Raw genomic sequence first — 288,358 nt, 5'->3', positions numbered from 1 at the left:
TCAGATAATCTGCAGGTAAACTGAGGACTTTGTGCATCTCTGTACCCCCCCAGGTTCGTTTTTAAAAGCAGAATCATACATTTGCTGAAATACAGTCATTTTACATCTAAATACCCTAATTTATATTAACAGCCTGTAAGTGACTACTTTACAGTGTATCTGATGAAAAATACGGGACTGTAAGAGTCCACATTGCTGGCCTGCAATTATCCTGTCGTATGTATTTAAAGTAAGCAAATAGATATCCTTTATAATTTTGTATTAAAAATGCCCATGGAATAAGTGAAAATAGCTCAAAACAAATATAGAAATAAATGGACCTGCAGCTGTGAGTCAGATACATTAAAAATAATCTATTTCAGTTCACTTTTTTTAATGCTAACCTTCAAGTCAGCAATATTTGATTTTAATATGGAAAATGGCTTGAGTTTTGACTGAGTTGGAAATTTGCAAATTACACACAATCCCCGTGGAAATGACCTTGTGACCCCCGCTGTTTAGGGCAGCATGGCCAGCAATGACCACTTGGTCCTCCTCCATGCAAATGCTGTGAAGAACAGAAGAAAACTGCAACCATGACAGGAACTGGGATGGGAAAGTAAGAGAAGCAGAGAAAGGCAGGGAGCCAGCAGCAAGGTCTGCCCTGGTCAGCCCATGGGCTTTCTGGACCTGCAGTGGTATTGAAGCTGCAGGAAAGGAGTTTCAAGTTGTCAGCACCCTTAGCATGGCGGGGTGGGCACACTTAGCTTCCTCTTCTTCCTCCCTGCGCCTCATGGGTAGACATTTTGTGTTTACAGGAGGTGTGAGCTCACCAAGTGAATAAGAATATAATTGGATTATATACACCGAGGAGTATTTCAGGTTATCCCGATTCCTGCCTTCTGTCTTGCTCCAGCTTTGGTCCTTTTTCCATATAGAATGACATGTCAGCACTCAAATGTGATCACGCCACTTCTTCACCAGGCCCCTGAGGCTTGCTGAATCAAGTCCGACTCCATCAGCTTGTCCTAAGAGCCTTCCGTGAACTGACCTCCGCCTTTAGCGCTGGCAGTCTCCTGCCACGCACATTCCAGCTCAGCAGTCTTCTACATTTCATTTCATTTCTTTTTGGAGGTATAGCATGCATTAAGTACACTAATCAAAGTATATAACCTTATGATTTTTACACTTGTTGGCGTAGTGGTTAAGTGCTACCTATGGCTGCTAACCAAAAGGCCGGCAGTTCATATCCACCAGGTGCTCCTTGGAAAATCTCTGGGGCGGTTCTACTCTGTCCTATAGGGTCACTATGAGTCAGAATCGACTTGACAGCAGTGGGTTTGGTTTTTTTTTGTATATCCCCCCATGTAACCACACTCAGAAAAATATATAGAATATTTTCTGTGTTCCATAAGTTTCCCTCGCAAAATAAATAAATAAATAGATAACCTGTTGCTGTGTAGTTGATTCCAACTCACAGTGACCCTATAGGACAGGGTAGAACTGCCCCATATGGTTTCCAAGGAGTGCATGGTGGAATCGAACTGCTGACCTTTTGGTTAGCAGCCGTAGCTCTTAACCACTCTGCCACCAGGGTTTCCATTTCCCTTGTGCTCCTTCCCAATTTACATACACCTCACCTACCACCCCAGGCTTTGCCTGGTCTTGGTGCAGTGAATGCACTTGGCTGCTAACTGAAAGGGTAGTGGTTCGAGTCCACCCAGAGGGGCCTTGGGTGACAGGCCTGGCGATCTACTCCTGAAAAACCAGCCACCGAAGACCCTGTGGAGCACAGTTCTGCTGTGACACACGTGGAGTTGCCGTGAGTCGGAATCCATTCCACAGCAACTGCTTTTTACACTTCGTTCTGTTGTATGTGAGTCACTATGAGTTGGAGCCAACTTGACAGCAACAACAAGAGACTTCATATGAATAAAATTATTTCACATCTGGCTTCTTTCAACATAAATGTTCGTGAGATCCATCTGTGTCGTGCTTACATTTAGACCCTTTTTTTCTGTTGTTGCTGAGTAGTATTCCATTGTAAGAATGTACTACAATTTATTTATCCACTCCCTTGCTTCTTCATATTTTTCTTATTGGCACTTAGCACTATAAAATTCCAACTCATAGCAACCCTGTAGGACAGAGTAGAATTGCCCCGTAGGGTTTCCAAGGAGAGGCTGGTGGATTTGAACTGCTAACCTTTTGGTTAGGAGCCATAGCTCTTAACCACCATGCCACCAGGGCCCCACTCAGCACTGTAGAGGGTTTGAAGTAAAAAGGCACAAGGAGGCCTAGTCATTTTCTGGGAGGTAGTTTCCTGATTCACACCTGGGAATCACCTTCAGGAGGGTCACTTTGGTCACTGACCCAACCTCAGCAGTCTGGATTGTGAGATCATGAAGAGGGGCCGGGCATAACCATGTCCAGATTAGAAAAACTAGCACCATTTTTTCATTGGTAGTGAGAAATACCATCAACACATATTCAGGTGAAAACATTTAATAGATTTTCAAAATAGTCCTGTAATATTTATGTAACTTTTCTTTCAAAGAACCGTGAATACATTTAAATAATGAGTCACCGCAATTTCCTGGTAAATAGATGGTAAAAGCCAAACCAAGCCTCTTGCGGTTGAGTCGATTCCAACTCACAGTGACCCTATAGAACAGAGTAGAACTGCCTCCATAGGATTTCAAAGGGCGGTGGGAAACCGTTTGGCTAGCAGCCATAGCTCTTAACCACTGCACCACCAGGGCTCCAAATAGACAGTAGGAATTTACAATTGGAGAATTTAGGGCAAAAGGGAGAGCTAAGGCAAATCCATAAGGAAAAAAAAAGGTCTTAGCCATATCTCTGCTTGGCTTTCCCTTGAGTCCAAGAAGCAGGACCACCAAGGGGTTAAGGGTGTGGGCTCTGGGGCTAGAAAGCCTGGGTTCGGACATGTGCTCTGCTGCCACCTCTGTGACCTTGGGCAAATCCATTGTCTCTCCATGCCTCAGCTATGCCACCTGTAAAATGGGGGTGAGAGTAGTAATTACATGAGCCCACAGCGGCAGAGCACTCTGAACAATGCCTGGCGTGTAGCAGGCAATTAAAAAAGGACGGCTGTTATTACTGTCTTGTGTGCTGTAAATTGTCACTGTCCCGCTTCTCAGAGGATTAGGTCACATTTGGGCGTTTCTCACTGCTAAGGCCTCAGCTGAAGTCACAATGATGGAGCTATATCACTTTTAAATTCCTGAGGGACGTGGTATTTCTGGAGGTGGGTCAGTGTTGATGATACAGTCTTCTGTGTATAAGGAGATTAGGAAAATCTGACCAAATATTAGTCAACCCCCTCATGGAGATTACAGCATTTTAAATAAATATATTGTATTAGGGACACACCGGTCTCTGTGTTTGTTTTACTTTTTAGAATACGGTTCTAGAAAAGCAGGGAGTCTGACCATTATTAAATCTGGGGCTTCTGCTAGAATGTTGCTAAGGAAACTTCACAATCTGGGGCCACTAATTAAAATTAATTCTATTATTGTGCATAAATTAGAGCCTAATGAGATGAAAAACTGCAGTAAAATAATTAAAGGTTGAAAATATCTTCTCTGTATAAAAACAAAAAAACCGTGGAGGCTTTACACCGTCTATGTCTTGTTTCTCTTTGGCGTAGAGTTGGGTAAAATGAAAGCTGCTCTGAGAACAGGAAGCTGGAAAATCTGAGCAAAAACGTTCATATAATTGGCTTGAACAATCTAGGCAGGGTTAATAGAATGCCTGTGAATGAGACAGACCAAAGTCTTAGGCAGGCTTTGAAGGATAAGCCACTCAGGAACATCTTAGTTCAAGACAAGTCCAAAAATAAAGGACAAGTGCCCTGGAAAGGGTTTTGATTTGAAGCCAGAATGATTTGAGTCTGAAGAGCTAAGAATTACTGTCAGAAGAACCAAATCATGTCTAAATCATTTACGTCTTTCAAAGATGACTCTTAAAGAACAGCTGGTACGGATGCATGTGTTCACGTTCCGCTCTTTTAAGAAAAATAATTATTTTTAGATGAAGAGGGAGAGAGCTGGAGCGAGTGAGCAAAAGAGAGAAAGAGAAAGAATTGAAAAAGCTATCCAGGGAGTCTGAATATTTCAATGTGTTGAGTTTTCAAAACATGAGAGGCCCAGCGGGACTTCCTGGAAAAGGCAACTTCGGTGTTAAATGCAATGGTGTGTGTGTGTGTGTGTGTGTGTGTGTGTGTGTAGCATGTTGGGTTTCCATGGGTCAGAAGGTCAGAGATGACAGCCTGGAGCCCCCCTAACTCAAACCTTCCTGCAAACCTGTTATTGATTACCTACACTGTGTTTAAAAATATTTTTGAACCTTGACTCTTAAAAAAGATGTCATATTAAAAATAAATAAATAGGCTCTCCCTCTCTGGTTTCTCTTGAAGATCCTGCCGTTCTGGCAACATTGGGCCAGCGTTCCCACCTGTCCTGGTATTGCAGTACCTGGGTGGTGACTGTTCCTCTCCAGCTCACTAAAGCCCCAGTTTGGTTTGTCTTGCCCTGGGCCCTGTCATTACTGACGTCCATCTTTGCCAATGGTGTTTGTGTTGGTGGAGGTGTCCTGAGAGTGGGGGGAAGTGGTAATTTTGGAAAATCTTTTTCAAGGTAGAATATGTCTGTTTGTTCGAAGGCAGAGGAAAAGAGTGAAGCAGATGGGAGTATTGTGGGTGCTTCTTTGGGGATTCTAAGGGACAGGGCTTGTTCCACGTCTAAGATGTCACCAGTCACTTCTCTTGGTGGCTAAAATCCAAAACCAAACCTGCTGCCTGGAGTCAATTCTGACTCACAGCAACCCCGTCAGACAGAGTAGAACTGCCCCACAGGGTTTGCAAGGCTGTAAATCTTTACGGAAGCTGACTGCCACGTCTTTCTCCCACGGAGCGGCTGGCAGGTTCAAACTTCAGACCTTTTGGTTAGCAGCCCAGAACTTAACCACTGCACCACCGGGGCTCCTCCTCATGGTAGCTATAGGAGTATAAACATTCGGGTAACTACCTCTAGGCTGAACTTCTCCAGGGCAGGGGGCTTAATCTCATTCATCATTGGGTCCCCAGTTTAGCATGTATGTGGCACAATAAATATTTATTGAATGAGTAAAAGATCAGAAGACTGTAATGTTCTCCACCCTTTAAACCGTGCATGAGAAAGTATTTTCTTTTTAAAAAGAGTAACTCAGCTCCCCAGATGTCACCTATCCCTACCATAAACCAAAACCTCCATTCATTCTATTGACCCTTTTGAGCTTTGGGAAGTTCCCCTCTTACTACCCAGCCAACTAGACCGGAAAATTCCTGGGCCACCTCTGGAGTCCCTTCCAGCATTGAAGATGAGCCTCATGTGAAATGAGCCCCAATATACCAACTGAGGGGCCCTGGTGGTGCAGCGGTTAAGCACTACGGCTGCTAACCAAAAGGTCGGCAGTTTGAATCCAACAGCCCCTCCTTGGAAACCCTGTGGGGTGGGGCAGTTCTACTCTGTCCTATAGGGTCGCTATGAGTAGGAATGGACTCGACGGCAACAGGTTTTTTTTTTCTTTTGGTTTTATACCAACTGACCACAAGCTGCATGCCAGGAAGGGAGGCGGGGGTTTACCTGCTGCGTTTCTGAGGGATATGAAGTATTTAAATCAGGACAAACCCAGCTTCCACGAACTCAGTACATTTTTTTGTGTGTGTGTGCAAACCAGCTGCCTTTGCTTTGTTGAAAGGAAATGGTTTCAGTGTTCCAATGACCTTGCTTAGCCAGATTTTCCCTAGGATAATGATGAAGACAGCAAATGTTTGCTGTTTATAAACCAGGGATTCCAAACTCAGGTGCCTACAGGGCCAGGCAGGTAAAGGATGCCACTGAAGGCAGCTGGGGAGTTCAGGGGCACAGCCCCTCCTCCTGGAGGGACTGATGCTAAAGCAGGGATCTGAGCCCAGGGTTGCCAGGTCTTCCAGTCTTTCACCAGATACCCAGGTTTGTATAGACACCTTCTGATTTAAAGAAAAAACAAAACAAAAAAGCCCAGGCCAAATTGAGCTGGCCAGATTGAGCCCTGAGCCCTCAGGCTTTTGAAATCCGCTGTTTAGCCAGGTGCAACTCTGGTGGCGCGGTGCTTAAGCGTTCAACTGTTAAGCAAAATGTTGGCAGTTCGAATCTACCAGCTGCTCCTTGGAAACTCTATGGGGCAGTCGGAATTGACTCGATGGCAATGGGTTTGATTTTTTTGGTGAAGGCTTTTGTGGAGGGCACCTTGGTCTGCTCTGTGGTTAACAATAGGAGACTGCCCCCTACTACAGAGGGTCCCAGGGCCCTCTGAAAGAACGCTTCTTTTTATCTATCCTTGGGTCTTTAGGAGAAAAGAACCATGTACATGTGAAATATTTAACTCATTAAGTACCCATGTGGAGATGAATTACAGTATTAACTGGAGGCACCACAGGTCCCCTGCAGAGAGCTGAAGCTGTTGTGTACATTTGTGCATATACATACATTGTACGTGTGCACATATGTATGTGTGTACACGTAAAGCAGCCTGGAGTCCGAGATTGGGAACCAGTCAAAGCTTCCGTTCTAGACTCAGATAAACCTGGCTTCTGATCTTGGCCCCGCTACTTACTAGCCAAGGGATCCTGGGCAAGCTGAACTGAACTGAAATGAACCAAACTGGGTTTCCTCGTATGTTAAGTGCAGATAATAACAATGGACACCTCATAGGATTGGTGCTTAGCCCCAGGGCTATCTATAAAGCTGTTCTAATGACGAGGTTCTTCTTTTACATAGTGTGGTCACCGGGTTAGGAACTGAAAAGCACCACACGAATGGAGGCAGCAGGCAGCCTAACACCACAGAGACTTGAAGGGTCAGCTTGTTTCTGCAAGTACTGCATTTTGTTTTCCACTTAGAAGTGGCTTGCTAAGCTTGGGGTCTGGCATGCTACCTTTTATATAAAAAAACAAACAAGCTTCCAAACCCCTTGCCATCGCACTGGACAGAGTAGAACCAGTCCCGTAGAGTTTCAAAGGAGTGGCTGGTGGATTTGGACTGCCGACCTCTTGGTTAGCAGCCAAATGCTTAACCACTGGCATCATTACGTAGTGTCACTTAAAATCAAAGATTTAAATAAAGATAAAAATGTTTGGCACATGTACTTGGCGTCAGAATGTTGCTGAGGGTTTGCTGTTTACTGCATGGAATAAGCAGAAATGTGGGATTGAGATAAAAAAAAATGTGTCACTTTCCCCAGCATTGGCCTGCAAGGGCAGAGTGACCTTACACAAAAAGAAATAGAGTCAGTAATTTCCAAACTAATCCAATTTTAAATTTCTGGATTTTCTTATTTCATCTCGTAGGGACATTTATTTTCAAAAGAAAACAAACAAACAAACCACAGATAAATGAAGCCACATAAGTTTGCTGGCAAGCTCACACTGCATAGTGCCACGGAGCTAATTTGCAAGGCAGGGAAATAAGTTAAAAGTTCCACTGTAGTACTTTGAATGCCCAGAATGTTTCTTTGAATGGAGTCTGTGACTAGAATTTGTTTATCGGCAGGAGGAGTGGAGGGGGAGAAGGGGGTGGTGGTGTTGTTGGTACAGTTTGCTATGGTGTGATTCAGCCTATTCTTTAATCTCATATAACCTTCCTCCTACACCCAATGAACCCACTTCTCCCCCAAGTTTCCACACTGCAGCGGTCACTCCTCAGCAGTCACTCCTATATCTTCCCCCACTTCTACACCCCCACTCCTCCCTCACCCCCAAAAGCCCCTGACAACCACTAATTTACTTTCTGTCTCTCATGGCTTGAATTGTGTCCCTCCAAAATATGTGTCAGCTTGGTTAGGCCATGATTCCCAGTATTGTGTGGTTGTCCTCCATTTTGTGACTTTCCTGTGTGTTGTAAATCATAACCCCTGCCTGTAGTTAAAGAGGATTAGAGTGGGATGTAACACCCTTACTCAGGTCACATCCCTACTCCAATGTAAACAGAGTTGCCCTGGGGTGTGGCGTTGGGCCACCTTTTATCCCCCAAGAGATAAAAAGGAAAGGGAAGCAAGCAGAGAGTTGGGGACCTCATACCATCAAGAAAGCAGCATCAGGAGCAGAGCACGTCTTTTGGACCTGGGGTTCCTGTGCAGAGAAGCTCCTAGTCCAGGAGAAGATTGAAGACAAGGACCTTCCTCCAGAGCCGACAGAGAGAAAAAGCCTTCCCTTGGAGCTGACACCCTGAATTTGGGCTTCTAGCCTACTAGACTGTGAAAGAATAGATTTCTCTTTGTTAAAGCCATTCACTTGTGGTATTTCTGTTATAGCAGCACTAGATGGCTAGCTAAGACATGTTTCTTTTATAGATTTGCCTGTTGTAGACATTCCGTATACGTGGAATCGTACACTGTGTCATCTTTTATTCCTGACTTCTCTCTCTTAGCATGATGTTTTCAAGGTTCATCCATTTTGTGGCATGCATCACAACTTCATTTTTGTTGCCAAGTAACACTGCATTACCTGGATGTAACATTTTATTTATCCGTTTGTCAGTTGGTTCTCATTTGGGTTGTTTTCGATTTTTGGCTATTATGACTAATGCTGCTATGAGCATTTGTGTACTAGTTTTTGTGTGGCCATATGTTTTCATTTGTCTTGGGTATGTGGAGTCCCTGGGTGAGGTAAACGGTTAAGTGCTTGGCTACTAACTGAAAGGTTGGTGGTTCAAACCTACCCAGAGGTATCTTGGAAGGAAAGTCCCGGTGATCTGCTCCCCAGTGGGCACAGCCATGAAGACACTATGGCCTCCTCAGACACACATGGGGTTGCCCTTAGTCAGAATAGACTCGACAGCAGCTGATTTTTTTGGAGGGGGGCTTGCTCAGGTCATCGTTGGTTCCTCTTTTTCCTCTCCCACATACAGTCTATTGGTACCTTTCGTAGGCTTCCTGCGATCTATATCTTTAATCTTTTCGCTTCTCCTTAACTCCTTTGCCCCTACCCTAATGCAAGCTACCCACATCTCCTGCCTGGACTACTGCCATGGTCTTCTATATGTTCTCTCTGTTTCTACCTTGCTTCCCTGTGGTCGATTCTTCAAAGAGTTACCAGAGGGATCTTTTAAAAGTACTAATCAAATCAGTCTCCTGCTTAAAACGTATCAGTAGGTTTTACCAAATTTACAATCGAAATACGAAAAAGTGCTGAGCATGATAAATCATCAGGGAAATTAAAACTACAATAAGGTACTGCTACATATCTACCAGATTGGCTAAGATTTTTAAAATTAAAAAGACTGACAATACCAAGTGTCGCTGAGGATATGAGCCAACTAGAACTCTCAGACACTGCGGCAGAAGGAATTACAGTGGGTTTGGAACAGTATTTGGCAACATCTAATAAAGCTAGTTTTTTTTTTTTAATAAAGCTAAGGAGTCCCGGTAGTGCAGTAGTTAAGAGCTACAGCTGCTAATCAAAAGGTCAGCAGTTCAAATCCACCAGCAGCTTCTTGGGAACCCTATGGGGAAGTTCTACTCTGTCCTACAGGGTCGCTGAGTTGAAATCAACTTGATGACAGTGGGTCTGGGGTTTTTTTTTTTTTTTCCTTTAATAAAGCTAAACATATGCATATTCTATGATCTAGCAAGTCTACTCCTGGGTATATATATATAAAAAAAAAAAAACACCTAGAATAAATTAGTGCATATCTCTAACAAGAGATGTTCAAGAATATTCATAGCAGCTTTGCTTATAATAGATAAAAATTGGCAATAGCCTAAAAGTCCATCAACAGTGCAGTAGATAAATGGTGGCATATTCACACAACAAAACACAACACAGCAATAAAAGGGAATGAATTACCAGAAAATGCAACAACATGGGTGAATTACCCAGATTAAGCAATTGAGGCAGATGAACGTATGTATTATATGATTCTGTTTATAAGCAGTTCAAGAACAGGCAAAACTAACCCGGGTTGAGAGAAGGCAGGCCAGTGGTTACCTTCCTGGGAGATGGTGGTGAGGGTAGTTGTTTGAGAAGTAGTATGAGGTAGCCTTCTGAGGTGTTAGAAACATTCTGTACCTTGACCTGTGTGATTGTTTCACGAGTATTGTGTGTGTGTGTGTGTGTGTGTGTGTTGTCATCAAGTTGTTCACTTTTTCTGCTGTTGTGCGGTTGAAAAGATAAGCAGCATAGGGGTCAAGAATGAAGTTGAAAGGGAGAATTTGGAGAAAGGAAGATAACAAAGGGGTATCGTAGTATCCATCCAGATCAAGATGGCACAGTGATCACATGGAGAAGCCTCTTTCTCCTTTCTATGCACAGATAAAAATAGTTTGAACCAAAATTCTAGACAATAACAGCATAGAACTTTGGGGAGAGTGATGATTCAGGAGGAAAGTTCCATTGTTCTAAATGTCTTGCTCAGGAGGAGGCTAGAGCTATGAGTTAAACACTGACTTGGTTAGGAAGATAGAAACTTAAGTTTGTTAAAAGCACTAAAAGATTAGAAATAGAATGTGTAACTCCCAAACTTGTTGGGAAAAAGGAAAAACTTGATAATCCAAAATAAGGCAGAAAAGACGTGCAAAGGAAGGACCTTCATAAACAGAAAGTAAGAAGTCAGAAGTAAGTTCTTCTCTCCCTAATCACAGTGAAAAATAGAAGGTTTAAATGCACCTATTCAAAAGTTGGCTTTTAAAAAAGTTCTATATGCGGTTTACAATTATATACCCTGAATAAAATGACGTAGAGAGATTAAAAAGAAGGGAGGGAAAAAAAGGTACACAAGGAAAATAGTAACCAAAAGAAAGCTGGTTTAGCAATATTAATATTAGTTAAAAGCATTTCAGGGGACAAAAATTTTATATGATAATCAAATTATTCACTAAGACAGTATGGCAACCATAAATTTGTATGCCTTAAACAACTTCTGTGGAAGATACTCCAACTCTCTTTTTTATAGAGCTAAAGGGCCTTATTTCTCCGTTTCCCTTGCATTTAGGTTCTATATGTGAGCAAGCTTCTCCCAAGCAGAGATTTGGAAACGTATGCCATCAAGTCAATTCCGACCCTATAGGACAGAGTGGAACTGCCCCATAGGGTTTTCAAGGAGCGGCTGGTGGATTCAAACTGCCGACCTTTTGGTTAGCAGCCGAGCTCTTAACCACTGCACCACCAGGGCTCAGGAGATTTGAAAGGTGAAAGCAAATGCCTCGAGGTGGTGACCATGGGTCCTCCTGGAAGGTGAAGGTAGTCGTTGCAGGGATTCTCGCATTCTGGCACTAAGTGGCCAGATGTTTTTCTTGGTTGTGTTGCTCACAGGCTGTGTAGTTAGTATCCAAGCTTGGTTCCCTAGACGCCCAGAAATTCTGTAAGATGCCTTGTACTGCCGAATAAATCCCTTCCCGCATAAGCTAGCTGGAGTGCATCATAGTACAATGAGATTAGTGCTATGCTAGAGGTAAGCCCTGAGCGCTGTAGGCATTTAAGGGATTCTAACTCAGATTGGGGCAAAGCATAGAATCCTTGTAGGCTTTCTAGAACAGGTGACAGCTGAAACACGAGCTGAAGCATGAGTTAGAATTAGCCAGGTGGAGGCAGGCAGAGTGGGAGGGCTAGATGAATAGGGAATGTCTCGTATGCAGGTAGATCCCAGGAGACAAAGGACTCTAATTAGCTCAGAATGTCCCTAACACAGGACAAGAAGTATGGAGTGATGAAAAAGGAAGCCACAGTAGTGGGGGGTGGGGATCACAAATGGCCTTGCATACTGTCTTAGTCATCTAGTGCTGCTATAACAGAAATACCACACATGGATGGCTTTAACAAAGAGAAGTTTATTCTCTGACGGTTTAGAAGGCTAGAAGTCCAAATTCAGGGCGTCAGCTCCAGGAGAAGTCTTTCTCTCTCTGTCGGCTCTAGAGGAGGTCCTTGTGATGCACCAGTCTTTCCTTGGTCTGGGAGCATTTCAGCACAGGAATCTCATGTCCAAAGGACGTGCTCTGCTCCCAGTGCTGCTTTCTTGGTGATATGAGGTCCCCAACTCTCCTCTTGCTTCCCTTTTATCTCTTGAAAGATAAAAGGTGGTGCAGTCCAAACTCCAGGAAAATTCTCAGGGATGTGACCTTAGTAAGGGTGTTACAATCCCGCCCTAATCCTCTTTGACATAAAATTACAATCACAAAACGGAGGACAACCACCCAATACTGGGAATCATGGCCTAACCAAGTCGATACATTTTCTGGGAGACATAGTTCAATCCATGACACATAACAATTTGTAGAATGTAACCGCTGTTTTTTGTCTGCTCAGCACTTTGTCTATTTCTCCTAGCACCTTCCCATTCCCCCTCCCTGCTGAGATACACACACAGTTTCTCTAGGGAGTTACTTCATCTCCATTACACTCAAGGTGATTCTGATGAGTCTACCAGTCATAGCATCCCTCTTCCCTGATGGTGGCCAGGGCTCTTGCCTCAGGTCTGGCTGCTCATGGTTAGCCATTCTTAATGACTATGGGATCGGTCTAGGGTGTGCCTGGGAGTCCAAACCAGACATGTCAGAATCCTTCCTGGGGTTTTTTAAAGTTTACAACTGGGCTATAGAGTTGTCGTTTCTGGTAGTCACTATTCCTTCCTCAAGGAGAAAGCCTGTCTGTGGTGAAAGAGAATTAAGCCAAGCAGAAAAAGGCAGTAAGAGAGATGGAAAGAGCAAGAGAGCGAGCATGTGTTCTGGCAAGGAGAAGCTGAGGATTCAGGCCCTGACCTCTCTATGTCTGTCCTGGTTCTGGTGGCCCTTTGTCATGCTGATCAAACCCTGATCAATACACCTACTTAGAATCAAGTTGCTTATACAATCTGTTACACGCATTCAGTAAACATTTTTCATTTTGTCACAAAGTTTTTCCGTTCTTCTTCCTCTCTTCTTCCCTTTTTTTCCTCTTCTTTTTCTTCTTTTCACTTTTGGTTACTGTCTAATATTCCATCGAATTTAAGTTTCTTTACTTATTAACTAGTTTTTGGACTTCACACTGCTGCAGTATATGAACCATGGATGGTTTGGATTTGGGCAGCGGGAAGTGAGGAGGGAGGCGATAGCCTAGTGCTGGCCAACTGCAGGGAATGGCATGCAAAAAGTCACGGAGGCCAGAAAGAACGCAGCACGTTTAAGGATTAGAAATTAATCCAGTTTGGCTGGAGGTAATGAATAGTGGGAAGAGAAATAGCTATACAAATAGTCTCAGCCTAGTAGTGTGCTAATGGTAGTGTAGCTGGAAATGAAAAAAAGGTGTGCAAATCTGTACCTAAGTTATTGCTTTTTTTTTTTTTTTTTAAAAAGGTTGTATACAAAACCACAGGGCTGGCACAGGGAAGCTCCCGCACACAGTTCTGAGAGCTACAACTTACAAGCTTCAGGAAGAATTGGTATGCACGTACCCACAGTAACCTTAGCCAACATGGCGAGGACTTGATATGAGGGAAACTACAGAAGATCTGCCGAACGCGCTAAAGGAAGACTTGAGACAACGAAGAGCAATTTTTCAAGTGGAAAAACTGAATTGTAGGCAAATGTCAATTCTTAAACGTATAATTTTGTTGCCGTGTGTGTGTGTGTGTGTTTGGAAGAGGTGACTCTTCCCTATGTCTCTGGTTCACGGGAGAGATTTTCCTGGTCTCTCGCTGCAAGTTTTGTAGGAATATAATCAGTCATAAAGACGATGTCACAATCAGTGAAGTAAAGACTCACCTAATAAGTGATATCGGAGCACTTGGTTAGAGATTTAGGAAAGAAATCAGCGTAGTTCTTCATCTCCCAGCAAACATCACGCCAATTCTTATACAGATGAAAGAGAGCTGAATGCAACAAGTCACATCATAAAAGACTAAAAGAAAAAAGTAACGCGACTTTGTATTAGGTGTCAGTGAGGAAAACGCAAAGGAGTCCGGGAGTACTTTCTAAGTTTAAAAGCGTTGGAAGAGATTTAAAAAAAAAAAGAAAGGAAGAAAAAATGAACATACTCGACCACACAAACATTATAAATTTTTACAGGGGTCCTACACCCCCAGTTAATAAATACACAATAAACATACAAAGACATTTGCATCAATATGAAAGACAACAGGTTATTATATAAAACGCTTATGCAGATACATTGAAATTAACAGAGATACCATTTCTGAGCACCTACCCTAGACCAGGTATCATGAATTGAACTGTGTCCCCCCAAAATGTGTGTGAACTTTGCTAGTAGTCCGTGATTCCCAGTCTTGTGTAATTGTCTACCATTTTGTCATCTGATGTGATTCTCCTGTGTGGTGTAAATCCTACTTCTATGATATTAATGAGGTGGGATTAACAGCGGGTACGTTAAGGAGGCAGGACTCAGTCTACCAGATTAGATTGTATTTTAAATCAATCTCTTTTGAGATATAAAAGAAAGAAGAAAGCAGAGAGACATGGGGACCTCATACCTCCAAGGAAGTGCCAGGAGAAGTGTGTCCTTTGCACTCGGGGTCCCGTTATTGCATTTTTCTTTTGCTATTTAACTCCTTCGAGCTTCAACAGTTGTGTACCTACTTACGTATTTCTGGGTCTAGTAATTCAGAACTGTATGTAACCTATCCAGATTCTTCGTAAGTATATACATATTGAGTAAGTCTACCATGACTGTGCTTTCTGAATCGCGTGAGTGAACAGTGGGGTGAAATATTTGACATCATTTTGTGCTGGGAAGTGTACTATGAGTGTAGGATAGCTACCACCGTGTGCCCTCCCAGCCTTTGCTTTGAACACTGAGGAATCACAAGTATAATATCTTCCTGTGGAGGCCACTCCAGCCCTCAGTGATTTTTCAGTCTTGGGATGAACAGATCACCTCTTGCTTTCAAAGAGCTTCATCTGAAGTTTTTTCATCAGAGCCTTAGCAATTGCCAAGTCAGCATAGTTCTTTAAAAAACTCATTGAAGAACACTGCATGTTGAAGAAGGCAGTCGGGGTGCAGCCACGCGACTCTCCATGGCTGTTCAACTGGCCATGCCTCAGCGACACCTACTGAGCAGGATGTTCACACCTGTGGATGAATTAGTGTATAAATGGACGAATGATCACCCTCAGATTGTCCTGCCTAAGCAAACTCCATCTTCCCTGTAGGCAGTCCTGATCATGTTTATTTCTCATCCCTTTGCGTTGCCTGAGAATGAAGTAAGGAGTCAGGGCGTTGGCGTTATCATTTCATCAAAAGATTGCTCACCAACCACTTCTCCTTCCTCTTTTCCTTCTGTGGAAGCCACTCTTAACTCTCTTAGGCAGTTCTATCTCAATTACACAAACTCAATTAAGCTTAATTGTCAGACTCCCACCCCTGCCCCTCTTGCGCTAATCCAGTTGGTAACCATTCATTTCAGTTCAACGTGTACTTTACAGAAAAAAAAAACAACTTTTTTATAACTTCTTATTGGGTTACTGTGTATTCTTAAGATACATAAATGTAAGATTTCTTCAGAGTATAATTCTTTTTTTTATTGTTGCACAGATACATAAAACACAATGTGGGCCAATTCAAGATTTTTCACGCGTACAATTTAATGACCCTAGTTACATTGAGCACATTGAGCAACCATCACTACTATCCACTGGCAAACTTTCCATCACCATAAACAGGAAGTTGATGCTTCCTAAACAATGATTCTCCCTTCCCTTCTCCCTCTGATCTCTGGTAGCCATTAAGGAACTTGGGTCTTTATATACCGGAGACCCAACTACCTACAAAGAGCTGTGCTAGGCACAGTGCAGTGTAAGATAATAGGAATACGAATCTTCACAGTCAAATTGCCATATTACCCCCTTTCCTCTGGCTTCCAGGCCTGACCTGAACCACTCTCTCTAAAGACAATTGCTCTGTGGCTGGAGGTCAGGGTCAAAACAAACCAGAGGCCTTGCTGGCTATTTTGTTCTTGACTGCAACCTTTACTGCAACTTTAGCTTATCAGTACAAAAGCCAAAAAATCCAAACCCATTGCAATCGAGTCGATTCAGACTCGTAGTGACCCTATAGGACGGAGTAGAACTGCCCCATAGAGTTTCCAAGGAGCGCCTGATGGGTTTGAACTGCCAGCCTTTTGGTTAGCAGCCGTAGCACTTAACCACTGCAGCCCCAGGGTTTCCAATCCGCACAAGCTTAGGTGTAAAAACCTGAATTCAGAATTCCAAACGCGCCCCGGATATCCAACCTTAGTGTTTTTAACATTCTTCTGTTTCTTAAATAATCCTCCCACCCCTCCCCATTCCATCTAGTAGTCTCCTCAGGCAAAAAAAAGACTTACAGCCACATAAATCGCCGCTTTCACCAGCCAACTGGCTTTCTGTGGAGCTAAGAAGGAGACTCCCCCAAGACCACAACTAGCTCATTATTTGTTTTCTGTTTTGCAGCAAGCTAGACTTTGATGATCACTGTTATTATTCTTCAAAACTATCAAATACTGAAACCACTTTTAGCCTCTTGGCTAATTTTTTGCTCCAAGTTGCAAACAAAGAGGAGCAGACATTGTTCTGCGCTCCATAGAAATAATTTGTCCATGAATGTAATACGTAGCATAGTGTGGAAAAAAAAAGTGTGGAAGCGCCTCGTAAATAGTAAACGCACAGAGCCAGAGCCTTCCGTTCATGAGCCAGGAGGTTCCTGGAAGCAAGTCGTCCTGTCCTAGTGGGAACTGTGAACCCCACCCACTCCCTGCCGTCAGCACCATCTGCAGCGTGCAGCTGGCCCCCCTCCAAGCACTCGTGGCCTCCTTCACCACGTTTATGAGCCGGCTTTTTGAAAGCCTACTCATTCCTCATGCAAAGGCTCAGATACACATGCGCACCAACAGTGTGTACCACACAAAATGTGGAGAGGGCAGAGGAAAATGAGGCCGGGGGTTGCAGATAAGACAAATTGTTAGCTCGAGAATTCCCAAGAACCACATAGGGGACCTCTGGAAAAACGGCCTCTCTTCAAACTGGTAACTGGAATTTTATTTTAGATTTCAGAAACTGTGGCTTGATTAACTATAAGAAAAATAGCTTTTAGAACTTTGCTTTTCATCACCAAAATTGATCTTTTCTCCAAGGCTTCTCCCCTGTATGGATCCTTGGTTTATATGGTGCAAGAGAGTGGAAGAGGGGTCCTTTGTAAATTAGCTAAACCAGCTGCTGGTTTCTTTTTAGGAAAGGGAAAGTGGAAAGAATTTGGGAGTAAGTACTATTAAATAAATTCTAATACATTTTCAATTATTTAATATGTCCATGTTGTTGTTGTTGTCGTTAGGTGCCGTGGAGTTGGTTCCAACTGATAGCGACACTCTGCACAACAGATGGAAACACTGCCCAGTCCTGCGCCATCTTCTCAATCGTTGCTATGCGTGAGTCCACTGTTCGAGCCACTGTGTCAGTCCATCTCATTGAGGGTCTTCCTCCTTTTCTCTGACCCTCTACTTTACCAAGCATAGTGTCCTTCTCCAGGGATTGATCCCTCCTGATAACATGTCCAAAGTATGTGAGACGTAGTCTTGCCATCCTTGCTTCTAAGGAGCATGCTGGTTGTACTTCTTCCAAGATAGATTTGTTCATTCTTTTGGCAGTCCATGGTATGTTCAATATTCTTTGCAAACATCACAATTCACAGGCGGCAATTCTTCTTCCATCTTTCTTATTCATTGTTTAGCTTTCCCATGCGTATGAGGCAATTGAAAACACCATGGCTTGGGTGAGGTGCACCTTAGTCTTCAAGGTGACATCTTCTCTTTTCAACACTTTAAAGAAGTCTTTTGCAGCCAATTTGCCCAACGCAATGCTTCTTTTGATTTCTTGACTGCTGCTTCCATGCCTGTTGATTGTGGATCCAAGTAAAATGAAATCCTTGACAACTTCAATCTTTTCTCCATTTATAATGATGTGGCTTATTGGTCCAGTCATGGGAATTTTTGTTTTATGTTGAGATGTAGTCCATACTGAAGACTGTGGTCTTTAATCTTCATCAGTAAGTGCTTCAAGTCCTCTTCACGTTCAGCAAGCAAGGTTGTGTCATCTGCATAATGTAGGTTGTTAATGAGTCTTTCTCCAATCTTGATGCCCTGTTCTTCTTCATAGAGTCCTGCTTCTCGGATTATTTGCTCAGCGTACAGATTGAAAAATTACGGTGAAAGGATAGAATCTTGATGCACATGCTTCCTGACTTTAAACAACAGAGTTTCATGTTGTTCTGTTTGAATGACCGCCTCTTGATCTGTGTATAGGTTCCTCATGAACACAATTAAGTGTTCTGGAATTCCCATTCTTCCCAATGTTATCCATAATTTGTTATGATCCACACAGTCGAATGCCTTTGAATAGTCAATAAAACACAGGTAAACATCCTTCTGGTATTCTCTGCTTTCAGCCAGGCTCCATCTAACATCAGCAATGATATCCCTGGTTCCATGTCCTCTTCTGAATCTGGCTTGAATTTCTGGCGGTTCCCTGTCGATATACTGCTGCAGCCACTTTTAAATGATCTTCAGCAAAATTTTACTTGTGTGTGATATTAATGATGTTGTTGTTGTTGTTAGGTGCTGTTGAGTTGGTTCCGACCCATAGTGACCCTATGCACAACAGAACGAAACACTGCCCCGTCCTGCACCATCCTTACAATCGTTGTTATGCTTGAGCTCGTTGTTGCAGCCACTGTGTCAATCCACCTCGTTGAGGGTCTTCCTCTTTTCCACTGACCCTGTACTCTGCTAAGCATGATGTCCTTCTCCAGGGACTCATCCCTCCTGACAACATGTCCCAAGTGTGTAAGACCCAGTCTTGCCATCCTTGCTTCTAAGGAGCAATCTGGTTGTACTTCTTCTAAGACAGATTTGTTCGTTCTTTTGGCAGTCCATGGTATATTCAATATTCTTCCCCAGCACCACAATTCAAAGGCATCAACTCTTCTTCGGTCTTCCTTATTCATAGCTTTCACATGCATATGATGTGATTGAAAATACCATGGCTTGGGTCATCTGCACCTTAGTCTTCAGGGTGACATCTTTGCTCTTTAACACTTTGAAGAGGTCCTTTGCAGCAGATTTGCCCAATGCAAGGTGTCTTTTGATTTCTTGACTGATGCTTCCATGCCTGTTGATCGTGGATCCAAGTAAAATGAAATCCTTGACAACTTCAATCTTTTCTCCGTTTATCATGATGTTGCTCATTGGTCCAGTTGTGAGGATTTTTGTTTTCTTTATGTTGAGGTGTAATCCATACTGAAGGCTGTGGTCTTTGATCTTCATTAGTAAGTGCTTCAAGTCCTCTTCACTTTCAGCAAGGAAGGTTGTGTCATCTGCATAACACAGGTTGTTAATGAGTCTTCCTCTAATCTTGATGCCCCGTTCTTCTTCATATAGTCCAGCTTCTCGGATTATTTGCTCAGCATACAGATTGAATAGGTATGGTGAAAGAATACAACCCTGACGCACACCTTTCCTGACTTCAAACCAATCAGTATCCCCTTGTTCTGTCCGAACAACTGCCTCTTGATCCACGTAAAGGTTCCTCACGGGCACAATTAAGTGTTCTGGAATTCCCATTCTTCGCAGTGTTATCCATAGTTTGTTATGATCCACACAGTCGAATGCCTTTGCATAATCAATAAAACACAGGTAAACATCCTTCTGGTATTCTCTGCTTTCAGCCAGGATCCATCTGACATCAGCAATGATATTCCTGGTTCCACGTCCTCTTCTGAAACCAGCCTGAATTTCTGGCAGTTCCCTGTCGATACTGCTGCAGCAATTTTTGAATGATCTTCAGCAGACTTTTGCTTGTGTGTGATATTAAAGATATTGTTCTATAATTTCCACATTCGGTTGTATCACCTTTCTTGGGAATAGGCATAAATATGGATCTCTTCCAATCAGTTGGCCAGGAAGTTGTCTTCCACATTTCTTGGCATAGACGAGGGAGTACCTCCAGCGCTGCATCTGTTTGTTGAAACATCTCAATTGATATTCCATCAATTCCTGGAGCCTTGTTTTTTGCCAATGCCTTCAGAGCAGCTTGGACTTCTTCTTTCAGCACCATTGGTTCCTGATCATATGTCACCTCTTGAAATGGTTGAATATTGACTAATTCTTTTTGGTATAATGACTCTGTGTATTCCTTCCATCTTCTTTTGATGCTTCCTGCGTCGTTTAATATTTTCCCCATGGAATCCTTCACTATTGCAACTCGAGGCTTGAATTTTTTCTTCAGTTCTTTCAGCTTGAGAAACGCCGAGCGTGTTCTTCCCTTTTGGTTGTCCATCCCCAGCTCTTTGCACATGTCATTATAATACTTTATTTTGTCTTCTCGAGACGCCCTTTGAACTCTTCTGTTCACTTCTTTTACTTCATCAATTCTTCCTTTTGCTTTAGCTGCTCAACGCTCAAGAGCAAGTTTCAGAGTCTCCTCTGACATCCACCTTGGTGTTTTCTTTCTTTCCTGTCTTTTCAGTGACCTCTTGCTTTCTTCATGAATGATATCCTTGATGTCATTCCACAACTCATCTGGTCTTCAGTCACTAGTGTTCAATGTGTCAAATCTATTCTTGAGATGGTCTCTAAATTCAGGAGGGGTATATTCAAGGTCATATTTTGGCTTTCTTGGACTTGCTCTGATTTTCTTCAGTTTCATCTTGAACTTGCATATGAGCAATTGCTGGTCTGTTCCACAGTCGGCCCCTGGCCTTGTTCTGACTGATGATATTGAGCTTTTTCATCATCTCTTTCCACAGATGTAGTCAATTTCATTCCTGTGTGTTCCATCTGGTGAGGTCCATGTGTATAGTAGCCATTTATGTTGGTGAAAGAAGGTATTTGCAATGAAGAAGTCGTTGGTCTTGCAAAATTCTATCATTCGATCTCCAGAATTGTTTCTATCACCAAGGCCATATTTTCCAATTACTGATCTTTCTTCTTTGTTTCCAACTTTCGCATTCCAATCGCCAGTAATTATCAATGCATCTTGATTGCATGTTCGATCAATTTCAGACTGCAGCAGCTGATAAAAATCTTCTATTTCTTCATCTTTGGCCCTAGTGGTTGGTGCATAAATTTGAATAACAGTCATATCAACTGGTCTTCCTTGTAGGTGTATGGATATTATCCTATCACTGACAGCGTTGTACCTCAGGATAGATCTTGAAACATTCTTTTTGACGATGAATGCAACACCATTCCTCTTTGAGTTGTCACTGCCAGCATAGTAAACTATATGATTGTCCATTTCAGCTCACTAATGCCTAGGATATCAATGTTTATGTGTTCCATTTCATTTTTGACAATTTCTAATTTTCCTATCCAGGTTCTGATTATTAATGAATGTTTGCAGCTGTTTCTTCTCATTTTGAGTCGTGCCACATCAGCAAATGAAGGTCCCGAAGGCTTTACTCCATCCATGTCATTAAGATCGACTCTACTTTGAGGAGGCAGCTCTTCCCTGGTCATCTTTTGAGTGCCTTCCAACCTGGGGCCTCATCTTCCAGCACTATATCAGACAGTGTTCCACTGCTATTTGTAAGGTTTGCACTGGCTAATGCTCTTCAGCAGTAGACTGCCAGGTTCTTTTTCCTAGTCTGTCTTAGCCTAGAAGCTCAGCTGAAACCTGTCCTCCATGGGTGACCCTGCTGGTATCTGAATACTGGTGGCATAGCTTCCAGCATCACAGCAACACACAAGCCCCCACAGTGCGACAAACTAACAGACACGTGGGGGATATATGATATTGTTTGATAATTTCCCTATAATATGTCCACAGTATTGTTAAATATATAATAGATCTTGTAACAGGTATATCGAAACTTTTTATAAAGATTATTTCAGACTAGTTTATTGAATTGAAATGCTTAGATTTTAGGACCATATTTCAGTTGAAGGGCTTCCATATTTAGGGCCAACATTTCTAAATGAAGATAAATGCAGTTTATTCTATCCTTCCCAAAAGAATTCAATTTGAATCGCCTCAGCTTAGTTATTTGCGAGATGTTAGACTCAAGAATGGAGGATCCAGTTACTCCACAGCACTCCTAGTCTCTCCCCTCAAGTCATCTATGAATAGTCAGAAGTCAAAGCATCCTTTCACAGGACAGTGAGGTCCTTGCACATACCTGTGTCTTTCCATAGGGTTGCTATGGGTTGGAATCAACTCCATGGCAATGGGTTTGGGTTTTTTTTTGATATTGCAATGACCAATATTCCATTCTATACTCTAAGATCCTTGTGGGTAAGGACTGTGTTCTTTTCTTGAGTTCTTATCACCTTACTTACTGCCCTCAGGGGAAGTTAGACGTTAAGCAGTGACTATAGTTCTACTGGGAACCCTGGTGGCTTAGTGGTTGTGCTATGGGTGCTAACCAAAAGGTCGGCAGTTTGAATCTACCAGGCGCTCCTTGGAATGTCTATTGGGCAGTTGTACTCTGTCCTATAGGGTCACTATGCGTCCAAATTGAGTTTTTTGGTTGGGTTTGTAGTTCTACTCAAGGAGCACTGGTGGTGCAATGGTTAGTGTTGGGCTGCTAGAGAAAGGTCAGCAGTTGGAACCCACCAGTGGCTCCACCGGAAAAAGATGTGGCAATCGGCTTCCCTAAAGATTACAGCCTTGGAAACCTTATAGCGTCGCTTCCAGCACTGCATCCATTTTTTGAAACATCTCAGTTGATACCCATCAGTTCCTAGAGTCTTGTTTTTCGCTAATGCCCTCAGCACAGCTTGGGCTTCTTCCTTCAATACCATCAAGCATAGCAACATTTATGAGAATGGCACAGGACCAGGCAGTGTTTTGTTCTGTTAACGTAATGAGTTGGAATCAACTTGATGGCACCTAACAATAACAACATAAGGTTGTTATGAGTTGGAATTCCACAGCACACAACGACAATAGGTTTTGATGAGTAATAAATTGGGGCAAGGATATTCAAACCAAACCCACTGCTGTGGAGTCAATTCTGACTCATAGTGATCCTATAGGAGTAGAATTGCCCCATAGGGTTTCCAAGGCCGTAAATCTTTGCAGAAGTAGACTGCCACATCTTTCTCCCATGGAGCGGCTGGTGGGTTGGAATCGCCAACCTTTCTAGTTAGCAACTGAGCACTTAACCACTGCACCACCAGGGCTCATTGGGGCAAGGATAGCATGCTCTGAAAGGATGTAGCAGGGAACAGAACCTATTCTAGGGATCAGGGAAATCATCTGTTAGTACTCAGCGGCTAACCAAAAGGTCAGCAGTTCAAACCCACCAGCCACTCTGTGGGAGAAAGATGTGGTATTCTGTAAAGACTATAGCCTTGGAAACCCTATGGGGCAGTTCTACTCTGTCCCATAGGGTCATTGTGAGTCAGAATTGACTCGACAGCAACAGGTTTATTGAGCTATCCAAATAAAGATATTCAGGGGCAGTTGGATATAGGGGACTCAGGAAAGTTGTTCAGTCTCTCTGGGGGTCATTAGCATTTAGATGGCAATAAAAGTCGAGAAATTGCATGAGATTGCCCAACCAGAGCACGTAGAGAGAAAAGGATAAGGACCACCTGAGGGGAAGAACCCCAGGGAGAAGTCAAGAGGGATAGGAAGAAAGGTGGGAAAGGGCACGGTAAAGGAGTCAAGGGAAGCCAGGGCTTCAAGAAAAAAAAAAAAGGGCTTCAAGAACAAGGGGTCAAATGCTTCCGAGGCAAATAAAATGATGACTGAAAGCGGGAGTTTGGTTTAGCAATGAGAAGTGCTGGCCTTGATGTGTTGAGGGTGGAGGGTGGAGGGTGGAGGGCAGAGGAGTCAGGTTACACTGGTAAAGGCAAGAATAAGGGTCAGAAAGAGGAGACAAGAAGTAGAGACAATCCTTTGAGAAAGTTTACAAATGAGGACAAAGGGGAGGAGCTGGAGGAATAGTTAGGTTAACAACCAGCTGCTGTGGACTCAATCCCAGCTCCTGGCAGCTCCAAGTGTGCCAGAGTAGAACTGCATTCCGCAGGGTTTTAAACAGTTGCTTTTTCAAAGGTAGATTGCCAGGCCATTCTTCCAAGGCTTCTCTGGGTGGACTCGAACCTCCAACCTTTTGATTAACAGCCAAATGCACTAACTCCCACTCCTGGCTTTAAGGACTGAATGTGTACTGGTCACTCCTGCCTGGAATCACTCACGGCCTGTTCCCCCCTCTTCCTTGTCATGGTTCCTGATGCCTGTGAGGACTTGACTTACAACCTGTTAGGATGTGGCTTTGCCAGCGTTTCTCCCTTGTGTGGAGAACCCAGCTCCTCTTTCCATGCAGTTCAGTGAGCTGGGCTCCCTGCACACACTAGGTGTGGTCACCAGACACCAGCTTTGCAGGTCAGGTACTCTACCCTCTGACCACATGGATTGGTTCAGATTTGGGCACAGGGTGAAAGCTTTGGCAGCATGAATCTTCACTGGTAATTTTCTTCAGGAGCTATCAGGAAAAATACTATTGCCTACCCTGGGATCAAGAGCTATTAAGATGATATACGCTGCAGAGTTGGGGGTCAGGAAACTATCCGTATTAGGAGAGGATGATACCAACACAGAGGAACAGAGCTGAGAGATGAAGAATCACAAAGTCCTAAAGACAGAGGTCCAGTCTCTGAATTCAGCTTTAAAAAAAATATTTGATTGTGTTTTAGGTGAAAGTTTACATAGCAAATTAGGTTTCCATTTAACAATTTTTGTACAACACTGGTACAGTTTTCACAAGATGCCAGCATTCCCATTGTTTCCCTTCTGTTTGTTTTCTTTCCATTGATGTAGCTTCCCTGCCCTTCCTTGCCTTCTCACCTTTGCTTTGGGGTAAATGTTGACCGTTTGCTCTTGTGTAAGTTGATCGTTTAAGGGAGCACATTCCTCAGAGGTGATACTGTTTATTTTATAGGTCAGTCTGTTATTTGGGTGAAAGGAGACCTCCAGAAGTGGCTTCAGTTCCAAGCTAAAAGGGTATTTTAGGGCAATAGTCCAAGGAGCCCTGGTGGCCAAGTGTTTAAAGCGCTTGGCTGCTAACCAAACGGTCAGTGGTTTGAACCCACCTGCCACTCCACGGGAGAAAGATGTGGTGGTCAGCTTCCATAAAGATTACAAACTTAGAAACCCTATGGGGCAGTTCTAATGTGTCTTTGCTGGGTTGCTGTAAGTCAGAATCAACTCGAAGTCAATGGGTTTGGAGAGCAACAATCTTTATCGGTCCAGTAAGTCTGGTCTTTTTCAGGAATTTGAGTTTTGTTCTACCTTTTTCTCCCATTCCGTCAGGGACTTTCTACTGTGTCCCTAGTCATAATGGTTGGTAGTGGTAGCCAGGCTAGATTCCGCTTTGACAGGACTTCTTTTTTATTTACCTCAGCTAATAAATTTCCCCCCTTCCCTTGCTTTTTTCTTTCCTTCTTAGCTTCCTCTATTTATTTGCTGTTGAAGTTTGTTTGAGAAGGGTTTCAGTTACTTGTAAGTGAAGGATTTCTGACTCAGTTACTCTCCGTTGGGTTTGGTGACCTGGGTTTTGCATGAATCACTTGGCTTTTCTATGCCAATCAGGTCTGGACTCCTTATTTCCAGAGAACATCTGACTTAGGGCTGTGGTCTCATATAGCCCCTTTCCCTCTCTGGGCACTTTCTGTCCTTGGCTGGAATTTCTTTCTTCCCTACCAAAAAGAGAATGAGCTCAGACATACAGCATTTAATATTTTGCAGGAACTAAAAATTATGCTTTGAAATCATTTTCAATGACATGGGAAAACACTTATAATGTATTACCTCAATTATTTTAAGTCTGTAAGAGCTAATCATAGAAAAACAGTAGAAGGAAATAGATCAAAATAATAATAGTGGTTATATTTGATGATAAGATTATGGGTGATTTATATATTACATTTTCTAATTTTATAAATAGACATGGAATAATTTTTGTAATTAGAAAATAATAAGAATTTTAAAAATAAATGCATAAATTGTGGTACATTCATCCAAAGGACAATTTTGTAGTCATTAGAGTATTTTGAAGATATTTCAGTGACATTGAAAAATGCCCCATATAGAACTGGAAAGGTAGTCAAAACTATAGATAGCACTGATCTCAATAACGTTAATTACAGGTGAGCACATGGATGCATAGGAAATGACCAAAGATATTGCATCAAAATGCTAATGGAAGTTATCTCTGAGTTGAGAGAGCGTGGTTAATTTTCATTTTCTTTATATGCGTTTGTGTTTTCCAACTTCCATAAGCAGGAATCCTTCTTTTATAATCACAATAAAACAATAAAATGTTACTCTGGAGAAGAATAGGCTTGAGAAGGCAATGCTTCCTTGCATCTCCCCCTCCTTTCCCCAGGTCAGGAGCTGAAATCTGGTGTCTCCTAGATGAGGCTCCCTGACCTCGCTGATGGGAGGAGTGAGTAGATGCAGGTTGCCTTCTCTGCTGGGCAGGGATCAAGACCTTTGAAACCTTCACCAGGGGTGACTCTGTTTTCTTACTCAAATTTCCCCTGCTTTAGCCCCAATTTAGCTATACACACACACATTTGTTTATTTATTTACAAATAAAGCAGAATTCCTCAGAAATGGAGAAGCTAAATCTGGGAAGGTAACAAAAGAAAAAGAAATATTTACGTAGCATTTTTTTGGAATGTAAACCATGTGTCCTTCACCAGGCTAAGTGCTTTGCGTACATTTTATCATGTAATCTTTTCAAAAGCCCTATGAAATAGGTAGGTACCATCACCTCCCCTGATTGTAGATTAGAAAATGGAGGCTTAGATAAAATAACTTCCCCAACTTCATGTAACTGGTAAGTGACAGAAGTGGAATTTGAACCCAGGCAGTCTTACTGGAGCCTATGCTGTCAAGTGATACGTACACAACAAACCGTGGTGATAAACACTGCAAATTTTGTGTTAGCTCTAATTTCTTCTGGGAAGCCCTGGTGGCGTAGTGTTTAAGAGCTTGGCTGCTAACCAAAAGGTTGGCAGTTCAAATCCACCAGGGACTTCCTTGGGAACTCTTTGGGGCAGTTCTACTCTGACCTGTAGGGTCTCTATAAGTCAGAATCGACTCGATGGCAACAGATTTGGTTTTTCTGGTTTTAATGGCTTCTTAGTGAAGAACTGGTGAAGCCCTTGCAGAGGAGGCCTAAGGAAAAAAGTATCTATTCCTTTTCTTTATTCATTGTCTGATTTTGTACCGTTTCTTGATGCTCACAATTGATCTGTGAAAAAGTGAAGACTTCTGTGGATCAAATAATTGTAGAGCAAGTTCAGTTTATCTGCAGCTAATTGGGGCTCAGACTTGAAATACCCGGTGTCCAGTGATTATGTACGTAGTTTTAGAGATTTCCGCTCCTACCAGCTACCACACAGATCTGTGCAGTGAAAGGAGACAGGCATTGTTCTCTGTTGTGTTCGCCATCAAGCTCTGGATACGTTTTCCTGCCTCCCCTCGTTTTCCTGCATGTTGCCAGGGTGTGATGTAGTTTAAAGGTTGCCTCAGCTTTTGTTGGTTCGGTCCAACATTGAGTTTGAGAATAATCTGAAAAAGTTATCTCCATTTTGCAAAAATCGTTGTCACTGCGATACTACATTTTGAGGCCTCTGATGGCAGCCACCACAGTTTCACCTCTTGACTATTTCGTATGCAGGTGAGTGGGCTAACCCGCCCCCAGAAGCACAGAGGAGCAGGGAGTCAGTGCAGGGGTCAGAGAAGGAGCTGTCAGAGGCAGGAGAGCCAGGAGCCCCTCCAGCTTCGCTGCAGACTAAAGAAGCTCTCCAGAGGATGGGGAGCTCGACACAGCTGCATGCCGAAGGCTGGCTCAGTGGCTAACAGCCAAGGAAAGCAGGTCGGATTTGGCAATTGAGTTTCTGGCGTAAATTCAGAAGAGAGGCAGGAGTGGCGTTCTGGCTGCAGCACGGTAGGGGTGAATGGGAAAGGAGGAGCTGAAGTTAGCAAGAGCGGGCTTTCTTTGGCAGCGGAGGGCAGGTGGGAAGTTAAAGCACGTCACAGGACTGATGGCGAGGGTGGGACACACGCAGGTGAATGTGGGAAATGTGTGAGTATAGGAAATGAGCGCTGAGCAGGCTTGTAAATTCAGCAGGAGGCAACACATCAAGAGAGAAGAGAGGAGAAAAGAATTAACAATCGCCATTATTGAGAACTTGCTCTGTACCAGGCATGGCACGAGGACCTCATACTATTTGCTTCATTTCATTCTCAAAGCAAACTTATGAGGAAAGTAGGGCTTAAAACCCAGTGCCATTGAGTCGATTCCAACTCATAGCGACCCTATAGGGCAGAGTAGAACTGCCCCATAGAGTTTCCAAGGAGCGCCTGGCGGATTCGAACTGCTGACGCTTTTGTTCACAGCTGTAGCACTTAACCACTACGCCACCAGGGTTTCCAAACTAGGGCTTAGAGAAGACAATTTGCCCAAGATCACACAGCTATCATTGTAGCAGATTAAACAGAAAGATCTTTCTGACTTTAAATAGCCATACACTTCTTGAATGGCAGAGAGGGAGAAGAGGAAAGGATATCTAGTACTGAAAGGTCTAGATGGGGTCGCTGGAGTTGGAACGAAAAACACAGGTAGTAAGACAGAGGAGAATACTGAATATACTGCAGACTGCCAGAGAAAGATCAGTTTTAGAAGAAATACAACCAGGGTGCTACTTAGAAGTGAGACTAGCAAGACTTTGTCTCCCTTACTTTGGACGCATCATCAGGAAAGACCAATCGCTAGAAAGTGACATCATGGATGTTAAACCAGGGTCAGCAAAAACCAGAGAAGCCTTTAATAAGACGGACTGACACAAGAGCCAAAGCAATGGACTCACGCATATCAATAATCATGAATAGGGCACAGTGCTGGGCAACATATTGCTCTGTTATCCACAAGGCTGCTATGAGGCGGAGCCAACTCAAGTACCTAAGACAACAACAAAGACAGAGGTGTAACCAGACTGTTCCAGAATAGGTCAGCATGACCACAGAGACACGAAACAAGTAAAGCAAAAGAAGCAGCTTTATTTGGTTGGCCAAGCAAAGGAACACACCAGGACTTGCATCGCAAGATGGCTCCCTGAACAATGGCCAAAACAGTATTTATTAGGGGAAGGGTCCTGGGGAAAGGAGCAAGGCAGTTGATTGGTCTGGCCCAAAAAAGACTTTCCAGGGTGGTTCTGTCCTCTGTGCTTGTTCAGTCCAAAAGCTGGCAGGGGGAGGTCCTCTCAATCCAGATCTTAAGCTCAGACCCCTCGCACCTGAAAGTCTTTCCCCAGTCTTGAGCCACTAAAGTTTGGTTCCGTCCAGCAGGAGAAAAGTTCTGCGATCACCCAGAGGACAGGCTGATGGTTCTGCGCATGCCAGGCAGGCCAGATTTGGTCTTAACTGGTTCTGTGGTCTGCAGACCCCAGCCTCTAGTTTTTCTTATCTTGGGCAAGAAGTTGGCTGATCGCCTCAAAAACATCTGGAGGAACCAGTTAGAAGGGGAGGTGGCTCATGCTACTCTACTTACAAGTTGGGGGTTGGTAATTGTGCCCAGAGGCTGGGGTCTCAGGAGGACATTGTCTGCCCCAAGAGGTAAAGGAAGGTGGAATTGGGGAATACGGTAAAAGGGATTAGAACTTCATTTTATTTCCTGGATAAAAATAGCCCAGGGGTACAGCATAGATGTCCAGCTAGGCATCTAGGAGACCACCGATGATTCAGTTAAACCTACGATGACAGAAGCCCTGATTGTGCCTGGTGTTGATCGTCCCTAAAGTGCTTCATACAGTCCCCTGCAAATCATATACTGTGCCTTTTCCTGACTGTGCATTTGAACATGCTTTTCCTGTTATCTAGAATTACTTTCTTTATCTACTTGTGAGTATGGAGATAAAAAAAATACTAGTTAATCGGCAAACCAAGTGAAATAAATACTGAGATTGAATAAACCCCATTCAAGAGTTTGGTCTTTCGACTTTTATCTACTAGGTTGTTGTTAGGTAACATTGACTGCGGTATGTGAAATGGAAGAATTTTTAAGTAGTCTCCTAAAAGATGACCAATGAATTACAACTGGGCTTTTATGCCCTTGGAGTTATTCCAGTCGAAATTCGTGACCTACTTTATCTTACATTCTATTGCCATAGAGCTTGGGTTACACGTGTAACTAAAGAAAATTTATTTCTAGTGTAAATCTTCATTTTTATTGTGCCTGCAGCGCTGCGTGTATGGTAAGTCTCTCATTTAGAAGATTCCAGGGGGATTTTTCAGAGCTGAAGTATTATGGCCTCTATCAGTGGTTATTAAGATAATATGTTTTCTGTAGATATGTACCATTTTTTTAAAGAAGTGACTTTATGAGAAAAAATTTTTTTTTTTGGGCACAAAAGAAACAGGCTTTGCTGCCTGCCTCAGAAGCAGGCCCCAATTTACATGGGGACACATCAATATTTCCTAAAAAGGAAACGTATTTATCTTGGAAAGTATCAACTTCAAACTCAAAGACAATTCTTGCTCCCCAAATGTTTTAATGCCTCATTTGGCTTAAAACTGAATTCCATAGTAAAGTCTGCATTCAGAATTCTCGAAACTTATCTTTATAAAAAATAACCCAGCTGGCAAACAGGTCTTCTGTCAGTTGTGGGGTATGTGTTTGGGACAGTGAGTGACTGGGATGAGGGCCTGACTGAGGCTAAGGACCAACATTCCCCAGTCTTCTCTGCAAAAGAGCATGCTTCTTTCTGAAATTGTAAGGCTTTTTTCATTACACCTTAATTTATTTTTCTGTATTGTACACATTTTTAAAGTCTCCTTGAACTTGGGAGTTTATGGGGCAGATTCACTCCAAAACATGCTCTGTTTGGCCTACACAATATTTGTTGTTTATTCCATCTATCTATTCATCTGTTCATCCATCCGTCTGTCAATACATCCATCCATCTAGTCCATCCATCCATCTGTCCTTCCATACACCCATCCATCCATCTAGTCCATCCATCCATCCGTCCATCTATCCACCCATCCTATCTGTTACAGTTTGAGTGCCTTTCAACAACGTGAGCTTACACTGCCCCCACTGCTATCTGATGTCTTCTACGTGGCACAACTCACTCACTGAGGTTACTCACCTGGATCTTGTAGGCATTCGACCTTGTTTCCTTTACCTTAAATATTTCAGGAAAGGGGTGATATATAAATTGATAAATTATGCTGACCACAATTATTCATCTATACATTCATTTGTGTGTAAAATCTGTTTATATTATTTATTTTACTATATTTGAAATCGCTCTCTTTTCTTTTCCACCTTTGAAATGAGTATTTTTGTCTCGGAGTTCCTGAATGGCACAAATGGTTAAGTGCTCGAGTACTAACCGGAAGTTGGGTGGTTTGAATCCACCCAGTGGCACTATGGAAAAAAGGCCTGGCGATCTACTTCCGAAAGATCACAGCCACTGAAAACCCTACGGAGCTCTACTCTGACACACATGGGCTGGTCATGAGTCAGAACTGGCTCGACAGCAGCTGTTTTTTGTTTGTTTGTTTTTAAGTTTTACGTTATTAGAGGTTATGGGATCTCTTTTAGCCTACAGAGAGAAGTGAGGAAGCCTTAGGGGTCTCTTAGAATACCTCTAACTTATGGCTGCTGGTGAGTTTGGGTTTGTGTTTTCCACCTCCTCTCTGCCTGCCACCCCGTTTCTGTTCCACTCTATTCAGTATGGAGAGCCTGTGCCTGCTTGCTAAGGGTTTCCTTTGGTAGATACAGGATCTCATCTGTCCAGGGACGCATTGGCCAGAATTCAGTGTGATATGGCTCCGCATGACAACTGGTGTACAAGAAGCTGCCGTTGATTCCTTGCTCAAAACTAGGCTGTTGAGGGCAGGTACTTAGAATCAGAGATCCCTCTGGTGAGAGGTGACGAGAACTCATTTGGTTAAGGGCATACAGCCGAGAGTCATACTGTCTGGGTTCATAACTTGACTCCACCACTTAATGACTGTGGGATCTTAAGTGAGTTACTTCATTAATCTATGCCCCAGTTTCCTCATCTGTCAAAATGGGGATAATAATAACATATACCTGAAAGGGTTTCTGTGAGGATTAAACCAGATGATATACATGAAGGACCTAACATAACACAGAACTTGCCACATTACCAACACTCAAGAAGTGCTGGTTACTGTGATCATAATAGTTATAATTGCTATTTGGATACTTTCAATGGGCCAGCACAGTACCTTTCACACTGCAGCTCCTCAAAAAATATTTGCTGAATACATATGTGAACTAATAAATGAATCACACACAAATCCTGGAAACAGGCAGTTTGGCTGAGTTAATAGTCTCTCAAGGTAGTATATTAAAATATTAATTTATACCTAGAAACTAAGAAAAGTGCTCCAAATATTTCAAAACTTATTTCCATAGTGAAGTTTGAATTTCAAATGGGCTTCAAAACAGAAGAACTTCCTCTCAACTCCCCCTCCCCCCGCCACCAACCCGCCCACCCCAGCATGGCCCTGGACAATCCATTCATTATTCCTCGTAAGGTCCCAGTGAAAAGCTGTGGTCATAGTTCTCTCGGACCAAATGCAGGTGCCCAGCTCAATCTCTGCAGTTTCGGACAAGTTAAGATTCTATTTCTGGGATTGTGCATAAGGCCCAGATACTCGCTGACTGATCCCATATGTTACTTGGAACTTTTCCTTTAACAGGGGATAATTGTGAATATCAACACACCACTGAACAACAGATAAAAAAGAATAGGAGAGCAGAGAAACCCAAAAATAGAGATGGCTAGTGTGATGGATGAAAAATAATAAAGTTATGCCACATAATTAATCGATAGTTCTTTAACAGCTATATGTACTGTATATTGTATGGTACCGTGACCCTAAGTGTCTTAGTCATCAAGTGCTGCTATAACAGAAGTACCACAAGTGCGTGGCTTTAACAAAGAGAAATTTATTCTCTCTCAGTCTACGAGGCTAAAAGTCTGAACTCAGAATGCCAGCTTCTCAGTGCTATTCTCCTGCCTCTTGCTTCTTGTTGGTAATGAAGTCCCTCTCCTCTCTGCTTGCTTCTCTCTTTTATATCTCAAAAAGAGATTGACTTAAGATACAACCTAATCTTGTAGGCCTCATCAGTATAGTTGCAGTTTCCCTCCCCACCCTCACAGCCCACCAAGCTGCTGTTTCTGACTGTGGTTTGGCCCGACTGCCCCGGGGGCCCTAACTGTGGCTGGAATTTGGTGCCAGAATTCTGCACATGTGAGAACCAGGCATTTGGCGCATGTCCAGGACCTGAAGAGCCATGGCCCTGAACTTGACCCCCGACTTGAACATCAGCAGAGAGGAAGATGCTCTCTGGCACACAGCCGCATTCAAGCCCATTTGCAAAGCAAAATGTCCCTTCCTTTGCAACATGACTCAGCACCTGGATCTCCAAATATGGACATGGGAGTGATCGAGGTGTCAGGTTTTGGGTGGCAATCCTGTCCCTTGGGGACTGGAGGGCATAAAAGCTCCAAGCTCCCCTGGGGTGGGGAGCATGTGGCCTTTCAGCTGCTAGGCCCCATGTTGCTCCTTGTTTGTGCAAACAATGAATTTCCACTTTCTGTTTCCCTTGCAACTGGTGGTGTGGCATCCGTCTTATTTTGATTGGCTAATAGGACAGGACAAGAACCCGAGTTCGATTACACTATGTGTTGTAAATCATAATCTTTATGATGTTCATCAGGCAGAATTAGAGGCAATTATGTTACTGAGGCAGGACTCAATTTACAGGATTAGGTTATATCTGGAGTCAATTTCTTTTAAGATATAAAAGAGGGAAGGAAGTGGGCAGAGGGGAGGGACCTCATTACCACCGAGCAAGGAGAACCAGGAGCAGAGTGCATCTTTTGGACCTGGGGTCCCTGTACTGAGAAGTTCCTAGATCAGGGGAAGACTGATGACAAGGACCTTCCTCCAGAGTCAACAGAGAGAGACAGTCTTCCTTGGAGCTGGTACTCTGAATTCAGACTTCTAGCCTCCCAGACTGTGAGAGAATAAACTTCTGTTTGGTAAAGCCATTCACTTGTGGTATTTCTGCTATAGATAGCAGCCCTAAGTGACTAATACAGAAGGGCAGTGTACATGCATTCACAGGAAAAAAGGGGAACAGGTTGCCTTTTGTCCGAATTCCTTAGAATACACCTTGAAGCAAGTACTAAATGTAGATGCCTTTTTTGAGGTGCAAACCCAGGACAGTGAGAAGGAAGAATAATGAAAGAGATATAAAGTAACACAAAATAATGCATTACCATTCTGGCAACTGCTTCCTGATGAACTTTGAAGAGATACACTAGGTCACCTGGCAGGTGTATTTGCTCGGCACACAGCGTGTCTCTGGTTAGGCTAGGTGGAGAAATCACACTCAGAGATGTTCATAGAATGGAGTTTTTTTGGTCCCAATCCTTTCCACCTCCTGATTCACACTGGCCAAAGTTCACGTTGAGGGGAATGAACTCCTCTGTTCTCTGGGTTGTCATCTAGCCTCTTGGGTGGCTGCTTGGGGTGTCAGATCCCACAGGTGTGTGGCCAGAGTTCTGGCTGCATAGTGGCTATCTCCATGGTCTTCACTGTTGCTATTGCCAAAAACCTTCTCTGTCATAAACCCCGCAAAAGGAACAAAAACATACCCAGGTATTTAAGAAAATGAATACCTTTAGTTTTCTGAAAAATTCCCTAGATGGTCTATTCTTTTTTCCTTCTCATTTTGCTGCGACTTGGTGCAACTTATGGCATTTGGGAATACTTGTTGTAGATAATGGAAGGATTTTTTTTTTTTCAGGAAAGCTCCCTCTGGTACCTGTGTAGAGAAAGGACTGAAAAAGATTGAAGATAGAAAGCTAATTGAGGATGGAAGCTATGGGTAAGGTGAGGAAGAAAGATATCTACAAACATGCTGATAGGACTAGCAGCCCTGGAGTCTGCTCAGACTCGTGGAGAGCCCACGCACAACGGAACAAAATGCTGCCAGGTCCTGTGCCATCCCCATGATTGATTTTGGCTTGGACTGTTGTGATCCATAAGGTTTTCATTGGCTAATTTTTGGAAGTAGATTGCTAGGCCATTCTTCTTAATCTGGAAGCTCTGCTGAGACGTATTCAGCCAAATAGCAACAGGCAGCCTCTGCTGACAGACGTGGTATCTCAGCATGAGATGCAATGACCTGGAATCGAAACTGGGTCCCCCACATGCAAGGTGAAAATTCTGTAGCAAGGATTTGGAGGCCACACCACTACAACAAGAGTTTAACTGGAAAAAAACTGATAACACAGTAGTAATTCGTAAATGTGTTAGACACGTGTTCAGTATTATTTTCATCGCCAATGAGATCGTGTCTCTTCTTTTTCAGACAAAGGTAGCCCTTTATTTTGGTGAAATGACCCAGCCCTGAGACCAGCACACTGGTCTCCCACCCTCAGGTTCTTCATTTGCAGAACCGGGACAAGGATATGTACGTCATAGGGAGTATTTCATGGAATAATGACCGTGTAAAGGAAAAAAAAAAAATAAAGTTTTTTTGTTTTTTAAAGGAGAAGGGTCTCTACAGCATTAGCTCTCATTATCTTCTTCCTCTTCCTCCTCCAACCTTCCCAGTGCTGGGTACACACACACACACACACACACACACACACACACGAAAAAACAACTGCCCTTGAGTCAGTTCCAACTCATAGTTGGACCTCTAGGACCCTATGGGACGGAGAACTGCCCCACCGGTTTTTTTTTTTTAATCTTTACGGAAGCAGACTGCCCCATCTTTCTCCGGCAGAGCGGCTGATGGGTCCAAATGCCGAGCTTTCCGTTAGCAGTCAGCGCTTTATCCGCCGCACCACGAGGGCTCCTTTCAGTGACTTGGAATGGGTCAGTCTGTCAGCAGCTGTGAGGTGATTTGTCAATAAAGTTTTGTTCATAAAAAAAAAAAAAGCCACCGACTAAACTACAAATCCCCTCCTTCTCCACGTAGGAGCGTCACGTGGTTTACAGGAATCCGGAAGTGTGGCCTCCTCGCCCAATCACGCCCCGAAGGCCGTGTCCGGCGCCAGGCTGGCCAATCCTGGGGCAGCGTGCTCGGCGTCGGGGCGGGCCCAAGTCTGTGCGCGGCGCTGACGGGTCGTTAGCGGATACGGCGGCCGCGAGGGCGGAGCCAGGCCAGCTTCGCGCCCGGCGCCTTCGCCCCGGCTCTCGGCTCCGGTCCGCCATGGCTCCCAAGGGCGGCGCCAAGCAGCAGTCCGAGGAGGACCTGCTCCTGCAGGACTTCAGCCGCAACCTGTCGGCCAAGTCCTCGGCGCTCTTCTTCGGGAACGCCTTCATCGTGTCGGCCATCCCCATCTGTGAGCGCGGGGCGGCGGGAGGCGGCGGGGCGGCCGGCGGGGGGCGCCCGGAGGGGTCGTCGGGGTTCCCAGCCGCCGGCTCGGGGGGCGACCGGGGGCCGCGTGTGAGCCAGCAGCGGGCCGAGCGCTCGAGCTGCCGACACGCGGGCGCCCGTCTCGGGGCTGCGCCTTCCCCGGCCGCTGCTCGCCGTCGCCGCCCCGTAAATATCCTACTGTTCACCCCGTGGGGCCTGGGGTCCCCGTTCCGGCCCCGCCGGCTTAGAGTGTCGGCAGGCGGCCCTCCCCACCGTGGAGCATCCTTCGCCTCGTCCCCAGAGCGGGGCAGGTGGGAGGACCGCTGTCGGGGCGTGGGTCGCCCTCGTGGGGGCGTTTTAATCTCGGGAGAACGATTCTGGGATTCCCGCGTGAGATGGGAGGACTTGAGCTTTGCACGCTCGGCCCGAGAAAACCAAGCCCACTGCGGGCGAGTCGATTCCGACTCATAGCGAGCGACCCTATAGGACGCAGTGGAACTGCCCTGTAGCTGTCAAGGAGCGCCTGGTGGGTTCGAACTGCCGACCCTGGGTTAGCAGCTGAGTTGTTAATCTCTGCGCCACCAGGGCCCCTGAAAGCGCTCAATCCGGTGACCCTCCCGCTGCCACGCTGTCGCTGGGCGACCGAATCCAGTGTGCTTTCAGGTTTCAGCCCTGCAAAGTCCAGCGTGCAGGTAGCGGGGCGAGGGCTCGCTGGCGGACGGAGCGCTGCTGCCCTGTCTCCGGCGACGGCCACGTCAGCAGGAGAGCCAGGCTTTGGGGCTCTGCGCGGCCTGCTGGAATGCCTGCATGCAGCTCGATAACACCCTGATGGACGGAATTCCAAGTGTGAACTCTGCTTTTGTAGGGCCGGAATTTTCGTTTTAGAGGAAGCAGAAATCTCACCTGGGCTGCCAGTAGAGAAGTTCGTACTTCTCAAATGTTCGGAACAGTGAAACTCTCCCACCCTGTTTTTACCTGCTGCCCCACTTCTGAAGACCCTTAGATGCCCTATCGGATTCCCAAACCCTGACTGCGTTTTACTGGGCTTAGCTATAGTGAATTCTGCAGGTTTTTGTAACGGGGTGGTAATGTTTTGATCTCCCCTTATTTTGTCTTAATTCAGGGCTGTACTGGCGGATATGGCACATGGACCTTGTTCAGTCTGCTGTTCTGTATAGTGTGATGACTCTCGTCAGCACTTACTTGGTAGCCTTTGCGTACAAGAATGTAAAATTTGTTCTCAAGCACAAGTAAGTCTATTTCTGAAATGAGAGTAGGCATGGTATATTGTGTTTTTATACAGTAGGCTGTCTTCTTAAAGGTTGTGTGTGTGTGTGCTTCACTAAGTGTTCATTTCGGAGAGATGCATATATATTTTTGAGAGGCTGTTCATGCTAAGGATTATTGACTAAATGAAGCAGGGGTGATCAGGCCAACACCACTGTGGGAGTCTGTTGTGAGGGTAAAATTAGAAACCTTCAGCACTATTCGAAGCCATGGGGTTTATCAGAAAAAAAGATCTACCAAGTAAATTAACATTTTGAAAGCCAAATGGAATTCTTGCTGGAAGGAATTGTTCTGGGCTCTCTTGTTCTTGTTGTTTGTTGTCGTCAAGTTAGTTCCGACTCACAGCGACCCTGTGCGCAACAGAATGAAACACTGCCTGGTCCTGTGCCATCCTTACAATCGTTCTTGTTATGCTTGAGCCCATTGTTGCAGCCACTGTGTCAGTCCGGGCTCTCTTAGGTACCATTTTTTGGAAGTGAAAAAAGTGGTATCTTTTTTTTGTTTGTTTTTTAAATTAAGTCCACTGATATTTCAATTCTAATTTTTTCCTCAGAAGTGTATAAAAATGTAAAGGATTACCATGTTTCTCCTATTCTAAGACCTCCCCTATTATAAAGTACATCATTTTAACAGTAGCTTTTGGGGAAGAAAATCCAAGCCTCACCACAATAAATGTATACATTAATTGTCAGCAGTTATATACTGTGGTTTCTCAAAGGTTAAAATGTGAAGAAAAAGGTCTAGACTTAAGGAAAAATGGTAGCATTATTTCAGAATGCCATTATCCTCCTGGGATTCAGGTATAAATTCATGTTTAATTGGAAAAGGGGCCCTCTGAAGTTGCTTTCACACACTTGTTCTGACACTTGATTCAGGGTAACAGGATATTTCTCTGCTTCCTTAGTGTGGCCTTGGAGGTTCTCTTTCTTTGAAAGTACTTTCTCAAAGCTGATTAGAATTTCGCTGAGACTCAAAGTGCCGGCGTGACTTGCACGCGTCAGCCTTGGCGGCGATGTGGTTAAGTGCTACGGCTGCTAACCGAAAGGTTGGCAGTTCACATCCACCAGGAGCTCCTCGGAAACTCTATGGGACAGTTCTGCTCTGTCCTTTAGGGTCGCTATGAGTCGGAATCGACTCGATGGCAAAGGGTACGGGTGTCTCTCTTCTACAGCTCTCTCTCTGGCTTGGACAGGGTTTACTTTAGCTTGCAATACTGCGGTGGTCACCATCTGGTCCTGAAAGGCAGAAGTTAGGAGCATGCCCTGAAAAAAGCCTATCATGTAATCCTTCCATCATCTGTGTGAGATGTGGGTACCATCTTTGTTTCTATGGACTGAAGAGCAGGTATTCACTGTTATCTGACATCATTTTTATCAGGCTACTCCCTTACATAATGACCCATCGAGGTCTTCTCTTTTCTACTGTGTCAAACCCAGACTCTTCCAGGCCCCTGGGATGCAAGTCGCCTGCCTCCTCTTTCAGGATTAGACCTTAGCTCCTCTGACTCAGCCTTCGTGACACCCTTTGAACATGCCTGGGGCGCTCCCTCATTCAGGGTTAGCTTCCTTCCCCTCCATCAGTGCACATCTGTTATTTTGAGACCTAGGAATCATTTCTGGAGAAACCTCTCCCAAGTTGGATCATTCCATTGCTCTGCTGTACCTATGTTAGGCTCTTTTGGGTGACGAAAACGAACACCGAGATGATCTCAGCTACCAGGGATTTGCCATAAGGAGGCCAGAGTGTGTCCTCAGCGGCTGGAAATGTTCTTAGCTTCCTGCTGTCGTCCTGGACACATGGGCGCTCGGGTTGCCAGGCTGCAGTTCCGATAGACCGGCAGAGCGATCGTGTTATCGGCAGCCCCGCTTCTACCAGCTTCCTTTCCAGAGACTCAGCCCCACTTGGCCTCTGCTGTTATGGACGGTTTCTCTTGTGAGACGTGGCCGTCTGTGGATATGGAAGCCCTAAGAAGGAGGCCCAGGGTGGCCAGCCCTTTAAATCTGTGTAGAAGGGGGCACCTTGCTAAGTGCTAGGCTACTGGAGCAGTAGGAACACAGTCCCCAGCGTTTTTCACTTCCTTTGCATATTATTTTTTATTTACTGCTTTGGAATCAAAATCTCGTTCTTTTTATTTTCTCATTTCTCTGTTAGGCTTCTTGAGGGTAGCTGCCTCGTCTTGTATATCTCCTAGAGCAGCGAACACTCCCTGGAGTTTGCTGACTTACTGTCTCAGGTTTAATCAGATTGGTTTAATCTTCGGTACCACCGCTGACACTGACTGAAACTCCTCGGGGTTGGATGATGGCCAAGTCTCAGAGGCCCCGCCGGGTGCCCAGTGGGCAGATGCTGGTGGGACGGGGAAGGAGACGGCTTCAGGGTCGGTGGTTGGGATTCCTGTCCCAGCTCTGCTGCTTTCGTGGGGGGCTGTGGGCCACATCCCCCCTGTCTAGTTCCTGGGTTCCTGAGCTGGATAGTGAGGTGCTGTTTGGTGCCTTAGAGGGCGGCTCAGATGAAATCTGATAACACGTATGACATGTTCAGCATTGTGTCTGGCACGTGGTAGATGTCTGTGTAGGCTTAGGGGGGTCGAGGGGGTGAGAAGGAACCCGTAGGAATTTTTTTTAAAGATGGCATGACTTAAAAAACATTTTTTTTTTTTTGGGCAAGGATGTTTTTATCTTAAGAAATTAAATAGTGTCTTTGTTTTTTTCATTCTGGAAGTGTTCTGACATACAGATATAAAAAAAAAAAAAATCAAAGGGGAAGAACAGTTTTGTGGGTTATCTCATGCGGCTAAGTGCTAGGCTACCAGAGTGAGCCGTCTTGTTTTAGGTCATTCAGCGCTGAGTGAGGTTTATGAGCCCCTAAGATGGGGGGAGGGGAGGGGCTCCTTGTGATGGCTATGGAGCCCTGGTGGTGCAGTGGTTAAGAGATCGGCTGCTAACCAAAACGTCAGGAGTTCAAATCACCAGCAGCTCCTTGGAAACCCTAGGGGGCAGCTCTAGTCCACCCTATAGGGTCACTATGATTGGGAATCGACTCGATGGCAGTGGGTTTTGTTTTGTTTCTGGTGGTGTCTGTGCCGCTGTTAGGGGATGAATATAGAATTAGAGACCTAAAGGGAAATCATTCTCTTCAGGGAGATTTTTCATGTGGACATATGGTTGGCTGTTTGTCCTAGAGGGATTTCTGTTTGTCCTGACGATGCTTAGCGATAACCAACTCTTAAAAGTAGTTTACTCTTGTGTCCCAACAGCCTGACAGTTGGGGTGTGCGTGTTTATGTATTTTCTGTTCATTTAGGAAAGGTTTCTGCTGCTGTAACCCATTTCTTCCATTTGGTCTTTTGTAGAATAAAGTGGTCTGACGTTAAGTTCAACAAGCACTTAAATACGTGGCCTGCTTGAGAGCCTCAGAGATAAGAGTCTCTGCCCTCCAGAGCCTGGAGTCTCAGGACTGAAAGAAGAATGTAAAATCTTTTTTTTTTTTGGACATAATAAAATGAGTCAGGTGAAGTTGGATTTTTGGTGGGAAAAAACATTGTAGTGTCCTAACATAACTCTTACATAGCTTCAGTCCCCTTGAGTGGTCTCTTAGGGCACAGAGCCTATTTCATTTTTTCTTGGATTCACAATTTTTCCTTTCTCCATTTATCAATTTGTGTGGAAAAATGAGAGGTAACAAAGTTTACAGATTACCACCTTTCTAAAAAATATGTTCCTTAGAGCAGACAAAAGGTTTTGTTTTTTGTTATTTTTTAATGTCAATTCTAACTCAGTTCTTGAGTGAGAAAAAGAGATGGAGATACAGGTGAAACCAAGTGGAATTTGCACTTACGTCCCAGAAGCCCTTGTAGTTAGAGAAAGCTGGAGAATTTCTGCCTTGAATGGTCTTGAATTGTCTTTTCTGGAACTGCTCCTGATTGCCAGTTTTTTCTCTGTTAGCTGCCCAGAACTCAGTAGAGCAGAGTAATGAGGGACTGATGAATTGAAAATAGAGGGAACAGATTTCCGTCTCCACGTTCCGTGTCGTAGCGCTTTTAATACGCCTCGACATCATGGTGGACTTTGTGTGTGGGTAGTTGCTACCTTGTGCTTCCGGTCAGCTGTTACTTTTATATTTATGGATAAGCAGTTTCTCCTTATGTTAGGAAGAAGTACCGTGTTGAACTTGTGTGTTGGGCCCTTTAGAAGGCTTTTTCTACTTCCCCATAGTTTTAACTTCTATCTTCTTTGATTAGCAACCTCGTTTGATAAAATTCACCTGTAGATGTTTGGCTGACTTGTCACAAAGACTGATCTGATGTCTTGGGAATAACACGATTCCAACCTTTTCTGGACAATTGCCTGTTTTGGGTGCAACCCTCACACTGTGATTCATTTAACTAATAGTGATAGTGAGGATTTTATTTCTTGCTAGTGAGCTTTTCCTTTGGGGTGGAGTTAGAAGCATTACTGTAAGGTTTTGCAGCTGCTATTATTGCCCCTTGTTTATTGAACCTCATTTTCTTTACTGTAATTTACCGGAATTGAAATCGTGTCATTTGTGAACGCCTCATGAGATTTGTTTGTCGAACAGATAAATTATAGGTGAAAACAAAAGAGTTCTGCTTATGCGTAACTGCATTGTTCTAATAGCGTTTGACTTTTATATCCATGTTAAATGCCTGAACTTTGGAAAATTCTCCCTCTTAAGCAGAAACCAAAACGTAACTAGTGAACCGCTTGTTGGCAGTTTTTTGCATTCCCTGTCTTTTGGCTAGTTCAGCGTCATAAACTTGGAACTTTCTGTCCGGCTTATTATCCTGAAACGTAAGGCGTTGTACAATTGTCAGTACAGAGTAGAGTACAGAGTGTTTTGAGAGAGTGATATTCACCCCTGGAGCATGTGGAAACATTTTTCCCTTTTCTTTTTTCCTTCCAGAGTAGCACAGAAGAGGGAGGATGCCGTTTCCAGAGAAGTGACTCGGAAACTTTCTGAGGCTGACAACAGAAAGATGTCTCGGAAGGAGAAGGATGAGAGGTTTGACTCCTTACTTAAAGTGTTTGTGGTAATCAGTAAAACGGGGGTACTGTGGAGAAAGTAAGCTTTTGATTTCTGCCTAGAGCGTGTAGACACTGGAATTGTCTGAGGTAAGCATTGATGTTGTATAAGCGGTAGTAATGGGAGTAATAATAGCTAACTTTTTGAGTATTTAGTACTTCCACATACTTTTCTTTGCTATACACAGTTTATTTCATTTATTTCTCCTGACAGCCCTCGGGGGTAGGTACTGTTACCTTCATTTTGCAGGTGAGGAAACTGAAGTTGGAAAGGTGGGTCACTTGCCCAAGGCCACAGGTTAGCACACCATGATAGGACCACGGGCAGTCTGACTGATCTTGTACCCCTCGTTGTCCTGAGAGTTAGGCTGCAGAGCTTCGTCCAGTGCTGTCTCTGCCATGTGGTGGCCAAGCGACCTTGAGCACATCTCCTGACCCTTCTGGGTCTGGAGAGTTTACATTGCGTGATGTGTTAGCATTTCTAGGTGGTGGTTTTGTTTCTGAGCTCCCCGAGGGAAATCCAGTTCTGGGTTATCTGATTGGTTGGGAAAATGAAAGAACTGTCTTTGTCTCCTGTCACCCAATTCTGTGCCATATTCGGTAGCCCCTGTCTTCAGCCTTTCCTGCCAGCTGCTCTCTGAGGGCTTAGTAAACCGTCTGTTGTCTAGTTGCCGGTAACACAAGTCCCTGAATAATCAAGTGAACTTGTGCTTAAGAGTTGCCAAATAGTTTTCATGGAGTCACAAGTCCGCTCGTCTTCACGGATCTTAGGTTTTAGTACCCGTGAGGTGCTGTGTGCAGTGGATGTTTGGCCCCAGAAAGACTGAGTGCCCATAAGACAAAGGAGGTCAGGAACCGATTGAGAGGGAGAAGAGGGGGCGAGCAAGGACCCTGGAGTGAGTTACAGTAGCTGAGCTTCCAAGTGTCCGAATCCCCTGAGGTCACAGCTTCCACCGTGAGATCAGAGGCGGCATGCAGGTCCTTCTGGAAAGAAACTTTGTTGGCACTGAATATTGGAAGGACTTCATCAGGTAGCTTAATGAATGTCTTCTACGGTGGCTTTGGAAAGGCACCCAAACACTGAAATGGTTATCTGCTGTGGGTCTTTTATAAAACTGAAGGCACTATGTTAAAAAATCATGACAATGGAGGCCATTTTGAGGGGAGCAGCTAGAATGACGTCTGGCTGCATCGCTTTCTGATGGCGTTTTTTTTGTGTAGCAGTAGAGTTAGGGAATCTGAAAACCTTACTGAGTGGTAATATACGTTAGAATTTTACAATGTTGACTGATACGCGTCATTACAGTGTAATACACATTGATTGGAATACGCATCAGGACAGTGTTCCTAAACTGGAATGCTCATCTCAGCACGTTTCAGGAGCCTGTTGGCAGCTCCTGCGGGCTAGGCAGGAAGTCCTGTGGCTGACTGAGAAGGAATGCATTGTGCTTGTCAGGACTAACCAGTTACTGTCCCGGTAACTTTTGAGAAAGAGCGGGTTCTGTTTTACAAAGGAGAGGACTGTAGTTAGACTTTAGCTGTTACTGTTTTCTGATTTGGGGTGTTTGATTATGTCAGGGATGGCAAGTGGGTCTCCTCTGCCCGTCGCAGCACTGCCTGATCTGGCGTGGCGCTTGTCCTTGATGAGGGCGTGTCTCAGATTCCTTCCCAGTGAGGTGTCAGGTAGTCGCTGCTGGTGGGTCAGAGTTGGAACTGGGAGTGAAACCTCTTTGCCGTTCCCTGGTTGAGGTAGCTCAGAGTCAGGTGAGGTGGAGGTGATTTTCAGAAGATGATAAATTTCTCTTCTGTCATCAGTAGAAGTTTGTGCTGTTAGTCTGTCTTCACAGAAACGATGCTGGATGTGGTTATAGCAGGTTCGTACTCACGATTGACCCTGATAACCAGGACTGAGACTCCTGTTCAGGTCTAGGACGTTTCTCCCCTTCAGGAGATTTCATCCAAGAAATCTAGAGGTTCGATCAGCACCCCACTTTGTCTAGATATGTGTCTCTCAAAGCGCCACCTACAGTTGTTTGGAATTTATGCTCCATGCCACTCTGAATCTGCCTTAAAACATCCAGTCATCCAGAGTGGGAATAAGCAGAGTCGAATCAAAGATTTCATCCCACTTTGTCCCAGGGCATGAGTGTGATTTCCTCTTGATTTACCTATTGTCTTATTTAGCATCGTCTGATTGTAACAGTTGTTGAGTTTAGCCTTGACTTTTCTGTTGTTGCAGGCAGCTCTCCCTGGTTGAATGACTCCTTGGGAAGTTGTTGTTAGGTGCTGTCAAATTGGTTCTGACTCACAGCGACCCTGTGTACAAGAGAACAAGACACTGCCCAGCCATGTGCCATCCTCACAGCCATTGCTACATCTGAGCCCATTGTTGCAGCCACTGTGTCAGTCCATCTCACTGAGGGTCTTCCTCTTTTTCACTGACCCTCCACTTTACCAAGCATGATGTCCCTCTCCAGGGACTGATCCCTCCTGATAACATGTCCAAAGTACTTGAGACGTAGTGTCGCCATCTTTGCTTCTAAGGAGCATTGTGGCTGCACTTCTTCCAAGACAGATTTATTTATTCTTCTGACAGTCCATGTGTATTCAGTATTCACCAACACCACAATTCAAAGGCGTCAGTTCTTCTTTGGTCTTCTCGTTCATTGTCCAGCTTTCTCACGCATATGAGGCAATTGGGAAGTCTTGCTCGAATTAGATTTCCTGCCAGTGAGGACATTTGGGGCCCTAAATTTTTTTCAAAATAGCCAATTTCTGTGTGGACTGGAAAAAGTCCCGAAGGCCTGACTGTACACACTGATGTGACACGTGTCTTGTTGGGAATTAGAGCGACCTCAAGGATTGAGCTGCTGCTTTCATCAGAATCACGTTGAAGATGGTTCTGGTTCTGGGGCATGACAGGAAAGGAGTTGGGGAGACGTCCTGTGATGGAGGAAGGGTGGTTTACTCAGCCGGGCAGGTGCAGCCCTCGTGGCCCAGTGATTAAGAGCTCAGCTGCTAACCAAAAGGTCGGCAGTTCGAATCCACCAACTGCTCCTTGGAAACCCTATGGGGCAGTTCTACCCTGATGGCAACAGGATTTTTTTTTTTTTTTTTTTTTAATAAGGACCCTGTTTTCATTGGGTCTTTTGGCCAGTCTTAAAGATAGAGAGGTAGTTGTTCTGAGTGTTTTCTAGTGTTACAGCATTGTTGGGACTTGGCTTCTCACTGCCTTGTGTTTTCTTGGATCAGCGTTAGAACACTATATTGTGTCTTCTCCACGTCCAGTCATAAGGATTTTTTTAAACTTAGGGTTAAATATCTCTGAAGTAGAGGGCGTTTTATAGTTGATAGTTACACTTAACGTAAGGTCCTTCCCCTTCCCAAACAGATGGTAAATCAAAGGTTCATAAGTTGATGGTGTCTGTAGAACCAAGGAAGTAACGGTGTGTGTGTTAGAGACTGTAGATTTCTTCTCATGGGGATAAGGTGATAAGACCCTTCCTGTAGCTCCTTTAAGGGCAAGCTTGTTGACTCTGGACTGGAACATTTGGTGAATAAAACGTGTCATTTACCAGTGGCTTTAGCTGTAGTGCTGTCCTTGGATGGAGGGGGAGGTCTAGCCCCAGAGTAGGGTGTCATGTTTTGGGGCAAAGGATCTCAACAATAGTGACTTTCAGTCTTTTTGATAATGACACTTGGTAAAAAAAAAAATGTTTTACCTTTTGACCAAATGTGCTTGTACATACCCCAAACCAAATCCACTGCTGTCGAGTCGATGCCAACTCACAGCAACCCTATAGGACAGAGTGGAACTGCCCCATAGGGTTTCCAAGGCTTTAAATCTTTATGGAAGCAAACTGCCACACCTTCTCCTGCCACCCATGCGTGCGCACATGCGCACGCACGCACACGCGTTTCATGAATTTACTATGTGTGATGCCCTCTGATATTTTTCCTATTTTTTAAAAAATGACCTCAGCCCACTTAATTGATTTCCCTAAGCATTGGACCTTTTCAGTTGATTTCACATCCCCCGAATGGGTCACAGCCTGTCCTTTTAAAAACTGCTCTACAAAGTGAATTAACCAAGGAGAACAAAGGCTCCTTACAGGCACCCGAGAGCATCCTCTAGCCTGTGTGATGGGGTAAAATAAAAGGCTGATAAAGTGCTAGTAAACTAATAAGATAAAATGTCATAAGAAGTGGCTGCTGACTGAAAGCTTGGAGGTTGGAGTGTACCCAGAGGTGCCTTCGAAGAAAGGCCTGGCGATCCGCTTCTGAAAAATCAGCCATTGAAAACCCCGTGCAGTACAGGGGTTGCCATGAATCGGAGTCGACTTGATGGTAACTGGTCTAAGTGTTTCACAAAAGTTTAAAATTTGTATAATGCTGGAGCACATCATTTCTTTGAACTAAGATGGCCAAAGGTGGTTGCTGCCAAGACTGTCCTCACTATGAGACCAAAGGTAGTTTTTCTTGTCGGGGTTGACTTTTTAAGGTGTAAAACTGAGGCTGAAATCCGTGGACTTTAGGGAGCCTCTAGCCAGAGTACAGCCAGGGAAGCTTAACAGGCTGCCGACTGTGGCGTTCAGGTTTTAGGCGAAGACCAAAAGAAAGGTGCCTGTTTTGGCTGCGGTGAAGCCCAGCCAGGTCATTTGCCATCAGTCCCTTCCCCTGGCTCTTACTGCCTGGTGACATACCTAGCAACCGTTTCCTTCAGCATCAACAAGGAGAGTGAAATCGATTTTCCAGTGGGAGAAAGGGGGCAGTTCTAACCAAATTTGTCTTAAAACACGTTCTGCCCTAGAACATTTAAGGAAAGACTTGTCCGAGACAGGGAACTGGAGCCGCTGTGGTATTGTGAGGTTTTCACCTGCCTTTAGGAACCTGATGGCCTTGTTTTTGTGCTCGCAGAATCTTGTGGAAGAAGAATGAAGTGGCCGACTATGAAGCCACGACGTTTTCGATCTTCTACAACAACACCCTGTTCCTGTTCCTGGTCGTCGTTGCTTCCTTCTTTGTCCTAAAGAACTTCAACCCCACAGTGTATCCTTTTAATGGCTGAGTACCTTTTTTTTAGAAGTCTAGAAACAGTAGTTCCTCTAGGATTTGACCCATCTGAGTGTTTCAGTCGAAAGAAAAACTGCACGGGTACCAGTCCGTGAAGCAGCACTGCGGTCGCCACAAGTTTACAGACACATAAAATGAGGGTTTTTCGTTTGATCCCTACCGTTTTTTTTTTTTTAATTAACTGTGGCTTTATGATAAATAATAATACCGTAAAGCAGTCTTATATGATTATGTATACCTGTCTACTGGAAAAAGAAAAGTTCCAAGGGTGGATTTTGGAGCCAGAGTAAACTTGCCTTTTTTGATAGCTCCTGGCGTAAGCCCGTGTCTCCGCCGTAGATTCTGGGCTTTGGGGCTGGGTGGATGCGTGGGTGGCCAGTGTAGTTAAATAGGTGCGTTTCATAATATCTTAGTAGTGTTTCAAGCTGCTCTTAAACTGAGCTTTTGGGTAAGAAATCAGTCTTGTCTTATTAAGGGTGCCGTCCCAGGTGTGCAGCCAGACTGTTAACGGTCGGTGGTGCTGATGTAATAAACTATCAGACGCCCTCCAGCTGGTGTCATCTGGGTACCCTGGAGCGATTTCCCCAAAAGGTCCCGTCCTGAGGCTGAGAGTAGCTGCAGACTTGAGAAACTGCTGGCTTTCACAGGTCAGTGGCAGCAAAGACCTGAGGGATGGGAAGACTTTCTTTGCTCTGAGGAGAACAGAGAAAACCAGTCTCTCCTCCTTCCCTGTGCTCTGTGATCAGCTCCCCTGGAGGTTAAATGGAATTCAGATGTTCTGTGTAATTACATGTTCTAGGTTTCTGTCTCCAGTGTTTGCTCTTTTTAAACTGGAACATATTTCCTGAGAATGTTTTTCCCTCTTTACAGTCTTCCGTCTTGTGAATTGTGTCTGCAGACAGTAGGGCTGCCCGTTATTCTGATTCTCCAGCGTGTCGGGGGGAACAGCACGTGCCAAAGAGGTGGGCACTTTCTGTTTGTCGAAAAACCAACTTGGGCTTCTTAGTGTTTCCTTAACGTGAAATTCTTGCAGGAACTACATTTTGTCCATCAGTGCGTCATCAGGACTGATTGCCCTCCTGTCTACTGGCTCCAAGTAGACCACGCGGCCCCCCGGTTCTGAGTCTCTGGGTGGCCTGTTGTGTAGGGAAAAGCAGCAGGGTGGCCTGGCTGGGAGACACACAGGATGTTTTCATGGTCTGGAATTTAAGGGTTTAAAAAAACCAACAGAATGTCCTTCAGTATTTGTGTATCAGCTTTTTGACAGGTTTTTGAAATTAAATGGGTTGAAAGGGAATCTCGGAGTGCCCTTTTTATTAAAGGCAAGACCCGTCTTGTAATGTGCTGTACTCACAGGAGGAGAAAATGACTCGCTTCCTCAGTCTGTCAGAGGTCATTGTAACCTGGGCTGAGCTGTCAGTATGTATAATAGTGGCAAGAAGAAGTTAATAACGGGTTCTCTATGTCCAAGCATAATATTACAACTGTTTTTTGGAACCAGAAGTATCAGAATGAACCCTCTCCCCGTGGGAGCTGGACAGAAGCCTCACGTTCACAAGGCTTTGAATTAGTGACTTGGAATGACTCAATTAAAGTTAAAAATGTGGTTTGAGAGACACTTTTGGAAAAGTTCTTATGTTTTTTTTATAAGAAGAAAGGCGGCCAAGTTTGTAATAACCTAAAAATAGCAAGCAGGCGTCTGAGAGCCGCCCTGCGGGGCTGGAGCACACACTGTACCGCTGGATGGCTTGGGCCCTGGGTGGCCTGGGAGGTCAGCCTGACCCTGCCATGTCGGTTTGAGGGCAGAATCCTTGTTTTCTTTGACCAGGGTCTCACACCACTGGAGGGATGTTTAGCAGGAGGGGACTTCTGAATATTGGCATGTAAAAGACCAAAGTAATTTTTGTAATCTTGGTTTTGGAATTCTAAGAACCCTGCAGAAGAATTAACAGTGGTTTAAGTAGGAGAGAACTTTCCAGGGTACTCACATGTGGAAGACCCAAGTCGTGTTTGTGATCTTAGTTCCGGAATTGTGAGAACTCTCCGTAAGACTCGCAGTGGCTTTAGCGTTTGGAAGCATGTTTTCTAGTAGGCCTTTCAGAGATTCGATCCACTAGCCAGAGCTTCCCACTGATTGTGAACAAGATACTGATCCGATCAGCCCTCGGGGGTCCAGCCGAGAGCAGTCTGCTGTGTTTTTACTAGTGTGTGTACAGGCAGTATCGTTTTCTGTGTGTGCCGTGACTTGAAAACAGGGGGGACCTGTGTCACTTAGTAGGTTGTGGCATCGCAGGTGGTAACTGGTTCTCTCTTCCTCTTGGCTTTTGACTACGCCCAGTTATTTCCTGCAAGCAGTACCTCAAAGGAACTTTCACATTCTTCATCTGTAGTTTCCACTTCTGAATTTAAGATGAGTGTTACCAACGGTATTAGCCGTTTCGTGTATAGCTTTCTAAAAAAGTATCGCTTGGGAGTTCACCTTGCAGGTCCCTGCTAGTGGGTGTTCTGGTGGGCCACATCCAAGGCTGTGGAGGGAGACGGGGCAGCCCCAGGATCGTATCTCGTCACTGCTTCTGGCAGTTTGCAGCAGCCTGCTTCTCTGATGCGTTGTCGTCTGAGTTGTCCCACTGAATGTCACCAGCGGATGGGGGAGTCAGGAGATGACTGCGAAAGACAGGGAGACCTAAGAGGGTTTTCTGACTCTTCATTTGTGCTGATAGATGATGGGTCAGTAGTCGAAGTATTGGCACTGAGCTTGTGCACAAAATACATTGGCTTACTTGGCCACATTATGGTGTGACTATCAGTGTCCGCCGCTTTGTTGCCAGAACTGGGTCAGATACCTATTTTAAATTATAGGGAAGATTTTGCCACTAGATGGCAGTGCCCGTACAGATGGGAAAAACTGACACCGTTCCTCGTATGGGACACAGTTGAGCTGAGACAGTGGTGACACGGGATGTCAGCTAACGTTCCTCACAGAATTTTACCTGAATGAGTAAACTGAGTCATTTGTGGAGAACAACATGTGGTTTTGGTCCTGCGTTTTTCTGACAGCACTGTTTGTTTTTCATGCTGGTAGTGATTTCTGCCTTTCTATACTGTTAGATAAATTTCTCTGCATGAGATTGTGAGGCATATACTCATTGTCCCACAGCTTTTACATGCCAGTAATTTGCCCTTGGGAATTACAGAACCTTTTTTTTCCAGTGCTTCTCCCTTCTCTGTGGCACACAGAATTATTCTGTGCTGAGTCTGATGTAGTTAGTAAAATCCAGCTGTAGAATTTTTACCTTAGAAAGATCCCATATCCCACAAGAGTTAAACAAAAGGGGCCCTGCTGTAATTAGGATTCAGACTGATTAAATTTCTTTTTTCAAATTCCTTGTGATAAGTAGAGAGCCCTGGTGGCACATGGTTGGAGCTTGGCTGCCAACCAAAAGGTTGGCAGTTCGAATCTACCTGCTGCTCCTTGGAAACCATGTGGGGCAGTTCTACTCTGTGCTGTAGGGTTGCTAAGAGTTGGAATCGACTCAGTGGCAAAGGGCGTTGTGCTAAGTAGAGACTTAAGGTGGTGCAACATTTTACACTTCTCTGTTTCAGTTTCCTCGTTCACATCTTAATAAAAATCTTGGGTTGAGACTACTGTTAAGCAGTAAAAATGTACTGGTTGCCGCCCTACTTGATAAATTACTGCAGCTTGGAAAGGAGAGTTTACATTTGAAGTCAGCTGAAAGGTGGAGGTTGGACTCATACTTAAAACACTTGTAAAAAGTCTTGCTTAATAAGTTTCATTAAACTTTACTTTTTAAAATTTATATCTTCCCTAGACATCTTTATAAGAGCCATGTGAATAAGCACATCCTCTTTATGACATTATTTTTACAACCACTGTTTCAGCTTCCCACACATGTAAACGCACGTTTTTGTAGTTACTGGTCAAACGTCAGGGAGAGGACACTGACAGGCACAGTGCAGTCAGGTGAAGCGCCTGTTTGCCAGTGTGTGCCTGCTCCCCAGCGTCAGTGTGTTCAGTGTTCACTGCAGTTTCTGGAGACACCTAGGAGGGTTACATACACATGTGCAGGTGTGTGTGTGCGTCTGTGTATACATGGAGAGAGAGGAGCAATGTACAGAAAAACCAGAACAGCAGACAACAGAGGACTCCCTGAGACGATCACCCTGAGACACTCTTTAAACTAGAACCGAGCCTATCCCGAGACCACTTTTTAGCGAAATAACAGAGTGGCACATAGAATAAAAGATATTTACCCGTAAGATCGGTGCCCCACTTAAAAACCATCGGTATGAGACCAAAAGGTCAACAATTAGCCAAAAGCAAAGATGAGGTGAGGGGGCAGGGAAACTAGAGCACTGGGAATGGAACAAGGAAAATGCTGACACACTGTGATAAATGTAACTAATGTCACCAAACAATTGGTATGGAAATTGTCAAATGGGAACCTAATTTGTTATGTAAACTTCCACCAAAAACTCAGTAAAATATCCCCAGTCGGACCATAGTCTCAGGGAACATCTAGCTCAATTGGCATAACATAGTTTATAAAGAAAATGTTCTACTTTGGTGCGTAGTGTCTGGGGTCTTAAAAGCCTCTGAGCGGCCATCTAAGATATTCCACTGGTCTCACCCCTTTGGAAGCAAGGGAGAATGAAGAAAACTAAAGACACAAGGGAAAGGTTAGTCCAAAGGAGTAATAGACAACTCCCACAGACTCCACCAGACTGAGTCCAGTACAACTGGATGGTGCCCGGCCACCACCACTGACTGCTCTTACAGGGATCACAGTAGAGAGTCCTGGACAAATTCTAACTCACACACAAAAAAGACCAGACTTACTGGCCTGACAGAGACTGGAGGAACACTGGGAGTATGGCCCCCAGACACCCTTTTAGTTCAGTAATAAAGTCACTTTCAGGGTTCACCCTTCATCCAAAGATTAGACAGGCCCATAAAACAAAATGAGACAAAATGAGCCACCAGCCCAGGGGCAAGGACTAGAAGGCAGGAGGGGTCAGGAAAGCTGGTAATAGGGAACCCAAGGTCAAGAAGGGAGAGTGTTGACATATTGTGGGGTTCTTAACCAAAGTCATAAAATAATATGTGTACTAACTGTTTAATGAAAAACTAGTTCTGTAAACCTTCATCTTAAGTACAACTAAGAAAAAAATTTACCCACAGTTACTTACGTGTAAAGCTCTGAAGTTTAAAAAGAGAAAAGAGGAACTTTTCTCTAAAGGAACGTGGGACCCAAGAATTTAGCACAAAATACTTGGGTCCCAGGCCTGGTTCTGCCCTCAGCTGGCAGTGTGACTTGGGCAAGCTTTTCATTCTGTCCAGGCTCAGCTTCCCCCTTTGCCAAGGAGGACGCCAAGCAGAGGTGGCCTCACATGCGGTCAAGGCCCCTCGAAGCTCTGACGTTTGCCAAGTGACCTTGGGAGCACTAATGAAGACGAGGTGACGGTTGCTGAAGTGGGACGTGAGGTGCAGGGTTTCTAGATTGCATTTCTCCTGGCCGAGATTTCACCTCATGGATGGTGGCTACCAGGTTACCCTTCAGAATGGTGCGCTCTCCACTTCCCAGAAAAGAAGAGGAAGTGAGAGCGCGTGGACATTTTACGAAAGGCTGTTGCCGTGAAGATGCATTTCTTACCCAGCGTCCTTACCGTGCAGACGTCCGTGTGTAAGAAACTGGCTGATCCCTCTGCTAAGCCATAACGTTTGCATTTGGTTTTGACTTGCAGGTCCTTTTACGTAGCTTGAGAAGCTTTAAGCTCAGTGCAAAGCATCTCTGGAACCCAGAGAGAAGTTACGCCGTCAGTGGCTAATCGTTTCCTCCGTTACTAAGAGGAAAAAGGCTGGACTGCAGCCTGCGCCACGGCGTTTGGACGACTGCCTTGTCTGTCAGGTATTACTCCTGCAGCTTAGCGTCCAACGGCCTTTTCTCAGGTGATTCCTGCTGCCTCTTCTGTGGGACCTACACGTTTTATGCCTTACAATGAAAGTTCAGGTAAAAACTCTGGTTTGAGGTTAAATGCGCAAAATACCTTTATTACTCCAAGCAAATGAATAGGTGAAATTGCAGTTCCAATTTGACAGCACCTCGGCTCATTTATACAAACAGAAGTTCACGGGGTTGGATACACATCGAACAACTGAAAAATGATCATTTTCCATCAATCTGACACACTCGGGCAAAACAACACAAATAGTTTCCCTGTTAGGATACAGGTGGAAGTAATCAGAAAGAAAATCTGTTGATATCACACACTCATATTTTTAGATTCAGAACTTAACCATGAAATACGTATCTGGAAATGATGTCAGAAAAAAGTATTTTCAGCTGATAGTATATTCTGTAAATCTCAAAGCAATGTTCACGGGGGGACCGGCTGGCCAGGAAATATTTGTTAGAATTTTGTACATCCTCAGTGTCCAAATAGAGATTAAGGGATTGAAACAAAAGACAAAAAGTGTTTTCTCCCTTCTTATGGGTAGGAACTTGCACCGTGCATTCTAACATTTCTCAAGTAGAAGATCCCTAGGGGTAGGTAAGCCAATAGTGGCAGGGCTAGAGAGACCTCAGATTCTGAGTGAGACAAGACTGAGCCCCGTTAATCCATGCAGAGAGCTGGCATGCATGTAGCTTAATGCATGTGATGTGATGACAGAATCAGGAGGTTCTTTAAGGTTTGCTTTTCGTCGGGCAAGTTAATTCACCCAGCATACGCCCAGTAGTAGCAGCGTTTTTCCCAAAGCTCATGATTGGCTTTCGTGTTAACTCGGAAATGTCAAGCACCATACTGTAAAATTGCAGTGCTCATTAAAAAACGAACATTACCTCCTGAGTACCTCACGGTTTACTTACACAACTCAGCATGTGCGTATTCTTGAAGCTTAAATATTTAAACTTGCAGAAGCTGTGCCAAAGGCAGTCAAAAGTATAAAGCAGGTTTTAATAAAATAGAGTAAAAAATGAACACTTCACTGCAGATACATTACCTTCCGTTTTATTCGCAGCTAAGTTCCCAGAGCAGTGCAGACCTCTCTGTCAGGAATTAACATAACGTCTCTAGTTAAAGATTGGGGTGCTCATCCTTCAACACCTCTCCACCTACACGGCCGTAGCCTGTTAGACGTAACAGACACCAGGGCTCCTTTCATCGTCACATTGGATAAACTGCTATTCTTGGGGCTATGCGACAGTGAATATTTAAAAGTTAACAAAAATAAATACCTAGAAATTGTAGTATTGTTGAGTGAGAAGTGAAACAACTCTCCCTAACACGAAGGTGAAAACAAGCAAAACAAGCAAAATTGTTGGCTGTTTCTCCCAAGCAAAGACCTCTGAGCTGAGCTCCCTGACTCCGCTTCTGTTTTTGTTTATTACACCTCCACATCGCATCTGTGGGTTTTGTGCATTTGAAAAAATATATCCGTACAGCCTTACCTTACCTTACCAGGTGCTCGAAGGTAACTGACCTTCCCCCCACATACTTGCCATTGCATAAGCATGAGGTGCACACACCAATGCCAGGGCAGGCGACCCCAGTCCCAGGTAAGAAAATAAAGGGGGTTTTCTTGGTTGTGAGTTTTCAGATGTGCTGTTAATGCAGGCGCGCAGTGGTGGCGACAGCGGGCACCTCAGGATCCAGGGACACGAGGTGGAGCAGCAGGCTGCTAAGTGATTCAAAGGCTGGCTGGTACCGCAGCTGCAGAGGGCCGTTCTAACCGGCAGCTCCCGGCTCTTCCCTCGCCCTATGATCTGTAGTCCCTTTTGCTGTAGGGCTTGTTGCGCAGAATGTTATCAATCTCATTCACCACGTGTGACGTCATCTTTGGGAGAACCTGAGAGCGGCACAGGAAGTACAAAGCATGTGCTTAGTGTTGTTTATCATTCGCTTTAAGCGGAGTCGTCTGGAGCATATACCTTGATAAACCACGACTGGAATGTCAGCACCACCCCACCAGCCTGTGTAAGCTCCTTGATATCAGGGATCTTGACTTGTTCCCCACTGATCCCCAAGGCCTAGAACAGTGCTTGGCCCAGGGTAGGTTCTCATTATTAGTTGAATGAATAAATGAAGGCATAAGGCATGAATGAAGGCTTATAGAAATACAGAATATCTAGAGTGCTCTGTCCAATCAACATAAGCCACATGTGTGAGTTTAAATTTTCTAATAGCCACATTAAAGTATGTGAAAAGAAAGAGCTGAAATTACTTTTAAATACATTTCTATTGAATCGGTATATCCAAAACGTTTCAACATGCAGTCAATATAGAAAATTATTAAGATACTTCACATTCTTTTGTGTGTGCCAAGTCTTCCCAGTCTGCTGTGCAGTTACACTTCACACAGCGCATTGCAGCTGGGGCTGCCCTGCTTCACCTGCTTAGTGGCCACACGTGGCCAGAGTCTACTCCGGGGGACAGTACTTGTCTAGGGGTTAAGGAGGGATTTCATTCTGACTGGAAACCCTGGTGGCGTTGCGGTTAAGTGCCACAGTTGCTAACCAAAAGCTCGGCAGTTTGAATCCACCAGGTGCTCCTTGGAAACTCTATGGGGTAGCTCTACTCTGTCCTATGAGGGTCGCTATGAGTTGGAATCTACTCGACAGCAGTGGGTGATGGTGGGCAGTGGTCGGAACCGTGGCGAAGGGTGGCTGGGGTTTAACAGGCATTCCAGGTAGATAGAGCAGCAGGGAAAGGGGGAAAGCCTGTGACATGTAGAGGGCGTGTGTGAGCGAGCGGTGCGGGGATGGTAGGAATAGGGGAGAGGGAAACGGGGGCAAAGAGCGAGGAGGCCTTTGATAGCATTTTATGGACTTCCACTTTACTCTCCAGGCAGTGGGAGGGCTACTGAGGTGGGGCTCCATCAGACACTGGTAGGTGGTGCCAAGGATGAGCCGGAGGAGGTTGGAAGAGAATGATGATATTAGACATTTACTGCGATCCAGGCCAGGGACAATAAGGGTCTTAACTACGATAGTGGCAGTGGGAGGGGAAAGAAGAGTGGAAAGAAGGCATTTTGGAGGATGCTAGCTGTTTCAAAACTGAGAGACTAGAAGGACGAGGATGGAGATTATTGAGATTGGAAGCCAAATCAGAAGTAATTTGGGGAATATGAAAGAAGCTTGGAGTAGGATGGGTGAGTGTGAGGTACCTGTGGGATATCCGTGTAGAAAGGACTTCCAGGTAGCTGGGAAGGCAGTTGGGGAGCTTTGGAGCAGGAGGACTAGAGATGAGGATTAGAGTCATTCTCATGGCCATGCTAATTGACGCCTTGGGAAGCATGAGCTCACCCAGGGTATTTATGGTAAGAAGTGGGCCAAGGGCACACGTTACAGAAGACAAGGGACAAAGGCAGGCTTTCTCACTGCAATAGCTGACCCTGTGTGGAGACTGGTGAAATACACCTATAACAGCCAGTTCTGAGGTTCCAGCCTCACCCTTCCCTGCAATCGTGTTACAATGACCCTGTCCACTCAAGTGCTATCCTCAGGAGCCTCAGGGCTCCACAGGAGATCTGAGCCGCTCCGTCTGGGAAACCTCTGGTTCTGGGTAACGTTTTCCTATTCAGCGCCGCAGGAGTATGATTTCCCACCAGCTCCGGAGTCTCAGAAGGTCTAAACAGCCAGTGACCCAGTTTCTAGACCCAGTTCTACAAATTGTATTTGTTGGAAGTTTTGTGTCTAAAAAATAGCCATGTTCGCCATGTGATGAACGAAAATTCTTCATTCATTACACCAAAATAAATTTCAGATAGAGATTTAAACAAAAAAAAAAAAGAGAGAGACAATAAAGTACTTGAATAAAACATGACTAATTCATATATATCTCCACCAATCCTGGACTAGGGAGTCCTCCCTATGTAAGACACAAAGTCCAGGAGCCATAGAAGAAAAATAGTGTAAATAAAAATCTGAGAAAAATATTGCCAACAGAGATGACAATTCCTCATTATATAAAGAGCTCTTAAAAAACAACCAGAAAATTACTATCAACATAGTAGGAAGTTGGGCAAAGGACAGGACAGTCTTACATTTAAAAAAAAAAGCAAACGGCCAGCACACACATGATGGTTGCCGTCTAACTGGTATTCCATTTACTGAACAGCACACCTTTCACAATCTGAATCCATTTTATATGCTTATTTATTATCTGTCTGTCTCACTAGAACGTAAGTTCCTCCAGGGCTGGACAATATCTTTCCCTTTTTCCTGTGGTGTCCCCAGTGCCTGGTACATAGCAGGCTCCCGGTAAAGGTCTGCTCAATGAATTGACAGGCAGATGTCTTAACCTACTCTTTCTCAGCTAGCCCTTGATCTCTTTGAGGGCACAGTCCTGGTCTTAGCAACCCCACCGCCTAGCATGGCGCCAAACATATAATAAGAAGAGCTCAGTACATATTAGTAGAATTGAAATCATGGGATTGAATTTCAGCTCTGTTGTGCACAAACTGTTACCCTGATCCTCCATCGTCACTCTGTGTCCCTTGCCTTTCCCCCAGAGCTTAAGTGAGGATAAGGGAAGGTGGGGAGCCATCTGTAGGAGAGAGCACTGCTCAGGAAGGAGGAGGAGCCCTGTCAGCAGGAGGAGGAGCCCCGTTGGGCAGGAGGAGGAGCCGGCCGGGCAGGAGGAGGAGCCCAGCAGGGCAGGAGGAGGAGCCGGCTGGGCAGGAGGAGGAGCCCAGCCGGGTAGGAGGAGGAGCCCAGCCGGGTAGGAGGAGGAGCCCAGCCAGGCAGGAAGAGGAGCTGTGCGGGGCAGGAGGAGGAGCCCAGCTGGGTAGGAGGAGGAGCTGTGCAGGGCAGAAGGAGGAGCCCAGCCGGGTAGGAGGAGGAGCCCAGCCGGGTAGGAGGAGGAGCCCAGCCGGGTAGGAGGAGGAGCCCAGCTGGGTAGGAGGAGGAGCCCTGTCGGGCAGGAGGAAGAGCCGTGTTGGGCAGGAGGAGGAGCCCCGCCGGGCAGGAGGAGGAGCCGTGTTGGGCAGGAGGAGGAGCCGGCTGGGCAGGGCTGTCAGAGCAGACAGCACGAGATGACCGCCCTGCTGCCAGCACTAAGCCTGGGTGGAGGTGGGGCGGGGGGCCTGCACCATTTATGTCCAGAATATTCTGGGCTATTTTATAAAAGGATATCTAAAACACTTTACATTTCATTAAATTCTCCCCCACCCCACCTTTTTCCTTTTCGGAGAGGTAACGGCTACGTGCTGGTGCTGGGTTCAGGCACAGCTGGGCAGGGAAAACCGTGAGACAGTCCTGCTCCCCAGTGAACTAGAGGAAGAGAGAAATCCTGACTACTTCTGGGGGGTGGCTGTGGTGGGCAGGCACATTCCGTGCCCTTCAGCAGGAATGAGAGTGAGGCAGGCCAGGACTGAGAGGCGACCTTTGGGGAAGGGGGTGATCACGGCAGATGCCAGCTCCCACCCATCTCCTTAGCTAGTACTTCTGTGAACATCTCTGTCCCCCTCCCCTCCTTGGGGCCCCTACAGGCTCCCCTGGCCACTGCTGGACACGTCCAGTGCCCGGGACCTCCTTGCGTGAAGGCAGGGGAGGACTTGGGGATGCGAGCCTCTGACCTTGCGGCTAGGGAGACATGATCTTGGAAGTCCTAAATGGAATTTTGAAGCATTTCTCTTAAAACGTGGCAAATATTCATTTACCAAATATTTCTTGTGTTGACTGTGGGCCACATAATATGTTAAAGCAAAACCAAAGCCGTTGCCCTCCAGTCGATTCTGACTCATAGCGACCCTACAGGACAGAGGAGAACTGCCCCATAAGATGTCCAAGGAGTGGCTGGTGGGCTCCAACTGCCGACCTTTTGGATAGCAGCTGAGCTTTTAACCACTGCGCCACCAGGGCTCCATGCAGTATGCTAAAAACTAGGAAATCAGCAGAGAGGCAAGGGAAAAAGGCAAAGGAGTGTGACCTCAGGAAGCTTACAGTCCAGCAGGAGAGACAGTTATACTAAATTATCACAGTGCAGTCTGTGATGGGGAGGGGACAGGGAGCTATCAGGGCAGAGAGGAGGGGCTTGGCATAGTGTCGACTGCAACTCACGGCGACCCCATGCGTGTCAGAGTAGAATTGTGCACGACAGGGTTTTCACTGGCTGATTTATCGAAAGTAGATCACCAGGCCTTTGGTCTGAAGTGCCTCTGTGTGAACCCCAACCTCCAACCTTTTGTTTAATAGTGGAGTCGCTAACTGCTTCCACTACCCAGGAACCCCTCTGCATGTTGTCAGTTGGCAATAAACATTTGTGGGAAGAACAAATAAATGGATTAAAAAATAAATAAATAAAAATAAAAAACCTAAACTGGTTGCTGTCGAGTTGATTCCAATTCATAGTGACCCTACAGGACAGAGTAGAACTGCCCCAGACGGTTTCCAAGGACCAGCTGGTGGATTCAAACTGCCGGCCTTCTGTGCTATGGCTATTACACTTCCAGCAGGTTATTAAGCAGGCTTTTAGGGTCAGGCCTTGGAACCCACTTTCCAGGGGTAACATTGCTTGTGTCTTGGAATGCTCCGTCCCACAGAAACAAGCCATCCTGAGGGACGAGCTTTAGTAACGCTGCTTTTTAATAAGCAGAGGCACCCCTGAATTCATGTACCGTAAACTGCTCTGGTAGCTTCTTAGGCCTTTGTTCCTCTTTCCCTCCCCCAAGAGACAGGTAGCCTGTCCCCAGTATTTGTGGCCTTGTATGAGGCCCGACATGGAGGCAGTGGCATGTTGAAGGACAAAGTTTGGGCAAGGCGGGATTCTGGCTGGGGACTTCCTCAGAAGTGCCTTGCATCACAAGCCGAGAAATTCCCTGGGGTCTGTTGGAAAGGGCAGGAGTGCTTGCCTGAATGGCACCGAGGTTTTCGATGAGTTGCTCAGGAGTGGATGATCCCAGGAGCACAGAACTCACGCCCTCGTTTCTCAGGCACCACGCTGGGAAGAGAGAAAGAGCACGGGTCAGGACTTCAAAGCACCTCTGCCTATGGGTTAGCTGTAAACTCCGGCTACAGCTGCCATTGTCGCAGCCAGAATTCCACTTTCGGGGGAAGACGACAGTGCACTTTAGGGCTAAAAGCCCCTGCAGCACCTCTTGTTGTCTGGGAATTTGGCAGAGTCTGCACTTGACCTGCGAGCTCCTGGCTCTTAGGCCGTCTACCAGAGGCCTTGGCCCAACAACTGGGCATCCCTTCCAGGAACACCTAACACTGCTCACCGGCAGATACCTTAACTCCAGGAATGAGGCTAAGGGGTAGGCAGGGGCCAAACGGTGAAGGGTCCTCCAGGCTGTGGTGAGGGCTTTGGATTTTATTCCAAACAAGATAGAGATTGAAGGGTTTAAGAACAGGAGTGGCATGATCTTACTCTGGTGTCACGAGGGTTGGTGTCACCCAGTGTGGTAACTCATGGAGTCAACCCCTGTCTTAGTCATCTAGTGCTGCTGTAACAGAAATACCACAAGTGGATGGCTTCAACAAAGAGAGATTTATTTCCTCCCAGTAAAGTAGGCTAAAAGTCCAAATTCAGGGCGCCAGCTCCAGGGAGGTCTTTCTCTGTCGGCTCTGGAGGAAGGTCCTTGTCATCAATCTTCTCCTGGACCTGGGCCCACAACTATCTGGCTGTCTCTCTTACTCGTGGGCTGACTTCTCCCTCATCTGTGAGGGAGCCCTTGCAGCCTCTTGGTACCCATCTTGAGTGTAATTCAATAATTTTTAGTAAATTTATTAAATGTGCAACCATCGCCATTTCCACCGTCCCCAAACCCCTCATGCCCAGTTACAGTTAATCTCCATTCCCACCCCCAACTATAGGCGACTATGAATCTACTTTCTGTCTCTAGACTTGCCTTTTTCTGGCATTTTATCTAAATGCAAGCAGCGTAAGTGGTCTTTTGTGTCTGGCTGCTTTCACTTAGCATGATGTTTTCAAGGCTCATATGTTGTAGCATTTCTTTTTTATTTTTCATTATCAGTATTTCATTTCTCATTTCTGCTGACTAGCATTCCATTGTGCCAACATGGGGGCCACACTCTGAGGACCACTGTTCTGCTTCCTCTCCATCTCTGGCACCACTCCCCCAACCAGGCCTCACCATCTTTCTCCTGCACAACGTGTCTTCTTACCTCCTACTTGGATTGTCCCCCTTAAGTCCAGCTTTCATCTCTCCAAATACAAGTCTGATCATGTCACTTCCTTGCCTTAAAGCTCTTTAACGTGTCCCTGACACACCATAATCCTTGTCTTGTAAGATGAAGCCCTTATCTCCTACCTGGCAAACCTTCCCTTCTTGCCCACCTCTCCAGCTTCATGTCCTTACCTTGAACTTTGTACTTCAGAAGCAACCAGCTATTTGTAGGATCCCTCTGTTATGGATTGAATTGTGTCCCCCCAAAATGTGTGTCAACTTGGCTAGGCCATGATTCCCAGTAGTGTGTGGTTGTCCACAATTTTGTCACCTGATGTGATTTTCCTATGTGTTGTAAATCCTAACCTCTATGATGTTAATGAGGCAGGATTAGAGGCAGTTATGTTAATGAGGCAGGACTCATATCTATAGGATTAGGTTGTATCCTGAGTCAATCTCTTTTGAGATATAAAAGAGAAGCCAGCAGAGAGGAGAGGGACCTCATACCACCAAGAAAGAAGCACCGGGAGCAAAGTGTGTCCTTTGCTGAGAATCTCCTAGACCAGGAGAAGATTGATCATAAAGACCTTCCCCCAGAACTGACAGAAAGAGAAAGCCTTCCCCTAGAGCTAACACCCTGAACTTGGACTTCTAGCCTCCTAAACTGTGAGAGAATAAACTCCCTTTGTCAAAGCCATCCACTTGTGCTATCTGTTACAGCAGCGCTAGATGACTAAGACACCCCTCAGCCCCTGAACATGGTGCAGTTTTTCTCCTTTGACCTCTTGGCTCCAGCTGTTCCCTTTGCCTCCGTAATATCTACTCATTGTTAGAGATTCACTAGGGGTATTGCCTTCCCCTAAAATCCTCCTAGCATCCTCCTAGTGCCTGGCACATCTGGTTGTTTTAGCTGCCATCGAGTTGGCCCCTGACTCATAGCGACCCCACGTACAATGAGAGCAGACCGTTGTGATTCACAGGGTTTTCACTGGCTGGCTTTTTGAAGTAGCTCTTCAGGCCTCTTTTCCCAGTTCGTCTTAATCCGGAAGCTCCACTGAAACCTGTTCAGCATCATAGCAACATGCAAGCCCCCACTGACAGAGGGGTGGTGGTCGTACAGGCAGTGCGTTGACAGGGAATCGAACCCAGATCAGCATGAAAGGTGAACCACCGCTTCCCCTCACATACCAAAACTAAACCCCATTGCCATCGAGTAGATTCCGACTCATAGCGACCCGATAGGATAGAGTAGAACTGCCCCATGGAGTTTCCAAGGAGCAACTGGTAGATTTGAACTGCCAACCTTTTAGTTAGCAGGTGAGCTTAGTCGCTGTGCCACTAGGCCTCTATTCCCCCCACATTAAAAAAAAAAAAAATTGTTGCCGTGGGGTCAATTCTGACTCATAATGACCCTACAGGAGAGAGTATAACTGCCCCATAGGGTTTCCAAGGATTCGAACAGCTGATCTTTTGATTACCAGTCGAGCTCTTAACCACTGCACCACCAGGGCTCCTTATTAAATGTCTGTTGAATAAACACAGGATTGAATGGTTGATGGATGCCCCTGAGCCCCTCCTGTACCCCACTGGATACTGTAAAGCTGTTAGCATGCCTGCACTTTTTATGGCGATCATCAAATTTTTCCACTTGGGCAAAATAATACACCATAAAGGCCACAGGGCTAGCGACCGCAGCTGTTTCTCTTTTTGGCTGCAGTATTTACTGCTTTGCACTTGAAACTCCTTTTGACTCTAGTGGGATTTCTGAGCGTAAAGCAGGGCTCTGGGCAAATTATCGCCCATAAACCACCTAATGCTGGCAACACAACAGCCGATCCCCCCAGCAGGGCTGCGGGGCACTGGAGAGCCCGCTTGGCAGAGCTGGCCAACTCTGTGGGTAACAGCTGCAGGTGATTCTGGGCCATTAGCATCTCTAGCTAAGCGCTGAGGACGCAGGGTGCCCCCAGCAGGCACATCCAGAGTGCCTCTTGATGAGCAAGGTGCAAATGCCAGGCCGTGCAGGTGTGTGAGGTGTGGAGCCACACAGTGGGTTTAAGTAGTTTGCTTCCTGCCAGCCCCCTGCCCTGCCCTCCTTCTAGCAGATCAACAGTAGTGTACCTGGAAATAATTGCCCTTCTGGTTCTGAGAAGTCTGTGGTTAAAAACAAAGTGGCTTATTTATAAAGAAAGGGGAAAAAATGGCAGAAAGAAAAGACATCTGGGAGCACAGAAGGAGGAACAAGAGAAAGAAACCAGGTTGTAATTTCAACTCTGACTCTGTAAAGAGGAGGGTCTTCCATGTGTATCCAGCACCCAGTGAACGTCCAAATCTTGTGAAGATTTATTTCCTCCCTAGAAAGAGAATGTTTATTCACTCCATTCAGAGCTAAATCCAGGACTCGATTTCATGTTGCCATCTACAAGCAGTGTTTGTGGCTGCGAGGGACATGCGTCTGTATCTGCATTTTACTCTGAGCACGTGTGCTGGCTACGAGTGGACAGTTTCAGGTCTGCATGTCTCATTCTTTGTAAAAAACGTCATCACCATCATTACCACTTACTCAGCCTTATATAACGTGAACCCGGAGTTTACTGAGCGTAACACATATCATTTCCTTTACCTGACAAGGAAACCCTGGTGGCGCAGTGGTTAACAGCTATGGCTGCTAACCAAAAGGTTGGCAGTTCGAATCCACGAGGCGCTTCTTGGAAACCCTATGGGGCAGTTGTACTCTGTCCTACAGGGTCCCTGTGAGTTGGAATCCACTTGACGGCAACGGGTGTGGTTTTTCCTTAACAAGGCTGTAAGGTGCGCATTATTCTACTCTTTTTACAAATGGTAAATTGTGGTTTCCATGACATTCCTACTGGACGGTGCTGGTGCATGAGGTTTCTAATTGCTACCAGTGACCATGACCTTTCAGTGACTCCCCAGTGTCAGAAGAGAATTCTCCTGGTCCCTCAAGAAGTTTCAGGGTGAAACTTCCTCGGTAGGATCAGCTTTCTGTGTGGCAGGAGCCTTGGGGCTCGGTCATAGTCCTGTGTCTCAGCCTCTCGCCAACCCTGGCTCAGCTTCCAAGGGGTGGAAATGTGAGCCAGAAGAAATGGATGGCCCTGGGCAGTTCAGGGGCACTCAGCCCTGGCACTGTGAGCATGCGTGGCTTTACCAGCATGCTTTTGGTGCTGTAAAGGAGAGGGGACGGAAGTGAGACAAATACCTGATTGCTTAGAAAATCTGGGGGAACCCCGAAAACTCGCCTTATGTAATGTGAACCAGGAGTATATGCTTCAGAGATCAATCTGCCCTACAATGGACATTTTATTATGAAAGGGGCATGGATCAACGATGTTGTTAGCTGTTGCTACGTTGGCCACCAACTCATGGCGACCCCATGCACAATGGGATCGGATCTTTGTGACCCGTAATTTCATTGGCTGATTTTTCTAAAGAAGATCACCAGGTCTTTTTTTCCTAGTTTGTCTTCATCCAAAGCTCCGCTGATACCTGTTCAGCCTCATGGCAACACGTGCACCTGCACGGACAGACATTCCAGCATTGGCTGGAATCAAACCCAGGTCTCCCGAATGGAAGGTGAGAATTCTACCACTGAACTACCACTGTCCCCAGATCAACAGCAGAAAGCTATTTATCTTGTGCTCTCAGCAGAGGCATTTTTTCTCCCTCCTCAGCAATTTTCTTACCCACGGCGAGCTGAGGTAGCGTGCATTCCAGGCGCTCAGCAATCGGGGAAAGGTCTTTTAGCTTGTTTTGCTGCTTTCTCCCTTCTTCACTTACAATTTTTTCCTTCAACCATTGGTAGCACTAGGGATAAGAATAACGTTTAATGTTGATGTCTTGGAAGGATTTGATGTCAAAGGTTGTTAAATTCAATAACAAATAAGAACCTCATGGTGAATTCCTGAATCTCCTCTCTGACCCGTATGTTTCCCAACCACCAGGACACCTATGTCTTCATGCAAAGAAATGTCCCCCACGGTCTTGCTCCTTGTTTCACTGGCTCAAAACGGATTGATCTGGACTAATATTCGCCGCATCAATCATTCAACAAGCACAAAAGTTGTTGAAATCCTGACTCTAGTCAATTATAGCCTTGTCTGCTAAGTGGAGGAAATGTTTGTTATTGGGATAGCCCAAAAAGTATTGACATTTCACCAATGTGTATCATGCTTCCCTCTGTCAAGAAAGCGGGACACCAAGCTTTCTGCTCAAAGGAAGCCATTATCTTGCATTCTGGTTGTAACTACCTCTCTCCCTCTTGCCTTCAGTTCACTCCTAATCTATTCTTAAAAGAGGGCTTTATTGTCAGCTTCCTCAGCTCCTTCCTAGAAGGCGACTGGGTATAACAGACAGGCACCACGTACGTTTTTCAAATTTTAAAGTGGATAAAGAATTTCCCAAACATGTGTCACCTATAGTATAACCATTGAAACTCAAGAAAGTAAGGAAATTCAGGACAGTAAACTCTTCTTTAAAACCTAAGAGAGGACTGACCCTGATCTGTAGAGTATAAAGTGAGCCTAATTTCCTAAACAGAAACAGAAAAATCTCTTAGAACTTCTCAATGCCCTACTTTCCAGAAGGTTCCATGATGACTATGAAACCCAGGGAATAAGAGAGTTGCGTACAAAGCTAGCGCTAAGCAGCAACACCCAAAGGAAAAGAGTATTTGTAAGAATCTGTTAGTCTGTTTCAATGAAAATAATAAAAACCATACCGCTGTGAGGCTCTGTAGACTTTCCCTGCTGAGTGGTTTGTGACGCAATTGCCACCTCGGCCCTTTACCTTCCCAAGGGAAACAGAAAGTCCTGCCCTGGCTGCCATGTCACAGGCCCTCCACCCATGCCATTTCAATAGGCTGCTGGCTTTTGTTTATGTAAGTATTTTTTCCATCATGCTAAGACAGTCTTTCCAAAGGAAGGGCAACCACATTATTTTAAGTTCTGGAAGGATTTTGCAGCTGCAAAAGAGAGGAAGAGCGAAGCGCCCTCGTCCTGCTTGCCTCCCAGATCTCAAAGGCTTATGGCCTGGCTCCTCTCGAGTCTGCAGTGGAGAGATGGCCAAGGGTTTTCCCAACCTTGGCTACGGGAAGCCTCGGCTTCTTCCAGGGAGAAGGGTAGCCTGGAGCATCTCTCCAGCGTGACAACTGATGCCCGTGGTGATGACGTGGACAGTCACGAACAATGAACACTGTGATCCAGGCTGAAGCAGCCCGCCCACACTGGGCCTCTGGCTGGGTCAGAGAGCCCCCAAACTTCCTTTGGCTGCCCTCAATGGGAAAAGCACCACCAACCCTCACTAGAGTTTCATAACTTCTTTCAGGAAACCAACATCTCTGAATGCTATTCAAAAGGGAAAAAAAGAAAACTAATAGCCAAACTTTTTTGAACAATTTTTTAAATTATTATAACTAGGAGAGATTCTGGGGTTCAATATACGTTGTGAGCTGCTATAGGGTTGGCCCCCAGCTCATGGCAACCCCATGCACAACTGAGTGAAGCTCTGCCCAGTCCTTTGCTGTCCCCATTGTGATAGTCAACATTATGTGCCAATGTGGCTGGGCTCTAATTCTCCGTGGTTTGGCCGACACTATCTGATGTGAGCGTCAGTCAATTAGTTGGAAGCGGAGTTTCTCTGGGAGTGTGGTCCGCATCCAGTAAATAAGTGGACATTCTGGCAAAGCTTGCTCTCTCTCTCGACCCTGCGGTCTTCTCGTCTGACCTCCGGTTCTTCGGACATAAGCAAGCAGAGGCCTCCAGTCTCTTGCCTGGCCTGCAGGTTTTGGGTTCGTCAGCCATGTGAGCTAGCAGAGGGCTTCAGCCTGATGTCTGACCCACAGATTTGAGATTCAGTCAGTCCCCACAATTTCGTGAGCCATTTCCTTGAAGTAAATTATTCTCTCTATATATCTATACACACGTCACCGGTTTTGCTTCTCTAGAGAGTGCAGACTAAGCCCATGATCGGTTGCCAGTCAGACTGTTATGATCCATGGGGCTTGCATTGGCTGATTCTCAGAAGTAGATTGCCAGGCCTTTCCTCCTAGTCTGTGTTAATATGAAAGCTCCACTGAAACCTGTTTAGCGTCATAGCAACACGCAAGCCTCCACTGACGCCTGGGTGGTGGCTGCACACGAGGTGCACTGCAGGAATGGGTGGTGAGAATCCAACCCCTGAGCCATCACTACCCCCCATATAATGAGAATAGAGAAGGTTTACTCTTCATCTCCCCTTAGGTAACTCTAACTAGTCCCCGAGCTACTCCTTGAGGTCTTGACTGTGTCTCACTTAACTCCTGGATCTTCAGTGCCCAGTGAGTCCAGCACAGAGTCCACCTAGACTTGCCCCAAAGCCCCCAGTTGGCTGTTGAGTCTGAATTGGAACTCAGGCAGTGACTATACGGCCACAAACAGAACCACCTACATTTCACCTCTGGACCTCATCTGGAATAATCTGGCATCCCAGATCACTGGCTATTTCTATTTAAACAGCAAAGTCATTGACTCAAAACCACTGTAAAGTCACCACTCCTCAGGTTGAAATTTCTAGGTAAAACGTTGGGGCTAAAAGCATTCCCTCCTGAAATTAGACCACTGTGTGCTACATCCTTAGTTTCTAAATGTGAGTATTTGGAGTGCTTGAACCCTGCCCCCCAACTTTGATTCACCTAGGTTGGTGGGTTTCCTATTTTCCTTTGAGTATATATTCTTATGATTTTTTAAATAAAACATTTTGCTAATGACAGGGGAGAGCTGCCAATACATTTTATTGCGCCACTCATTTCTACTTAAACCCTGCAAGTCTGCGGTCTTGGCCAGATGTTGTTGACCTTATATGAAGACTCATCACAACCATTCAACAGGTGTTAGCTGAGCACCTACCACCAGCCAGCCTCTGTGATGAGTCAGATGAGATGATTTCGGTTTCTGCTGTAGAGTTGTTTACAAACCGTAAACAAAGAGTAACTTGAAAAGTGTTTTGTAGTTGGGATGCCCCCCTCAAAGATTTCCTCAGAAGCCATATTTTTACTCTCTTTCTGGAAAAGATCCCACCAAAACAAGGGTGGGTGACCTGAGCTGACCACAGTATCTCGTCGTTTAGCCATTGTCATTCAGATGGGTTGGTATGTGACCCAAGCTTGTCTTCTCTGGGGTGAAGCTGCTAAAAAAAAGATATCTTTTCTCTCAGGTTACATGCGTTTAAGGATGTAAACCAGAAGCCACAGCCTTCTTGCTCCTGGCCTCATGGAAAGCCTCAATAGCAGTAGAAGAAAATGACCTTCAATTGCAGAGAGAAACAGAGAAAGAAACAGAATCCTGGCAAAGTCCAAGTCCATGGACGGAGTCACTCTGAGGCCAGTCCACCTCTGTCTTCCCCAGGATTGTCTTTGTGAGCCAACGGAGTTCCCCTTCTTTGATTAAACCAGTTAGAATTCAATTTCTGTCACTTGCAACCAGAAAGTTCTAAGGCTCTGTAAGAAGTATTTACAGGATAAGAGAGGAAGGTGCAAGTATCTCAGTTTTATAAAGTTAGGATAGGCTTCATGGAGGTGTAGACAAACAAGCTCGCTTGGTCTTTAAGGATGAGAACAAGAAGAAGGGCATTTCTGGGAGGCAAGAGAGAGTACAGTGCATTTAGTATCCAGTGGGGAGAGACATGAGTGGAAAAGTGGCCCCAACTCAGATCCCAAGGGGATTTCCTTGAATTCCTTGCTGGGAAGTTTGAACTTTATCCTATAAGCAATGATTGGGAACTGGTTAAATGAGTCAAAGCAGGGTTGTAACATGGTCAGATTGACCTTTTGGAAAGGTCATTCGTCATAGTATTGGGTTATAGAGAAAAGAGGAAGAAATCAGAGTCCAGATGGGAGGCTACTGCAGGAAAGCAGGTGAGAAACAGTGAAGATCCGAGCCGGGGCAGAGCAGGAGAGGGACTGTGGACAGGGTCAGGATGGGGACAGAGCATTGATGTCTCCTGGGACAGGAGTGAGGGAGGAGGGGAGGCAGTCTGAGATAACGCCATGCCTTCAGAAGGGATGACCGGATGGTGGGAGAGGCACTGTTAACCAAGGAGGGAGGGTGGGTTCTGGGGCGTGAGGGTGGATTCCATTAGACATGACTGATGCCCATGGGACAGCCACTCGGAGATGACTAATAGACACCAGGAGGTAGCGGTGTGCAGCTTAGCAGTAAGTTAGAGCTGATGACATGGATTTAGGATTCAGTGTTAGAGTGGTGGGACCAGGTGAGGCCTCCCAGGAAACTCCCTGGGTATAAACCCAAACAATCTGCTGCTGTCGAGTCGATTCTGACTCATGGCAACCTCATGTGCTGCCGAGTAGAACTGTCCCATAGGGTTTCCTAGGCTGTCATCTTTACAAGAGAAGATCACTAGGTCTTTTCTTTCTTAGGGCCGCTGGGTGGGTTCAAACCACCAACCTTTCGGTTAGCAGCTGAGCACTTAACCACTGTACCACCAGGGCCCCTCTTTAGGTTGGTAGTCAAGTGCAAACCGTTTGTATCACTCCTGGGTATAATACTTTCTAATGAAGCCCTAGGTAGGTACTCCCAGTGCTGAGTTAGCTTACCCTTCAATTACACTTCAATACCCAGAACAGGGTTGTTATGAGTCGGAATTGACTTGACAGCAATGGGCTTGGATTTTTTTGGTTTTACTCAGAACAGATACAAAATATTACATTATTATTTTTTTGGTGTAACTCACAACAGCCAACATGAAACATAACTATTTACATATTCTATTTTGCGGAAAGGTGAAGGTTGCCAACTTTATTTACTTAGTTATCTATCTTAAATTTTTTTATTTTTTATTTTTTTAGCACTGCCATTCATTCCTAAGGCTGCCCTGGTATTTGCTTCACTTTTTTTTGCTTTAGCTACTCTAGTCAAGGGGCTTTCCTCAGTGCACATATGTCACTCCAGAAAACACTCAGAATGACAATTTAGGAAGCCTTGCGAGACCACGAAGCGTTAGAGAAGCGTGCTTTACGGGTGCCTGCCTTTCACCTGTTGACTGTCACCTGTTGCCTGTCACCTGTTGACCGCTCTTAGTGTTTACTATTAAGGATGTTTCAACAGGTCTCAAGTTAACTTGATAAAAACCAACAACAGAAATATTTCTCCAGCTGCTTTGTTGCTCACCTAGCTTCAAACATACTGTACTGCTTATCTTTTCTTTTTTTTCTCTTTTTGTTAGTGTGTTCCTGCAAGTTTTTTCAGCTGTTTGCAAGCTCTTCCCTAGGGGTGCTGGAGGTCAGCCAATCTCACACACAAAATACAGTGTAGCTACTTCTTCCTTCTTTAAAAAGCTCAGTTTGAAGGGAAACTAAGATGTCTTTTGGGGAAATGATGAAATGGAGAGCCAGGAGGCCTGTGTTCTAACAGCAACTTTATTTATCATGAGTGTATGGTCTTGGATTGACACCTGACCCCTTTGTGTTTCAGTTTCTACATCTGGAAAAGATTACCCTTGTAAAGGGGTGGAGCCCTCGTGGTACAGTGGTTAAGAGCTCAGCTACTAACCAAAAGGTTGGCAGTTCGAATCCGCTCACCACTCCTATGGGGCAGTTCTACTCTGTCCTATAGGGTCCCTGTGAGTCGGAATTGACTCAGCGTAACGGGTTTTGGGTTTTTGTATAGGGATATTCTGAGACTAAATATAGGGAAGTACTTTGAATTTTCAGAAAGTCTCTGAAAGAATGTAAGACAACATTTTAAACTATAACTGACTAAAAGCCATCTGTATCCTCTCCCCTTTGCAAGGATACAGGGAAAGGAATGAAAACACTTATCCCGGTGCTCGGCACATGGTGCTCAGGAAAATCCCAGCGAGATCGGAAAGCTCTCCTTCCTCCACTCCGCCCTTCTCCCCTCCCTCCTGGCCTTCCTTCTTTCATGCCTTCTTCCCTACAACAGGTCTCTTCTTTCTTTGTCTGGACTTGGTTCAGAACAATCTTCAATTATCAAGAAAGAGATCTCATTTAATAGTCTGTGATAATTATTTTTTTGAAATAATGCAAAACTGGACCATGTCCGCATGTTTTAGGAGACAATGATACTATATTATTTTAGAGAACAAGCTAATACCTCAGGTGTGACCGGCAGGAAGGGAAGTGAAAGGCCTAGAGTCTCTAGAGGGCTCTGATTAGGGAAGCACACATGGTCACAGCCACACTGATTAAAGGTTGGTGGTTCAGGCTGACAGAGCCCCGGTGGCTCACTGGTTAAGCGCTCGGTTGCTAAATGAAAGGTTGGTGGTTTGAACCCATTAGCCGCTCTGTGGGAGAAAAATGTGCCAGTCTGCTTCTGTAAAGATTGTTGATGTTGTTCTTAGGTACCATCGAGTCGGTTCCAGTTTATAGCGATGCTATGTACAGCAGAACCTAACGCTGCCTGGCCCTGAGCCATCCTCACAATCATTATGCTTGAGCCCACTGCTGCGGCCACTGTGTCAATCCACCGCGTTGAGGGCCTTCCTCTTTTCCACTGACCCTCTGCTTTACCAAGCATGATGTTCTTCTCCAGGGACTGATCCCTCCTGATAACATGTCCAAAGTATGTGAGACAAAGTCTCACCATCCTCACTTCTAAGGCGCATTCTGGCTGTACTTCTTCCAAGACGGATTTGTTCGTTCCTCTGGCAGTCTGTGGTGTGTTCAATATTCTTCACCAACGCCATAATTCAGAGGCATTAATTCTTCTGTCCTCCTTAATCATTGCCCAGCTTTCGCATGTGTAAAAAACAAACATACCAAACCCATTGCCATAGAGTCAATTCCGACTCATAGCAACCCTATAGGACAGAGTAGAACTCCCCCATAGAATTTCCAGGGAGTGTCTGGTAGATTCAAACTGCTGACCTTTTGGTTAGCAACTGTAGCTCTTAACCAGTATGCCACCAGGGTACATAGAAGGCAATTAAAAACACCATGGTTTGGGTCAGGCGCACCTTAGTCTTCAAGGAGACATCTCCAGAAGACTTCATGGTGCTCACGTAGAGCCTGTACATAGATTACGAGGCAGTCATTCAAACAGAGCAAGGGGATACTGTGTGGTTTAAGTCAGGAAAGGGGTACGTCAGGGTTGTATCATTTTACTACCCTTATTCAATCTGTACGTTGAGCAAATAATCCAAGATCCTGGACTATATGAAGAAGAATACGGCATCAGGATTGGAGGAAGACTTATTAACAACCTGCAATATGCAGATGACACAACCTTCTTGCTGAAAGTGAAGAGGACTTGAAACACTTACTGATGAAGATCAAAGACCACAGCCTTCAGTAGGGATTACACCTCAACATACAGAAAACAAAAATCCTCACAACTGGACCAACCAGCAATATCATGACAAACGGAGAAAAGATTGAAGTTGTCAAGGATTTCATTTTACTTGGATCTACACTCACCCATGGAAACAGCAGTCAAGAAATCAAAGGAGGTATTGCACTGGGCAAATCGGCTGCAAAAGACCTCTTTAAAGCGTTAAAAAAGCAAAGACGCCTCCGTAAGGATTACAGCCTTGCAAACCCTATGGGGGCAGCTCTACTCTGCCCTATGGGGTCATTATGCGTTGAAATCGACTCCAGGGCAACGAGTTTGGTTTTGGTAGATTGGTTCAGGCTTGACTTGAGCTGTTCTACTAATTTAGCGCTGAGGAAAGCAAGAAGCTGTTTCAGACCTACGCTCCTGCTGGTGGGGATTTGGGCTTGACAGAATTTTTAAAATGCCTTTATTTATTCTCTCTCCCTTGACATTACAGAGTAATTTGTCATTCTAACGTCATTACATATTCTCTCATGTTTTTAAAAACAGACACGTCGTTATTAACAAGGAGAGATGGTTGGAGTACTTTCCAATAAATTAATCATCAAAATGTCCAGAAAGGAAGTAATCTTAGGTCAATGATCTTGGATATCTTTACGCTTCAGAGCAGAATTTAAGCTACAAGACTCAGTGACAGAGCTGTTCCCATGGATCTGCCTCCTGCGGCCCTTTCTCACCCCGCCCGCTTCTCCTTCCACAATCAAAATGCAACCAGCCTCACAGCCTACCCAGCCACGTCAGGTTTCCCTGTACGGAGGAAGCCTGTATGGTTTAAAGTTTGTCAAGAAAAGTAAAAATAGATGCTGTTATGTAGAAACCAACGCCGCCACTTGCTATCAAGTCGGTTCTGGCTCATGGTGACCCCAAGTGTGTCGGGGTAGAACTGGGCTCCAGAGGGTTTTCAGCAGCTGGTTTTTCAGCAGCAGATCACTAGGACCTTCTTCTGACGTACCTCTTGGTTGACTTTAACCACCAACCTTCTGGTGAGCAGCTGAGAGCATTTACTGTTTGTACCACCCAGGGGCTTCTCTTTATAGAAAAGGGATTTTAAATTTCACCCATTTAAAAAGAAGAATGAAATGCCTTCTCTAGTGTACGGGCAAACAACAGAGAGGAATTCCGGCCCCACCTGTCCAGCCATGTCATCGAGCACAGTTCCCCCGGTCCTCAGAGGAGGAGAATCTTTCTGTGCCAGCAGATTACAGAGGGCTGACGTACGCCTGGCCAGGAGCAGAGACCAGGGGTCTAAGGGGCTGCCAGAGGAAGTGGCCTGGCCAAGTCCATACTCTTTCTGGGCCGGGAGCCAAAGGCTGTTTTGGAGCTCTTTTAATACACCTTTTTCCTTCCCCTTCCCCCAGCCTTCCCTCCCATCCCCAGACTCCATGAAAAGCCCCTTTTCTGGAGGTACCTTCAGGGAAGCCCTGGAACTTTCAGGCACCCCGTTTCCGTATTTCCCTGAGATGATTCCACAGGCAAGCGGAGACCATGTCATCGCTCCAACCCCTACAGAAAAAGGAAAGAAAAACCGTAAATAAATTGCTTGTGGGATCAAGAGTGTCGGGTGTCTAAACAGGACTTGGAAAAGCCAGTCGCTATCTGGCAGTGGCTGTACAACACACTCACTGCGACAGGTGTTGCTGAATTGTACAGGTAAAAACGTCACAGTGGCAAATGCTGTGGTATATATATTTTTACCACAATAAATAATTGAAAACAAAAACAAAACCAGCTGCTGTTGAGTCGACTTGGACTCACGGCATCCCCGTGTGTCACGGTAGAACTGGGCTCCACAGTGTTTCCAACAATAGATCACCAGGCCTTGCTTTCCAGGTACCTCTAAGTGGACCCGAACCTCCAGCTTTTCTGTTAGCAGCATGGCGCTCAACTGTCTGTACCATGCAAGGCCTCCAGGACTTGGTTAGTGTGGTGAAAAGGGTGGCCAGATGAATGAGTTCATGCCAGCATACAGCTTTCCGTGAACATTTAGGGGTTTACAAATTGTATTTCACTCTTTATAAACCAATTCAACATGCGCTGTCAGTCTTTAGGACTGGTTCATATAAGTAACCTGAAAACGCAGCTTATCCGTGATTTTCTCATGTCCAAAATTTGTTTTTTTTTACTCTCAGAGACAAGCCCTTCTCCACTTGCACAGAAACGCAGTGCTTTGCTGTCTGCGCGTGTCCAACATAGTGCCTGGGACACAGGAGGAGCACCAGGCCCATAGTGCCTGGGACACAGGAGGAGCACCAGGCCCACAGCGCCTGGGACACAGGAGAAGCATCAGGCCAAGTGGGCGGTAGACACGCAGTGCTGTGGAGCAGTAACAGCCGTCGTTCGTGCTGCTGTGGCTGAATTCTAACCTTTTCTTCCTGACTACTGTTTTCTTCTGTTTCTTTGGAAGAAAATTACCTCTGGAAACTTTTGATAAACAAGCCTGAAAATGGGCCTCATTTGTGTTTTTCTGGTGTCTAAAATTCTTGTATGTTTGTGTTTTTTCCCTCTCCCAGAAATCACATGGTGCTTGGCTTGTCAGTTGTTCCTGGATTCTCCGTGTCTAACTCAGTGCCAGGCACTGAATAGGAGATAGTGATATACGTACACATACACAAAACACCAAGGAGCCCTGGTGGCACAGTGATGAAATCACTTGGCTGTTAACTGAAATGTTGGTGGTTCAAACCCACCAGCCCTTCCACAGGAGAAAGATGTGGCAGTCTGTGTCCATAAATATTTACAGCCTTAGAAAACCTATGGGGTCACTATGAGTCTGACTTGACTCAACAGCAGTGGGTTTGGTTTGCATAAAAGCTACTGTAGAGTTAGCCCCTGACTCACAGCGACCCCACAAGCAACGGATCCTACTGCTGTGATCCGTAGGGTTTCCATCGGCTGATTTTCAGAAATAGATTCCCAGGCCTTTCTTCCTAGTCTGTCTTAGTTTGGAAGCTCCACTGAAACCTGTTCAGCATGACAGCAACACACAAGCCTCCAGCGACAGACAGGTGCACTGGCCGGGAATCAGACCTGGGTCTCCCACGTGGAAAGAGAGCATTCTACCACTGAGCCACCACTGCCCCCCAGAAGACGTAGATGTATAAAACCAAAAAAAACCCAGAGCTGTTGAGTCGATTCTGACTCATCGTGACCCTACAGGGCACAGAAGAACTGCCCCATAGGGTTTCCAAGGAGCGGCTGGTGGATTTGACCCGCCGACATTTTGGTTAGCAGCTGAGCTCTTAACCACTGTGCCACATATACATATATAAGACACATGTATGAGTATGTACACGTATACACAGATGAGACATGTGTATGTGTATGTATACATATAAGGCATATGCATATGTACACACACATATGTGTATTTATGGATAGGCAGTCATAGTTCACTCAGAGATGCCTACTTCGGCTAGAGCTAGCACCCTGTGAAAAATGAGTTTATTCACGGTTCTTTTCTTCATTCTGTGTGTGTTTATTGAACACCGACTGAGTACAGCTTATTTGCCAGTCACAGTTTATGACTCTGCTCGGCTCCACCAGCGGCCCCCCATAGGCTTAATGCGGCACGTGTGATCCTTCTGAGGTCTCCAGAACGCACAGTTCTTACTTACATTCATTAGGCAAGCATCTCAGCAGCATTAGTTTTTTTCGATCACTGATCCTGCCATTGTTAAACATAATCAGTACATTTGTTTTTCTCAATTACCAATTTTATGGTAGAGCTCTGGCAGTTGAACCTCCACCTTCTCTCGCTGGAAAAGATGGTACTCGGCTTGCTCACAGACGGGTGGGATCATATTGAACTGTCTTGCTACAGAATAGGCTTCCTAGGGAGGAATGACATTGAAAGTGAATTTATGCTGATGAGAAACAAGACTTCACAGTGGCTTGTACTTTAGTGAAATCAGTACACCCCCAGAAGCATAGAAGATGCCAGATAACAAGCAAAGTAAGAGCACAATTTCACCAAGAGTGATACCAAATGTGGGGAACTTACGCTATTCCTTGGAAGTCCAGAGGAAATTACTCAAAGTATGAATTATGGACTCTGATAAAGAAATGTGGTTTGGCTATTTCTAGGTTCATCAGGAAACAAAACTTAGACTGATGTGTACGAAGGATCTGCAGCCAGGACTTTACGAGCAGCATCCACCAGTTACTGGTTGCCACCCCGTCAACTCTGACTCATGGCGACCCCATGCGTGTCAGAGTAGAACTGTGCTCCATAGGGTTTTCAGTGACTGATTTTTCAGAAGGAGATTATAGGCATTTCTTCCAAAGTACCTCTGGGTGGACTTAAACCACCAACCTCTCAGTTAGCAACAATCGCATTAACCATTGGACCACCCTAATCCATTGCCATAGCGTGGATCCCGACTCACAACGACCCTATAGGACAGAGTAGAACTGCCCTATAGGGTTTCCAAGGAGCAGGTGATGGATTCAAACTGCTGACCTTTTGGTTAGCAGCCGAGCTCTTAACCACTGTGCTGCCAGTTTGTATTTGATATAGTTATTTTTTTTTTTTTAAAGAAAACTAGAATACTCTGTTCATATTTCTCATTAGCATTGAAATTCATTTTACCCTCTTGCCATCAAAGAGCACGCCAAACCTTGATTCCTGCTAGGGACCCAGGGCCCTTTCTGTTGTATTCATTCTGCGGAGATCCAGCCCCAATATCCATCTCTATCATGATGAAATTGATCACGGAATGCCAGCGCCATAATGATTGTGAGAACAGTTTGTGAAAGGTCTTGCAACTTACATATGGTATGTGATGGACAACAATAAGGTAGTCAACGGCCATTGGAAAACAGAAGGTAAAGTACCATGATCTCCATCGCACTCCACCGCGAGGTGCCCCAGTACATTGCCATCCCTTGGTTTATCACGTGTGTCATGGCTCGAACGATTTCTAGGGAAGGCCAGATAGAGAGCAGTTCATGGGTTCTCAACGTCTCAAAGTTACATGGTCTGGTTTTTTTTTTTCCTCCCCCAAAGTTAGAACTTTAAGGCAATTATTTCTTTGATTAATATACCTGTTTCTGTCAAGTGGATTCCAACTCATAGCGACCCTATAGGACAGAGTAGAACTGCCCCCATAGGGTTTCCAAGGCTTTACGGAAGCAGGCTGCCACATCTTTCTCCTGTAGAGTGGCTGGTAGATTCGAACTGCTGACTTTTCGATTAGCAGCTGAGCGCTTAACCACTGCACCACCAGGGATCCTCTTGATTAATATAGTTACTTTAATATTTCCAAACCAAAAACCCACAGCTGTAGAGGCGATTCCTCATAGCAACCCTATAGGGTTTCCAAGGCTGTGTACCTTTAAGGAAGCAGACTGCCACATCTTTCTCTGTGGACTGATTTAACCACTGGGCAACCAGGACTCCTGACTTCAGTATTATGACAACATAATAGTCTACCATGATACATTGATGGTTTGGAGGCCGGCAGTACTTTCATGTAAACTGACATTCCATTTTGCAGCAACGGTGTTAAATGATACTAGAAGCATAATGACCATTTGAAGCTCTTCTTTTACTTTGCTTCATGGTTCCTGGCCTCATAATCTCTTTCAGAACCTGGGTACCTTGCCGGCTAAAGTGAGAAGTAAGAGAAAGCACCCGTTTTGACTTTGTAGGATGTAACATCATTGAGGGTAGAGGGCCGGTTGCTGGGAGTAAGATTTGCAGAGCTGGGCCTGCACAGTGTGGCTGTTTAATAGAGACCACCCAACACCAGTGAGTTAAGCAGAAAGATCAACATATTAAACACTGAACAAACAGCTGCAACCGCAGTGCCTCAAAGCCCGCGATGGCACGCCTTGTGCCTGACCCCTTGGAACCAAGCCTTGTTCTAAGATACCCACGTAATTGATTTCCTGGGGCCTGCCCAGGGCCCCACCCAGCTTGCTCATCAGCCTCTTCCAGCTCGACATCACACTTCCTAAACAGGAAGACGATCCCTTCCACTGAGAGGTGGAGCTGAGCAGACATGGTACAGAGCCAGAGAGTACAGAGAGTCACGAGGTCAAATTAGTGAGAATTCACAGACAGAGCTGGATTTCTTCTACAAAGCAGGTCAGCTGAACACCCAGAACGCCAGGTCATTTGACATTTTCAAGGGGTGGCAGATCTCAGGCTCCTTCTTTATGTGCCATTGAGACCAGTAAGTTAAATGTCCTTCAGAAAAATCTCATCCTTGTCTCAAAGCAGAGTCAAGGAAGATGTATTCTCATTTTTATTTCTCATGAGCAAGCACTGTCTACACTGAGAGGAGACAGGGTTTGGAATGAGGCAGCCAGGGTGAAGCTCCTTGCCTTATTTGGCCTGTGTAAGCCATTTTAAATTGTCCTCGGTTTCTTGGGAAGATGGGAGTGATTTATCCTTATTGTCTATCCAACAGAGGCAGAATTTGATTTATAAGCAAAATATTTTTCTTTTTTGGAAAAAGATCCCCAAGTATCAGATTATCACTTAGCAACTGAAACTATGAAGTCACTCTCCCTGTATAAAACTGATGAGATACAGAAAGTTGTATGATATGGTTTTCCTCTTTATTTTATTATACAAGTGGGGACGAGTGCCTATTACAAACATTTCTGGAAGTGAAAACCATTATTTAAATCTCTGCCTCAAAAGTGTTCTCTCTCTTTGGACATCTCTATCATTGCACAAGCCCCCTTTATCTTCCCATTCTGTTTCATTCAGAGCTGGAGGGTTGTTCAATGTATTTATCGCGTCTGCTGTACTGGGTTTGGGGATATTGCGGTGAAACAAACATGTTGGTAAACACTGAAGAGGTTAACAAAATAAATTGAACCCAAGACTCTCCTTGTTTCCATTCTGTAATCAAGTAAGATTAAGACAGGGCTAGAGCCATGAAGCCATTTTTTTCTTTGCCTCAAGACAGCCCTCACCCCGCCCATTTCCTGGACTTGTTTCTTTTCCTCCTCAGAACCTCCATGAAGAGAAACAGCCATGGGCTGGCCAAAACCAACTAAAACAGGTCCTGCCCTCCATCTTGGCACTCCAGATGACCTTTAGCTCATTAACTGCCTCGTGCATGGTAAATTCTCTGCCCCTGGATGGAGAGATGACATGCTAATGAACGAAAATGGCTAACTGCCTCCTGCTCCGGGAAATGAACCCAGGCCCTAGAAAATGCTTACTCAATTCTGGGACTCTTTGTGCACTGGCACACGCCATCTCGTATTTTGTAATCGATCTTGCCTACGCAAATCAGCCTCAACAAGCTGACTGCATGCAGTCTTGGACTGTCTCCAACTGTCTCCTTGCTTGGCCAACCAATAAAGTTGCCTTCAGTTCTCCCCAACTCCATCTCTGTCTTTTGTCCCCGACAGAGTCGTGCCAAGCAGAACCCGGAGCTCCCAGCAACAAGATGAGCACAAAACACTTGGCTACCTGGAGGTCACTGAAAGAGAAGCTCAGGTGGAGAAGAGATTGTGACTCTTCCTGTGTATCCATTCACTTACGCAACAGGTATGTATGAAAAGCCTATTATTTGTCAGGCACTGTGCCAAGTGCTGGATAATCAGCTGTGAAGAAAACAGATGCAAAGTTCCTGGACTCAAGGAGTTTAGAGTACAGTGGGAAAGGAGGAGAAATAAATAAGCAATTAAAAAATGTGTAGTCCTATATAACTAGGGCTGAGATGGGCTTGAAAGGGAAGATCTGTTATTTAGGTTAAGGAAGATCTCACTGAGCAGTAATGCTTTAACATAAATTATTAAAAACAAAAACAAAGCCAACCATGAGGCCAATAAGGAAAAGATTTCAAGGCAGATGGAACACCATGTGCAAAGATGCTGAGGAAGGACAGAACTTAGTGAGCCCCAGGAATCAGAAGGAACACGTGGGGGCAGAAGCCTAGTAAGGGAGGAGAGGGGACAGGAGTCCAAGGGGAAGCTGGCAGGGGGCAAACCATATTCTTTGCTTGTTATTCAGAGTTTAACGGAAAGTCACTACCATTTCTAAAGGAAGGTAGTTTACATTTCAGAACAATGTCTCTGGTTGTGGTGGAGAATCAGTGGGGAGGAGAAGGCCTGGAGGAAACAGGTATTGCAGTATTCTAGGTAAGAGGTGAGCCCTGGTGGTGCAGTGGTTAAGAGCTCAGCTTCTAACCAAAAGGTCAGCAGTTCGAATCCACCAGGCGCTCCTTGGAAAACCTATGGGGCAGTTCTGCTCTGTCCTATAGGGTCACTATGAGTCAGAATAGAGATGACAATGGGTTTGGGTTTTTTTGTTGTTGTTATTGTTGTTAGGCAGGAGATAAAGGTGGCTTGGAATTGGGTGGTAGACAGAAGTGGATAGACCCAAAACATATTTTGGAGGTAGAATCCACAGGACTTGCAGATAGGCTGAATGTGGTAAGGAAAAGGCAGGAATCAAGGATATCTCCCAGATATCTGACTGTTCATAGAGATGAGGGGCCCCAGCGGTACAGTGGTTAAGGGCTCAGCTCCTAACCAAAATGTTGGCAGTTCAAATCCACCAGCCGCTCCTTGGAAACCCTACAGGGCAGTTCTACTCTGTCCTATAGGGTCGCTATGAGTCAAAATTGACTCGAAGGCACGGGGTTTTTTGTTTTTGTTTTTTGGTTTATAGAGATGAGGGAAGCTGAGGGAGGAATAGGATCTGGGAAGAAAATCAAGGGCTCCGTTTTGAACAGGCAAGAATGGAGATGCCTGTGAGATGCTAAAGGGGAGCTGAGGAGCAGACCCAGTTGGCAAAGGAAACAGTGAGTGATCTGGGCTGGAGATAAGTTCACGAAAATGGATGAGACTACTTAAGGGAAGTCTGTGGAGGAAAAAGAGAAGAGGGTCTAAGAGCCAGCCCGAGGGTTGGAAAGAGGACCGAGATGAAAATGTGCAGCCAGAGGGGCAGGAAGGAGTGGAGGGGAGGGATGTCTCAGAATCTAGAGACAGAGTGCTTCAAGGAGCTGTGGCCCCCAGGGTGGAACACTGCTGAGCATCCAAGTCAGAAGGACACCTTTCCACTGGATTTGGGCACACGACATGGAGGTCTTTGCATGCTGCAGGAGGGGTATCCGTTAGAGACAGCCTGTGTAGACAACTCTTTGAACAAGTTCAGAAATGAACGCAGCAGAGAAATAAGACATTTGCCAAAGCAATATTCAGGGCCAAAGGAGAGAGTTATTTTAAAGATGGCCTGGGTAAGAGTGCTGTGCCTGCAATGGCAATGGCAGTGACCTGGAAAAGGAGTTACTGATGATACAGCAGAGGGGCTGGGGGAGGAAAGGAGAGAGACGCTTGACACAGGGAGATGAAAAGCACCTGCGGTGTGGAAAGGCGACTTCCTTTGTGACAGGAGGTGAGAAGGACAAGGTTGATGGGACCAGGCAGGTTGGTAGAAGCCATCATGGGAAGAAGTGAGAGCTCCTGTGTGACAAATTTTATTCTCAATAAACTATAAACCAAGTGAAAAAGAGGTGGCATTGTTGAAAGAAAAAAAATCAGCCAAGATACAGTTGTTTAGTGTATCGTGGAAATACACTGCATTTTAAAAACATGCCAGTGAGAGCAGAGCGCCAGCAAAAAAGAGGAAGACCCTCGACAAGATGGACTAACACAGTGGCTGCAACAATGTGCTGAAGTGTAGCAATGATTGTGAGGATGGCGCAGGACTGGGCAGTGTTTCGTTCTGTTGTACGTGGGGTTGCTATGAGTTGGAAGCAACTCGATGGCACCTAACAACAAGTGAGAGTATAGATTCCAAAGGCGGAAAGTGAGGAAAAGGTGAGAAATAATATTCTGAGAGTGGAAGAGCCTATGCAAGATGCTCCAGTGCCCAGGTCCTCGGGTTGCTGGCTGTGTCTTGCTCGCTAATTTGTTTGGCTGCTGACCCTTCAGAGACGAGCTTGGTGGAACGGGGAAGTGCTCGTATCGCTGGACGAGGCTGCAGAGCAGTAAGCAGGGAGAAACTGCGGGAGAGCACAGGGGTTCTCAGCTGCAGACTCATGTTGCCACAAATTAGAATTTAATCTAATTGAGTTAGTTCCTTTTTTTTTTTTCCAAGGTCAGAGAAAAATTCCCTTAATTGTTTAGTTGTGTAACAGGAAATAATCATACTGACTGCTGAGGTATGGACATGTTATCAGGAGGGACCAGTCCCTGGAGAAGGACCTCATGCTTGGTTAGGTAGAAGGTCAGCGAAAAAGAGGAAGACCCTCATCGAGATTGATTGACACAGTGGCTGCAACAATGAGCTCAAGCCAGCGTGATAATGAGGATGGAGGAAGACTGGGCAGTGTTTCCTTGTGTACAGTGTTTCCTTGTGTACAGGGTTGCTATGAGTCCGAACTGACTCCACGGGCACCTGACAACAACAATAATATTTGAAGACACTAGAGGGCAGCATTGTTGAAAGAAAAAAATCAGCTGAGCCAACATAGGGCTGTTCAGCGCATCGTGGAAATACCCCGTATTTTGAAAGCATTCTAGTGACAGTGTAGAGTCCAAGTGAGGAAAAGGATGTCAGAAAGCTCATTAGTGCACTGCATTCACCTGCCTGCGAAAGGACACACAGGCAGATGTGACTGAATCTGGCAACCTTAGGCTGAATGCTATTCCCCCACCCAGACCCCTTCCCCACTTCTCCAGGCAGCCTTAACAGTGAGTTCTCAACTCTGACGGCACGTTAGAAACACCAGGCACCTTTAAAACTACCCATATCTCCACACTACCCAGTCCCTACTGTATTGGGATCTCTGAGGCTGAGGCCCAGGCATCAGTATCTTTTTTTAAAATCCCAGGTGGCTCCAACGTGCAGCCAGGGTTTACAACTACTGTGCTTGTTGACACCAATTGTTTTTTCTCAAAGTGTGGTCCCTGGACCAGCAGCATCAGGTCACCCAGGACCTTGTTAGAGATGCAAATGCTATGGCCCACCAAAGACCTACCGAATTACAAACTGTGGGGCCAGGTGTCAGTGTTTCAATAAACCCTCCAGGCAATCCTGGCGGCACTTCCGCCTGACAGCCACGGCTTTATGCCATTCTCGAGCAAGCCATTTCAAGGGGTATCACCCTCCTGGCACATTCTTCTTCTGCCCCTTCATCTAATCTAGATGCTCCATGCTATAATTTAATCCTCACTTAATGTATTTGCCGTAGCACATACGCAGATGGTTACTGTCTCTCTCTCATATACACGCACACACACTCTGTTATGAATCAAAATCACCTGGAAGTTTGATAAAAACACAGAGGCCCAGGTTCAAGCCTACTTTAACGACTCTAGACCTTTGTATTATTTTTATTAGCTCTTAAATCGCAAAGTTTGAGAGAAAAACTCTCTAAACTATTGAAAGACTTTGTTAAACCCTCCGGCTTCCATTTCCTTCCAGGCTGGAATAATCATTGTTTTTTAACTCCCCCCAGGAACACAGGCCACAAGCAGCTCCCCTGTTCCCTCATTCATCCCTGTAACCTTGGATGATACAACCTTTCTTGCTGAAAGCGAAGAGGACTTGAAGTACATACTGATGAAGATCAAAGACCACAGTCTTCAGTAGAGATTACACCTCAACATAAAAATCCTCACAACTGGTCCAATGAGCAACATCACGATAAATAGAGGAAAGATTGAGTTGTCAAGGATTTCATTTTACTTGGATCCACAATCAACACCCATGGAAGCAGCGATTAGGAAATCAAGTGATTTATTGCATTGGGCAAATCTGCTGCAAAAGACCTCTTTAAAGAGTTTAAAAACAAAGATGTCACTTTAAGGAGTAAGGTGAGCCTGACTCAATACATGGTATTTTCAATTGCCTCATATGCATGTGAAAGCTGAACAATGAATAAGGAAGGCTGAAGAAGAATTGATGCCTTTGAATTATGGTGTTGGTGAAGAATTTTGAATCTACCCTGGACTGCCAGGAGAATGAACAAATCTATCTTGGAAGAAGTGCAGCCAAAATGCTCATTAGAAGCAAGGATGGTGAGACTTGCCTCACGTACTTTGAACATGTTATCAGGAGGGACCAGTCCCTGGAGAAGGACATCATGTTTGGTAAAGCAGGGGGTCAGCAAAAGAGAAGAAGACCCTCAGATGGACTGACACAGTGGCTGCAACAGTGGGCTCAAGCATAACAACGATTGTGAGGATGGCGCAGAACCAGGCAGTGTTTTGTTCTGTTGTACAGAGGACAGCTATGATTCGGAACCAACTCGACGTCACCTAATAACAACCTTAGCACGCAGCTGCCCCCCATAAAGGCTGCAATGAGTGGTGTGAACTGAGACAGGTCTGCCCAGCTCTGGCACCATCACGCCATGCGTGACCTTAGCAAGCGGTTTTTACTTCTCTGAGTACTGGTTTCGCCCATCTGTAAAGTGAGGATAATATTGGTTCTGTGGGATTCTCTCAAAGCTTGAAATGAGATAATGTGTGTGGACTAACTGTGAATCTGAAAGTAACACGAACTGAGTGACTGGTGAGCGAGCAGGATGTGGTCTCTGGTTGTGACTTCTCAAATAGACACAGCCCCTAACATTAGTGACCAAAAAAAAAAAAAAAAGACATTCTTTTTTTAATTATGTAGGTCATCTATGTTTAGGAATGTACATTTTATACCAAAGAACTAAAGCTATTTCATTTTGTATGAAAAAAAAATTTTTGGTTGGTGAACATTTTTTTTAAATTAACCCTCATGCAAAAAAATCGCTGGTCACATTAAACCTCTCTTCACGTGAAAGGTCCCTTCGAACTTTGAAAGTTGTTAAGCAGATAGCTATACTGCATGAACAATAAACACTAAAGACTAAAACCATCAGGCCCGTTGCCATCGTGTTTTGACTTGCAGCGACCCTATGTGACAGAGTGGAACTGCCCCTTAGGGTTTCCGAGGCGACAGCCTTTACAGCAGCAGATCACCAAGTCTTTCTTCCTTGGAGCAGCTGGTGGGTTTGAATCTCCAACCTGTTGGTTAGCAGCTGAGCACTTAATCACTGTGCCACCAGGGCTCCTTATAAAGACTAAAGATATGCAGAAATGATTGTTTTGCTCAAATAAAGTATACTTAATCTGGCCATAAAACCAAAACAACCAAACCCATTCCTGTCAAATTGATTTCGACTCACAAAGACCCTATAGGATAGAGTAGAACTGCCCCACAGAGTTTCCAAGGCTGTAATCTTTCTGGAAGCAGACTGCCACATCTTTCTCCCGCAGAGCCAATGTTGGATTCAAACAGTCCACCTTTTGGTTAGATCCCATATAGACAGTTCTTAAAAGAGCGTAATGCTCACAGCAGACCTTTTTTACTAGTTAAACCTGTTGTCGTAGGGTCGATTCTGAACTGCCCTATAGGGTTTCGAAGGAGCAGCTGGTGAATTCAAACTGCTGACCTTTTGGTTAACAGCCCGAGATCTTAACCACTGTGCCACCAGGGCTCCTTTTAGGGGTTAAGAAGCTATACATTTTTAATATTATTTCTTCCTCTACCAGACATATACTCTTTAACTCCAGCAAGGGGGTGACTGTTCATCCTACATTTAGATAAAAATGGCCGAGTAGCTCACTCTAGGCAACGACACAGCTCTCTGATCTTTCAGTACAGCTCTATCCTCATTATTCCCTGTAATTCTCTCCTCACCACCTCCAGTCTTCCCAGCCTCTATCTAGATCTCATCAGCCTCCTGACACTTTCCAAGAAATAATTAGGTAGAAGATGGATCATTGAATTTCACCTTTTCCTTGAGCATATTCCCACTGATAATGTGATTTAAAACTATCCACTCGTAACCCCTCCGTTTGACTAATACTGAATAGAAGATGAATGAGATGCAACGGTAATGAAAGAGCTGATTGCTGTCCTGATGAAAGGGAGGAAAAAAACCGAGGGAGCACCCACAATGAGGAAGGGGTACAGTACTATCACTGCATATGTCTCGTCCTATAGGATTTGCGAGCACCGAATGAATTCCAATTCGTTTAAAAACATGCAGGAGGAGAGAAATTAAACTCATGCCTGAAATCCCTGCAATGGGAGGATTAAAACAAACAAACCAACCTAAGGGAAGTGAAAATCCCAGGGTTGTTCGATTTTCCTAAATACCTGACTTATGCGTTCATCTCTTAAGCTTAACATTATATCATCCGTGGATTATAGGAAACTGGCCCTGTAAGTTAGCATGCGGGGTTTCTTTGGCGATGTTACTACAGTAAATCATTAAAAAAGGAATTTTTACAGTTTGAACGGGTCTTTCCTTGACATGTGGAATATCTCCCTGATATAATTGAAAACATTAAAATTTGAAAAGGGATGGTCTCTCTGTCTTCTAAAAATTTTTTAAAATTTGCTTTTGTCACTTAGAGTCCTTGGGTAGTGAAAATGATTTGCATTTATCTACTAACCTAAAGGTTGGTGATTCGAACCCGGCTAGCTGCACTGCAGAAGAAAGGCCTGGTGATCTGCTTCCATAAAGATTACAGCCAGGAAAACCCTATGGAGCAGTTTTACTCTGTGACACATGGGGTCGCCATGAGTTGGAATCAACTTGACGGCAACGGGTTTTTTGTTTGTTTTCTTTCCACTTCGGTTTTTGATCCATCTTGAGTTGTCTTTTGTGTATTGTGTAAGGTAGGGATCTGATTTCCTTTATTTCCCACATTATCATGGAAGACCGATAACCACTTTCCCAACCCCATTTATTGAATAGACCAAAAAGCCAAACCCATTCCTGTTGAGTCAATTCCAACTCATAGCAACCCTACAGGACAGTGGAACTGCCCCATAGGATTTCCAGGGAGCAGCTGGTGGATTCTAACTGCCAGCCTTTTGGTTACCAGCCAAGCTCTTAACCACTGCACCATCAGGGCTCACCTAGGAATTTATAGGTACCCTTTACTAGCTGTAACATATAAAAGGTCTAAAGACCATATCTTTGAGAATTACTAGCTTTTTATTTTGTGATCCTCTTTAGCTTTTGGCTGCAGTTTTTCTTACTGAGAAATGAAGATGTCTCTAACTTCTTGATGTATAAACTAAGTTTTTTTGTTTTTTTTGATGGAGTAAGTTTGCAAAACTCAATTGAGTTCTACCTCCTAGTTCAGTAAGTAGCTCCAGGGGTCTTGAAAGCTTGTGAGCAGCCACCTAAGATGCAGTGATTGGTCTCTATTCACCTGGAGCAGCAGAGGAAGAAGGAGACCCAGGAACTAGAGAAGGACATGGACTGTAGGTCTAATTGCCTCCATAAACTACTACCTCCACTACCACGGGACCAGAAGAAATGGATGGTGCCTGACTACTATTATCGAATGTTTTTTGGTTTTTAATATAATTTGTTGTTGTTGAGAATATACACAGCAGAACATATACCAATTCGATAATTTCTACACGTACAGTTCGTTGACATTGATTACATTCTCCCAGTTATGCATCCATTCTCACCCTCCTTTTCTGAGTTGTTCCTCCCCCATTAGCATAAACTCACTGCCTCCTAAAGTTCCCATCTAATCTTTTGAGTTGCTGTTGTCAACTTGATCCCATATAGATAAAAGAACACAATGCTCAAGGCAGACATTCTTTACTACTTAAGCTAAACTATTATTTGGTTTTATGAAGACTTCAGGGGGTATTTTTGGTTTAAGGTTTAAAGATTAAAAAAAAAAAAAACTTTAAAGATTAGCTCAGGGTAAAAGCTTCAGGGGCTCATCCAACTTCCATGGCTCCAGAAAGCCTGGATTCTATGAGAATTTCAAATTCTGTTCTGCATTTCCCCTCCTTTGATCAGAATTCTTCTATAGAATCCTTCATCAAAATATCCACTACTGAATGTTTTGATCAAGGGCCCAATAGATGGATCCTCAGCAAAAGGAGGAAAAGTGTGGAACAGAATATCAAACTAATATAGAAATCAGATGTACTAGATCCATTGAGACTGAGGGAATCTTTGAATCTAATGCCTGGAAATAATCTTTAAACCTTGAACCAAAACTATCCCATAAAACCATCGTTAAATTAAGCAACGGTTTAGCCCAATTAATAGAGAACATTTGTCTTGAGCATAGCGCTCTTATATAGAATTATCTATATGAGTGTGAACCGACAACAGTTAATCTAATGCACAGATGAAAACTTAAAGGGGCAAAGAGGCTAAATTAATGATGAAACAATATGGGCAGAGATAGTGAGAATGGTGACACAATGTGAAGTATGTAACCAATGTCACTGAACTGTTCATGTAGAAATTGGGAATGGATATATGTTTGGTTGTGTATATTGTCACCAAAAATAAACAAAAAATTTGAAAAAAATGTAAAAAAACCCAACTCAATTGAAAGTCCTTCAATTGTAAAAGAGATTTACTGCCTCTTGTCACTGGAAGTGCAGAGGTGGCCTGTACTTCAGGGTTGGTTGTTCCAACAAGTTATTGAGGACCAACTTGTTTTCTGACTCTCTGCTCCGCTACCCCAAGGCTGGTTTCCCTTGTGGCATTGAGGTGGCTCTCAGTAGCATTCGTAGCTGTGTGCTTCCTTGTTCATACTTAGCTGGGCCCTTTTTCCACAGTGTTTCAAGCAAGACTCCTGATGCTCACCCTGATTGGGCTGCTTCAGTCACATGAGTCAATGACTGTGGCCAATGGAAAAAAAATGGGCTGACTGGTCCACCTTGGAAGTGGGAATGGGCAAGGAGAGGGGATGCTAGTCTTCTCTGGATCAATTCGCTTTATGGGGTAGAGGTGATCACACACATGAAAACCTGGATGCCTGAGAAAGGAGGGATGGCTGCCGGGTAAGTGACCAACAATTTCTACCATGTTTGGATGAGGTCTTGTTGAACACACGTGGAACAGAAGGGCAGGGAGGGGTCTAACTCTACTGAGTGCCTAGTATGTGCTCCGTGTTTGGGGGCATTTAAGTTCTACTATAATTCTGTGAGGTGATATTGTTATGTTTCCATCTTACATTTGAAAAAATTGAATCTCAGAGAGATTAAAAACTTGAAGGTAGTTCTGAATTTTCCCACTAAAATCAGCTCCATCTGCTAATCCCTTTTCTCAAACAAAACAAAACAAATGACCTTTTTCCCTTTCCCTGTGCCCATATTTATATTTCATGCCCATCTTTTGGTTATGACACTTGAAACACATAAGGGAGTTGACAGTATTGATATCAACTGAGGAAGCAAGCCCTCAGACTTGTCAAAAGGAAACGTATTATGCAAAACACTCACTAAAGAATAGTTTTCCAACTGTTCATTGAAATGTTACCAAATAAATTTAACCAAACCCTACCAGCTTCTACATGACATCTAATATTTTTTATGTCCATTATGAGTGGAACAGTTATTTTTACACATGGGCACATTTGTCATTGCATTGTAGATATCTGACTCAAATATTGAATTTCTCATCTTTTAAATTGTGTGAACATCATCCTCATTGGTCAGTCAGACAGATGTTGAATCTTGACACGTAGCTTCTTATTCTATTATTCTGTCTGGACCTTGTTATTTATACAACTGTCTGTGTATCAGCTTCTCAGGACAGGCTTTTAACTTTATGTGAAAAGAAATTCTAACTTGTGGGTGAAAGAATAAAGCAAAAAGCTTGGCAGAGGATTGATAAAAGTAAAAAAATATATATATATTTCTCCTAATGAGATTTTCTACTGGCAAATTCAGTTTTATGCCATAAAGGGAAGCAATCTCTATTTCTTCTTTAATAGTATAAGGCTGGCCTTACTTCTTGGTTCTACCACAGGAGATGTCTGGAAGGAGATGCTATCTTAATCGTAATGATTTTAAAACCTCTACCCCTGCAGCCAATACAGCTCACTGCCAGCCCAAACTCCATGTTTGTTCTGCAGTGCTTATTATGTTTGTCGGGCATCTGGTAACTCACCAAAAGGCAACCTGTAAACTTGACGTGGTGAAGTTGAATGATTTCTCAGCTTTTCAACAGTGAACTCCCTGGTAAAGAGGAGCAACTAATCCTGTTAATATTTTAAACCAAAGCATCTGTCACTTTCTACATTAACATTTAAGGCTGGGTGGGATACAGACCCCAAATTCTGGTAAAGAGACCAGACTTCATGGTCTGGCTGAGACTAGAAGGACCCCAGAGGTCATGGTCCCCAGAACTTCTGTTAGCCCAAGACAGGAACCATCCCCAAAGCCAACTCTTCAGACAGGTATTGGACCGGACTGTGGGACAGAAAATGATTCTGGTGAAGAATGAGCTTCCTGGATCAAGTAGACACATAAGACTATGTTGGCATGTCCTGTTTGGTGGGGAGATGAGAGGGCAGAGGGGGTCAGGAGCTTGGCTGAATGGACAGGAAAAGAGAGAGTGGAGGGAAGGAGTGTGCTGTCTCATTAGGGGGAGAGCAATTAGGAGTATATAGCAAGGTGTATATAAATTTTTGTATGAGAGACTGACTTGATTTGTAAACTTTCAGTTAAAGCACAATAAAAATTAAAAAAAAATTTTTTTAAGGCTGGCCTAGGAGTGGCTGGGCAACTTTCACTGCAAGGAAAACCCTCTGGTGGGTCTGCATTGGGATGCCCCATGTTCTATTCCTTGGACCCATTTCACTATTAGACATGTCTTCTTGGTTCTGATCCCTTAGACTCTTTCTTTGGGGCTTTTCTTCCTTTTTCTGAGGATCTTCTTCCTCCCTCACCCCAAAATGGCAGTTTTCCCTTATTTTCTCTGTTAGAGTCTTCTGCTAAGGAAGGATTTAGCAACGTTTTTCATGGTAAGACAGTGTTTCTTAAACTCTATGAACAGTACCCACTGAAGTGGCTGCAAAAGCAAACATCATTGGACAGCTCTGACTTTATCATTAAAATGTATGCAAATTATTTATTCTACACCATAAGAAAGCATTTATTTTAAAACAGTAATAATATTTTTCTTTACAAATCTTTGAGTAATACTTTGTGTAAAATGCCTCTCAATACAGTTTTCCACGTGGTCAAGCTTGTAAGAAACTCGGTTTCTTTTTGTTTTCCTGACAACATCCCTCCTAACACTCTGTCTTCCTGCTACAGCCTGTACTGGTTGCTCTCTGTGTCTAAAGCATAGCTGTCCTCCTGGGACCACCCTTCCCTCATCCTGGAAATTCCCTTCCTTTTCATGGGATGGCTCTTTCTGGCTTTTATTCTCTCATTTTGGTGACGTGCATTTTCCAGTAACTTCTGAGAAATTTGTTTGGGAGACAGAGAAGTCAAAATGTCATTATTCCCTCACCCCTGACTGGTAGTTGTGCCCACCAGGTTGAAAATATTTTTGCTTAGAAATTCGTAAGCCTGCTCCGATACTGCTGTTGAGAACCCCTAGACAATCCTTATTCTTAATCCTTCATGCGTGTACTCTTTTAACCCTCTGGAATACTTTAGTATGTTTTCTTTATCTTTGAGATTGTGAAAGTTCACGTTGGTGTTACTCTAAATGAATCTCCATTCACTGCGCTAAGTACTTGCTGGGCCCTCTCAATCTAGAGACTCACGTTTCTCATATCTGGAAATTTTCTTGTATTATTTCTCTGATAACTCTCTCTCCCACCATTTTATTGGTTTTCTCTCTAGAAATTCTTTACGTGAACAGATGTTGGATGTCCTGGACAGAACCTTAACTTTTTTAACTTTTCATTTCTACTGTCCATGTCTTTTTCCCTTCTACTTTCTGGGACATTTCTTCAACTTTAATATCTAAAATTTGTGTTGATTTTGTTTTTACTTTAGCCATTATACTTTCAAACTGTAAAATCTTTTTTTAGTTCTATGTTGTTTTTGCTCTCTTTCATCCTATTTTTGTTTTAATAATGCAATATCTTCTCTTATCTTACTGAGCATACTAATTATAATTTCTTTGAAATTTTCTGTATCTCTCTGCATTCCTGTTTTCTATTTATTTGAGCTCTTTCTTTAAACACCAGGGGGTCCTTGGGTTTCTGTTCACATTTAACAGTGAGGTACTAAAATTGTGCTTAGATGGTGTCAACAAGTTCAATTCACTGTGGGATCATTTGGGGGACTTACTATTTTTTTTTTTCTCATTTGAGTTTTTTCCCCAGGAATGTCAGTATTTGTTAGACTGTTTTCTGGGACAGTTCTTTCCAGAGAAATACTCTCCCATCTTCTGCTTGGGGACAGTATAACCTGGCTGCTAGTGACCTGGAGTGAGTGAGAGAAGGTGGAGGGGGGGTCTCAAAATTCATAATCCTTTTTTCTTTTTCCAGTCTGACCCAAACTTCCTCTATCTCTGGAACCCCCAAGAGCAGAGGCTCTCAACTCAGTTTCTCTAATTCATATGCCCCTGACTCCCACATGGGAGGAAAAAGGCAGGACCTTGACTGCAGACTTGGGGACACAGGGCTTCAGTCACTCCTTTTAATCTTTCAAATAACTACCTTGTTCTTAGTTTCTGCCTCACCCCAACTTTTGTGGCACTGGTGCCTGTAATGCCTGAACCATCCTGAGGTTGTGGGTACAAATATACTTGTTTCTCATCTGCAGACACCTTTAATAACTCTTTCGCAGCTCTGCTAAGTTATTTATGATTGCTCCATCCTTTTCCCACTTTCACTTATGTTCGTGCAGGTGTCCAGTTTTCTGCTACTTTCCTCAGAGATAGCGTTTCTATTTTTGTTCCTTGTCCTCTATGTTGTTTATTTTAAAAATATATATATATTTTTAATGCTGAAAAAAAAATATAACACAAATTTGCCAATTCAACACTGATTATTGGTGATGGTTTTCTGGCGTACAATCCAAATTGCAGTGGTTGGGGTTTTATAGCATATGATGTTTTCCAGTATTTGAATATTGGCAACCAATTACTCCCCAAAGCAGAAGTGACACTTTCAAAGTTGTCAGATTCCTGGAGAGGGGTTGTGGGGCAGATGAGTGATGGGGCACGAGAGATGTCTCTGTGTAATGTGTACCTTTTATATAGGTGGCCAAGTGCCTTACTCTGTAATTTCTAGAGACTTTAATCTTAGACATGGCATGCAAGGTTTCCCTAAACTTCCAATTACTTTGGATTTAAAGGTATTTTCTTATAATCTAAACAAATTTATTTTATGAAACTAATGGAAGAGTTACTGTGTTTTGGATGTGTAATTTAAGTCAAAGGAGCCCTGGTGGCACAGTGGTTAAAGTGCTCGGCTGCTAACCAAAAGATTGGTGGTTCAAACCCACCAGCCACTTCACTGGAGAAAGATGTGGCAGTCTGCTTCTGTAAAGATTAAAAAAAAAAAAAAACCCACTGCCAAAGATTACAGCCTAGAAAACCCTACTCTGTCCTATAGACCATGAGTTGAATGGAATCACCTGCACAAGACAATAATAACAACAACTTAAGTCAGATAGATTTAAAATTGACATCTAAACACATGTAAATAACATGACTTGTGAAAATGTCCATTCACAGGTGACCTTATAACACAGCTTTGTTCACCTCCCATCACCCCTTTACATCAGTGGAGATAAGTGTCCCTTGGCCCTGATTAAAACTCAGGCTATTTCCATAGCTTTCCTGCCCACTCTCGGGTAGTCCTGACGTCATTTCAAGCCATAAACACAGACTCCGTTTGGTAACTAGCATGTCCAGGCATAGATCTCAATCAAAACTCCAAGCTCACGTTCATCTCCCTTTCCTGAGCTGGGACCTGCTCAGGCTAGAAGCCTGCAGAAGGGGCAGTGGGGTGTGGTGTGTTTGGTTTCTCTATTCCTCTACTTTCTCTTCTCCTCTGGGGCCTTCTCCTCCTGGCTCTGGGCTTTCAGCTGCAGCCCTCCAACCTCCAGGAGACCCTGTAGGACCTAATACAGAGGCCATTCACAGGTGTCCGCCTCTCCACCTCCACATTTCCCAGACAGGAGTCAGCCACCAGGCCACTCTACTCCCTCACCATTGAAGCCATCTTTTAAACAACCTGAATGGCCTTACAGAAGCTCCCATCCAACCAGGGTTGAGTGAAGGGGCAGCCTCTCCCCTTGCTGGGGTTGGGTGGAGCTCACAGAACAGTCTTCTCCAGATATGTCCCCCTCACTGGATCTCTCCTCCTCTCTCAACTCTTTATATTGTGAGTGAGGGGCTCAGAGTCATGGAACTGAGAGTGGGGGAGGAGGAGATGGGAAGGCTCCTCTCTACATAAGAATGATGACTCTTCCATGTAGATGGATGGAAAAAAGTAGAAAACACTGTCCTGCAATCCCCAATATCATAGCTAATGACGGGAAGGCTCCTCTCTACAGAAGAATGCTGACTCTTCCATGTAGAAGGATGGACAGAAGTAGAAAACACTGTCGGGCAACCCACACTGTCATAACTAATGCAGGCAAGGACCCTCAGTGTGTGCTAAAACTAAGCCGTGGGGGCCAGGCTACTCACCTGACCTCAGTGAATCATATTCCAGGTTATTTATTGATTACAAAGTCTAAGAGGTACCATTACGGTAGAGAAACCTGGCAGACTCATCCTAACTGAGTGATCAACCTTAACATGACTGGTGATGGAACCCAGTGTCCCTCCTGGACCCTCTGAGGGACACAGTGAGAAGGACCCAGCATTATCTGGGTAGCGGTCTTACCAAAAGGCTAAAATCTTAATCCAATCATGAGAGGGTAATCAGACAAATCCAGATTGAGAGACTTTCGGCAGAACAACTGGCCTGGGTATATTCACTTATTTTTTTTAACGTCATTGCCATTAAAGAGGGAAAAAAAAAGGCAGAGGAACTATTTTAAAGGAGATTAAAGAGCCATGACAACTAAAGGCAATATGGGATTATTAATTAAACCAGGGACCCATCTCCTTCTGCAACAAAACACACAAATAAAGGATGTTTCTGTGACAATCTAGGAAATTTGAATATGGATTGTATATTAGATATCAGGATGTTTCTGTGACAATCTAGGAAATTTGAATATGGATTGTATATTAGATATCAGTGATGTGATGACTGTATTATTATGTTTACATGGAAGAATGTCTTGTTCTCAGGACATTTCCTAGAGAGTATTTTTGGGTGAAAGACCACAACGAGAGAGAGAGAGAGCAAAAGAGGGTTCAGCTGAAGCAAAACATGGCACAGTTTGGTAAATCTAGCGGTACTGAGTGTTTATACTTTCAACTTTTACTTAAGTTTAAATTCTCAAAATAAAAAGTCGAGGGCAGGAAGAGTCATAAAACTAGTTCTTGCCCATTTCCTTTGAGAATATAGAAATGGAGATTTAGCATCTCACTTTGAAATTCAATTCAATTATGTCTTGGTGTCTGGGTGAAACTTCAATTATTGCATCTTAGGCACTCCTTCGAAACTCTATGGGGCCCCACATACTCCGTCCCATAGGTTGCTATGAGTCGGAATCGACTTGATGGCAACAGGTTGGTTTTTTGGTTTTTTTAGGCATATATATTTCTAAAAGAATAAACATATGTAACAATAATACCAAAGCAACCAAACCCATTGCCATAGAGTTGATTCTGACCACAGCGACCCTATAGAGCAGAGTAGAACTGCCCCACTGCGTTTCCAAGGAGTGGCTGGTGGGTTCACGCTGTTGACGTTTTGGTTAGCAGCTGTAGCTCTTAGTCACTGTGCCACCAGGGCTCCACAAAAACAACAACAGCAACCCCAAAATATTTGTACAGTGCTGCATTATAATTTATAAAACATTTCCACTTATCTCATTTTATCTTCACAACAATCTTGGAAATAGCTAAAACAAAACAAGCAAAAACCAAATCCACTGCTCTCAAGTCGATTCTGACTCATAGCGACCCTATAGGACAGAGTAGAACTGCCCCATAGGGTTTCCAAGGAGCACCTGGTGGATTTGAACTGCTGACCTTTTGGTTAGCAGCCAAATGCTTAGCCACTGCATCCTTCCCATTTTATAAATGAAAACCTAAGAAGCAGGAAGCCTGAGCAATTCAACCAAGACCACACACTTAAGACGGACACCCTTGTCCTCTAACTGTGGATCCCATCCATTTTTCACTACAGATATTGAACACTCGAGAAGGGCATAACAAACCCATTTACTCTCTCATTACTTCATTTTGTACAGAAATTAGGAGAGAAGCTTAAGGGCATTTTTTTGTATCCCCGCGTCTGAGAATTGTAGGTTAGCAGTGATACAGGTGGCTCTGCTCATCTCACTAAAACAAAGTGTATCAGCCATGCCAGTAAGCCCTCAGAGTGAGACGCTGCTGAGTACGAGGATTAGGTCCCTGGGTGGTATAAGTGGTTTTCAATCAGCTGCTAACTTAAAGGCTGGCAGTTTGAACCCACCTAGGCACCGTGGAAGAAAGGCTTGGTGATCTGTTTCCATAAAGATTACAGCCAAGAAAACTCTATGGAGCACATTTCTACTCTGTAACAAATGGGGTCACCATAAGTCAGAATTGACTCAAGGGCAACGGGTTTTAAGTAGCAGGATCCTAAATTCCACAGATCCACCTGCTCGGGCTAGAGAGCTCCGAGGTGGCAGCATACCAGGCTCCAAGTCCTACGCACATCATTGCAGATGGCTGCAGCACAATGAAGAACTTACAGAACTAAATTCCCCAGAGGTTGAGTCGACATCCCCTCAGAATACGGAGTTAGATCCTGTCACAACTTCAGATATCTTCCAGGGAGATGACAACTCTCACAGAAGGAAGTTCACATGAGTCACAAGCCTACAGCCTCAGAATACTAAGCAGCTCTATTTCTCACCTGACAGCTGGGGTGACATGAAGAAGCCTTATTCCCTTTTTTTCCCCCTGACTAAAAACAACTTTATGGGGATGGGAGGAGACACCCTTTCTGAGCTTGGCGAGGGCCACAAACTTGTGAGGAGGTAGGACAGGCCCCCAGACACGTGTGTCCGCCTTGCTTCTCCTTTTGTATTTCACTAATGGCAGGGTTCTGTCTCCTCTGCTTTCACTGTTGCCTGAAGATATGAAGAAAGAAAAAAAGGCAGGTGGCAGGGGTAGGGAGTGGGGAGAATAGAAGAAGGAGCTAAATTGCAGGAATACAAGCACATTCTTCTCCAGTATCCTTTCTTTCCACTAGGACTTAACGTACAAAATAAAGCATCAGATGACTATGCTCAAGGCTGAATTATCCAATAGGCAAAGTAAGCATGGCGTTTACTTTGCTTACCAGATCATCTGTAGTGAACAATTTCACATGGGTTTCACCTGTCCTAGAGTAACTATTCATACTCTGATCAATGTGAAATTGAGAGATTTATTAAAATAAAAGAGACAACTGGAGCTAGGAATAGTCTGAACCCCCTGTGGTGGAATCCAGTAATCCAATATGGCGGCTAACCAGTGATGTTTTAGAAAGGGGAAACAAAGAACCTGAAGATCAGTACTTGATTGGTATTTACAAACTTAGATCAGTGAAAGACATCACTTGATTGGTAATTATAGGCTTAGAACATGGAAAGACATTTACTGATTGTTATTAGGTCATTTTAAGGCAGGACTTCCTGTGGCAGGCCTTCCTGTGGTGGGATCTTGCAGGGCAGGACTTCCTATAATGCAAGCTCATAAGGTAGTTGGCTTAAAAGGATATACATATCTTTCTTAGATTGGTTATGGTGTCCTATAAGAATATATGACAAGCGGATGGGAATGTCCCAGTGTAGTTGTATTGTTGTTACTGGACATTCCTCTCTTTGAAACAGCATGGAAAATGGCTATTGCTAGGGTGGAAACAGAACTAGCCACAGAGTAGCATTCAAACCTCAAGACAGCCATTTTAGATCTTCTCAGGTACCTAAAATTTCAAAATTTCTTTACACACACCACATCTTAAGATTAGTAAGTAAGCACAAGTAAGCCCATGCTTACCTTGCTTACTGGGTCATCTGCCCCTTTTAGGGATTGTAAATTTGAAAAGAAGCTTTGATTCTGTAGAAAGGTGCTGTGGGGCTGGGAGAGAGACAGATGCCAACCATACCTAGAAGCACAGTCTTTGACGTGGTGAAAAAAATGTGAAATTGTTCACTACAGGTGATCTGGTAAGCAAGGTAAGCATCGTGCTTACCTTGCCTATTGGATAGTCTGCCCCTGACTACACATTGTTATTTGGAATACAGTTTTCTTCCAAGCCAGCTGTTACTTCACATATTTTCTGCAGTCTTGGCAACCTTAGCTTCTCAGTATGCTCTATTCATTTTTCTAAAGCTCCTGTTCTCTCTGTGGAACCCAGTTGGAAAAAGATAACTTGTTAACCAGGGCTTTGCTCAGTAGATGTCTGATAGCGTGTCTGAGTGGTATGCAGACGGAAGTTCCGGGGCTTCTGTTAACTTTGAAAAATTTTTCAGTGGGCCTAGAAGACTCATAACAAGGAGCCCTGGTGGTGCAACAGTTAAGCGCTCTTCTGCTAACTGAAAGGTTAGTGGTTTGAACCCACCCAGCAGCTCTGAGGGAGAAAGACCTGGTGATCTGGTGACCTAGATTATAGCCTAGAAAACCCTATGGGGCAGTTGCACTCCATTACACAAGGTCGCTGTGAGTCAGAATCTACCCAACAACACCGAACAACAACAGAAGGCTCTGCAGGCGTCCCTGGGCGGCATAAACAGTTAAGGTCCACTACTAGCCAAAAGGTTGGCGTTTACGAACCCACCCAGCCGTGCCTTCGCGAGACAGGCCTGGTGATCTGCTTCAAAAAAACCGTATGGAGCATTTTACTCTGCACACATAGGGTCACTCTGAGTCGGAATCAACTTGATGGCACCCAATAACAACAGAAGACTGCAAAGCATGTCAACAGTGACGAGTGGTGAACTTTCATGTGCTTTGCTATATTATTTAAGATAATTTAATTCTGCTTTAGAACATAAGACAGCTCATAAATAGGGAGGATAAATGACACTGGGTAGAGAAGCAACTAACTTGTGAGACATAGGCAGAACTCACAAAGTTGAGAACGTGTGTGCTGGAGGTATAAAGGGAGGGATGGAATGACCTGATACTCACGATGCATCCGTATGCATATGGCACCCAGCATTCGTGATACACTAAAAAAACATATGAGGACTTAAGTGAGGTCTTAAATTGGCCACTCATCGTTGACGTCCATTTCAGCCTCAAAACCCCCTGCACAAGAAATGCAAATAAAGCCAGTCCATAGCTGCTCCTCAGGCTAATGAAGAGTTACAGCTAACGGCCTGGTGGGCTTGTCCCCGTGTGTTTCTGATAAAGCAAGTGTGCTATTGACTTAGCCACCTTCCATCTGCCGAAACCTCAAGGCACCTTGCTGAAACTCCAACTCTGGCCCTAATTACCATGCCCTCATGGGGAAGGGCCAGTGTGGGGTGGGGAGGGAGAGAGGGAGGAGAGGGAGCAGGAGAGGAAAACGGAAAGGAGGAGATGGAAAGGGTGAGGGGGAAGGGAAGAGGGGAGAGGAGAGGGAGGCAGAAGGAGAGGTGGGCGGAAGAGAGGGAGGGGGGAGAGGGTGGGAGAAGGGAAGGGGGAGGGAAGAGAAAGAGGGAGACAGAGAGGTGGAGTGGGATGGTGATGGGGATGGGGGGGAAGAGAGGGAGAAGGAGAGGAAGGGGCAGGGAGGAAGAGTGAGACAGGGAGGGAGACAGAGGAAGGGGGAGTGAAAGGGAAGGAGGAGAGGGAGAGAAAACAGGATATATGAACACCATGTGTCCCAAGGTTCAAGTAGTCTGGTTCTTCTACCTGCTTGTTCTCTACCCTCCATGTGTTCACAGCCCCATTGCCTTGCCCTTGTTTTTCACCGCGTGTTTGAACTGATTAATGTGCCACGTGATTCAAGTGTCTTAATTTGTTCTGTGAGCCTTTCTGTTCTGAGACCTCTAGGGCAGCGCGATGGTGGACTTGGGGGCTGCCGTTGCTTCAAGGTAATTTCTCACAGGACGTTTTCATACCAGGGCTATGAAAACAGTAACAGGAATGACAGCTCTGACTTTCTGAGGAGTTACTACCAAGAGGCAACAATCTACGCACTTTATATAAAAAAAAAAAAAAATAGATCACCTCAATTAAGTCACACAACAACAACAACAAAAAACAGTTGCCTGCAGTCAGCTCCTACTCATAGCGACCCTGGAGGACAGAGTAGAGCTGCCCCATAGGGCTTCCAAGGAGCAGCTGGTGGATTCGAACTGCTGACTTTTTTTGGTTAGCAGCCACAGCTCTTAACCACTATGCCACCAGGGCTTCAATCCACACAATAACCCTATTAAAAAACAAACAAACAAAGAAACCCATTGCCATGGAGTCGATTCCGTCTCAGTAGATATTATTATTCACATTTTATAGACGAGAGAAATCGAGGACTAGAGAGGTTAAATAACTTAAAGGTCACTCAGCTAGTAAGAAACAGAACTAGGATTTGGATTAGGGTCTGTCTGACTCCAAAGCCATGCCCTCCCTATTTTGGGGCAGGCTAAGTTTCTCCCTCATTTACTTCTAGTGAGACCTTCCCTGGCCACACTAACTAAAACCTACCCTCTGCTCCCATACTTCCTGTCTCCCTCCCAGGGTTTATTTTTATCTCCTTAGTATTATTGGAAACCCTGGTGGTGTAATGGTTAAGTGCTATGGCTGCTAGCCAAAAAGCTGGCAATTCAAATCCACCAGGTGTTCCTTGGAAACTCTATGGAGTGGTTCTACTCTGTCCTATAGGTTTACTATGAGCTGGACTTGAAGGCAATGGGTTTGTTTGGTTTTTGCTTTTTTAGTATTATTACTATCTAACGTATCTTTCTTATTAATCTATCGCTTTCTCCCCCATAAGAATGTGATTTCTATAAGGGCAGGATTTCTGTCCGATTTAGTCACTTCTGCTTCCCTCAGTGCCTAGAACTGTGCTCAGCACACAGCAGATATTCAATGAGTATCAACTGAATAAATGAACAAATTCTATTATTGAGTTTTTTTCTACAGACCTCTTTGGAAATAAAGTCACAGGCACAAGATTATCTTTCAGGCTGAAGATTAACCCTGAAAAATTTAGGGTTAAATCAATTTAAGGGGCATGGGGATTTGCACAGTGGCGTAGTGGTTAAGTGCTGTGGCTGCTAACCAAAGGGTCGGCAGTTCGAATCCACCAGGTGCTTCTTGGAAACTCTATGGGGAAGTTCTACTCTGTCCTATAGGGTCGCTCTGAGTCGGAACTGACTTGACGGCACTAGGTTGGGTTTGGGGATTTGCAGAACAAAATTCCAAGGAGAAAAAAAAGGACTAGAAGAAAATTCCATTGTCAACCTTGATTCCTACACTACCCTGGCTGACGCTGTGGCTTGCTCACTTCCACATGAATTTTATTGCATTGTAATTCCAAGGAGAAAAAAAAGGACTGGAAGAAAATTCCGTTGTCAACCTTGATTCCTACACTACCCTGGCTGACTCTGTGGCTTGCTCACTTCCACATGAATTTTATTGCATTGTAATTCCAAGGAGAAAAAAAAGGACTAGAAGAAAATTCCGTTGTCAACCTTGATTTCTACACTACCCTGGCGGACCCTGTGGCTTGCTCACTTCCACATGAATTTTATTGCATTGTAATTTGAGGGCTGTCATGGATTAAATTGTGCCCCCAAAAATGTGTGTCAACTTGGCTAGGCCATGATTCCCAGGATTGTGTGACACTCTACCATTTTGTCAACTGATGTGATTTTCCTGAGTTATAAATCCTACCTCTGTGATGTTAATGAGATGGGATTAGCAGCAGTTGTGTTAATGAGACAGGACTCAATCTGCAAGGTTAGTTTGTGTTTTAAGTCAATCTCTTTTGAGATATAAAAGACAGAAGTGAGCAGAGAGACTGGGGTGGGGAGGGGGGGAAGCTCATACAACCAAGAAATAAGAGCCAGGAGAATAGCATGTCCTTTGGACCCAGGGTCCCTGTGCTGAGAAGCTCCTAGTCTAGGGAAAGATTGATGACAAGGACCTTCCCCCAGAGCTGAGAGACACAAAGCCTTCCCCTGGAGCTGACACCCTGAATTTGAATTTCTAGCCTACCAGACTGTGAGAGAATAAACTTCTCTTTGTTAAAGATATCCACTTGTGGTATTTCTGTTATAGCAGCACTAGATAACTAAGACAAGGACCTTAGATACCTCCCATGGTTACCTCTGAGAAAAGACCCATAGAAAGTTTCATATGTATGTGATTGTGGGGCATCTAGGAGCCCTGGTGGCACAGTGGTTGAGAGTTTGGCTGCTAACCAAAAGGCTTGCAGTTCAAATCCACCAGCTGCTCCTTGGAAACCCTGTAGGGCAGTTCTACTCTGTCCTATAGAGTCATTATGAGTCGGAATCAACTCGACAGCAACGGGTTTGGTTTTTCTTTCTTTTATGGGGCAGAGAGGGGCCTTATGTTCGCTTGCCTCTGTTGTGTGTAAGGTGCTGTACCCACATCTTGAACTCATTCAGGTGTGGCTTTATTGGGATACCTCCATTTTCAGGTAAGGAAATTGAGCCTCGCTGAGAATGTTAACTTTCCCTAAGTGTCTAACTGGTAGCAAAACCAAGATTTGAAGCTGTCTGCCTAATGCCCCAGCCCACTCTGCAGAAAGATTGCTCCAACAAGAAGGAAGCTCACAATGAAAAGAAACACAAGATTTTCTAAAAAGCTGAACCATCCAGCTGAACCTGAAGGGAACCCACCCGTCCCCTCATGCTGTTTCTTAGAAAAGATGAAATAAATTTCTCCGTTCATGACATGACTTGTTCTGTGAAGGATGAAACATCAACTGAACAGATCTAAAGTAGCTCTGAAATTTTTGGTGGATGTGCAGTTCAAATGGAAACAAAACTGATTTAGTAAAATTGGAACATGATTTTTGCCACAGGCTTGGTAGGCTTTGGCTCGTCTTCTTGGATATGAAAATATTTTTTTTCCAAATTAATTTCTTGAAAACTCAGCTGTCTCAGCTTTTCAAGCCAGGAGATTAAATGGATCTGATGGACACCAGCAGCTCTGTGGAGCACCCTGAGCAGAGTCATAAATAAAATGCGTTAGATAATTTAAATTTGATATAGTAATACCCAGGGACACCAACACTGCCACAGAGCCACCCCTCCGTTCATTTCTGCTCAGTTAGCTATCAGTCAGATTTCTGGAGACAGAGCCAGCGTCTGTATGCTACCATTATTCCAGATGAGAAGAAGTGGAATATAAGAATGTCAGGACGCTGTTAGCCAACAACATGGCCTTCGTAATATCACCTTGAAACATGGTGAACTAGACCAGGTACCTGAATGTTCATAGATGTTAAAACCCAAAAATACCCTTTGTTGTCAAGCTGATTCCGACTCATAGTGACCCTACAGGACAGAGTAGAACTGCCCACCAGGGCTCTCTGACCACTTCACTTTACAGCTTCATTTATTCAATCACTCAGATATTTATTCACTCATTCCTCCAATCATCTGTCCTTCTTTCCATGCAATAAATATTTATTGAGCACCTGCTATGTGCCTGGTGCTCCGCTAAACTGGGAATAGAATTTACAGACCTGGGTAGCTGTTAGGCACATGTGGCGAATGAGCACTTAAAATCTGGCTAGTCCCAAATTAGCAGGCCTGGTGGTGCAGTGGTTAAGAGCTTGGCTGCTAACCAAGAGGTCGGCAGTTTAAATCCACCAGCCGGTCCTCGGAAACCCTATGAGGCAGTTCTACTCTGTCCTACAGGGTCGATATAAGTCAGAATCAACTCAAGGGCAACAGGTAGTCCAAATTAAGATGTACCGTAAGTATCAAATACATAACCAATTTAGAAGACTTACTATGAGGAAAATGAGAGTGTGAAACATACTGTTAATAATTTTTTTATTACTTACATGTTGAAATTATATTTTTGATACATTGGTAAAATAAGATATATTATTACAATTGATCTCACCTATTTCTTTTTACTTTTTTTTATGTGGCTACTAGCAAATTCTAGTTACTTAGTAATTCAAATGACTTATGCTTCCATCATATTTCGATTAGATAGTACTGTGACTATTTGCAAACCATTTCTTCCTGCTATTATGTTTAGTTGGGAGAGGTCAGGGGTGTCTTTCAGGGAAGATGATAAAATGTGTAAAGGCTGAAGGGATGATTCATTATGGATAGATGCTATTTGTAGAGTTCAGGTCATTACATTTTAGTTTCTGAAAACTTTACTTTGGATGCTAAATATCCAGGCCCAGTGCTTCCAGAACTGACAAAATGCAGAAAAATTGGAATGTTGCAATGTTGCTGTCACAGCTTTCTGGTATTTCGTGAGTTGTCATTGGACACTCTAGATCCCTGGATGTCAAGACAAGTGTACATGGCAACGCTAAAAAAGATGGTTTAGGAAAAGTAAATATGGAACGAGTTGTTTGACATGATGTTATGGCTGTAAGTGAAGTGAACTTTGATCTTGTGTCGCTTACTTGAAATTAAGACCTCTGAGTTGTTTTATAAGCCTGCACTGGCCTGCTAGCAGGAAAAACAAAAATCCTTGAATTGTCATTCGTATGGGAATAGAATTTAATGACTCGGGGATTTTGTGAAATTAACTAGTTTTGGCAAGAAGCCCTAAATGAAAAGCAATAAGGCTCAATTCCAAGTGTCTTTTGAAATTTAAATTAAATTAACATTTAAATTAATTTTAAAAAATCATCATATTCTCAGCTCAACAAATTCGTGGGGTTTTCCCTTTGCTTTTTTTTTTTTTTTAAAGGTGTATAAACTAACAGGGCGCTGTCTTTTTGCTGTTATTACAAGCAGCACACATAGTTTGCAGCCGCTTTTTATGACCAGGGTCCACCACTTCCTCCCTGGCACTGTGAGAAAAGTATAGATGGAGAAATTAGTCTGGCATTTGGGAATGATAGAAAACCAAGCCAGAAAAACTCCTCAGACATACAAATGCTCTCTGTCTCTCCAAGTCCAGCATGACTCATGTTGCAATGAATTTCCTTTTGTCTAAAATGAACTCAGGAGAAGATTTTGAAATACATGGTCGGGATTTATGGACGCAAGACAGTTAAGTGTACGAGTATCACGGAGCACAAGGAATCGTCAGCAACTCTACTGGGATGAACGCAGCGTCATAAGAAAGAAGAAATGTGATGTGGGGGTGATTTTTTCTAGGATTGGAAAACATGCCACCAATGCCAGATATTGTAGAAGAGACAGATGGCATGGCAGATGCTGTGAAAGAAAAGGGACTTACTATGAGGTGAACCAGAAAAAACAAGAAGAAGGACAGAGAAAAAAGTACACAAGTTTCCCTGTGTTGTCAGGAACGTCTTCTCGTGGCCCTAAAATGTCTAATTATGTCCCACAGGGTTGCAGATTGCAAAGGGAAGTGTCTCACCGCTTTCTCCGCTGACTGAGCATTTGGAATCTACGGCCGTTCTTTTGGGGGGACTCACTTTTTGTCTATTGATTTTGTAAGGAAGAGAGGGAGGCAAGAATTAACTGGATGCTTGATGCCAACGTATTACAAAGAAGGTGATGCCGCTAATCTTTTTATGGCTCAACTGGTTGCTGTAGGATACGTAGAAACTGGACGAAACTCATCTTGGCTTGTTTTAGAAATGCTCCCAATTGACGTTCTTTAATGGTACACATCAGTCGAATGAAATTTGCATTTTAACATCATTTAAATCGAGGTTATTTAAAACATGTCTTAGAGATACCCAGTGTGGGCATACGTGACCTTTAATATTTACATGGGTTGGGTCTGGAGACTCTGCAGTGCCCCCAAAACTTAAAATTCCTCTCTACTTGGTCATCAGCAACAGAGAAGAGTTAGTGTGGAGTGGGATGGTGCTCTGTTATCAGCAAAGTGTTTAGGTCCCCCAGGTTTAAAATAGGGGGCTCAGAAAAATGCTAAGTTAGTACATATTGTGTTTCCATGGGGTGATAAGGAATGGATAAAGGCAGGAAAGATGATCTACTGCGAAATAGCCAGACACACACACACAGTGCAGATCTCATGGACGAAAATTAAAAATTGTGTGTTTGACAACCACTGTCACGTTACTTACGTCGGATGGATTTAATTCAGCCTAAAATAACCAATGTAAGTTGCTAAAACACGGAAAGTGTGAATGATACTAAGGATTTTCCTGCCATTACCAAACAAACCAACAAATGCACATAAAGATAAATAAATAACTGGTCAAATACCTGGTGATGGTTTTGTCACTATATCTGGAGAAGAAATTGAGTCATTAATGACAGGCTATAGAGGATCATTGACTAACAAAGAATTAATGTAGGTTTTCAAGGATAATGTTGATTATAAGTAATTTTTACCTTATGTACTGTTTTTAGAAACACCAAAAAGCCCTAAGGTAGACTCCATGCTATGTATATAACTTTCGATTGCATACACGTACATGTGATTTACAAAATCATTGCAAAAATGAATCCAGAAAGATCTCATACATCATTTTTCCCATTTAGAGAGCAGCAGATGTACCCAAGGTCACCTGGCAATCCTTGTCTCTTTATTTCCTGTGTCCTCTCTCTATGAGCCTCCCAGACCAGTACTTTTCTCTGTTGCAGTAAAGTAGAAAAGACTAAATGTAGAAAATGTGCTTCCAAAGATTAGTTTCAAACTCTTTCATTTCTACTGGGCCCATCAAGGAATAAATGAGTATACTAAGCTTAAAAAACAAATCTGTTGCCATCAAGTTGATCCTAACTCATAGTGACCCTGTAGGAAAGAGTAGAACTGCCCCATCAGGTTTCCAAAGAGCAGCTGGTGGATTTGAACTGCTGATCTTTTGCTTGGCAGCCAAGCTCTTAACCACTGCGCCACCAGGGCTCCACACTAAGTTTGAGAATACACATTCTCTGAAAGCTGGGGAGCACTCAGAGGGAAGCTCTTTAGATCAGGAACAAGTCTTGCCTGAGTAATTGCCTGTGGAAAGTCCCTGCTAAGCCCTCGGAGAGGAAAAAGCCTTGGAGTTGCGATGGGCTGGCCGTGGGTGGGCCTCCCCTTGCCCTTGTGCTACATCACAGCACATTGTAGTTGACTGTCGCTGAGTCACAAAATGCCTTGTTCCTTGACCTTAAAAACCCGCTGCCGTAAATGCACATTGTTTGACACCCTCTTCATTAAGTTTCTGAACTTGGACAATGACTCATGACGAAATTGCCTCCTATTCTGCTTTGTGAAATTTTATATAAGAAACTCAGGGAGTACTTCATTTTCTTCCGTCCCAGGAGAGGCTAGACATTGCTGCAGTTATAAACTCCATTGGCAGCAATTATTATTATTATTTTTTAAACACCTTGAAGCTCCTTTCTAATAAAGCTAAACACCCAGTCAATGCCTAGTGGTGCAGTGGTTAAGTGTTCAGCTGCTAACCAAAAGATAAACAGTTCAAATCCACCAGTCGCTCCTTGGAAACCCGATGGGGCAGTCCTACTCTGTCCTACTGGGGCACTATGAGCCGGAATCCACTCTACGGGAACAGATTTTTTGGTCGTCAATGCTTATACGAGAGACACCATTTTCTTGTTATTACGGATAGTTTGACTCCTACTGGAGTCTTCTTTTATCAGTATAATACAAATTACAATGTTTCCTTTTAAGAGAACCCTACAGTATGTCCCTAAAATTAAAGGTAGGGGTGGGATGGGCACGTACAAAAAGACCTTGAGAGATTCCCAGATGTTCTGTTATCCTGTACGAGGTGTAACAGGAAAGAATACTGTTTCAAGTAAGAAAATAGTCACTAGGCACTTAAAATGGGAAGCAATGCCAACCTTTCATTCCATTGCCATCGAGTTGACTCTGACTCGTGGCAGCCCTACAGGACAGAGTGGAACTGCCCCATGGGGTTTCGAAGGTGTAATCTTTATGGGAGCAGATGGTCATATCTTTCTCCAGTGCCAACCTTTCATAGTCCCCACCAAACTACATTTAATTTGACACTTTCACTGACTAAATGGCTTCAGTGCTCTGTTTCAGTGTCATTGGGAATGGTGTGACCTCATATTATCCTTACAACAAATATTTTATGTACTAATAAAATGTTTATGGTCTGCCTTGTCCAATACATAATCTTTGCTTTGACAAAAAAAACGCATCTCTGGCAGTTCCATGGATAATCACTTTAGAGTCTCTAATGCTGACACTACGTCATAGTAAACTATTTACCCAGAATCAGGAAAGCTGCAAACCCAAGGTAAAAAATTGGGTATATATGTATTTTTTAACATTTCTCTCTATTTGACAGAGTTAAATAGCACAGAAAATAATTTCCATAATATTTTTTGTCAGAAATGCAACATATAGAAAAATCCTTATCTACTTCAGTCATTTCTAGGTTCTATGACTACGAAATACCCTGTAGTAAGAATGATCTTCATAGGCCCTGATTTATCCCGTGATCTTGAACTGTCTTGTGACTCATCAAGGGTGACATTATCTTCAGTGTAATTTTATGTTGAGTACACGACTTGAATGATTTAAAATTCGGTTCATATTATAAACCTCAGTTAACCAGAACATTTCCTTTTCCTTTCCTCCCCAAATATCTTGATTCTCAATCACCTTAGGCAAGCGATGATCACTATGACTGTAAACCTCAGTTAACTAAGGCCTTCTTTTTGCCTTGTCCTCCCAAACTATCTTCTTTCTCAATCAGCCTTCTTTCTCAATCAGTCCCGTAAATAAATGTAATTTGAGTACAATCTGGTTTTAGAAACACTCTGGAAGCTTCCCCAGGGAGAAGCTTAAACAATTGTCTTCAAACAGTTGTGAAAGAAGGGGGACAAAATGCTGCAGATCCTTGAGACTCAACAACGCATGAGGGTCTCATTTTTCAGAAGTCACTCCTGTAGACCCTCTCTCTGTTCATGGTGCCACTAAGTGCTTGTTACTGCAGATCGAAAACTAATCAGGCCTAGAGTCATTACAAACCAGGAAGACCCTCAGAGGATTTAACCAGAAATAATGATGGCTGGGCTACAAACGCCCTCTTCCATTAATTTTACGGTTTTACTTGGTGAAATCACAAAAGTGAAATGAACCTGGAAAAGCGAGCACTGTACCAGCAGGCACCACAATCCCAGCTCCTTCAACTGCTGAAAACAGATGAAAGATGCCGAACGCCGAGCAGCAGCTTTGAGGGTAAATATGGGGCCGGAGAGACATCGACCAGAAAGGTGTTTATTTTTCCATATTCAGTCAGATCAGTGTGTGAGTGTATTTCACTTCCTGGTTCGAGTGGAATGAGTGGAATGAGTCCTCTAGGTAGCATCAATAGTTTTAAAATCTTTTTATTAAATTTCTTTACTCACCTTCCATTGGGGTGTTATTGTCTGGTCGATTTGCAAAGACAACATCCACGTACTCAAGCTGCAGCCTCTGGAGGGAGCCTTTCAATCCTGGCAACAGTCACAGACAGGAGAAACCCAAAAAGCCCAAATATGAGAACCGTTAGAAAGACGTTTGGGTCCCTTTAAAAAATTGCATTTTTTTTTCCTTTAAAAAGGCATTGGATTAGTTTCAACAAGACATTGAATACAATGACGCTAATTGGCCCCGCTGTACCTTTTAAAAACATGTCAAAGGTTGACTTTGCTCCAACAAAGAAAAACCTGAGACCTTTTTCAATAAGAGGTTTCCCACAGGAAATAGGCACTCAGTAAGGATCCTTCACAGTGACTCATGCGGCAGGAGCCTGAAGCTGAATCTAGAATAAAAAGCAGCTTCTCTTTGAGAGTTTGTGCTCCTTCCTCTTGAAAAGTGGAAATTAATGTTTGCTTGGAATTATTTAATGGCTTACAGTGGGATAGAGATAATATTTATTGCACATCAAACCCATTAAAATGGAATACATCAGAAATAAACGATAGCCTTAACCCCGTCTTGATGTACACATGGGTTTTTAAAGTAACGGAAAAGAGTTGGCACACGAAGACTTTACTCAAAATTTTACTAATTGGAACGAAGTTTGAAGACTCAAAAATATAGCTAAGCTCTACCATTTCTATTATTCTCCATTCTTTTGGAAAGAAACAAATAGATGGCATAGAGACTTTAGAGCAGAGAGTGAGACCTTTAAAAAATCTAGTACCAAAAATCTATGTTTCAACCTTCGCCATTTGGTTCTATTCCTGTGAATCATCGGAAACAATTAATTTTACTAAAATTAATACTTCCCTGAAATAGAATCTATTGTATATAATATTATGCAACCAAAAGATGACAGTATTCGAGAATCGTTTTATCTCATTTCCATGAGGCACAGCATTTCCTTATCAGCCTGTTCAATTCCTCAGGAAGAGCAGAGGTTTTCTTTTATTATAAGCATAAAGTTAATTGCATGTTAAATGAGGCTCTTATAAATTTAAATTTGGCTCATTTAAATTTGATTTTTCAAACTGGTTTATAGGCCAGCCGTAATTACTCTCCTGACAGGAAAATGGAGTGCTGAAGATAGTTCTGGAAATATTTTTCATTCATTGAGAAAGGATTGTCTGTGCTGGTAGCTTGTTAAAAGCATCGATGAAGAGATAAGAGCAGACGGGTGTTATGAGGTGCAAGGCCTGCTCTAAGAAACTGCAGTGGCTTTTAGGCCTGCAGTATCACTGGCTATCTCAAGGGGCAGTTCGAAATTAAATTTACCTTAAAAACACTCTGATATGAACCACTTTTTGTAAGCAATTGAATGTGAGGAGGAGGTAAGGGCAGGAAGAACAGGATCACCAAGAAACCAATAATGGGGCCTCACAAGGTATAAAAGGTTGGAAACCTCTACCCCCAAATGCTGTGGGATCCCACTTGAGTTATTTTATTTTGCCTTTTGGACTGTGACTCGGTTGTCTGATCTACAGCAGGGATAACAATACCTACCACCTTCAGAGTCACTGCTCCAGACAACAAGTGAAATCAGTTGTCTAGCACTTTGTCAGCACAGTGGTCTACAGAAATGTTGTGATAATTATAACAGGGGTATTCGCATCTAGAAAGATTCAGAGTGAGAGGTGCCAGAGACTGAACGCCAAAGATTTTCGAAGAACACTCTGGTTTTGGAGGGAAGCATTCAATGACAGTTCTGGTGCATTGGTGCGGGACCTGGCAACGTTTCATTGTTATACACAAGGTCGCCATGAATTCGACATGAATCTACAGCAACTAAAAACAACAGTGGGTCCACACCTGACACTGAAACCAGGCGTCCTCCTTTCTAAAGATGGCTCCATCCCACCGTGTGTCTTCCAAACAGCTCAGTGTGGGCTGAGAGTAACGAGGAGAAGAAGCTAACACAACGGCTAACACAGTACCGTTGTGATGCTGTGCGAACTGGCATCTCACAGACTGGTTGTCATGCTTTGAATTGTGTCCCCCAAAATATCTGTTAACTCGGCGAGGCCATGATTCCCAGCATTGTGTGATTGTCCACCATTTTGTTATCTGATGTGATTTTCCTATGTATTGTAAATCCTACCTCTATGATGTTAATGAGATGGGATTAGCAGCAGTTATGTTATGAGGCAGAACTCAATCTATAAGATTAGGTTGTGTTGTAAACCAATCTCTTGAGATATAAAAGAGAGAAGCAAGCAGAGAGACATAGGGACCTTATACCACCAAGAAACAACAGCCAGGAGAATAGTAGGTCCTTTGGACCTGGGATCCCTGCGCTGAGAAGCTCCTCGACTGGAGAAGACTGATGACAACGACCTTCCTCCAGAGCCAACAGAGAGAGACAGCCTTCCCCTGGAGCTGACACCCTGAATTCAGGCTTCTAGCCTCCTAGACCGAGAGAATAAACTTCTGTTTGTTGAAGCCATCCACCTGTGGTATTTCTATTACAGCAGTACTAGGTGACTAAGACACTGGTCGTGACTTAAGTCATTTACTCTTTCAAGCAACAAGCATGTATTGAGTCCTGATTTCATTCTGAAACTGTGCTGGGATGTAGAGATGTAAGGACACGACCTTCATCCCCATGGAGCATGTTGGGAATATTTATTGGCATAGATTCATTGTTCAAGATGATGCCGTGCACCCTCATGCAATGCCATGGGCTTGATGTAAAGGCCAGCCTTGTTGTATTTAGTCTTCCCTCATTTCTCAATTCTTTCTCTGGAAAGTGTTCTTCCTTGGTATTCAGAGATTCTAGTGTATTCATGTGAGAGTATGAGACATGAGGTGTTGTATGAGGCCAGTGACTCACCTGGTCTCTTGGCTTTGAAGTTGAGTAAATGGAAACCGTGCACTTAAGAGGCGCTGCCCACTTTGGAAGGTCTCGATCATATAAGGTACTGTAATCCATGGTACTGATTTTAGGTTTATTATACATGAGATGGAAAAACATGGTGGGGGGAGGTTAAGCAAGGAAAGGATATCAGACTTCCAGTTTGAACCGATCCACTCTGCTATATGGAGAATGACTTATGGGGTAAGACTACCACAGCAGAATAAGCTTCTACTAAGTTGGTAAAGAGATCGACTGCTAACCGAAAGGTCGGTGGTTCAAAACCACCAGCGGCTCTGCGGTAAAAAGATGTAGCAGTCTGCTTCCATAGAGATTTACAGCCGTGGAAACCCTAAGGAGTCGCTATGAGTTGGAACTGACTCAAAGGCAGTGGGTTTAAGTTGGTTAGAAGTGTTCACATTTAGGAAAAGTTGTGCAAGTAGAGATAAGAGGAATTGCTGGTGTACTTGATATAGGGTGTTTGGGGGACAGAAATAAAGGATGTCTCTTAGACTTTGGCCTGAAAATGAGGGGACTCCTACTTGAATGGGGAAGGAAGGCAAGAGCAGATTGGTGGTGGCAGCAAGGCTGTAAAAAGCTCCCTTTGGGCTGTGATTAGTTTGAGCAGCTCGTCAGTCAGCTGCATGGAGCCCTTGTGGCTAGATGGACCAGTCTGGCATTCAGAGGACAGGTCTGTGTGCAGGTGAGGTATAGGGTCTGGGATACAGGGTTCAAATCTGGGCTGGCCTGCAAGACCCAGGGAAAGGCTCTTAACCTCCCTGGGCCTCAGTTTCTTCATCTGTCCAAGAAAGAATGGGCTAGGTGATCTTTCTACTTTAATTCCTCATTCAACTGCAAACTAAATCAGGTAGTTGTATTTTTTCCTCTTTGGATTCTTTAATCAGGTAAAAAAAAATCAGGTAGAAATAGCTAAATCATAGCAATATAACGGCATGCTCAACAAAGGTTTCTTTGAGAAAGCCATCTAAGATTTATCTCCAATAAACAGTTACATTCTATCTCCATTTAGGAAATGCTTGCTGAGCACTGGCTCAGGGCCAGGTATTGTTTTAAGCAGACATGCAACAACGCATTAACCTTGACTGTACAAGAGCCGCGGACAGCTAATCAAAACCTGAGGAGGTGAGTGCTTCCGGGCAGCGGCTCACACTTGCTGAAGGCACTCTTGGCCTTAGCCTGTCCCTTGGCACTCGCGAGAGGTGAACACAGGGGAGGTGGGAGAAATGCTCCCTGCCCTCGAGGAGATCTTTAGAAGTTTACTAGAAATTCCTCGATGTTATCAAATGGATAACAAATTATGTTATTAAAGGAAAGAGCTTTCAGGTGAGTATAAAACCAAAACACAAACCTGTTGCCGTCGAGTTGATCCCGACTCACAGAAATCTAAGTTCGTTTTCCTTTTAGGTTTTGAAGTTGAACAAAACCCAAAACCAAACACGTTGCCATCTTGAGTCAGTTGCGACTCATAGAAAGTGAACATTAGTCCAACTTAAGCCTGTTTCCTAGGACGCTAAAGAAATAAGCTTATTCCAGACACCCCGGCTGATTGGCGTGGCTGGTGGTGGGTCAGCTGTCCAGTGTTGCTGGTTCAGCTGTGGAGAAACAAGGAAATGAGTAGCTCGAAGATTCTACAAAGGGTTCTATGGAAATACGCTGCCTTGTCATCCTTCACACCTACTGCAGACTTGCTTTCATATCTAGCTTGAAAGAAACGCTGCCTTAACAACGTGCACTGTTTTCCTATACAATTTTCCAGCTTCTTTTCAGGAGATCTTCTCAGTCACAGATTAAGACACGCGTTTCTTTTTATAAAGCCTGTGCTGTATTAGAATAACACCTATGGCTGTGCCTCCCTTTGCGAAACATGGTTATCCTGGATGGGTGAACCTGGTCCTCTGGAAAGAAATTCTGTGATGAAGACTTTTTTTTTTTAATTATTCTTTAATTGAAAAATCATAAATTATCTTTTTTTTTTTTTAATTTAGATAATAGGGCTTAACATTTGCAATTCATTAAAGAGTTTCCAGCAGAGCTTTCTCTAATTATTTCCTAAAACAATGACAGTGGGTTTGTGTTTGGAATCACGTAACAAAGCTGTTGTTTACCTAAAAGGCAAATGAAGACTTAGACACAGCTTTGGACTGTAAAAACACACAAACGATTTATTTATTTGTACAATTTGCTTGTCAAAGTATTTCTAGTCCTTTATGTTAGGCGTTAGAGAATCTGACCCACTAAATCCCAACAGTAGCATAATTGGGGCTTGATAAATGTTTGTGGGGTGGTTGAATGGATAAATAGAATTTTAGAGCTGGGAAGGACCTTGGGATTCTAAATGGAAGTAATAAACCTATTAGTGAAATTTCCTTCCCCAGCTTGTGAATCTAAGAATGTTCTATCTAGCTGGACTTAAATTAAGGATGTTAGATTCATTGAAAAGGCCTTTCATATGAATTAACTATATATGTATATACTATGCACAAGTCAAGCTCATTTTATACTATATAAGCTAACTCAGGTGGCCAAGGTCAGCAAGCACACAAGTGGCCTGAATGCTACATGAATCGGACTTCTGTTTGACCTTCTAACAATGCTTCTCAAATTTAATGTGCACACAAATCTCCAATGCTGGACAAGGTCGCCTCTATGTCAGCACGAGTCCACTGAAATCCGAGGATAACACTTCATAAACCTCTTCAAACTTTATTTTGGGTCTAGAAATCTTACGTTCTTGCTTTTCTGTAAAATTTTCATAACTGCTAAGTAATTTCAGCCTGCCTTTGGGCTGACCACCTAGCAGTCCTGAGCTCTTGTCTTTGGCTGAAATGGTGAAATTGCAAAATAGTAATAGTAGTGATGATAATAACAACAACCTAAGAATAAATGATCTCAATTTGCAATCTCAAAAGTTTGAAATTTTGTGTTAAAGTTCGAATCTGGGTCAGCTCGCATTTCAGCGGAACAGGTTTATTTATCCTGAGAGATTAGTTTCTAAGAAAATTCCTGACTGATTTAAAAAGAGAAGGAATTTAAGATATCTCCATTAAGTTGTATGAGGCCTACAGAAAACTGACTCAAAAAAGAGAGAGAGAATCCTGAAATTACGCACACACGCTGGTAAATGTTAAAATAATGGCAATTCGTGAAAAGCATAGTAGCAGATCTTCTTCACTTTTTGTCTTCAATTTCGTGTTTCTTTGGTGATTGCCAGCATGAACCATTTTCTGAATCTCTCTCTCTTCTAATCAATTAGATTTTTAAAAAGAGAGAAGAGAAAAACATGAACTTTCGAGGCAGCACACAGCTGCCCTGTCCATTCACTTCACGGTACCAGCAGACTTGGGTTGCTTCTCACTGATCAACTCAGTGGTGTAGGACACAAGTTACGGTGTACCTGCTGAGTACAGAAATGGTAACCGTTTGGAGAGGCAGCTTGGGCTTGGCTTCATCGTGTCAAATGGAAAACTAAGGCCTGAGACGAGATTCTGTCTGGGTAAGGAGTCTGGGAGCTTCCTCTGGTTCTACAGCCTGGGATTGATGGTGACAACCTCAAAGTGTCACTTACTTGATAGAGAGTGTCCTTGGCCATGGAGCGAGGACTAGCTGCTGCACTAATAAGAACCATGAAAACGGTTTCCTTTTGGGGTGATGAAAACCTTTTAAAATTAGATTATGGTGATGTTGCACAAGTCTGTAGCTATTACTTAACCAATGACTGTATACTAAGTAGATGAGCTTTTGTAGTTTGAAACTTACTTCTCAATAAGGTTTTTTAATAAACCCAGTCTTATAATAATGCCTTATTGATGTCAGCAGTACTGGCAAATGAGAAGAGTTCTAGGCCATTTAGCCCCTCTTTTGAATTCCCATTCTCCCCTCTATACCCCTACAACCCACTCCCCGCACTCAACCCCAGGAAGAAACTCGGGCAACTGTGATTCTTCTTATATAGCATTTTTCTTCCCCTTCCGATGTGCTTTGAATCTATTTAGTTGAAGCCTTTCTTGAATCAGCAGCCAATGAATGAAAATAAACTGTAAGCAGCAGTACCCACCTTCAATAATATGCTTTCTTGACAGCCCTCTTTCTGTTTCAGCTCTGCCAAGAAAAAAAGCAGCAAATGACTTTCAGCGGGGGTGTACTTTTTTTTTCTTTTAATAAATCTCTGTTCCAAAGGTACAGAAGAATAATAGCTCTTACTTGGACGGAATTGCTGATTTTATACCCTGTTCTTGGCAAATTCTGCACCTCTGGAGGCTGAGGAGAGAGGGCTTGTAGGCCGCACACTCAGCCTCTTTTCTTGGGAGACCCCAGGAGATGGATTAACCATGGACTGTCACCATGCCACCCTCATCCCTCAGCACCAGGCTTACGTTAATAACTACTCGGCTATGTGCAATTTGACACCTGGCTCAATCTTCTCAGCTTGGCCTTAACCAATCCTGAGCAAAAATAACAAAACAAAAAATAAACAACCTTGAGATCATTTTGTGAGCTTGCTATAAGGTTACCAGGCTGGCGATATCACTAGCTTTTCTGAGAAAGGAAGCAGATCCGAAACTGTGTTTTGACCTTCAAAAGAAATTTTTAGAACTGCTTTTCTTCAAAATGAGATGAATCAAGTCTTCCATAAATTAGTTTCCTAGAAGACAAATCCTTCACGAGGACTTTGCCTGCCCAGACAATTCTCAATTCTGAAATGGCTCTGACCAGTTAGAAAGAAATATGGTTCATGAATTTTAAAGTATTGATGAAATGTTTCTCCAGCATCAATACCTTCGACAGCCTTTTCTGTAAAATGTAGTCGTTTACCATTCACCTTTGATAATTTTGTCTTTTTATAAATATAATAGATAATATTGCATGTAGCGCTTTACTATATAACACTTCTTGCAGACATCGTTATTTCCTGTGTATTTTTAAGCTATAAGCAAGGTTTTGAGTACCACTGCACAAGACAAGGAAGGCTCCGCGAAACCAAAGCGCAACGCGAATCCACATCACTACGTTGCTTTGTTTTTCTACAGACTACTGCAGGAATCAAAATTTAAATTCCATCATCCTGTCTTCGTACTGATCATAAACAGGCTAGAAACAATAATAAAGTGTGTGTGTGTGTGTGTGTGTATACACCAAAACCAAACCCATTGGCGGTGAGTTGATTTCAACTCATAGTGACCCTATAGGACAGGAGAGAAATGCCCCACAGGGTTTCCACGCCTGTAATCTTTACGCAAGCCGACTGCCCCATCTTCCTTCCATGGAGCGGCCACTGGCTAACCTTTCAGTTAGCAGCTGAGTGCTTCCCCACTGCGCGCCACCAGGGCTCCGGTATGTGTATACACACATACCTTTTGATTAGAAGGCTCCTAAAGCAGAACCTGCCCCGCCCCCTGTATTTTCTTAACTCTTCTCCATCAATTATAGGGAGGCAAATAAGGCTCTTGCTGAGACGCCAACATTCTTTGACAATGCCACGAAAAGCGCAGTGCCAACAACCACTCTGGTATATGGGAAATAGCTTGGTGTTGTCTTACACACTTGTTAAAAAGGCCAGACTTCAAAGTCCTGCTGAATAATTTAACTACCAGGTCAAACTCTAGCAGGCCCACCAGAAGCCAATCCATCTTGTGAAATTCGTTCTGCATCCCCACCACAGAGCAAGGACTTCTCTTTCATTTGGCCCGACAGAGAGCCAAGCAGGTAGCTTCATGTTATTCTCCACATGAGATGGTCCTTATGATCACTACTCTCGGAGCCCTCTGCGGAAACCATCAGAGACCTGCACGAGGGGCTATACAAGACATTTTCACGTTTGCGTTCCTCAGAAATCTCTGAGTTTTGATAGATACGAGTAGCTTTTCTTCTGTGATGCCTTGTGCTTATTTTCTTTTCCTGAAATCTGAACTCTATTTTGGAAACAGGACTAAGTGTGAGGTTGGACTAAAAAATCTCCACGAATCACTTAGTAACCAGTGACCACAAGCTTTGCACTAAATTTCTTTGGGGGACAACTTGCTAAAATTGAATCCTAGCCCAGTTGCTATTTCCTTCACATGAGAAAAAAACAATCAAAACCAAAAACCTTTTCTCCAAGCCAAATTAATTCAGTAAGTTAGATGTAAGATGGTTGCCTAAATCACGAATGACTAGCTGTTTCCTGTCAAGTGGTGAGACAAAAGGTATATAACTTACTTTCCGCCCCAGTAGAGTTTGGTTGTTATGACCAGGCTGGACCTCCTGTATGTTAAACAGACAAACACAAACACAGAGAAATATTAAGTGAATTACAGACTATCCCACTGAATTATATTATTATTATAGCACCAGAAACAATTCATTATTGTACCTCACATTCTAAAAAAGCAGATGAAGAGATAAAATTGTCAACGCATGTCACTGAAATGTAAAGACAACGGGAATCGATCAGTGGGGAATTGAAGTCTGGTTCTCGAGGAAGGGGTTGAAGGGACGTGATCTTGGCTGGAGAGGCTAGAGGAGGGAAGGGCTGTGTCAGGGGGTGGGTGAATAGGTGGTACAAGGTGAAGGTGGGTGGTAGGTGAGTACGGAAGGGCAGGAACAGTCAAGGAGAATGACAAGTGAAAGGACCTGGAGGATGGATTGCTTTAGTAGCCCAGATAGCCAGCAGTAACACTTATTTGGAGCCCTGACGGCACAGTGGTTAAGAGCTCCGCTATTAACCAAAAGGTCGGCAGTTCAAATCCACCAGCCACTCCTTGGAAACCCTACGGAGCTGTTCTACTCTGTCCTAGAGGGTCGCTATGAGTTGGAATCAACTTGACGGCAATGGGGAACACTTATTTAGCGTCTGGTGTAACGATGATCGTGCTGACTGTGAGATTTTCCTGGGAGTAAGTCCCCCCTCCCTCAAGGGGTGTGAACCCTAGTGAAAAAAACCAAAGCTTTTGCTGTGCAGTCAATTCCAACTCGCGGCGACCCCAAATGTTACAGAGCAGAACTGCTCCATAGGGTTTTCTTCGCTGTAATCTTTATGGGAGCAGATCACCAGGCCTTTCTTCCATGGTACCAGTGGGTGGGTTTGAACCATCAACCTTTAGGTTAGTAGCCAAGTGCAAATGATGTGTACCACCCACAGCCCTAAGGATCCCAGGAGCTCTGCGTTATCACCTCTTCCAACAAAGGTATTCACGGGCAGGAACTGATTCATGGTAATACTGATGATGAAGTAAGTTATAATAGTCAACAAGACTGAGAATAAACAGGAATGAAATTTCTTTGAGTGTCTTCTTAAATGGAAATGGCATTTTAGGAAAACAGCCCTAAAAGTCTTAACTCAAGTTTCTACCAGTTGACTCCCAGGGGAATGAGATGTGGAAATCTTGTCAGCACACTTATATCCTTCTCAGATCCACACCCAAAGTCAGGAAAGGCAACGTAGCCTTATGATTGAGGAATAAGAAATATATCTTGAGAAAGACAAGCATATAATTTAAAATTAGGAGGTAAAGCTCAGTGCAATTTAGTTTCTCCAGATATGTAATTCAACTGAACTGATCTAGAAAAAAATTATTTGCTATTCGGAGGTTAAAAAAAACTTCAGGAGTATTCAAATAAGGCATTTATAACTTCATCAGCCGTAGCGTAAATGTCTAGAGATACTGAGGTATAAAAGCCTAGCATGATTAATGACAACCAATGGGGAATGACCACTGTGACAATTCTGACAATTTGGCTGCAACAAGAAAAGTTCATAGAAAATGTCAGCAACCCCATCCCACTGAGATTAATTCCCCAAAAAGTAATTTGAATCACTGTAATGGAAGGCCTACCAATACATGCAACTGGAGATTACACACCCCAAAAGGGCTGATGTATTTTCCAGGTTCATTCATCAACCTCATGGTACCTATTATAACAGTGATCTACCACAGGAAAGCCAGGTCTCCTTTAGCAAACATTTTCAGAGCTTCCACGAAAGGTTGGATGGAATATTATAAAAATCGAATGTAGCCCTCTTGACTATTCAGAGCGGTCGGGCCTGACAATGTTGTGATTCCATCCAAACGCCATAGACTTAGTTTTTCAAAGTTAGGCTTTCTGTAAAATGTTTGGTGTATATGGGTGTGCACACTAACATTTATGTTCAAATAGCAACGGTAGACAGGAACATGGTGTGATATCACTGACCCACATGGAGGTTCTCAAAGTAACTCTTCAGAGGGAGTAGAGGAAAATATGAACTTTTTGTATTGATGTCTCACAACCTTCAAAACACTCTTGCACCCCTTACCTCACTTTATCGACACAAAACCTCATGAACAGTGACATCCATTTTACCTGTTGCCATTGAGTAGATTCCAACTCACAGTGACCCTACAGGACAGAGGAGAACTGCCCCACAGAGTTTCCAAGGAGCACCTGGTAGATTTAAACTGTCAGCCTTTTGGTTAGCAGCCATAGCTCTTACCACTGCACTACCAGGGTTTCCACGACTGTGTTGAGTGATAATGAAATCCTCTGAGTGTGGAGGCAAGGAGACCTAGTATACTGTGGCAGCCTACACCCTGATGCAGACTTCACTATGCTATTCGTGGACTTAACCTCCACGTCATGATTCAGGCAGTGATGGCTGGACAAACATGCTGGTGGGGAGGTAATTCCGCAAGGTGGACGACCAGGTGGGGACGTGAATATTTTCCCACATTTAAGGTTGAATACATTTTTCTCTTAAAACCCTTACAGCCTCTTCTTGTGGAGGTGGCAGGGAATGGAGAGGGAGGAAGTAGACCACCAACCCTTATTTGTTCATATCTCCATAAATGTCTAGTTCTCCATTTCTGCAAGGCCTTGAATTCCTACCAAAGGTTTCTCTCAGAGGGAGGAGTCAGCAGCCACGATAACGCATGGAACTCTGGCCCTCCTAGTTTCGCCTCCCAAAGGGAGCTTAAGTAAAGCATGTAAAGGCGTTGTAAAACCCGCCTGGAGCTGTACTCTTTGAAAATGCCCGTGCTTCCTAGACCGAATTAAAAAAACACATGCTGAGACTGTATGCATAGGCACAGAGCGCCTTGAAGGTAGTCCTCACTAATGCCATAGTTGTGGTATTTATGTGGCCATCAGCAGCCGTGCAAGAGCAGTGGAGGTCCACAGCTGGTCCAACGGACTTTGCTAAGCTTTGCCTAATTGGCTACTTAATGGTGGAAGAAGTGGTTGTTGTGGCTGATCCAGACAGTGCAGTGGAGGGGTGTGGCCTGTCCCCAAACAGGCACTACAGCATTTCTCATTGCCACTGGCTTTGGCTAGAGAAGGTGATGGGTGGAGACCCACAAGCACAACCCCTCTTATTTTTCCAGGCAGTGCTCTAGGGTGGCAGATGCCCAGATAAGGCCCTCCCTGAGCACACAGGAGAGGCACTGGCTAATTGAGCTGTGTTCAGATAAGAAAGCAATGGGGTGTGTTTCCCCAGGGCTTCCCACTTCATCATTTCTTTGCATCCAGAGTTGTTAATAAGATAAGCAGTGAACACAAATACGAATGTGTAATCAGCTTCCTGTCAGCTTGCTTCCTTCACCAAATTACCACAAATGGCAGTTGGAAGCCCTGAAAAACGTCACTTCACTTTATGCACAGATATCTCAGGAACATTCCTTCCTTCTCTGCTCAACCCCACATAATTCACTGTGAGCAATGACTAGCCAATAATTTTCAAAGCACAAATAATGAACTCGCTGACATGTATTTCAAACCATTGTAAATCATTTCTTTACCAAGAGTTGACTTTTTTTTTTTTTGGTGACACCCTTTTGGTCAGGTGCCATATGAGTTTATGTCCCCTGCCCTGGTGGAAAACAGCAACACTCTTTCTAGGCAAACAAGTTGTTAAGGGGAACGCGGGTACCTCCAGCCTTTCTTCTTGATGATGCTCCCCAGGATCACCTCAGCCCTGGAGGGGGAAACAGAGAACGTCTTAGGATGCAGCGTCCCGGGAAAGCCAGGGTCAACCCTATAAGCCCGAGCCACTCCTTGTCTGAACCCTCAGTGCCTACGTATCCTGAAAATAGAAGCTGCTCTCAGCTGGTAGCAGGGCTTCCGCTGTTTCTGCTTGTGCCTACAGAATCCTGCTCTGGAGCATTCCAGAAACACCTGCCAAATCCTGACACACTGGCAGGAGACCGCCTACAGGCCTGATACTAAGAAACAGTGGACTCATTTGGCAGCTCAGTGTTTTTGAACCACCTGAGCTCACATATAAATGTCCAGCTTGGTGATATCCAATGGAAGTCCAGGTTTTCCTTCTAACTGCTGTGGTCTCCAATTGTGACCAGGCAGGGCAATGAGACCACACACTGTTTAGATAGAAAATCGTGACTCCCCGGGGCTCTGTGGGTTTAAGTGTCCCAGAGGCCAGGGCTGCAGACACAGTGGCCCACATCTAGAGAAAAGTCCTGGGTTCCTGTGACAAACTTTGTCTCAGAAACTTTGTTGTAGGAGCAAGACAAAAGGAGACAGAGAAGTACCCTTCCTGCCCAGGAGGCTGGGTCATGAGAGCTGTACTGGAGTCATCTCTGCTGTCTTGCCCCCTTCCACCTCCCCTAGCTGTGGCGTGATGGATCGGAGCTTGAAGGGACTAGAACTTCCTTCCCCATCTGTCCAAGTAAGAGATGCAGAGAGAACGTCCCAATTTCACTCAAGGCTTGAGGAACTCTGAGATGTGGTTATGAAATAATGTGACTAGCCTTTGAATGACCATACTGGAATCTCCTCATTTGCTCAATCGTGTATTCAACTAACATTTATCCATCTCCATAGCCGTCACTCTGGCCCCCACCTCGTCTGCCTCCCACATAGACCAGGACAATTCTCAACTTTGTGAGAAGCAACTGAACTCTCAGAGAGGGTCAATTGAGTTAGCACTTTTGTCCATCAGGGTTTTATAGATGAGAGTCATCACTAATTGCTATTCGTCTTAACTGAAAGCTCTGCCTTTGTTAGAGTAAGCTGATGTTAGCGGTTGTCAGGTTAGCCCCTGACTCATGGAGACCCCATGCACAATAGGATTGGACTATTGTGATCCAACCTTAGTGATCCATAGGGTTTTAGTCTGCCTTAGTCTGGAAGCTCCACTGAAACCTTTTCAGTGTCATAGCAACATGCAGGCCTCCATTTTCAGATGGGTGGTGGCTGTGCTTCAGGTGCACTGGCTGGGAGTTGAACCAGCAATCCCAAATGGAAGGTGTGAATTCTGCCACTGAACTACGATACCCTCTCTTAGAGTGTGCAGCCTGGCAATAAACCAGGACATGGCTTAGCCACGGAGCATGCTCCCAAAAGACATGCGCTGAATGTTACACGAGTTTTTATTTTTTCCTGCTGTCTCTCTGATGTTGTATTTTGCAACCTTGCATTTCACAGTGGAAACCTGTCTCAGCTACCCACTGGCAATCAATCAATAGTTAATCAGAACTGATTATTCTTCACAACGGGAATACAGATAGGCTCTAAATGGCAGACTTGTTAATCGTTCTGCCCCTTTTAACCTTCTACCCCTCTGGCGCTAAGCAGGGTTCAACAAAAGAAGAAAACACTAAGAAAGTGTAGGATGTGGAAGGAGCGAGGCCTTAGAAATTTTATTTTCTCCCCTTGGACCCAATAAGAAAAATCAGGGATGTGGACCCTGAAGCTCCTTGATCCAAACCCAAAACCAAACCCATTACCATCAAGTCAATTCTGACTCATAGTGACCCTATAGGACAGAATAGACCTGCCCTACAGGGTTTGCAAGGAGCACCTGGTGGATTCAAACTGCCAACCTTTTGTTTAGCAGCCAAATGCTTAACCACTATGCCACCAGGGTTTCTGAAGCTCCTTGATAGTTCTTAAAAATAGGCCTGCCCTTGAAAAGGAGGAAACCCGGGATGGGGCAATGATGCGCCTGACTTAGCAAGTCTAACATTTTGGTGGTAATTCTCACCTGCAGGTGGTTATGCTCCACAGTCCTGTTTGGAAATTGTAGACCTGCTAGAACAGCTGTCCAGCTGTTAACTTTCCTTAGGATCTGGGAGCCGTGCATCCATCCAGGTAGGAGGTCAGAGAGCCCCCTGCTCTCTTCTGAAATGCGCTTGTTGTGCCAGGACTTGTGAGGGGGAGGATGGACCTTGAGGTTGGGCCCTGAGGGTACCTCATCCATGTGCTCTGCTTTAACGAGCCCTGTCCTTGAGCCCCAAACCTGCTCCTGGGTCCATTGGAAGGTTACATCTAGATGTGCCATCTCAAGTAAAAGAAGCGGAGCCTTCTGCAGCCCTCTGTCTCCTGAGAGTGTGGTCTGAGACTCCTTTTTATAAGAGGTGTTGGATTCCTGGGCATCTTTGGAGATGGCTTCTTTAATCTCTGCTCTACCTGTATTGCTAGGTGTAGGGATATGCCTACAGACACGAAAAGGAGTCCCTACTTCACTGCAGACAGGATGTCCCAATTTCACTCGGGACTTGAGGAACTCTGAGATGCGGTTATGAAATAATGCGACTAGCCTTTGAATGACCATACTGGAATCTGCTCATTTGCTCACTTGTATATTCAACTAACATTTATCCATCTCCACAGCCACTGCTCTGACCACAGCCTCCACTCTGACCCCAGCCACATCTGCCTCCCACGCAGACCATGACAATTGCTTCTGGCTCTACCTTCCTCCAACCCATTCTTCATACAGAGACGAGAAGCAGGAAGAGAGGCTCAGAGACAGTCAATTCCCCCCAACTCCAGTGAGGGTGGCAGAGGGAAGGAGGAAGAGCCAAGCCACCCACTGAGTGGGGAGGGCAGACCCTCTCATCAACACGTTGGAAGTGGTCTGGGAAGATTTCCTTGGTTCCTCAAATGCCACTGAGGGATCCAAACAGGTACCAACTTACTTTCCAGCTGCATAGACCTCGGCAGTATCAAAGAGATTGACTCCACTTTCGTAGGCGATTGTCATCAGCCGCTCAGCAACCTGGAAGAGCACGCATGGGTCAGTCAGAAAGGTCAGGTGTTTCCCCAAACCTGGGAAGCAACTATGTTTTTTTTAAATAATATTTTATTGTTTTCTCGGTGACAGTTTACACAGCAAATTACATTCCCATTTGACAATACCTACACAAATTGATCAGTGACATTAGTTATATTTTTCACAAGGTGTCAAAATTCTGTTTAATTACATTTTGGTTGTTCCATTTCCAATACTCTAGTTTCCCTGCCCCCTTATATTCTTATCTTTGCTTTAGAGTAATTATTGACCTTTTGGTCTCATATCGATGGTTTTTAATGGAGCAATGTGCTCAAGGGTAATATATTTTGTGTGCCAATCTGTTATTTCACTAAAACGTGACCTCAGGGGATAGTTTTGGCTCGAGGTTTAAAGAGTATCTCAGGGTGATAGTCTCAGGGAATCCTCCATTCTCAACTGGTCCAGTGAGTCTGGACTTTTTAAGAATCTGAGCTCTGTTCTTCATTTTTCTCCCAATCTATCAGGGTCCATGTATTCTGCCCTTGATCTGAACAGTTGGTAATGGTAGTTGGGTATCATCTAGCTCGTCTGGTCTCACCTCCAGCAGTTTTTTTAAGGACACTGAAATCTCACTAACCACTCCTTGATTTTCTCAGTTGTAGTGAAGAAAGAAAAATAAATCGGACTCAACCAGTAAACAAAAGGCAAAAATATCCTTTCCTTCAGACATAGAACTGGCCCTAAGTGATTGCCCTCAATGTTAGGGTTAAAAACCTGTCAGGAGCACAGTGAAGTGGACACATTTGTGCTCCTCACTCTGCTCAGAAGACCTGGCTTGATGACATCCTTTTGTGGCATTGTAATCTCTCGGACAAACAGGGTCCTTTGTATCACCAGTGACTCCATCGCTTTTCGGCTTTCTCCAGGCCAATAGGTTTTGGCAGTTGGGTGATTCCTGATTTGAAAGCTTGTGGCTTTTTTCCTTTAGGCTTATCAGACTGTGCTGATGAACCAAAGGATAGACAAAGTTGTGATGGTTGTAAAACTCCTGCCAAAGAGTGCAGCAAAATCCCAGGCTCCACGACAGAGTGTCAAGCTGAACTGACCCAGACAGGACAGAGTGAGCACGCTGACTCACCAGGGATCCAGCTTCTCTCCTTCAGTCTGCAGATTCTAGCTCCTTCCTTTCCTCTGTGCAGTGAATGTGTGTAACACAGGAGTAGAAGGACAGCTATAAACAACAGCTTGAGGGATAGTTGTGGAGGGATAGTGATAAACGATAGTTGAGAGGTGCCAGTTTTCCATTTTGCTCATAGACGTATTAGTCAATTGGAGAATGACACACTTCACAAATAATTACAATTGATTTTTCCATTATGCTTGTGATTGTGGGCTAAAGTTGCTTCATCAGCATTTCCAAGATAAAATATTTCTTCTGTTGCTTTAAAAATTGGCCTACTAACAAAACTGTTAAAATAGGTTTCATATAAATCCTTTAGAATAATAGCAGCAAAAATGCTATTACTGCTTTTAATTTATTACCACTATGAGATTGGTCCCAAGTAGAGATTAAAAATAAAGACAAGTATGTTTTTTCCCATTATGACTGTCCAATGTTTGGAAAATCATTGCGCTTATATATCCTTGTATCATGTCATACGACACACTAGCGAATTATTACTGAGAATGTACATAATTATACCTTATCTAGAGAAGAGCTTTAAGATAAAATGGAAAATCCTAGATTGAGAGTTGGATGAAATGATTGTTGGGATGTTTCCCAACCATTGGATTCAAAGACCTAAAAGACATGTGGAATAATGAGAAAAACAAAACAAACAAAAATACTAAACTAAGTTGGAAGACCTGGCTTCTGGCCTTGAGTCTACCACTTACTAGAAAAATGAAGCTGGGCAAATCATTTTACCTCTTTGAATTTCAGTTTCCTCATCTGCAAAACGGGAGTGATCCTGTGTAGGAGGTATCTTCTACTCCCGGGTGCAGCCCAAAGGCCTGGGGGTGGAGGAAGCTAGCCACAGGTTCTTCCGATGAGGGGACTGAGGGGTTCGGGAAAGAGCAGGTGACACTTTGGGGCCAGTGAAAAACAGGGAGAGATTTGCTGGGGACTTCTGGGAACATTTTTCTTTGTTCCTACAGAGTTTTTAAAAGCTACACTCTCTTTTCCTGGAGTTATTGTTTGAACAACAGCCTAGAAACCTTGCAGCTATCTTACTTCCAGAGGATGAAGCTGATACACAAAGGTGACAGGGACGAGAGAAGAGCTGGGAAATGGAGTGGAGACCATGGATTGAATCTACCCTAAAGCTTGCTCTACCTCTACACTTCCAGTTACACAATCAAAATAACTTTCTTTGTTTCTGGTTAAGCCAATTTGAGTCTATTGTTACTTGCAATTGAAGTAACTACCTTATAAATGAGAACATGTAAACAAAACGCTGAAAATTAAGTGTGATGAGATGGTAATATAATCTTATCATTATTTTTTAAAAAATCACTATTCATATGAGTAACATCACTTTTGGTTTTATGATGAAGCCAGAATCATCTTTGGGAGGTATCTCATAGGGCTGTCTAGTTTGGTGTTTGAATCCTGTTGGTAATATCCCTGCCAAGTGGTCATTCAATACACTCTTAGACTCACCCAGTAACAGGGAAATCACCACGTCCCGAGGCAGAGATGTCGATTTTGTCACTTATCACATATGGTGTGGCCATCCTTGGTATCCCATTTTTTCACCTGCATTGTATCCAGCTCATCTTGAGCCAGAGAGAAAGCAGGGAAAATCTGGGGACGTGAACTCATTGCTACTGGCCAGCATTTTTGCCACACAGAAATAGTCCAGCTCAAACAATTCAACCTGTCTTGTGACTGGGGTCTGGGTGCGCCTCTTCCTTCTCCTTGGTGCTATTCCCTCTGCAGGGACCTGGGGAAGCCAAAGCGGCTCTCTGGAAGGACAATAGCGATTCGTCTGACCCGTCTCTGGGGTGAGCTCCCCTGCAGCAGTTCATGACAGCTTCATTGTGCAGTTTTTAGTTTTGAGATGATTTGTTTCAAGGCTCAACCGGGCATGTTCAGACCTGGGAAGCTGGGGTCATTGCTGCAGAAATCGGACACTGTTAAGGGGTGAGCATAAGTCTAGGGGAAAAACGGCAATTTCACAGTTGGTCCCTCTGCTCCAAAAGGGAAGATATTTTTGTATTTTTCCCTCCCTGAGTACCACACCGGGCAGTAATAGGTTATACACACACGCTGGACACAGTGGAGTCTGAACCTTAGAGGTCTCTCCCTACTTGTCCCCTATTTTGCACTGACTGAAAGGCTGTGAGCATTGCCATCTACAGATCTGCCTCTGTGTCTCCTCTACACAGCCCCACCTGATGCATTCAGGGGCCCTGTGGTGGACTCTGTGGTGCTTGACCTAGGTGCTGCTCCACCCAGGTGCTGCTCCACCCAGGTGCTACTCCACCAGGTGCTCCTTCAGAGTGGGAGGACTTATTCCCCTCGCTGCGGCAAGTGCCGCCAATCTCTTTGGAGATTTCCCTTGGCTGAAGAGAGTCACCTAACCCGAGGTCAGACCTGCTATCTGGGGCAAACTCTATCCAGTGACTGATCGATGCAAGGGGCAGTATGCCTAGTCCTCTTGCCCTGTCTTGGGACAACTCTGCAGGGTCACCTCAGTGACAGAGCTCTCCAGGGGGCTGGCTGCGGCCATTGAGACAGCATCTCAGCTCAACTTCTCCATCTGCCCAATGCCACTTCCTTTCCTGCCCACATCCCAGTGCCATCGAGCCAATTCCGACTCATAGCGACCCTACAGGACAAAGTAGGTGTTGATAATAGCATTCCCTGATAAATTTCCCATACAGTAAGCTCCATCTCAGGCTCTGCTTCCCAGGAACCCAACATGTAACAAGCCCTCTATGGTGACCTATGTCTGATACTGGCCAGAAGCATTTAGACAGAAAAGAATATGCAGATTCCATGCCTATTAAATCATACTGGTGACTTAGGGAGCTGTGGAGAAGAGCCTCCATTTCCCTGAGCTTCTCCTCAGGGCTTCCTTTATAAGTGCTGTGCTGTGCCAGACACAAGACTAAGCATGTTATAGACATCATCTCATTAATCTTAACTATGATCCCCCTGAGCAGTTGCTACTGCCTACATTTTACTGATGTGGCCACTGTTGGTAAATGTAAATGTTAGTAAATCCAGTTAGTGAATGGCAGAGTGGGACTGGTTCCTGCTGAGTGTACCCGCTCCATACACTATCCCTGTGTTTTCCATACACTAGTCCAGAGTCCTCCTTATGCTACCCCCTGGGTCCTCCATGAGCTATCCCAGAGTCCTCCATACACTATCTCCGAGTCCTCCATACCCTATCCCTGAGTCCTCCACATACTATCGCTGAGTCCTCCGTGGTGTTGCAGGTAGGCAGGGAAGGACTGAAACGACTAGAGGGTGCTGCACAGGGCAGCTATTGACACTCAGTGTCTGCGTATCTCACTCATGCCATGCAAGTACTCCTTAAAAGCAATGATAAATGAAGAGCACCAAAGACACAAGGAAAATATTAGTGCAAAGGACTAAAAGATCACATGATTCAGAGATTCCACCAGCCTGAGACCAGAAGAACTAGATGGTGCCCAGCTCCCACCAATAACTGCCCTGACAGGGAACACAACAGAAAGTCCTCAACAGAGCAGGAGAAAAATGTAGAACTGAACTCAAATTCACGTTAAAACACCAGATTTAATGGTCTGACAGAGACTGTGGGAACCCCCGAAACTATGGCCCCCAGGTGCACTGTTAATCCAGAACCGAAACCATCCCTGAAGCTCACTCTTCAGACAAAGATCAGACAGGACAATAAAACAAAAAATAATACACACAAGGAGTGTGCTTCTTAGTTCAATCAGATATACGAGACCAAATGGGCAGCTCCTATCCAAAAGCAGGATGAGAAAGCAGGAGGGGACAGGAACTGGTCAAATGGACATAGGGAGCGCGGGGTGGAAAGGGAGAGTGTGCTATCCCATTGTGGGAATTGCAACCAATATCACAAAAATATGTGTATAAATATTTGAATGAGAAATTAACTTGAGCTGTAAACTTTTATCTAAAACACAATAAATATTAAAAAATTTTTAAGAAGCAATGATAAAAATAATACCTTTGGTAAGCACTGTTTTGACTGTGTAAAGGATGATTTAAAGAAGTTTCATGTCAAATATAATGATTATAAAAAAAATTTTTTTAATCATTTTATAAAAAAATGATTATAGCTGCTATTTATTGAGTGTCTGCTACTTACAAGACAGAGGCCTATGTAAACATCTGACATGCATGACATGATGAATCCTTTCAACAGATTCTCAACGTTGGTGTTATTATCCTAAGAGGAAGGAGGCTCAGAGAGGCTGGATTAATTGCCCAAGACAGGGTGACCAGCTGTCCCCAGTTCATCCAGGGGTGAGAGGATTCCCATGATGTGGGCTTTCAGTGCTAAAACCAGGAAAATTCCATGCAAACTGGGACAAGTTGCTCACCCTAGGTGGAGCTGAAAAAATTAAAACAAACCAAAACGCACAGCCAAACAACAATAAAATCTTTTCATAAAGTGACTAAATATTAATTCCAAACTGGTTCGTTCTCTAACTGCTGAACCTGACATCTCATAGATAAACAGGCTCAAGGGCTATTAAGTCTAAATGTGAAAAATACATGATGCCAGATAAAATCGAAAATAATCTTTGAGTCAACGCTAACCATTACCCGTGATGAAGACATTATCCTGTAAAATGCCAGGGTCCCAGAAACAATACTGCTGTCGTACAGCTCTGTGTGCAGAAGCCAAAAGTCACTTACCTCATCTGAAATTTGACCTCCGAATGTCACCCATGTTCCTAGAAAAGAATAAATTTGCATGTTATTTATAATCTTTTCCAAGATTGCGCCTAGTGAGAAGAAACTTATTCTCACCTCAGGGCTGATTCAACAGGTTGCACAGGTAATTCACTGCACAAAGGTGCCTGCACAGGGGCCACGTGGGGCCGAGCCCAGCCCATCCTCCTCTCACTAAGGACTCCAGCAGGGGTCAGCATCCCTCTGGATGAAGACAGTCTTTTCTTCATTCCAAAGCACCATCTATGCCAATGACAGCCCTGTCCTAAGAATTGGTTTTTCTTATGATGTAGAAACATGACCACTGGTGTGAAGAAGGCAATAGGGCAGTGTTACCAAGCTCACAAGGAGCCCTAGTGGCGCAGTGCTTACACACTCAGCTGCTAACCAAAAGGGTGGTGGTTCGAACCCACTGGCCGCTCCTCAGGAGAACGATGTGGCGGTCTGCGTCTGTGAAGGCGGACAGCCTTGGAAACCCTACGGGGCAGTTCCACTCTGACCTACAGGGTCTCTCTGAGTCAAAATCAACTCGACAGCCGTGGGCAAATGGGACCAAGCGCACTTGGCTGCACACCCGAGGTTGTGAGTAGGCAGCCCACACATACACTCAGTGTTCAGATTAGTTTTGTTTGGCTGCAATGTTGTTGCCACATTTGGTATTTTAATAAATTTCGATTAAGTTACCAACATTTAAATAATCAGGTAGCTATGATTTTCCTTAAAATTTCTGAGTTCCAGCTTCTTTTGACAACAGATAGCCAGTGTCCCCACAAGGCAGGCACCTACTGAATCTGAGGGGGGTACCCTCTTTGGAAAGGACATGCCCCCTCCCCCAGTTAAAGTCCCCACATGTTCCTGCTGTATTCCTGACCCTGAGTGGAATCATTATTCACTATTGCCTGTTCACTGCCATTTTATTACTGTAGAATGAAGAGAAAGGCGAACTTGTGCATCGCCTAAAGACTTGTGCATTTTTTTTTTTTTTTTGTGGTTGATGAGAAGAATGCCCGGACAAAGAATGTTTGTACAGCAAGATCACAACTTACGGCACCATGATGAAACCAGATGTGACTGGTGTACAGAAAAGATGTGTGTTGAAAAACTCAGTGGGCTGAAGAAATGACAGCGTTTGTTTTCGAATGAGAATAAGATAAGTGATGCTGTGAAATGTGGATCTCTATTAAGAGGGAAAAAAAAACTGCCTGAGCATCAAAACCTTTTTACAGACGAGTTTATAAAAAAGACTCTTTTGAATGCAGTAGAAATTATGTGTCCACAGCATAAACGAGCACTTGCAAATGTTATCCTAACCAGAAACACTGCAGCTCAGTATGTCAAAAATACGGTTGAGAATTTCAGGATATGTTAAATTATTGGCATTTTCTATTGCAGCAGATGAGAACACGGGTATAAATGATAGCATGGTTGTAGCTATAACATTCATGATGGGGTGAGAAAGTCAAAGGTGTCAAAGAACTTTTGGACAAGGAGTCAATGGAAAGCAAAACACCAGGAGATGGCTTACTTTGTATAAAGAAAAGGGTCTCATGCCAGCAGAGTTACTGCACAGTTAGTGCTGCTACACTCAGGACTTTCTTGATGGGTGGGGTTGATGTAGGACCTGTCAAGGAACAGATTCCAGGTGGCAGTGTTTTGTGGGGACTCTGTACCTAAGTCAGTTATTGCCTCATTCATCAGGCACTGCTTAGAACTAAAAAGCTAAGGTGGGACACGCCATGGATTCGGTAATCAAGACAGTGAAATCGCCATTCTTCGATGTCATGGAGCAAAAACAGGTCAGTGTTTGCTTGATGAATTTGATGAAGATTCTCTACCTATAAAGCCATTTACAGCAATTCTATCCAGGTTGAGAAGAACCTTTGTTTAGGAAGAGTTCTATTCCAAAATGAACCCCCTCGTTCAAATAGTTAAGGCTGCGCTTGTTACATCGCTGTAAAAAAATACAGGCTCTGACGTTTGGGCACAGAAGAAAAGATGCTGTCAGGCTTTTGATTTCAAATCAAAGCAGTAATGAATTTTGAAAGAAAAATATCATAAAATAATGAACATTTTTCCTTTACAATGGTTTTTACTGTAAAGTAGAATGTGAATATCAGATATATTTACATTGAGTTAAAGGAGTACACCAGAGCTTAGTGAAAACAGAGAACGTTTGGTTTCCTTTCTGGGAGTTTGTTATTCTCACATTCGGCTTACTTTGTTCAGGTAGACTACCTCCCTGGCCCTTGAGACACTTGCTACTCATTTGTTTTACAGTCATTTATCGACTTTATGTCTTCCACCAGATACTAAGCTGTCTGAGGGTTAACATTTTATTTTATTCATCTTTATACCACGACAGCTCTAAAATACAATTGGATCCTTAGTAGATGACTGGGACTGGCAAATGTGGGTTAAATTGAACTGAACTGCCTTTTTGACTGTCATTAATCCACAAAATAACAGGAATAATTTCCCAGCAAACAAACATTTATTTTGATTCAGAGGGAAATGAGTAATGCTGATCAGTAATCTTTAGTTCTCCTACTTTCTGGGTGGTTGAAGTCTTTCTCCTCGTCCCCAGATGTCCCCTGCCCCCCGCCATGCCCCCTCGTGGAGAAAGGACAGGGAAGGTCTTTCTCCCTGGCTGCAAGCCCTCCAGGGGGAAGGGTGGACAGTGTGGGCAGGCATACCCACCACTTACAAATACAAAACATTCCCACCTCTTCACTGGGGATTGAGCGTCAGCCTTCTGGATGAGGGGGCTCCATCTGTCTGCGTGACTTCACTCCCTACTGTGCACCCTTTTAGAAGTTCTAAGGTGGTTTGCTAGCTAACGTGATCCTCAAAAATTCTCTGTAACAATTTTATTAATCATTTTTCTGCCTCTAATGAGAACATGTCCTTGAGACCCGGGACGGCGTATGATCATTTCACCGTGAAGTCTCAAATTAGTGGGATGTTCCTTAAAAGACAATTTTACTAAACTGACACTTGTTATTTCCAACCTTTTAAAAGCACAAGGAGGATATAAAGAGAATGGTTGAACTTTTAAGGAGCCCTGGTGGTGCAGTGGTTAAGCACTTGGATATTAACTGAAAGATTGGTAGTGTGACCCCACCAGCCACTCCATGGGAGAAAGATTAGGCAGCCTGCTTTCATGAAGATTTATAGCCTTGGAAACCCTATGGGGGCAGTTCTACTATGTCCTATAGGGTCGCTATAAGTCAGGATCGACTCGACGGCAACAGGTTGGGTTTTCATTTACCACGTGCCAGGCATTGTTCTTAAACTACTGGGATATAACAGTGAGCAAAACCGGTAATTATTCCTCCCCTCGTGGAGCAGATTCATGAAGAGACACATAATAAGGAAAATAAGTAAAATACATGGTGTTTATTTATGAATGTTAATTTCATAAATGAATAAAATATAAAATACATAGTGCTTATTGATGAGTGTTAGTCATTTTTATAAAGCAAGGATTGGGTATATGAAATGTCAGGGGTGAGTGTTGCAGTTTTCCATTGGGTGGCCAGATGAAGTTCACAAAGAAAGTGACTTTTGAGAAAAGCCCTAAAGAAACGGGGCTGGCCGTGCAGCTATCTGGGGGAAGACTGCTCTGGTTGGGAGGAACAGTGAATGCAGGGGCCTGAGGTTGGGGACAGCAAGAGGCCGGTGTGGCTGGAGCAGAGAAGTCACGGAGGCCAGATCCTGTTCGGTGTTGTGACTGCAGGAAGAACCTTGGCGTCCACTCAGTGTGAGAGGAGAGGCCGATGAAGGGTTTTGAATGGAGGAGAGATCCAATCTGACCTTCTTTTAACCAAAAGGAACATTCTGCTGCAGTATTGAGTATAGGCTGCAAGGGGCGAGGCCAAAGCAGAGGAAGCAGCCAGAAGGCTGTGCCAATCATCCAGGTGAGACTTGATAGTACCCTGGTCCAAGGTGGTTAAAGCAAGGATGGTGAAAAGTAGATGATTCTGGGTATATTTTGCAGGGGAGACAATAGGATGTGCAGATGAAAAGGATGTAGGATGTGAGAAAAGGCAAAACTTCAAGGAGAAAACCAAGGTCAGAGCAATGGGAGAATGGAGTTGCCATTAACTGATGAGCCAATCAACACATTTCTTTACGGATTTTGACCATTTTAAGGTCTACAAACTGAGCACATGTTAACTTCAGGTTAATGTACTCAAGGCTGACCAAATGATGGAGAAGAAATGCAAATACCTGCATTTCCACATGCATAGGCATGCTATCTATGTTATATAAGGGAACACTGAAGAATTTAAGGTTAGAGTCAAACCCCAGATCTCACTGAACTTACGCAACACGCTGGGCAAAATTAATGACACTTCCAGTGTCTCATTTGTATAGCATTATCCCTAGAGAGGAGCCCTGGTGCTGCTAACCAAAAGGTTGGCAGTTCATATCCACCAGCCACTCTTTGGAAACCCTCTGGGGCAGTTCTACTCTGTCCTATAGGGTCACTGTGAGTCAGAACCCACTGACAGCACCTGACAACAACAACGACATCGCCAGAGAGGTGTGGAGCTGGAGGGCTGAGTATCCTCCCAAACTGTGCACCCACTAAGAAATAGAGGGTAAATCCAGGACTACCACTGACGTGGAGAAGGAGCACTAAGCTGCTGGCCACCACCCCAGATCCCAGAGCCAGGGCATTACCCTGGTGTCTACTTTCTCCCTTTGAGCTATGGGCTGTCTCCCACCGAGAACACAACCCTTCCTGATATCTTTATGTCCAAATCCTACGTATCATTCAGGACCGATAACTTCAGCTCAGAGTCCAGTGCTGGCAGATCACAGTTCCTTAACACTTCCTCTGTTGAGTCGATTATGTCTTACCATAGTATCAGAATATTTTAGGTCTCTGTTCCATTAGCTTTGTGACCCTGAGAAAGTCCCAACCTCTTAGTTTCTAGCTTTCTTATACACAAAATAGGGGAGTTGAAGCTTCCTTCATTTCTATAATTCCATGATTCTAGGGTTGGGCTTTGAAGGGAGAAGTCATCCTATCTACTCTTCTCCAAGCACTTTGTAAAAACCATTGTTACGCCACTGTCCACATTGTGTTATTTTATTATGGTCAGTAAATAGGTAACAGAACATTTGCCGTTTCTACAAGGCCACACTGTATTTTAATTATATAATTTATTTTTACATGTGATTTCCCCATCAGACTGCAACCAACCATCCTGATGGCAGGAACCAAGTTCAATCTAAAATTTTCATTCTAGCCACTGGAGTGAAGCAAAGCACATAAACGAACAAACAAAAAAACCCAAAAAACACCAAACCCGTTGCCATCGAGTTGATTCTGACTCATAGCAACCCTATAGGACAGAGTAGAATTGCCCCATAGAGTTTCCAAGGAGCGCATCATGGATTTGAACTGCCGACATTTTGGTTAGCACTGTAGCTCTTAACCACTATGCCACCAGGGTTTCTACAAAGCACACGGTAAGTACTTAATAAACGCTTGTCGAATCAGTGCATAAATATTTTAAAAACGTGGGCAACCCAGTGCGCTAAGAAAATTCTCTAACAAGAGAGCATTTGCAGAATGTTGGTGATTTCCTTCACTCGATAGCCTGAATTATTGGTCTTCAACCCTGGCTGCATTTGAATAGCCTGGGGAGATTTAAAAAATACTGCTGACCTGGTACCTCACCAGACCAATTAAATCAGAATCTACGGGCTCGGGACCCTGGCATTAGTATTTTAAAAAGATTCTCAGATACTTCAAATTGCTGCCAGGGTTGAGAACCGCAGTTCTAGACTCGTCCCATACTGATACACTTCTTTACATCCTCACTTGCCTTTCTCATTCTTTTACTCAACTGTTACTACTCATTTTTTCAGAATTTTAGTGACTTGCACAAAGGTCAAATAACTCATAAGTGGAGGAGCTGGGATTTTTTAAATCCAGGCAGACTTATTCCATATCTCCCTCCCCACCTTTAATCACAGGGTGATGTGGAGACAACCCTGTTGTTTTCAATAGAACAGGCAGGTTGCACAATCACCTTATGCTTCTTCAGGCTGATTGGGAATCATAACAAGCAGTAAGAAAATTCCTAGAAATCTGGCTGAGGGGAAGTCTCAGGTGATGGGCAGGAATGTGCAGATGGGTGACAGAGGTAAGGAACTGCCTTCTTGCCCTTGACGCCCTTTACCAATTGAAGGGCATGGAATGGAGGTACCACCTGCTGGGGTGACAGTAGCGTGAGTGGCAGTAGGGGGGAATCAGAGAGCCTTGGGATGGAATCCCGACTCCATTACTCACTAGCAGGGTTGGGAGACAGCTATAATAATAATAAGACAGTCAAATCCATGTTCCTCCCTACCCCGATACCTCCTCCACCAAACCTTCCTTGTGATAGTTCACAGGGCTGTTAGGAAAGTTCAGTGAGATCTGATAAGTGCTTAGCAGCATCCGGCATTAATTCCCAATCTTACATCACTGATTCTTAAGTTTGTGGGTGGATCAGAATCTCCTAGGATCTCACTCTAAGATTCTGATTCTTCAGATCTGAAGTGGGGCACGGGCATCCCAGGTGCTTGGGAGGTAAACTGGATGTACATCTGTGCCTGGCATATAGCCCAACCCTCTGTGTTTTTCAAATGACGAGAGAAGGATCTTTGACGCAGACGAAGCTTCTTCCTGGTTCTGGCTTGCATCTGTCGATGTTTTCCACAGAGCCTGGCCCATATTTTTGGATCCAAGCTGCAGCCTGGTCTTTCATTTTTGGCTTCTAGCGTGTTGCTAATGAGCATCTGGCCAGAGTTAACAAACGTAATAACAACTTAGCCTTTTCTTTTTACTTTGATTATCTGCTCTTATGAGAACCAAGGATCCACAGAAGCTCCGGGGGTATGCTCTCACACCTGCATGTCAGAAGAGCTTGGAACAGCAGTAAAACCAGGCAAGGAAGGGGTAAGCCCATGTGGAATAACAGTGCGCCCCTCAGGCAGGTGAAGTGCAAGTCCTATTCCTGGCTCCACTAGACGATATAATGTGCGTAGGGTGTGTGTACATCCACACACACACACACACGCACACACACAGACATGCACACTTATGTATTTTAAAGATTAAATTTATTTAAAACCTTTTCCACTCTTAAAGTTTCTATGTAAGTACTTAGTAAAGTAGGCAACTGGAGCCTTGGTGATGCAAGTGGTTAAGAGCTTGGCTGCTAACCAAAAAGTTTGGCAATTCAAATCCACCAGCCACGCCTTGGCAACTCTATGGGGCAGCTCTACTCTGTCCTGTAGGGTTGCTATAAGTTGGAATTGATTCGATGGCAATGGGTTTAAAGTAGGAAATTAAGGCTAAACGAGAAGGACACTCTCAGCCTCCACCATATGGATCCATGGTGCTCGTCTATAGTCTTCTGTGCCAGGTGCTTGACACATCTCAGCTCTAATCCTCCGGCAACTCTGCAGGGTCTGAAAAATTCCACCTAGTTTACAGATGAGGAAGGTGAGTGGTGCAGTCCCTTGCCACAGCTGCTTAGTGGTGAGGTCTCCAAGGCCATATTCTCTCTGCAGCCCTATGTGGCTTTCTGGTAATGACACACGCACCACCCCCACCCACCGCCCCCCAAATGCTCTGCTCCTGCCAAATGGTACTGCTGACTGTTTGCTCTGAATGCTTGCGACAACATCCTGCTTTCATGGATCTGCTCAAGTTCTTTCCTACCTTGAATACCTCCCCCACCAAACCTTCCTGGTGATAAACTTTACACATTTCTGCCCTCAACTTCCTAGCCTGTGGATCCAGAAAGTCATATACTTGCCCCTCTCCTCTTGGCTACCTCTCGGTTCTCTGAATTTCCCAACTCCATCTGAGGACAGAGTTTATCTTGTCACCTCATGAGCAGCCATCTATGACCTTATGCACAGAGCACCTCGAGACTTGAACTCTCCAACCACTGAGAACTGTGGAGCCAGGGCTGAGAGCTGGGCAACGATGAGATGCAGTCAGTGTTGAAGCAATCGGGACAGGGTACATACAGTGGGCAGGGCAGTGATGGAAACAAGCCAGGCCTTAGATTGGGCAAGGCTGGGGTGGGAGTACCTGACCAGGCCCCACAGAAAACCTGCAGCGGTTGGACACTGGACCTTCTTTCAATGTCTATGCATGGGCTTGAGGTTTTGAGGCTTAAATCACTGGGATTGACACAAGGTTCTTTATGATCCTTACGGGAATGTAGAAATATTGGATATTTTCTTTCTTTCTTAGATTTAAAGATCTATGCATTTAAGTGCCAAGGGATACTGCTGGCGCCATTTTAAGACTCATTTCAGGGCAAATCCACCTGGAACCGTTTTGTTTTGTTTCTCCATTAACGTCATCAGTACAGTTTAAAGACAAGCGAGCAGTGTTGGAAGTAGGCAGAATAGCAGTGATGTGAGTTTAGAAGAGGGAGCTGTGTGTTACAAGGCAGAATTGCCAGGCAGTGGTGTTCCTCTTCCTGAGTTGTGAGTGTCGCATAGGAATAAAACTTCACTGCACTCAGTCTTCCCCTAGGAAACAGTGGGCCACTCTCCACATTCAGATGTTAGAATGAATGATACATAGAAATTTAAACCCATGGCTTAATCTCCTTAAATTTTCTTTTGTAGGTATGACTCCTGAACTGATTCACTTAGCACCTTGCTCCTTGTTATGAAAATTTAAACGAAAGCGAAGCCAACAATCTTTAGATGATTTTTTTCTACTGTTACGTTTTTTTGGTCTACGTTATTGAAATAAGTATATACTACTTGTATAATAAGACAAAAAAGTTATTTTTAAAAAAAAACTCTTTCATTGAGAAACCCACTAATAAGCAAGTTTATTAGTAAATAAGGACTTCAACAAATTACAGCTTTCTACTTTCTGAACATAAAAAAGACACAGTGTTTATAGTTTGTTAGTATTTTGTCCTAAGATTCTCATTACAATTTCTCATATTTTCTTGTACTGACACTTGCAACTTGATAGTGATTTCTTACGATGAAGCTTCCAGCCCACTTATACCCAGCATCCATCATTAATGTACACCTTCCTCATTTTGTTCTACTGAAGAACTCTTACAAGACGTGCACACACAGTTAACCTAAGTGGAATAATACAGTGTTAGAAAGAAATGGCATCATACATAGGTATTTTTTAAAAGGCTTCCCCATGTGACTATAATGGTAGCAGGGTTGAAAAGGTCTAGGCAGTGGGTTGGATATACAAAACCTCTCTAGAATTTTGTCATTGGAATGGACTCAATCCCTGTACAAGATCTCAGTATGAGGGGAAGCCTCAGAATGGTAGGAAGAGAGAGAATAAAAAACTGAGTCTAGCAGATGAAGAACAATAACATGGTAGTTGAAGGAGGCTTTGATCCCACACTGGCAATTGTAATGCTTCACAGGGTCTTTGGCCCTGACCAAATAAAAGGTTACAGACTGTTCTTTTAAGATTTTCTCTTTGGTGCTTTGCCCTTCATTTTACTAGTACTGTTAACCTCCTGCAAAAAAAGCCATTGGCATTAAATGACTATCGCAAAAATATCTCCACGGAAATAAAAAGGGCAGAATAAAAAGGGAGCACCAGCAGTCTCGTTTTCTGGGACAAGATTACAAGGGCCACCAATCCTGATAGCATAGCATGCAAAGGAGACACATCAGTTTGATGCGGTCAGGGCAGAATTTTTCCCACTGGTGCAGAATGATTAATTCAATATGGAGATTTAAAAGCTCAACTGAAGCATAGTCAAAGATGGTCTACTAGATCGCTATACTGTTCCTACATATTTTATTAGCTGTAGACAACTTCTGACTTTCCACTAATAGGTTTTCATGCCTGTGGGACCCATACTTAAATAGAAATACAAAATGCATTCCAAAGACAAACATAAATGCCTTTTTTTTGTTTTTCTGTGCCACTGTCACCGTCTTAGCAGAAGTAATTGAGAATGGGTCCCGTGGGTCAACGGAAGGAGCCATACATAGCCTGTAATCCATCTGAATAAAACGCCAAGCCTTCTTAAAATTACGCTAGTATAGAAGTTACATTTGTACACCCTACGTTTCACAAACTCCCAAGTATAAATCTCAGTTTAAAAAAAAGTATGCAACTAAACCAAAAAAAAACCAAACCCAGTGCCGCCGAGTCGATTCCAACTCATAGCGACCCTATAGGACAGAGTAGAACTGCCCCATAGAGTTTCCAAGGAGCGCCTGGCGGATCCGAACTGCTGACCCTTTGGTTAGCAGCCGTAGCACTTAACCACTACGTCACCACATGAATAAGGCACAGCTCCAACCAAGTTCTCAGGTGAGCATGCTCAGTTCTCTTTTCCGTGGCACCTTTGTGGCCTTCTGACATTTCCAGCCCGTCAAAATCTTCTAGTGCTTTATCTAATAGTCTATGCCTGAGTTGGAGCTGTGCCTTATTCGTGTTCCACATACATTTATTAAACATCTGGTCATTAAACAATCTCTCACTCTTGCAGATCTTGTGCAGTTACCTCCTCCACGTTCTGTTTTCAAACTCTTTACCTTCTTCCAGTCTTTCTATTCCTCTGTCTCCAATTCTTCCCTTAGCCAGGAAGGTTAAGATGGCTAGATGACACCCTTCACCACTTAGGAGATTCTCTTGCCCTATTTTCATTGCTTCACTGTCCTTTCACTGCACCTGCCTCGCCAGAACTCATACCTGGATGAACCCGGCTGCTCATCACTGATAACCAAGATGCTGAGCTGTGCTGGAGAAAATCGCATGACTTCAGAGTCTGATATGCTGTGAATTCTTGGTCTCCAGTATCTACCTGTCCCTCATAGAGCCCACCAGTTTTCTGTTTTCTAATCACTGTTTTTTCACTGTGTGGATTCCCAAATTGTTCCACTCTTCTCAACCTCAGGTCCAGCCTCTTTCCCATTCGACCTCAGCAGATGCATAACCATGCCTCCTGCTTCACAGAGAAAATAGAAGCAGATAAGCTGCAATCCCCTCTGATTCCTGGTACCAAATCCAACAACATAAGCGTAACAGACGCTATTGGTGCCGCCCCAACCCGTCTCACCTTGGGCTTCCAGCTGCCCGAGGACTCCCTCTGGCATCTGGAGCCCGTGCTGTCCATGGACACAGAAGGCTAGAATATCTGAGAAGTAAAGGCCCTGCGGAACAACTCTCAGCAGCGACTGACAGGAGTCGGTATACGACCTCCCCCCAGTTCCCTCATCCTCAGGGGGTGTGCATTCTGCGCTGGCTCTCGAGCTCCCCAGTGAGATTTCAGCCCAGTTACCTACATTGGTAACTAGCTTGTTAACACACACTTTTTTAGTTGCCTTCCCTTTCCAATCTCATATCCCCGCTCCTCTACTGATTTTTTAAAACATCATCTCCAGATAAACTGTTGTTGTTAGGTGCTCTCGAGTCGGTTCTGACTCATAGCGATCCTATGTGCGACAGTACATCCTCACAATTGTTGTAATGCTTCAGCCCATTGTTGTAGCCGCTGCGTCAAGCCATCTCTTTGAAGGTCTTCCTCTCTTTCGCTGACACTCTACCAAGCATGATGTCCTTCTCCAAGGACTGATCCCTCTCGATAACATGTCCAAAGTACATGAGACGAAGTCTAGCCATTCTTGCTTCTGAGGAAAATTTTGGCTGTACTTCTTCCAAGACAGATTTGTTCGTTCTTCTGGCAATCCATGGCATATTCAGTATTCTTCGCCAACACCATAATCCGAAGGCATCCATTTTTCTCTGGTCTTTTTATTCATTGTCCATCTTTTGACGCATATGAAGCAATTGAAAATGCCATGGCTTAGGTCAGGTGCACCTTAGTCCTCAAAGTGACATCTTTGCGTTTCAACAATATAAAGAGGTCTTTTCAGCAGATTTGCTCAGATAAACCTCTTGCCTTCAAATCCGTGTCTTGAGTCTGCCTCAAAGGGAACATAAGACAAGACCACACCCATCTTCTCCTCCTCTCTTCTTGCCATTGTGGAAGGCGGTCTTTTCTTCTATCCAAGGCTCATCTCTCTGCTTATACTCTCGGCCCCATCCCCCTGCTCCCGCTCAGGGCCTCACTCCATCCACTCTCACCTCTCACTGCTGTAGCTTATCTCAGCCTGCTATTCTGCTTTGTGTATTTGATAATAGTTTTACACCCCCACTTCACTTTCTTTTTGTGTTCATATTTGCCTGATTTTTTATTTGCCCCCTTTGCTTATTTTTCATCTACGTCATTTTCCTTAAAGAATGCATCTGGGAACCAGCGTTTTTTTTTTTTTTTTTCACCCAAGCTCAGAAACCCTGTAATTTATTATGACGTTATCTCTATTGAGTCTTATTTCTGATATTTTATCTTATGCTTTTAAAATTGTTTCTTTCTTTTTTTTTTTAATCATTTCCTTTTGCCTTTGTTACCTGTGTTTTGCTATTTTGGTCAAGCTGCATCTACTTCCCTCTTCCCCGCCCCATTATGTGCTCTGTGCAGACACTTGGTATGATAAACTGGGCTCACAGTTTGTGTGCAATTAACTGATTGTTACATTTAATCTTCTGGGAAAGTGAGGCCTACTTGAGTCACATGTAGCCTGTCTGCCTGCCTCTATGCTCAGTCCTCTCCAACTCTACCTCCACATTCTGACAAGAATGATCTTCCTAACTCGACTTCTTGAGTTAAATATTTCAGCGATTCCGTATAGCATGACAGACAAACTCCAAGCTTTGTGGCATGGTCTTTGGAGGTCTTTACAATCTTTTTTGAAGGCCTCATATCTTTTTTCGTCATGCCTCTCCAGCCTAGTTCCAACAGGTCATGCTATTTTAGGTTTCCACGCTCCTCCTCTTCCTGAAATGCCCATTTATTCATCAATGCACTCAGGAAATATTTACCGAGCCTCTATCATTCCCCTAGAACCATGCCAGATGTTGGCGTCAAAATGGCCAGTGATGATGTCTTTCTATTCTCTGGAGCCCCCAGCCCAGTGGGAAGGCAGACAAACCTTCAAACAATTACAATACAGCAACCACCAAACCTAGATCTGCAGGAGGGATGAAGAGGAAGTTCAATAAAAATAAATGCCTGTGGCTTTTTCCCAATGCCCATGGCTTTCTTTTCCTTATCAACTTAGATTTCCGTTCATTCTGCAAAATCCCTCTGCCTCCAGCAGTGCCTTTTCCCCTGGCTCCCAGGAATGGTGGTCCCTTCCTCCTGTGCCATTTCTGTGTTTTGTAACTCCATCTTCATTTGAGGCTTCTGGTGGCCAGGAATTGGCCATATTTGCCTCTGAATCTCCCGCTCTATGAGTTGGGATCGGCTCCACAGCAATGGTTTTGGCTCTTGCTCTCTTCTGTTTTTTCCACCTCCCTCTTTGTCTCCCCACCTCTGTCACATCCTTGTTTGACTGCTTTTTTCCTCCTTCACCTGGCTCCTTCCTATCCTTTCTCATCCTTAGTACTAAGCTCAGACGTCTCCAGGAAGCCCTCCCTATCTCTAGCTTAGGCAGCCCTTGGGTCTGTTCCTACAGCATCTCGTCCTTCTTTCAGAGCACTGATCACACTGGGCTGCACTCATTCATTCATTCATTCACTTGTTCATTCCATAAACGAGCCTTCGCTGAGCCCCTTCTCTGTTTCAGGTGCGTGTTCTGAACTGGTAACCTAACAAGAAACACTATCAGGATAAAAAGTTATCACCAGCAAATGTGATGGGGGAAAATGCAGGGTGTCCTCTGGGGCACATAACAGAGGATCTAATCCACCTTGGGAATCAGGTCGCTGCCCTCTTACCCACCCTACCCCCCTACCTCATGTATGCTGTATAAGGGTGGGGGCTGTGTGCCTGTTTCCCAGTGTCTTCCCAGCACAGAGACTGCACATCTTTGTGCAATCTGTGAACCCATGAATGAAGGAAAGCGGGGGTTCTAGATTCTGTGCTTTGCAGGGTCCATTGCGTCAGTCTCAGTTTCTGTCCTCACTAGCTAAGATGCAGGGTGCATCTCAGCCCAGAAATCCTTCGGGGTGGAGGGAGGAGGGGCAAGGCAGCCAATCAGCCTTCTCAGGGAGGTGCTGAAAGGTAAGGGGACTGCTCCGCTCCTCCCTCTTGACCCTGGGAATGGTGTGACAGGTAACAAAATCAGACAGAGGGTTACATCCAGAAATGTGCCTCAGGGCCAGTCCTGTCTCCTTCTCTCTTCTACCAGCAGTGATGAGCACCAGAACCAAGTCAACTCTGACTCATGTTGTGTTGTCAGGTGCCATCAAGTTGGTTTCGACTCATAACGACCCCATGTATGAGGGACCGAAACACTGCCTGGTCCTGCACCATCCTCACAATTATTGTTATGCTTCGGCCCATTGTTGAAGCTGCTGTGTCAATCCATCTCGTTGAGGGTCTTCCTCATTTTTGCTGACCCCTCTACTTTACCAAGCATGATGTCCTTCTCTAGAGACTGGTCCTACCTGATAACATGTCCAAAGTACAGGAGTCATAGTCTCGCCATCCTTGCTTCTAAGGAGCATTCCGGCTGTATTTCTTCCAAGACAGATTTGTTCGTTCTTTTGGTAAACGCTGTATTTCTTCCAAGACAGATTTGTTCGTTCTTTTGGTAGTCCCTGGTACATTCAATACTCTTCACCAACACCACAATTCAAAGGTGTCGCTTCTTCTTCAGCCTTCTTTATTCACTGTCCAGCTTTCACATGTATATGAGGCCATTGAAAACATCATGGCTTGGGTCAGGCGCACTTTAGTCTTCAAGGTGACATCTTTGATTTTTAACACTTCCAAGAGGTCTTTCGCAGCAGATTTGCCCAGTGCAATGCATCGTTTGATTCCTCGAGTGTTGCTTCCATGGGTGCTGATTGTAGATTCAAGTAAAATGAAATCCTTAATAACTTCAATCTTTTCTCTGTTTTTCACGATGCTGCTTATTGGGCCAGTTGTGAGGATTTTTGTTCTCTTTATGTTGAGGTGTAATCCATACTGAAGGCTGTGGTCTTTGATCTTCAATCAGTAAGTACTTCAAGTCCTCTTCACTCTCAGCAAGCAAGGTTGTGTCATCTGCATAACGCAGGTTGTTAATGAATCTTCCTCCAATCCTGATCCAGCATTCTTCTTCATATAGTCCAGCTTTTTGTATTATTTGTTCAGCATACACACTGAATAAGTATGGTGAAAGGATGCACCCTGATGCACACCTTTCTTGACTTCAAACCACATAGTATCCCCTTGTTCTGTTCAAATGAGTGTCTCTTGATCTATGTACATGTTCCTCATGAGCACAATTAAATGTTCTGGGATTCCCATTCTTTGCAATGTTATCCATAATTTATTATGATCCACACAGTCCAATGCCTTTGCATAGTCAATAAAACACAGGTAAACACCCTTCTGGCATTCTCTGCTTTCAGCCAGGATCCATCTGACATCAGCAATGATATCCCTGGTTCCAAGTCCTCTTCTGAATCCAGCTTGAAATTTTGGCAGGTCCCTGTTGATGTACTGCTGCACCCACTTTTGAATGATCTTCAGCAAAATTTTACTTGCATGTGATATTAATGATGTTGTTTGATAACTTCGTATTTGGTTGAATCACTTTTCTTTGGAATAGGCATAAATATGGATCTCTTCCAGTCGGTTGGCTAGGGAGCTGACTTCCAAGTTTCTTGGCACAGGTGAGTGAGCACCTCCAGCACTGCATCTGTTTGTTGAAACATCTCAGTTGGTATTCCGTCAATTCCTGAAGCCTTGTTTTTTGCCAGCTCATGGTGAAAAACTCATGTGTGACTCATGGCAACCCCATGTGTGTCAGAGTAGGACTGTGCCCCACAGGGTTTCCAGTGGCTGGTTTTTCAGAAGCAGATCACCAGGCTTTTTTTCGAGGCACCTCTTGGTGGACTCGAACCTCCTACTGTCTGGTAAGCCACGGAGCTTGTAAAGCATTTATAGCACCCACGGGTTCCCCTCTGCATAAAGAAACCTGGCTGAGTTAGGGTGTTATTTCTGCTCGGTAAGGGCCAGAGGAAAGGCAGCATAGTGCTTAAGGAGGGGAATACAGCATGGGGAGGTAAGGCGAGAGATTAGGAAGAAAACATGAAGCCAAGCCCAGCAGAAAGCTTGTTTTGAGTCACAGTAAACAGAGCCAAGCCAGGTCCTTTCTCTTCCATTTCCTTCTCTTCAGCCTAAAGAAATTCCCATGGTTAAACTATCAGCTCCAATTTAGCCACAGCTTGTGACCTCATCGGGGCCCTGGTGGTACAGCGGTTAAGGCCTAGGACTGCTAACCAAAAGGCTGGCAGTTTGGATCCACCCACTCCTTGTAAACACCGTGGGGTAGTTCTACTCTATCCCACAGGGTCTCTATGACTCAGAATCGACTCGAAGGCAACGGGTCATCAACCATTTTCTATAACGACATATTGGGTAGCTTAGTTCTCCTCTCGTTTTCATTAGTTGTCAGATACAAAGTAAGCACTGATGATATTTCTTGCTCGGCTCCCATGGAGCCCCTCCTTTGCATATTTTCATCATCCAGGTGTTTCAGAGGCGGCTTTTATTTATAAATGAGCTCCAGGTATCACTGAGCCTCTCGATTATGGAAAAAATGTAAAGAAGGCAGTATATTAAAAAGGCAAAGCTACACATTTACCTCAGGAAGAAAAATTCTGTCGATTAGGCAAACTGAGGTAGTGAAAGCTAAACATGAGCAAACCAGCACACTCTGTAGAAAAGGCTGGGAGAATTTTAGTTTTCAGCCATGCTATCGAAGATGTAGAAAAGCTCAGTAAGCTAAAGTAGGGGGAGGGGATTGCCAGGATCCAAGAATCTTTTTTTCTCCTTAACTCTTCATGTTAACATCATTATATTTAGCAACTATTTCCCCTCTTTGGAGCCCTGGTGGCACAGTGATTAAGAGCTTGGTTGCTAACCAAAAGGCTGGCTGTTCAAATCCACCAGCCACTCCTTGGAATCGCTATGGGGCAGTTCTGCTCTGTCCTACAGGGTTGCTATGAGTCGGAATCGACTAGAGAGAAACGGGTTTTTTTGGTTTTACTTTCCCTCTTTAGGTAAGAGTAGAGGGACTCTGGGTGGCACAAACTGTTTGTGCTCATCTATTAACCTAAAGGTTGGCAGTTCAAACCCATCCAGCAGTACTGCAGAAGAAAAGACCTGGCGATCTGCTCCCATAAATTTTACAGCCAAGAAAACCCTATGGAGCAGTTCTACTCTTTATCAAACGGGATTGCCATGAGTCAGGATCACCCTGATGGCAATAGGCTTTGGGCTTTAAATTTCCTTTGGGAATCCACCTTTTTCCTACTTCCAGTATGCAATCTGGGTGGATTTAAACCCGTCCCCAGCTTCAGGGTGGTTCTTGATTGATGGAAGTCATTCTGGATTGACTGCCCAAAGTGGCTGGTTCAGGATCAGAGCCAATGGGATGCAGCCACTTTGCTGGTCTGAGGGGAGACTGAGAAGGGAGCCAAGTCCCAGCTTGCACAGCTCATAATTTGATCCCTGGATTAAGCCATACTTGTCCACTGTCCATGGACTGCTCTGCTATGTGAGCCTAGAAATCCCTGGTTTTGCTTAAGCTGATTCGTTCATTTACCCTGGAAGGTTTCTGATTGATTCATACTTGAAAAACCTAAAAAGTCCTGGGACTTTATTCCTAACTCCATCCATCTGTGGCCCCTAGGGCACATGCATGAGTCTCTACGTGGTTCCCTTCAGTGTGTTAAGCCACACTGGGCCACCCTTCAGGCCTTTATACCACCCTTCAAGGGGCAGTTCCCTGCAGCCCTGTGTCCTCTTAGTTGGAGGACTCCAGAGGTGCAGGCCAGACTCTGCAGTAGGCGGAGCCCCCACAGATTCCCTCTTTGTTGCTCACTCTTAGAAGAGCTCAGTTGGAATTAGGAAACTTTGATTTGGGCTTTTAGGCTGCATAAACCAAACCAAACCGCTGCCATCGAGTCGATTCCAACTCATAGCGACCCTACAGGGCAGAGTAGAACTGCCCCATAGGGTTTCCAAGGCTGTAATCTTTATGGAAGCAGACTGCCACATCTTTTCCGGAGGAGCAGCTGATTGGTCCGAATCACTGACCTTTCATTTGGCAGCCCAGCACTTTAACCACTGTGACACCAGGGCTCTTTGCTTGGTCATTTAAAATAATAATAATAAAAACCATTGCCATCGAGTTAATTTCAACTCATAGCGACCCTATAGGACAGAGTAGAACTGCCCCATAGGGTTTCCAAGGAGCGGTTGGTGGAATCGAATTGCTGACCTTTTGGTTAGCAGTCAGGCTCTTAACCACTGTGCCACCAGGGCCACCAGTCACAGTCCTCCCTCAATCTGGAGAGTGATGCTAGGAGTTGTCCAGGCTCTAACATTTTCTAGTTCTAAAGTAGAGAAAAGGCATTGTCACCCAGCAGCCAACCCAGAGTCCTGAGTTTGACCATTGCCCAGACTGCAGACAGTTCGAGCTGGATGGGGCCTTACACGTCTCGTTCAACCACTCATTTCTGGAGGAGGAAGCTGACGTCCTAGACATGAAGAGACTTGGACCACAGCCATGGCTGTTTGGTGGCAGGTGAGAGACAGGTTATTCAGGAAGGGGGAAGGGGACAGGGCCCCCTGTCTTTATCATTGGCCTTGGATAAGACATTTCCCCTCTTCCTGCCCCTGTTTACCTCATCCGTACAAGGGGTGGTGATGGTAAGGAATAACCTCCCTGTCATAACTATGATACCTTTTAATGAGACCAAGTTCATAAATTGTTACCAGTTCTGGAAAATTGCCCACATCTGGGCCTGAGGAGAACCTTCTCTCCTGTTCTACCTGACGGTTTTACATGTTTCATTTTTCAATCACAGGTCTTAAAAGCTTGTAAGTTGTCATTTAAGATACTGCACTGGTCCCACCCTGACTGTAGCAAGGGAGAATGAAGAAAACCAGAGACACAAGGGAAAGATTAATGGACCACAAAGGACTAATGGACCACAACTAACTCAGCCTCCACTAGATTGAGTCCAGCACAACTAGATGGTGCCTGGCTACCACTGACTGACTGCTCTGACAGGGATCACAATAGAAGGTCCCAGACAAAGCAGAAGAAAAATGTAGACTAAAATTCTAGCTCTCTCTCTCTCACACACACACACACACACACACACACAAAGACCAGACTCACTAGACTGACAGAGACCGGAGAAACCCAGAGAGTATGGCCCCACGGATACCCTTTTAACTCAGTACCAAAGTCACTCCTAAGGTTCACCCTTCAGCCTAAGATTAGACAAGCCCATAAACAAAACGAGACTAAAGGGGCACACCAGCCCAGGGGCAAGGACAAGAAGAGCAGGAGGGGACAGGAAAGCTGGTAATGGGGACCCAAGGTTGAGAAACGAAGAGTGTTGATATGTTATGAGGTTGGCAACCAATGTCACAGAACAATATACGTATTAATTGTTTAATGAGAAACTAATTTGCCCTGTAAACCTTCATCTAAAGTACAATTAAAAAAAAAAATGAGGGCTACTTCTTTGTAGCTGTACCGGGGAGATGAGGGGTGTATGTGTGTGTGTGTGTACACTCATGGGGTTGTTGAATGGAATTCTCTGTAGAGAGGATTCCCATAAAATCAGGAGAAACCACCTCCTGCTTTCCCTTCTCAAGCTCTCCCTGAGCCCGGCTCTGGCAGTGGGTGGAACACCAGCCTGGTTGTTCTCTTACTCAGCTGTAGCTCAGCCTACTCTAAGCTCTCATGCGTGAAGGCAAAGACATACGGCCAGCAGTCCCTGGTAATTCAGAGGGCAACCCAGTCGTCAACAATTCTTTAGAAGGATTTTACCCATGAAAGCAGGAAAGTAGGAATAAATATTTTAAGCAATTTTGTAAAAACACAAGGCCTGTTCATTTTTAATATGTACAACACAACCGCATTTCTTCAAGTTAGACTTTCCAGAAAAAGCGAGAAGCCTAAAATTCTCTTGTTGTACGTTCAACACTTATACACTGTTTAAATTCTGTGGGTATTTGGTCTTAAGGCAGTTCACTCTGTTTGGTATGCAGAAAAATTGGTAATCTCTCCAAGGGAAGAAATTGTACTTTTAAAACTGTTTCTCAAGTCGCTTTATAAATACCTATTATTATTGTGGAAATCCTGGTGGCGCATAGTGGTTAAGAGCCACGGCTGCTAACCAAAAGGTCAGCAGTTCGAATCCACCAGGTACTCCTTGGAAACTCTATGGGGCAGTTCTACTCTGTCCTACAGGGTCACTGTGAATCCGAATCAACTCGACAGCAATAGGATTTTTTTTTACTTTTATTATTGTTGTTGTCACAGTAGGTGAGGTGGCTAGTTTACATCAACTTTGTTCAAAAGGATGGGAGTCACAAAGGGTGCCACAGAAATAATACCATCCACGTTAAATATTTAATGTCTTCTTCTCCTGGTGTCAAAATATTTAGTGCAGTGTGAGCTTCTCTACAGCAGAGGGAGATGAGCCAGGAGTACGTTCCGGACGCACGCGCAGCACGTTAAAAAGAAGCCCACACAGTTTATTCTAGGACTCCCTGTTTGCTTTGGCTCTAGACGGTGTCCTTGGTGAGGGAGGGGCATAAGGCAAGGCTGACCCCAGGTGGCTGGAGGTGAATGGCAGGAGAGGTCAGCTCAACTTCCTGCCCCGGGCTTAGGCTCGAGAAACGCGCAGGCCAGCCCCCCCAGATTTTCATTTTTTGGAGGCTCCAGTTCAGATGGGAATTCCTCAGGGTGGCTCCCAGTGCCAGACCTGGGGCAGCAGCCACCAAATAGACAGAAATCATGGCTGCTGGCTCCTGGGTCACCTGATAGCAGTTCACACATTCACCACCTCTTTCCATCTGATCAGGGCAACGGTTTCCAACCCTGGGCCTGCCTCAGCACCATTGGTGCAGCCTTTTAAAAACACACAAGGTGCCTGGAGCCCACCTTGGGTGCTTCTGGTTCAAAAGGCCCGGGTGGAGACTGGCCGCCTGCATTCCGATGTACAAAAGCACCACTTAGAGACACAGTTGGCTTCTCCAGGGTCTTACATATGTGCCTTCATGACTTCATTGCTTCACGGATGAAGTGTGAGAGGGCTGCCTAAAAGAACACAGACCCTGGTGCAGGGTCGTCAGTTTGTGGTGCCCAGGAATGACAGCCTTGAGGCTCCTGTGAAACAGGGTCCCAAAGCCACACGGTGTCATTTCTCCTCTTCACTGCTTAGGTCCAAAGCCTGCCTGGTGGGGCTGCATAAAGTGCCCTTCCTGACAGTGACCAGCCCAAGAGAACTCCATTTAGGCTGGTGATGCTCTGCACCAGGTTCAATGTGTCCTCACCTGAAAAACGATCTTGTGACGCCCTGTCTCCCACCCGAGCCCTTCCCATCACTCCGATGAACGCTCATCTGTTCAGCTTCCACATACACCTGGGTGTGGTTTAAAAAAATCGGCAAGATGACTCCGCTTGCAAGCATCTTATCTGCAAGGAAGCACAGCCATCCGGAGCCAATGGTGCAGTGTGAAAGCAGCCCTTTGCAAGCACCTGGAGGAGCGGCTGCCTGCTGTGGGGCGTCACCTCCCACAGGAGAATGGAGCACCTCAGGGTATGAGCAGGCACTCTTTCTACCTGCAGAAGGAGAGCCTGGCCTCCTCTGATGGCTCTGAGCCCCAACCGGCCTGTACTCCCTGTCACTGTGTTTGCAGTAGGCTCCCTGGTCCCTGGCCCTTTCTCCAGCTCCCCTCCCCACCCCACCTCCATTCAGCTTCCTCCATTTCTGCTGCTCGAGAAAGCCAAAGAACTGGGCTGACTCCAACAATTCGTGATTTCTGACTTTAGCTGGATCTTCACCATTACCCAGTTGTCAGGGTTCTCCAGAGAAATGGAAACAGTATACACATACTGTTTATAAATATATATATATGTGTGTGTGTGTGTGCTCACGCGCATGTATATATATATATATATATGTTGTTTCTATATATATTTGTTTCTATATGTGTATATACATACACATAAACCAAAAAACCAAACAAGCTGCTGTTGAGTCGATTCCGACTCATAGCGACCCTATAGGACACAGGAGAACTGCCCCATGGGGTTTCCGAAGGAGCGCCTGGTAGATTTGAACTGCTGACCTTTTGTTTAGCAGCCGTAGCTCTTAACCACTATGCCACTAAGGTATATGTATATACTGCTTCTATATATATACTGTTTCTACATATGTATATATATATACACACAGTCATGCATCGTAGCTTAACGTCCACAATATGTTCTGTGAAATAGGACGTTATGTGATTTGAACATTGTGGGAACACCATATTACTCGGCAAAGTATATTTGCTTCCTCAGCCTCTGTTCCCCTCTCCAGTCTGCCCAGTTCAGTGGCTTCTCCAAGGCATCTCTCCGATCTCTCTCCTCTGGCCCTGATCCCCCTTTCATACCCTGTCCTAAGCCCTCCCTTACTTTCCTTCCAGGCTCATCTCTTGCTGTCCCCTAACATCTCACCCTCACAATATTTTATATGATATAAAACACGATTTATATTTGAGCACCTCACTCTATGGAGCCTCCCTCCAGGCCACTGCTTGTTTTGCTGTTTCTGGTCAATGCTTCTCCAACTGGTGGACATCTCCTTCCAAGTCTCAATTCATGCAGCACCTTCCCTGTGAAGGCATCCTGATTGCCCGGGAGACCTTCCTCGTGCTGGTGTCATCCTGCACTTTGTCAAATACATTCTTCCTTTATTCTGGCATGTCTCTCACTACCCTGTAAGCAATCTGAGGGGAGGGTCCAGTCCATCTTCATCTTGGCATCCCCTGTACCCAGTCCATACCTGCTTTCCTAAGTTTGCTTAAGAAAGAGTGAATGAATGAATGAACACAGAAATTCTACTCTTTCTCTCTCAGGAGAAAAATCCCTTCTCCTGCTGGACTGGCATGATTTGGGATCACTGCCTCATGGTTTGATCCTTTCCCATTAGTTTCTTTGACTTCAGGTCTTGGTAGGCTTAACCAGCCACAGCGGCCCACGGATAGGTTTGGCTACTTAACTTTTTTTTTGCATTCATTTCCTTGGCAGAGCTGTGTTCCTTCAGATGTATCTTTGGTTCACCCTCAAATCATTGCACCTTTCTGTTACCATTCACACATGCTCTTAGTTTATCCAGAGGAAGCCGGGCGGGTCAGGGGTCCCCAGCCTGTCCTTCTCTGATAGAGCTGTGCCCTTTAGACTATTCCAATAAAAGACATATGCGGTCTTCTGATTGCCTGGAAGCTTTAATACTTAATTTCCAGAGCGTCTGCTGGACATGGGCTGTGGCTGAACTGACATCCCAAGTTTACAGCAGTAAGCCCGGCTCAGCTTGGAATGTGAAAGCTGGGATCTGCAGAGCCTGGCCCGTTATCTATGGCTGGTGCATTATTTCCTTCTGTGATTTTTTTTTTTTTTTTTTTTGTCTCCTCAAGCTTACAGAGGCAGCTCAGAGAAAACTTTTCGAAGAACACTTATTCTTGCTGTCAAGCTTTGTTACCTACTTTGAATGAAGCCAGTCAGTCCCACAAACTTCATTATTATCTTCTGTTTTTCACATAGCGTCTTATCACAAGTATTCAGGCTCTCAGGAAAACTTGCAGCTCAAATCAGGACTTCCTGCTCCTGAACCAAGCCTGCTTCCCAGTTGACTAAAGTGCCTCCACATTGGTCTTTTTTTTTTAAACCTCAGTCTGTCCTTCAGAGTCTTATTTACAAGTAGCATTTCATAGGCACCTGGTTTTGTGATATAGTCTTAAAGGCTTTTTGGTTGAGTTTTCTGTGTAAATATCAACTACATTATTTTCCACCATAAATACTGACTCTTTAAGATAATTGGCTAAGGAGTTTTCACCCATAGTTCTTAACATACACATACAGGTCGTTTCTTTTGAGAACGAATAGTGAATAATTCTTACCGTAAAGCATATTCTTAAAAAAATTAAGGTCAGACTATCCCTGATAGTGAACCTTCAGGGTTTTTCAAATGTAACTGGCAACATGATCAGAGCCATACATTTAAGCAAATGTCAAATAACCTTAGATTTATTATAAACAAAGACCACACTCACCTACCAAATCAGACCATTAGGGAGAACCAGGAAAACTCAGGCACCAAAAACCTTAATCTGACCAGTCCTCACTGCTTCCTCAGCTACGTTCTGCTCTAGGCTCTCTTACTTTACGGGAAGAGTCACGATGGTATTGAATGGCCCGAACACCAAAGGCTGGTGGATTCAAACTGCTGACCTTTTGATTAGCAGCTCCATGTTAACCACTGCACCATCAGGGCTCCAAAGGGAAAATAAAGATAGAAAAAATTCAGGTGAAGCAAGGGGTGAGTGAGTGTATAAACGCATATCATGAGGTCCTTCACATTTGCTACCTAGAGGGAACACATGGGTCCCTTCCTCCATAGTGTGCTTTAAAACCACATTTCTGTCCACTTGATGGGACCCCAGAAGGCATGTGAGCACAGTGGCCCCTGGGGTCTGGAGAGGAAGAGCTCTGTGTCGGGCAGGCAGAGTCTTAGAAGGAGAAATGGGCAATGCTGGCTAGAAAGTCTTCTCAACTGAGAAGAGATCTTGACCTGCATGGTGATCACTCCCTGGCATTCTCTCCATTCACCACCTCCCAGACCACCCCCCAACTGACACTCCAGTACTTACCAAGACCCAAGCAAGAAACTCTGAGTCCTGATTTTCCAAGATTCCTAGAACAGAAACAAAGCAACACATGGTCATCGTCTCCTCAGATGAAACTGCACATTTAAACCCAAAACCAAGCCCGCTGCCATCGAGTTGATTCTGACTCATGGTAACCCTATAGGACAGAGTAGAACTGCCCCAATTTCCAAGGAGTGTCTGGTGGATTCGAACTGCTGACCTATTGGCTAGCAGCCGCAGCACTTAACCATTACACCACCAGGGTTTCCTCTACACATTTAGCTATGAATATGACATCTCACTTGGGTGAAGTTATTTTTGACAAGAGTAGGAACAGAGGCAGAAATGTGGATGCAAGTTTGTCATCTTGGGAAAAAACAGTTCCTTCATCACTCCCTGGACACCACACCCAAAAGTCAAGCCCATTGCTGTTGAGTCGGTTCCAGCTCATGGCGACCCCACGTGTGCAGAACAGGGCTGTGCTCCAAGGTTGTGGCATTTTGGAAGCAGATCACCAGGCTTTTCTCCTGAGATGCCCGTGGGTGGGTTCCAACCACCAACCTTTCAGCTCGTAGTCGAGCGCTCAGCCATTTGCACGACCTGGGCACTAAGTAATTCCAGATCTGCTCAGGCTCAGCATAGGAACAAATGCCCCCACGAGATGCAGCTTTTCAGTCCTGAATTATCCTGTTCATCTATTGGTTTACATATTTATTGTCTTTCTTTCTCTTTCTGGAATGTATGCTCCTCGAGGGCAAGATCTTTATGCTTTTCATCAGCCATTTATACATTATTTATTCATTATTCATCAACAGAGCCTGACACTGACACACTGTAGGCACTTAATAAATATTTCTTGGCTGGCCTACTGACTGACAAATGAATTCTAAAACAGCAGAGTATTTCTAAAGGATGAGGATTATTAGAAGAACAAATATGAACTCACTCCTTAGGCTATCGAACCATATTTTACATCCATCCATCTCTCTCTCTCTCTCTATCATCTATCTACCTACCTATCTACCTACCTGTCTACCTACCTACCTACCTACTTACCTACCTATCTACCTATCTGCCTGCCTGCCTACCTACCTACCTATCTATATGTGTGTGTGTCTTTTTTTTTTTTTTTAGTACAAGGCTACACAAAATGACAAGAAGACCAAAAAACCAATCAAACCAAACCCGTTGCAAGGAGCAGCTGGTGGATTCAAACTGCCAACCTTTTGGCTAGCAGCTGAGCTCTTAACCACTGTGCCACCAGGACTCCAAAATAATGGTCAAGCGTATGCCTCATGGAGTCCTTGGATTGTACAAATGGTTAATGTACTTGGCTGATAACTGAAAGGTTGAAGGTTCAGGTCCACCCAGATGTGCTTTGTAAGAAAGGCCTGGTGATTTACTTCCAAAAAACCCAGCCATTGAAAACCCTACAGAAGACAGTTCTCTGACACACATGGGGTTGCCACGAGTCAGTGTCGACTCAGCGGTCACTGGCACTGGTTACGCCTCATGCTGGGATATAACAGAAGCCTTGGAACCTTCTTTATCCCACCCTGTGAAATTCCCATGAACACTGCATGATCTTGTGTGACACTGTGCAACAAAACAACTTTATATAATTTTATTTTGTTTCTTAATTCCTCAGTGTCTGAACAAATGAGGCTACATAAAAATTCTGTACTCATATCCCATCCCCCATGAGACTGAACTCCTTTTCCAGGTGATTCAGAATCGTTTCACGGCACAGGCTACCTACTTTATGTGTGTCACATACACCAGAGGGAAGTCTCACCAGGTTCATTTTTAGTATCTGCTCTTGTTGAACTCAAAATAAAAGCGCCTCTTTTCCAGGTGAACTTGAGCTGCTCTGCTGCTAATATTGGAAGTGAATGACATCATAACGGGGCCATGGAGCACCTAGCTTTGTCAGTCAAGCTTTGGAATTCCTCAACATTAAATGGAAGCTTCAGTAAAGAGCTACCTGAAGGGGGAATATAGCTCAGAGTGCTCATATTTGCTTTTCTCCTTTCTTTCTGAAGGCAGGACTGCCCACTCAGTGGTTGCGTGGCTGATCTTACTTCAGGACACTGGTTAGTTCAAGGGTGGAGGCATTAAGTGTATGTAATCCCTAGTGTTGTTTCTGAAACATTTCTCAGGCTCTTTTTTTTTTTGTTTTAAGGCAATACTAGAGCAGTGAGAATTTAAATCAGGCATCACCCAGGCACAGAATTGTCCGCCACTCTGTTTCCCCACTGATGCTCGTGGTTGTTCCTTTACAAACCAAAGATGCTTTCAAAGGAGATTAGCAGCCTGCATGTGTTGTTTCAAATGGCTTTCTTCTGTATCTGCCTTAGCCATTATTCAGAGTTATAAACCACCGGGAAGAGAGGAATAGCTAGCTAAAAAAAAAAAAAAAAGTACCTTGCGTTTGACCAAGAAAGAAGCGTTTTGCATGGAGCACAATCCCTGATTTCAAGGTTGACACAATAGGGACAGGCTGTTAACATCTGTAAGGGGCTCCAGCGGCAGTGTCAGCCGGCAGGTGTTCACATGCTTTTTGTGTCTCAAGCATCCAAGGTACCCAAATAGCTGAATATTAAAAACTCAGAGTTTTAAATCAGAAGACTCTAGAACCTCAGGGTGATGTAATTTGGGGGCCCATGAAATTGGATGGGAAAAATACATCTTTATTTTTCACCAAACTCTAACTGAAACTTAGCGTCTCCTTCAATTATGAATGTAGGCATGAAACCACGGAAGTAGTCACACTACTTGAACTTTGCCCCAAGGGTATCTTTCTGTCACATCACAGCTGTTTCAGGGATCCCCAAAACATTCAAACTCACCACCACGTGGAAGTTACGGCAGTTGTTAGACTCCTCGTTTGTTGTTGGTTACTGTCGAGCTGAGTCTGACTCATGGCGACCCCACGCGTGCAGAGTAGAACTGTTCCATTGGGTTTTCAAGGCTGGGAACTTTTGAAAGTTTGGTTTTTAAATATTTTGATGTAATTTTAATCCTTTGTGTTTTATGTTACGTATTTAATTTTTTTTTTTTTTTTCCTGAGAAAGAATATGTAGGTTTCATCAGAGTACCAGAGGAGTCCACAGGAAAAAAGATCAAGAATCTCTGATTCAGTTAAAGGGTAAAAGTTGTTTTAAAAAAGTCTGTTGGGGCGTCTGGGATCTTTAATGCTAGCAAGTGGCCATCTAAGATGCATCAGTTGGTCTCAACCTACATGGAGCAAGGAAGAATAAAGAACACCAAAGATATATGGTAAAGATGAGTCCAAGAGACAAAAAGGGCCACATATACCAGAAACTCCATCAGCCTGAGACCAGAAGAACTAGATGGTGCCCGGCTACCACCAATCACTGCCAAACACATAGGAAATCACATCAGATGACAAAATGGAGGACAACCACACAATGCTGGGCATCATGGCCTAGCCAAGTTGACCCACATTTTGGGGGGACACAATTCAATCCATAACAATCAGTTTGGCTGGATTTGAAGGAGCAATCAAGAGATAAAGTACTAAACATCTGAGAGAGATGGGAAAGGGGGGTGAATGGTGGGGTGGTAGGAGGATGGAGGAAGAGCACCCCCCAAAGGAAGGACATGCCCTGCCCCTTCCTTGTTTTGTCTAGGATCACAGTATTTTCACCATGGAGTGACCACACTTTTCTAAGCAACCATCATACACACACCTGTGATTTTCAAAGCTAAGAAGGGAGACTCCAAAGATTCCAAAGCTTTCTTCACCTAGTGGAGATGATTTATTTTCAAGCCTGCAATGCTACAAGATGAGACACAGGCAAAACCTTCTCTGGCATCCACTTTGTAACAAGGGCCATGATTAGTTTCCTCTGTGATGAGCTGTGCAGCTTCCAAAGGCAAAACAAAACAAAGGAGCATCTGAGGTAGGACTACCACGCTCCACAGCTTTCCAATTCCGTTTACTGTGGGTCAATCTCTGCCTTTCCCTCTGAATGCAAAGTCAGCAACGTGACAGACCGAGGGACGCGCGTGACTGAGGGGCAGGTGATGTTTAGGGACGCGCGTGACTGAGGGGCAGGTGATGTTTAAGTATGCCTTTAATCAAAAGTGAAGGTTTTAGCCATAATGCGTTAGCTTTCCTTTCACTTCCCTTAACAGAGAAATAGAAAATTAACGCCTGTTTTCTCTGTGTGCCCCTGTCTTTACATCTGCAGTCGGAGGGGCACGTATCACATCACACGTTATATTCATTGTGTCTGAGGCTGAGATTCCAGGCTGGGATCAACGAGGGCGGGGACTGTGTCTACCGCATCTGTTTCCCCCAGTCCTTAGCACAGTTCCTGGTGCATAGCAGGGCTTTGAACCAGTTCCGGCGACCCCTGCTAAGAATCTGCAATTCTAACAAGTTCCCAGGCGATATTAATGCTGCTGGCTAATGACCGGTTCTGAGAAGCAGTAGTAGAGCAAACCAAAAACCAAACCCACTGCCATTGAGTTGATTCCGACTCACAGCAGCCCCCCTATAGAACAGAGAAGATCTGCGCCACAGGGTTTCCAAGGCTGTAAATCTTTACGGAAGCAGAGCAGCTGGTGCGTTCGAACCTTAGACCTTTCAGATAGCAGCTTAGTGCTTTAACTACTGCGCCACCACGGCTCCTTAGTGGTTCTCAAAATTTATTATACATAAGAAATCACCTGGGATACTATACATCAATAATGATTAATGATGAATCTGTGAAACATCACGCAACATGGATGAATTTGGAGGACATTATGCTGAGTGAAATAAGTCAATCACAAAAGGACAAATATTATATGAGACCACTACTATGAAGTAACAACAAAAGGCTTAGACATAAGAAAAAAAGAAAAAAAACATTCTTTGATGGTTACCAGGGACAGGCGGGGAGGGAGGGAAAATTACCAGTTAGATAGAAGACATGAGTCAATACTGATGAAGGGAAAGGCAATACATAATATGCGAGAAGTCAGCACAACATGACCAAGGCCAGAGAGGACACTGAGAGGAACGCAAGAGTAAGGGCAGCAAGAGTAACTGCTACAGCTTAGACAATTCTGCAGCGTCAGTGTTAACAAACAATAATTTACGACAAACAGGTAGACAGGGGTGTGGAAGGGTGTGGGAGGGTGCGCGGGAACGCGCCCATTGGCAAACTTATGTTTGGTGGTGGATATTTCCACATACGTGACCACAGGTGCAGCTCATATAGAGCATATAATGAGTATAGTCACGGAGACCTCTTACACATAACCAAACACCTTGCGGGATGAAGTCCCTAGTCCACAAGACAAAAGACCACAGACTTGGGGAACATCAATTGCACAGCATAGTACATAAAGTCAACGTTCTACACCCTATTTTTCTGAGTAGCATCAGGGGTCTTAAAAGCTTGTAAGCGGCAATCTAAAATACAACTTTTGGTCTCTTCCCATCCAGAGCAAAGGAGAGTGAAGAAAACCAAAGATTGAAGGTGGCAATTAGTCCAAAGGACTGATGGACCACATGAACCATGACCTAAACGACCCTGAGACCAGAAGAACTAGATGGTGCCTGCTACCACTACCAACTGCTCTGACTGGAATCACAACAGAGGGACCTGGACAGAGCGAGAGCAAATTGTAGAACAAAGAATCAAATTCACAAAAAAGACCAGGCTTGCTGGTCTGACAGAGACTGGAGGAACCCCTGAGATTATGGCCCTAAGACACCCTTCTGACCTGGAAAAGAAGCCATTCCCAGAGAACACCTCCCAGCCAAACAATAGACAAGTATATAAGATAAAGAATAACATCAGAGAGGAACGTACTCCTTACAACAATCAATTATGTGATGATAAGGCAGGGAGCGGTAAATAGTCAGGACAAAAGAAAACGGGGAAATCTGGGCAGAAATGGGGGGGGGTGCTGACACATTGTGGAGAATGAAGCCAAGGCCATGAAACACCTTAGGTACAAACTATCAAATGGGAATTTGCTCTGTAAACTTGCACCTAAAGCACATGCATACACACAGAAATTACCTGGGGAGTATGTGAAAACATAGATTCTGACCCAGTATATCTGGGATGGAAATGCAAATGCTCAGGAGGGGTTGAACCAGAATGAACCAGTTCAAAGCCCCGTGCATAGTAGGTGTTCAGTGATCCTCACAGTAGACGTTCATGCCGTGGCTTTGTGTGGATACAGCACTGTCAGCCACTTGTGAATCTCTTTGTGGCCAGGAAGGCTCTGCGGTTTACCAGAAAACCCTGGGCAGTATGCGCAGTGGTCAAGGGCATCCTGCTGCCACCACTCACTACCTCTGAAACCTTGGCAAAGTTAGGAAACCTCGCTGTGCCCCAGCTGTTACCTGGGGATAATAATAGTAACTACCTTATTGGGTTGTTGTGAGGATTAAACGTGAGGATGAAAGCACTAAGATGGTGCCTGGTACCTGGTACCTGGTAAATGCTCCGTAGAGTGTCTGCTAGACAGACACGAATGTGAACCTGAGCTCTTCTCCTAGCAGCTATGGGCATCTCATCTCACCTTATACAGGTTCTCATCTCTGTAAAAGGCTCAGTCCCTTCCCTTGGATTGGAGGAATGCAGTAAATACTTGTGGGCTTTTAGCCCTTCTTTCAGGGAGCCCTGGTAGCGCAACAGTGAAGCGCCCATCTGCTAACCAAAAGGTTGGTGGTTCGAACCCACCCAGCAGCTCCACAGCAGACAGACCTGGCAATGTGTTTTCATAAAGATTACAGCCAAGAAGACCCCATGGGGGCAGTTCTACTCTCTCATATTGGGTCACTGTGAGTCAGAATTGACTCAATGGCACCCCAGGACAACAACAACCCTTTTGATCAATGCAGGTGTTAGGGCTCCTTCTAATTTTACTTGATGTTGGGGCTTGTGAACTTGCCTAGCAAGACATGCTCTGTCCCCACTCAGACCCTTCCTCTTCCTCCCAGCCCCTCCAGTTAACTGTGGTCACTGCTCCTTTGGGAGGCCACGTCCCAGCCCTCTAGCGTTAAAGCCTCAGAGCCTGCCTTTGGCGTTAAAGGTGCTATCATGACCAAGGTCTACTTCTGTGATCAGTTCGCAAACCACACATCTGATAAGGAACTTATATCTAGAATATATAAAGAACTATCAAAATTCAGTAATAAGAAAACATGTTACCCAATAAAAATGGCCAGAAGTACTGAATAAATACCTCACCACAGAAAGTATCTGGAAGGCAAATAAGCATGTTAAAAGATGTTCAACATCAATAGTGATCAGGGAAATACAAAATAAAATCACTAAACACTTATTAAAAAACCAGGTGCCTTGGAGCCGGCTCTGACTCATGGAGACTTACTGGAATGTGTACAATAAAGAGATAAAAGGAAAAGCACACACAACACCAAGTCCTGGTGAGGATGCAGAGAAAATGACGTCTCGTATCTTGGGTCTGGAAATGCAAAACAATACTTTGGAAAATAGTTTAACAGTTTCTTCTAAAGTTAAACACACCCTTACCATATGACTCAGCAATTCCACTCCTAGGTATTTACCCAAAACCAAAACCAAAAACCAAACCCATTGCCATCAAGTTGATTCTGACTCATAGCAACCCTATAGGACAGAGTAGAACTGCTTTCCAAAGAGTTTCTGGTGGATTCGAACTGCCAACCTTCTGGGTAGCAGCCGCAGCTCCTAACCACTATACCACCAGGGTTTCCCAAGTGAACTGAAAACTAACGTTCACACACATACACGGAAAAATGCGTATGAATGTTTATAGCAGTTTTATTTATAGCCACCAAAAAGCGGAAACAAGATGTCCTTCAACCGGTGAATGGATAAAAAAATTATGGTATAATCATACAATGGAATACCATTCAGTAGTGAAAAGGAGCCCTGGTGACATAGTGGTTAAGAGCTACGGCTGCTAACCAAAAGGTTGGAAGTTCAAATCCACCAGCTGCTCCTTGGAAACCCTATGGGGCAGTTCTGCTTTGTCCTATAGGGTTGCTATGAGTTGGAACTGACTCGATGACACCTAACAACAATAAAAAGAAATGAACAATTGATTCACGATTCGTGCAAAAACATGGATGAATCTTAAAAGCATTTTGCGAAGTGAAAGAAGCCATATCCAAAAGGGTTTATTTTGGGTATTGTGGGATTCCCTTTATATGACATTCTGGAAAAGACAAGATGATAGAGACAGGAGACAAATGAGTAGTTACTAAGGACTGGAGCTGGGGAGAGCGGCTGACTACAGTGAGGCAGTAGGGGCAGTGCGTACTCTGGGGGTGAGGGCCCGACTTCATGCGTTTATCAAAACCCATGTTGTTGTTGTTAAGTGCTCTCAAGTCGTTTTCCGATCCTAGTGACCCCATGGGACAGAGTGGAAGTGCCCCATAGGGTTTCCTAGGCTGTAATCTTTATGGGAGCAGATGGACAACTCTTTTCTCCCACAGAGCAGCTGGTGGGTTCAAATCTCCAGCCTTTCGGTTAGCAACTGAGCACTGAACCACTGGACCACCAGGGCTCCTTATCAAAACCCAAAGACCTGTACAAAGGCAAAGAGTGAATTTTACTCTATGCAAATTAAAAAATCTACCAGAATGTCTGGGGAACCCAAGATAAAATGTAGACTGTAACCAATGAATCTAAATGTATTACAAATGGAGCCCTGGTGGCACAGTGGTTAAGCGTTTGTCTGCTAACCAGCAGGTTGGCAGTTCGAATCCACCAGCCACTCCTTAGAAACCCCACGTGGTTGTTCTATTCTGTCCCATAGGGTCTCTTTGAGTCGGAATCGACTCTAAGGCAACAGGTTTGGTTTTGGGTCTGGCATTAAAAACGAATGACAACAGCACTCAGAAGAAGGTGGGGAACTAAGGTGCTGACTTAAATAACTTGGGAAAATAGTCTTTTGACTGGGCCGTAAGGCTTCGGACAAGAGGCACTGTGCATAAACACTGTACTCCAGCTGACAAACCTGCTTCTCGCTGGAGTATGGCTTAGCAATTCTGAAACTAGGGTTGAACACTAGGATGGACAAAGAAGAAAATATAGTGAGGGAAGCTTTGAACATTAGGCCCACAAATTAAATAAGAGCAGAAGAAAACTGAACTGAGGACCCATTATAGCCAACTTGCCGTTGCTAGTAGAATCTGAGTCGATTCTGACTCATGGCGACCCCATGTGTGCAGAGGAGAACTTGTGTATAGGGTTTTTAAGGCTGTGGCCTGTCTTCTGAAGTGCCTCTGGGTGAGTTCGAACCACCTACCTTCTGTCCAGTAGGCGAGCGCTTAACCATTTGCGCCACCCAGGGACTCCTTAGAGCCAACGTTCTTATATTACCTAATTTATCTGTAAACACTCTCATAGTGCCAGACCTTTTTTTCTTTTTTGCGAGTAGCTACTGAGATGCATGGAGAGCCAGTAACTGACTCTGGGGTTAATCATTTTCGCTCGTGAATGTCCTTTCTAGTGGAAATTGAATGCAGGGGGCCCACAACTCTACTCTGAGCCCTGTTACAAATGGGTAACGGCAGGCCAGGTGGAGTGCGGGCTTTAGTTTATCTCCGTTCTCCACCTCTACTTTGGTCTTTTTATTCTTCTTGACATCTTAGTTTGCTGTGTCTCAAAAGTGGGAAAAATTGCACCTGGCTCTGTGGTGACCAGCAGTAAAGATGTACGTCTCACCGAAGGGCAGGGAGCTGAGTCTTCTCGTGGGGACGAGGAGAGTACCCACGACCATGGGCGAGGAGTGCTGCTCTGTGCTCAGGCTTCTCTGCACCAATCGTTTCTTATTTTATTTGGTACAAAGGGAAAGCTCTTTCTTATGGCTTCACGAAAGGGAGGAAGGGAGAGAAGTGCACCCGTTGTGAAACGGCAAGGCATCAGAAGACATTCATTAGGACTCTAAGACAAAACTGACTGAAATTCTCCTAAAAATGGAATCAAAGCTGCCGCTCCTTGGGATTGGGTGAATTTTTACTAATGCAAATGTTTTTTAAAAATTGACTTCAGGCATTTTATTTTATTTATTTTTTATAGAGTTTTTTTTTTTTTTTTTTTTTTTAACCTTTATTGAGAAACTTAAGAGTTGGGTACATCAAATAAAACCAATTTCTGGGGGGAAAATAATCAAAACCCACAATAGAAAACAAAGTTAATGTTGTCTAGGCCGTACTACAGGCACTTTAAATGAACCACCACATAGTAATTAAAGATGCCTCTGAGTATCATTACCTGATGCTTTCTGAATTAATCCAGTCTAGGAAATCAAAGTAATTAATTTCAGCTGGTTAAAACTATAAACCCAAAACCAAACCAAACCCATTGCCGTCGAGTGGATTCCGACTCATAGCAACCCCACAGGATGGAGTAGAACTGTCCCATAGGATGGTGTAGAACAGTTCCGTATGGTTTCCGAGGCTATAAATCTTTAGAGAGATAGACAGCCACATCCTTCTCCCTCGGAGCAGCTTCTGGGTCCAAACCACCAAACCTTTCAGTCTGCAACTGAATGCTTAACCACTGTGCTACCAGGGCTCTTTTAAAACCAATAAAAACAAAAAAATCAAACCTGTTGCCGTCCAGTCGAGTTCAACTCACAGAGATCCTATAGGACAGAGTAGAACTGCCCCATAGGGTTTCCAAGGAGCTACTGGTGGATTTGAACTGCTGACCTTTTGGTTAGCAGCCGCGCTCTTAACCACTGTGCTACTAAAAAAAAAACCACTAAATAAAAATATATTTAAAAAAAAAAAAAAAAACCCACTACTGGCACTTTATTCAAGCTGGCTGATGTAACTGGTTCCATGAAAGGAATTCACAAGATAGTGCCCCAGATCCAAGGCAAAGTGGCTAGGTATCTGATAATTTTTTTATATGGCTCCAAAGAAGTCAATGTCCAACTGCAGTGCCTGGCCCTGGTCATGAGATGATGAGAAGGAAAACAAGTTTGGCAAGTAGGGGCTGGCTACAGTATGGCAGACAAATAGCTGGGTTTTTAGTAAAATGTCCAGTTAAGCCTATTTTTTTTTTTTTTTTACAATATTGCACCAAACAACTAACTGGACAACTAAGTAAAGCTTTGATCTATGGGCATCTATAAGCATGTATCTTTGACTTTTAAAATGGAAGACGTAGCCATAGCATAAATTTTATTGTTTTTCGTGTAAGAAGTAAACATAAATATACTCCAGTATTATGCCTGTACTTGAACTTGGCTTTTGAGTCATAACATCACTTGTAGAGCAGGTGCCCTAAGTCAGCCCCCGTTCTAGGTGCTTTTATATGATGATTCATGCAAATAGGCGCAGGCAACCTTTCAAAGTAGACACTCTTGTGCCCATTTTATTGATGAGGAAATGGAGGCTGAGAGAGGTTAACAAGCCAAGCTCACACACATCTAGCAAGTGGCAAGTTCAGAACCGAACTCTGTCTGATGTTGAAGTGTGTGCTCTTTCCACTGCTCCACACTGCCTTCGCACGGTCTGCCCACCCACAATGACCCAACATGTCTCATATTTAGAAATTGTTAGCTATTCCCTGCACCAACAGGCACGCTCATGAGGCCTGTGAGACCTAAGATTGGTCAAGTTTGGAGGCCGAGAGAGAGGTAAGTCCCTGGTAGCACAAAAGGCTTGCACTTGACTACTAACCTAGAGGTTGGTGGTTTGAACTCATCCAGCAGTGCAGCGGAAGAAAAGCCTGGTGATCTGCTTCCATAAAGATTACAGTTCAGAAAACCCTATAAAGCAGATCTACTCTGTAACATGGCGTCGCCATCAGCAGAATCAATTCAACGGCCACGGCGGAGAGAAGAACAGTGACAGCTTCTGTGGCTCCGCTTCTCTGCAGGGTGTCCACGCCCCCTCCTCGTCTTTCCCCGTTAGTTCCATATCCCCGCCCCCACCCCATCGACAGTCTCTCTGGGATTGACAAGGTGGGAGTGCTATCCCCACGGGAGGTGGGGGAACTGCCACTCATCTGGTTCCTCCCCTGTCAGCCCTCAGCCAGAAACAAGAGCTTAAGAAAATAAGGCAGAAGGAAATTTACAACTCACACTGGCTCAAAATTCATCAGGACTGATTTCATCCTGTTTTTTGCTCTTTGGAAAAGAGAAGAAAACAAAATCCTTTGCATGTTCTGTTGATTGGAAATATGATGTGTAACCAGACAGATCTCGATAAACACTGGGCTGGGGGAGAGCGTGTTTACAGGGGCATGGGGTCAACACAAGGGCTCGGAAAAAAGGAACGGGAAGGGAAGTTTGAAAGAACTGAAGTAGGCTTGCCTGCAAAAGAAGTTTGCATTAATAGTGGTTTTCAGCACAATTCAATGAACACTTTGGAACTGCCACGGGCAAGGAGCTAAGGGCACAAACGTAAAGAAATCATATTTCAGAGGTAGATTAATCATCCATTCAGTCAACAGCCATTGAGTGTCTATTACACAGGTCCCCTTCTAGGTGCTAAGGTGAAAAAAAAAAAAAAAAGGGTGAAAGCAGAGAGCAAACCAGACCAAGTTTGAGCTCATGGGGCTTACACCCCAGTGGGAGAGATCCACAGTGAACGAGTAAACACAGACATCGTCTCAGTGAATACAGATGCAATGAAAAAGTAGATACAGAGTGATGGCAAAGGTGGACTTATCAGAGGTGGCCCATCAGGGAAGATGACGTTTGAGCAGGGACCTGGAAGGTGGGAAGAAGCCCGCTTGGCAAAGATCGTGGGGAATACAGTTCCAGGCAGAGGAATGGGCAAAGCCCTGGGCAAAGCCTTGGGCTGCTGGAGGAGCAGAAAGGAGATGGGTATGATGGAGGCTAGAACGGGAGACAGACAGCAGGACCAGATGAGGCCGGAGAGAGAAAGGGGAGCCAGGACTTCCGAGGCTGCTGGCAAGCAGCTTAACTCCTCTCTAACAGGGCAGATACACAGCAAATGCCCACAACGTACTGTAGGCTGTATACTAAAAAAAAAGGTGTATACTAAGAGCAAATAAAATCGAGCTGTGAAACCAGGGGCGGATTAAGCATGGTATGCACCGGCTTGCACCGAGCAAGGTACACACAGGCTTAATTGTATTTCCGTGCTAATCTGTGGGAGGGGTTTCACATGAATTTCACCACACAGTTGAGGGGGACAGGTGAAATTCTGCACTGCACATTGGTGGAAAGGCACCATTGGGCCCGTGCATACCTTGCTTATTGAGTAAATCGGCCCTGCTTAAGATAGAGAGCGGATCAGCCTTCGCTAGAGAACTTTTAGAAGAGGACCAAGACTCAACGGATCAGGGTAAGTCAACCTTAGGACACTCACTACACGGCTGAGGATTTTTGGTGTTTAGGACCCAGGGTTGTCTTGTTTCACAACTCTGGTGCACATCGTCTTAGACGTGCATAACCCTTCTCCTCTAGCTGTACAAGTTGGTGGCTCCATGCCAGCTTTCGCTTTCTGTACCCCTTTCCTTTCTGGGATCCCTGCTTTCCCTTTCTGTACCCCCTCCCTTTTAATGGTAATCTCTCCAGCCCCTTCTGGTCTCAAGTACCTCTAGTTCTCAGCCTCTGTCTCTTTTCCCTGTATCAAATCCTACTCTCAGTAAAGTCAGAACAACTCATTCTCACTAAAGTGTAAATGACCAACATGACTTAAAGTGCTGCCTGAGGAGGGGAGGGAATGAAGGATTTGCATCTAATCACCTGATTCTCTAGGGTCAGGAAGAATGTCGTGTACCGTGGAGGGTAGACCCTCCACAAATGTTTGCTGAATGAAGATTCTAACTTCAGCTCGCAAAAAAAAGGGAAAACCAACCCTGGATGATCCTGGTGTGACCTTGCAGAAATATTAAAACACTTCCTAAAATAATACTCAGAGCTATAGCTAGCATAACATAGAGGGAACAACCAACAAAGGAATTCAGAGAATCATTTTTGTCAGCTACTGTGCCTTGGACAGCGATATGTCTCCCGGAGGTATAATGTTATAAGCTAGTCTCAAACGTTACAGGGATTTAGCCTTCCTTTATGACATTTTACATAGGCCCCCACCAGAGGCAAACTAAGAGATTATAGTCCCTATTGATCTTACTCACATAAGAACACCCCAGTGGCTCAATCTTTACCAGTTGAGAAAAATACATTTTGAATAATTATATACTATGACCTCGCCTGTTCTTCCAAGGGAGAAAAAATATAGTCTAGATTTGTCATTAAAATAGCAGGTATTGGAGGAATGTGGATTCAGCTACTGGGAGCCTATTTATCTAACTCTGCACAGTTTGATGATAATTACAGTAAAATTCCCTAAAATAAATATCTTCAATGAAAATCCTGGTAGGCCAGGAAGTATCTGTTCATGAAGACAGCGTGCATGAAGTTTGGGAACAGACCCATTTCTTTTCTCTTAGTGAACAGAAAAATACATCCCTTAGGCTAACTTGTAAATACACTATTTCTATATTTAGAGATGTTAGATTCTGGTATGAGGACTTAATCTTGGTCTTGGGGGATTATGAAACACTGTGATTATTGTATTTCTTAACATGTTCCCACCCACGACACTTTTTCTTCTTTTCTTTTTTTAAAAGTCAAACTGCTATTTGCTTTTGCAAACACTTTTCTAACTAGCATAAAAAATAAAGTTGAGAATCTCTGGGGAGAGTTTGCCCTTTTCTCTGAACAGCTAGCGCCTTGCCAAGTCGTCACTCTTTTACAGACTAGAGAGGAACACGTTCCTGAGCGAGCTTTAAATTTAATTTGGCTCGTTTTGGAGAAAATACTTTGGAAAGTTGGCTGTGCGCCTTTGTTACTGTTCTGCAGAAAATGCAGATTCTGTTGGGAGGCTGGGGCCCTGGCGCGATGAACCATCAACCGACGGGGAAGCGGGTTCTAATTGTCAGACAAGGGGCGTTGGTGGTTCAGCGGTAGAACTCTCGCCTTCCATGCAGGAGACTTGGGTTCAATTCCTGGCCAACTCAGCTCGCACACAGTCCCCAACTCAGCTGTCAGAGGAGGTTTGCACGTTGCTATGCTGCTGAACAGGTTTCAATGGAGCTTCCAGGCTAAGACAGACTAGGAAGAAAGACTTGGTGATCTGCTTCTGAAAATCAGCCAGTGAAAACCCTATGATCACAATGGTCCGATCCCCAGTAGGTCATGAGGATGGTCCAGGTGGTGTCATGTTCCTTTGTGTACATGCATGGTGGCTTTTCATCGGATTAAATGAATAAAATTGGACACTGATGGGTCAAAGCAGCCTCATTTCAATACCAAGATGCACCCATTAGCTGAGGCACCCTTAACCTGGATTTCATTGCCTCTCTATAGAGTAAAAGAAAGACATTTACGATCCAATTCAGCGATTTATTCCATGCATTCCAATGTCGAAGGCAGGCCCATCAGATGCAGAGCTGCTGGGGAAATCTAGCTTGTAGTGGTTCACGCAGGCCTCGTGTGGTTTGTGAATGCACTCAAGCATAACATGGGACCAACATCTGAAAAATGGCCCATATCTGTGGCAGGGAGGAAGCTCTGAAGGACACTTTCTGAATTATGTTTCTGTTTCTGTTTGATTTCAGCTCGAGGCTTTCTGTTTATTTACAGAAAATCCTATAATTTGATTAAAGATGTTTATAGAAGGGCGCTACCTGGGTCTGACGGTCTTCCACATCCAGAAACCTGGGATCGGGCCACCTGGAAACTGGAATCAGATAAACCCCCCCGCCAGGAAGGAGATTTCCTTACTGGGAAGCCTTAAAGGTTAGCAAGTTCCCTTCTGTAGGGTCAGTCACAGAGATTTACTGAGCACCCCTTGGGTGTCACAATATGGGGGTTCTGGAGGCAAGGGGGCAGGGAGATGAGTAGACAGGAACCATCCTATGACATGGTGAGTGTACTGGGTTGAATAGCGTCCCCCCAAATCTTTGTCTATTTGGAACCTCAGAATGTGACCTTATTTGGAAATAGCATCTTTGCAGATGTAGTTAAGTTAAATGAGGTCACGCTGGATTAAGATAGGGCTTAAATCCAATATATCTAATGTCTTTAGAAGAAGAGGCGAGAAAGCAAGGAGACACAGACACACGGAGAAACGATGACCACGTGAAGACAGAGGAGTGCTGCACCTACAGGCCAAGGAATCCTAAGGATTGCCAGAAATCACCAGAAACTAGAAAGAGGCAAGAAAGGACCTTCCCCTAGAGCCTTCAGAGAGAGCATGGCCCTGCTGAACACACTAGTTTTGGAATTCTACCCTTCAGAACTGCGAGAGAATACATTTCTGTCATGTTAAGCCGCCCACTCATAAAAAAATCAGTTGCCATCAAGTTGATGACAACTCATAGCGACCCTATAGGACATAGAAGAACTGCACGCTAAGGTTTCCAAGGAGCAGCTGGTGGATTTGAACTGCCAACCTTTTGGTTAGCATTCAAGCTCTTAACCACTTTGCCACCAGGACTCCTGGTTAAGCCACCGAGTATGTAGTAATCTGTTATGGCAATCCTAAGAAATGAGTACCCATTGCCATCAAGTCGATTCTGCCTCATAGCCACCCTATAGGACACAGTAGAATTGCCCCACAGGGTTTCCAAGGAGTGGCTGGTACAGGGAGTATGTAACAGAGCTAAGCAAGAGGTGGGATGGAAGCAGAGAAATTGATGAGGAACTCTGTTTGAAGGTGTTTGAGAGAGGCTGCCCAGGAAGGAAAGGGTGGAGCTGAGATTTGAGGGGAGATATAGGGTGAAGACATGGGTGGAGAGGTGTCCCAAGCTGAGAAACCAGCTTGAGTAGAGAACCACATCTCAACAAGAAGGTACATAGTATGGCAGTCAGATGGACAGTGGGGTAGAATGGAGCTGGGGGTCTTCAAATACGTGTAGAATGAGAAAGGCTTGATGCCATGTTTACTTCATTTCAAATATCTTCTATGGGTGATGTCAAGCTATGAAGGTATTTGAGCAAGAACAAAATATCAGCCAAGTTGCATTTCAGGAAGATACTGACAGCAGTGTGGAGGGTGGACTGGAGGAGGCAGTGACTGGAAGGAAGCAAATCAATGTGGAGGCGATTCCAGCTGTTTAGGGAAGAAAGTATCAGAGCCTAAGCTAGAGCAGCTGCCTTTGTGAGACACAGGGGCACCACTGCTGTTATCTTTGTAAGGCACCAGGGCACCGTTGCTGTCACCACTGCAGGCCACAGAGTTTTCCAGGTTCCAAGAACACTGTTTTGGTGCTTGGTAGATTTGAAAGGAGACAAGGGCAGGAAACACCCTCAGGAAATTAAAACATTTTTAGCATTTACATCAAATTTTAGGAGCCCTGACTGCTAACAGAAAGGTTGGTGGTTCAAACCCACCCAGCTGTTCCATGGAAGAAAGACCTGGCAATCTGCTTCCATGAAGATTACAGCATAAAAAACCCTATTGCGCAGTTCTACTCTGTCACATGGGGTTACCATGAGTCGGAATCAACCTGAGGGCGCTCGGCAACAACAACAACACATCAAACTTTTGTGACCTTTTCTCCTCCTTTCTCTGACACTGACAGATAAGTTATTTTCCCCCGGAGGAGGCACTGAAAACAAACGAAAAGCACACACTGGGGAATCACGTGAAGAATTAATTATGCATTCATCTGGGCTGCAGGATGCTTAGAACCAGGCCACCACAGAGGGGACTCTCCTTATGAGGTAGGTGCCTGAGGGTCTTGTGTTGTCTCCGTGGGAGAGACACTAGCACAGTGCTGATAATTGAGTTGGATGAGGGAGGGTCAAAAGCCTGAAGAAACAATTTTGGCCAAGAAGATGACTCAATAATTTGATATTACTTCTGAAGTGGATGGCTGCAAACTGTTTTACAATTGAATGATTTTTAATTTTCTGTTTTTAGTGAAGGAAAATTCTCCCAGTGATAAGACCTACCCACCTCTTATATTTTACTTTGCAGTCTGCCTTTTCAAGGACTAGGGCAGATTTTATTTACCACCAATGGCTTCCAGCACCAACAGCAGGTTTGTGTTCATTATCATGAGTTTCCACCTCTCGTTATGGGAGTCTCTTTAGGGCTGTCATGGTCCCAAAGATTATGTTGGCAGAATTTGGACAAGTTTCAACAGAAAGAGGTAGAATCACAGTCAGGAGGCTGGACAGGGTCCTAGTTAGACAAGTTACCATGAAATAAGGTAACATAGCACAGGACCATGAGCCAAGAGACAGGCCGGTGGTCCCAGTCCTGCCTCTGTGTAGATATATATGGTCTGAGTCAAGTTGCTTGGCCTCTTGGGCTTCAGTTTCCATATTTTCAAAGTGAGGCAGGTGGATACAAGATGTTCTCTAAGGTTCCTTCCAGTTCTCATAGTCAATTAGTGATGATAATAACTAGCATCTATCTAGTGCCTTTGCACACAAACCTGGACAATGAATAAGGAAGAATGAAGAACTGATGCCTTTGAATTATGATGTTGGTGAAGAATATTGAATATACCATGGACTGCCAGAAGAATGAACAAATCTGTCTTGGAATCTAGTGCCTTTGCACACAAACCTGGACAATGAATAAGGAAGAATGAAGAACTGATGCCTTTGAATTATGATGTTGGTGAAGAATATTGAATATACCATGGACTGCCAGAAGAATGAACAAATCTGTCTTGGAATAAGTGCAGCTGGAATGCTCGCTAGGAGGGTGGCGAGATTTCCTCACACATACTTTGGACATGTTATCAAGAAGGACCAGTCTCTGGAGAAGGACATCATGCTTGGTAAAGTAGAGGGTCAGCAAAAGAGGAAGACCCTCAACGAGATGGATTAACACAGTGGCTGCAACAATGGGCTCAAGCATAACAATGATTGGGAGGATGGTGCAAGACTGGGCAGTGTTTGGTTCTGTTGTAGGTAGGGTCCCCATGAGTCTCAGCTGACTTGATGGCACCTAACAACAACATAGTAACTTATAGTTTAAGAAGAATTTTCACAGAAATTATTTCATTTGATCCTCACAATAACCCTATGCGGCATCTAGGAAATCGTGATTATTACCATCTTCATTTCGCTGTTGAAGAATCGGACTCTTAGAGAAGTAAATGACTTACCCAAGACAACACTACTATGAGAGATGAAACTAAAACTTGAGCTTATATTTGACTCCCAACCTTTAAGAACCCTCTGCTAGCATCCCTGACCCTGTAACCCAACTCCCATCTCATCATCCTTCAGCCTTTCCTTCTTGCCCCAAGTTAAAGTCCTATGTCTTTACCTGGGTATCCGATGTGTTCCCCAATCTTGCCTCTACACATTTATATTTCAAATGGCTTGGGTTATGGGTTGAACTGTGTCCCCAAAAAAGATATGTTGAAGTCCGACTCCCTGCTCCTGTGAATGTGACCTTGTTTGGGAAAATAAGAGTTTGTCTTTGAAGATGTTATCAGTTAAGTAAATGAGGTCATATTGGAGTAGGGTGGGTCCTAATCCCTTCTGAGTGGTGTCTTATAAGGGGAGAGAACACATGGGGGAGGGCATCATCTGAAGATACATCCACAGCAGCAAGGAACACCAAGGATTGCCAGCAGCCACTAGAAACTAGGAGAGAAGCATGGATCAGTTCCTCTCTGAGAACTCTCAGAAGGAATCGACGTAGTTAATGCCCTGATTTGGGCTTCTGGCCTCTGGAACTGTGAGACAATAAATTTCTGTTCTTTAAAACCACCCAGTTTTGCTAGGGAATCCCTAGGAAGCTAAGACAGCTGGATGGGAACGTTGCGGCCACATGGATCAAATGCATGGAGGAAGCAGAGCTGCTACTTTAGAGGACAGAATCAAGATGGAGGCAGGTCAAAAAAAGCTGTAAACAATTCACTGAGTTTAACAGAAATAAATGGAGAATCCTGCTTTGGGGTCTGAACAATACAGTTGTCTCCGCACAGGTTTGGAAAGGACATGGCTTCACGGCAGCAAAGGTGAGAAAAGGCTTACAGTGTTTGAAAGTAATTACCCATCTGCTGTGAGGGAATGTGTGGCAAGACTGCCTAAGCAGCTCGTGTCTTCTTGGGCCACAGAAATAAACGTATGCTGGCAAGAACAAAGTAGGGGCTATCCTATGGGGTTGAGCTGGGTGTGGGCAGTGGAGGGCCATATGGTGGTAAACCAACATAACAGTGTGTCATGTGGAGTGACGATACTTCCAAAAACTAGGAATTTTTAGCACGAGGGGAAGTTTTGGGGCTGGGAAAGGGCAGGGCTCATGGCTTCCTTCAACTATTTGGAGGGCTGTTCTATGGAAGAGGGACAGCTTGGTTCTCTGTGGCCTCAGAGAAAAAGGAAGCAGCATCAATGACTGGATGTTCTGGGGGGTTAATAAGAAATACCATTGAAACCATTTGAACTGTCTTAAAATGAATTTGGCTGCCTCGTAGGCGATTAATGCTTCATCCCTGGAAGCAACAGGATAACCAGGCAAGCCCTTGGTAATAATGTCGGGGTTAATTTGGACATCGTAACAGGGGTTGGACAATGATTCCTGTGATGTTTTCCAGCACTGACTTTCTGTGTAAATCCCTCTCTAGTCTTACATTTTACCCACTCACATCAGGACTCATGTGCTGTGCTGGTTCTACGGCTTCCTCACGTTTCTCCTGTCTGGTGTACTTACTCTCTTCTTACCTCCTTTTTCTTCACGGTATCTCCCCAGCCCATAGAGCTCTTTGTTATGTCCTATCAATACCACACGCTTGTACTGAAATTGCCACGCGTTGTAATTTAGTTTCTGCAGTCCATATTTTGTCTTCCACAGAAGACTGAAAATTCCCTGAAGAGGATAAGCCTATCTTTAGAGTTCTTTTTGGTCCATAATAAGGTCTGTGTTAGTTACCTAGTGCTTCTTTAACACAAATACCACATGTCGGTGGCTTCTAAGAACAGAACTCTATTTTCTCACAGTTTTAGAGGCTAAAAGTGCAAGTCAGGATCATGGCCCTGTCAGTTCCTTCCTCGCTGGTAGCCTTGGACATCCCTTGGTTCCTTGGAGGTCCTTGGCTTGTAGATGATCCTCAAATGATGTCTGTCTTCCCCTGTGTGTACATATCTCTGTGTCTAATCTGCTCCTTTTATAACTCAGAAGTGTTTGGATTTAGAACCCACCTGACTTGGGTGTGATCTAATTAACGTAACAATGAAAACCTTATTTCCAAACAAGGTTACATCCACAGATATAAGGATTAGGATTCCAGCACATATTTGCAGGGTGGGGGTGGGGACAGGGGATACAATTTAGTCCATAACAGGGCCTCAGCAAATGTCTGTTGAGAGATCTTTTATGTGGACTCCCTGAAAACCCACAAGATGGCCCAGGTTCTACTAGCACACACAGCCTATTCTCACCACCTCTTTACCCAACCACCATCTGCACCCTGGAATGGAAGGCTGGATTGTTTCCACAAAGAACTTTTTCCAGGATTTTCGTGGGTGGCCATTCCATACGCCACACCTAATGTGACTGATACACCAGGCCGACTGTGGACTCCTGGTGAAGGAGCACCCTCCAGGGGCTTCCTGTATTTATTAGCAAGAGGCAGAAACACAGATTCCCAGTGTACCTTCTGCATCCAGGAAAATAATCATGGAAAGCGTGAATATAAACTAAGAAATTAGTCACACAAATGTTCCCCCGGATACCTGCAGAGTCAATGTGAGTGGGGAGAGAGTCATTGAGGAGAGACAGCATGGTGGGCCAGAGACCGGTGGGAAAAAAAAAGGCAACTGAGAAAACTCGTCTGGGTCCTGGGTGGCCAGTCTGACTGCTCAATCCTAAAACAAACGGGCCTGTTATTCAGTGCTATGGGACTCCCCTCCCCCAACCCCCCAGAAAAAAATAACCAAACCTATTGCTGTCAAGTCAATTTCGACTCATAGCAACCCTACAGGACAGAGTAGAACTGCCCCATAGGGTTTCCAAGGCTGTAATCTTTGTGGAAGCAGGGGTTTCTCCCTCGGAGTGCCTGGTGGGTTTGAACTGTTGGCCTTTTGGTTAGCAGCCGAGCACTTTAACCACTGCCCCACCAGGGATATGGGGCAACAGGCTCCGAAACGGCTTATGCATGTTCCACAAGTCAACCCACTGCAGTGTGGGAAGAAAACATCAGAACAACTCATATTTATGTTTTGATTCCTTCCTTTTAAAATTGTCTACTTTCTTGTGTATTTTATAATGACTACAGTATTAGCATAGTAGTACATTGCATATTTTTAAAATAAATATTATTTTAAAAAATAAATATTATTTTTAAAAATAAATATTATTTTTAAAACAGTTTGGAGATTTCTGCAACAGCGCAAACCAACCATTGGTTAAAGTTGTTTTGTTTTCAAAGAATTTACATTCAAGTTAAAAACCCATTGCTGTTGAGTCGATTCTGACTCATAGCAACCCTATAGGACAGGGCAGAACTGTCCCATAGAGTTTCCAAGGAGCACCTGGTGGATTCGAACTGCCGAGCATTTGTTTAGCAGTCATAACGTTTACCCACTACCCCACCAGGGTTTCCACATCCAAGTTAGCGAGCTAAAAATAATATGCACTCATAACTTGTTTTCCCCTCAGGAAGATCAGGAAGGATGTGAGAAAAAGGATGGGTAGAATGGAGCCGAAGAACAAACCTCCATCATACCCTGTAATAGGCTGGGTCCCTGGGGGTTGAGGTTGTTATTCTTGTGTGGGGGAATTTTGAATACACCAAGTAAAGGTGTTTTTAATGTCCCTGTGAAAGGAAATGAGAAGGAAACACAGCCACCTTCATCTCCACTGTCAAGAGTCAAGCCATTACCGCTCCCCAGGAGGCAGGGAGGGTTGTTACAGGCATTCGAGAAAGGCACTGAAAAGTCCGATAATTCCATTTCTTCCCAAAGGCAGCTTAACTTCCCACGTGAACCCTCCCGGTATCTTTCTTCCAGTTAGTGTAAACTAAACTTGTAGACAGCTCAGAAGTTTACAGAGTAAAGAGGTTCAAACCTACACGGCAGATAACCAGGTGCTCCTAGTAAGGTTCTCTCTACAGGGAACCCGTGCCAAGTTCGCCCCACATGTTACCTTACTTACTCTTTATAAATAACAACTGAGTTAGCATCACCCCCATTTTTCAGATGAGAACACGAAGTCACAGAGTGCTTTTAGTGACTGATTGAAGGAATCAAGAGAGGATTCCACCCAGCCCTGCCTGACTCCATGATGTCACACAGCTCTCAAATGCTTTGGAAAACCAGGCATAGCTTCGATTACTCTCTGTGGTTTCTGGTAGCCAGAGTGTATTCTCTTGCCTCGGGGGCACAGTGGCGATTATCACTCCTCATCCCAATATTTTTACATGCGCACATAAATATATTCTAGTAAATACCACCAGATCAGCAGCCATTCCAAATGTTTTATAATTCTACCATATGTGTTTGATCGTGTCGTTTCTTCGCCTGTCCTAATTAAGATGAAATGAATCTGAACTGAAGGAGCTGGCTATGCGAATGCCAGAGCCCCTGAAATAGAATCCACACGAACCGAAGCCTTCCCAATCCTAACGTCACGTGTATAAACTTCCTGAGTGACTACGTGTCTGCTGTCCACCCCCATTTTTAGAATAATTAATTGTCACTGAAAATGTTGAAAAATGAATATTTCTGTCAAGTATACATCCAGGCAGATCAGGCTAACCCAGAAAACGTGAGGCAATAGAAATCATGTGTTTTATTCAATTGTGTATTTTCTAGAAAGATTCAGCTACCTCTGCAATATTTTTGGGACCCTGGTGGTGCAGTGGTCTTGCAGTTGGTGGGGTGAGGAAAGGGTCAGGGGAGAGAGAGACGAATGGGTAGAAATACTGAACAATTTATATGGTCGATTATGATGTGTTGTGATTGAGCTCTGGTAAATGGGGAACGTTTGCTGCATTCTAGTTGAAAAGATGCATTTAAAGTATGGGAGGATAAGAATGGCTACCCTATTGGGTATTTATATTTTGCATGTTAATTTTATAGTCTTTTCTTTTTTACCGTATTGAACAAAAGATAAGTTTCTATCTTCTTTTTGTAATATGTATAGGCTGCATGTTGAAAAAGGTCCACTTGAGTTAGCTCTTTGCTGTTAGGTACAGTCCAGTCAGTTCTGAATCGTAGCAACCCTATGTACAACAGAATGAAATAATGCCCGGTACTGCACCATCCTTGCAATCATTGTTATGCTTGAGCCCATTGTTGCAGCCACTGTGTCAATCCATCTCCTTGAGGGTCTTCCTCTTTTTCTCTGACTCTCTCTCTACCTTACAAAGTATAATGTCCTTCTCCAGGGACTGGTCCCTCCTGACAACATGTTCAAAGTACATGTTGTCTATCCTCACTCCCAAGGAGCATTCTGGCTGTACTTCTTCCAAGATAGATCTGTTCATTCTTCTGGCAGTCCATGGTATAGTCAATATTCTTCACCAACGCCGTGATAAAAATGCATCACCTCTTCTTTGGTCTTCCTTATTTATTGTCCAGCTTTTGCATGGATATGGGGCAATTGAAAATATCATGGCTTGATTTTGCCCTACCTATTTTTTTTTTTATGTGTAAACAGCAAGATTAGGGCTAGCTATGCATGAAAAATTATCTAGAGCCAGTCAACACATTAGGATGATTAGCACTGACTTCAGAGAAGAAAAGTAAACAAACCCTGGGAATGGGAAAGTCATCAAAGTCATCTCAAACAAGGTTTGCAAAGCCAGATGAGTTCCCAAGAACCTTCAGGGTTTCTGCTATTGTTTAACCATTTTACTACCTGTCACTGGTACGTTGTCCCTGACTTTCTATAAAAGAATAATAATTTAGTTTGTCCTTTAAATGCCCCAAACTCAGGCAGGACTGAGTATTTTCTAAATATGGTAGTAAGATATGGAGTAAGAAGGAAGAAGGCTGCTTTTTCTGAGTACGTGGAAAATCATTCTCAGTACAGTCACGAATTTGTCCCTTTATGTCTGCTCATTTTAGACATTCCTGCATACCAGGAGCCCTGGTGGCACACGGTTAAGTGCTCTACTGCTAACCAAAAGGTTGGCAGTTAAAACCCACCCAGTGGCTTTGTGGGAGAAGGGTCTGGCAATCTGCTTCCATAAAGATTATAGCTGGGGCTGTTCTACTCTGTCCCATAGAGTAGCTATGAGTTGAAATCAATTCTACGGCACCCAACAACACACTACTTGCAGACCATGTATTTAAACTCGAGGAGAACAAGTGTCCTAAACTGAAACATTTGGGAATGTTTACTGTAAATCTAGGATTTATTGTTCTCTTAGGAGAAAAACAACAACATGGCAACACCAGCTTCCTTTAGAAAACAGTACATTGGAACCAATGGCCTTCACAAATCAAAATGGCTGACTTAAGACCACACATTAAAACATGGGTGCTAATGTACTGACTAAGGACACAAAGAGAAGAACGAGGCAACTGCCCTCATAAACGAAAATCGGACCGTGTATGGTGAGCCTTTCTATCTGGAAAACACGATCTCAACACTCTTGAAATTAAAGAGTACAAGTCCATTATGTCAACATTTTGAACAAAGATGCTGAAGACAACTAACTTAGGGAAGTTCAACTTTCTATCTGAATGTTGTATGAAGCAGAATGGCAGAACACTAACCAGAGTTTGCCTGTGAAACAGCTCACAAACCACTGTCTTTGGTTATTTAAAAATATTCCAAAGTTTGCAGCGAGCAACTTTCAATAACACTGGATGATTGACATATAATTATTACATTCATTTATATTCTGGGCCATTTCCAAGTTTCATTGAACACTGGAGCCAGAACTCCTACTGCATTCTTTCCTGGACTCGGAGAGAACAGAATAAAGCTGGTAAACAAAAATATGCAAAGGCTGGAAATTAATTGGTGGTTACAAGGATCAGTGCAGCAACTGCGCTAGGGTAGCTAAGGGGTGGCGTTGGAAGGGTGAACAGCTTCACTGCATCCACATGCGGTAAACATGGCCAGCAGCCCTATGTGATTTGGCCTCAACCTTTTTTTTTTTTTCCCATTGCCAACCCCACAGGGCTTGTCTTCACAGCGTTCGGTAAGCTAGGAAGTTGACAAACGGTTGAGGAGGCAGCTCCTTATCCAGCACAGCAGTCAGCTGAGGCAAGAAGCCCGTTTCCTCTGCCCGGAGTCAACATGTGTAATATCTCCTGGAAGAAACACCTTGGAGGCTTTTGTTCCTATCTTAGCCCAACTTCCTCCACCACTTCTGGTCCCTACCTTTGAAAATAGACTCCACTCCTGTGTGCCCATTTTTAGAACACAGCAGAATCAACATTTGGCTTATTCTAGCTCCCTCACTTCTGTAGAGCTGCGCTCTGGAAGATTCCAGGAGAGATAGCAACATTAATAAAAAATGGAGTGCTTACTTCCAGGGTTTTTTTCCCCTAGCAAAAGCCAAATCGTGTTTCTGTAAAACAACAAGTTTTTATTTTATTTATTTATTTATTTTTATAGTGCTGTATCATTTGAACCCACTATAACTGTTACAGGGGTCCTGGTGGCACAAACGGTTAACCCACTTGGCTGCTAACTGAAAGGTTGGAGGTTTAAGACCTAAAGGCACCTTGGAAAAAAAGGCCTGGTAATCTACTTCTGAAAAATCAGCCACTGAAAACCCTATGGAGCACAGTTCTACTCTGACACATGTGGGGTCACCATGAGAGGAGTCAGCAACTAATAACAGGTTATATTCATTACTCTCACTTAAACTGTGCAGGTGTGATGGTTAAGATTGAGTGTCAAATTGGCTGGGCCATGATTCTCAGTGTTTATATGTGATCAGTCCCATGATGGAATCTGCTATGAGAACCCAATCAGATGAAGGGGACTTTCCTTGGGGGTGTGGCCTGCATTCAAATATAAGCAGACGTTCTGGCTTTTTGCTCACTCTGGATCCTGTGGCTGCCTCCTGTTCATCTGACCTCCTGTTCTTAGGACTTGAATTATCAGCTTATTTGCTGATCTTGGGATTCGTCAGTCTTCACAGCCTGTGAGGGGGAGCCCTGCTCACTGACCTGCCGATCTTGGGTTCGCCAGCCCCTGCAGCTACATGAATCAAGAGATGCCTTTTGGTCTTGCCTGCCAATCTTGGGATTCATCGATCTTCACAGCCTGTGAGCAAAAGCCCTGCTCTCTGATATGCCAGTCTTGGGTTTGCCAGCCCCTGAGGCTATGTGAATCAAGAGACTCCTCTATCCTGATCCATGGACTTGAAACATTCCAGCCTCTACAATCCTGTGAGCTATTTCCTTGATATAAATCTCTCTCCATATGTATACATTTATATGCTTTGCTGGTGTTGCTTCTCTAGAGAACCCAGCCTAAGACAGCAGGGTAGGTTCCTTTTCCACGGCTGTCTAATTAACACTCCAGAGATTAACTGATTTTGCTGAGAAGGAATGGAGGGATGAAATCAGGCCTCAGCCTGGGTCATCCAGTTCTTAGGCTGTGTTCTCACCCTCAAGCCATGGTGCCTGTCTCACCTGGTGAAGAAAAGGTTTTAAAGGTATGAAAAAGCCCTTTGTCTTTAGCACCTTCTTCCTGGTGCTGCTGTGGCAACCATTTTCAGCTCAGCTATTTAATACAGGTTCCAATTTGTGCAGATGAATAGGTTAGTCATGTATTTCTTAACTAAATAAAGGTATTTTATTTTGAATATTTTCGCTTCAATTATCCTTACAAAGAGGGAGTAGAGAGAGGAATAAGACCTTACTACATATTCTGTCACATATTGGCTGTGAGATGCTATTTAATTCATAAGCATTAATTGATAACCAAGTATGTATCCACTGCTGTACCACATAAGGAAAGGAGGCATGGTCCTCACATTGATAAATGTTGCCCTAGTCCTGGTGGCACAACGGTTAAGCACTCAGCTTCTAACTGAAAGGTTGGTGCTTTGAAATTATCACTGGCTCTACGGGAGAAAGAGCCGGTGATCTGCTCTCATAAAGATTTCCAGCCCAGGAAATGCTGTGGGGGTGGTTCCACTCTGTCACATGAGGTCGCTGTGAGTCAGAGTTGATTTGATGGCACACAACAACAACATAGTTCCACAGGCAATAGCGACATGAAATAATAATTACCAGAGGCGAAGCAGGAGGTAATGATGCTGAACTGCAGTGTGATTGCTGGGGGTGGTGGCAATGAGGTAGGGCCATTTCCGAGTTTCACGGAACAGAAGGGGTGGGACCTGGCAGTAAGGTGGGATTTGAGCAGCCATTGGGGGAGAAAGAAGGTATCCCAGGAGAGGGGATGAGGCACGTGAAGGTGTGGAAGTAGAGAATCCTGGCCCTTTACACAGCTTGAATACTGACACAGAAGATGATGCCAATGAGGAGATCCAAAGGATTTCTCAGCAAAGGCAGTATCTCTGGAATAAGTCTGTGGATGCCCTAAAGTGTCTACTTTGAAAGATTTTACTTAGATGCATGGGTTTTACTTTGCTTTTTTGTTGGAAAAAAAAAAGAAAGAAAACACACACACTGTCTGGTAATTGTGGACTAGGTCATTCAGAATATACCATGGACTGCCGGAAGAATGAACAAGGCTGTCTTGGAAGAAGTACAGCCAGAGTGCTCCTTGGAAGCGAGGATGGTGAGACTTTGTCTTGGGTATTTTGGACATGTTATCAGGAGGGACCAGTCCCTGGAGAAGGACATGATGTTTGGGAAGGTAGAGGGTCACTGAAAAAGAGGAAGACCCTCAGGGAGATGGATTGACACACTGGTGATCTACTTCTGAAAATCAGCCGATGAAAACCCTATGGATCACAACGATCTGATGCCCAGCCAATCATAGAGATGGTGCAGGACTGGGCAGCCTTTCATTCTGTGTCATGAGTCAGGGGCCGACTCCAAGGCCAGCTAACAACCACATCCCACACGTGTAACTCACATGACTCCTTGAAAAAGGTAAACATTGTTGAGGTGTTTTCCTCTGAGGGAGCTCTGCAGCAGAAATAACTTGCCTGATGAATGTCTCGGGTAGGCCTGGAACCTTGTTTTGTTAGAATCATCTTTACACATAGTTTTTTTTTCCCCCCAAAGGTGTTAGGATATGCTTGGAAGCCTTGTCCTTTAGCTGGGAATTCCACCTTTCACATCTTGTAGAGACATTTAATTCAGGCCTGAGCAGTTTTAAAGACTGCTACTCAGAGAGATGAACACATGAAGCACTTTCCTTGAATTAGAGAAGTCCTTTTATTTTTCTTAAGGTGGCATAATTTGTTTCCAAAGGGCCTTTCTTTCCTAATGTCTGTTAAATTGTCTGAAATTACAAAATGAAGAAAGCCTAATACAGAAAAGGGAAGGTTCTTCCAACAGGCCAGGGGAAGGAATGGCGATAACGTTGGTTGAGTACCCTCATACCATGTTGGGGCCCTGGTGGCACAGTGGTTAAGCATTCAGCTGCTAACCAAAAGGTCAGCAATTTGAATCTACCAGCCCTCCTTGGAAACCCTATGGGGCAGTTCTACCCTGTCCTATCGGGTTACTATGAGTCAGAACCAACTCAGCAGTCATGGGTTTTTTGGTTGTTATACCACATTAGGCATTTATCATATCAAGTTTAGGTTAATCTCCGATCTAGATATGATTGTCCTTATTTTATAGGCCAGGAAACAGGCTCAGCAAGATTATGGTTAAGTAACTCACCCAAGGCCGTGCCAGTAGAAAATAACAGGGCTGAGATTTGGACCTGGGGATTCAATTTCCAAGGCCATTCTTGCTGCTTACCACACTGCTTCTTGGCCTTTGGGGACTGTCCTCTCAGAATGGCTAGTCTCACTTTCTGTATTTCTTAAGAAAAGGTGAAAACAACTTTTTTTTATCCCCGGGGATGAGTTTCAGAGGCTGAACCACACATCTAAATTGGAGGGCTGACCTCACGACATTCTCCAGCTTTAGATATTCACAGATTGCTCTTGTTCTGGGAAAGCTTGCAACTGGCAAGTATGAGGAAAAGTCTATTCAGTCACTGTCAAGGGAGCCAAGGAAGAAAAACGGAGTTTCTTAGCTGCCAAGGGAAAGCGTTCCAATACGGTTTCCAAAAAAGAGAGTCCAAATTAATCAAATATGCTTTCGATATAAAACCTTTCCTTTCACGAATGTGTCGATCTGAAAGAGTTATGAGCATGGTGCCTTAAAAAATTTGTACTTTTTTTTTTTTAAGTCAAAGAATGCTTGTTGTTGTTGTTCTTGTTGTTGGGGGTGTAACAGAGTAGAAGTGCCTGGTAATGCTTAGACCATTAAAAACTAGCCTTTCCGTATACAACCCACAGCCCCCAACTCCTGCCTCCTCTCCCTAGCCCTCCTGCATAATCTGCTGCTGGTCTAATCTTCTACCTGGATGGGCCTGGGCCACACTGCCAGGAATGGCCTCTCCCAGCGACTTCTGATTGCAACTAGAGCTGCTACCACAGGTTTGGAGAAAGTCCTTTTATTTCCAGATGGGGCGGGGAGGGGAAGAATGCAATCGCCCAGTTCCCCATTGTGTTACTGGGGTTCTGTTGTTTTTGCCCAAACTCCATTTGGCAACGGCCCACCTTGTTTGTCCCAGAGAGGACATGCCTGTCTAAAGAACGGGTCAACAAGCTTTATCTAGAAATATAAATAAATGTTTTTGATTTTGCAGGCTGAGTGGAAAAACCAAAATTCCACTTCTCACACCAAACGGTAAGGGTCAGTTCTTTTCAGTTCTGTCCCACTTCAGCCGCACACGCAGTGCTCCTCCCTTTGACTCTAAGCCTGGAGCCAGCTCAGACCTCACAGGGTAGAGGACGGTCCTCCTGACTGCCAGGTCTGCCCAAGATCTCAGAGTCCAGCTGCAAGCTTGGTAGCCCACACGACACCCTCGTTTCTGACCTGTTGTTGCTAGGTACTGTCGAGTCAGTTTTTGACTCAAAGCGACCCAATGTGACAGAGTAGAACTGCTCTATAGGGTTTTCTAGGCTGTAATCTTTACAGGAGCAGATCACCAAGTCTTTCTCCCATGGAGCTACTGGGGGGGTTTGAACTTCCAACCTTTTAGTTAGCTCTTAATGGTTGCACCACCATGGCCCCTTCAGTTCTGACCTGCTGGTTACAAACATGGGGGTTCCCTCTATCCGCTCAGGATATTGGTTAGGCCTATAGATAACAAGGAGCCTTGGTGCGCAGTGGTTAAGAGTTATGGCTGCTAATCAAAAGGTCAGCCGTTTGAATCCACCAGACACTCCTTGGAAACCCTTTGGGGCAGTTCTACTCTGTCCTATAAGTTTGCTACGAGTCAGAATCGACCAACCGCAACAGGTTTGGTTTGGTTTTGATGTATAGATAACAAGGATACTCAAATACTCAGGGAATTCAAGGGTTTAGTGTTATCTCTCAGAAACCAAAGACTAAACTCTACTTAAAGTTCATTTTAAATTCCACGCAGGCCGTGGGGGCTCGTCTGCAACGATTCGACTCTGTTATTGTCGCATGAAAGCAGCCATAGACAACAGATAAAATAATGAATGTGGTTATGCGCCAATAAAACTTGTGTTTTCAAAAGCAGACAGTGGGCCGCATTTGGTCCCCTGGTCATAGTTTCCCAACTGCTGATGTAAGACAATCATCTCTCTAAGCCCCTAAGCCAGCGGTTATAAACCTGTGGTTGCCCAGACCGGCAGCATCAGCGTTACCTGGGAACCTGTTAGAAATGTAAATTATCAGGCTTAGGCCTGCATCATAACCACCTGGAGGGCTTGTTATACACAGGTTGCTGGGCCCCATTCCCAGTATTTCTGATTTAGTAGGTCTGGAGTGGGGCCTGAGGCACCCTGAGGCACAGTGGTTAAAGCACTCAACTGCTAACCTAAAGGTTAGCAGTTGAAACGCACCAGCCACTCCTAGGAGAAAAATGTGGCAGTCTGCTTCCATAAAGATTTACAGCCTTGGAAACCCTGTGGGGCACTTCTACACTGTCCACAGGGTCACCATGAGTCAGAATCAACTCGACAGCAGTGGGTTTGGTTTGGGATTTGGAGTGGGGCCTGAGAATTCACCTTTCTCACAAATCCCCAGGTGACACTGATGCTGCAGGTCAGGGACCCCACTTTGAGAGGCACTGCCGTATAGGGTCGCTATGAGTCGAAATCGACTCAACGGCACTGGGTGGGCCGTAATTAGACCCCTTCCTGTAACTGGGAGCTGGAGAGGGTGGCACATGGCCATGAGGACGCAGTCGTGGCTGGGGCTGGAGGAGAAGGGGCAGCTGTGAAGGTCAGGCCTTCCTGTTCCTCTGACTCCTTGCTGAGGTGAGGGCAGGTCAGCCAAGGAACCAAATCTGAGCCAAGGTTGTGCCAAGGAGAGGAGCTTCTAGAGCAGAGGTGCCAGGAAGCTCTGTAGAGAGAAGAGCTGGACGGGAATTGGGCTGTCCCCTTGCCCTGCTGGCTGACAGCATTTGCTCGTGTCCAGGCACACAGGACTCTCTGAGCCGAGCGAAGACTGTCACAGGCAGAACTTACAAAGACCTGATGGGCCATTAGGGGCCCCACAGCATCACCAGGCCCAGTTACTGTGCAAATGCTATCAGGCCATATGCTTTCAGACTTGACTATATGACAAGTAGCTGCGGAGCTGCAGGCCGCAGAGAGGCATCTGGGGTGGGGGGACCCCCCAGACAACCTCCAGCAGCTCAGTTCCAGTCTCTCCCACCTGCTGGTACTTCCAGCTCCCTGAGGCTGGGAGCACTGAGATTAATCATTAAATGTCCCCAAAGGGAAAAGATCACTTGTCAAAGCCAGAAGCTGTTGCGCAAAGAGTTTGGATACTAAGCCCTCGGCAAGGGGTTCTTGTGGGCTTGTGGAAGAGTTCGCTGGCCAGCTGCTGGGCAGATGCTGGGCACAATTTAAACTGTGGACACAGTTGCCCGAAGGATGTGAGGCGTGTTGGTGTGCTCTTGGGCCTTCTTGTGGGAAGAAAGTGAATGGACATAACTGTTTCCATGGCCACTGCTCAGTGTTTGAAAAATTATCTTGGCCTCCCTCTTGGCCGTAGCCATCTCGTTACATGACTCTGAGACGCATTACAGGGATGCAGTGGGGCCCATCCTAGACAGAACCTCCCTAGAAGGTGGACTGGAGAGAATCAGCTTAAAGTCGCTAAGTGTTGGGAAAACATGGTGTTGGGATATTATATTGGGGTATGACTAAAGTTTAATGCTGATACCAGACTGGGAGAAACAGGATAGTCCTGGCCATATTGTTCTTTGTCCTAACCTGGCTAACCTGATTTTATTCATTCTTCACTAAGGAAAATCTTTACCTTTCTTTCATTTATAATGCTTTGGATTAAAAACACACACACACACACACATACACAAAGCCTACATCCTGCATACGTTGCCAAGATTTTGCCTGCTCATTCACTACCATTTTCCGGATTCAGAGTTGGTTGTTTTCTAAAACAGTGATTCACCTTAACGGCTTCCCCTGCTTCTTAAAAAAAAAAAATCTATGTTGCTAACAGTGAAAATCTACATTACCTCCTTCTAATTTCGTGAATCCCAGTCAGTCTAATAATTTTTCTTTCAATTTTAATTTCAAAACGCTTTAAAAGTGAGAATCGGTCTTAAAAATCAATCACTGCAATCTAACACTAGGAAAATGGCTAAGGGTCTTAGCTTACAGCCCCGTAATGGAATACATGCAGTCATTAAAAACATGACACAATGTAAAAACACTGCAACATTGGATTAACAAGGCAGTTTTACATTCCCAGCTGACGACATGGGGCCATCTCCAACACTCCTGAGTCTCCCCCGCCCTTGCTCTTGGTCTGCATTCTACCCCTACGTCTTATTGTGGCGCGTGGTCAAGTCGATCCCAGGACTCATAGCAACCCTATGTGACAAAGTAGAACTGCCCACGGGCTTCCTAGCTGTAATCTTTACAGGAGCACATGGCCGGGTCTTTCTCTTGCAGAGTTGCTTGTGGGTTTGAACCGCTGACTTTTCAGTTAGCAGCCGAGCACTTAACATTTGTGCCAGCAGGGCTTCTTACCCCTTCTCTATCTGGCTTCTAATCTCTGCTTTGTCTCTCTGTGTTTCCTCCTTGGGATTTGATCAGGAAATCAGCTCCCCTGGCTTGACCTTGGGAAATCCCTAGAGCACCAGGTGGTTTCACCTGTTGGCTTTTCCTGCCCTGGGCTGCCCGGTACTCGCCCAGCTTCACCCTGTTCTGAGCCCCAAGACCTCAGCCCCACATCGATCACCCACATGCCCAGCACCCTGGCTACATCTGCCTTGACCCAGCCAACCTCCCAGAGCACATACCAAAACCAAAAACCAAACCCATTGCCGTCAAGTCAGTTCTGACTCATAGTGACCCTGTGATGGCGCTATAGAAACCTTCAATTTTTAGGAAGAATATGTAGTTTCATGCTGGCTCTCTGGAAAAAAACAAAATCAAGCTCAGATCTTCGCAGGTTTGTCTGGGGGCTTGACATGTTGTAGTGATGACAGTCCTCGTGGTCTTGACTCCTGTCCTTAAAGACTCATCTTTCCTTTGGGATGTCTCTCCAGTTACTCCAAGACCAGTTTGGTGGTGGGTGTCATTAATCGGTAAGAGAACCTCAGAGGATCTGGGCTCAAACAGATAAAGGAGTCAGTAAGTTTCTTCACAGGAGAGGTGACTTCAGGCCATGCCCTGCATCTAATAAGTAAATTGGGTCCAGTTTTACATTGCTATGGACAATAACGGGCGTCCCTGGGTGGCACAAAAAGTTACGTGCTGGGTCATTAACCGAAAGGTTAGTGGTTCGAACCCACCAGAGAGACGTCAGAAGAAAGGCCTGGTGATCTGCTTCTGAAAGGTCACAGCCCTGAAAACCCTGTCGGGCAGTTCTACTCTGCACACGGGGGGTTGCCTTGAGCTCTATTGCTGGCAGGATAAAATCTCTTTGATAAATCCATTCACACTTACATTTTACCCTGTCCCAAGGGAGTTTTCAATAAAATGGAAGTTTTCTGAGGAGGCCTGAACTTAATCTCAAAGGAGAAATCATAGAGTTTCTGTTATCGTGGTTCCTGGGCCAGAATGGAAACCCTGGTGGTGTAGTGGTTAAGTGCTATGACTGCTAACCAAAGGGTCGGCAGTTGGAAACCGCCAGGTGCTCCTTGGAAACTCTATGGGGCAGTTCTACTCTGTCCTATAGGATCACTATGAGTTGCGTTCGACTCGACTGCACTGGGTTTGGTTTTTTGGTTTTGGGCCAGAATGAATACATCAAACAAGAAATGTGTCCCCACATTTCTCCAGCTGTCTTCCCTGGCGCCCTGTGACTCTGCCGTCCTCCTGGGCCAGCTCTGCCTCTGGAGATGCCCTCTCTTCTCTTCCTTCTTCCCACTGATCTCCTGTGGTACTTCCTTTTCCCTTTTCTTTCTAATTCTGTCTCCCTGAAGTACATTTTTCCTTTCACACTCTATTTTCCTTTTGTGCATTGCTCGAAGAGCAAACTGTTCCTGCAACAATCTTTGGTTCTGGGTCCGAGTACTTTTTGAGAATTGAAGGAGGAAGATGAGTGATAAAGCTGGAGGGAGAGGGCGAGGGAGAGACTCAAGAATCTGGTCTTTCACCAAATCCCTCTCTTTTCTATTGGGTTGATGAGTAGAAGGACATTCAGGCAAATCGTTCACTTCAGAGGTGTTTTCCTAAATTAAATCTAATCTTTTCAATCACTTTGTAAGACCTTCCATAAGCCAGACCCCTATGGGGTTTCTGTGAGTCCGAATCGACAGGACGCCAACAGGACATAAGCCAGAAGTGAAGCAAACGCTGGGTCAGCTTTAACCCCTCAGGTTTCAGCCATTTTCCGACCAGTTCCTGTACAGTTCTTCGTTACCCATGTTCAGCGAAAGAGAGCTGCATTCATTTCATTGCAGGACAAAAGGAGTCTAACCTTACAATCCGTTAAGTGGACCCTTCAAGCAGGATACAGACCAGTCTCCAACATTTAATATTTTCTGAAGCAGAATCTTCTACTCTGGGGCTTGTCTATCTTGAAAACAAACTACCCAAGCACTAAAGATCCCTCAAGAGACATCTTGTCTAGCTGTCAGAAGAGGAAAATTCGAAGTGACCCTGATGGTAACAGACTGTGGCACCCCTGCCTGTGCCTGGAAACCAGGGTGCCATCAAGCGGCAGAGCTGCGAGGTTCAGAACCAGCCTGGGGGAGAAAACACTGCTAGGAACCCCCGTCAAGCTGGAAAAGGGCTCGAGCTGAAGAAAAAAAAAAAATTTTTTTTTTTTTTTTGGGCGGGGAGCTGACAGGTTGAAATCTGTAAAGCTCAATCTGTAGAACAGAAACTGTTCAGGGCTTGTTTATTTATTTTTCCTGATTTGGGCCAGAGCACAGGGCAAGAGCCTGAAATTTAACTCTGCCAACTATCAGAGGGGTAGGGCTGGTGGGCTGGGGAGAGCTTACCCTCACAGTGTCAGGGTGGGAGTGGGCTGGGAAGAGCTTACCCTCACAGCGTCAGGGTGGGAGTGAGCTGGGGAGAGCTTACCCTCAGTGTCAGGGTGGGAGTGGGCTGGGGAGAGCTTACCCTCAGGGTGTCAGGGTGGGAGTGGGCTGGGGAGAGCTTACCCTCAGGGCGTCAGGATGGGAGTGGGCTGGGGAGAGCTTACCCTCAGGGCGTCAGGGTGGGAGTGGGCTGGGGAGAGCTTACCCTCAGGGCGTCAGGGTGGGAGTGGGCTGGGGAGAGCTTACCCTCACCATGTCAGGGTGCGAGTGGGCTAGGGAGAGCTTACCCTCACAGTGTCAGCGTGGGAGCGGGCTGGGGAGAGCTTACCCTCACGGTGTCAGCGTGGGAGTGGGCTGGGGAGAGCTTACCCTCAGGGTGTCAGGGTGGGAGTGGGCTGGGGAGAGCTTACCCTCACGGTGTCAGGGTGGGAGCGGGCTGGGGAGAGCTTACCCTCACCGTGTCAGGGTGGGAGTGGGCTGGGGAGAGCTTACCCTCACAGTGTCAGGGTGGGAGTGGGCTGGGGAGAGCTTACTCTCACGGCGTCAGGGTGGGAGTGGGCTGGGGAGAGCTTACCCTCACAGTGTCAGGGTGGGAGTGGGCTGGGGAGAGCTTACCCTCAGGGTGTCAGGGTGGGAGTGGGCTGGGGAGAGCTTACCCTCAGTGTCAGGATGGGAACGGGCTGGGAGAGCTTACCCTCAGTGTCAGGGTGGGAGTGGGCTGGGGAGAGCTTACCTTCAGGGCGTCAGGGTGGGAGTGGGCTAGGGAGAGCTTACCCTCAGGGCATCAGAGTGGGAGTGGGCTGGGAAGAGCTTACCCTCACAGCGTCAGGGTCGGAGTTGGCTGGGAAGAGCTTACCCTCAGTGTCAGGGTGGGAGTGGGCTGGGGAGAGCTTACCCTCAGGGTGTCAGGGTGGGAGTGGGCTGGGGAGAGCTTACCCTCAGGGCGTCAGGGTGGGAGTGGGCTGGGGAGAGCTTACCCTCAGGGTGTCAGGGTGGGAGTGGGCTGGGGAGAGCTTACCCTCAGGGCGTCAGGGTGGGAGTGGGCTGGGGAGAGCTTACCCTCACCGCCTCAGGGTGGAAGTGGGCTGGGAAGAGCTTACCCTCAGTGTCAGGATGTGAGTGGGCTGGGGAGAGCTTACCCTCACCGTGTCAGGGTGGGAGTGGGCTGGGGAGAGCTTACACTCACAGCGTCAGGGTGGGAGTGGGCTGGGGAGAGCTCTCCGTTCATTTCTTCCTTAAGATGATCCTGGTTTGTATCTTTTTACTGTAATACAACTGGCAATTTTAAATGTGATACCTTCTGGAGGGCATTATGCTGAGTGAAATAAATTACCAAAGTACAAATATTGCATGAGAAACGATTATAAAAACTCAACAAAAGGCTTATACACAGAAAAAAAAGTCTTTGATGGTTACAAGGGATAGGAGGGGTGTGGGGGTAGAAATCACTAACCAGAGAGCAGACAAGTGTCAACTTTAGTGAAGGCAAAGACAACACACAATATAGGGGAAGTCGGTGCAGCTATGCCACGGCAAAGTCATAGAAGTTGCCCAGACACATCCAAACACCTTGAGGTACCAAGTTACTAGGGACCATGTCAATTGGCTAGGGGGACATCTAGGTCAATTGGCATAACATAGTTCAGAAAGAAAACGTTCTATAGGGGGACATCTAGGTCAATTGGCATAACATAGTTCAGAAAGAAAACGTTGTACATCTTACTTTGGTGAGTAGCTTCTGGGGATCTTAAAAGCTGGAGAACAGCCATCTAAGATATATCTATTGGTCTCATCCTGTCCAAAGGACTAACGGATCACATGAACCACAGCCTCCACCAGCCGGAGCCCAGAAGAAGCAGATGGTGCAAGGCGACTACCACCAACCGCCCTGAAAAGGATCACAATTGAGGGTCCCAGATAGAGCAGGAGAAAAATGTACAACAAAATTCAAATTCACAAAAAAAGACCAGACTTACTGGCCTGACAGAGACTGGCAGGACTCCCAAAACCATGCCCCTCCCCCCCGCCCCCGCACACTCTACTAACTCAGAACTGAAGCCAATCCCAAAGCCCACCTTTCAGTCAAGGATTAAACAGGCCTATAAAACAACAACCCACACGAAGTACGTGCTTCTTAGTTCAATCAAGTATAGGAGACCAAACGGGCAAGACCCGCCCAAAAGCAAAGAGCAGAAGGCAGGAAGGGACAGGAAAACTGGAGGAACGGAATTGGGGAACCTGGGGTGGAAAAGGAAAGCGGGAGAGTGCTGACACATTACAGGGATTGCAACCAATGTCACAAAGCAATGCGTGTATAAATTTTTGAATGAGAAACTAATTTGCGCTGTGAACTTTCAACTAAAGCACAATAAGATTAAAAAAGAAAAACTGTTTTGTTATCCCGTGACTGACACAATTATTTTACAGCTGCCATCTTATGTTAAAATAGTGGGTTTATGGAGTAGAAACATTTAAAATGCACTGTAACTTTTAGCATTTCTTTTTTTAAGGATGAGGCACAGTTCTCTCTTAAACTCCAGGAGGCCTTGCCTGGCTTTCCTGATGCCTCTTTAAATTATTTTTTACTGAAAATAAAGATGAGATTAAATGCCCCATTTAAGGATCAGCTGCAACCAGGGCAATTCAATTGGCTCAGACCTCATACATACTGACTGGCTCTTAGGAAATTTCCAAGGCTTCAGTGGTGCCCGTCCCCCCCACTCCCTGCCCAGCTGTAGTTGTTTTCCAGGAGATAAAATTGTGAATTTACCCTGTTCTGTTGGGATGAAATAAGGAAACAATTTAAGCCGCTCAGCTGCCTTGAAATCTTGTGTTTGGCCTGAGAGGTTCAGGGCTGCCTGTGTTTTTTCAAGTTTGGAAGTTTCCCTCGGGTCAGCTGTTGCCCTTTTTAATCTGCACAAATTTTGTCCCTTTGGGTACATGCATTCAGCCCACAAGCATTTATGAAGCACCCATCGTGTGCCTGCACACCTCACTCTGCCCTCCAGTAGCTGTTGTGGTCGAATGGATTCTGACTCACTGTGACCCTACAGCCAGTCTCATCAGGAGAAGACTATGCGTCAAGAAGTGTAATAAGGGCTCATGAAGACATAACTGAACATTTTGGTGGCAGTCACAGGCTTTCACAAACTGTCCTTCTCTACTATTCTTCCACAGCCTCATCTTGACACCCTCTGCACCCCAAAAAACCAAACTAGCTGCCGTCAGATCGATTCCAACTCATGGAAACCCTGTGTGGAGAGTAGAACTGCCCCATAGGATTTTCAAGGCTGTGACCCTTCAGAAGCACATCGCCAGGCCTGTCTTCCCAGGTGGATTCGAGTCGCCAACTTTTCAGCTAGTAGCCGAGCGCTTGCTGTTTACACCAGCCCGGGACTCCATTTTCACATCATAAATACCTATCACTATCAAGTTGATTCTGACTCACAGTGACCCTATAGGACAGAATACAACTGCCCCACAGGGTTTCCAAGGAGTAGCTGGTGGATTTGCACTGCTGGCCTTTTGGTTAGCAGTTGAGCTCTTAAGCACTGAGTCACCAGGGCTCCGTTTCACAGCATAAAACCAAAAACCAAACCCACTGCCGTCGAGTCGATTCCGACTCATAGCGACCCTATAGCATTAAAAAAAAAAAATTTTTTTTTTCTCTATAGTAAATAACTCCAAGTCTCTGGCTTGCCTGACAGCCAGTGAGCTCCTTCAGGAAAGGGTGTTGCATCTAACTCATCTTAAGTCCCGTGCCTTGTCTGGGGAAAGTGTGCAGTGACATTTGTTTAATAAATGAACAATGGGACTATCACAAAATTTTATCAACACTTTGCTGCCATAAAATTAGCCTGAACCAGCTTCAGAATTCTCTAAGGAGCTAAGATTTATGGAAGCAGTGGCCTTGTTTCTGAATCACTCGGTCGTTAAGACAGTTTTTGTGAGACAAATTGCCTTGGGCTTTGCTTATACGGCATGCGGGGTTAGACCAACCACTATAATTCTATTCAACACCTATTTGCTATAAAAAAAAAAAAAAAAATACTGAGTGTTTATTTTACGCAAAATGCTGTGAAAACTGAGAGAGAGATTTAATTGGTTTTCACTGAAACGGAATAACACTGCCGTTATTTCAAGTCCCAATTCCCCAGGTTTCTTCTTCACGTTGGAAAACTGCACCCTGAGCGTCAGTCTTTCAAATTGCAACCCTGTAATTTTTTAAAGCCTGTTGGGGACCCTAGTCTAAGGTAATCTATTTATCTTTAGATAGATCACATCTCAGGAAGTTCAACAATAGTATCAGGATGCAATACAATGTCGAGAGGAGAAGATTCAGGATATTTCAGCAGAAAAATCAAACTGGGGAAGGCCAGGGTAAAGTGGTTCAGTGGTTAAGTGCTAGGCTGCTAACCGAAAGGTTGGCTGTTGGAACTCGCCACAGGAGAAAGATGTGACAGTCTGCTTCCCCAAAGATTACTGCCCTATGGGGCAGTCCTACTCTGTCATACAGGGTCACTACTTGACTCAATGGTGTGGGGGTTGGCTTTTTGTTTGGGGGTAGTGTAGTGTGGGAACACAGTTATTGAACTTGCACTATTTGACTTTCACAGCAATCCTGTGTGGTGGGCACTATTGAGCCCCCCTTTTTCAGATAAGGGAACTAAAACTCAAGATTAATACTGGAAAAGTCACAGAACTGTTGAGTGGCAGGTTTGAGATTTGAACCCAAGCCTGCTGCCTCTCAAGGCCATGCTTCTCTGTAATGAATTTTCTTAAATCCTTCAGGGGAAAAAGTGGGAGAAGTTCATTCTGGGGAGGAGGAGGCTTTAATTCCCCAATTCTAGAGGTCAGAGAGGAGCCCTGGTTGTACAAGGGTTAGGAGCTTGGCTGTTAACCAAAAGGTTGGCTGTTCAAACCCACCCAGTAGCTCTGTGGGAGAAAGACCTTGTGATCTGCTCCTGTAGAGATTACAGCCTAAAAACCCTATGGGGCAGTTCTATTCTGTCACATGGGGTCACTATGAGTCAGATATCGACTCACAGGCACCCAACAACAACAGAGGCTGGGGACCAACTCTTTGACTTCTTTTATATAATTTCTCCCTCCCTTCCCAGTGACCTGATTCTCCTGAACACAATAGTTTCTGCTAGATGGTTTGGGAAGGAACAAATACTATATCAGAATCCTTATCCCTCTTCGCGCTCTGTGGCATTATACACATTTCCTCTGAGGGCTTAATCTTATAATCCTGGTACCTGGCTTTTGGTATTAACGATTATTTCAGTTCTAAAAAAAAATATTTCCTTGCAGACTAATACATTTCACAATAATTTACAAGTGATTGTACTTTATAGGGTTCACAGGCGTTGCAAACAGCTAAGCATTGGGTTGCTAACTGAGAAGTTGAAGGTTTGAGTCCACCCAGAGGCACCTCAGAAGAAAGTCCTGGCAATCTGCTTCTGAAAAATCAGCCATTGAAAACCCTATGGTCCACAGGTCCACTCTGACACACGTGGGGTCACCATGTGTCGGACACGGAGCACAGTTCTACTCTGACACACACGGGGTCGCCATGAGTCGGACACGGAGCACAGTTCTACTCTGACACACACGGGGTCGCCATGAGTCGGACACGGAGCACAGTTCTACTCTGACACACACGGGGTCGCCATGAGTCGGACACGGAGCACAGTTCTACTCTGACACACACGGGGTCGCCATGAGTCGGACACGGAGCACAGTTCCACTCTGACACACATGGGGTCACCATGAGTCGAAATCAACCCTATGGCAACTGGTATTGGTACTGTATTTTGTAACTGTGTCCTTAATTTCTTGGAAGTTTATTTGAACTAGCTCTTGTTTGGGTGGGTTTTGCCTCTTCTCCTTGATTTGCCCCACAATCTTCGTCCCCTGGCCAGCTTCAACAATGGAATGCCAGCACCCACGTGGTTTAGAACTGACATCAGAGGAAGATGAGCGCGGGCGGTGATCCTGGCTGAACCTCAACTCCTCTTTTTCTAGTGCTAAAATGTAGTAGAAGCACTCACTGTCACAACACAGAGGGACAATTTTAGCCCTAAACTGAGAAACTGCAGCAAAAGGCACAAGCTGCCCAAGGGAGCAGAGGGTGAGAACATTATATTGTCCCTCTTTGTGAAATTCTTTTCTTTCTCATAAAATCCAATATATTTTATTTCTTTCCAAAATGAAAACAACTTTAATGACATTTAGTGTTATCTTTCACTTTTGAAAACTGACTTGTTTGTGAAGAATTTTTGTGTTTCTAAGAGGTAATCTGCTATGACGTGACAATTGGGGCAACTTGAAAATCGGTAAAAGTATTATTAAGATTGATATAAGACAGACAGATGCGAAAGCTTGAACATAAATTTATGTAAAAAGAAGCTAACATTTTTTTCCTTCTCAAACTAAATGACATTTGTTTATACGTAAATTAAGTATGTCACTCATATGTAACTAAGTGTATAAGGCAGAAGATTCTCTGTGGATTCTGTCTTCTGAACTGTGATAAAGAAGCACTGTCCACAAATTCAGAGGCTGTTCCTACAATGAAATGTGAGTTTAAAGCACACACCTACATACGGTGCCCTGGGCGATGGAAACAGTTAACATGATTGATTGCTAACTGAAAGGTTGGCTCTTCAAATCCTCAGAGAGGCCTGGCAACCAGCTTCCAAAAGCTCAGCCATTGAAAAGCCTACAGAGCACAGATCTACTCTGACACTCATGGAGGGGCCATGAGTTGGAACTGACCCCACGGCAGCTGGTTCTCACTGGTCATGTATGGTAAGGTTTGGGAAAGAGCTAGGCTAGTGGTTCTTTTCTTTCCTCCTTTATTACTTACCTCTTTCCTACCTCCTACCTCCTCTGTCTCTTTTTTTTTTTTTTTTTTACAAGTTTTCAACGCAAGTTTACGATGTTCTTTTGTTCCACTTGGGGCTGGAAAGAGTGAGAACACAGATACCCCAACACAGGAATTCTACTCCAATACATCAAAGAGAGATGAGTGCATATATTCACAAAAAGATATGTACAAGAATGTTCATGGTTCAGAGTGGTTTTACTTATAATAAACAAAACCAGGAAAAAAATCAAACTACTGATATATACAAAACAACATGGATGAATCTCAAACATAGAATATTGGGTGGAAGAATCCAGACCCAAAAGGATGCATTCTATATGATTCCATTTATATGAACTTCAAGGACAAACAAATCTAAGTTACAGTAACAGAAGTCAGAGTAGGTGATCACTTCTGGGGAGGTGGTATTAACTGGAAAGAGATCTGAGGGAACCTTCTGGGGGAAATGGAAATGTTCATCTTGGCCTTCGTGTGGTCACTCAAGCGTATACATAGGAAAACATTTATCAAGTTGTATGTTAAAGATTTGTGTGTTTTACCATATATATAAGTTATCTCAATAAAAATATTAAAGAAAGAAACAAGGAAAGAAAATCAACTCCTGAATCCTTTACCAAGAGGTTTGGGGCTAAGATAATTCCAACGTTTCCTTTACCAACTAAGGAGCAAACTGTGGTGGAAAGGACTAGGGCAAAACTAAGCCATTGTTTTATTTACTGGGCATTGTGTTAGCAGCTTAATTTTCCCTTTTAAGTCTCACTCCAGAGTGGGAGGTATGCAGAGCAGGTATTTACCATCCTCGTTAGCAATGTGGATAATTAGTCTGAGATCACACTGCAAATAAAATGTCAGAGCTGGAAGTACATCCCAGGGCTTTTTGGCTCTGAAGTGGGCCCCTTTCCTTTCTACTCTATTGCTTCCTAAGGCAAATCTTACTTGCAAATAAAGGTAAAAAAAGCAAAGGTGAACCTCCCTGAGGACAGCAACAAAAGGTGGCCCACGTTGGTGGGGTCACTAGGCGGCTTTCTGCCCCTGTAGGTACACTTGCAGAGATTTCAGGAGCACAGGGAACTGCTCCCTACCCAGTGTACCCCCAGCCCCCAGGGCTGCCAGATCAGCAGGACACCCAGTTAACTTGGCGGTTCAGGTAAACATGAATAATTCTTCTAGCATAAGTTTGTCCCAAATATAGCAGAGGCACCCAAATGCAAACCAAATCCATTGCTGACAAGTCGATTCTGACAAATATCAACCCTACAGGACAGAGCAGACTGCCCCACAGGATTTCCACAGCTGTAATCTGTGCAGAAGCAGACTGCCATATCTTTCTCCCTCTGCAGTGGCTGGTGGGTTCCAACCACCCACCTTTCGGTTATCAGACAAGCACTTCAACCACTGCGCCACCAGGGCTCCTTGCGTGGGGCATATCCATTGCCTTTGAGTCGTTAGGCTAAAATTTTATTGGCAGTTTATCTGACATTCAAATTTACCTGGGAGTCCTGTGTTTTTACTTGCTAAACTTGGCAACCCTTCCCCTCACCACCCCCTCACCCCGCCATCTTTTCCAGGTTGCCTACAAGTTCTACAGACTTCATTTCACAATCAGAGGTTAGGTTTAAGTAACTGCACAAAGCAAACACACAGACAAACAAGACCTTGAAAGCAAGCTTTGAGGAGGAAAGGAGACCTTGTTGAGTCCTGGGGTTTGAGAAACAGAAAGGGCCCTTCAGGGAAATTCTACCAACTAAAAATTTTAAGGAAAACAAAAAGTCTTCTCAAAATTGCCAGCTATAGTTTAAGACAGTACCAGAGCCCTGGTGGCAGAGTGGTTAAGAGCTTGGCTGCTAACCAAAAGGCTGGCAGTTGGAATCCACCAGCTGCTCCTTGGAAATCCTACGGGGCAGTTCTGCTCTGTCCTACAGGGTCCCTGTGAGTCGGAATCGACTTAACGGCAATTTTTTTTTTAAGACAGTACCAGGCACAATTTATAAATCATTCTTTTTTGGGGGCATGGGGGAGATAGAATTGCTTTTTCTTGTGTTCCAGAGAGCTTCTTCGGGACCTTGAAGAATTTGTTTTAAGCTAGTCAGATGACTCTGAGCTGACATTTACCGGGGAGGGCGTTGTTAAAGCCATTAATAACTCTCCAAAGAATGTTGATGAATCACAACAATTTCTGAAATTTTTCCATTTAGATTCAAGAATCCAGTCAACCTGCCCAGGTATTAGATCAGCCACGTTGACACAATGATGACTCTCTGCTTCTTTGGCAGATTTCCTGCCATGCTCCAGGGACAGGGCCCTTCCTTCCGTTAGCTTTATGCTTATGCTCAATAGCTAATATTCTTGAGAGCTATGTAGTTTAAATTTAAATGCAGCAATACTTTACCATGACATACATACAATCTATAAACTGGATGAGGGTTCACAGTGAGCTAAGTGGGCTCCATATTTGGATCTTATTAAGACAAAATTAAGATGCAGAGATACTAGAGTCCCCCATTCTAACTAGGTAATGAGTCCAATGGGCTCAGGTGGCAATGCAGCCATCTTTGCTGCAGGCTGAAAGGTTACTCCTGAAAATTACAGGGAACGAGGAGCTGGAAATTCTCAGTTCCTGATTTGGAGAGCTCCCTCAAATAACCCTGGAGGCGATTATGGCTGCTGAGAGCTGGGATGCTCCGCATGTATGCCTGTCATTCCCGTGGAGGTCATCCTTCATTCTGCTGGATATCAACCCCCCAACCTTGTTCTTGTTGGTGTTATTAGCTGCTGTCAAGTCAGCCCCTAGCTCATGGTGACCCCATGCACAATGGGACAAAACACTGCCCAGTTCTGCACCATCCCCATAATGGTTTGCGGACCGGACCGTCGTGATCCATCGGGATTTCATTGGCTGGTTTTCAGAAGCAGATCTCCAGACCGTTCTTCCTCATCTGTCTTAGTCTGGACGCTCCGCTGAGACCTGTTCCGCATCACAGCAACACTCAGGCCTCCAGCGACAAACACGCGGTAGCTGTACATGACGTGCATTGGCCGGGACTCAAACCCCAGGCTCCCACGTGGAAGGTGAGAATTCTACCACTAAACCACAAACGCCTCATCCCACAACCTTGTTGTTAGGTGCCATCGAGTCAGTTCCAACTCATAGTGATCCTATATACGACAGAACAAAACACTGCCCAGTCCTGCACCATCCTCATAATCATGCTTCAGCCCATTGTTGCAGCCACTGTGTCAGTCCACCTCGCTGAGGGTCTTCCTCTTTTCTGCTGACCGTGTACTCTGCCAAGCATGACGTCCTTCTCCAGGGACTCATCCCTCCTGACAACATGTCCAAAGTATGTGAGTAGTCTCGCCATCCTTCCTTCTAAGGAGCATTCTGGTTGTACTTATTCCAAGACAGATTTGTTCTTTCTTCTTGCAGTCAATAGTATATTCAATATTCTTCACCAACACCATAATTGAAAGGCATGGATTCTTCTTTGGTCTTCCTGTTCATTGTCCAGCTTTCCCGTGCATATGAGGCAACTGAAAACACCATGGCTTGGGTCAGGTGCACCTTAGGCCTTAAATTGACATCTTTGCTTTTTAATACTTTAAAGCGGTCTTTTACAGAGTTGAAATTCTGTACTCTGTTTTCTTATTCTTTAACTGATGTTTATTGAGCACCTGTTGGAACCAGCCCTCTTCTAGGTGTTAGGGATACGGTGGTGACCAAGGCAGCCAAGGTCCCTACATTACAGGGTTCACATTCCAGCAGAGGGGACAGACAAAAAGTCAGCAAATAAGTACACAATTCCGGGCTTTTGTCCCTCCACTTTTCTCTAGCATTGTCCTTCACACTTTTAGTTTCTGCTCAGTTATCCTAAGTTTGCTCTCTTTTCATCTTTTCACTTGTTTTAAACACCGTGGGAGAGAAGGAGGGAATACATAGTCTAAGAGAGGAATTGTAAACCATAAGTATTTGCTATTTTCTATCCTGGGTATTCATGCAAACGCCATACTGCACGCATGGTACACATACTGTAGTTTTTGTGCATCAGCTATCATAATTTTTACCAATTTTTTAAGGGACAAGAACTTCCTATTTTCTTTCATTAACTTTTTAAATTTTATTGTTTTAGGTGAAAGTTCACAGTGCAAGTTAGTTTCCCATTCAAAAATTCATACACAATTTTTTTTTTTTGTGACATTGCTTGCAACCCCCACATTGTGTCAACACTCTCCCCTTTCCCTTTCCACCATGGGTTCCCTGTTTCCATTCATCTAGGTTTCCTGTCCCTTCCTGCCTTCTCTTCTTTGCTTTTGGGCAGGTGTTGCCCATTTGGTCTCGTATATACGATTGAACTAAGCAGCACGTTCCTTACGTGTGTTATTCTTTGTTTTATAGGCCTGTCTAATCTTTGGCTGAAAGGTGGACTTCAGAAATGGCTTCAGTTCTGAGTTAGCAGGGTGTGTGGGGGCCATAGTCTCAGGGGTTCCTCCAGCCTCTGTCAGCCCAGTAAGTTCTTTCATTAGCTTTTGTCTCTGAGTGCCAACCGTAGACCAAAATACTCAATATCCAGTGAAAAGAAAAGGGCGGCGGACAAGGAGAGGAGCAGTTTTGCCCCTGGTCTAGCCTTTCTGAACAGTGAGTCTGCTCCAATGCTGTACGTGTGTTCACCCTGAAGCTTTTCAGTCGGCACAATTTAATTTCTGCAATTTTTCAAAATGCGTTTGCCTCAATTATGTCTGGTCTGCATCCGGACGGATCGTTTGGGGTTGTAAGCTCGTGGAGGTTGGGACCTTGTCTATTTTAATTCCTTTCGGAAGGGCCGAAACCAGAGCCAAATGCTTTGCAAAATAGTGAGCAAGAGCAAATGGAAACTCAGGATGAAAGTGCTCATGTTCTTCCTGACAAAAGTTTGCTTTTTTTTTCTGATCTCCCCCCAAATCACCGCAGACAAAAAAGCACTATGCGTGGCCCAGCAGGAACCTACACTCAAAGATGAATGGAAGGAAAAAAGCCAGAATATGAAAGCATACCATCACTATGATTACAACTGTGAAAAATATGGGTATATAAGAGCAAACACCAGAAAGGGGGTGCAAGGCTAAGAGAGTTGTATTACAAAGGGCGAATCTGGGGTATTAAAATGCCTTTACCAATGTAACATTTAACGAGGCTGAGGAAAGTTAATGGGGGTACTGGTAGAATCCTCACTTTCCAGATGGGAGACCCAGGTTCGAGTCCCAGCCAAAGTACTTCAGGTACAGCCACCGCCCGTCTGTCACTGGAGGTTGCATGTCGCTGAGTTGTTAAACAGGTTTCAGCAGAGCTCCCAGGCTAAGACGACTAGGAAGAAAGGCCTGGCCATTTACTTCCAAAAATGAAAGCTCTATGGATCACAATAGTCAGATCCACGATGAATCATAGGGATGGTGCAGGACTGGGCAACGTTTTGTTCCACTGTGCATGGGGTCGCAGGAGTTGGGGGCCAACTCCACAGCACCTAACAACAACCACAAATTTCAGTGACATTTGTCTTAGGTCAGGAGGAAGATGAGCCTCTAGCACTCATCTGTCTCCCGGTCCACTATATACAAAAACCAGAAAACTAAGAGAGAGAGAAACTGTTACTGACACTACCTACATGCTGGGGAGCCTTGGTGGTGCAGTGGTTAAGAGCTCAGGCTGCCAACAAAAGGTCAGCAGTTCAAATCTATCAGCTGCTCCTCAGAAACCCCATTGAGCACTTCTACTCTGTCTGGTAGGGTCACTATGAGTAGGAATCGACTCGATGGCAATGGTTTTGTTTTGTTTTTTTCTATATAATTTTCCATACAATTAAGCATCTCTGGCATCTTAGAGGGAAACCCTGGTGGTGTAGTCGTTAAGAGCTATGGCTGCTAACCAAAAAGCAGGCAGTTGGAAGCTACCAGGCGTTCCTTGGAAACTCTATGGGGCAGTTCTACTCTGTTCTGTAGGGCCACTATGAGTCAGAATCGACTTGATGGCACTGGGTTTGGTTTTGGCACCTTAGGAGGTAGGTACTATTATTACCATCATCTCATTTTTTTTTTTTTCCCATTTTACAAGTGGGGAGCCAGAGGTTAGGCAAAGTGACTGGGTTCACACAGCGAGTAAGTAGCAGAGTCAGGATTTGAACCCAGACCACGTGAGCCCAAAGCCCTGCTCTGAACTCCATCACCATGCATCCTGGGTCTGGGAAGAGCTTCCTGTCTCTGGGACAAAAAGCATTTAAGAAGATCATGACTTTCCTCTCCTTTCTCCCAGTTCAGGTCTAGGTCTCTCAATGAACAATGTTACGCTTCATTTCTGGAGAAGACAGTCCACACCTTCACCACTAATGCTTAGTTTGGATGTTCAGCTTGAATTTACCTTTCTCCTGGACCATCATTCCTCCCGTGACCTCTCCTTTTTCATCCCTTCCCTGACAGTAAGTATAAAGATGCTTTGAATAAACTGGATATTTGAACATTACCTCTCTCCCCATTCAGATGGCTGTGTTTATTTGTGTTGCGACTTTGAGCCACACAGAGGCATCTCTGTTTCCACGTTGAGGGCCACCTACTTTGGTTTAATCCCTAGTATGTGTTGCCTTGCACTGGTGATCACTTGATATTCATCAAAGGACTTGGTTTCACTCTCAGCTAAAGTCTGAGGGGAGAATTCCTGACATGAAAAATGGACTGGTCTTAACTAACACTAAGCACTTTCCCCTGCATTCAAATACATCTCATTCATCACACCTACATCTCAATTGCTCTGAGAGGGTAAAGGACTGAGTAAGTCTGGACTCTTAATTGTACGATTTGGCCTAAAGCCAGAGGAATGGAGCAGACTGCCTCTGAGACTTCCTTCAGATCCACAATTCTGTGTCCTCTGTGGTGCGTCACTCAGGCAGACTCTCCTGGAATGACAAGAATTGAGTAGGTGGCAACTGAAAGATTTTTGAGAGAGTGCTAAGTATTGTGTGCAGTGGGGAGGAAATAAGAAATGTTCGATTATCATCAAGTATATAAGCACAATAAAACCAAATCGTGGGTCGCGCTGTATAAGAGAAGGAAAGGGTCTGATCTAACACTGTGGAGCCCTGTCGGAGAATTCTTGGAGTTTCTCTTGAGTCTTGGAGAACATGGGTTAATGTTGAGATTCTGCATTGTTCTACACAGTGGCCCTGTGAACCTCCCTAACTGCAATAAACACGATTGCTGAAGTGTAGAATTCACAGACGTCTTCATTCTTATCCCGCATGACGCAATATGCTTGATCAGACTTAAGTGGCTTATTTGTAAACGTGTATGATAAAATGAAAACATTTTCAATGAATAACATAATTGGTTTTGGCTGGATATACAGTCAAAGTAGCAAAAACAAGGGAATAAATAATTACCCAAAATACCAAAGTTTTAAATCTTAAACTCGATAAGGCATGACCATGTGTATTTACTAATACACAATAGTGTTATTAATTTTAAATGTGATCTTGGGCTAAATTACTAGTAATTATTTTTCTGAGACAATGTAATGGTTTCTCCAGCTTTGATGTAATTTACTTCACATCAGGGGCCCAGGCTGGAATGCCAATTACTCAAATTCGTTTTCACTGCTCTTTCTGTGGCGGCTGAGGAAGGATATTCCGACTCCCAACTACCATGGCAAGAAAATCTCTCCACAGAAATTGTCTAAGAAAGTTCTGAGAACTGGGCTGGGCTTATCAGGGTTGACTGCCCCTATTCTTAGAATTGTTCTTTAGTTCCTGATGAATTAACCAACAGAAGACCATACTATAAATACATTACTCAAATTTGTGTATGAGACTTAAATTCTATATAATATTTTTTTCAAGGAGCCAGTAGATGCATAATTAAATGTAATGGTCTGGAGAAGAAATCTTTCCCTTTCTTTCATTAGATAATAATAAAGATAACTAACTATAATCCGATACGATTGGAGGAAGACTCATTAACAACCTGCATTATGCAGATGACACAACCCTGCTTGCTGAAAGTGAAGAGGACTTGAAGTGCTTACTGATGAAGATCAAAGACCACAGCCTTCAGTGTGGATTACACCTCAACATAAAGAAAACAAAAATCCTCAGAACTGGACCAATAAACAACATCATGATAAATAGAGAAAAGACTGTAGTTGTCAAGGATTTCATTTTGCTTGGATTCACAATCAAGACCCATGGAAACAGCAGTCAAGAAAGCAAACGACATATTGCATTGGGCAAATTGGCTGCAAAAGACCTCTTTAAAGTGTTAAAAAGCAAAGATGTCACTTTGAAGACTAAGTCATGATGTTTTCAATCACCTCATATGCACATGAAAGCTGGATGATGAATAAAAACCAAAGAAGTATTGACACCTTTGAACCACGCGTGATGTTGGCAGAGAATATTGAATATATTATGGGCTGCCAAAAAAACGAACAAGTCTGTCCTGGGAGAAGTACAACCAGAATGCTGCTTAGAAGCATAAGACTTTGTCTCATAAACTTTGGACATGTTATCAGGAGGGATCAGTCCCTGGAGAAGGACATAATGCTTGGTAAAATAGGGGGTCATCAAAAAAAAGAGGAAGAGTGTCAATGAGATGGATTGACACAGTGGCTGCAACAATGGGCTCAGGCATAACAATGACTGTGAGGATGGCACGGAACTAGGCAGTGTTTCATTCTGTTGTACATGGGGTCGCTATAAGTTGGAACCGACTCAATGACACCTAACAACAACAACTATAATATCAAGAAAACAATAATAGTACTAATCACCAATTAAGTATTTGTTCTGTGTCCAACACTGTTCTAAGCACTTTACATGTATTAATTCAATCCTCACATCAGTTTATGAAGTAGATACTATTATTGTTTCTATTTTACAGATAAGGAAACTGAGCTACAGATTTGTTCAAGGTCGTGTAACTAGTAAGAAATAAAACCCAATTTGTCTTCAGAGACCTTGCTCTTAAGCTTAATGCCATACTGCCTCAATAACAGTAAGAATGTAAATGTTTGAGAGTTAACTGAACGTTTGACCGAGTTCACGTGAGCACCAGATAGATACGAAAGTTTCCTGTGTATTTAACTGTTCGTTGAGCCCGCTTTCTTATCCACCATAGTTGTTTCTGATTCAAAACTAATATGTGTTAATTTAGAAAATTTAGAAAGTTGAGAAGAGCAAAAAAAAAAAAAAAAGGAAAATAATCCATAATCCTATCACTGTACGCTTTCCAGTCTTTGATAGATGGATGGATAGATGGATAGCTGGATGGATGGATGGATGGGTGGATGAGTGGATGGGTGGGTGGGCAGAAGGGTGGAAGGGTGGATGGGTGGATGGGTGGGTGGATGGGTGGATGGGTGGGTGGATGGGTGGATGGATGGATGATGGATGGGTGGGTGGGTGGATGGGTGGATGGATGGATGATGGATGGGTGGATGGGTAGAAGGGTGGATGGGTGAATGGATGGAAGGATGTAGGTGCATATATAAATTTAGATAGATATGTAACCAAGGATCCATGAGAACAGGTATCATTATCTATTTTATTTACTATTGTATTTCAAATTCTTAGATTAATTCCCAGCACAGTGTGGGGCCCAATAACATTTGTTGAATTATTATAGATAAGTAATTCACTCATTTATTTAAAAATACTAATTGAAAGCCATGTACATACAAGCACGCACATCAGATGGTGATATCAGGTGGTGATCAGCTCCATAAAGACACATAAAGCAGAGAAGGGGGGTGGGGAGTGTGGAGTACGGGCAGGTGGCTATTTCAAATAGGGAGCTAATGAAGACCTCACTGAGAAAGTGCTGTTTGACCTGAGACCTGAAGCTGGTGAATGAGGGAGCCATGTGGATGGTAGGTGAAGAGCACTGCAGACAGGGAGACGCAAGTGCGAAGGTACCGGAGCAGAACAGCCAGAAGACCTGGGTGGTAGGAGCTGACTGAGTGGCAGCGGGAAGAGTGACGAGGGCCAGAAATATGGGGAAGTTGAGGTGTCCGATCATATAGGGTGTTGTTAGGTCATTGTGAGGACTTTGGCTTTCACCTGAGTGGATGGGACTCATTGGAGGGTTTTGCACAGAGGGAGCAGCGCCAACTGACTCAGGGTTTGAAATTATCGCTCTGGCTGCTGTGTTGAGAGCATGCCCTGGGAGCAGGGACCACAGCAGAGAGACTAGCTAGAAGGCTGTCATGGATTGGATTGTGTCCCCACAATATATGTATCAACTTGCTAGGCTGTGATTCCTAGTATTGTGTGGTCATCCTCCATTTTGTGATCTGATTATCCTCCATTCTGTGATGTGTTGCAAATCCTAGCCTCTGCGCCTGTGGTTACGATCCCATCTAGGGGTGAGCTGTCTGTTAATGAGGCAGGATTAGGACCTAGGGGAAGACTGATGACAAGGACCTTGCCCAAGAGCCAACAGAGACAGAAAGCCTTTCCCTGGAATTGCTGTCCTAAATTTGGACTTCTGATATTTGTGATATCTCTGTTACCGAAGCACTAGAAAACTAAGACAGAGGCCATAGCAGTAACCCAGGGGTGAGAGGGTAGCTTGGGCTGGACATTAGCAGTGACAAAGGTAAGGAGCAATTGGAATCTGGATATGTTTTGAAGATTGAGCCAATTAGATTTGACAACAGATCTAATTGCCTCAATTTTCAAATTAGATATGATTTGAAATTAGATTTGAAGATTAGATATGGGGCAGATTAGACATGGGACAGGAGAGTGAAAGAAGAGTCAAGAATGATTCCAAAGTTTTGGGCTTGAGCAACTGAAAGGATGGGGAAATTAACTGCCATTAATTGAGATGGAGAAGGCTGGAGGGAAGGCTGGAGGAAAGGCAGGTTTGGGGGGAAGGTCAGGAGTTTAGTTTTAAATAATGTAAAGTCTGAGATACCTATCAGACATCCAGGTAGAAATGTCACTGTAGGCAGTTGGATATACAACTCTAGAGCGTGGGGAACAGCTTGCTAGGTACAATGATATTAATATTTAATTATGAAATTGAGATTATCTTCTGAATAATATGGTAATCTACTTTTTAAATTATTATATTATGTACATTTTCTCATGTGGTCAAATAAAATTATATATATATTCATATACGAACATATATATATCTATATATACATATAGATATGAATGAATGTAATCAAGCATTGAAGGTTAAGAACAGCCCTAGGAAAACCACGTTCATTATCTTGTTGAATCCTTACATGAACCCTATGGTATAGTCATTTTGATTCTCATTTACAGACGAGGAAACTGAGGCTTCAGTGGGGTTAAAATGACTTGTTGAAGGTTACCACCAGTATGTGGCAGAAAGAGATACAAACTTGGATTTTCTAGCGCTTTTTCTACCACACCACCACCGCCTCTAACGTAACGTTCCCAGTTCCACTTTTCTGGGACTACGACAAATCTACAGAAAGCTTATTGCAGCTAAATATTCTTTAAGTATTTCAGGATGTTGCCTGAAAATAGAATCTATAATGACACACTCTACATATTGCATAACGTGGCGACGTGCAACTTCTATCTCACTTTGTTATTTACAGATGGCATAAATTCACATAATGATGTCCTTCCATCATGGTGATCATTTCCTCAGTGTTACATAAGCAAAGTGTTCACTGCCTGCCCTGTATCCTTGCTTAACGTTGTCCTCCAGATCTTGATTAAGGTCAGTGACCTTTCTAGTCCCAAGGCAACAAGAACCGACTGAACTGGAAGGAAATTATTGCTTATTCACAAGGCTTCACCTTTTGAAATCCCTTAAAGGACCAATAACAGTGGGTCCTAGGAGAGGATGAACAAAGTGTAGGGTCATTGCAAATTCCCTTAGAGTAATGGCAGCTTGACCGCATGTCCTGTCTGAGCCATAGCCTGAGGCCCATGATATTACAGGATGCTGCTGAGGGACCTGAAGAGAGGAGAGGAAGATGGAAGGCACTTGAGATGGATTAACACTGTGGCTGCAACAATGGACTCAAGCATAGCAATGGTCATGAGGATGACACAGGCAGTGTTTTGTTCTGTTGTACATAGGGTCACCATGTGTCAGAAGCAACTCAACGGCACCTAACAACAACATTCGTGCATTTGTTGTTACATTTGTTTTCTTATTTTTACCTAAGATTAGGTCCCATAGTTTTCTCCCTATGTATCCTTCCAGGAATTTTATGATTGAAGGTTTAACATTTAGGTCTTTGATCCATTTTGAGTTAGTTTTTGTGTAAGGCATGAGGTATGGGTCCTGTTTCATTTTTCCACAGGTGGCTATCCACTTTTGCCAGCATCATTGATTAAAGAGACTGTTTCTGTCCCACTGAATGTCCCTCTTATTGAAAATGAGTTGTCCACAGACAGCTGGGTTTAATTCTAAGTTCTCAGTTCTGTTCCACTCGTCTATGTGTCTATCTCTGAACCAACACCAGGCTGTTTTGATTACGGTGGCTGTATAGTATGTTTTGATATTAGGGAGTGTGAGGCCTCCTGCTTTTTTGTTCTTTTTTCAGTATTGCTTTCACTATTCGGGGTTTCTTTCCTTTCCATATGAAATTGGTCGTTTGTTTTTCCATTTCAGTAAAGAATGTTTTTGGAATTTGTATCAGCATTGCAGTGTATCTGTAGATCACCTTAGGTAGCATTGACATTTTCACTATATTAAGTGTTCCAATGCATAAGCGTGGGATGTCTTTCCATTTTTGTAGGTCTCATTTTGCAGTGAACATTTTTGTGGGTTTCTTTTAGTCTCTTGTAGTAGTGTTTTATAATTTTCATTGTATAGGTCTTTTATATCCCTAGTTAAATTAATTCCTAGGTATTTTAACAATTTGGGGACTACTGTAAATGATATTGTTTTCTTGACTTATTTTTCAGAGTAGTTTTTGTTAGTGTAGAGAAGCCCAGCTGGTTTTTGCGTGTTGACCTTGTACTCTGCAACTCTGTTAAATTTTTCTATTAATTCCAGCAGTTTTCTTGTGGAATCTTTAGGGTCTTAAACATATAGGATCATGTCATCTGCAAATAGAGATAGTTTTACTTCTTCCTTTCTGACTTGGAAACCCTGGTGGCATAGTGGTTAAGAGTTACCGTTGCTAACCAAAAGGTCAACAATTAAAATCCACCAGACACCCCTTGGAAACCTTTTGGGGCAGTTCTGTTCTGTCCTATACAGTTGTTTGTTATGAGGGGAATCGACTTAACAGCAACAAGTTTTTGTTTTTGTTTTTGTTTTTTCTGATTTGGATACCTTTTATTTCTCTTTCTTATCCTATTGCTCTGACCAGGACTTCCCAGTACAATGCCGAATACGGGTGGTGAATATGGGCAAACTTGTCTCATTCTCGTTCTCAAATGGAAGGCTCTCAGCCTTTCTCCATTGAGTATAATGTTAGCTGTTGGTTTTGCTTATATGCCTTTAATTATGTTGAGAAATTTCCCTTCTATTCCTATTTTCTGAGAGTGTTTATCAGGAAAGGGTGTTGAATTTGATCGAATTCCTTTTCTGCATCAATTGATATGATCATGTTGTTCTTTTCCTTTGTTTTATTTATGTGGTGGATTACAATGATTGATTTTCTAATGTTCAACCACCACCATAATCCTATATGAATCCCACTTGATTACAGTGTATGATTTTTTTTTTTTTTTTGATATGTTGCTGAAGTTTGTTGGCTAGAATTTTGTTGAAATTTTTTACATTTATGCTCATAAAGGATAAAAAAACTAGTCTGTAATTTTATTTTTTTGTGATGTCTTTGCCTGGATTAGGTATCAGGGTTATGTTGGCTTCATAGAAAGAGTTTGGTAGTGTTTCTTCCTCTCCTATGTTTTTGAAAAGATTGAGTAGGATTGCTGTCAACTCTTCTCTGAATGTTTGTTAGAATTCTCTAGTGTAGCCATCCAATCCTGGGATTTTTTTGTTGTTGTTGTTGGCAGTTTTTTGATGCCATCTTCAATTTCTTTTTTTTGTAATGGGTCTATTTAAATTTTCTACCTTTGCATTAGTTTGGGTAGGTAGTGTGTTTCTAGAAAGTTTTCTATTTCACTAGGTTTTCAAATCTGTTGGAGTACAATTTTTCATAGTAGCCAGTTATGATCTTTATCTATGTTGGATCGATCATAATGTCACAAATTTTATTTCTTAATTTGGTTATTTGCCGCTTCTGGTTTTTTTCTGTTGTCAATCTAGCCAGTGGTTTGTTTATTTTATTGGTCTTCTTGTTTATTTTATTGATCCTTTCAAAGGACCAACTTCTGGTTTTGTTGATTCTTTCTATCGTTTTTCTATCTTCTATTTCATTTATTTCTGCCCTGATCTTTATTATTTCCTTTTGTTTTTGTTATCTTTTGGCTTCTTTTGCTTTTTCTTTTCTACTGTTCAAGTTGTTAGTTTAAGTTAACGATTTTGGATCCTTATTTTTAATGTAGGCATTTATTGCTATAAAATTCCCCCTAAGTACTGCTTTTGCTGCATCCCAAAGGTTTTTATATGTCATGTTTTCATTTTCATTTGATTTTCAGAATTTTTAATTTCACTGTTTATCTCTTCTATGAACCAATGGTTTTTTTTAGTAGTGTATTATTTAGTTTCCATGTTTGTTTGTTTGTTTCCTGTTATTGATTTCTAGCTTCACACCATCGTGGTCAGAGAAGATGCTTTGTATAATTTCAACCTTTTTAAATTTGTTGAAACTTGTTTTGTGTCCTAGCATATGGTCTATTCTGGAAAATGATTCATGTGGGGTGGAGAAGAACGTGTATTGTTCTGATGCTGGGTGGAGTGTTCTATATACATCTGTTAGGTCCAACTGGGTCATGGTTTTATTTAAGTTCTCAATGTCCTTAGTGATCTTCTTTTCATATGTTCTGTCTGTAACTGAAAGTGGTGTGTTGAAGTCCCCTACTATTGCTGTGAAGTTGTCTATTTCTCCTTTCATATTATTATTTGTTTCATGTATTTTGGTGCATTGCTCTTAGGTGCATATATATTTATAATTGTTATGTCTTCTTGCTAGATTGACCCTTTTATTATTATGTAATGTCCCTTCTTTATCTCTTGTAATATGTTTTGATTTAAAGTCTATTTTATTTGATAACAGTATGACCACCCCTACTGTTTTTTGTTTACTGGTTTGATAGAACATTTTTCTCTATCCTTTTATTTTCAGTCTTTTTGTGTCCTTATGTCTTAAGTGTGATTCTTGTAGACAGTAAAAGGATGGATTGTGTTTTTTTAATCCATTTTGCCACTCTGTTTTTTGCATGGAGCATCTAGACCATTTACATTTAAGGTTATTACTGAAAACAAAGTGTCTACCTCACTCAATTTGTTACTTGTTTTTTGAGTGTTTCATATCTTCTTCGTTTGTTTCTTTTTATTCTGATTTTTCTGTTTTGTTTGTTTTTGGCTGCTTTCTTGTGATGAACCTTTTACTATCTTTTTTTTTTTTTGCTGAATGTTTATCCTCGATGATTTCTTACTGGTTACCACATATGTTACATTACACAACTTACAATTAACAACATCTAACATGTGAACAACAGTTAAAATACGTTAACATAATAAATCTATTACTGATATGCTCCTCCCTCTCCCATTTTTGTTGGCGCGTCTCCACGAACATCAATAAACAACCTATATTCGATAAGTTTACTTTGTACTTATTTCTTATGAACTTGACGTTCTATTGTTTGTGAGATTTAATTTTTGAGTTTATTCCCTGAAAATATCATACATTTGGTCCTTGTGATTGCCTGTGTTTTTGCATTTTATGGCAATCTTTCTCTCTCTCATTTTTTTATTTACTATTTTTCCCGTGTATAGATACAAGTATTTACTTAATGCTCTTGCCTCTCTATTTGGAGTACTCCCTTGAGTAATACTTGTAGAGCTGGTCTGGTAGTCACAAATTCCCAGAGCTTCTATTTGTTTGGAAATGTTTTGATTTCCCTCTCATTTTTGAATGACAACTTTGCTGGGTAAAGAATTCTTGGTAGTCAATTGTTTTCGTTCAGTATTTTATTTATGTAGCTCCATTGTCTTCTGGCCCCAAAAATTTCTGGGAGAAATCTGCACTGATTCTTATGAAGACCCTTGGTATGTTATAATGCGTTTATCTCTTGATGATTTCAGAATTCTCTCCTTGTCTTTGGTTTTTAAGAATTTTATTAGAATATGGTGCAGAGTTGATCTTTTTGTGTTTCTTCTAATTGGGGTTTGTGTAGCTTCCTGTATTGCATGCTTCGTTCTCTGTTCAGGTCTGGGAAATTCTCTCTGATGATCTCTTGCAAAATCATGTTTGTCTTTACTGTTGTCATGGTGCTCTGGGATTCCTATAATTCTAATGTTAGATTTCTTAACTAAATCCCATACTTCTTTTTCTTTTTTCTTTTCTCTTGAGACTTGATAAGTTAAGTTATTCTGTCTTTTAGTTTATTTATTCTATCTTCTGTCTGTTCAACTCTATTGTTGAGTGTTTCTCTTGCTTTTTCTAGTTCAGTTGCTTTATTTCTCGGTTCCAGTAATTCTCTGAGTTTTTTTGTCTATTTGCTTGTTTGTTTTCAATTTCCTGGTTGGGTCTCTCATTTTCCCCCCCATTTGTTTCCTGAGCTCTGCTAGTTTGTTTTCTGTGTGCTTTTTGCTTTCTTTAAATATATTTAGCACCACAGTCTGAAAATTATTAATTCTTTGCATTAGTCTTGCCTCCATAGGAGAAATTTCCTCTTCTTCATGTTTTGCTTTTGATTGGTCCCTCTTCTCTTGTTATTTTGTGTGTTTTACTATTTTTTGTTGAACATGGGCTACTTTGTTATTATTATTATTACTCACTTAAAAAATTTTGTACTCTGGCTTTTGTGGCAAAATTTTCTGATTGGGTGCCCTGGAGGCACAGCATCCAAGTGCCTGGCTGCCAACTGAAAGGCCAGGGCCTGCACCCACCAGTCACTCCACAGAGAAAGACGCAGCAGATGTTGAAGACTTAGTATGAAATAAAGAATGTAAAATATCTCATTAATAATTTTATATTGATTTCATGTGAGATGATAATATTTTAGATATTAATGAGTTATATTGATTTCATTAAAATTAATTTCACCTGTTTCTTTTTATTTTTTAAAATGTGCGTACTAAAAATTTTTAAATGACATATGTACTTTGCATTATATTTATACTGCACAGTATTGCTCTAGAACGTCTTATAATTTATCAGTTAAAAAGTTTTGAACAGTTTTCTGAGCATCTAATAGGCTTTGGAGGTTTTTTAATAAGTGAAATTGCATGGAAGAGAAAACAATAAGCATCGTGTACTGCATACATGCAGAGTCACTAGGTTGGTGAAACATTATACTGTTATACAAAAGGCAAGAGATGAAGTTCTTGAGGTCATGAAAAATAATTCATGCTTTCACTTATAGCTCAAATATCATGACTTGACCATCCCCCCAATGGCAGCATGAGCCTTTTTCTCTGCCTAGCAAAAGGATTCACTGTGCAAACTTTCAACATTTTTATTAAGAAGCAGCATCCCAATGGTACAGCCATTGTGGAAAACAGCTGGATGGCACCTCGAAAAACTGAACATAGAATCACCATATGACCCAGCAATCCCAGTCCTAGGTGTACACCCAGAAGAAGTGAAGGCAGGAACACAAACAGAAACCTGTATGGCAATGTTCATGGTAGCACTTTTCACAACAGCCAAAAGTGGAAACAACTGAAATGTCCATCAACGGATGAATGGATACCCAAAATGTGGTATATCCATACGGTGGAATATTACGCAGCTGTAAAGGAAATGAGGTTCTGATGCGTGCCGCAACATGGATGAACCCTGAAAACAACATGCTGAGTGAAACTTCAGTTGCAAAAAGACAAATATTGTATGATCTCACTATATCAAGTATGCAAAGACATAAAAACCAAAGATTACTAACGGTTACCAGGGATGAGAGGGAGGGGGAAACAGGAGTTTTTGTTTGGGGGCATTGAGTTTATGTTAATGACAACAGAATATTTTGGGAAAGGATAGTGTAATGGTGGCACAACATGACAAATGTAATCAGTGTCACTGAAACATAAATGCGGAAGTTGTTGAGCCGGCAAATGTTTTTGGTGTGTGTATTTTCACCACAGTAAAAAAAAGAAGAAAAAGCAGCAACATACATATATACAAGCTTGGTAACAGAATCAGCAGTCTTCAGAACAAGGTTGTGTGTGCGCGCGCGCATGTGTGTGTGTGTGCGCTGCGAGATGTGTGAGCTCACACATACTCCATATTTCATGGCTTCAGCCATAGAGACTTTGTTTGTTTCTTCCACATCATCACCAACTCAAATAAAACACCCACCACATCACAACACACCAGAGGCATTCTGCCAGTTGAGTGGGCAGTTCAATGAACTCCCGATTGCTGTAACTTGAGAAGACAGAGCCAACAAGATCCAGGAGTTCTCCTTGGGACCTACTTCTGACACCACAGTCCCTCTCTTGTAACCTGATCCTGTCCCTGTAGGATTTCATCATTGCTGGGAAATTCAGAGACATTTTGCTGTTTGAGCCCCTTTCTAAAAAAAAAAAAAAAGAAAGAAAAAAGACACTTCTGCAGGAACTTGTGCAGCCAGCAAGAGAAATTAGTTTAGAAACCTAACTTGTACTTTGTGGAGCCAGTGACAATAAATCCCCAAGTTAATGGCAGATTTGACTTATGTTGCATTTTGTTGTATTACCTGTAAGGAAAGCCCAGAGAAAAAGTGCTCTGAGATTTCTAAATTTGAAAAATAGGAGCCTTTTGGGTTTACAAAGAGTAATGTGTGACAGTTGGGTTTCAACCACTGCTGTGATAGAGTAGAACTGCCCCATAGAGTTTCCAAGGAGCACCTGGCGGATTTGAATGAGTGACAGTCGGGTTTAAACCAGTGCCTTGCTGACAGCTGATGTCACCCAGCCACCTGTGTGACTCTGTTGTCACACGAGAAACATGGACGGATGATCCCTGCTCCTGCCTAGGACAAAGAAATGATACAAACTTTAAATGCGTTCATGAAGAAATTATTGTATTTTAAAAATTAGTGCAGAATTCAAGTTATTTTAGCCTTGCCTATTGTGTTTCTTCTGAAACCTGGTTTTGCAGAGTGAGAAGTTTTTGTGCTTACTCTCACCCCTCCGATAAGGGAGGTATCACACAGGTTTCCATGTTTTCCCTTCTCAGTGACCTTTAACTTGGGATCACATTTTCTGTAGTATAAAATTCCAAGATTTTTGAATAATGAAATACTGATATGGGGCGGGGGGGGGGGGAACAATATCTGAGACTGAATGTTCAAAACCAAAACCCTAAATACGACTGTAGGTGAATATCAAAAATGTGTATTATATGGAATACCGCCCAACTGAATTTTGATAAATTTACTCCTTGACAAAACTGGGAATGAAGTTTTGGGTTATAGAGTAACTATGATTGGGATTATTTTATTTTTGCATTAAAAAAAAAAAAACCCATGAATTTCCTGCAGTATTTCAATTAACAAGGACTTTTAAGGTAGGTCAACATGCAGGGCTAAGTGTTTTACAAGAAGGCAAGTGGGGTGTTGAGTGTGAATGAAGAACCTGGCCAGGCAGTGGACACCAGGGATCCCTTACCACAGGCTTCCAGTCTGTGATTAACTCTCAGAAGGCTTGGGAAGGCCACTGCATTAACGCTTGGGAGACTGAGATATAATCTAAGGGTGTGGGTCTCGTTTCAATGTTGGCAACCTAAGTAAATTAAAGTATAGGATTCTTTTGTGATATATCACCCGTTCTTTATAAAACATTCAGATATTTCCAAACTGCATATGTTTCTTTAAAAAGGAAGATATGCCTGTGAAAATGCTCTTGGGATAAAAAAAAGCTTAAACAAATTGCACTGCAGCATCCATTTGTATGATTCATTATTAATCTTTTAGAATGAAAGATGAGTCCCTATAAATCAGGTCTACCAGACACTGAAATATCAATGGACTTCATCTCAAATGTGCTATCCCAAGGCAGCCAATTAGGAATGCCTTCATTCTTCTCTCATCTGACACGATAAATGAATAACAAGGGGGCCACTAGACCAGATTCTTGAATGGAAATCTTTCATCTGGATATTGTGAGCTAGAATTCTTCTTAACGTTGCAGATTTTGCTAGTTGGAGATTTTAACACAAAACACACTGAGTCCAAGCAGATACTTTACAAGTGGCGGTGCCTTGGTTTTTCTGCAACTAAACAGAGACAGTTGAATATTCTCTACCAGTCCCACTACTACTGGTCTTTTTGGGGGGGTTGTGGGGGGGATATGCTTGGCTAAATAGGGTTGCTGAGTGTTATGGATTGAATAATAAAAAAAAAAAGTGTCCAGCAAAAATATCTGTCAATTTGGCCAGGCCATGATTCCCAGTATTGTGTGGTTGTCCACCATTTTGTCATCTGGTGTGATTTTCCTATGCATTGTAAATCCTACCTCTATGATGTTAATGGAAACCCTGGTGGTGTAGTGGTTAAGTGCTACAGCTGCTAACTAAGAGGTCAGCAGTTCAAATCCGCCAGGCACTCCTTGGAAACTCTATGGGGCAGTTCAACTCTGTCCTACAGGGTCGCTATGAGTCGGAATCAACTCCACGGCAGTGGTTTATGATGTTAATGAGGTAGACTTAGTGGCAGTTATGTTAACGGGGCAGGACTCAATCTACAAAATTAGGTTTCATCTTAAGCCAATCTCTTTTGAGATATAAGAGAGAGAAGTGAGCAAAGAGGCGAGGAGACCTCATACTACCAAGAAAGTAATGCCAGGAGCAGAGTATGTCCTTTGGACTTTGGGTTCCTATGCTGAGAAGCTCCTAGACCTGATGAAGATTGAGGACAAGGACCTTCCCCCAGAGCCGACAGAGAGAGAAAGCCTTCCCCTGGAGCTGGTGCCCTGAATTTGGACTTCTAGCCTCCTAGGCTGTGAGAAAATAAACCTCTCCTTGCTAAAGCCATCCACTTGTGGTATTTCTGTTATAGGAGCACTAGGTGACTAAGACAGTGAGGTTATCTTAATTCTCCTACATCCGTGACAGAAACTGAGCTGTACCTTTTGGTAAGCTGTACCTGTTGGCAAGCTGTACCTGTTGGCAAGCGTAGGTAGGTAACAGGAGTAATGAACTCTCATTGTCATTCATCACCTGCCTGTGGGCTTTATTCTAATGCCTACACTTCCCTCATAGCCTTCCTGACAGCATTCCTGACAGGTTGCTGTTAATCCACTGTGTTTGAGGCCAGGTGATCTGAAGCTTAAACGTTTTTAAACACATCATGGCAATACCTCCATGGCAGGCAGATCTAACGCACCCACCAGTGATCACACCCTTGTATAATTCCCTCCCCTGAGTATGGGCTGGACCTAGAGACTCACGTTCAACAAAGAAAACAGGGAAAAGTGACAGCCTGTCACTTCTGAGGTTAAGTACAAAAAAGACTCTGGCTTCCATCTTGCGTGCCCTTTCTTGCTCTCTGGTTTGTTTGCTCTGATGGAAGCCAGCCTCCACACGGTAAGCTGCCCGTGGAGAGGCCCATGTGGCAAGGAACTGAGGGTGCCCTCTGGCCCACAGCCAGCAAGGAACTGAGGCCTGCCAATGGTCACAGGAGTGAGCCAGGAGGTGACTAAGCCTGGGCTGACACCTTCATTGCAGCCTGTGAGAATCCCTGAGCTAGAGGACCCAGCAACACAGCTGGACCCTTGGCCAACAGACACTGTGAGATAATGTGATTTTAAGCCACTATGCTTTGGAGTAATTTGTTGTATAGTGTTATTCATTGTCTCAGAGTGGTTGTGACACCTTCACAGGAGGGAAAGAACCAGGGGTTAAATAACTGCTTGGAAGAATCCACGATCGGGCACAGCCAGTCTCCTCCTAGCTTGAAGGCAACGACTGTCTTTGCGATGTGGAAGGGTGCGAGCTGGCGGAAGGACGAGAACTAGACCTTGATGTGGGTCCCTGCGAGGAGCTCCATTGGCTGATACTACGGATAGGTTTGGGAGGGGCATCTGAGAGCAGAGGCGTGGCCTGGGGAGGCAGCAATGCCCCGCCCTCCCCACTCCCTACCTTCCACCCAGACCCATCTCTTCCTGTGCCTTACTGTGGACTTCTCCTAAAATGCTTGGAGTGTGATACCTGGGCAGGTGGGCCTGACAGGCTGTTTCACAGAGCTCCCCAGCATGGCTCAGGGAGCAGCAGAAAGTGCCCTGGGCCCTTGGAGAGCAGCAGACAAGCCGGAAGCCCCACTGGTGGGACAGGGCGGGACAGAACCTGAGTAAACCAAGGATCAAGGCTGAAAGGGAGTCAGGGCAGCCCACCCAAACATGCCTTGGCATTGTGTAGGCTCTCCAGGCAGGCACAGGGGCAGGCCAGGAAGACTCTCTGAATTGCCGGAGCTTCAGTTTCTCACACCCACCGGAATGAGGGACATAGAGAGAAGAATGTCACAGGTCCCACACAGCTCGGGAATGGGGTGAGACTCTCACCCCAGAGCCTCCCATTTGTCAGAAGGAGGATTAGGGAAGTGATGGAGTGAGGGAAGCTCCTGCCATAACCCACTGTCCCAGGCCCCTCCATCTCTAGACAGGCTGGAACAAACTCGCTGTGTGAGTCGGAAAGTATGTACTACCAGTGAAACCCCAAACGCAGATTAAAAAGTAAAAAGACTCTGGGGGACAATGCACAATAAGACAGCGAGTAAATGCTAAATTGGAGAGAGCCTGGGGCTTAATTACTGTCTGGTGGATGCTGAAAGACTAAGTGGATTGAGCTCGGCGTGCCACAAACAGGTTAGAAACGAGCTAGGGCCACTAACCAAAAGGTCGGCAATTCGAATCCACCAGCCACTCCTTGGAAGCCCTATGGGGCAGTTCTACTCTGTCCTATAGGGTCGCTGTGAGTCAAAATCGACTTGAGGGCAACGGGTTTTGGTCCATGCCTGTCTCATCAACTCCCTGGCCCTTTCCTGCAAGCCCACACACTCCCAGGATGTATAACTTATCCTTTGTCATCACAGAGCTGTTTGCTTAGCCCTGGCTTTTCTGTTCAGCAGGATTTCCTGTTTGTTTCCTTCCTTACTGCCACAGCACAAGATCCATTTCATGTTGCCAACCAGGAGAATAACAAAAGCGTTGTGGTGTCTGCTCTGAGATTTCTTGCAAAACTTCAGAGACTTTTCTTGTGAGGGTTTTCAGGTGAGTTCAGGTGTTCACTGCCTTTCCGTACGGAAGCATCAAAACTACGTTTCTCCCCACACCATCTTTTAATCTGTTTGTCTGACTCCATTCCTTCACTAAGTCCTCCTATGGCAAGCACCCAGTGCACTTCCGAGCAGAATTTTTAACACACAGTATTCCAGCTGCTGACCCCCTTCTCTCCTGCTTCCCTCCAGCTGGATGAGGGCAGGGGCTGCGGCTCTCAACAGCCCCCTCACCTACCCGGGGGCCAGGGACTCGGCCTACAGCAACAACCACTGGCCATCGAGTCGATGCTGACTCATGGCGACCCCATAGGATTTTTAATGGCTGATTTTTTCAGACGTGGATCTCCAGGCCTTCCTTCTGAGTGTCTGTGGATGGATTCAAGCCTCCAATCTTTTGGTTAACAGCCAAGTGCTTAACTGTTTGCACCAAAGACATGACAGGTACTAGGAATTCTTTAAATCTGACTGAATTCCTAGGCAGGATTTATGATACAGGGTCTCTGACACTGGACCAAGAATTGCTTCAATATTGTAGATTACCTTTTCCTCATTCGAAGGTACTTGTGAAGCAAGCAGGCATTTAGACGAGGACTTGGCTATGGCCTCTGTGGTGTTTTAATGGAACCATTAATGAGTTGCTGTGATTGGGAATCAACTGGACGGCAATGGCTTTGATTTGGTTTATTAATGGGTTAGGAGCCCTGGTGGCGATGTAGTTAAAGTGCTTGGTTGCTAACGGAAAGGTTGGTGAGTCAAAGCTGCCTGCCGCCCCACGGAGGAAAGATGCAGTCTGCTTCCATAAAGATTTACGTCCTTGGAAACCCTACGGGGCAGTTCTGCTCTGTCCTATAGGGTTGCTATGAGTTGGAATTGCCTTGGTTTTGGTTGGATTAATGGGTTGGTTTCCCAGTATGGTGCTGGACTGGAGACTGGAGACAGGAAAAGTAGTTTCTGTTGCAGTCCCACCTTCGCCTGAAGCATGACACGAATATACTGCTTCCAGATTTCTCTGCTTGGGGCTTCTTTCTCTTGCCCCTCAAATAATCTCACAAGGACAGATTAGATAGTACCTTCAGAACTGATGATCGTTTTTGTAGTACAATGGAGTGTTTAATAGTTCAAGAGCTGCATTACTAAGCGCAAGTTACCTAAACTCCCCATGCCTCAGTTTCCTCATCTGTAAAATGGGGAAATTAGAAGCTACTGATAGGGTTGTGAGATTTAAATGCATTAATACATGTAAAGTGCTGAGAATACTGTCTGACTTATAGTGCACCCAATGACTTTAAGCGGCCATCAACATCGTCATCATCACCATTATCGTTGTTACTGTGAAAATGCAGGGGCTGCAAACTCAAAGATGGCCTCCACAGGGCAAGGCAAGTAACAAAAACGAGAAAAGTATCCCAGTGTGACAATAGGGAGTGGTAGAGACTGGCTAATTAGGGACTGAACACTTGCCTAGTATAGATAATACAGTTAAAAAGTATAAAATCATGGTGCTTGCCAAAACAAAACAGATCTCGAGGCGGAATTCTTCCCCATAAGATGTCAGTTTATAACCTCTGGTGTGATATAACAAACAACGTCCTCAACACCATCCTTATAGAGTGGAACCTGTGAGATCCACAACTAGACGGGACTGCCTTGTTGTTCTGGGTCTCACAAGTTTTCTGCCTTTGAAAGGCTGCAGTCTTACCACTTTTCTATTGCTCATTTTAGTGGAAAATATTTGAGTTTTCCTTCTCTGACAGGTTCCCGCCTTGCACAAGTTCCAGCTTTCGAGGTTTAACTGTAGTAAACACAAGGATGAGTTCCTTGCACAGATTCTCATCACGTTCTTCCATATAGGCTGATGGTTTTATCCAGTAAAAGCCATACTGTATGGGGGAGGGGGGAGCACCGAAGACCTGACTGAGTCCACAGGAGAATTTTGGAGGGTCCAGCAGTATGGACGGACTCTCTCTAAATACTGTTCCTTTAGGACAAGCTTTCATAAGTGGAGAGGCCTATCAAGAACGGGTTCCATGAAAGGAATCTCCCGTACCTTCACTTAAAGGACGGTCCAGCTTTGGGTACATGGCTCCTGGGGATCACATCCTTTCCCACAGATTCAATAACAATATTGAATTCATGCTGATGACTCTCACAGTTATTTCTTCAGACCAGAGTACTCCTCTGAGCTTCAGACATGTGTATGTAACTGACTGTCTTATAGTTCCACTTGGACACCATGCAGATATCTCAACAGCTGTTTCTCAGCTCAGTAAAGGACACTACCATCTTCCCAGTCACTCAGACTAGAAACCTGAGAGGGATCAATCTCTCATGTCCAATTCACCATTAAGAAATGTCAATTCTACCTCCAACATACATCCCAACCCTAATTACTTCCCTGAATCTCTGCAGCCACCAACAGTATTTATAGCCTCACCCACTGCAACAGCCTCCTGTCTGGTCTGCTTCTTTCCTGCACCCCTCCACACCATTCTCCCACGCCAAGGTCTTTCCCTACTCATGGCCTTTGCATAGGCTGTTCCCACTGCCTGGATGCTCTTCCTCCACCTCTTGACTCAGCTATCTCTTCATTTTTAAGCCTCAGTTTAATGTCACAGCCTCAAGAAGTCACTCTGACCACCCGGTCTAAAGATTGGTCTCCTCTTGTGACTATCTCCGTCCCTTATTTTTTTCCCTTTTCAGCTCTTCTCACAGCCTGCATTATTTTATTAATACATCTATTTGTTTTTTTCTTGTGCCTTGAGTTTTTTTTTTTTTTTTTTTGAGGGCAGCAGCCTTTGCATCCTCTTCTCCCTGTCTCCCCAGTGTCTAGACCAGTGCCTGCCCCTTGGCGGATGCACAGATATTTCCTGAATAAAAGGGTAAAGCAGGGAGAAGAACCCTTATAGCTGATCTCTCTGTTTCTGGTTTCATTGACTCTGCCCTTGTCGGATCCACGCTGCACATATTCAGAGAATCCCCTGTGGGTCATGGATTGAACTGTGTTCCCCACAAAGATACACTGAAGTTCTAACCCCTGCATTGGTGGCTGTGGCCTTGTTTGGGGAAATAGTGTTTTTCTTGCAGATACTATCAGTTAAGTTATGGAAGTCATACCCAAGTTGGGTGGGTCCTAACCCTAATCCCTCTGAACGTGATTGTACAGAGGAGACACACACGGGGGAGGCAGACGCCACGTGACGAGGAGGAAGATGCGTCTACAAGCAGCAAAGGAACACCAAGGATGGCCAGCAGCCACCAGAAACTAGGAGAGACACAGGGAACGGTTCCTCTCTCAAAGCCCAATACCCCGATTTGCTCTTCTAGCCTCTGGAACCGTAAGACAATAAATTTTTGTTCTTTAAAGCCACCTACTTGAGACATTTTGTTATGGCGGCTTTGGGAGACTAAGACACCACGGAAATCTTAGAGAAACACCAAGTTAGTTCATAGTACACAAAGCTATGTGACTCTGCGGGGAAACTTAAAGGTTACCACTTTGAAGGACTGGAAAATAATGTTTATAATAAAAAAAAATGCCACTCAGAAATGATGGACAAGCTCTTCCCATCAGTTGTTATGTGAGTCTGTGAAATAACTTGGTAGCTGGAAGTTACCACATTCTTTGAGTGCTGTTTGACTAATCTCACAGTGCAATAAAATACTACAATGGATGCCTTACTGTATATTATGTGCTAACCGGTAGTTGAGCTATTTATAGTATGAAACCGAGCAAGCGCCAATCTTATTGACTCTCTATCTGGTACCAATGAATCAGGTTTCTCACCCATGACAAATTCATGACAGAAAGATGGAGGTGTCTCCTCAAAGTCTTAAGACCAAGTATTCAAGCCCGGGGAGATGACCCTCCCCCAAGCCACAGGCAACTGAGGGGTTCAACTCATCCATCAGCGCTTTCCCAGGCTCTGCACCCCCGGGTTCAGGGGCTAAAACCTGTATTTTCAACTGAGTTAAATGTAACCATTGATATCAATTCTCCTGGATTATTTAGGGGCTAGGTGCCCTGTTTTTCTTGTCTCTGCAATGTCACTTGTCACGTTACAAATATTGAATTATGCTTTTTGCCTGGTACTTGAGGCTAAACTTTTAAACATTTTTCTTTGTTTTTTAAACATATTAAAATTTGTATTATTGTTTCTCAACCTAAAGGGAAAAATCTTACACCTATTCCTCACTTATCAACTATCTTGTTACCCAACATTTCACATTTACAACAGTAGTAAAAAATATACCCTCTGACTATTTTGCACTTTAACGATGTACGTCTGGCAGTGACAAACACCGAGATGCAAGGCAAGGACAACACTGGCTATGATCATTAAGGTTGTGTGTCAACTTGGCTGAGCCATGATTCTCAGTGGTTTGGGAGTTATATAACGATGTAATTTGGCACTTACGTAATGATGTAGTTATCCTCCATTTTGTGATCTGATGTGGTCATACTCGATTTTCACATGATACCCATTTTCACATAGTGGCCTACTCTTTGGAACAATGTCAATAAGTGGGGAATGGGTGCAATAAATACATGATTTTGTATTTCTGGGTTTTTTTTGTCTTTACGTATTCATGCCTTATAGACTTGGAATATCTTATAAGCATATCTACTATATGGAAAAAGAAAATAATATTATTTGTTTTTCTGTTTTTGGTAGGCAGAGGAAATATCTCAGTAAGAGATCTGGGTTTATTTACCACTGTGCTTGTAGGTTTTAAGACAGTAACATACTGACAAGAACAGAATCAAGTAAACCGGATGTCTGAAAACATCAGCTGAAATTTTCATCTGCTGAATTAATGTAAGAGCTATAACTTCAAAAAAACATATGTTTTCATAACATCAGCCAACTTCTACATTTTTCCTAGAACCCCTCTTATTTGACTACTTAATTTTTGATGATTCTTTTAGCTAGCATTGGTTGGCCACTTATTATGTAAAAGTTACATATATGATTTCATTTAACCCTCACACCAACTCTGAGACTTAGTATAGTTGCTTTATAGGAAAGAAATCTGATGCTTAGTAAGCTTAAGTCTTTCTTTTCTAATTATACAGAGTTTAAGAGACAATGCCCCAATTTGAAATGAAATCTTAGCTAACTACAAATTCTATACCCACAATGAAACAAGCTCTTCCTTATTTGTTTGGAAAGATGATGTCCCTGCTAACTTATTTCTTCATAGACTTTAATGCCTTTGTCGTGGCCCATATATCAATCAGCACTTCAGACACTGCAAATGATGTTATTTCTTCTGAGCCTCTCACTTACCATTCAAAAAGAATGAAATACAGTGCTTAAACTGCAATCGACTTGCTTTATTTCCCTTCGGGCATTTTCTTTAAGAGCTTTTTGCTAATAACTACTCCAGACAGTATAACGAGCTACATCAACACAGTAAATTTATGTATCAGGCCATGACAAGCACAAATGCGTTGTTGTTGTCTCAGGTAGGGTAATGGTAAATGCATAATATTAATTTAATTTAACTTGTCCTCCTCCCATCTGTTCCTTCAGAACAACAAGATGGTCCAAAAACTAGGCTTAGCAAAACTGAACGTGCTTCAGTTCGGCCAGCTCTGTGGTGACCTGGGCTCAGGTGCACAGCATGAGACCTCCTCCTCGATTTTTTCTTTCCGTCTTTCTTCCATTTTCTCTTTTCCTTGCCTTTTTCCACATAGAGGCTAGATTTGATAATTACTTTTCTGTTTCTAACTCCAGTTGTTGCTGTTGTTCTCAGTCATATGTAAGTTTGACATCCACTGCCCTGGTCTTTAGTAAAGGCAAGTTTAAATTTTCCCATCTTCTCTCAACTCTGCTGTCAAGCAGGTTGTAGGAACACAGGTAGTTTCACACCTGACAAGGGTGTTAAGAGGAGGTGCCCAGCGTTTAAGATCTGTGGGCGAGGGGTGAGCGGTCAGTGACAGTTAGGGATGGCTTCCAGAGGGGAGAGGGGCTCTGGGCAGGGGAGGAGAGAATGGATTGAAGAATCAGGACTGGGAGTCGAGGACTGAGTTTGATTTTATTAAGGGAGATGCCCCTTTTCCTAACAGTCTTAATATTATTTGCGGTTCAAATAAATGGTCCCTTTAGGAGGTTAGGAGTCCCTGGGTGGTACAAATAGTTAATGTGCTTGGCTGCTAAATGAAAGGTTAGAGGTTCGAGTCCACCCAGGGGTGGCTTGGAAGAAAGGCCTGGTCATCTGCTTCTGAAAAATCGGCCATAGAAAACCCTGTGCAGCAGAGTTCTACTCTGACACGCCGGGGTCACCGTGAGTCGGGGTCGACGTGATGGCAACCGGTGAACTGGTTTTAGGAGGTTAGCCAGAAAAAGGTAAGCTCGAGTGATAGTGATAGAGGAAAAAATAATAAAATAATAAATAAATAAAAAGAGGTTTTCCATGGCATATTCATTGAAAGAATGGAAAGTAAGGGAAGGACTGTGTTCCAAAGAGAGGGTTCCTTCAGGCCACTCTAGGAGAAGAGTCTGGTTGACTGAGTATCGAGGAAGATGAGACAGACTCAAGACTCCGTGGTTTTGGTAAGTTACTGAGTAGGAACATAATAATGTGGTGTCTCAACCAGGACCAAAAACCCAAATCCACTGCTGTGGAGTCGATAAGTAGCCCTATAGGACAGAGTAGACCTGCCCCACAGGGTTCCCAAGGCCATAAATCTTTACAGAAGCAGACAGCCACATCCTTCTCCCACAGAGCAGCCAGTGGGTTCACACTGCTGACCTTTCAGTCAGCAGCCGAGCACTTAATCATTGTGCCACCAGAGCTCCTTTTAGCCAGGACAGTAACTGATTAAAAACATCGAGAAGAAGCCAAACATGTCAAAGCAGATTTCCACATTCTTGTAAGAAGAAGAGGCAGTATACATTTTTCCACTTAGAAGCTCTTTGTTTTTTTTGACTTCTTGGTATTCCTTGATTTATGTATTTAAGTAAATTAGCTGTTATGGTGTTACTATCAATAAATAGCTTTGTGTAGTCACTGGTGATGGTTCCCTGAGCTTATATTAAATTCTGCAGTCCTAAAGATGCTGGGACCTAAAGCTTGGTGGTCTAGATGCTGCCAGAACAGCCTTAAAGTCAGCCGGCCAAGGGGAGCCAAAGGAGGGAGGGTCTCAGCTGGAGGATGGATGAACTGGAGGCCCTTCCTGAAAACCCCACTCCTTCCCTCAGGATGGGGAGGTGAGAGACCCTGTCCGGGAGTCCAGTTTTCTGTAATCTGAGCAGCCGTGGTGGCACCAAAAGGTGAACAGTTTGAATCTACCAGCTGATCCTTGGAAACCCTATGGGGCAGTTCTACTCTGTCCTATAGGGTCGCTATGAGTTGGAGTCAACTCAATGGCAATGGGTTTTGGTTTAAACCGAAAGTATAATTAAATCTACCTTTAATACCACCCATGGTTGGAGTGGAGTAGAGAAAAAAGAAAAGTAGAAGTACAAGGAAGTCTGGCTTCCCCAGCATTTGCAGTTTCTTTGAAATCCACGTGCTTGTTGGGAGCAGTGTATTACTGAGGGGGCTAAATTACTGAGGCGGCTGCAGTCACGTATTCTGGCTGGGGTCCCCAGGGAAGCTGAACTGGGAGTAAGTGGAAGGGCGGGGGCCGAAGGAGTCAGGGAGTAGCTGCCAGGGCATGGCTCTGGAGTGGACTTGGGGTAAACCTCTCCTGATATATACTAGGAAGTGTTTTTCAAATAGCTGGTTGCAATCCATTAGCTCGTGGAGAAATCTATTTTAAAGGTCACATCAGTATTTTTAAGTAAGATAGGATAATGGGGAATGGAACAGAATAGGAACTAACAGAGATCAGAGTCCACCCCCGTATAATGATAATTATTGTTCTGTGACACTTTGGTTGATGGTCCCTGAGTATGTGTGTATTGGGTCACAATGGAAAATGTATGTCTTCCCATGATTCTGGTCAAAAGATTTGGAAGCCACTGGAGTACATTCCTTTGTGGCAGAATAAAAGGCAAGTTTTATGGGACACCATCTGTGGGTGGAAACCCTGGTGGCATAGTGGTTAAGAGCAACCGCTGCTAACCAAAAGGTCGGCAGTTCAAATCTACCAGGTGCTCCTTCGAAACCCCATGGGGCAGTTCTACTCTGTCCTATGGGGTCGCCATGAGTCAGAATCGATTTGACAGCAACGGGCTTTTTTCGGGTCTGTGGGTGCAGTACTCTGAGGCACTGTGAGACAGACCAGAGCGATTAGCCGTAACTTCAGCCTGACCAAGTTTAAGACCAGCTGGCTGCAAGAGAAACACGCACGGGTGAAGTTGAAATTATTACAACATGTGACCTGGTGTGAATCAGCCATTAATGTAGCACAAATTCAGAGAAAGACAAGGTCACTGGTATTGGTGCGGTTAAGGTGGTGAGAACTGAGCTCAGTGTTTGTGGTAACCAGCTGCCATCGAGTCGACTCTGACACATGGCCCCCCCTCCCCCGCCGTGTGTCAGAGTTAAACTGTGTTCCACAGGGTTTTCACGGTTATGACCTTTTAGAAGTAGATTATCAGGCCTTTCTTGGAGGTGCCTCTGGGTAGACTGGAACCTCCAACCTTTCTGTTAGCAGCTGAATGCACGAACCATTCGCACTGCCCAGAGACTCCTTTTTACGGCACTGGGTTTTGATCCCAAATTTGGCATGCAGTCTGATGAGTTTACATGCCACAAAAGAATCCTATCCATCGTCTACATCCAGTTTTATTTTATAAGATTCCTTCATTTGAAAGCTGGTGACTTCCCACCCAGTTTCTACCCTATGCATTTTCCATGAATGTGGACATGGCATTCTTTAAGAGAACCTAACACATACAGAAAACAAACCAAACTCGCTGCCATCGAGTCAATTCTGACTCATAGCAATCCTACAGGACAAAGGAGAACCGCCTCGTAGGGCTTCCGGGGAGCAGCTGGTTGATTCCAACTGCCGACCTTTTGGCTAGCAGCTGAACTCTTAACCACTGCGCCGGCAAGGTTTACACACACACACACACACACACAAGTAGATAGTGGCTTTACATTACAAAAGAAGTCTTTGTATTCCCTGTATAATGCTTGAACCTATGAGTGCATTTCAAATTAAATTTACCATAAAAATAGGCTTAAATGCAAAAATATGCTACATTTTCCAGATAACATATCGCATGGAGGGAGGAGTGTCTCTTTTCATTGGTGATTATTTGATAAAACCAGAATTTCTCTAATTGCTTGCCTTTATTTATTTATTTATTTATTTTAGGCAGGTACTAGGTGAGTCTATAAAAAACAACAACAGGAAAAGTGAACTATCCTGCTATCATGTGCTGGGAAGATCCAAGGACTATCTTGACAATAAAGATGGCCACAAAAGAAGCAGCACTAGAGGTCTGGGCAGGCACCCAAATTATAAAGCCATTTCCTCTCTTCACTCATGTTCACTTGGCCAATCAGTGGAGACCATCACAGGTCCATTGAAGATGCAGGTGGCAATTCTATCTGCAAAGTCTCTGCCCTAACTATGTATTTTAGATGGCCATGTCCGAGGCAGTGGGGAGGACAAAGAGCTGGAAACAGTGAAGGAGGGGGCCTGCCAGATGCTGAGGCATCAGTCCCAGAATGGCAGCAACTTCCAGACTTGCTCCTGAGGCCCCACAGGAGGTACAGGGTGAGAGGAAACCAGGGGCTCCGTCCACCACAGACCCTTTGACTGCCTCTGCCTAGGACCCTGCTCCAGGCACTCTCTGGAAAGGAGCTTCTGGTAGGGGTGGTCCCCTCACACCCTGGAAGAGGTGCTGTGGTAATTTGGTGTCTAACAGAGTGTTAGCACTGAGAGGTGCTAACATACAAATATCTTTTCTTCCTTTCAGAGGGAAGTCTGAGTCACTACGAAGACCGTCAGGGATTTGATGTTTTTAGCTTGTTTGCAAGACTGTTTCCACTGAATTTTTCCTTTTACTTGAGCTGAATTCTAGTCAGGACTTTTCCGCTGGGCCATAGTGAAGGGTGTTGAGGAGTCTGCCTGAAATCTGGACAACAAGCCACGTATTATTTTGTCAGTCTCTCAGAAATGCTTTTACTAATATTGATGAGGAATGACTTCCCCAATTTCTCTTTCATCCAAACCATGATAGTACACAGCACTTTGACTTCACAATTTTTTTTTACTTCTCTAATCATATTTGATCTTTACAATTATCTTGAGGGAGAAATTGAGCAGATGTTACTATCTCCTATATGGATGAGGAAGCTAAGACATGAAAACTTGACAGGAGTTTCCCTCACCCACCTAGTTAGCAAAGAGATGGAATGAACCAGGTTACTTGGTCTTCCAGCATCACTTCTTTCCGGGACCCCACAGAGAGTGAGGGTTCATGAAACTAGGGCTGAGCTCCCTGACCCTCCAGTGGGTGTGGTGAGTCTCAGGGGTGCAAGGATAAGAGACTGTGCACACACTGGGTGAGCCTATGACTGTGCCTGGGATGTTCCAGACGGAGCTGGTGCTCTGCTGCCAGCCTGAGCAATGATCCTAGACAACAGACACGGTGTTATTATAACTAAAATGGGCTGCCTTTCCACAGGATTGGAGCCCTGGTGGCTGCTAACCAAAAGGTCGGCAGTTCAAATCCACCAGCTGCTCCTAGGAAGCCCTATGGGGCAGTTCTGCCCTGTCCTATAGGGTCACCTATGAGTCAGGATCGACCCAATGGTATCGGGTTTGGTTTGGGTTTAGATTTCACAGGATTGATGGAGGTGACGTTGTGAGACAAGACCATAATGACATGGGCACTGGGGACACAGATCTGGAACTCAAATCACGGATCTGCCACAAGGCTTCAGGCAGATCACTGGACCTCTATGGACTTCAACTCCTCTTCTGTAAAATGAGGTTGAGTAGCTTACCTAAGGAGTCCCTGGATGGTGCAAGTGGTTAACGTGCCAGGCTGCTAACTGAAAGGTTGGAGACTCCACAGTCCACCCACAGGCGCCTCAGACGAAAGGCTTGGTGATCTACTTCAAAAAAATCAGCCATTGAAGACCCTATGGAGCGCAGTCCTGCCCTGACATACCTGGGGTCACCATGAGTCGTAACCAACTTGACGGTAACCGTTTTTGTTTTTTTTTAAGTTTACCTAAGGTTACTAGTGGAGCCCTGGTGGCACAGTGGTTAACAGCTACAGCTGCTAACCGAAAGGTCGGCAGTTCAAATCTACCATCCGCTCCTTGGAAACCCTATGGGCAGTTCCACTCTGTCCTATAGGGTAGCTATGGGTCACTACCGACTTGTCGACAATGGGTTTGGTTTTTGAGATGGAACCAATGAGAAATGTGCTAGTCCCTCTGGGCTAATAGTTCTAAAGCCACCAACCCCCTACTCATCAAAACAGGGGCTTCCTCTCTCCAGCTCCCCCACCCCCGCCCCACCTACCCATCTTCCATGTCCCTAGGTGATGACTTATCTCTCACTTAGGTAGAACAGAACCTTATCTCCAGAGGTGGAGTTACTGATCACTAAATGTAGAAGCAGACAATCTGAATGGTTTCTGTGCCTGTTAAATGCCATCTGAGTTCTGTTAAATTTAGTGAAATTGGTAGCAAAGGCCAAAAACTTGGGACAATAATGGTGACAACAATAGTAGTAATTCAAGGCACCCTGATTCTTGCTTGCTGATCAATTCTGTCACAGTGCAACAACACCCCTGCTGGCATTTACGTCTCGTCCTTGCAACCCAAGTGGCCATAAACATACACTCTCATTTAATCTATGAGTTGAAATCGACTCGACGGCACTGGGCTGGGTGCTCATTTAATCTGCATTTATCATGAAAACTTTTAATTCTGAAACTGTGGTACTCGGATATCTCATGTGAACTTGCTCATAGACCTGTGCACGTGTGAGCCATGATGGGTCAATGCATCGAGCCCCACAAAGAGCTCAGCTAACTGGGCTGCCAAGGTGGGCACACTCCTTCCTTCCCGCTCCTCGTATTTCCTTCCCAAGTCAGGGCACTTGTTCAAAGGAGAGAACACTCTCCCAGAGAAGAGGACTGAGCTACAATCTCTCCTGGAATCTCCAGAAAAGCATAGCCAGCTTTATCACCAGTGGATTCGAACTGCCAACCTTTTGGTTAGCAGCTGTAGCTCTTAACCACTACGCCACCAGGGTTATTACAGAAATTAAATTACAAAAATAAGTACAGTTCCTTGGGTTGTAACCAATGTTTTGATATTCTACTCCTAAGAAGACGACCAGGAATCAATCTTATAAACATGATATCTCATAATAAAATGTTAGATGCACATTAGCCAAAGGAATGTCAACCTGTTGTTTTCGTATCTGTATAACGAAATCAAAACAACTTTATAGCACCCCACTTTGATAGATCTTACTCTTTTTCTTAAGGCATTTGTGTTTGTTTCTTGTCTATACACAGCTCTGACGCATTAGCTAATGTTTTATGTAGGCTCACCCCAGAAAATACCAGACAGGTGAAATGATGGCAATGAGAAGAAAATAAAAATTCTTCCTTGAGGTATCTCAGTGTTAGCCAGAAATAACGTGTCCCAAAGCCTGGGAATCCTAAATCAATTACTCCTTGCACAGAGGCCCAGAAAATGTCTCCATAATTTAGAGAAATGTATCTGGATATTGGCAGACTAACGTTTTATTTTTAACAAATAATTTTGAGGATTTACTATGTGCCAGGCAATATGCTAGGAAACACTGGTGACTCAGTGATGAAGAGCTACCTACGGCTGCTAACCAAAAGATCAGCATTTTGAATCCACCAACTGCTCCTGGGGCAGTTCTACTCTGTCCTATAGGGTTGCTATGAGTTGGAATAGACTCAATGGCAACAGGGTTTTTTTTTTGGCAATGTGCTAGCGGTTAGCAGAGCTACCAAGTTCAACTGCAGAAAGATCAGAGTCTAGGGAAAGCCAGACATTTAGGTATATAAATCATTTAATGCCATATGAGGAGTTATGGAGGTACCATGCGATCAGTGCTAAATCAGTATACAGGCACACCTCGGAGATACCATAGGTTTGGTTCCACACCACTACAATAAAACTAATATCATGATAAAGCAAGTCACATGAATTTTTTGGTTTCCCAGTGCATATAAGTCATGTTCATAATATACCGTAGTCTATTAAGTGTACAATGGCATTATGTCTAAAAAATAATATACATACCTTAATTAAAAAATACTTTACTGCTAAAAAATGCTAACCATCATCTGAGCCTTCAGCAAGTTGTAATATTTTTGCTGGTAGAGGGATTTGCTTCCATGTTGATGGCTGCTGACTGACCAAGGTGACAATTGCTCAAGGTTGGGTTGCTGTGGCAATTTCTTAAAATAAGACAACAATGAAGTTTGCTGCATCAATTGACTCTTCCTTCCACGAAGGATTTCTCTGTAGCATGAGATGCTGTTTGATACAATTTTACCCACAGTAGAACTTCTTTCAAAATTGGAGTCGATCCTCTCAAACCTGGCCGCTGCTTTATCAACTAATTTTATGTAATATTCTAAATTCTTTATTGTCATTTCAACAATGCTCACAGCATCTTCACCAGGAGTAGGTTCCATTTCAAGAAATCACTTTCTTTGCTCGTCCATAAGAAGCAACTCCTCATCTGTTAAAGTTTTATCATGAGATTGCAGCAACTCAGTCACCTTCAGGCTCCACTTCTAATTCTAGTTTTCTTGCTCTTTCCACCAGCCTGCAGTGACTTCCTCCATTGAAGTCCTGACTCCCTCAAAATCATCCATGAGGGCTGGAATCAACTTCTTGCAAACTCCTGTTAATGTAGATATTTTCGCCTCCTATATGAATCACAAATGTTCTTAACAGTATCCAGAATGCTGAATCCTTTCCAGAAGATTTTCAATTTACCTTGTGCAGATCCATCAAAAGAATCACTATCTATGGCAGCTATAGCCTTAGGGAATGCATTTCTTAAATAATAAGACTTGAAAGTCAAAATGACTCATTGGTCCACGGGCTGCAGAATGCATGTTGTGTTAGCAGGCATGAAAACAACATTGATATCCTCGTACATCTCCATCAGAGCTCTCGGCTGACCAAGTGCATTGTCAATGAGCAGTGATATTTTGAGAGGAATCTTTTTTTCTGAGCAGTAGGTCTCAACAATGCCCTTCAAATATTCAGTAAACCATGTTGTAAACAGATGTGCTGTCATCCAGGCTTTGTTGTTCCCTTTACAGAGCACAGGCAGAGTAGATTTAGCATTAATTCTTAAGGGCCCTAGGATTTTCAGAATGGTAAATGAGCATTGGCTTCAACTTAAAGTTGCCAGCTGTATTTGCCCCTGACAAGAGAGTCAGCCTGTCCTTTGAAGCTTTGAAGCCAGGCATTGACTTCCCCTCTCTAGCTATGAAAGTCCTGGATGGCATCTTTTCCCAGTATAAGGCTGTTTTGTCTACACTGAAAATCTGTCGTTTAGCGTAGCCGCCTTCCTCAATTATCTTAGCTAGATCTTCTGGATAACTCACTGCGGCTTCTACATCAGCATTTGCTGCCTCGCCCTACACTTGCATGTTATGGAGACGGCTTCTTTCCTGAAACCTCATGAAACAACCTCTGCTAGCTTCAAACTTTTCTTCTGCAGCTTCCTCACCTCCCTCAGCCTTCATGGAATTGAAGAGAGTTAGGGCCTTGCTCTGAATTAGGCTTTGGCTTAAAGGAATGTTGTGGCTGGTTTGATCTTCTATCTCATGCCAGCAATAAGGCTATTTTGCTTTCTTATCATTCGTGTGTTCACTGGAGTAGCACTTTTAATTTCCCTCAAGAGCTTTTCCTTTGCATTCACAGCTTGGCTAACTGTTTGGCACAAGAGGCCTGGCTTCCATCTCAGCTTTTGACAGCCTTCCTCACTAAGCTTAATTATTTCTAGCTTTTGATTTAAATTGAAAGACTTGTGACTGACTCTTCCTTTCACCTGAACACTTAGACACCATTGTAGGGTTATTAACTGGCCTAATTTCAATATTGTCATGTCTCAGGGAACAGGGAAGCCTGAGGAGAGGGAGAGACGGCGAAAGGCTGGTCTGTAGAGCAGTCAGAACACAGACAACATTTATCAGTTAAGTCGCTGTCTTACATGGGTGCGGTTTGTGATGCCCCAAAACAATTACAATAGTAACACCAAAGATCACTGATCATGATAACATATATAATAATAATAAAGCTTGAAATATTGTTAGAATTACCAAAATGTGACACAGAGACACGAAGAGAGCATATGCTGCTGGAAAAGTGGGGCCGATAGACTTGCTCAACACAGGGTTGCCACAAACCTTCTATTTATAAAAAATGCAGTATCTGCAAAGCACGATAAAGTGAAGCACAACACGACGAGATATGCCCATACGAGCTTAATGACAGAGCTTCAAACACCTGTAATGACAAGTGAAAAAAATCAGAGAGAGAAATAGACAATTCTACTTTCAGCAATTGAAGGAATGACTTGTCAAAAAAAAAAAAAAAACAGTAAAAAAATCAAGTCTACCTTGAAAACCACCAGTTAGAACTGTGCAGTGCCCAACCTACACAACTGTCCATAGCGGGGTGCTGGTGCAGTGATGGAATTTCACATACGAAAATACGTGTTCAGAATATACTAGACGTGTCAGTCATGGTGCCAACCAAGCCTCTAGCTCCTTCTCATGGAAAAGGTCCCACTCATGGCCTTGCTGAAGAACCACTCTAGGTAACCATAGTTTCCATCACGAGACTTGCGCTCCCCACCATTGAAAGGTGCTGGGACCAGAGTGAGTACCTCCCTACAGGCAGTAAGGAACCCACATATTTGCCAGTGTCCTGTGGCATATGATGAAGGACTCTGCCAAGGCAGAGCTAATGGTTATTAGCGGGGCAAATCTGATGCTCTCTCATAGAAATTTGAGCTAGGAGATACTGAGAAAATGAGGTAAAGCTGAAGCTGAAAGGATGCACAGAGAAACTGTGGCAAAGAGTTACAAGGCATAAGTAAGCAGATCCAATGTGATACAGAACAAAATACAGGAAAGAAGAGATGAATAAACAAGCCAGAGTTTCCGGAGAAGGGGCAGACAACCAGAGAGTAGCTGCGTGGAGTCAGTGGAGGAGCTCTGGGGTGAGGACACACCAGTCTCTCCTGTGGTCTCCAGAGCTGCCTGGTATCCACTTCAGAGAGCACTGGCTGTCCCTCAGTTATTTCTCTGTTGTCTCATTTTTTTTTTTTTTTTTGCAGTCCTGTGAGACTGTTGCCATTTATGGTCATTTACTTATTTACCTTGGGGGTATCCTCACAATAAACCCCACCTGAGGCAATGTAATGGAATCTTTGTTCTGTGCAATCAAAAAACCTAATTAGACCAACGTTATCAATAACATTCATATTCCCCCTACATTTTACTAACTTCAGTATTGGTAATATAATGTTAATTAGGTAATATATGCCTCAGACTTTCATGTTATGCTGATACCTTACATTCTCTAATGTGGAAACATCACTATTTTAAAAAATAAAATTTCTATTTAAAGTTTAATTTTGCAAAATGTAGAACAAGTATTCAAAGGAAAGCAAGAGAAGTTATTTCCTTTATTTCTATCTTTCCGAAATACACTATAGTATCCGCTTCTTCCTAAGGTCTATGAATTACATTTGTTTTGAAAGAGACTTGTAGGAGCTGTGCATTTCTCCAACAAGGTATAACAATAAAGATAGTGGCGTGGGTATCATAGGTTGTAAAGGCGAATGGATACCACAGTCCCAGAGCCATAACCTTCCACAGAGTAATCACAACTGAGTCACAGAGTAATCACAACTGAGTCACAGAGTTTAAGAGGTTAGGCACTACAGTTAGACAAAACTGAGTTTGGATCTTGGCTTTTCTCAGGGGACTTGAAGCACTCACTGATGAAGATCAAAGACCACAGCCTTCAGTATGGATTACACCTCAACATAAAACAAAAATCCTCACAACTGGATCAATAAACAGCATCATGATAAACGGAGAAAAGATGAAGTTATGAAGGATTTCATTTTACTTGGATCCACAATCAACAGCCATGGAAGCAGCAGTCAAGAAATTAAAAGACGTATTGCAACTGGGCAAATCTGCTGCAAAGGACCTCTTTAAATTGTTGAAGAGCAAAGACTTCACCTTGAAGACTAAGGTGCTCCTGACCCAAGCCATGGTATTTTCAATCACATCATATGCATGCGAAAGCTAGACGATGAATAAGGAAGACTGAAAAAGAATTGACGCCTTGGAACTGTGGTGTTGGTGACTCAAAACCCAGTGCTGAAGACTACTGAATATACTATGGACTGCCAAAAGAAGGAACAAATATGTCTTGGAAGAAGTACAACCAGAATGCTCCTTAGAAGCAAGGATGGGGACACTGCATCTTACATGCTTTGGACATGTTGTCGGAGGGATCAGTCCCTGGAAAGGACAACATGCTTGGTAAAGTAGAGAGTCAGTGGAAAAGAGGAAGACCTTCACTGAGATGGACTGACACAGTGGCCGCAACAGTGGGCTCAAGCATAACAATGATTGTGAGCATGGCGCAGGTCCAGGCAGTGTTTTGTTCTGTGGTACATAGACTCACCGTGAGTTGCAACTGACTTGATGGTGCCTAATAACACAACAACAACACGTAAGAGACCTTAGAACAGTAACTCTGAGCCTTGGCTTCTTCATTTGTAGGACGGACATATTAGAAGTATCTACCTCATATGGTGAGGGGGGAGTACCTACCCCATATGGTGTTTGTGACAGTTAAATGAGATAATGCACGTAAAGTGCTTTATGCCATATATGGCACATAATGAATCCTCAATAAATGGATGTTGTTATCCCTTGCACTGTTGGGAACCCCCAGGGGAATGAAGCTCAGTGCCATGGTTTTAGAAATGGCACCCTCATTAGCCCTTGCTTGGAGGAGGGGTAGAGGGGAGGATTGAAGGGATGGAACAGTCTGCAGAAAGTATAAGCATGAGTGCAGTATTGTCAATAAGAAAGTAAGATCTGGACTCATATTCTCAAGGACAGGATTTCAGAAGGGTCTGGAGCAAACCTCTGGCAGGCACTGCTCTTATTTGTCTTCATACCCCTTGAGGCTGGCAGAAAGCCTAGAACAATAAATGTCAGTTGAACAGATGAATGCTATGGACATGAAAGCCCATGGCAGAATGGATATTGTTGTGAGGGTCTAGGGGAAATTCCCAAAGGCAGCAAAGCCCCGGGAAATACTGGTAGCCTCTGAGCTCCGGCTCCTACTTCGTTCCATTTCTGAACTTGAGAACTCCAACAACCAACTGGGCATGTGGCATCAAGGTGTCATTCTTGGCACAGACTAAGTGCTCAGTAATACCTATTGAATGGATGCATGCATGAATAAATGAGAGCCTTCTCTGAAAATCACCAAAAAGTCCCTAAAACGTCACTGATCCAAGGGAAATATATAGACCACATTTTCCTGGAGAGGGATGGAAATTATAGAGCAAGGTCTTAATGAAATCACTCTGTACTTATCTACTATGCTTCCTAATTAAAGTCCATTGCAATATAGACTAATTTAGGAAATACGGCTTGGCCTACCAGAGGCTTAAGAGAGCCAAATTGTTGCCCAGGATGGGATGAACTTGAATTATTTAAATGAAATGCATCTCTGTCCATTCAGCTCAAAAAGATGCTGACATGGCAGCATCTAAATTATAGTTTCTATTTTCCTATTAGCTCTGATTCACATTTCTTACCAGTCCCTGAAAGCCCACCCAACCCTTCACGTATTTCCTTGAAACATATGTGTGGCTCTGAGGAAATGACAATAAATGTAAAAAATGCAGAATAAATTGTTCCAGTTCTTGACAACACTCTCGGTGATGTTTCTCAGCTTTATGAAACAGTAATAATGTATAAATGAAGGAATTAAAAGTGCCTTAAACCAAAAAACTGAACCTCTTGCGGTTGAATTAATTCCGACTCATAGTGGACCCTATACCACAGAGTAGAACTGCCCCATAGGGTTTCCAAGGAGTGGCTGGTGGATTTGAACTGCCAACCTTTTGGTTAGCAGCTGAGCTCTTAACCACTGTGCCACCAGGGCTCCAAAAGTGCTCTATATGTTTGACATGCTGTAAAAATTGCGAGAACTTAGTTTCTTTGAATACCTGATACAAAGCCATTTCGATAATGAAACTCTTTATGGTTGTCCTAAAAGCAGCATGAGGTAGAAAAAGGCAGCCTTGGACTAGAAATGGAAATTCCTGTTATTATCAAAGTATGGAAAAATTGTTTGGGACCAAGAAGAGTCAAGCTCTGCCCAGGCTATAATAACAGGAAGCCGATGTGGAGTTGCCACGTGCAATGTTCCTAAGGCAGTCATCCCGATATTCCACAATAAGCCATTACCATGGCAACTTAACCTTCAGCGGCACAAAAGGAACACCTCAGATTTCGTTCTTCAGAGTGACAGAGATCTCACACAAGATCAAGGGATTGGGTTAAAAAATACTTCTCTAATGCTATTTTTGATGGCTGAAAGATTTAAGAAGCGGGGCAGATACACAGACTGGACTAAGATGAACCACGTCTACGAATGATTGAGAGTTATGTATTTTTACAGTTTTAAGTGGCTTGATGTTCTACTGCAAAGATACAAAAATACAAATTTATGGACATTAGTTAGAGGAGTAGCGCAATGAATTAAATACAAGTGTCCTTTTTTCCCTAAATACCAATGGGATGACAGAAGTGTTTCAGCTTTATGGCGCCTTGAAGGGCATCTCCAACCCACTCTAGTCATTGGTCCATTCTACCTGAAAGAATCTTCCTGACAGCTAGTAGCTTATATGCATACTGAACTGAGCACCAAATAATGAAAAATTAAAAAAGTATCTAGGAGCCAAATAACAGAGCTGAAATTTGTAACCTTGAGTTCCTAGGTGGTGCAAATGATTAATGAGCTTGGCTGCTAACCGAAAGGTTGGCGGTTTGAGTCCACCCAGACAGACCTTTAAAGAAAGGCCTGGAAATGTGCTTCCAAAAAAATTGGTCACTGAAAACACTGTGAAGCACAGTTCTACTCGGAGACACGTGGGGTGTGGAGTCAACTCCACCGCAGCCAGTAAGCCTACAGCATAGTCGAGGGCCATGTCGATTGGTGCGCAAGACTGGCAAGAAGGTGCGGTCGGTCGGCGCAGATTCATCAGCCCTCTTAGAAAAATAATGCAAACATCTGGTTTCCTCTTAGTACATCAGTAGCTTTTTTTTTTTTTTTTCCATTCGACAAGTGTTTATTAAGTGCCTACTGGGAGCCCTGGTGGCCCAGTGGTTAAGAGCTTGTTTGCTAACCAAAAGGCCAGTAGTTCGAATCTACAAGCTGCTCCATGGAAACCCTATGGGGCAGTTCTACTCTGTCCAACAGGGTCGCTAGGTGTAGAAAACAACTCAGTGGCAATGGGTTTTTTTTTTTTTTTTTTTTTTTCCGTCTGTGTGCTGAGAATACAATTATTCAGACAATGAAGTGAGAAAATAGGCCCTCAGGAGAGGGAGAGATTTGCCAAGTAATCACATAAATACGTGTAAAACCACAAGAGCAACAAGAAGAGGGTCGTGGGCCCTTCTGGGCAGCCACGAAAGGCGACCTAGGAAGTGGCCACTCAGCTGGGCTCTGAGGGATGAGAAGGCAAACCAGGCAGGGGCCCCTGCGCCAGGTGCAGCCCAAGCAGGAAGCGGAAGTGCATCATAAGGGGCAAGTGAGGAAGATGTAAAGAAGGGCCCCTCCCACAGGCAAAGGTGTGTGCAGGGCAAGGGGGGGCGGTCCCAGGAAGACATGGTTTACAGAGGTGGATTAACCAGTAAACTCGGTACACACGGGATTACAGTAAGCAAGATATGCTCGTGCTTAATTGCATTTACTTACTAATCTGTAGTGCGCAATTTCACCACATCTCACATGGCTTTCACGTCTCTGACATGATGAAAAACAGATGAAACATGCACTACAGGTTAGCAAGTAAGCACACGTAAGCTCATGCGTACCTTGCTTACTGGGTAACCATCCCGGAACGGCTACAATGCATTTTCACCCCCAGGAGTAGCTTCACCTTTTAATAAAAGGAGAGCTGACATTTCATAATCCAAGCAGCTTCCTTTATAGCGTTAAAGTCTCTTCAGATCTGTTGATCAAAAACCTGAGGCTAAAGTGTGCTAACAAAGCCGGCTGGTTAAGTGAGAGCTTAGGAACCTGAGCAGTGCCTCAGGCCATCCTGTAATGCTTCTGTCCCTCGTTCTCTCTTTTCTAGTGGGAATTTCCTTGGAAACAGTGGTCCTGTTAAACACAGAAGTGATCAACAGAGGCAGGGACACGGATAAGAATTAGAAGGCTTATGTGGTGCTCTTAAAACCATTCTGAAGCCCTAAAGTTTTTCGGTGGCTCATCTTGCTATTTACATGTTTCGAGTTCAGTTATATCAAATATTCATTTAACATTCTCAAACCCAATGAAAGTCACCGGGTCAAAAAATTGAAAAGGAGAAATAAAACCATCTGTCAGCTATTTTCCTCCACTGAGGACTCTTCTGGAGCCCTGGAGACACAGTGGTTAAGAGCTCGGCTGTTGATCAAAAGATCAGCACCTCGAATCCACCGACTGCTCCTTGGGAAGCCTACGGGGCGGTTCTACTCCACCATGTAGGTCACTAGGGGTTGGAATCCACAGCAAAGGGTTTGGTTTGTTTGTTTGTTTTAGGGATTGTTCTGGGATGAGCCTGAGGGGGTCTCACTGGTTTAAGTAATCCTGAAGTTGGGGACTGGTTGTTTGTGGCCCTAGACACAAGCCGAGGACTTCGCTGGTGTTCAGCCAAGGCAACCACAGCCTGTTCCAGCACTGGAAGGAAAAACAAGCTGCGAGGCGGTCGGCTGGCTTCCCACGGCAGTGCCTTCCTGTAGGGCTTTCACGGTGTCTTTGCCTATACCTGGTTTCCTCACAACATCTTTACTTTGGAACATACGTGGCATCTCTACTATTTTTAACTCTGGGATATGTCAGAGGACCTTGACTTTCTGGAACTAGACTTTCTGGTTGCTTTAAAATGCTGTCTCAACTACCTGAAATTTAAAATGACATTCAGAAAATACCCAGATTCGCCCAATAATCACAATAGAGTGAGGCCCAAGCTGGCTGTTTGGAGATCAGAATGCATTTTGCTATAAAAACAATGTTATAAATGGTAGAAAAGTTATGTGAGTTCCCAAAATAGCCCCTGTAAACCTTCGTTCCGATTTATACATTCGCAAAGAAAAAAAACAGAAGGAAAGAGGAAAAAGGGCTACAGAGAAGGGAGCATAGTATGGCAGCTAAAAACGCTGGAGCCAAGCTGTGCTCAAATCTCATCACTCACTTGACCTTGACCAAGTTACCTGATTTCTCTGTCTCAGTTTGCTCATCTGTAAAATGGGGATAATACAGCATTCCCCTCAGAGGCACGTTGTGAAGATAAAGTCAACTCTTACAGTTGTTCCTGCGAGGTCAAGTCACTGGCACGCTGTGGCGTTTCCACTACATGTGGGTCTCCACACACCAGCCATTCCTGGGACAAGGAATTGAGCAATCTTAACCAAACCAGCTGGTCCTTGGAAACCCTATGGGCAGTTCTACTCTGTCCTACAAGGTCGCTATGAGTTGGAATCCACTCAACGGCAACAGTTTAACCAAACTATGCCTAGCACAGAAACCTTCACTGTAATGAGTATTTGATGTAATTCTGAAAGAAAAAAAGGACAGGGGTGCACTGAGACACAGGAGGCTCCTGTGTACACTTCTCTCCTGAGCCAGTCACCTGTGCCTACCCTATGTCACCCCTCTGCTCAAGCGCAGCCTGGGGGGCGAGGGGAGGTACCTGCAGCAAGGGGCAGACACGGATGGAAGTGGAGAGGGGAAGGAGGACTTCCTCCAGGATTCCCAAAGCCGACTGGACAGACTTCCTGCAGCTATCTTTATAGAGCCATCCCAGAGCAGTAGACAAGATGGACCATTGAGTCCTTTCAGCCACATTCCCGGGGCCTCCCCTACAGTCTTGCCTGGTCACCAGACACAGCCCTGCTGGGAAGGCCGCCCACTTTCTGGGGTTTCTCTAATCTCCCAAATGATCTCCATGAGGCAATGGCAGACAATAATGAATGGGTTGTACACAAGAGAGAATACCCAGAATCCTGTACAAGCCCTCACCGCTTCCTCCACCTCCAAGAACCAAAACCAAACCAAACCCTCTGGCCACTGAGTAAATTCCAACTCATAGAGACCCTATAGCAACCCTACAGGACAGAGCAGAACTGCCCCCATAGGGTTTCCAAGGCCGTAAATCTTTACGGAAGCAGATTGCCACATCTTTCTCCTGTGAAGCGGCTGATGGACTCAAACCTGGTGAGTCAGCAACGAGCGCTTTAACCACTGCACCACCAAGGCTCCTAATCTCCAAGAAAAAAAAAAAAGAAAGCATCCTCAAATAAAACATATCTGACCTCTTCCAACACATTTAAGCACGTACCAGTTACCTGCATCAATCACTCATTCAGTCACTTAATCTTTTGTGTTCGGACTAAGAGTCTGAGAATACAGAGGCATTCTTTTGTTATTTATTCTTAAGGAAAATTTCTTGCCCTCAAGGTGCTCACAATTTAGCTCAGGGAGAGCAAACAGTCAGCATTGACTACCCATTGCCGTGAAGTCCATTCTGACTCATAGTGACCCTACAGGACAAAGGAGAACTGCCCCGGGGGGCTTCCAAGGAGTGGCTGGTGGACTCCAGCGGCCAATCTTTTGGTTAGCAGCCTTAGCTCACTGCAGCTTTTAACCACGGTGCCACTAGGACTCCTTATTAACTGCAGTATTGACAGACCAGCCTTTGCTTATCACCGCAGCTGGGACACCACAGCTGAGTCCCATTTGCAGAGGGCATGGTTCACTGGCCTCCCTGGGCACAGCACTGTCGGGTGGCCAGGAGGCTCCCCAGGGAACATGGAAAGGAAGTATGGTAGCTCTGAAAATACTTCATCTTCTAGAGCGGACCTGGTCCTACTCCTGCCCGGTGTGTACACGCTGACCATGTGTACAAGGTGCCCATGAAGTGGGGACGGCCTCTGTGGTCAACACTAAAACTGGGCTTCACTACAGCAGATGGCATGCCTATTTGGAAATCCAGAATATTAACACGGTGCTAACAATTGGAGCCATATTTCTAAGCTTTTTATTTCCTTCCTTCTGGTTACCAGGAGCCCTGGCAGCACAGTGGTTGACAGTGCAGGCTGCTAACCAAAAGGTCAGCAGTTCAAATCCACCAGCTGCTCCTTGGAAACCCTATGGGGCATTTCTACTCTGTCCTATAGGATCGCTACGAGTTGGAATCTACTCGACAGCAATGGGTTTTCTATCTGATTAAGCACTTGGAAAAAAGAGCACAAGAGAGAATGTTTAAGAGGAGAAGTTGCCTTGTAGACCATTCAATCGTCCTTTTACCAGCCTTTGTCTAAGAAATAAAGTTGTAGACTTGAGTCAGCACTTCCCATGACATCAATCTAAAACTAAGAACGTATTGGGGGAAGATACCGCTTTTCTCAGCGCTCCTAAACTGGTAAGTGAAGTTGCACATGGTAGTTAGTCAGCGGCGCTGTTCACCGGTATTTCTGGCACCTTGCATTCTGAGCAAATGACAGGACTGTAGTTTCCTGCCCTTTTTAAGCAGGTCTGGCCATGGGACTCACAAGGTCCAATGAAACATGAGTGGAAGTAACAGGCATCGCTCCTGGGCAGAATCTTAAAGAGCCAGAGGACCGTGTGCTACACTCTCTTTATTACTCTGCCCTAGCAACAGACATGGAAGACAGGCCTGGGGATCTACTGCCGAAAACTCAGCTAGCGACAGCCCTATGAAAGACAGTTCTGCTCTGACACACAGGGGGTGGCCATGTGTCGCGATCGACTCAACAGCACTGGTTTTTCGGTTAGTAACAGACAATGGCCCAGGAGGCAGCTACTCTAACCTGGGTTCTGAAGCAGGGTCCATGAAGAGCTAAACCACACAGCACGGGTGAGATTTTAACCTTTTGCTTGAAGCCACTGAGATTTCGGGATTGTTTGTTGCCATAGCATAACCTGGACTATTCTGACTGATAAAATGTGGGACCAACAAAAGCAAAACCCATTGCCATCAAGTCGATTCTGACTTACAGTGACCCTATAGGACAGAGTAGCACTGCCCCATAGGGTTTCCAAGGCTTAATTGCGAGGATGGCGCAGGACGGGTAGTGTTTCATTCTTTTGTACGTAGGGTCGCTATGAGTCAGAACCAACTTGACGGCACCTAACAACAACCACAACAATCTTTACAGAAGCAAACTGACACATCTTTTTCCCTCAGAGCAGCTGGTGGGTTAGAACCACTGACCTTTCAGTTACAGCCAAGCACTTAACCGCTGCACCACCAGGGCTCCTCAAAAACAAGGGACAAAAAACGCTTATTGGCACTGTCAGGCTGGCACTGTCAGAATTCACGAGAGGGGGTCCTCCTATATCCTAAATTGCTCCAAAGTCCCCTTGCAATCTGCCTTTTAATTTCAAAACTCTTGGCTGTCCTCTGACCTCTTATAAAGGAAGATAACTTTATCTCTTGACCTTTTGTTGTCATTGCCATTGTTTTTCTCTCTGTTTTGAAGCAGAAGTAGGGTTTGAAGAGGAAAATGGGTAGATGGGGATGGTTGAAGCCTGTTCCTTCTGCTCACATACTAGTGGACCTTGTACGTCACATGGCCACACCTACTTAATTAGAAGACAGAGATTGTCTTACTGATGATCGGCTCTGCCATTAACCATCTGTGTGACCCGTAGACAAATTCTTCATGTCCTGGGATAGCAGTTTCTTTGTGACATAGACCTGAGGGAGCAAAATAGCCCCCTGTGAGGAGTTACCCCTAACTCTGAGGTAGGTTTGATCCAGTCCACATGGAAATGGACCCCGCTTTAATTAAACCATATCAAAACAAAAATCTACGTCAACATTAACGTTCAAGAGTTCACGTAAGAATCCAGCCTGTTTGCTTGCTTGCTTTCTGCATGCATCCATTCAGCAAGTACTTACTGAGTGCTTACTGTGTGCCATATCCCCTTCTGAGCACCGAGGATACAGATGTAAAACAATAACCAGACAACAATCCTTGCCCTCACGGAACTGACATCCTAGAGGATGTGTGGCTTCTCTTGAAAATGTGGACGAGCTTGCAATATGGGGCCGGTATTTCAACCCAGCAATGATTGCTGAGAAGCTAACAGCTGATTCCTTTAGACTAGGCTTGGGGTCCCTGCTTACCCTGGGTCTGGGAGGCCTGCCTCAAGCACTCACTTTATCCTCCTGGCCCCCAGAGCATCTGCATTTGTGAGGCCTGGACTCTGACCTCTCAGAGCCTTCATTTCTAACAGTCCAGATTCTAAAACGACATGCAACAGAAGATGAAAACTGAGTACATTCAAGTGTGTTTCAGAAAACTGTGAGCTGTATATGTAAACAGAAGAGGAAATGGCCTCTGTCCTCTCTCCCTCATAGCCTCCTAGCCTTCAAGAGAGAAACGGAACTCTTCCAGAAGAACGAAATACACTCAGCACACTTCACATCCCCTTCACTTCCATCCGTTCCTTTTCTCCCTGTCATCGCTCTTTCAGCAGTCCTTTTGTTCTGGAGGTGGAAATTAGCTTTGTAAATAACCAGAGGTGGATATACCGAGGTGTCTTAAACATTTAACTGCCTGTCTAAGATTTTACTTCAGCGGTTGGGTAGAAATTAGCGTATCACTTTAATAAGATCCGCAAGGCCCTCTGTTTGCTCTGCAATGTTTTTGACTAACTCCCCATCCTTGTTCTCACCTTCCCAAGACATCTGAGGCACGTGGGTGCAGAGGAACGGTTATATGTCTCAGCTCCGATGGGAACTGGCTTTGTGAAAAATGCGTGGGCTGGTAGATATTACAGAATTATTCACAAGGTTATTGTTAGTCATCTGTCCTATAGCCATGCTTTTCACCTCTCCTTTCTCTTCCTGTCTTTCGGTTCTTTCTTCTCTCCCCCTTAGGTGGGACTGTAGGTGAGCCATCTTTGAGTCAGCTCCCTGTTAAGTAGCAGAGTTAACGGCACCAAGATAGGAAGACATCATCAATCACCTCTAGTATTCACAGGTACACACACACAGCTGCACCCACGGTGTGCACACATACATGCCATTACTCAAGGGAAAGGCAATTAAAAGGTTGTTTTTCTCTGTAGTAAAAAAAAAAAAAAAAAAAAATTTTTTTTTCATCTGAACACTGAGACATAGTAAGCCAAGTTTCAGCCAGAGCAAAATTTTATAACTAAGTTATAAATGCTTGAAAATAGCAAGACACAATGGAAGCCTGACACAATCTTAATTACCCTGTCACTAGACAGAATGTTCAAATGTACACAAAAATGTTCTTTTCTAATCCCATGAATTAGTCCTACAGATGTATCTAGAATGAAGTTTTTCATGTCTGACATACCTATCCCACCTCTGAGTGGAATAATTAGTCCAGGTTCCAAATCCAAGTAGATGCTTTTTTAGTCAAGTTTCTGAAAATATCTCCCTGAAGCCGAAAAATAATACCATTAATATTAATGTGAATAATAACAAAAATAATAAATTTTCTACAACTAACAGTGGTTAAGAACTTCCACTCTAGGCCCCGTGCTAGTCATTGCACCTGTCTGATCTCATGTACTCATCTAATGATCACACATGATCACACGCGGTCACAGACAGCACCCCACGATGTGGTTCTTGTGGGGGTTATTTACCTTCAGATCCACCACTCATCTCCCCTTACCCTGCCCCGAGCAATGACTGACCTTTATGAACTTCACCTTTGGAGTTCCCATGCCTTTTGGCTTCCACATGGGTTCCCAGACTGGGACGTGAATGAATTGGGGGTATTTATTTCCCCAGCTCTGGCTCTTCTGGGTCACAGGTTGGTAATCCCTCTGTCCCCCAGCTCCTGGTAAGGAGTGCTCTCCTCCAGCCATGGCAGTTTCCCGCTTCTGGTAACTATTCTTGCTCCTTATCCCTTCAGATCTTGGAGGGGTTTTGTTAGCCCCAGGATGCCTAGACTCTTGTCATTGTTGATGCTGCTGCTGCTGTAGAATCGGCCCCTGGATGACAGTGACCCCATGCACCACAGAACGAAACGCAGCCTAGTCCTGCGCCATCCCCGTGATCAGTGGCGGTTCGAATGATTGCAATCCACAGGGTTTTCATTGGCTGATTTTCAGAAGTCGATCCCTTATTAAGCCCTCTCAACTACTCGGAGTATGCCATCTCTCTTCTAGACCCTGAAGGATACAGTAGCATCATTTCCCATTTTATAGATTAAAAAAAAAAAAAAAACGGAGACTTTGAGATGCTACACGACTTGTCCAAGATTGCACAGCTGAAGGGAAGATCTGAATTGAGATCTTACCTCAAACCAGGCTCTTAACTAACATGGTACATGGTTTCCAACAGAATCTCTGTTGTGCTGGTTTTCTGCGAAGGCGTCAAGAAAAGGATTCGGACCTGCAGCCCAGGAAGAGGAGCTGGCTTTACTATCATGATTTAGATGAGTGACGGAGCCCTGGTGGCGCGGTGGATACGAGCTTGGCTGCCAACCAAAAGGTCGGCAGCTTTGTTTTGTTTTTAAGCTGGATGCTGTTGATTTTCTAAAGTTACTTGGCTTCTTTATGGGGGAAGTAAGACAGACTCACTTTACTCACTGTTCACGATTCTTGTAAGTATAAAAATAAGATACTTAATGTGAAAGGACCTTAAAAGGAGGTGAGTGTTAGGTAAATTCAAGTTATTTTTCCTTGGATTATATTGTAGATCGCTGTGTAATGTTTATGTATATGAGACTGTATGTGTGTGTGTGTACACACGTATGAAATGTGTATCTTATCCATATAGCTTATCATACGAATTCATATCTTATTCATCTTATACTTGTGAAACGTATATCTTATTCATGCATATGAATTATATTTTGGAGCCCGGTAGCACAGTGGGTAAGAGCTATCTATGGCTGCTAACCAAAAGGTCATCAGTTCATATCCACCAGCCACTCCTTCGGAATACTGTGGGGCAGTTCTACTCTGTCCTGCAGGGTTGCTATGAGTCAGAATTGACTCGACAGCAATAGGTTTTGGTTTTTTACATTATATTCATACATTAGATTAGAATACCCTTGTTCTGCCATGACACAAATCTTTTGTCAGGGTATCTACTATTACTTGTCCACTGTTCAAACTTGTATACATTCTAAACATGAAGACTCCACATTTGTATTCAATCATTTAAAAAACAAGAAAATTTCATTCACTGATAATTGTTTGTATAACAAGATGTATCTATAACTTTAGGAAATAAGATAATATAGACATTAAGTTCTCTTCTGTAAAGTGGTTTTATCCCAAATGTATAGGAAATGAGGAGCTTTTTTCTTAAATTTAGTCCATCTACGCAGTCATTGAGATACAAAATATATACACAGTCATGGCTGAGATACAAAAATCACATTTTCTGTAGTGGACAGTAAAAGGCGGGTTTCACCTCACATCTGATGGGAGGTGGGTAAATATCTGATAATATTCTGGCACACGGGCTCTTGGAATGAGAACCTGCTCTGGAATCTAAAAAGCCCCAGGCTACAGTGGAATCCTGGAAACCTGGGTGAGCAGGGTTTTGGAAGCAGCAGACAGGTGGCTCCCAGGGTACCTCAGTAATTCTGTTGACGCCACATCATCGGGTAGAGACGGAGCCAGAACCCCCGAGTGTGCCCTGCTCACACCCAGGTACGTCGACTGTGACCACCTCCACCATCGCCAAGGCTGCTGGCTGTAGTGTGAGGGGACATCACTGAGATAAGCCCCAGCTTCCTCTGGCCGTAGTTCTGACTCATTTTCTGAATTAGGAACACCATTTCATTGTTTGACGCCTCAGTTTTCCTACCAATAAAGCATGTACCCATCTTCCTGCCTCTTGTTCACAAGATTGGTTTTTAGAAACTCAAGAAAATGGTGCCACAGAAACATGTCTCTTGAACTGAAATCATCTATGCCCTTGTCACATGTCGGGCTACTCATCCAAGGTAACCTTGCTCATGCTACCTTCTAGCTGGGCAGGCATTCTGAAGTGGTAAAGCAGAATGTTTTAAGAGGCTGACCTTTGGTGTCGGGAAGCTGGGTGAAAAGGACAAGTTTTATCCCTCACCCTCAGTGTCCTTGCCTGTAAAATGGAGATGACAGCACCAATTTCACAGGGCTCTTGGGAGTTCTGAACGAGAATGAATGTCAACACTTAGAAGTGTGCTTGACAAGAACCCACTGAATGGTAACTTCCCCCTATGAACACTTTCCATACAGTACTTATCACATTATAGAACTGACTTGCATTTGGCCTTCTCACCCCGCCCCCACTCCCCCTGCCCCTCCAGTGCTTTGAACGATGCCCACTATATAACAGGGGCTCAATAAACATTGGTTAAACGAGTCAAGAAAAAGTATAAGACATGGTCTCTGCCCTCCAGGCATTTATATGGAGTTAGCGGATAAGACATGTATCACCGGGTAAGTAGTAATTACACATCGCAGAAAATAAGTGGCATGTGAGCGGTGTGCGCAAACGTGAGAGAGAGAGAGTGCTTCTGACAGACAGGGAAGGAAGGCTACGCGGAGAAGGGGGCCTTGAGCTTAAACCAATACCCCTCAAATCGGATTGAGCCCAAGAACGAATTTCACTTTACAGTCTGGTCATTCAAACACTGACGATATTTTCCCCTCCACTTTGCTTGACTTTAACTTGTGGCTTCCAGGATACCATGTTGATAGCAGCTGCATTGCTTTCTGCTGTAACAAATGACCGCAGATTTAGTGACTGAAAACAACACAGATTTATTCTCACCTACAATCTGGAGGCCTGAAGTTCAAAGTCAGTTTCGCTGGGCTAACGTCGAGACGTCAGTAGGGCTGGTTCCTCCTGGAGACGCTAGGAGAGAACCTATGTCCTTGTGTCCTTGCACGTTCCAGCTTCTGCAGCTGCGTTCCTTGGCTCGTGGCCCCTTCCTCCATCTGCAAAGCCAGCAGTGGAGCATCTTCAGTCTCTCTCTGCTCCCGTCCTCATGTTACCTTCTTCTGATTCTTCTCTAGTCTAGTCTCCCTCTGCCTCATTCTTTTTGTTGTTTGTTTGTTTTAGGTGAAAGTTTACAGAACCAATTAGTTTCCCATTCAACAAACTGTACACAAAGTATTCCATGGCATTGGTTGCAACCCTCACACTGTATCAAAACTCTCCCCTTATCTGCCCTGGACTCCCCATTTATTTTTATGTGGTTTTCCTGCCCCTTCCTGCCTTCTCATCTTTACTTTTGGGCAAACGTTGCCCTTTTGGTCTTGTATAATTGTTCGTTCTATGCAGCACGTTCTTTTTGTGTGTGACTATTTATTTTATAGGCCTGTCTATTTGACGCCTGGTGATCCAGTGGTTAAGAGCTCCGCTGCCAACCAAAAGGTTAGCAGTTCAAATCCACCAGCTGCTCCTTGGAAACTCTGTGGGGCAGTTCTACTCTGTCCTTTAGGGTCACTGAGTTGGAATCAGCAACGGGTTTAGTTTTATGGTCTATTGTTTGGCCAGAAGGTGGTTTCCTCCACCTCCCTCTTATAAGGGCACTTATGATCACACTTAGGGCTCCACCAGATAACACAGGATAAGGTCTGCATATCAAGATCCATATCTGCAAAGTTTATTTTCCCATATAACATTTGTAGAGATTAGGGCCTGGATATCTTTGGGGGCCATTATTCTGCCTAACACAGTGGCCAATAAAATGGGGGGGGGGGAGGGTGCCTTCCAAACACTTAGATTTTTTCCAGTCCATCTTGATATTGAATCCTGCCAATGTATCAGTGAAATAATAAGACAGATAGCCTTTTCATACTGTTAGTCAGAATTTGCCTAAATTCTTCCATGAACTTCGTTTGAGTATATAGATTTGAGGTAATGTTGTTTGCTACTGAAGCTGCGGACGTTTAAGATAGCCAGTATTTTCTAGAAAATAAACAAGCAAAGCAAGAAGATCCAGTTGGAGATACTGGGTGGGTGAGGGGGTGAAGGGACGTGGAGGCAGGGAGGGGAATGCTCACAAGGTGAGTAGGGGCTTCAGGGCTGGTTTTGGCTGGAGCCAGGCTTGTGGCCATTTCTGTCAGAAAGGCTGCTGTTGACACTCTCCCTTCTCTGAGAGAAATTTCCACAAACCATGGAGAAGGGACCAAATGAGCCGTCAACCTGCACCCTCTGAGCTTCCAATAATAATCCTATTTTTTTACATTAGATTTTGGCCACTAAAGTACACACAGAACCATGCACATTATTAGGGGGTATTGGACATTTTCACAATCAGCCTTTGCACACACATACTTCGGGACATCTCCATGGTCTTATCATCTTTTAAAGTCTCCTTCTTTCTGGTCCTCTCAATATTTATGCTGCTTAAAACCTCTGGGTAAAGCTTGAGGACAGCCACCTAAGATATATCTATTGGTCTCATCCCATCTGGAGCAAAAACGAATGAAAAAAACCAAAGACTCAAGGAACATATTAGTCCAAAGGACTAATGGACCACATGAACCATGGCCTACACTAGCCTGAGCCCAGAAGAACTAGATGGTGCCCATCTACCATCACTGACCGCTCTGACAAGGATCACAAAAGAGTCCTGGACAGAGAGGGAGAAAAATGTAGAACAAAATTCGAATTCAAACAAAAAAGACCAGACTCACTGGTCTAACAGAGACAGGAGGAGCTCCCAAGACTATGGTTCCTGGACACCCTACTAACTCAGAAGTAAAGCCACTCCTGAAGTCCACCTTTCAGCCAAAGATTAGACAGGCCTATAAAACAAACAATAACACATGTGAGGGATATGCTTTTTATATCAACCAAGTATGTAAGACTAAATGGGCAATACCTGCCCGAACGCAAAGACGGGAACGCAGGAAGGGACAGGAACACTGGAGGAATGGAAACGGAGCAGCCAGCGTATAAACGGAAAGGGGAAGGGTGCTGACACAATGCAGGGATTGCAACCAATGTCACAAAATAATTTGTATATAAATTTGTGAATGAGAAACTAATTTGCGCTGTAAACTTTCACCTCAAGCACAATAAAATCAAAAATAAAACCCTCTGGGAAATTGTCTTCTTCGAGGTGAAGATGTAGCGCTATATTCTGTGTGAAGTTTAGTATCCATGTCTCCCATGAGGTGATGTTCTACATAAATGTGGCCACAAGACCTGTAACCTGTCTTTATCCAACAACAATCCACAATTCTGCTGTCACATAAAACCACCTTAATATGGCAGTTATGCATCTCACTAAGCTCTGCCCAGTCTAATAGCATTATGTTTCCATAGTTACTAATGCATCTCCAAGTGGAGGAAAGCACAGAGCAGTTTGAAATTATAGATAACAGGAGGAAAATAAGTATATAAAATGTAAGCATTAATAAAATACATGACAAGCGGGGTGCTCCAATGTTGACTGCTGCGTGTGAGGAGACAGGGCCCTTGCTTTCTGAATGGATAACTACGCACAGGCCACAGAGCTTCCAATCTCTATCTTGCTCCCAACCAGCCCTAGAAATGCTTAAATGGAAGGACTCAAGTGCACAGCTGCCCTATTTGGCAATAAATGGGGCTACGGAAAGGTATACATGTAAGAAGCTAAGGTCTCCCTGTCCATCCCTTTTCTCTCCATTCATACTGGGTGGCGCAAATGGTAAAGCACTCCACTAGCCTAAAGGTTGGTGGTTTGAACCTACCCAGAGGCAAACTGCACCCATAAAGATTACAGCCAAGAAAACCCTATGGAGCAATTCTCCTCTGACATACATGGGGTCACTGTGAATCAGAATCAACTCAACAGCAACTAACAACGAGAAGAGCCCTGCGCCTGGGTGTCGAAAGCCTTCTCAAGGGGCACCTTGGCCTCTTGCCTCTCTCTCAGGCCAGGCATCTTCCTAAGGCATTCTCCTGTCTGTCACTCAGGGCTGAAGCGCATGCAATGACTCCGCCATCCTTCTGGCAGAGCCCAAATTCCTCCTCTGGGAGCTCGAGACCCCTCTGGTCTGGGCCGGCTGCATCTGTGTAGGCTTCTCTCTCTCCCTGTGCCTCTGCTCAGCCGGGCTGGTCTCCTGCCCTCCGCTCATCCACTCCCTACGCTTCAAGGCCAGGCTCAGACCCACCTTCTCCTTGAAGGCTTCTTGGCTAACTCTTGGGTCAAAATTGATCTTTCCCTTTCCTATCCCCCACAACACATACTCTTGCCTCAACTCACTGGGGCATAAACATCAAATGGTTTTATTTTCCCACTCACTGCTTTCAACTCTGCTTCTTTGAACCTCCTTTTCCCGCTGGGTGATGGTTTCTATTGCGGCTATGTTGGCTCAATTCCATACTTTTCAGTCTCCTCTTTTCTTTAAACACTTTCTCAGCCCTGTTCCTTTTCAAATGTCAACCCCATATTTAATTCACATCTGTCTTCTCTTCCTGTCCTGGACCCCGCCCCAGGCAAGACACCACTGGCTGATAAGAATGATGGAGGAAGGGGGTTTGCTGCTTCTCAGGCTACTACTTTCTTCTCTCTTCCTTGCACCCTTCTTCTGGTGTTGGGCTGGGAGAACGAGGGAAAGAGAGAGAAGTTTCCTTACTGCTCTGCCTGTGGAGGTTCCTGTCCCCTCCCTGCCTCAGTCCTAGCTGCTGCTCTGGTTCCTTTTCTTGGGGCCCAGCAGGTGGATGCTGGTGGATAGCCCTTAGAAGGTGGGGACCTTTGTGAGGTTAGCCTGACAACCCTCAGCTGATGGCTTTGCACTAGGCTCCTCTGAAGTATGCTTCCTGTGTCACCCCGGCGTCTCAGCCTACAGTCTCATCTCTTTGGCCTCAGTCTCCAGAGCCTGCAGCCCCATTGGGATCCTGACTTTGTACCTCTTCCTACTTCTTCATGCCTTTGCCCGTGTCATGCCAGTCATCTCTCTCCTGTCCTCCATACCCTAGCAGATGCCAGCAGCTTGACCACTGCCAGCTGGCATCCCATCACCATCCCAGATTTTGAGGATGGTGGAGCCCTGGTGGCACAGTGATTAAGAGCTCCATTGCCAACCAAAAGTCAGCAGTTCAAATTCACTAACCGCTCCTTGGAAACCCTGTGGGGTGATTTTACTCTGTCCTATAGGGTCACTATGAGTCAGAATCAACTCAACAGCAACGGGTTTGGTTTGTTTTTGATTGGACAGTCATAGCAAATTTATGAGGGATTCTCTTGGAGGCCCATTCCCTTGGCTTTGAGGTGGGGGGAGAAATACCCACTTCCCTTATGGAGAGTTAATAAGGGGAGGAAGAACACTGCATTACTCCATAAGGAGACCTCTCGCTCTGTCCCCAGCTGGCTTCTCCTTGCTAACTTGTGAGGGAGTGGATGGTGGAGATGGTGCCAAGACTGGTTCCCCTGAAATCGCACCTCTTAGCAGGCCCTGCAGGGGTGGCTGGCCCCTCCGCTTGGCAGTTGTGTGAATTTAGGATGTGCAGGACTAGTCTCATTCCTGAGTAATGGCAAACATTGCACTGGGCACCAAGATTTCTCTAAGGTTCCTGGAACTACGAATTCCCAGTCTCCTGCCTTTGTGTTCTCTGGCTTGTGACACTTGACTGTCAGGTTGGTCAAAGATGGTGGCAAGATTGGGGGTTTCCAGCCTTCTGCTCACTCCTCGTTATGGGTTAAATTGTCTCCCCTAAAAATGTGTTGTAGATCCTAACCTCTATGCCTGTGGTTATAATCCCATTTGGGAATGGGTTTTTTCTTTGTTAAGTTAACAAGAGAGGATTAGCGTAGGGCGCATCTTAAGTCAATCTCTTTTGAGATAGAAAAGAGATTGAAGATGCAGTCAAGTGAGAAAAGAAGAGACGGGAAGAAAGGTGCCAAGCCACGTGAAGACTGCCCCGGGACAGAAGCTCTGAAAAGACAAGGACCTTCCTCCAAAGCTGACAAAGAGAGAAAGCCATGCCCCAGAGCTAGCACCCTGAATTTGGACTTCCAGCCTCCTAGACTGTGAGAGAATAAATTCCTGTTTGTTAAAGCCACCCACTTGTGGTATTTCTGTTATTGCAGCACTAGGTAACTAAGACATTCTTCCTGTTGTATACACAGGTCAGCTGCTTCCTCTTTGATGCTGACTAGAAGAATGGCATGAGTTAGGATCCATTGTTATAATTCTATTGGTCAAACTATCTTATGTATTATATATATTATATTATATCATATCATATTACCCTACATTGTTTTCTATTTGTTTTAAGCAGGCAAATCTTGCTTCCCCAATAAGGTAAAAGCTGAGATGAGCCTTAAAGAATAAAAAAAGAGAATAAGTAGTATTTAATATTCCTTTTGCTTTGTGCACAGTGCTATGCATATAAAACAAAGAGACCAGATAAAGATGTGTTGACTTGCATGGGGTACATGAAAACAACATGGACTACAGACCCTAGGAGCCCCTGCTGGAGCAGTGTGGTAGCTTCCCACTGCTGCGTAAAATCCAGAGAGTCCTGTGATCTCTGTGGGGTAGAGACCTGCAGCTGCATTCAGGGACTAAGGCTCTATAGCTGTGTCTACATGGTGCTCAGCATTTTTCTGTTCACCAAAAACTCAAACTATTTGGGTTTAAAAATCCAGATTTCTAGTGCCTGGGAAATAGAACATACTATGATTGAATGCTTACCTTTTAGTTAAAAAATATTGATTTATTGTTTGCAACTCAGTATGGACCCAAAGAGAATTAGGTGAGAAAGAAGCAAACTGCCACATCCCTAAAGAAATGTTTGTTTTCCAATTCTGCAACTTTAGGGATTTTTTTTTTTTTTTGCTTTTCTCTTTCGAAGAGAAAAATAAGGAATAATAAATGGATTCCCAACCAAAAGGGGAAAAATAACTTGTAGTGAAAATTTGAAAGCTAATGCTGATAAATTCTAAATTCTGTTTCTAAATGCTAACAAACGTATGTGTGCCAATTTTTATGATGATGTCCTGTATGTCCTAAATTCTAACACTTCATTAATTGGAGAATGCACCATGCTGAGCAGGTGGCCACCAAGGTCTGTGTGCCATTGCCCAGGCAGAGTCTCTGCGTTAGAAACTCCTGGGAGGGCTCGCTGTGTAGAGGGCTGCTGTGGTGGGCTGTGGTTCAGCATGGAGAGTAGGGGAAAGGCCTGTGAGGTCGTGGTGTCTGGGAAACTCTGAAGACACAGGGCTAAATCCCTGAAATGTGTGGGTGGCCTGATGATCCAAAGTGGGGGCCCCGTTCACTACTACCTTGACACGGCCGTACGCCATGTGCTGCTTGGACAGGGTTTGCCGGGCATTAAAGTGAAGATCATGCTGCCCTGGGACCCAAGTGGTAAGACTGGCCCTAAGAAGCCCCTGCCTGGCCACATGAGCATTGCAGAACCCAAAGATGAGAGCCTACTCACCACCCCCATCTCGGAGCAGAAGGGTGGGAAGCCAGAGCCTCCTGCCAGGCCCCAGCCAGCATCCCAAAACCACATAATGGGGTCTCCCTGACAACCGAATCTGGAGCATGGATGTTGCTCTGTAAAGACTTTTAATAAAATCTTTTAAAAATAAAATAAAGAAATACAACCATAATAAACCTGTATGTTGATTGTAAGACGCATCTTAAAATTAACACGGTAAAATGTAAATGTTAGCATGTTAAATTCGTGCTGTGCTTAGCACTTCGTTTAATCCTCTCAGCAACCCCTTCGCTATCATCACCTTCATTTTACTGATGGAAAGCTTGTCCAGCACCTAAGAGGGTGAAAGTGTCAGAGGAAGATTAAAATCCAAGTCTAACCACTATAGTGAGCCGCCCCAGGTTAGAAGATCCAGATGTTAGGAGGACTTCATCACTGGCATCAAAAGCTTGACTTTCAAAACTACCCCCAATCTGATCACTTCTCACCACCTCCATCTCTACAGCCCCAGTTCAAGCCACCCCCATCCTTACAAAGATGACCGCTGCATCTTCCTGACTGGCCTCTGGCCTTCCATTCCTACCCCTTTAGTCTATTCTCCACCAAGAAACCTGAGCAATCTTTGTAACACCTAGGTCAGATCAGGTCAATCCTCAGTAAAAAACCCTGCAGTGGTTCCCACCTCACCCAGAAGAAAATCCAAAGTCCTCACCGTGGTCAGCTGACCAGGCTCCTGGCTGCCCTCTGCCTCGCTGGCCCATTCCAGCCTCACTAGGCTCCTAAGCGCTCCTCAGATGCAGCAAGCCCACACAGCACCTCTGCACTCAGTTTCCTTGGTCTGGACTGCTCTGCCCCCAGACACATCCAACAGGCTCACTCCCTCTCTTTACCCCAGTCTATGACCAAAAGCAACAGTCAAGAGATTAAACAGTGTATTGCATTGGGCAAATCTGCTGCAGAAGACCTTTAAGAAGCATTAAAAAGCAAATATGTCACTTCGATGACTAAGGCGCGCCTGACCCAAGTCATCCACATGCTGGACAATAAAAAGAGAAGACAGAAGAAGAACTGGTGCAGTTGAACTGCAGTGTTGGTGAAGAATATTGAATATACCATGGACTGCAAGAAGAACGAACAAATCAGTCTTGGAAGAAATACAACCAGAATGTCCCTTAGAAGCGAGGACAGTGAGACTTCATCTCACTTACTTTGTATACATCATCACGAAAAATGAATCACTAGAAAATGACATCACGTTTGGTAGAGGGTCAGTGAAAATGAAGGAACCCACCAGGAGACGGATTGACACAATAGCCAGAACAATGGGCTCGTGCATACCAACGATCATGAAGATGGCGCATGACCAAGCAATGTTTCATTCTGTTATACAGAAGGCCACCATGAATCAAAGCCAACGCAACAGTAACTAACAACAACAGCATGATGAAAAGTTATCGCAGAACTCCCGCCTACCCTATTTAAATCTCACCATCCACCTCTCTCCAGCCCCTTATCTGCTTATCTTCATAAAAAAAAAAAAAAATCTTCATAGCGAGTATTAACTCTTGATATGCTAGACATTTATAAATAAATATTTGTTTGTTTCTCTCTCCCTGTACTAAAGGGTAAGCATTTTAAAGGCAAAGACTCTATTTTGTTCACTGCCACACCCCCAGCACAAAGGACAATGTCTGGCCCAGAACAGGTGTTCAAGAAGTGTCTGTTGAACAAGTCAGTTTATTCAACGTCATATTGGCCTTAATTAAGGGCTTATGTTTATGAGCATGATGGTGTGCTAACCAGTAACCAGTTGCCATCGAGTTGACTCCGACTCACGGCGACCCCATGTGTGTCAGAGTAAAACTGCTCCACAGAGTTTTCAGTGGCTGGTTTTCTGGAAGCAGATCACCCGGGCTTTCTTCCGAGATGCCTCTGGGTGGAACCACACATCTTTCTGTTAGCAGCTGAGCACATTAACTGTTCACACTACCCAGGGACTCTGATGGTCTGCTAGGAATTATTTACTCTGTGTAATCCCTGCTTCATTCTGAATAATAACAATGAAATATAACGAAAGCTTTCACCACGATAGTTTGATAACTATTAAAGCCCTGTCTTGAACTCCTGCTACATCATGGCCAGACAGTGTGTGATATTTCAGTAAGGATGTGGTCAGTCCATGGCTTCCCTGAGACCATGCTGCTCTCCCCCAGTCTTACGTCAGCTCCTTCTCTGGCCGAGAGATACTCTGAGGGCCCTCGGGGTGTCCTCCATCAGAGAGGCCAGAATGACACCAGGCCAAATTCAGAGCCCTTGATTTTCTTTTTGCCCTCAGGTCTGTACTACCAACTCAGCTCCAGTTTTAATAAAGTTCTCTCTTGTTCTAAGCCTGAGTGGAGACCATTTAATTGTTTTTTTTTTTTTTGAGAAAATAAGTGTACTTGTAAAAGGGAAAAAAAAATTTTTTTTTTTTATTGTGCTTTAGGTGAAATTTACAGAGCAAATTAGTTTCTCCTTAAACAGTTAATACACATACTGTTTTGTGACATTGGTTGCCAACCCCGAGACGTGTCAACACTCTTCCCTTCTCAACCTTGGGTTCCCCATTTCCATTCATCCTGTTTTCCTGCCTTCTTGTCCTTGCCCCTGGGCTGGTGTGCCCATTTAGTCTCATATATGTGGTTGAGCTACATGTACTATTGTATGTTTTATGGGCCTGTCTAATTTTCGGCTGAACGGTGAACCTCAGGAGTGACTGCAGTACTGAATTAAAAGGGTATCGGTGGGCCATACTCTCAGGGTTTCTCCAGTTTCTGTCTGTCCCAGAAGGAAATTTTTAACCTAATAAATAATTTCTATTTTTGTAGAGGGAGTAAAGATGGAACGAAAAGAAATGATGGAAAAAATTTTTTTTCGAATTAAAAAAGCCTCCTGTTTTCATGTAAATGACTTCCTCTTTTCTAAAGGCATACCAGTCTGGTCTCTGCATTGCTAAGTCTGGAGGCTCATGCCTGTCTGTCATATGAAGCATTTGCCCTCATCTTCTTCCCTCTTATTTTAGTTGGCTGGTTTCCCACCTTGAAATCATGGCTGGATTGTCCTTCCTGCATTCCTTTTCCACCTTCCAAAATACACCCCAAACAGGTAAGACCCTCAGGCCACAGATCCAAGTATGTAAGAAACACTGCATTTAAATCTTTGCCTACAAATTAACTTAATGTCAAGTCAGGGACCCCTCCTGCCAAGCTGACAGGAAATTTGATCTCGGGCAATATTTGCCCAATTTTTTTTTCCATGTTGCTGGGGTTGGGCCAAGATCCCAGGGCCCCACACTCCCGAGGCATCTGGGAACTCTTCAAATCATCAGTCATCTGTCCACTCTTAGGAAAGAGACAGTGTTTGCCCCAGCCCACACAGTCCTTGACTCCGCTCCTTTCAAACCACACAGGGGGCTTCACAGATCTTGGGAGAGTTGGGAACTCCTGGGTGGGGACCCAGTTTCTCAGATACCACAGGTCCGTTCCCTCTGGGATCCTACCATGAGCAAGGCTCCAGGGACCCACAGATCTCCCACTCTCCAACCATCCAGAATCTCAGCTTAATCAGGGAAACGCCTTTTCCCTCAAACCTGACTCTTCAATGGGCTTACGCTTTTGGAAGCAAAAGTGAGAATCCATTGTCCACAATTTCTGCAAAAAAGAAAGCACAAGCTACTTGCTTAAAAGGAATCAACGAAGCAAAGGGAGACGCAGGGAGAACCACACATCACTGTCTTTCAAATGGTCTCACCAAACACTCACACAGCGCAACCAAACCAGAAGAACCCCTTCTTCTGTGTGTGCTTCTCCGAAGAAAATGTGGTAGCTCTTCGCAGGCTGAAGTGAGTGGACCTGGAGTTGGGGCCTCAGGTGGCCCTGCTGCCTCGGCGCTGGGGGATTCGGATGCTCAGGTCACTGGAGCCACTGCAAGAAGACCCAAGTGACCAGGTGTGCCACAGAGGGGACACTCAGCCAGCTCCACCTGTGGGTCACATTCTGCTCAATACTCAAAACTCCAGTCATTGGCAGAGTTCCGGAATTGTATCATTTTTGTTAATTGATCGATAGGAACAAGTAGATACTATTTATCAGTACAAATAATTCCCCCTAAGAGTATAGTTTGCAAGCAGACATAGTCTGTTTACAACTACAGGGCACGTGATTTTACAAACCACCTTACTTTCATTGCCTCCCTATTTGTAAAGGATCAAATGATGACTCAGGAATCACCACCTTAGACAGATCCACATTCTTAGCAGAAAACCAACAAAAAGGAAGACTTGAGCAAGACCCTGTACACGGCTGCACTTTCCTCTTTTCAAACAGAGCAATGCAAGGTCAGCAGACATTTCTCGAGGGCATGCAGACTCTTTAGGGTTTGACCAACAGGTCAAAGAGTTACAAGTGTCCTTAATTCCTGAGTTCACCTTGTCATTTTAGCTTTCTTTTCTCTTGCAATCTATGCAATTTGGGGTCTCACCTGAAATTCTTTTCTGGAACTAGGCTGGGTGTAAGTAGATCTAACAGAAACTGTGTATAACCATTGGTTTCCAGCCTTTTGGGTAGAATAATTTGGAGGACAACAAGGATAAGTCAGGCTCTTCAGCAGCCAAGGTCAAAAGCAGACAGAATTACTACTCAACGGAAAGAAGACTCATCATGAAACTGAAAAGAACAAGTCGGCTGGAGAATTAAGTTCGCACTGGATGGTATGGTAGTACAACACAATCCTTCAACACCCTTCTGTTACTGGCGGCTTGCATGGTGCTATAATGCTGAACAGTTGTCAGCGGAGCTTCCAGGCTAGGAACAAAGGCCTGGTGACCTACTTCCACAAGTCAGCCATTGAACGCCCTGCAGATTACCATGGTCTGATCCCTAACCCACCATGGGGACAGAGCAGGACAAGGCAGTGTTTGGTCCACTGTGCATGGAGTCCCTGCGAATCGGGACTGACTCGACGGCAGCTATCAACAACAAAAAAGTATTACAGATACTGGGGCTCGGAGAATTCAAGTAAAGCAACAGGTAAGGTGATGCTGTAGTCCTCTTAACTGCTACACCATGCTCCCAGCAGCCGCTCACCTCTACCATCCCATGTTCCGTGTGCGCCTTAAACACACTCGCACATGCACATACACACACGCGCACAACTTGCTGGACCAAATGTGTATGAATAAAAAAAAAAATTTTTTTTTATGAATACTTGCCAAAAAATCACCTTTAAAGTATCTGTCACCTCCTTGGGATAGGGAGTTCTGATGATGCTGTGGTTAAGCACTTGGCTGCTATCCAAAAGATCAGCAGTTCAGATCCACCAGCCACTCCTTGGAGACCCTATGGGCAGTTCTATTCTGTCCTATAGGGTCACTATGAGTCAGAACTGACTCGACGGCAACGGGTTTCCTTGGGATAGATATAAATTTACCTATTAACACCTGAAAACGCACTTATTCCCCTCCTTGAGGCAAATTCCTAACAGTTTAAACTACCAAAAATAAATGTAAAGGCTGCTGAATCTTCCATCAGCCTGTGGATTCTGGGATCAGCCCTGAGCACCTAAGCAGCATGCACTCACCGCCCAGGTCCTGCTCTGCCCTGGTTTTCTGAGTGGATAATGATGAGGGGCATCAAACACCTGGACCATTCACTGCCTCAAGCCAACAAGGGAAAATACAACTTTGCCCAGAAACACTATTTGCCAACATTATATTTCTTTAAATCCTAACTGTATCATCATTGGCATAAACATATAATGGTCACTATAAGGCAAAGTGGAGCCCTGGTTGGGAATTGGTTAAGACCTCAGCTACTTACCAAAAGGTCAACAGTTCGAATCCACCAGCCACTCCTTGGAAACCCTATGGGGCAGTTCTACTCTGTCCTATAGGGTCACTATCAGTTGGAATCAACTCTACGGCAATGGGTTTATAAGGTAGAGAAGACCAGAAGCTGTCTGAACTTAGAATTGAAACCAAACGTCCAATATTTTAGGTTGCACAATATATCATTAAGGTTCTGTTTTACACCCCAGTTACTCTAACTGAAAAAGGGTGTATCACTACTTGCTATCCCCTTTCAGAGTTTTTCTCAAGAATAAAAATCCTACGAATTATTTTCAATTCCTTCATTTAAATGTTTACATGAGGCAATCAGCATAAAGAAAGATTTTAGTGGCAAAGAACGTTATTCAGACATCCTGATAATTAGTATTTGTCTTCTGTAAAACTCTGTCTCCAACGTAGTTCCGTCACAAAACAAGCACAGTCTAGGCCCACGTCTTTTCTGCTGTCAGCATGAATCAACGTTGGCATTGTTGTATTGGAATGAGGTCCAAGGAAAACGTCTTTCCTGAGTTAGAATGTTGGTAGCATTCTGTGTCCTGCCCTCGCTGTACTATTACGGGGGCTTGGTATACGCTCTTGGCTCTGAATACACTCTCCTGTGTAGACAGAGATGATACTACAGAGTTGGAAATACATGTAGAGCTGTCTAGCCCTGTGAGGGGTGGGTGCTTCGACAGTCCTCTCCCATTCCTTCCCGGAATGACTTCCTCCACCGTTGCATTCTAACCCATGCTTTGCATCCCAGCTCTATTGTTCAGAGTGACTTAGTAGTTTACAAATCAGCAAGGCTCCAGAGGGGTCACTTCCCTGTTACCCAAGCATTGCCTCCCTTGGAGCCTCTAAGGCACACTATCTGACTACAAGAGATGCTGTAACAGGCCAACGTGGAGTTTTAACTCTTGCCTGTCCCGATTTCTGAATTACCAGTGAATGTTTTTGTCTAACCCACTTTGATCTGCAGCTACTAATATTTTTCTCCAAATTGGGTGCAATCTGGTGCTTTTTGCTAGCATGCCAAGAGAGAGTATATAGATTTAAATGGTTTGAGATCAAAAATATAAATCTGATATTCTCAGCAGCGATAGAGGAGCTGTATGTCTTTGGAAGTCAGTGCAAAGAAGAACATTTCTTCTATTGGTATCGGGCACAAAGCTTCACGGAGGAAAGCTGCATCAGATTGAACACCTCTGAGAATGTGGGTCAAAATATGTATCAGTTTTATGAATAAGAATCAAAGCTTCTCTGCGATTAAAATAAAATGACAGGCCAATCTAATGGCTTCTAGGGAATAATATTTGATAGAAGGGTTCAGGAAAAGAATTTCACATCCTTCCAGGAAACTCCTTCTTTCCTCCTCCACTGCACCATTATGACAACATTAACACAGCCAGGACAGGCTGAGTCTCAGGGGAGGGTGAGGTAGTGTGATAAGTGGTGCACAGAGCCTCACATATGCGTACATTAGCAGGAAAGGCTGTGCTCCTGGGCTCCCACCTCCCCAGGCACTAGGGATGAGTCAGAGCCTCATATCCCACTGGTTGCAGTCATGAAATTCTGAAGCAGATATGGATTTTGTTGAGCAGGGGTATTTTAATTGCAGCTTGGTTCTTTATGCTATCCACTGATTTTCCATTAGTGTTCACTAATTTCCACTTAGTCCTCGGAAGCAAAATGAATCAGAAAAAGACACTCTTAGTCGGCACTGCACTGAAGGGCTTTCGGAAGCTGAGCAGACTCAGGCAGTAGCTGCCATTATAATCACGGCCAAGATAAAAACTATTTAAACTTCATCACACTGGCACCACACACTATAAGTGGGAATTTTTACTTCTGATTTAAAACTCAAGACGTAGACTTGCATGGAGAAAATCCCCAGTGCCCTGCCTTTTCAATGACCCCGTCATTCCTTCTGTCTTACCTCACCCAGCAAGTCTTAGGTTCCACAGAAAGTGATGAGGCTGTAGTGCTTGATACCCTGGGTTCCTTTAACTCTCCCCTCTCTCACATAACATGTTTGCATGGTATAAAATTTCCAGCTTTGCTTCTTAAGGATACTTGGCTGTATCCCCTTTTATATCACCTCTTGTTTTGAAGCAGGCTCACAGAAGGGTCCTTCTGAAACCCCCAGGAAAGATCTCGTAGAACCTGGAGGCTTCAGCCACACGTACACTTGCTTCTCTGAATAAAGAATTACCCCGTTTTTATGGACTAAGAAAACAGAGCCTTCTGATCTCCAGAAGACAGCTTCTGGGAAAACCGTATTTGTGTGAAGCTGAAACCTGAATGCTCTCCCTTGGAAATGAAAAAAAAAAGTCATTATTGACAGAGAAGTCATATGTTGGGCCATGAATTTCTCAACTCCCTGTTTCTACTTGAGTCTTTTTATGGTACTTCTCTTATTTGCTCTTCATTAAAAACTGAACAAATATGTTTTCCATCACTATGAGAAGCCTCTGGGATCAGACCCTGAAGCTTTCTTCTATGCATTTCCAGTGTTTCAGTAAGTGTAAAGACATCGTAATGCAGAAGGGCTGTGTGTGGGGAGGTAGGAAACAGCAGCTGTGAGTCAGAAGGCCTCTTTGCTTCCAATGCCTTAAAGGAGCTCTTCTGGTTCTTCAGCTGGCAGAGAAGTGGCATTCGTTGTGATGTTGTTGTCAGGTGCGGTCGAGTTGGTTCTGACTCATAGCGACCCTACATACAACAGAAAGAAACACTGCCTGGTCCTGCACCATCCTCACAATCCTTGCTACGTTTGAGCCCACTGTTGCAGCCACTGTGTCGATCCATCTCACTGAGCATGCATTGTAGCTATGCTATTTATGAAGCTGATGTCTGTAACGAGCTTGCTGCTGTGGTCTCAGACCAAAGACACTAACAACCAAAAACTCCATAACATAAAAACCAAGTTTAAGTTGGCAGCTAATTGCAAAGAAATGAAAAAGAGGGTGCTTTATTAGCATGTGTTCCTCAGGAAAAGAGCTCTCTGTTCACGCAGATGGGCCTCCCCATAGACGCAAACTCATCATGGAGAGCTCTATGTGTGCAACTTCCTACAGTCAAGCCCCTCCGGGGACACTTTCCCGGAAGATGTTAACTGCCGATACAGAATCTCTTTCCTGTTAATATTACTAGTCATGTCCAGTTGCCTTATATTTAAACCTGGTAAATTAAAAAAAAAAAAAAAAAAAAAACTCTGTAAAAGTATGACAGAAGGTAAATTAATCACATTAAAAGCTGTTCATTTTTCTATCTGGATACTCAACTGCCATTAAAAACTATGCGTCAGATTTGACCTTTTCATATGTCTTTAACCCAAGAGACTTCAGCTGTCACCGTTATAACCTTAGAGCTGATGATCTCATACGAGTTGTTACGCATCAGCACTGTTAGTTCCTGTTATTCCAACAAATAGGAATTAAAAAAAAATGTTTCACAGCAGCTTTTCAAAGATTGGCTCAAAATATTAGAAAGAAAAAGAAAATTTTTCCTGATAAAACGGTAATCATGGCCACGCAACGCAAATAAAAGGACAGAATACGTTTCTGTTATAAGACAATCCTACTATTCTGTTGTGTCGTCTGCATAATGCAAGCTGGTAATGAGGCTTCCTCCAATTCTGATGCCCCTCAACATAAAGAAAACAAAAATCCTCACAACCGGACCAATAAGCAACATCATGACAAATGCAGAAAAGATTGAAGTTGTCAAGGATTTTATTTTACTTGGATCTACAATTAACACCCATGGAAGCAGCAGTAAAGAAATGAAAGACACATTGCATTGGGTAAATCTGCTGCAAAGGGCCTCTTTAAAGTGTTGAAAAGCAAAGATGTCACCCTGAAGACTAAGGTGCCCCTGACCCAAGCCATGGTATTTTCAATCGCCTCATATGCATGTGAAAGCTGGACAATGAATAAGGAAGACTGATGGATGCCTTTGAACTGTGGTGTGGGCGAAGAATATTGAGTATACCATGGACTACCAAAAGAACAAACAAATCTGTCTTAGAAGTACAACCAGAATGCTCCTTAGAGGCAAGGATGGCGAGACTCCGTCTTACACACTTTGGACATGTTGTCAGGAGGGATCAGTCCCTGGAGAAGGACATCATGCTTGGCAGAGTACAGGGTCAGAGGAAAAGAGGAAGACCCTCAACGAGGTGGATTGACACAGTGGCTGCAACAATGGGCTCAAGCATAACAACGATTGTAAGGATGGCGCAGGCCCGGGCAGTGTTTCGTTCTGTCGTGCACGGGGTCGCTATGAGTCGGAACCGACTCGACGGCACCTAACAACAACAGTGATAACATTTACTTGGAATCGTATCCAGCGCTGGATGACTAGAAGCAGATACAGTCACCTTACAGAGCATTTAAATGAGACTCATAACTACAGTTGGGATCAGAAACGGCAATCCAGGAGCCAAGAACTGGGGCCATCTTGGAAACCAGGAAGCTGAGCTGTAGCAATGGTTTTCAAGTACTGGCAGCCTTAGGAGGCAGGAAGTCATAGCTAGCTCACGTTCATCTCAGTCGAGAGCAGGCCAAGAAGCTTCAAATACAGCTTTAAAAGGACCCACGTCGGTGGCGAGAAGGGAGTTTGTAATGGTGAAATAGGTTTTTACTCTTGGATGCTTCAGCAGCAGAAGTTTCAGTCCAGGTGAGCAGGTGTGAAACCAGAATAGGGAGGAGTCTCCCCTTCCCAGGTAGTCAACCTGACATTGGGGTTGCCCCCTGCCTCACTGCTGTGTCTCGGGCTTCTTGTCCCTCAATCTGCTCTCTTCCTTTTCCTCCCTGACTTGACTATTAGCGGAAAATTCTAAAAGTCCTTACTTTATTGCTTCCTCTGAGAATTAGAGAACCTAATGAACGGCTGATTCTTAGAAGAAAGAGCCACTTTTTTTTTTTTCCTGACTGCCATGAAAGGAGATTACACAATGTTTCTTCAGGGGGCTTTACAAGTAGTTGCCACACAGTGCAAACTGGAAAAAACAGGGCAGATTTCTCATGAGCGCCGGACCAGATGGCCTGTGAGTCCTCCCTAGCTGTGCATTCCAAGGCAGGATTCACCGCTGGGCTTCTGATTTGGTGTCCACCGGGAGCAGCTGAACGTCAGCCTGCCACGAGGGTTTTTCAATGTATTTTGATTCTGACTTTCAGGAGCAAGCTCTCAGCCTAATCTCTTTTAGAGGCTGGGACGCCAAGCCCACTATCATCCCGACGCTAATTTACATCTGGCTTTGGAGCCTGTACAAGTAGAGAGCCGCCATGGGAACACGTCGAGGTCCTCATCGTTCCCTGGGAGGCAGAGAAAGCTGATCTGGCTCTCTCTGTGCACAGCAGGGCTTTGCTGCTGCTTGAGATAAAAGCTTGAGCTGCTGACTGTGCAGATATGGAGAGGGGAATTGTCCAGAACCAAGCAAGAAGACTTCCACACACTGTGATTCTTTCCGGCATTGAGAAACGGGCCATAACCAAGAACCTGCCACGTGGAACCTAAAGGAATGTAAGAAACTCCGCCCGTAGAGTCGGGAGATCTGAGTTGGGCCTCTGGGCTCCCATCAGCTCCCTGAGTGAATCTCATCAAGGAACTGAACGTTCTGTATCAAACAGTGAACACCTCGGTTTCCCCCAGTGCTCACGCCCTGCCACAAACTCGCTCGTTTCTAGTGATTACACGTTATTAATAACTCCCTGTATTGGAATAGAAATATAAGACTTTTGTCTTAGATTCTTCACCCTTTATCACCTTTCCTAACTGTGAAAAGAGTGGGAAAACAGTGAGAAAAAAATGCTCTTTAAGCATACGACACAGTTAATTTGCAACATGGAATCATTTTTTTATTAGTCTAACGGCTATGTATCTGACTGGCTTTGAAATTCTCAAATGAAAAGCATGAATTGGGCTTGTGATTTTAACTCTTCTCATAAAGGGTATTTTTCAGAAATAGTCAAAGAAATTAAGGGTCCTTCCTATATTTTGAGCAGATTCACTAGACGCAAATCTCATACAATTCATGAATTGATACGTGAATGATATACTAATGAATTTGAAAAACCGAAGTGAAATCTGTGAATGAGATTTCCCTTTTGCATGTGATTTTTTTTTTTTTTTGTCCTTCTCTCAGAACATTTGCCAAGTTGCCGTAAGTTCAAATTTTTGCAGAAATTTCTTTTAAAAAGAATTTCTAAAGAGGGTCACTTAGGGGACTTGGGTCTAGCAGCTCCACCCACCTGCACCGGCAGCAACAAACTGAAGACTGAGGCTGGCAGACAAGCCACTGCTGGGGGCTCCTGGGTCTTAGTATTCCCAGCACTAAGCATCTCTCTCTCTCTTTCTTTTTCTCTCTCTCACACACATTTCCAGAGTCAAGGAACTAGAACAGAGTTTCCCCAACAACTTCCGGCAGGCTCCCTCCCCTCCTACCATTTTCTCACCATCCCATGGATGCCAGACTTCTGACGGTGCCTTGCAGAGGTGGAATAAAGTCTACGAGATTGAATCAGCAGCTAACTTTTAGGAAGGTATCTCCACCTCCTCATCCTCACCATTTTGCTTTGAGGCAGAGAGGAAAGCCCATGCCTAGAGATAGCAGTGGAAACAACAAGGGGTTTTTATCTAAAAAAAAATAATATAATAATTTGGCATTTTAAATAACCAAGCTGTTCTCTTTGCTGGGCTAAAATCAAATATTTCTATTTGATACATGGCACACAGCTGGCTCTTTTCCTCTTCCTCCTCTTTAGCCCACCTAATTTCTCCCACTTTGCCCCATTTGGAGGCTCGCAAGCACACACACACACTCACACACACACTCACACACACACTCAGTTCCTTTTACGTAATTGACTGACAAGATTGATCTTTCACTTCAATAGCTGTGGTTCAAAATCTGCCCACCATTCGTGGGAGGTGAAGCACAGTGGATGGGAGAGATGTGTGCTTTTCCACGGAGGCTGAGAGAGGCATGGCACGGAAAGGGGTCTGGTCTGAGGCGCCTGTGGGTGGGGTTTTGAACTGGTTTCAACCTCTGCTGAGAATTCCCATTTCTAACAAGTTCCCAGGTGATGCTGACGCTGCTGGTTAGCAACCGACTGAGAACTGTTGGCAGAGCAGTGGTTCTCAAAATTCATCATACATAAGAATCACCTGGGAATCTTGTTGAACTGTAGATTCGGATTCAGTATATCCGGGGTGGAAATGCAAGTTCTCAGCAGGGGTTTGAACCAGAATGAACCTGTCTGAAGCCCTGGTTCTATGTAGACTTGATTCTCCATAGGAAAACAGAGCGTGCTATGGAATTCAACAGAAATTAGTTTATTTCAAACTTAAAAAAATTTTGGAACAACTTGCAGATTAAGCATTTCTTAACAGAATGTTGTAACCAGACACACTGTCAAAAATCCTTGATGGTTCCCTCACTGCTGAGGCTCACCTTATGTCGAAGTGGTTTACCCTGGTCTCCAAGGTGCCGTAGCTGGACCCCTCTCTACCTCAACGAGATTCTCTCTCACCACTTCCCTGCACAAACCCTCTGGGCAGTGCCTTACTTCTCAAACACTCCATGCACAGCCTTTGGGTCTCGCTGTTCCCCTGGCTGCAGTCTGGTCTCCTCCTCCTCTCAATATCCAACTTCACTCGCCTTTCCCATGAAACTGCTCCCTGACTCTCACCTGTAAAAAAAAACCAAACCCGTTGCCATCAAGTCAATTCCAACTAATAGCAATCCTACAGAACAGAGTAGAAATGCTCCATAGGGTTTCAAAGGAGCACTGGTGGATTGGAATTGCCAGCCTTTTGGTTAGTAGCCAAGCTCTTAACCACTGCACCACCAGGGCTCTGTCTGAGTCCCACAGCCCCCAGTAAATGATGGCTCCCCAAACTGCAGCAATAGCTATCCCTCAAATCTCTAACATATGCCACCTTTTGTGTAGATATCCTGCCATGCTGGATGGTAAACTTTTTTCTTTTTTTTTGCTTGCTTGCTTGTTTCTGATCCAGCAGTAGAGTTTTATTTTTACTTGGCATTTAAATGGGCTATTTAGACAAAAGTAATCATCTTTATGTTTTCTTTCATTGAATCATATTAAGGGGGGGCCAGGAAGTTTAATATTGTTTTCACATCAAGGAACTATTATCGGAACAGAGTTCCCTGGTAATGGTGGGCCCTGTCCTGATAGAAATTTTAATTATGATAATTAGGTGCAAGAAGCAGGCAAAAGGACCAGGCAATGAACACGTGCGTCCCAGTGAAGTGGAAAACAAGGAAGGTGGTATGCAACACACCTGAGGAAAAGGTATAGATTCAAACCACTCGCAACTGCTACCCCTAGCACTTAGTACAGTGTTCCATACGTGCAGTCATCGTTTTCAAGGTGTTTACTGGGTTGCTATTACATGTCCTATGCTAGTTAGTGCCTGTGGTTACAAAGTGGAATCAGGTCCAGACTTTAAGCCGCTCACATACAATGGGGAAGACACAGATGTTAATGGATGCCATCCTGTCCCTAACAGAAGAAGCAGGTGCAGTTAAGGCATTACAGAGCAAGTATGTAATGTTACATGGGGTGGAGGCAGGGGAGGTTTCATAAAGAAAGTCATGCTAAAGTTGGGTGTTGAAAGATGCATGGTAGTTTGCTGGGCTGCTCAAGAGGGGTAGGAGAATTCCAGGGTAGAGAGACCAGCGTGGAAAACGATACAGAGGCATGAAAAAAAGAGGGGTCAAGGCTCTGCAAGCCGTTCTCTCTCAAGTAGTTCCTTACAATAAAGCATGAGGTGGAAGGTAGAAAGGGAACAAAGAGTGGCACCCGGAAAGGGTGATGAAAGTCAGACCATGAGGGACTGGCTGACATGAAGCTACTGAGCTACTGAGTGCCATTATAGGGATGTAGGGATCATGACATAATCTGAAGGCATCTGATAAGTGTTAAAAATAATGATGACAACAACCCAAATGCCCTTCGACAGATGAATGGCTAAATACACTGTGGTACACCCATACCACGGAATACTACCCAACAATAAAAAGAAACAAACTATTGATAAACATGTCTACTTCAATGGATTGCCGGGGAATTATGCTGAATGGACAAAAAAAAAGCCAACCTCAAAAGGTTACATAATCTATCACTGCATTTATATAACATTCTCCAAATAATAAAATTACAGAGATGGAGAACCAACTAGTTGTTGCCAAGAGTCAGGGACTGGAGGAAAGGGGTGGGTGTGACTACAAAGGGGTGGCATGAGGGAGCCCCGGGGTGTGGGAACAATTCCATATCTTGATTGTGGTGGTGCTCACAAAAATCTATACATATGACAAAACCGCACAGGCACACACACCCCAATGGATACAAGCACACCTGGTGGAAAGTGAATAAGCTCTGCGGGTTGTACTAGCGTCAGTTTGCTGGTTTTGATATTGCGCCAGAGCTACGCAAGATGCTATGGATTAGAGGTACGCAAAAACTCTATGGACTTTCTTTTTTTTTTTTTTTTTTGAAATTCCTGTGAATCCATAATTATTTCAAAATAAGCTTAAAAATAAGATGACAAAAATGGTAAAGCGTGGCTAACCTAAAAAATGAAAGAGTTTTTTTTAGAGGGATTTAAAGATTATTGTTCAGACAACATTGCTTCTTACAAAGGATTCTCTTAAGAATTTCCAAGCATGTTTTATGTAACTACACAGCACTAAAGGAGCCCTGGTAGCACAGTGGTTAAAGCATTCGACTGCTAACCCAAAGATCAGCGGTTCAAAACTACCAAGGGCTCCATGGGCCAAAGTTATAGCAGTCTGCTCCCAGAAAGATTTACAGCCTTGGGGTGGCTAGGATCAGAATCGACTCTATTGGTAGTGCGTTTTTTTTTTTTTTTTTGTATACAGCATGATGTTTATATTGACGTGAATGTATAGATTGCAAATTTTTTCTCAACGTAACTGGATCCATCAATATTCAAACTGTTCTAGAACTAGAGTGGCAATTTCAAAACAGGGTGGGTAGTTTATCAGTTCGAATGTACTAAAATCTGAATGTCAAAAGCACTGAGGTTGTGTAAAACACCAGGAGTCAGGTCATTCTAAAAAGTTGGCTAAGATGAACAAACACAGCTAAGGAAACTGGCCTGCTGGTCCGAGTGATCTGACCTCTTAGGATGACAGGCTCATGTATGTGCCTAAATCTGTAAGGCACACACCTCTAAGTACGGTTGCAGAGTGTGTGCCAAGTTCTAACGTGGTGTGATCAACTCTGAGATTAGAGACCCAAGAAAAATTAAAACAAAGAAACTCACGTCTATTGCCAAGCACAACTGTAAAAACTCTAAGAAGCTGAACGGTGCTTTATTATCTACGTACAGGATTGCTCTCAGGATAAACAGCAGGTGGGATCTTGTTCTTCGGTTTATTATCTACGTACAGGATAGCTCTCAGGATAAACAGCAGGTGGGATCTTGTTCTTCGGTTTATTATCTACGTACAGGATAGCTCTCAGGATAAACAGCAGGTGGGATCTTGTTCTTCGGTTTATTATCTACGTACAGGATAGCTCTCAGGATAAACAGCAGGTGGGATCTTGTTCTTCGGTTTATTATCTACGTACAGGACTGCTCTCAGGATAAACAGCAGGTGGGATCTTGTTCTTCGGTTTATTATCTACGTACAGGACTGCTCAGGATAAACAGCAGGTGGGATCTTGTTCTTCGGTTTATTATCTACGTACAGGACAGCTCTCAGGATAAACAGCAGGTGGGATCTTGTTCTTCGGTTTATTATCTACGTACAGGATAGCTCTCAGGACAAACAGCAGGTGGGATCTTGTTCTTCGGTTTATTATCTACGTACAGGATAGCTCTCAGGACAAACAGCAGGTGGGATCTTGTTCTTCGGTTTATTATCTACGTACAGGATAGCTCTCAGGATAAACAGCAGGTGGGATCTTGTTCTTCGGTTTATTATCTACGTACAGGATAGCTCTCAGGATAAACAGCAGGTGGGATCTTGTTCTTCGGTTTATTATCTACGTACAGGATAGCTCTCAGGATAAACAGCAGGTGGGATCTTGTTCTTCGGTTTATTATCTACGTACAGGACAGCTCTCAGGATAAACAGCAGGTGGCATCTTGTTCTTCGGGCCTGACACCAGCATGTCAACAGTATTACTCTAGTGTTTGTTTCTTTAATTTCTTAGCCTTGAAAAGTAGCCAATTTTATGCAAGAGTCTTGCACAACGTTGAGGCAACATCGAGCATTTTATTCTTTCAGAGTTCAAATGCCTTGCACAGTCGTATATCAATCCCTTCAAGACCAACCCCCTCCCCCGCCCCGGGTAGCATAATGGCTAAGAGCCACAGCTGCCAACCAAAAGTTCGGCAGTTCAAATCCACCAGGTGCTCCTTGGAAGCTCTATGGGGCAGCTCTACTCTGTCCTATAGGTTCGTTATGAGTCGGAATCGACTCGATGGTGGTGGGTTTGGTTTTGGTTTTTAAGACCCCATGTTCATGGCTTCCTGGTGAATGGAGAGTATCCTTGGGCTGTGATTTCAGTTGGGCTTTAAAAACCACAGGTATTATATGTGAGAAGGCATTCTGCTCAGTTATTGGGGTTTTAAGTGGGTCCTCAGCTGCCAGGTAGAACCAGAACAGCGGAGTTGGAACCTGAAAGAAGCCCTTGGGATAGCAAAGTGGGTGGCACACATGGATGGATGCAACCCCTGAGCTTGGAACTGAAGTGGAAGCAGAGCCAGTACACTCAAAATGGGTAAACTAAGTTGGCCCCGACATGACCCAACCACTATTGCCCCCCAAATCACAGCCTTCATAAGATGTCACAATAGATAATTCTATCATTTATTTGTTTTCTTGTTTATGGTCTGTTTCCTCAACTTGAATGCAAGTCCCAAACCTGGTCTGGTTTCTGCATTTTGTATGCCCATTTCCAGCTGGGTTTCTGGTTAATTAATTAATATTTGTTAACTAAATGAACACTTCTTCACACTACAACACTGGTTTTTGACAACTTTTAAGTTGTAGATGTTTTCGGGATTCTGATAAAAGCTATGAACCCTCTCCTCAGAAAAACACACAAAAAGACAGCATTTTACAATTTCAGGCAGTTTGATCTTATACGAGTTCACGGATCCTAGATTAAGCTCTGCTTCTGGAAACCGTTTTCGAGGATGAGAATGTTATTACAGCCACACTTAGCCCCTAACTTTCCATCCTGGCTTCTCCAGACATAATCCAGGTTGTTCGCCCACACTAATCACCTCCCCCATTCTATAGGATTCTTCTTTTTCTTTTCTTTTTTTTTTGCTATTTTCTATCATTAATAAACAGTCCATCATATTTTAGTACCATCAATGCCAAAGAAAAGACTCATTTGTCTAATAAAAATATTTCTACCATTTTTGGCAAAGTGTATAGCTCTCTCTCTCCAACCCTAAAAACGCTGTAGTGCTCATTTGCTGTAATCGCATCATATCCTTCATTAAGGTTACTCTGAGCGTTGAGAGAGGCAGGGGTAGGTCACACTAACACGCACAGAAAGCCACCTGCCTGTCAGTGGTGGGGGCTGCAGAATAAGAGAAGTTGCGGGGAAGAGGCATCTTGCTGCGTTACCACAAACAACAAATAACTCAAAGTATACTTAAGGCTCCAGATGGGTAACTATTTGTCAGAGAGGAGCTGCCCGTAGCAGCCAGGAATGAATGATGCTCCAGTGAATTTTTCTAGAGCACTGAGCTTTCTAAAAAAACAGAAGCAGTGACCGTCAGAGCCGAGCTGAGCTTCGAGTATTACCAATGAAGTCTTAATGGAAAGCTGGCTTCTGCCAGCTCTTGTAAGACCAAACTCCTGTCACACAATGATCCACAAGCAACTGTGAAACTCTACCCTCAAAATGAGGGGTGTGGTGTTGAAATGTTCGAGGCCACAACTGAAGCCACGTCCGTTACCTGTCTCAAGTCTGCAGGGTCCCACCCCCGGAGCCCTGCCCAGGCAGCCAGCAGCTCCACACCGTCTCCCACAGAGTGAGCGCAGTGCCCACCCGGCCAGGAGCTGGGTGTGTGCCATGCCACCAGCAGTACACAGTGCCAATGCACTCAAGACTGCAGTCTCATTTAGAGACCTGTCATTGTGTGGCCCCAGTCTCCATCACAGGACAATCAGGAAAGCAGACATACTCACGCTGCTGACACTTCAGCCAGTTGACTGGATCAGGCTGCTTGAATTTGTACTGCAGTTGGGGAAGAGAGCTTTGGCTACGTGTTTTGCTTTATTTTTTCCCCACTCAAGGGCTTTCTTTCTTAATGGCTCAGACATACATCAAAGCGATAGTGCTGAACTTTTTTGCAATGGGAAGCTTTCCCATGAGTCTGCAGAAAACCTTTTTCAAGAGCAGCTTTAATAGAAATTGGTTTAAATGTGTATTTCAGAAACCCCACATAGTCAACACAAAGTCTGAGGTGTACATTATTTTAATTGTATTAAGTTTCTTCTATCGTAAAACCTGGTCCCTAACAAAGACAAACAAACAAACAAAAAAAAAAACCCATTACCATCAGCCGATTCCAACTCATAGCCACCCTGTACAGGACAGAGTAGAACTGCCCCGTAGGGCTTGCAAGGCTGAAATCTTTATGGCAGCAGACTGCCACATCTTTCCCCCTTGGAGCGGCTGGTGGGGTCCAATCGGCGGCCCTTTAACCACTGAGCCACCAGGGCTCCTTTAACAAAGACGAGAGATGGTACATGTAAATAACTGACAAAATCACGTCTGCAAACGAGAGTAACCAAAGCCTTTGGAAGATGCACCCTAAGCTTCCTCTCTACGTTCTCAAGCACTTTTAGAAACTAGACGTACAGCAGGTTGACATAAAGTCAGGAAGGGTTGGTGCAAAGCAGATCTAATGAGAAGGCAGGAGCCAGGCAACCGAAAAATGAAATTTTCTCCTTAAGAAATTCAAGTTATTGCCTATTAAAGAAGGCCTCAGCTATTAACAGGAATATTTCCAACTATGGAAAACAACAAAGGAGTTTAAAAATCCATGAGGAACTAGCTGCCCCACCACAATTGACTTTTTCCTCCATAGCTCACAAGAAGGTCTGCATCCTATTTCAAGTGGTAGTTTATAGTTTAAGGATGGCAGCGTTCCACCCAATTTACCGTGATAGGCATTTCTTCTTGCAACAAAACTTCCTTAAAAGCTTTGGAGAGCAATCCTTGCCTTGGTCTTTGAAACTATAAATGAGTGCAATAGGAAATCAAAAACTATTTTTATAGCATAACCACAGAAACTCCAGTCTGTACCACAAAGTAGGACAAATACCTTTGCTGCTGAAAACTGCCTTGATCCAAATACCAGTTTCTGGCAGTTGTAGGTTGGAATTTATACAGTTCCTAAGGTTTTCATGGCACTTTAGAATATACCAAATGGGCCACATTTTTTAAAATCCTGAACACACACACACACACACACACACACACACACACAGAGCCCTGGGGTTTTCCACTTTCCTAAGGAGCTATTTTAGAAACACCTGAGAATTCTGAATTAAGCAACCCACCAAAGGATAAGTCCCTGACATAACCGAGGACCTGTCTCCCCTGCCCTGTAATAGCACACACATCGGGCAGAGGGGATCTTACATCCATACCTATATTTCATGCCAGTCTGCTTCGCGGTGGACTCCTTGAGAGAAATGTGGTGTTGAGGGGTGAAGGTCCCCAGGCTGCGCGCGATGATAGCGACCGTGCGGAACCGGGCCCGGGCTGCGTTCACCACACCGGGGGCGGCGGAGCTCTGCTTGCTCAGAAGTCGGTCCTCACCATTCCGACTCTTCAAATTGTGCTCTGTGCAGGCTATGGAGACTTGCATTGCTTCCCCCGGCAGCGCGCGGTCCCCCGGAGACCCCCAGAACACAGGCGACCGCGGAGGCTGGGCAATGGGGCGTCGGGCTGCTGGGAATCCACTCAACGGCAGTGGGTTGGCTTGGCTTTTGCTCCCCCTCGCTGGGGTGCCTTCCGGGGAGCCCTCGCGGCTGACTTCGGAGCCGGCAAAGTGGCCGGAGCGGCTGCGGTGCAGGACGGCGTCCCGGGGACCGAGGGAAGTCCACCGCCAGCCCCGAAGTTGTCACCGCCGCTGGGACGCAGAGCAGCCTCGCCAGTCCTCCCGGGCAGCGTCTCCGCGGCTCACACGGCCAAGTGCACGCAGTCGGAGGCTTCGGCGGCAGCTGGCTGAGCTTCCCCGCTGAGTGCGCGCAGCCCCGCTGGCCTGTCCGCCGTGTCCGAATGCGCACTGGCCTCTGGCCGAGGACCCAGACCCGCAGGCGCCCGCAGGACGCGCTTCAGCACCTTCCGGACCTCGGGCAGGAGGCTGCAGGCGCGCCCAGCGGCCCCAGCAGCTAATCACGAGCCGCCCTCCGGGGGCCGGTGGTCTCCATCCACTCGGGCCACCAGCTCCCTCCCTGCCCTGCTCGGGGAGGACCCAGGGGCTCCTCAGGACCCCTCCCCGCTCATCCTAGCCCGTTGCTGGGTGCTGAGCCCGCCTGGCACGGTTTTGCAGCTGCAGGGCGGCGCGGGGAGGTCCCTTTAAGGAGCTCCTCGCCTTTGTGTGCAATGGGGAGGCAAGGACCACTTTCGCCAGACTCGCTGTAGGGGAATCGAGAATCGGGAGGGATATTCAATACAGGGAGGCTCTGCCCAGGCTCAGACCAAATCCCGCTGCAACACCACGCTTGGAACGGGTGGGGGGGTGAGGCAGAAGGAGGGTGCGTCTGCCACGGAGCACGCCAGTGGATTAGCACGTGAATACTCTGTGACTGGCTTGGTAAAATACAGCTTGAAATCCCTATTATTAGCCTTGTCAGGGTTCACTTCCCCTTGCACTTTATTTTTTAAGCGGATAAGTTTGAAGTTTCCTGAAAAGCCACAGTGCAGACAGACTCTTCGGAGTCAAGTCTGCAAACTTGCTGCAAATCTATTCAGGCTGCCAGGGTGTGGCAGGGATGGGGGGTGGGGAGGTGCAGTAGTTCACACCCTCAGAATGTGCTGCACCAGGTGAGAAGCTCGTCCACAACAACTCTCAGGAAGGTGCAGGCAGGTGGCTGGACCCACATACGCTGACTGCTGTCCATCTGCAGCTGACTGGTGAGAACAAGAAAGATCCCCAGGTGAAAGGGGGGGAAAGAAAGACATCTCTGTCCACCCTGAACCCACCTGAGGCAGAGGACACTGCCTGGTTCAGCAACAGGTGTGAAACAGCTGTTCAGTAAATGCGGTTGAGCCAAATTAAGTCCCAACTGATGGATAAAAAATGGACACCTATGTTTGAAATGTGAGGCAACCACACCCCTCCCATAGATGTACTTACAATTAAATCATGGTTCACAGAAAATCGGTATTCTCCGTATAGTTCCCATTAGATACTACTGTCAAGCCAAAGGAAACAGCATTTAGTCAACAATATTTGTGAGCACCATCTCTGAACTAGGCAATGGAGATAAATATAGAGAAAAAAAACAAAGGATGGTCCCTCTCCTCAAAGAATTGACAATCTGGGTGGGAAGATCAAAGCTTTCAGTCTTAAACGGGCTGGTTAACAATGCCAGAAGGCACACTACAACGTGTCCAAACAATTAGCACAGATATTAAGTGCACTAGAGTTAAGCAGGGGAGGGATTACAGGAAGCCAAAGTTCTTCATTTTGATTCATTCCACACAGTTGGTTAAAACTCTTTAGTGACCACATTTTTGTCTCCTTAATTTTTTTTTTTTTGATAGCATGTGTTTTCAGTATTGGAATGTGTGCTTACTAATTGAGTGTGTTTAAATTTTTCGTTGGTAATATGGATTTTGAGAAATACGACCTGATAATACAAGCCACCAATGAGGCGAGTGGCGTTGTGGTGCCACCGATTTGTGGTGTGACCATATACCAATGAGAGCTATACAGATAATTTATTGAGGGTGCCTTTCCATTAGGTTACATGGGGAACCTCTGGTTTTCCAAATATGGCACAGAAAAACCAAAACAAACCTATCACACCTCCCTAACTATCACACAGGAAAGCCATAATTATGCTTGCGAGCCTTATCTCACAGACATAAAGGGAAAAAAGGCAAAAGCTGACAAAATTAACACATCCAGGAAGCATCACCTAATGGAATGCTCAACCCACACAACAATGAAGCTCCAACACCAATCTGATGAGCTTCATGTATTTCAAAAGGGACCTGCCTTGAGGCTAAATGCATTCGAACCACGCCTTACCTCTGAGGTCCACAGGCATACGAAGTGGCTGGTATACCTTGAATCCAATAGTAAGGAAAGCGTTAACCTGACTCTCTGCTTGTTACTAGGGTAGCAAGTGTGGGAAGAGCTTGAACTCCAGTTGTGTCTGTTGTTGTCAGGTGCCAGTGAGTAGGTTACAACTCATAGTTGACCCTATAGGACAGAGCAGAGCTGCCCCATAGGGTTTCTAAGGAGCAGCTGGTGGATCTGAACTGCCGACATTTTGGTTAGCAGCCAAGCTCTTTAACCACTATGCCACCAGAGCTCCATGATAAAAAATAGCTGGTCTGACCACTTCTACCCAACCAAATTAAGATGTAGGAATGAATTTTCCAAGCAGAACAGGTCCCTGTCTTGAATTCTATTCCAGGCATTGTATAACCTGCAGATAAGGTTTAAATCACACTGTGGAATCTCATCTTTTACCCTCTACACCCTTGAAAAAAATAAATGCACTGTCTGTCCTCAATGGTTGGGACATAGCTAGGATGGGGTAAAGACATGGAAAGAGGCAGGACCTGGGATGCCTTCCTCGTACCCTCAAAGTCCCAGCTCCACGGCAAGGGGTGGAGCAGCGTAGCTTTCCCTGCATAAACACCAGTGGGTGGGGCAGAAGCAGACCATTAGAACTTTTATTTTTTCACACTAGGCCTGCTCATCGGAGATGATCAATGTGAATCAGGCAAGGAGCAAACATAAGAAGTGGAAGAAGTGGGAGGAATCAGGAGGCGCAGCTCAGGAAGGGGAAATAAGCTGCCTGCGAGGGAAGAGAGAGGGCGGTGATTGCCAGACAACCAGAGGGGTCAGGAGCCAGCGGCTTCCGCTGGGCACTGGCTGAGGAGGAAGAGGAGGTGTGGGGCAGGTGGCTGGGCACTGAGGTAAGGGTGCTGCCAATTCTGCAGGGAGGTGGGTGGGGGAGGCCTGTACTGCAACCTGTTAGCCAAAGAGGCTTTCAGGTTCACCATGAACCAGCAGAGCAATGCCTGAAAGCAAAACTAAAATCAGAGCAGGGAAGGGGTTATCAGAATACAACATGCACGGGTGCGCGCCTCTGAGTCACCTTTTATCCCCCACAGGACCAAGCAGACAGCCTTGTGCAGAGCAGGCCCTGACTCTATAAATAACTGAGAGAGGGAGATGAGGGAGCAAGGAAAGGAAGGGGGTGGGGAGGAGACTGGGAGGACGGTAGGTGTATGGGAAGATGCCAAATTCTTGGATAAACTTGAGTCTTTAAAAAATCCTGCATGTTCTAGTTCAGCACAGGCTGCTGTCTTGCAGGTGTGGATAACTGCCCCCCATACGCATCTGCCCCCTGGGTGTAGACAAGTGTCCAGCCTTTAGCCCACGCCTCGAAGAGGATCAAAGGCCTGAGGCGGCCAGGAGAACGCTCACAATGCAAGGCTCTTTCTCGCTCACTGCAGGGCCCCACTTCAGATCTGACGCCTCTTGGGCACCCTGAGAGCCAGCCGGTGGTCTGATGTCTGACCCCAACTGTGCTCACCCTTCCTGGCATTAACAGAGCAGTCAGTCTCAGGTACTGCGAAAGCAGATAACAGTTGGCTGTGAGGATGCTCATTCCTAATCAGTCTGTGCTAATAGGCCAGAAGCTAATTAAGCTGGGGAAATTAGATTTGGACCATGCATCGCTTCACCGTGCACAAAAGGGTTTGGAAGATTTCTCACTGTTACCCCTTCGGGTTTAAATATGACCCATAGATAAACACGTAGATACAGATAGCTTGGCTTACAGTATGGATTACACCTCAACATAAAAAGAAAACAAAAATCCTTACAACTGGACCAATAAGTAACATCATGATAAATGGAGAAACGATTGAAGTTGTCAAGGATATTCTTTTACTTGGATCCACAATCAACACCCATGGAAGCAGCAGTCAAGAAATCAAATGACATATTGCATTGGGCAAATCTGCCACAAAAAAAACCTCTTTAAAGTGTTAAAAAGCAAAGATGCCACGTTGAGGACTAAGATGCCTGACTCAAGCCATGGTATTTTCACTTTTTTCATATGCACTCAAAAGCTGGACAATGAATAAGGAAGATCAAAGAAGAACTGATGCATTTGAATTACCGTGTTGGCAAAGAATACTGAGTATGCTATGGACCACGAGAAGACCGAATAAATCTGTCTTGAAAAAAGTACAGCCAGAATGCTCCTTAGATGGGAAGGTTGTGAGACTTCATCTCATACTTTGGACATGTGATCAGGAGGGACTAGTCCCTGGAAAAGGACATTATCCTTGGTAAAGTGGAGGGTCAGTGAAAAAGAGGAGCACCCGCAATAAGATGGATTGACTAATTGGCTGCAACAATGGGCTCAAACATAGCAACGATTGTGAGGATGGTGCAGGACCAGGCAGTGTTTCCTTGTGTTGTATACAGGGCTGCTATGAGTTGGAACCTAACCGATGGTACCTAACATCAACAACATCCTTTCATTGACACAGGAAAGGATCTGGCGGATCTCTCACTGTTAACACCTCAGTTTTAAATACGACCCACAGACATAGATATAGTCTGTTTTTGTTTTAATTCTTTTATTATTGGTCAAGAGAAACAATTGGGGCTTAGTAAAGAAGATACTCCTAAGGTCGTTACTAGACCAAATGTCGCTTTTGTGTCACTGTCCATACATCCTAAGCCCATATTATAAATGTTTTCCAAAGGAGAGCTCCAAGGGCAACCAGTCTGTTCATTTCTGCACGGTCATAAACACTCTAGACGGTGACTCTTGATACACGAAGCAGTGGTTTCCAAGGCACGTTTAACACTTTCCCCTGTTTTGAAGGATCTTCTAATTCTGATAATTTTCCCTGAATTTGCTTTATCCTGGGCTCCTTTGCTTCCCTCCTGCTACTTGTATAGATTCTCTGCAGTGGACAGCCGGGAAGTGTCATGGAGCAGCAGGAAGAGCCCTGCAAACCCAGAACCTTAGTAAGGGTGTTCTACAATCCCACCCTGATCCTCTTTAACGTAAAATTACAATCACAAAATGGAGGACAACCACACAATACTGGGAATCATGGCCCAGCCAAATTGATACACACATTTGGGAGGGGGGGACATAATTCAATCCATGACAGTATCCACAAAGGGCCAAAAATGGTGCAAAAACATGTGTCTCCGGATTGTGTGGGAACTAATGAGTCGGAATCGACTCAACGGCAGTGGGTTGATTTTTTTTTTAGTGCTTTGCCCACGGTAGGCACTTGATAGCTGCTAAGTCTCCACCTTAATTTATTAAAAGCAGGGCTGTTAAGAAGTCATTAATTTCCTCCTAATCAAGCTGACCAGGAAACCTCACCAATTAATAATAGCAGTAACACTTACATGGTGCTTCCTACATCCTAGGAACTCCCGTAAACGCTCTGCCTGTACTGACACATTTCACCCTCACACCTCTCACGTGGAGGTGCTCACGTTATCAGCTCCATCCTACAGGTGAGGAAACGAGAGACACAGAGAAGGGAAATAGCTTGCCCAAGTTGACACAGGCTAGAAGAGATTTTGACTTGAGAGCCTGGGTCCTTAGCCACTCCCCACTGCTAGAACTTTCTTGTGAGAAGTGCTTTAAATAGAGCCATTTTGTGAATACAATTGAAAAGAAACTCTACTT

At 44.3% G+C, this 288,358-nt stretch overlaps 2 protein-coding genes, 1 long non-coding RNA gene and 1 pseudogene across 7 annotated transcripts; 3 read left to right on the top strand and 1 right to left on the bottom strand.

The window, feature by feature from the left end:
- Positions 1–36,220: 36,220 nt before the first annotated feature.
- On the top strand, positions 36,221–49,428 carry SSR3 (signal sequence receptor subunit 3). The gene is made up of 5 exons (XM_003416134.3): positions 36,221–36,395; positions 37,533–37,659; positions 42,619–42,717; positions 47,655–47,786; positions 48,844–49,428. Exons 1-5 carry the CDS (start codon positions 36,263–36,265, stop codon positions 48,908–48,910), a joined length of 558 nt encoding a protein of 185 aa, XP_003416182.1. The 5' UTR covers positions 36,221–36,262; the 3' UTR covers positions 48,911–49,428.
- Positions 49,429–53,710: 4,282 nt separating this feature from the next.
- On the bottom strand, positions 53,711–282,660 carry KCNAB1 (potassium voltage-gated channel subfamily A regulatory beta subunit 1). 2 transcript variants are annotated; one of them, XM_003416135.4, is made up of 14 exons: positions 282,086–282,660; positions 157,171–157,214; positions 132,386–132,423; positions 126,425–126,504; positions 123,415–123,459; positions 119,730–119,774; positions 117,589–117,632; positions 110,608–110,694; positions 78,156–78,241; positions 77,032–77,152; positions 74,731–74,825; positions 65,661–65,781; positions 60,682–60,770; positions 53,711–55,677 (listed from the first exon to the last, which is right to left on the bottom strand). In XM_003416135.4, exons 1-14 carry the CDS (start codon positions 282,304–282,306, stop codon positions 55,588–55,590), a joined length of 1,206 nt encoding a protein of 401 aa, XP_003416183.1. In that variant the 5' UTR covers positions 282,307–282,660; the 3' UTR covers positions 53,711–55,587. The 2 variants fall into 2 exon arrangements, with proteins under 2 accessions (XP_003416183.1, XP_023411132.1); XM_023555364.2 differs by lacking the exon at positions 53,711–55,677 and having other exon boundaries at positions 60,169–60,770.
- On the top strand, positions 74,958–94,599 carry LOC111752292 (uncharacterized). 4 transcript variants are annotated; one of them, XR_002787247.2, is made up of 5 exons: positions 74,958–74,972; positions 75,153–75,239; positions 75,452–79,410; positions 80,694–80,832; positions 84,752–94,599. It is a non-coding gene; the product is annotated as an uncharacterized LOC111752292 (long non-coding RNA). The 4 variants fall into 4 exon arrangements; XR_002787246.2 differs by lacking the exons at positions 74,958–74,972; positions 75,153–75,239; positions 75,452–79,410 and adding an exon at positions 79,481–79,498; XR_002787245.2 differs by lacking the exons at positions 74,958–74,972; positions 75,153–75,239; positions 75,452–79,410 and adding an exon at positions 80,380–80,398.
- On the top strand, positions 261,262–262,042 carry LOC135228581 (small ribosomal subunit protein uS3-like; annotated as a pseudogene).
- Positions 282,661–288,358: the final 5,698 nt, after the last annotated feature.

This window comes from Loxodonta africana, chromosome 23 (genome assembly GCF_030014295.1).
Source record: "Loxodonta africana isolate mLoxAfr1 chromosome 23, mLoxAfr1.hap2, whole genome shotgun sequence".
In the NCBI taxonomy this organism is placed as follows: Eukaryota; Metazoa; Chordata; class Mammalia; order Proboscidea; family Elephantidae; genus Loxodonta; species Loxodonta africana.
The sequence above is the reverse complement of the archived record's forward strand: the minus strand, read 5'-3'. Positions and strand labels throughout refer to the sequence as shown.

Bases quoted from the DNA above. Each gene is read 5' to 3' on its own strand.
- SSR3 (XM_003416134.3), top strand. From the start codon at position 36,263: ATGGCTCCCAAGGGCGGCGCCAAGCAGCAGTCCGAGGAGGACCTGCTC. The intron at 37,660-42,618 runs GTAAGTCTATTT...TTTTCCTTCCAG, and splicing joins AAATTTGTTCTCAAGCACAA to AGTAGCACAGAAGAGGGAGG. The intron at 47,787-48,843 runs GTATCCTTTTAA...AAATTCTTGCAG, and splicing joins AAGAACTTCAACCCCACAGT to GAACTACATTTTGTCCATCA.
- KCNAB1 (XM_023555364.2), bottom strand. From the start codon at position 282,306: ATGCAAGTCTCCATAGCCTGCACAGAGCACAATTTGAAGAGTCGGAAT. The intron at 157,215-282,085 runs GTATGGATGTAA...TTTCTGTTCTAG, and splicing joins CAGACTGGCATGAAATATAG to GAATCTTGGAAAATCAGGAC. The intron at 74,826-77,031 runs GTAATTGAGAAA...CTTTTTCTGTAG, and splicing joins AGAGCTCTACCATAAAATTG to GGGTTGGAGCGATGACATGG.